The 288358-nt window shown below is 40.2% G+C and overlaps 1 protein-coding gene across 10 annotated transcripts; it reads right to left on the bottom strand.

Moving 5' to 3' along the window:
* Positions 1-151848: 151848 nt before the first annotated feature.
* ADGRA3 (adhesion G protein-coupled receptor A3) lies at positions 151849-286908 on the bottom strand. Of its 10 annotated transcripts, none has more exons than XM_086406285.1 (19): positions 286462-286908; positions 247429-247500; positions 235607-235678; positions 231537-231608; positions 225044-225115; positions 222082-222242; positions 220220-220433; positions 214766-214930; positions 211574-211775; positions 210189-210344; positions 199340-199501; positions 196388-196591; positions 183099-183312; positions 182683-182891; positions 168449-168573; positions 167269-167392; positions 157489-157634; positions 153366-153461; positions 151849-153230 (listed from the first exon to the last, which is right to left on the bottom strand). In XM_086406285.1, exons 6-19 carry the CDS (start codon positions 222194-222196, stop codon positions 151988-151990), a joined length of 3375 nt encoding a protein of 1124 aa, XP_086262411.1. In that variant the 5' UTR covers positions 222197-222242; positions 225044-225115; positions 231537-231608; positions 235607-235678; positions 247429-247500; positions 286462-286908; the 3' UTR covers positions 151849-151987. The 10 variants fall into 10 exon arrangements, with proteins under 10 accessions (XP_086262411.1, XP_086262410.1, XP_086262413.1 ...); XM_086406284.1 differs by having other exon boundaries at positions 286313-286555; XM_086406287.1 differs by having other exon boundaries at positions 196388-196513; positions 286313-286555.
* Between the last annotated feature and the right edge of the window lie 1450 nt (positions 286909-288358).

Genomic DNA, 288358 nt, shown 5'->3' with positions numbered 1-288358 from the left:
CATGGACAGAGGAGCCTGGCAGGCTACAGTCCATGGGGTCTGAGAGAGTCAGACACAATGGAGTGACTAAACACACACACACAAAAGGCCTATTGGGATCAAACGTGTGTGAAAGGAAAGCAGATGGTGATTCCTGAAAAATTCAAGTGCCAGAATATTTTAAAAACAAAGCTTCAAATTATAAAAATGAAAGCTAATGCCTAAGAATGATCTTTATACTGTCTCTTCTCTTTGGGCTACTAAGAAAGCCCTCATTTTATCATCTGCACTTCAGATCCAGAGTATTGTGTTTTCTCCTAAATTTGAAATCAGAACCTGTCACTTTCCTATTTAAAACTCTTTGCTGGCCATCCTCTGGACTTTATTCTGACAGCAGGATGCAGTTTGGCCCCACCTACTTTCCTCTCAGCACTTCTGTTTTCAACTCTGGACTCCATGCTTATCCACCCACTTGCAATGCCCCCAAAGGATATCCTCCGGGTTTGCTAGATATAAAAAATCAAAATACATGATGCCAAGTTAAATCTGAATTTCAGTTGAATATCTTTTTAACCAGACCACTTTATCTGCATCCTGAGAAACCTGTATGCAGGTCAAGAAGCAACAGTTAGAACTGGACATGGAACAATGGATTGGTTCAAAATTGGGGAAGAAATATGTCAAGGCTGTACATTGTTACAGCCTTATTTACCTTATATGCAGAGTTCAGTTCAGTTCAGTCACTTAGTCGTGTCCGACTCTTTGCGACCCCATGAATCGCAGCATGCCAGGGCTCCCTGTCCATCACCAACTCCCAGAGTTCACTCAGACTCACGTCCATCGAGTCAGTGATACCATCCAGCCATCTCATCCTCTGTTGTCCCCTTCTCCTCCTGCCCCCAATCCCTCCCAGCATCAGGGTCTTTTCCAATGAGTTAACTCTTTGTATGAGGTGGCCAAAGTACTGGAGTTTCAGCTTTAGCATCATTCCTTCCAAAGAAATCCCAGTGCTGATCTCCTTCAGAATGGACTGGTTGGATCTCCTTGCAGTCCAAGGGACTCTCAAGAGTCTTCTCCAACACCACAGTTCAAAAGCATCAATTCTTTGGTGCTCAGCTTTCTTCACAGTCCAACTCTCACATCCATACATGACCACTGGAAAAATCATAGCCTTGACTAGACGAACCTTTGTTGGCAAAGTAATGTCTCTGCTTTTGAATATGCTATCTAGGTTGGTCATAACTTTCCTTTCAGAAGTAAGCGTCTTTTAATTTCCTGGCTGCAGTCACCATCTGCAGTGATTTTGGAGCTCAAAAAAATAAAGTCTGACACTGTTTCCCCATCTATTTGCCATGAAGTGATGGGACAAGATGCCATGATCTTCGTTTTCTGAATGTTGAGCTTTAAGCCAACATTTTCACTCTCCTCTTTCACCTTCATCAAGAGGCTTTTTAGTTCCTCTTCACTTTCTGCCATAAGGGTGGTGTCATCTGCATATCTGAAGTTATTGATATTTCTCTCAGCAATCTTGATTCCAGCTTGTGCTTCTTCCAGCCCAGAGTTTCTCATGATGTACTCTGCATATAAGTTAAATAAGCAGGGTGCAGAGTACATCATGCAAAATGCCAGGCTGTATGAAGCACAAGCTGGAATCAAGACTGCAGGGAGAAATATAAATAACCTCAGATATGCAGATGACACCACCCTTATGGCAGGAAGCAAAGAGGAACTAAAGAGCCTCTTGATGAAGGTGAAAGAGGAGAGTGAAAAAGCTGGCTTAAAACTCAACATTCAAAAAACTAAAGACCATGTTGTCCAGTCCCATCACTTCATAGCAAATAGATGGAGAAACAATAGAAACAGTAACAGGCTTTATTTTCTTGGGCTCCAAAATGACTGCAGATGACGACTGAGGCTATGAAATTAAAAGATGCTTACATCTTGAAAGAAAAGCTATGACCAACTTAGACAGCATATCAAAAAGCAGAGACATCAGTTTACCAACAAAGGTCCATAAAGTCAAAGCTATGTTTTCTCCAGTAGTCATGTATGGATGTGATAGCTGAACCATAAACAAGGCTGAGTATCAAAGAATTGATGCTTTTGAACTGTGGTGTTGGAGAAGACTCTTGAGAGTCCCTTGGACTGCAAAAAGATCAAATCAGTCAGTCCTAAAGGAAATCAATCCTGAATATCCATTCGAAGAATGGATGCTGAAGTTGACACTCCAATACTTTTCCCACCTGATGAGAGGAGCCGACTCATTAGAAAAGACCCTGATGCTGGGAAAGACTGAAGGCAGGAGGAGAAGGGGATGACAGAAGATGAGATGTTTGGATGGTATCACCAACTCCATGGACATAAGTTTGAGCAAGCTCTAGGAGATGGTGAAGGACAGGGAAGCCTTGTGTGTGCAGCTGCTGCTAAGTCGCTTCTGTCGTGTCCGACTCTGTGCGACCCCATAGACGGCAGCCGACTAGGCTCCCCTATCCCTGGGATTCTCCAGGCAAGAACACTGGAGTGGGTTGCCATTTCCTTCTCCAATGCGTGAAAGTGAAGTCACTCAGTCTTGTCCAACTCTTCGTGACCCCATGGACTGCAGCCTACCAGGCTCCTCCGTCCATGGGATTTTCCAGGCAAGAGTACTGGAGTGGGGTGCCATTGCCTTCTCCATGCGTGTGCAGAGTCAGACACAAATGAGTGAGTGAACAACAAGAAATGCAATATTTAGGACACACTTATATTTTTAAAAAATCCATTGTTTACATAAAGTTCAAATTTAACTGTTCATCCTGTATTTTATATGGCAGCCTTTGCCACTGTCCTCCAATTGGCCCATCCTCAAGGACAGAGCTTAAATGAACACATCTTACTTCCTTCTAGGTCCACCTAAGTTTGTATGGCTTCCCCACTGGACTTAATGTCCCTCTATGTTCTCCATTTTTATAGAGCTTCCTACAATATTTACACGTATCTGTTTACTTCTAAAGCTCAACCACTAGATTATAAATTCCACAAGTTTAGGGATTATGTCTCATTATTGTATCCTGAAAGCTTAAAAATGTATCCACAGTACAGTTAATTATTTACTTATTAAAATGACTAGAAACTCCCTGTTTACAAAGAACTTTTACAATTCAACAAATTATCTATTTTTGTACAAATCAAATGGAAATGTAAGTTTTCTGTCCAGAGTACTCCAAGGGGATCTTTTAAAGTATCAGTCAGAGCACTTTATGCTCCTGATCAAAATCTTCCAATGACTGGCTACCATAGTTAGAACAAACACTCAAGTCCTCTCCATGACTTACACGTTCTATGTGATGTGACACCTGGCTGGAACCTCAGTCTCATGTTGGAGCACTCCTCTTGTTCATTGTTAACTGAGCACTGATATCCTTGCTGGTCACGACAGTTCCAATCAAAGCTCTATCTCAAGACCTATGCACTTATACTTCCCTTTGCCTGGCATCCTTTCTTCAGCTATATGCAGGGTTTCCTGCATGACTTTCCCCAGGCTGGAAAGTCTCCTCCTGAGAAAAGCCTTTCCTGGTCACCTGTCACTGTCTAGGTCTTTAAATTGTGTAAGTACTCATTTGATACTTTATTATATTTATTTATGGTTTGTTTATACTCCATATTTACCAGTATAATTGATGTTAAGTTTTTTGAGGGCAAGGACTTTGTCTGTCTTCTCTTTTATATTCTCAGAATCTAGAACAAAGCCTAAAATTTAGAAGCTTATTAAATATCTGTGGAAGGAAAGAAGGGAAGGAGGAGAAAGACTTCTACATATACTCTGGAGCCTGAAATTCTTCTTCATTGGTCAGTCTTCTTCCCCTGTAAGGTGAAGTCTTACAATATACATGCTTCATGGAAAAGTATATATATTTCCTTCAATTCATCCTTCTACACATAAGAGAAATTAGAACCTTTTGACAAACTAAGATATTCAGAGGTGGTGGGAGAGTTGCTTGCCACTGAAGGAGTGGGTTAAATAAAGGATGATGCCTAAGGAAAAAAGCCACAAGTGGAAGAAATTGTTGAAGGAACACATGACTAAGAATCTTAGTTCATATAAAGATTAGTTCCACCTTGTCTTTTCAGCCCCAACCTGTCACCGACACCATTATGATAGACACTTAACTGCCCACCCAACATCCATTCCCATTTTTTCCCTTGCTAATAAAACCCATTTTTATTTAGAACAACATGTTTCCAGCCTTGGTTCATGGATCATTACTTTATCTAACCTAGGTGTTCATAAGCTTTTCTGTCCAGGACCAGATGACAAATAATATCAGAATTTTGAGCCATGTGATTGCTGTCACAAGTACTCAATTGTGTTGCTGTGATGTTTCTATGTGTAGCCATAGGAAACAGGTAAAATGAATGGAGGTGGCTTTGTTCCAATAAAACTTTATTTACAGAAACAGGCAGAATTGGCCCATTAAGCATAGTTGGCCAACCCCTGGTCTAAGCAATCCTGCTTCTCACATTCTCAGTGTCCCATACAACAAGAAAAAGTCATGTGATTCTTCATTAACAATGACACGGGTGACTCTAATGGCTAAAGATGGGAGACAGGCACAGGATGGTTTCAGGAAAATTTATTGCTTTCCTAACAAAAGAGGAGGGATGACAGTTTTCTTTTTCTACTTTTCTGGATTACCAGTAATAGCAAGATCTGTGGCAGCAATTGTGAGACCATAATGGAAAGGAATAAGAGAATATATAAATATATAAGAGAATAGCTGAGTCTCAGTCTGACACCACTGAATCCCTGACCCAACTTCAGAAATTACCTACCTCTAGAGACAGGACTCAGAGAAGACAATGGCACTCCACTCCAGTACTCTTGCCTGGAAAATCCCATAGACAGAGGAGCCTGGTAGGCTGCAGTCCATGGGGTCACTACGAGTCAGACACGACTGAGCAACTTCACTTTCACTTTTCACTTTCATGCATTGGAGAAGGAAATGGCAACACACTCCAGTGTTCTTGCCTGGAGAATCCCAGGGACGGGGGAGCCTGGTGGGCTGCTGTCTCTGGGGTCGCACAGAGTTGGACAGGACTGAAGCGACTTAGCAGCAGCAGCAGCAGAGACAGGACTGGGTGACTGAACAACAGTAAGAGTTTTTAAAGTGTGAGACAAGTAAACCCTTGTTTATTAAATCCACCCTTATTTGGCTATTACTTTCAGAGAAATACATTCTTAATTGGTACAAAATGCACACACACAGTAACACAGAGCTACACACTGATACACAAGGCAGGTACTGAAGCATCTTCAAAGTGTTAACAGTGTTTGACTCTATCCCAAGTGTTTGGTGGTCTCTCTATTTTTCTGCTCTGCCTTACTATTGTTATAACCAAAAGCCAACTATATATATATATTTTTTACTTTAAGAAGAGAGAGCAAGCAAATTTTAATTGTTTGGGCTTTATCTGCTGATATGTTCACAAGAACAACCAATTAATTCCCTAAAAATCTCAGGTCTGTGTAGGAAAAAAGAAACCCAGGCCAATTTAAAGATCTGGTTCTGAAGGAAGAAGAACCAGGTAAATGGCCAGTCCCTTGGGCACTGAAATAACAGTAATAGTAGTTCTGTTGGGAAGCTCCTCACTCATAACTCTTACAAAGAGTCAGAATTTCCTCCCACTTCCTTCATCTATATCCCTGTTACTTTGCCAGGAGACATTTGGAGCTTATTTTGAATGCTGAATTTTGCATATTAGCATCTGTTATAGGTTGAATTGTGCACTTCCCACCCACCCCAAAAAAATACATGTTAAACTACAAATCACCAGCACCTTGCTACATGACCTTTTTTGCAAATACACTGAGAAGTGTTATTTAAGGTAAGGTCATACTGGAGTCAGATGGCCCCCAAGCCATCAATACAGTGTTGCTGTTTAGTTGCTCAGTCATGTCCAACTCTTTGTGACCCATGGACTGTAGCCTACCACGCTCCTCTGTCCATGGTATACTCCAGGCAAGAATATTGGAATGGGTTGCCATTTCTTTCTCCAAGGGATCTTCCCAACCCAGGGATGGAATTCATGTCCCCTGCACTGGCAGGCGGATTCCTTATCACTCAGCCACCAGGGAAGCCCCATCAATACCATAAAGCATATCAACACCAGAAAACATGTGAAGACACAAAGACGGCCAGCGAAAACGCTATTAACAATGAAGGCAGAGATTATCAGGATGGGGAACACATGTACAACCATGGCTGATTCATGTGACTGTATGGCAAAAAACACCGCAATATTGTAATTAGCCTCCAATTAAAATAAATAAATTAAAAAAGAACAATGAAGGTAGAGATTAGAGTGATGCAGCTGCAAGCAATGAATGCCAAAACTGCCTACCAACCACATGCAGCTGGGAAGAGGCAAGGGAGGATTCCTCTCCAGGTTTCAAAAGAGCGTGGCCCTGCTGCCACCTTGATTTCAGAGTTCTAGCCTCCAGAACTGAAAGAAAATACACTTATGTTGTTTCAAGCCACCTGGTTTGTGGCACTTGGCCATGACAGCCCTAGGAAACTGACAAAGCATCTTTCTTTTTGTTACTTTCCTCAAGAAAAAAAAAGTGTTAAAACAACTTTTTAAAAACACTTAAATACCCAGAAATTCATTTCAGTTTCCAAGTATCATTGTGACATAAACAGTATGTATTTTCTTAAAAATGAGAAGATTGAGGTACAAAATTGCCCTTGACAACCTCAGTTCTCTCTCTCTCTCTCATTACTTTCTTTGTGTTTCTACATCAAAGCACTGCTGGAATGCATTCTTTTATCTGCTTACCAAATTCTGTCTCATGTAGTTTCTCTGCGGAAGAGCTTATTAGTCTGTTTATTACTAATGTTTAGTTCCTGCAAGATTCTAGCACATTTATTAAATGAACTACTGGAATGATGTGCCCAAGAAAGAAGAGAGGAAAGCAAGCTTATATCTATTGAACACTTGCTCTGTATCAGGCACTTTTTTTTTGTACTTAGATTTTATCCTCCTACTGTTCAAAAAGGAATTGTTACCCATAATTTACACACGAAGAATCAGCACTCAGAGTGTGAATGGTTCTGAGGCAATAACTACAAGGAAATCTCCATGAAGAGCTGGCAAACTCTTAATAACTCTCGTGGACTGCAAAACGCATGACCTCTATGAAGCGGAATTTGGGGAAATCTACCAAAATAATATTTTTTCAGTTCTACTTTCAATTGTTATATCAAAAGTAGCTATGATTTCTTTTTCATTGTAAAGGGTACATTTACACTTTGGCCCAGCAACCCCATTTCTATAAATATATACTGAGTATACCCAAGTAAATAAGGGGAACACACAGGACCCATCACAGCATTATTTATAACAACAAAAATCTGGAAACAAATCAAGAGTCCAACAAAAGGGGGAAGGCTAAATAAACCTATAGTTATGAAAAACTATAAACCTAAGTTATGAAATAAAGTTAGTAAAGTTAATAAAGTTTATTTATCAAGTAGCTATGAAAAAAGAATGAGAGAAACTATACTGCCATGAAGTGATCTCCAGGATAAGTTAAAAAAAAAAAAAAAAGCAAGGTAAATGGTGTTCTAAAAAAGGCTCATTTTTATTTAGGTAAGGAAAACTGTGATTATATATATAGACACAGATGTATACATGCAAATACATGTATTTAATCATATTTTTCTGAATTAAAAACTGATGGATCTAAAACAAGGAACGACTCAGAAGTCTACCTACAAAGAAAAGACAGCGAAAGCAGGGAAAGAGACAAGAATCTAGAACTCCCAGAATGCCCTGGTTTCATTATATTTTTTAATCTAAAATTACAGATATTTACACCTTTAAGCAAAATTTTAAAAAATACTCACAACCTAATTAAAAAAAAAAAAAAAACGAATAGGAAATTGGTGGCGTAACCACATAACCACTCAGTAAAGAATACTTTGATACTTTAAAGTCCGGTATTTTCACTGTATTTCCCTAAAGGAATAAATTCTAACAACCACAACAACCTGCAGAGAAATCAAACCAGATGCAGCAGTCTTGTTAGTAGGTATAATAATATTTACACGGTAAGAAAAGAGAGCAAAAACGTGTCAGAAACTAAAATTTTTAGCAGAGACTCAAGTATAAAAATCAAAGTATGAACCATATATTGTAAGCTTTGATTCGGAAATTTAATACCAACTTATTAATTTTCTAAACAACATGTCCTGTCTTCCAAGATGGCCTTAAAGCAATAACAAAAGTACCCCTAAGCACCCAGCTTGTAGATTCTAAACACAAAAAAATAAAGGGCTGTTGGGGAAACAGACAATGCATGGTCTGGGGCATAAAATGTATAAGATAAACAAGATAAAGGAGAATTTGTAGTGTCAGAAAGTAAGAATGCTATCACAAATGATGAGGCCTTTACAAAAAGACACAGGATTGAACTTGAAAGGATTTCCATTGGCCAAAAGGGGACCATTTGAGCATTAAAAAGAATAAACACTATGCAGTCGAAACACACCAATAAGTAACACTCTGGAAATTCGTACCAATACAAAACAAAAAACGAAACAATGAATTGGTCACTTCAAATTATAGCAAAACTATCATCTCAGTATTCTGAAAACTAATAAAGAGAAAATACAAGGCATTGATCCATTTTTCATATAAAATCTTTTTTTCAGGGAACCTAAATTATTTACAGAGGAAGGTTCTCCTTCAGAGAATTCCAGCTAATAAATGCAGAGGACTGACAGAATTTTAAAAATCACCATCCGGTAACTATTAAGGACAACATCTCTAAATAACAATTATCAACAACTGCTGAAACGAGGAGGCAAAAGATTCATGGAGAATTTAAGAGGAGCTAGGCTCACAACACCTGTGTCCACTTGAAGGGTCATCTACTGCTGCTGTACCAAATACCACAAAATTAGCAGCTTAAAAAAAAAAAAAATATATATATATATATATATATATATATCTCACCATTCTGTAGGTGAAGAGTCCGGGTCAGCTTGACTGGTCTCTGCTGCAGGTTTTAAGCCAGATCCAAGGCGTCAGCCAGCCTGGGTTCTAGTCAGAAGGCCCTGGAAGAATCTGTTCGCAAGTTCCCTCGAGCTGTTGGCTGAATAAAGTTTCCTGGAGTGGAAGGCCTGAAGTCAGGTTTCCTGCTGGCTGGCAGTTGAGTATCACCCTGAGCTCCTGGAGGCCTTACTCAGGCCCCCTTGTCTCCCGGCCAGCCACAGCTCAGCACACTTTAGTCAAGCTCACAGCTCTCCGACTCGGCTCCTACCGCCTTTCTCCTCAGCTTCTTCGTTCTGCCAGGAAAGTGCTCTGACCTTTAAAGGCTCATGTGTCTGGATAGAATCCACCTGAGCAACCCCAGCTTCTCTCTTCCATCTGAAAGTCGGTAAAATTACATCTATGATACAAAGTCCCTTTTGCCCCACTGGTAACAAATTCCCAGGTTCCAGGATGAGGGTTTGGATATCTTTAAAGAGACAGGCTATATGCAGGTCAGGAAGCAACAGTTAGAACTGGACATGGAACAACAGACTGATTCCAAATAGGAAAAGGAGTACATCAAGGCTGTATATTGTCACCCTGCTTATTTAACTTATATGCAGAGTACATCATGAGAAACGCTGGGCTAGAGGAAGCACAAGCAGGAATCAAGATTGCTGGGAGAAATATCAATAACCTCAGATATGCAGATGACACCACCCTTATGTCAGTAAGTGAAGAGGAACTAAAAAGCCTCTTGATAAAAGTGAAAGAGGAGAGTGTAAAAGTTGGCTGAAAGCTCAATATTCCAAAAACTAAGATCGTGGCATCTGGTCCCATCACTTCATGGGAAATAGATTGGGAAATAGTGGAAACTGTCAGCCTTTATTTTGGGGGGCTCCAAAATCACTGTAGATGGTGATTGCAGCCATGAAATGAAAAGACGCTTACTCCTTGGAAGGAAAGTTATGACCAACCTAGATAGCATATTCAAAAGCAGAGATTACTTTGCCAACAAAGGTCCATCTAGTCAAGGCTATGGTTTTTCCAGTGGTCATGTATGGATGTGAGAGTTGGACTGTGAAGAAAGCTGAGTGCCGAGGAACTGATGCTTTTGAACTGTGGTGTTGGAAAAGACTCTTGAGAGTCCCTTGGACTGCAAGGAGATCCAACCAGACCATTCTGAAGGAGATCAGTCCTGGGTATTCATTGGAAGGACTGATGCTGAGGCTGAAACTCCAATACTTTGGCCACCTCATGCGAAGAGTTGACTCATTGGAAAAGACTCTGATGGGAGGGATTGGGGGCAGGAGGAGAAGGGGATGACAGAGGATGAGATGGCTGGATGGCATCACCGACTCGATGGACATGAGTTTGGGTGAACTCCAGGAATTGGTGATGGACAGGGAGGCCTGACGTGCTGCAATTCATGGGGTCACAAAGAGTTGGACATGACTGAGAGACTGAACTGAACTGAACTGAAGAGACAGGGCTCTCCTTCCATAAAAACGGGCTTCCCTGATCGTTCAGTTGGTAAAGAATCCACCTGCAGTGCAGGAGACCCCAGCTCCATTCCTGGGCTGGGAAGATCCACTGGAGAAGGGACAGGCTACCCGCTCCAGTATTCTTGGGCTTCCCTTGTGGCACAGCTGGTAAAGAATCTGCCTGCAATGCGGGAGACCTGGGTTCAATCCCTGGGTTGGGAAGATCCCCTGGAGAAGGAAAAGGCTACCCACTCCAGTATTCTGGCCTGGAGAATTCCATGGACTGTAATGGGGTCACAAAGAGTCAGACATGACTGAGCAACTATCACTTTCCATAAAGACAGCTTGCCCCAAAACTAAACAGACTCAACTGTGCTTTGACACAGTTCTCTTGTCCTGAATTGCAGTTCCTCTCTTATTCCTGAATAAACTCAATTTCTGGTAATTCAGACTTGCCTTAGTTTACCTCTTTATCTAAGTTGACAATGCAATGATGCACCAGTACATGGTGCCAACTATAAATTATTCTGTCCCTGTCCCTTCCTCACACATACATAGGCATGCTCAGTCATGTCTGACTCTTTGTGACCCTATGGATTGTAGCCTTCCAGGCAACTCTGTCTCAAGAATACTGGAGTGGGTTGCCATTTCCTCCTCCAGGGGATCTTCCCGACCGAGGGATCAAACCTGCATCTCCTGCATTGGCAGGTAGATTCTTTACCACTATGTCACATGGAAGCCATATATACATATGGCCATATATAGAGAGAATCAAGCCTCCAGATCTAGCTAACGGTTTTACAGTAAATTAGAAGGATAAATAATACTTTTCAATGGCTTACAGTGTTATCAGCCAAATCTAGTATGTGGGAAATTCTAAAAGGGCAAAAAACTCATGATTCCCAAACAAAAATTGGCAGAGAACAAAAGCATGGCCCACATCTAGAACACTGACAATACCAAATACCAGAGCACAGAGCAACAGGAATTCTCATTTATCACTAATGGGGAATCACAATGATACAGCCACTTTAGAAGACAGTTTGGTAGTTTCTTACAAAACGAGACACATTCTTACCATATGATCAGCAGCTGAAAAGGTATATCCATACAAAAACCTGCACGTGGATATTTCTAGCAGCTTGATTCACAACTGCCAAAACTTGGAAGCAACCATGATATCCTTCATTAGGTAAATGGATAAATAAGCTGTGAAACATCCAGACAATGAAATATTATTCAGCACTAAAATTACAGAAGCTTTCAAGGCATGAAAAGACATGGAAGAACTTTAAGTGCATATTACTAACTGAAAGGAGCCAATCTGAAAAAGCTACAAACTATATGATTACAACTATATGACATTCTGGGAAAAGCAAACTATGCAGATAGTAAAAAGATGGTAGTTGTGAGAGGTTGGGGAAGGGCAGAGGGGATGAAAAGGAAGACCACAGAGGATGTTTAGGATAATGAAAATATTCTGTGTGACATCATAATGATAGATGCACGTCATTCCATATTTGTCCAAATCCACAGAATGGGTACAATGCCAAGAATGAACTGCAAGGTAAACTATGACCTTGAGTAATTATGATGTGTCAATGTAAATTCATCAGTTATAAGAAATGTATCCATCTTGTGGGTGATGCTGATAATAGGGAAGGCTATGCATGTATCGGAGCAAGGGGTTTACAAGAAATCTCTGTACCTTCCTTTCAATCTTGCTGTAAAACTAAAAATGTTTTTTTTAAACATAGCCATATTAAAGAGATAAAACCAAAAAATTATAAATAAATAAGTGTGTGGGAGGGTATAGGTGATTATAAATTAAAGAGATTTATGAGACAAACTGCAATAGGTGGACCTTCTTTGGAACCTAATTTAATCAAACCAACTGTAAAAATACATTTTTTTTTAGACTTTAGGAAAACTTGAACACACATTGATTTTAGATGGTAATAAATACTTAACTGTGATAGTTTAATATTATGGGGGCTTTATATATGATATTATGGGGGGGTTTTAATTTCTTATTTGTTGAAGGTGCATACTAAAATGTTGAGGGGTAAAATGACACGATGTCCAGGATTTATTTCAGCCCAGAAAGAGAAAAAAAGAGAGTTGAAAAGAAACAGGCAAAACAAGATTGGTAAAATCTTAATAAACATCAAATCTGACTGGTAGATCCACAATTCACATATTATTCACTTTAGTCTATGTTTGAAAACTTTTAAATGATGTCCACTATATTTTATCAACTCCCAAAGTCACACATATGACTATAGTTCCATAACGCACTCACACAAACTGGACCAATCCTTTGGCCCTACCCACATCAAATATATCAAGTAAAACCATTTCTCACCACAACTGTACACATTCTAAAGTATTGTAACAGCCATCTACTGACTTCCCTGTTGCTAACTTTACTCTTCACTATCTGTGGGCCATATAACAGCTACCCGCATTTTGTCAGTCCTCTGCTTAAGCCTCCCCAGTGGTTTTTCATTACACAGCAATGAAAAGAAAATTTTACCAAGGCCTATAGTGCCCCATCAGAGAAGGCGATGGCAGCCCACTCCAGTACTCTTGCCTGGAAAATCCCATGGATGGAGGAGCCTGTTGGGCTGCAGTCCATGGGGTCGCTAGGAGTTGGACACGACTGAGCGACTTCCCTTTCACTTTTCACTTTCATGCATTGGAGAAGGAAATGGCAACCCACTCCAGTGTTCTTGCCTGGAGAATCCCATGGATGATGGAGCCTGGTGGGCTGTCGTCTATGGGGTCGCAAAGTGTCGGACACGACTGAAGCGACTTAGCGGCAGCAGCAGCAGCATAATGCCCCATGTAATAGAGCCTCTAGCTTGCTCTCCAATTTATTTCTTATCTATCATTCCTAGTGTCCTAGATTAATTCTCTCTAACCATTCTGGCTTCTGTTTGGTTCTTCAAATAAGCCAAATACACTCCTGCCTCAGAGCCTTTGCACACTCTAACCTCGCTTCTGAAAACATCCTTCCAACAAATTCTCAAGTTTTGTTCTCTCAGTTTCTTCAAGATTTATTTCAGTTACTAACCCCTTAGACACCTCTTCTTGGATCACCCTCTAAAGGAGTACTCAGCACCCCTTTTAATCCCTTTACCCTACCTGGTTTTTTCATCATAAAATTGCCACTCATGTGATATTATCTTTATTATGCAACTCCCTCATATAAGCATGGCTTCTTGCAGGCAAAAATGATATTTGGTTCAAAAGTATCCCTGGCACTCAGGATGGAACCTGATGGTTAATATTTATTCTTTGAATGAATACTGACTGAATGAGAGTTAGAATGTAGGTCTCCTTATCCCCAGTACTTAGTCATTTTTTTTTCTTATTCAATTTTCACTCTTTCCATTAACATTAAAAGGACCTAGAAAATTCTAGGTGCCCAAAAAGGTCCATATAGTCAAAGCTATGGTTTTCCCAGTAGTCATGCACAGATGTGAGAGTTGGACATAAAGAAGGCTGAGCACTGAAAAATTGATGCTTTCAAATTATGGTGCTGGAGAAGACTCTTGAGAGTTCTTTGGATAGCAAGGAAATCAAACTAGCAAATCCTAGAGGAAATAAACCCTGAATATTTATTAGAAGGACTGATGCTGAAGCTGAAGCTTCAATGCTTTGGCCACCTGATGCGAAGAGCTGACTCACTGGAAAAGACCCTGATGCTGGGAAAGATTAAAGGCAGGAGAAGAAGGGGGCGACAGAGTATGAGATGGTTGGATGGCATCACCGATTCAATGGACATGAGTTTGAGCAAACTCCAGGAGACGGTGAAGGACGGGGAAGCCTGCCATGCTACAGTCCATGTGGTTGCAAAGAGTCGGTCATGACTTAGTGACTGAATAACAACAAAAAAACAATGGCTACAATGTAAAGATACATACAGTTTCCTATGTGAATTTAATATATTTTCAGAAGTATAGAGCCAGGGAAAATAATTCATCAACTGAGGAATTCTCTGAAGATGGCTTTCTCATAGACAGGTTTCAGAATTCTTCACTTAGAAGAGGAAGGTATAGCTACAGAAATTCAAGATTTCCTTCTTGATTATGAGGCCAAACACTAAAGATTCACTCAGATTAGCTGGAGTATTGTATAAAAGGCAATGTTAAGTTTTAATTGTCTAAGAAAGAAAGCATCGCTCTCTCTCCTTGGTTCATACCTTTGGCAAAGTTCCGACTTACCTTCAAACACCACAAGCCACACATGGCTCAGTTCTCACCCACCTGTCCCTGAGCTTAGTATTCTTGCTTTATATTTTCCTTTTGTATAAACCCTCTGTTTATTTTTATCCATCAGCTTGTTACCCAGCTTTTGCCTTCTAACAGAGACATTTTAAGGTAAACCTGAAATTACGCTGTCTATTGGTGGCAAATATGGCAGGCATGAGATAGAAATAAGTGTGTCCCAGATTTTTTCAATGCTCCCATTTTTATGTTTCTTCAAGCTAAAGACTGTGAGTATATGTATCTCAGCGGTCATATATACATTTTCATTAATTTAGTGTGGTTCATGACTTGCTGTCACTGAATGGCAAGAAAGCTCCTAAAACTAAGTCATGTGTCAAAGCAAAGGTTTCTAAAGAAACAGCAGGTTTTCAAAGGTTCTAGTTTGCAGTCCGGAGAAGGCAATGGCAATCCACTCCAGTGTTCTTGCCTGGAGAATTCCAGGGACGGGGGAGCCTGGTGGACTGCCGTCTCTGGGGTCGCACAGAGTCGGACACGACTGAAGCGACTTAGCAGCAGCAGCAGCAGTTTGCAGTCATGTTTCTATAAGCCTGTAAAATTTGCAAAGGACCTCCCTTCTAATCTATTATTTCATTTCTCACTCACAACTTTACAAAGAACAATACCACTCTTATTTTACAGATGAAAAGCCTGGAATTTAGAGAGAAATGACTTATATGAGGTTGGAGAAGGTCCTTAAGAGGGCATGACCACTAGCTGACCCATGAGTGGTACCTGGACAAATGGAGACTTCACCCTCTCCCCCACCTTGGTAATTACACTCTACCCACCTTGCCCACTGGAGAAGGAAATGGCACCCCACTCCAGTACTCTTGCCTGGAAAATCCCATGGATGGAGGAGCCTGGTAGGCTGCAATCCACGGGGTCGCAAAGAGTTGGACACGACTGAGTGACTTCACTTTCACTTTTCACTCTCATGCATTGGAGAAGGACATGGCAACCCACTCCAGTATTCTTGCCTGGAGAATCCCAGGGATGGGGGAGCCTGGTAGGCTGCCATCTATGGGGTTGCACAGGGTCGGGCACGACTGAAACAACTTAGCAGCAGCAGTAGCAGCACCTTGCCCACATGGGAGCTGTTTTCAAGAATGCAGCCTTGAAAGAGTATGTGTTGTTGAGGCCACTGGATGGTACATGTGACTATATAAACTTTAAAATTCCAGTAGTGGGTGCAAAGATCTACTCATCTCAGGGCCACCCAGTACAAGCCTTGTATATGAGTCCCCTTATTTATTAAGCCTGCCACCTGCCAATTTGGAGTGGCTGCCTATTTCTTCCATCTCTTCTTGCCTCTGTGCCCGGGGCCCAACTTCTAAATTATTCAAGGAACTCTGAGGGTACAAACCAACACTTAAGCTTAGACAAGTTTTAAGTAACACATATTAAGGAAAAGAGGTTTTTTTCTGCTCAGTATCTCTTTCTTTCATGTCCCATTCCATGTATTTTCAATGGTATTTAACCTACCCTCCATTATACTCAATAGAGAGTTATAGGAACATGACCATGACCAAGCAAATGAGTGTCCTCATTCTCCTGTCCAGATAGCTTGGGAACCCAAAATTGATGGGTCTTATGGAAACACATCCTCTTTCTCTGTGATCACAAGCTTAAGGAAAAGTTAAACCAAAACTATTTCTGGCAAATTTCCTGAGTTAGGACAATATCTTCAATATGAGAAAAAGGCTGACCAACAGAAGCAGAGTTAGATAGAAAGAGTAAAGTCAATAAATTTTATTTGTTTGATAAAGCAAACCTGAGCTGTATTTCTGGCCAAGAGGTCTGGCCAGACTATACTTGCTGCTGCTGCTACTGCTGCTAAGTCGCTTCAGTCGTGTCCGACTCTGTGCGATCCCATAGATGGCAGCCCACCAGTCTCCCCCATCCCCGGGATTCTCCAGACAAGAATACTGGAGTGGGTTGCCATTTCCTTCTCCAATGCGTGAAAGTGAAAAGTGAAAGTGAAGTCACTCAGTCATGTCCAACTCTTAGCGACCCCATGGACTTCAGCCTACCAGGCTCCTCCATCCATGGGATTTTCCAGGCAAGAGTACTGGAGTGGGGTGCCATTGCCTTCTCTGAGAGTATACTTAGATAAGACTCAAATCCAGGTCTCCAATAGCCAACTCTCTCTTCACTACATCTAAGTAATGCTGGGAAAGATTGAAGGCAGGAGGAGAAGGAGACAACAGAGGATGAGATGGTTGGATGGCATCACCAACTCAATGGACGTGAGTTTGACTAAACTCCAGGAGTTGGTGATGGACAGGGGGGACTGGTGTGCTGCAGTCCATGGGGTTGCAAAGAGTCAGACACGACTGAGTGACTGAACTGAACCGAAGTGATTTTAGCCCTCTAGGATCATGAGTCCAAGTCACAAGTTTTTTTCATTCAAAGGTTCTATCTTTCATATTTTGCTATCACAAACCTCTGGTTTGAAGACCTGTACCATCATTTACTAGCTCTATGATCTGGGGCAAATTACTCAAAACTATCATCGATATAATGGGAATAACAACAGGAGTAATTTCATAAAGTTGTTACTGTCTGTCATGCACTTTCCTGGCATATAGTAAGCACCTAGGAAATCATAGCTTCTATTATGATTATTCGCTATTGAATAAGAGGCTTTGAATGAGATAAGATAGAAAAATATGAATGTTTCAGAGACTCATCTACCAATATATAGAATATATAATTCAGTATGCACAGCACTGACCTTTAGGAGTGCATATTGCATGGATTCCCAGGAAATGGGATGGGAGAGGGGAAGACATTCTAGGCTTTATTGGAAAGACTATTTATTGAATGTTTCTGACACTGAAAAGTTCTTGTGTTAAAGAGAAATGATTTAATGAGGGATAAAGGAAAGAACCGGTCAATACTAAAGGAAATCAACACTGAATATGCATTAGAAGGACTGATGCTGAAGCTGAAGCTCCAATACTTAGGCCACCTGATGCAAAGAGCTGACTCATTGGAAAAGACCCTGATTCTGGGAAAGATTGAGGGCAGGAGGAGTAGGAAGTGACAGAGGATGAGATGGTTGGATGGCATTACCAACTCAATGGACATAAATTTGAGCAAACTCTGGGAAATGGTGAAGGACAGGGAAGCCCGGCGTGCTGCAGTCCATGGGATCACAGAGAGTTGGACACAACGTAGCAACTGAACACAAATACAAAGGGAAGAAAATTAATATGTACTGAGTATCTACCTGGTATCAAGCTCATCCTAGGCACTATCTTAAATAACACATCATTTAATCCCTACAAACACCCTACAAGGATGCAGGCCTTGTTACATCCATTTCACAGATCAGAAAAGTAGAGTTCTGAATGTAATGCACAAAAACACACTTCTAGTAAGTAGAGCTAGAACTTAAAAGTAGTCCTAAAAAAATAAGTCATCAATAAAACTATACAACAAAATGGGAATTATATATATGTTTACTTGTATTGTTCCACTGTGTTAACCACATCTTTCCCTTCATCATTCTGGTATAAATTCATGCACCCCCAATGTTCATAGCAGCACTATTTACAATAGCCAGGACATAGAAACAATTTAAATGGTCATTGACAGATGAACAGATAAAGAAGATGTGGTACACATATACAACGGAATACTACTCAGTCATAAAAAGGAATGAAATAATGCCTTTTGCAGAAACATGGATGGACCTAGAGATTGTCATACTAAGTGAAGTAAGTCAGACACAGAAAGACAAATACCCTATGATATCACTTATATGAGGAAACTAAAATAGAAAATTATGCAAATGAACTTATTTACAAGATAGAAAGAGACTCACAGACTTAGAAAATGAATTTATGGTTATTAGGGTAGAAAGAGAGAGAGGGATAGCTAGGGAACTTGGGATGAACATGTACACACTGCTATGTTTAAAATGAAAAATCAACTAGACCCCACTGTATAGCACAGGGAACTCTGCTAGATACTATGTAACAACATAAATGGGGAAAGAATTGGAAAAAAAAAAACATAGAGGTATAACTGAATCACTATACTGTACACTTGAAACTATCACAACATTGTGAATCAACCATACTCTAATATAAAATAAAAGTTAAAAGAATTCCTAGGGAAGCAACTTCGTCCTTAGGAGTTGATATTTCCTTTATCAGTTCCAGTGCCTGGACCCATGTTGTATGCACAATTGGAATCTCTCGATTTATGAATCTTTCACTAAACGCTGGACTTCTTTCTAATTCTTTGGTCTCCAACACCAGCCTCTTAAGAATGAGGTAGCATTTGGGACAGGGGAGCCTGGTGGGCTGCCGTCTATGGGGTCGCACAGAGTTGGACACGACTGAAGTGACTTAGCAGCACCAGCATCAGGAGCATTTATAAATGAGGCTTTGTAACAATCTGAAGAAGTATCCACAGGGAGATTCGATAGTTACAACATTTTCTGCCACCATTTTGCTGAGCAGAACTGACCATATCAAAAAGCTGTTAGTGAAAGGCTGTCGATGTGATAAAATGCGCAGTATTTTTGGCACACATCCTGTTCTAACTGCAAGTATCTCTGGATGTTCGTGTAATGTGTGGCTGTCATAGTAGAGACTGCAGCGTCGGGTGGCCTTTACTCCTGTCATTCTTACTGTGGTTTCACACCAAACAGTCAGCTTCTTCCCCATGCAAGATTGTCGTGGCCTTAACTATTCTCCAACACTGTAAAATAGAAAGTGCTACTTCCCTGTTTATTAAAATTTCCAGGGCATTGTTTTTTGAGATAGGTTCCAAATACTAATAATGAAAGCAAAACCAAAAATTGTTAGGTGCCAAAAGAAATTTTGGAAATGTTGCATGTTTAAGAACCCTCTTAGGAGAGTCATGGTGTCTATTTGCATATTTAAAACTCATAATCTCTAGTCTAGTTGTCACTCGGTTGTGTCCGACTCTTACGACCCCATAGACTGTAGCCTGCCAGGCTCCTCTGTCCTTGGATTCTCCAGGCAAGAACACTGGAGTGGGTTGCCATTTCCTTCTCCAGGGAAAATGTTTTAAAGGAATCTTTAAATTTAACATAACTCTTCTTCCCTTTGTGTACGTTGGTTAGATAATATTCAGTTCAGTTCAGTTCAGTTGCTCAGTCGTGTCCAACTCTTTGTGACCCAATGAATCGCAGCATGCCAGGCCTCCCTGTCCATCACCTACTCCCGGAGTTCACTCAAACTCATGTCCATTGAGTCAGTGATGCCATCCAGCCATCTCATCCTCTGTCATCCCCTTCTCCTCCTGCCCCAATCCCTCCCAGCATCAGAGTCTTTTCCAATGAGTCAACTCTTCACATGAGGTGGCCAAAGTATTGGAGTTTCAGCCTCAACATCAGTCCTTCCAATGAACACCCAGGACTGATCTCCTTTAGGATGGACTGGTTGGATCTCCTTGCAGTCCAAGGGACTCTCAAGAGTCTTCTCCAACACCACAGTTCAAAAGCATCAATTCTTTGGCGCTCAGCTTTCTTCACAGTCCAACTCTCACATCCATATATTAGATAACAGTAAACAGTTCCTATTCAGTTTGTTAGGGGTAACAATGTCTTGGTGGGTCCTGGGATGAGCCACCCTCACCCCTCTTCAGAAATTACAGACCATCCCCTGTGCTGTTGGGAGTACGGCCAGCTAACAGCACCTATTCTTCACCCAGAAACTGCCTTCAAATTGCCGAAGACTGAAGAGAGACACCTACTCCAAGGTTATACCTGCTTTCCACAAACAGCTTGGTCAACATGGGAGAATTATGGGAATATAAAGGCCCACCCAGACTCTGGCCAATTAAGAAGTGCTCTGCTTTGCAGCTTTCCACGGGTGCAGCCAAGTCCTTCATAGATCCTGCCTAATGGCCCAATTCATTCCCTCCCCTTCCTTCCTACAAATGCTAACCCTGCAACTTCCTAACAAGCTTTCTGCCCATTATTTCTCATCTCAGAGTTTACTTTCTAGGGAACCCAACCTGCATCAATGTCACGGGGTAAACTTTCTACTTATTGCAGATATCCCCTGAAGATTTAAGGATGAGAGGATAAGATGTCTCACAACTGCAAAGGAAAAAAAATGGAGTAGCAGGAAATAGATGAAGAAGATTGGCAAAATATTAATGATTATTGAGACTAACCAAGAAGCACATGGAGTTTCATTGTAACATTACTCTTTCGTGTGTGTGTGTGTGTGTGCGCGCAGGCGCGTGTGTATGTGTTTGAAATTCTCCAATATAGTTTTTTGTGGTTTTTTTACTTTTTATTTTATATTGGAGTATATTCAATTAACAGTGTTCACACAGTTACAGGCGAACAGCAAAGGAAATCAGCCATACATATGCATGTATCCATTCTCCCCCAAACTCCCCTCCCATCCAGGCTGCCACATAACATTGAGCAGAGTTCTCTGTGCAATACAGTAGGTTCCTGTTGGTTATCCATTTTAAATAGAGCAGTGTGTACATGGCCATCCCAAACTCCATAACTATCCTTTCCCCCTGGCAATCATAAGTTCGTTTTCTACGTCTATGAATCTGTTTCTGTTTTGTAAATAGGTTCATTTGTATGATTACTTTTTAGATTCTGCATGTAAGGATATTTCTTCGTCTCTGACTTACATTTCAATATAAAGTATCTTGAAAATATTGTTTTCCAAGCTTTCAGGACTTCTCTTTTCAAGTAATACTATTAACATCTTAGAACAAATATGATGCTCCTTTGGTCTTAACTAGGGCCTCAGTGAACCAGGGACATTTCCCTAATCGCTTCCTGTGGTGCAGAATAATTCCCCTCACCGGGGCCTGAGGCTTTCATACGGGCCTCCTTGAGGCCCTTGAAAGTGTCACAGATACTAGTGAACGCCTGGCCCTCTTTCACTCCTCAGACAACCAGCTGAAGTAGCTGCAGAGGCTTGGAAATCAACTGTTCCCTGGGTTAACCCACCTTTCAAGACAACCTAAATATGCAGAGCTTGCTGGGCTGTGAAAATTCCTCTTGCCTCTCACTGGAGCAGGGGGAGTAGGAGGCTATAGAAAGCCTCAGGCAAAGAGGCCGAGACAGCAGGGCCAATTAACCATCTGAGCTGCCAGTAGGACAAGGGGAAACCAAGAGCTGTAATTACTTATCATCTGGAACATTAGCCTTCCTTGAAATCCTGGGAGATGACCGAGGGGCAGCTCCGGGGAACTCTATAAATAAGACAAGGGGCAAGGTTCTCTTCCTCTCAGACCTGAAAGGCCTGGGATGGATCTGTTAGCAACTCACAAGTGAAAGAATAATACTGTTAATAATGGAAGGCAAACAAGTCTGCTACTTGGGGCTTTTCCCCTTAATTAAGACTTCCTTTCTTGGAACAGCCTGAAGTGTTCCCCTTATGTTCATCAAGCCATCTGCTCTGCCTTCGGTGCCCCCCATCCACGTGTCCTCCTGGAGGAATCTTTGAAGCTTCAAGACTTCAGGAGACTCATTCTGAACTGAATTTGCATCTCTAACTGAATCTATTTGAAAGTTTCTTTGTGAACCTAATGGCTCTCTGTAGTCACTTCCCCACTCTCAGGGGCTGACCGGTCTCCTCTGTGGACAGGGAGGGCCCGTCTCTCCCCCAGGCTTCTGTTTGACGCAGGCAGACACACTCTGCGAGGGAAACCATCTGGCACAGTCACGTTTGGTAATGCTTTCCCCTTCGTCTTAGAGGGATAAAGGAAACGGGTTTCTCCAGGACATTCCTTTCTTCTCATTTTTAGATAAGTCACTCACTCAAGTATACCTCGGGGCCAAGAGCTGTGTAGGCTCTGCCTTGTCCAATTTGCTCTCGTGATTGACCGAGCCCTCGGTGACCTGGCCTTCCCTACTTCTCGAACCTTCACTCTCCTATCCTTCCATATTCCAGCCATACTGGTTTCCTTTCGGGTCCTACAGTGCCCAGCCCATTGCCTTCCTTCTGTGCACTGTTCCCTTCTGCCAAGCTCTTCTCCCAGCCACTGCGTGTGCCTGGCTCCCTCCTGTCAGTCATGTCTCAGCCCAAATGTCACCTCCTCAGAGAATCTTTCCCTGTCTACTCAAACTGAACTGGCCACTTTGTCACTTTCTGTCACATCACCCCATTTTACCTGTCTGCATAGCACTGATATTTTTAGCTGTTTATTTCCTGTCTCCCTCATCCCCGACTAGGATGGCAGCTCCCCAGGATGAGAGACTTTCTGCTGCTGGCTCACTGCTTGAACACAGCACCTGGAACTGTGCCCAGCAGATGGTGGGTGCTCAAATGAATATTTCTTGGATTAATTAATTATTAATTCTTTTGTTCCCATTGCATCCTCTTGATAATCTTAAAGTTATATACATCATTATTTCCTTTTTACAAAGGAGTAAAGGGAGGTTTCAGAGAAGGCAATGGCACCCCACTCCAGTACTCTTGCCTGGAAAATCCCATGGATGGAGGAGCCTGGTGGGCCGCAGTTCATGAGGTCGCTAAGAGTCAGACAAGACTCAGTGACTTCACTTTCACCTTTCACTTTCTTGCATTGGAGAAGGAAATGGCAACCCACTTCAGTGTTCTTGCCTGGAGAATCCCAGGGATGGGGGAGCCTAGTGGGCTGCCGTCTATGGGGTCGCACAGCATCGGACACGACTGAAGTGACTTAGCAGCAGCAAAGGGAGGTTTAGACATTGAATAACATCTCCAAATTCACTCAAATTTAGCAACAAACAGCTTCAGGATCCCAACTGACTGCAAACTCTAGTGTGTGAGACCTCAGTTGTAATGTGAAAATGGGTCAGTGTATGTCTATGCCATCTGTGGCTGAGATTTTGCTCTGTACCTGGAATGTGCAACCTAGATCTTAGAGATTATTTCATTTTGTGCTGTCATCGTACTAGGGAACAACTGTACTAGTGAGAGTATGAAAATGTCAGTCACTCAGTCATGTCAGACTGTTTGAAACCCCATGGACTATAGCTTGCCAGGTTCCTCTGACCATGGAATTCTCCAAGCAATAATACTGGAGTGGGTAGCCATTCCCTTCTCCAGGGGATCTTCCCCACCCAGGGATACAACCTGGGTCTCTTGTGTTGTAGGTGGGTTCTTTACCATCTGAGCCAGAGGAGCCACTAGGGAACAAGCCAACCTACAAAGAGACAGAGAATGGCCAAAGGCAAAAGTGAATCTCAAACTGTGTTTCTCTAACTCCCTGTTCCATGACACTAGCCAACATAGATGGCTGTGCCCTACCCAGAGGTGTAAAAAGGACGACTGGGGAGAGGCTGGACTGCAGCCATACTGAGCTCTTCACAGTGCACCCACCTGCACCAGCCTGTGCATGCCCAGAGGGGGCGCTGCTGTCCATTATGCACCTTATTAAACTGCCTGCCAGCTCTTTTTTAACTAGTTCTCCTCCTTGGAGAACTCTAATGTCTAGAAATGAACCATTTCCAGGCTCTTAGACACTGGAAGTATTCAGAAGAGTAGCTAAAGGTGCTGAAAAGCTGTTCATCTCAGAGGGACAAGTTGTGAGCCCTTGAGCAACAAGAGGTTGCTGACTCATCACTTCTCTTCTTAATTATTAGATGAATCTAAACAGGAAATACTGTAATGAAGCACCAGTCTGGGAGTTTATGAAGATGAATCACTGTTCATCAACAGGTACTTGGGTTTATGCTGCTTCGCCGTCTGGCATTTTTCTCCCTTTCTCTCTCCCTTGGAACATTCTTATGAAAAAATAAAATCCCACTTGGGAATCCTCAATATCTGATAAATAAGAGAATAATGGACATAGGCGAGGAATCTTCCTAAGGATAATAAAAAGAGAAATGTACCAGCTTGCTTAACAATGTTTGTCTTTAGGGTGGCGGCACCAGAAGTCGTTGCTTTTCCTCTCAGCCTATATATATTAGTGACTTCTTACAGGAAGCATGTATTACTTTTATTGTGGAGGAGAAAACACTGTATCTGAAAAGAAAGTAAGACAGGAAAGAAAGCTGTAGGTAACAGCTCCAGGCCAGATTTTGTAGCCACACACAAAATTGGCTTTAGCAAGATGAGCAGGAACAGGTACTACCATTTAAAGTTTTTGCCATTCAAAGCAGGAACGAGACTGTGGGTCCTTCCTTTGTGACAGCAGGAAGACAGCAGGACCTGAAGCTGGGAGGAAGAAAAAACCCTAGACCCAAAAGAGGGAATTCTTTTTATAAGCACCTTTGATTTGGATAGCAGGCACATAGCTCTGTTTCAAAGGAAGTGTCACTGGTCTCAGCCTCAGTGCCTCCAGCGGGTGGCCAGCACCAGAAGGCCTCTCACAGACCACTGGCTTCTGTTTCCTTTGCGCTGACTTTGCCTGCCTCCCATAAAATAGTTAGCAGGGGGAGGAGCCCCGGTGATAAACCCAAAGAAAATAACATGTCAAGATGAAGTAAGAAAGCCCAGAAAAATCCAAGCAAGAGAGAGAAGGAATAGTCTCTTGTACTTAAAGAAGTGGGAAAAGCAATAGTTCCAAAAAAGGCAAGCCAACGCTTTTGTTTTCCTTTCGTAATGTCAACAAAAATCATCAATAAACCACCTATAATAAGAAGAGAAAATAGCTTTCTATAGTTGGTAGAATATAGCCCAGAAGTCAGTTTCCTAGATTACTCTGAGAAATTGCTCCAGAGAAGCCTGGTCTTCAGTACAGTTTTATCTTGTCAGAACAAAGAACATTAAGCAAGGCAGGGATGCATTTCTTCAAGGTTTCAAATAAAACCAGACCAGCAGGAACACAGCAAGTCAACATGGCACCTGGGAAGTCTTATCATCAAAGGAGGGCCAACATGCGTCCCAGGAAGGGAGGCATTTAATTTTTATTTTCAACTTGAACATTCTTTACTTCAGGTCAATGTGCCCTTTTCCTTAATGATTAGAGCAGATGTACAATGTATGTTTGATGGGCCACAAATAGGCTATTTCAGCTAGCATAATATTCAAGTTAACTCATGTATAAGCCAGAATGACTTCCCTAGACCTCAACAGGTGAAAATTTCTTTTATCAGTTAACATTTTCTTCCCCTACCTCCTACTCCCACCACCCTCCAAAAACATCTACAAACAAAGCTCCCTTCACTGACCTGTGCCAGAGACCGTTTTCAACTTTCACTGAGCCCCCAGTTCTATCTCTCTAAAGAAGATGGTATTCACCAGTGTGTTGTGAGAAAGCTGCTAAACCAAGAAGGTGAGAGGACCAGAGCATCTCAGATTCAGTGTAATGTTATTCCAAGTGTTCGGTGACACCAATGTTGGTGTACTGCTTTGAAGAAACAGCATACCAAGAAAAAGAAGGAAGAGGGATGGGGGAAAGAGAATATCAGCCCATGTTGCCTACAATCCATTCTCAGGCCCCAGGACTTTCCTGGGGCATCTAGTGACAGAGAAAGCATGTAGCCTCCTACATTCTTGGTGGGAATCTAAGTTGGTGCAGTCACTATGGAGAATAGTATGGAGGTGCCTTAAAAAACTAAAAACAGAGCTACCATATGACCCAGTAATCCTCCCTGAAGCCCACTCCTGGGCATATATCCAGAGAAAACCATAATTTGAAAAGATACCTACACCCCAGTGTTCACTGCAGCATTATTTCCCAGACAAGACATGGAAGCAACCTAAATGTCCATTGACTGATGAATGGATAAAGAAAGTGTGGTACATGTATGCAATGCAGTATTACTTAGCCATAAAAAGAATGAAATAGGGAGGAGGAGCTAAGATGGTGGAGGAATGGGATGGGGAGAACACTTTCTCCCCCACAAATTCATCAAAAGAACATTTAAACGCCGAGTAGATTCCACAAAACAACTTATGAATGCTGGCAGAGGACATCAGGCACCCAGAAAAGCAACACATTGTCTTCAAAAGGAGGTAGGAAAAAATATAAAAGACAAAAAAGAGACAAAAGAGGGAGGGATGGAGCTCCATCCCAGGAAGGGAGTCTTAAAAAGAGAGAAGTTTCCAAATGCCAGGAAACATTCTCACTGCCAAATCTGTGCCGAGCCTTGGAAGCACAGAGGGCAACATAACAGGGAGGAAAAATAAATAAACAACTAAAACCCACAGATTACGAGCCCTACAGTAAGTCCCCCAGTGGAGAAGCAGCGCAGACACCTGCACACGCCACTAGCAAGTGGGGGCTGGGCAGGGAGGTGGGGGCTGCATTGCTTAGAGTAAGGATCTGGCCTGAATACCCCGAGTGCTACCTGAGCGAAATAATTTGGGCTAGCAAACCAGACTGTGGGATATCTACCACGCAAAAAGGCAGCCCTAACCTAAGACACCACCAGGCCCGTGCACGAAACAAAGGACTGTACAGATATAGCCAGCTGAAGACTGTCCCCCTCCAGTGACAGGCAGCCAGAGCCAGAAGGGGGCAATCTAAGCCCCAGAGAGACATTATCTATAAAACTGTAAGAAGGCTTCTTTGCTAACTAAAACTTCTTGGGGTTCTGGACAGTCAAAATCCGCCTGAGAAGGTGCGCTGGTTGTACACCCAGATAACCGAGCGGCGGGGAGGCAATAAGTTGCAGCAACCGTGCTTGCCAAACACCTCATCACCTGAGCTGTTCGGACCTGGGAAGGGCACAAAACGCAGGCCCAACCAAGTCTGTGCCTCTGAGGACTATCCGAGTGCCTGAACCTGAGCGGCTTAGACCTGGGAGGTGCAGGCAGCCCAGGGCCAGCTGCAGATGGTTCCCAGCGGAGCAACCTAGAGCTTGAGCAGTGTGGGCAGGGAGGCTACACGCACCGTGAGCGGGGGCAGGCCCAGTGTGGCTGAGGCACTGCGAGCGCACGCCAGTGTTATTTGTTTGCAGCGTCCCTCCCTCCCCACAGCGTGACTGAAGAAGTGAGCCTAAAAAAAAAAAAAGTGTCCACCACTGTCTCCTTTGTGTCAGGGCGGAAACCAGACACTGAAGAGACCAGCAAACAGAAGAAGCTATAACAGAGGGAACCGCCTCGGAAGCGACAGGCACTAGATTAAAACCCCGTGGTTAGTACCAACTACATAGGAAGGGGCCTATAGATCTTGAGAAATATAAGCCGGAACAAGGAACTAGCCAAAAATAAACTGAACCCACAATACCCACAACAACATCAGAGAAAGTCCTATATATATTTTTACTATTTTTATGATCATTCTTTCATTTTTTTTTATTTATTTTAAAAAAATTTTTAAGTCCTCTATTACTCCTTTAAATTTCACTTTTATAACTTACTATTACTTTGCAAAAAAAGACCCTTTTTTTTTTAAAAGCAAACTTCATATATATATTTTTTATAACTTTTGTGACCTTGTTTTTTTTTCTCTTCTTTTCTTTAACATTGTATTTTTGAAATTCCAAACTATGCTTTAGATTTTTAATTTTAGCTTTTTTGTATTTGTTATCAATTTTGTACCTATTTTTTTTATAACTTTTGTGACTTTTTTTTTCTCTCTTTCTTTCTCTTCATCTTTTCTTTAACATCGCATTCCTGAAACTCCAAACTCTACATTTTTCAGTTATGCTTTTTGGTATTTGTTATCAATTTTGTACCTTTATCTTCTTTATAAATTTTGTGACTTTGTTTGTTTTTCTTTTTGTTTTTTTGTTTTTCTCTTTCTTTTTCTTCTTCATTTCTTTAACATTGTATTTTGAAATTCCAAACTCTACTCTAGATTTTTAACTTTTGCTTTTTGGTATTTGTTATCAATTTTGTACCTATATTTTCTTTATAATTTTTGTGAATTTGTTTTTTTTGTTTTTTTGTTTGTTTGTTTTCTTTTTCTCTCTTTCTTTTCCTTCTTCTTTTCTTTAACATTGTATTTTTGAAATTCCAAACTCTACTCTAGATTTTTAATTTTTGCTTTTAGGTATTTGTTACCAATTTTGTACCTTTAAGAACCCAATCTTCAGTACCCATTTTTCACTAGGGAGCGAGATTACTGGCTTGACTGCTCTCTCCCCCTTTGGACTCTCCTTTTTCTCCACCACATCACCTGTGTCTCCTCCCTAACCCCTCTCTACTCTACCCAACTCTGTGAATTTCTGTGTGTTCCAGATGGTGGAGAACACTTAGGGAACTGATTACTGGCTGGATCTGTCTCTCTCCTTTTCATTCCTCCCTTTTATCCTCCTGGCCACCTCTGTCTCCTTCCTCCCTCTTCTCTTCTCTGTATAACTCCGTGAACATCTATGAGCGGTCCAGTGGTGGAGTGCACATGAGGAAGTGATTACTGGCTAGCCCGCTCTCTCCTCTATTGATTCCACCTCACCTCATTCAGGTCTCCTCTAACTCCCTCCTCCCTCTTCTCTTCTCCATGTAACACTGTGAACCTCTCTGGGTGACCCTCACGGTGGAGAAACTTTTCATCTTTAACCTAGATGTTTTATCAATGGTGCTGTATAGAAGGAGAAGTTTTGAGACTACTGTAAAAATAAGACCTATAACTGGAAGCAGAAGGCCTAAGTCCAAACCCTGACTCCAGGGAACATTAACTGACAGGAGCTCATCAAATGCCTCCATACCTACACTGAAACCAAGCACCACACAAGGGCCAATAAGTTCCAGGGCAAGACATACCAAGCAAATTCTCCAGCAACACAGGAACACAGCCCTGAGCTCCAATATACAGCCCAAAGTCACCCCAAAACCATGGACATCTCATAACTCATTACTGGACACTTCATTGCACCCCAGAAAGAAGAAATCCAGCTCCACCCACCAGAACACCGACACAAGCTTCCCTAACCTAGAAACCTTGACAAGCCACCTGTACAAACCCACACACAGTGAGGAAATGCCACAATAAAGAGAACTCCACAAACTGCCAGAATACAGAAAGGATACCCCAAACTCAGCAATTTAAACAAGATGAAGAGACAGAGGAATACCCAGCAGGTAAAGGAACAGGATAAATGCCCACCAAACCAAACAAAAGAGGAAGAGATAGGGAATCTACCTGATAAAGAATTCCGAATAATGATAGTGAAATTGATCCAAAATCTTGAAATCAAAATGGAATCAAAGATAAATAGCGTGGAGACAAGGATTGAGAAGATGCAAGAAAGGTTTAACAAGGACCTAGAAAAAATAAAAAAGAGTCAATATATAATGAATAATGCAATAAATGAGATAAAAAACACTCTGGAGGCAACAAATAGTAGAATAACAGAGGCAGAAGATAGGATTAGTGAATTGGAAGATAGAATGGTAGAAATAAATGAATCAGAGAGGAAAAAGGAAAAACGAATTAAAAGAAATGAGGACAATCTCAGAGACCTCCAGGACAATATTAAACGCTACAACATTCGAATCATAGGGGTCTCAGAAGAAGAAGACAAAAAGAAAGACCATGAGAAAATACTTGAGGAGATAATAGTTGAAAACTTCCCTAAAATGGGGAAGGAAATAATCACTCAAGTCCGAGAAACCCAGAGAGTCCCAAACAGGATAAACCCAAGGTGAAACACCCCAAGACACATATTAATCAAATTAACAAAGATCCAACACAAAGAACAAATATTAAAAGCAGCAAGGGAAAAACAACAAATAACACACAAGGGAATTCCCATAAGGATAACAGCTGATCTTTCACTAGAAACTCTCCAAGCCAGGAAGGAATGGCAAGACATACTTAAAGTGATGAAAGAAAATAACCTACAGCCCAGATTATTGTACCTAGCAAGAATCTCATTCAAATATGAAGGAAAAATCAAAAGCTTTACAGACAAGCAAAAGCTGAGAGAATTCAGCACCACCAAACCAGCTCTCCAACAAATACTAAAGGATATTCTCTAGACAGGAAACACAAAAAGGGTGTATAAATTTGAACCCAAAACAATAAAGTAAATGGCAACGGGATCATACTTATCAATAATTACCTTAAACGTAAATGGGTTAAATGCCCCAACCAAAAGACAAAGACTGGCTGAATGGATACAAAAACAAGACCCCTACATATGTTGTCTACAAGAGACCCACCTCAAAACAGGGGACACATACAGACTGAAAGTGAAGGGCTGGAAAAACATTTTCCATGCAAATAGGGACCAAAAGAAAGCAGGAGTAGCAACACTCATATCAGATAAAATAGACTTTAAAACAAAGGCTGTGAAAAGAGACAGAGAAGGTCACTACATAATGATCAAAGGATCAATCCAAGAAGAAGATATAACAATTATAAATATATATGCACCCAACATAGGAGCACTGCAATATGTAAGACAAATACTATCAAGTATGAAAGGAGAAATTAACAATAACACAATAATAGTGGGAGACTTTATTTTTTATTTTTTTTGTGGGAGACTTTAATACCCCACTCGCACCTATGGATAGATCAACTATACAGAAAATTAACAAGGAAACACAAACTTTAAACGATACAAAAGACCAGTTAGACCTAATAGATATCTATAGGACATTTCATCCCAAAACAATGAATTTCACCTTTTTCTCAAGCGCACACGGAACCTTCTCCAGGATAGATCACATCCTGAGCCATAAATCTAGCCTTGGTAAGTTCAGAAAAATTGAAATCATTCCAAGCATCTTTTCTGACCACAATGCAGTAAGATTAGATCTCAATTACAGGAGAAAAACTACTAAAAATTCCAACATATGGAGGCTGAACAACACGCTGCTGAATAACCAACAAATCACAGAAGAAATCAAAAAAGAAATCAAATTTGCATAGAAACAAATGAAAATCAAAACACAACAACACAAAACCTGTGGGACACTGTAAAAGCAGTCCTAAGGGGAAAGTTCATAGCAATATAGGCATACCTCAAGAAACAAGAAAAGAGTCAAATAAATAATCTAACTCTACACCTAAAGCAACTAGAAAAGGAAGAAATGAAGAACCCCAGGCTTAGTAGAAGGAAAGAAATCTTAAAAATTGGGCAGAAATAAATGCAAAAGAAACAAAAGAGACCATAGCAAAAATCAACAAAGCCAATGGCTGGTTCTTTGAAAAGATAAATAAAATTGACAAACCATTAGTCAGACTCGTCAAGAAACAAAAGGAGAAAAATCAAATCAATAAAATTAGAAATGAAAATGGAGAGATCACAACAGGCAACACAGAAATACAAAGGATCATAAGAGACTACTATGAGCAATTATATGGCAATAAAATGGACAACGTGGAAGAAATGGACAAATTCTTAGAAAAGTACAACTTTCCAAAATGGACCAGGAAGAAATAGAAAATCTTAACAGACCCATCACAAGCATGGAAATTGAAACTGTAATCAGAAATCTTCCAGCAAACAAAAGCCCAGGTCCAGACGGCTTCACAGCTGAATTCTACCAAAAATTTAGAGGAGAGCTAACACCTATCCTACTCAAACTCTTCCAGAAAATGGCAGAGGAAGGTAAACTTCCAAACTCATTCTATGAGGCCACCATCACCCTAATACCAAAACCTGACAAAGATGCCACACAAAAAAGAAAACTACAGGCCAATATCACTGATGAACATAGATGCAAAAATCCTTAACAAAATTCTAGCAATCAGAATCCAACAACACATTAAAAAGATCATACACCATGATCTTTTTATGGTGTATGGGCTTTATCCCAGGGATGCAAGGATTCTTCAATATCTGCAAATCAATCAATGTAATACAGCACATTAACAAATTGAAAAATGAAAACCATATGATTATCTCAATAGATGCAGAGAAAGCCTTTGACAAAATTCAACATCCATTTATGATAAAAACTCTCCAGAAAGCAGGAATAGAAGGAACATACCTCAACATAATAAAAACTGTATATGACAAACCCACAGCAAACATTATCCTCAATGGTGAAAAATTGAAAGCATTTCCTCTAAAGTCAGGAACAAGACAAGGGTGCCCACTTTCACCATTACTATTCAACATAGTTTTGGAAGTTTTGGCCACAGCAATCAGAGCAGAAAAAGAAATAAAAGGAATCCAAATTGGAAAAGAAGTAAAAGTCTCACTGTTTGCAGATGACATGATCCTCTACATAGAAAACCCTAAAGACTTCACCAGAAAATTACTAGAACTAATCAATGAATATAGTAAAGTTGCAGGATATAAAATCAACACACAGAAATCCCTTGTATTCCTATACACTAATAATGAGAAAATAGAGAAATTAAGGAAACAATTCCATTCACCATTGCAATGAAAAGAATAAAATACTTAGGAATATATCTATCTAAAGAAACTAAAGACCTATATATAGAAAATTATAAAACACTGGTGAAAGAAATCAAAGACGACACTAATAGATGGAGAAATATACCATGTTCATGGATTGGAAGAATCAATATGTGAAAATGAGTATACTACCCAAAGCAATCTATAGATTCAATGCAATCCCTATCAAGCTACCAACGGTATTCTTCACAGAGCTAGAACAAATAATTTCACAATTTGTATGAAAATACAAAAACCCTCGAATAGCCAAAGCTATCTTGAGAAAGAAGAATGGAACTGGAGGAATCAACCTGCCTGACTTCAGGCTCTACTACAAAGCCACAATCATCAAGTCAGTATGGTACTGGCACAAAGACAGAAATATAGATCAATGGAACAAAATAGAAAGCCCAGAGATAAATCCATAAACATACGGACACCTTATCTTTGACAAAGGAAGCAAGAATATACAATGGATTAAAGACAATCTCTTTAACAAGTGGTGCTGGAAAAACTGGTCAATCACTTGTAAAAGAATGAAACTAGAGCACTTTCTAACACGATACACAAAAATAAACTCAAAATGGATTAAAGATCTAAACATAAGACCAGAAACTATACAAGTCCTAGAGGAGAACATAGGCAAAACACTCTCCGACATACATCACAGCAGGATCCTCTATGACCCACCTCCCAGAATATTGGAAATAAAAGCAAAAATAAACAAGTGGGACCTAATTAAACTTCAAAGCTTCTGCACAACAAAGGAGACTATAAGCAAGGTGAAAAGACAGCCTTCAGAATGGGAGAAAATAATAGCAAATGAAGCAACTGACAAACAACTAATCTCAAAAATATACAAGCAACTCCTGCAGCTCAATTCCAGAAAAATAAACGACCCAATCAAAAAATGGGCCAAAGAACTAAATAGACATTTCTCCAAAGAAGACATACAGATGTCTAACAAACACATGAAAAGATGCTCAACATCACTCATTATCAGAGAAATGCAATTCAAAACCACTATGAGGTACCATTTCACGCCAGTCAGAATGGCTGCGATCCAAAAGTCTACAAGCAATAAATGCTGGAGAGGGTGTGGAGAAAAGCGAACCTCTTACACTGTTGGTGGGAATGCAAACTAGTACAGCCACTATGGAGAACAGTGTGGAGATTCCTTAAAAAACTGGAAATAGAACTGCCTTATGACCTAGCAATCCCACTGCTGGGCATACACACTGAAGAAACCAGAAGGGAAAGAGATACGTGTTCCCCAATGTTCATCGCATCACTGTTTATAATAGCCAGGACATGGAAGCAACCTAGATGTCCATCAGCAGACAAATGGATAAGAAAGCAGTGGTACATATACACAATGGAGTATTACTCAGCCATTAAAAAGAATACATTTGAATCAGTTCTAATGAGGTGGATGAAACTGGAGCCTATTATACAGAGTGAAGTAAGCCAGAAAGAAAAATGCCAATACAGTATACTAACGCATATATATGGAATTTAGAAAGATGGTAACGATAACCCTGTATGTGAGACAGCAAAAGAGACACTCATGTATAGAACAGTCTTTTGAACTCTGTGGGAGAGGGAGAGGGTGGGATGATTTGGGAGAATGGCATTGAAATATGTATAATATCATATATGAAACAAGTCACCAGTCCAGGTTCAATGCACGATACTGGGTGCTTGGGGCTGGTGCACTGGGACGACCCAGAGGGATGGTATGGGGAGGGAGGAGGGAGGAGGGTTCAGGATGGGGAGCACATGTATACCTGTGGCAGATTCATTTTGATATATGACAAAACCAATACAATATTGTAAAGTTAAGTAAAATTAAAAAAAAGAAAAAGAATGAAATAATGCCATTTGCAGCAATGTGGAGGCAACTAGAGATTATCATACCAAATGAAGGAAGTCAGATTGAGGAAGACAACTATCATATGATATCACTGATATGTGCAATCTAAAAAATTATACAAACAAACTTATTTACAAAACAGAAACAGACTCACAGACATAGAAAACAATCTTATGGTTACTAAAGGGGAAAGATGGAGGGGAGAGATTAAATTAGGAATTTGGGGTTAACATATATACATTACTATATATAAAGTAGATAATCAACAAAACCTACTGTATGGCACAGGGGAACTCTATAAATATTCTGTAATAACCTATGTGGGAAAAAGTCTGAAAAAGAATGGATATAGGTAAATTATAACTGAATCACTGCTGTACACCTGAAACCAACACATTATAAATCACCTATACTCCAATATAAAATAAATGCTTTTTAAAAAATGCATATAGGTTTGTTTATGAAGGCATGTTAAGGGTATTTGGGAGAAATAAGTTCACAGCCAGATTTGGCAATAAGACGCAATCACAAAGCATGAAGTAAGGAGTCATGGGGAAAAAATTGGGAAAACTCAGGACTTTTCATGGAATGGGATGCAGTAACACAGGGCTACATCTACTCAGGTAGGGACACTGTGATGTGTGGTTGGCTTTCAGTTCAGTTCAGTCACTCAGTCGTGTCCGACTCTTTGAGACCCATGAACTGCAGTATGCAAGGACTCCCTGTCCATCACCAACTCCCGGAGTCCACCCAAACCCATGTCCATTGAGTCAATGATGCCATCCAACCATCTCATCCTCTGGTGTCCCCTTCTCCTCCTGCCCTCAATCTTTCCCAGCATCAGGGTCTTTTCCAATGAGTCAGCTCTTCGCATCAGGTGGCCAAAGTATTGGAGTTTCAGCTTCAACATCAGTCCTTCCAATGAACACCCAGGACTGATCTCCTTTAGAATGGACTAGTTGGATCTCCTTGCAGTCCAGGGGACTCTCAAGAGTCTTCTCCAACACCACAGTTCAAAAGCATCAATTCTTCAGCGCTTACTAACTCTCACATCCATACATGACCACAGGAAAAACCATAGCCTTGACTTTTGTTGACAAAGTAATGTCTCTGCTTTTTAATATGCTGTCTAGGTTGGTCATAACTTTCCTTCAAAGGAGTAAGTGTCTTCTAATTTCATGGCTGCAATCACCATCTGCAATGATTTTGGAGCCCAGAAAAATAAAGTCTGACACTGTTTCCTCTGTTTCCCCATCTATTTGCCATGAAGTGATGGGACCGGATGCCATGATCTCAGTTTTCTGAATGTTGAGCTTTAAGCCAACTTTTTCACTATCCTCTTTCAGTTTCATCAAGAGGCTCTTTAGTTCTTCTTCACTTTCTGCCATAAGGGTGGTCATCTGCATAGCTGAGATTATTGATATTTCTCCTGGCAATCTTGATTCCAGCTTGTGCTTCCTCCAGCCCAGCATTTCTCATGATGTACTCTGCATATAAGTTAAATAAGTAGGGCAACAATATACAGCCTTGATGTACTCCTTTTCCTATTTGGAACCAGTCTGTTGTTCCATGTCCAGTTCTAACTGTTACTTCCTGACCTGCATACAGATTTCTCAAGAGGCAGGTCAGGTGATCTGGTATGCCCATCTCTTTCAGAATTTTCCACAGTTTATTGTGATCCACACAGACAAAGGCTTTGGCATAGTCAATAAAGCAGAAATAGATGTTTTTCTGGAACTCTCTTGCTTTTTCCATGATCCAGCAGATGTTGGCAATTTGATCTCTGGTTCCTCTGCCTTTTCTAAAACCCCAGCTTGAACATCTGGAAGTTCACGGTTCACATATTGCTGAAGCCTGGCTTAGAGAATTTTAAGCATTACTCTACTAGTGTGTGAGATGAGTGCAGTTGTGCGGTAGTTTGAGCATTCTTTGGCATTGCCTTTCTTTGGGACTGGTTGGCTTTACTGGGGTTAGAAATCTTGGTTGAAGGACTGATTCAGAGTTGGTTACTTTGGTGGAGTGGTCAAGGGAACTCTACAGACCTTTGCAAGAGGACTCCAAGAGAGGAGAAGGTAGCCAAGTCCGAAGAGAAGATAAGAGTTTCTAAGACTTACTGACTCATTTTCTTTGACAAATTGTATGTGTACTCTTGTGACATTGGGCCAGGCACTGGGAATCAAAACACATGTGTGCTCACCACCTCACTCCCCATGGAACTTATTTACTAATCAGGAAAACAGACATTAATTATACACAAGCCATATATAGGTCAAAATTAAAACTATAGTAAGCTACATGAAGCCCTGGAACTTTAGAAAGCTAATACCTTAAAGCCATATCCTCACTATCTGAAACTGAATCTTTGCAAGACACAGACGATTCAGATAGATGGAGACTGATTTAAAAGCTGGCCTGGAGTATGGGGTTAGGTGCATAGCGACAATAGGCTGCCTTGCTACAGTTGCCCTGAGGTTCAGGCTGCAGAAAAGTCAACCTTACGCAGCCTCATTGCACTGAACAGATAGGGTAAGGAAACAGGACCCCAGAAGATCCACACCAGCCATTATCAAACACCAAGCTGATGAGTCACCCCAGCCCCTGAGGTCAGTCTTGTTTCCAGGAAGTTCCTCCTCTTGGATTACAGGGAGGTGATTAGTATTCTTCACCTACATTCCCCGGGTTTTTGTTTTTTTTAACCCATCGGGCTTAGCCATCAAGTCAATGGTCAGCCAGGGTCGTGGGGCTCAGAGAGGCTCAGCACTCCAAGCTGTCCAGTGTTGACCTTCATTAGCCCCAAATTCAGCACTAACTTCTGCTTCTTTGAATATTTCCCCATGCACCTCTAGGGCACTTCAGACTTTGCCCCCGGAAGGTCTTTCAGTGAATCTTAAGAATGTACTAATAAAACTAACCCACAGACCTATCTGTACCCATTTTGTATTCTATTTTCCATCCCAAATTGTACTGGCTATTAAGCAAATATTCCAGCCCTTGTGGGTGAGGCCATGGTTTGGGTGCTAGAAGTACAAAGCTTCAGCCATAGCTTATGGGGTCAACACAGCCAGAGCCAAATTCAGACCTTGTGTTGTGGATGGACCCTTAAAACCCTATGATTAAGACTTGGATGATCACAAATTCAAGAATAATGGTTCCCTTCCTTGTCCCTCAATGAAGTTCCACATAACAGCTTCTCCTAGGCCATACTCAGATGATTTAACTAGAAGCTTTCACCTGGGAGCTCCCTGAAGCATGCCTGGTGCTTAGCTGTATTTTGAAATTGTGACTTACAGATTTGGCAGAAAAAACTATATAAATGCTAAAAATAACTGTTCTGTCCACAAGACTCTTCAAGGTATAAACGGGAAAGGCTCTCTTTTTCCTACAATCAATTTAAGAGCTCTGCTCGTGACTCTGTCACATATAATACCGCTAAATCCAGCACCTCTCAACTATGTACTGTGAGAATCACCACACAATGGAGTTTTGTGAACTTCACATAGTATAAACTAATACCCATAATATAAACCATTCACAATATCGAGCTAATACCCAGAGCAGTCGTATGTACGGTAAGCCACTTACTCTACACAATGGTATCATGTGAACTACATACCATGTGGTAGAGGGAACGATCACACATGTCGGAATACAACATACCACACGGTGCATAGGGTGAACTATGACATAGGTCTTATTATGCAGGTCATGTGATCTTTGAAACTTCCATACATTTAAATTTATCCCAGGGAATTCCTTGGCAGTTCAGTGGTTAGGACTCCACACTCTCATTGCCAAGGGCCCAGGTTCAATCTCTGGTTGGGGAACTAAGACTCACAAGTTGCACAGAGCAGCCATTAAGTAACATAAGATAAAATATCATAACATAAAATCCCAAACAAAAGTTTATGTTCAGGAAAGCTTTCACAAAATTCTACTGTCTTTAAACATCCTTTCACATCACAGCAGGATCCTCTATGACCCACCTCCCAGAATATTGGAAATAAAAGCAAAAATAAACAAATGGGACCTAATTAAAATTAAAAGCTTCTGCACAACAAAGGAGACTATAAGCAAGGTAAAAAGACAGCCTTCAGAATGGGAGAAAATAATAGCAAATGAAGTAACTGACAAACAACTAATCTCAAAAATATACAAGCAACTCCTGCAGCTCAATTCCAGAAAAATAAATGACCCAATCAAAAAATGGGCCAAAGAACTAAATAGACATTTCTCCAAAGAAGACATACAGATGGCTAACAAACACATGAAAAGATGCTCAACATCACTCATTATCAGAGAAATGCAAATCAAAACCACTATGAGGTACCATTTCACGCCAGTCAGAATGGCTGCGATCCAAAAGTCTACAAGCAATAAATGCTGGAGAGGGTGTGGAGAAAAGGGAAGCCTCTTACACTGTTGGTGGGAATGCAAACTAGTACAGCCACTATGGAGAACAGTGTGGAGGTTCCTTAAAAATCTGGAACTAGAACTGCCATATGACCCAGCAATCCCACTCCTGGGCATACACACCGAGGAAACCAGAATTGAAAGAGATACGTGTTCCCCAATGTTCATCGCAGCACTGTTTATAATAGCTAGGACATGGAAGCAACCTAGATGTCCATCAGCAGATGAATGGATAAGAAAGCAGTGATACATATACACAATGGAGTATTACTCAGCCATTAAAAAGAATACATTTGAATCAGTTCTAATGAGGTGGATGAAACTGGAGCCTATTATACAGAGTGAAGTAAGCCAGAAAGAAAAACACCAATATAGTATACTAACGCATATATATGGAATTTAGAAAGATGGTAACAATAACCCTGCATACAAGACAGCAAAAGAGACACTCATGTATAGAACAGTCTTTTGAACTCTGTGGGAGAGGGAGAGGGAGAGGGTGGGATGATTTGGGAGAATGGCATTGAAACATGTATAATATCATATATGAAACGAATCGCCAGTCCAGGTTCGATGCATGATACTGGATGTTTGGGGCTGGTGCACTGGGACGATCCAGAGGGATGGTACGGGGAGGGAGGAGGGAAGAGGGATCAGGATGGGGAACACGTGTATACCTGTGGCAGATTTATTTTGATATATGGCAAAACCAATACAATATTGTAAAGTTAAAAAATAAAATAAAATAGAATAATTTAAAAAAACAACATCCTTTCTCCAGCAGCCTGTTACAAGAACACTTATAACCTATATTCTAAGATAACGGTCATAGTTTAGCTTTACATTTGATTCTAAGCTTCTTTATTGAAAAGTGTAAGACAAGCAATTACAAAATTCTTAGTATGAGAAAAAAGTAAACTTAACAGTTCCTGGGCACAAGCAAAGCTTTTCCCAGAAAAACTGTGTCAAGTAGGACTCTATAAAAGGACACCAAGTGCTATGGAGGGAAATGTTCTCAGAAACAAAAGCAATGATAAATTTCAAAAGGTCTTGAAGCGATCTTCATAGAAGCTGGAGGCAAAGACACACAATGATTCAGGGACAGCAATTTCCAAAAGCCTAAACAAGCTAATGTCAGGTGTGTAGTGTCCTGGTGGTCCCACCAGATACAGTGACAGAAGGCAGACTGCCTGGGAGGGGAGATGGAAGGCAGGCGCCACACACCCGTCCCTCAGGTGCATCTTCTTTCAGGAGGACATATGTTTGGAGCTGGGAAACCGAGAGCTCAAAGAGGACTCCCATCTGCCTTGGAATACAAAGATTTTCTCAGTTTCTGGCTGGAGACATCTCAGTTGAGTTAATAGCCAGTAAATGAAGAGACAGGGTTACAAGATTGGGTACAACAAGGAGAAATGTTTTGAGTAAGTCAGTTCTGGGAAAGAATGGTTTCACACTAATTGATAAGACAATGGGCAAGTAATAACTACCTTGCTGAGTCCTAGTAAGCACCTGGAAATTTACCTGATCCATAATGATAACTGATGATAATAATACTACTACTAATAGTAAATAGTAATAATAATAATAATGAGTAGAGTTCTTGTACAGTGCTCACATGCACATACTAAGCCCTTTACTATCTTCGTCTGTAATCATTTTCACAATAATCCAATGTTGTCAATATTATCTCATTTCTTCAGATGAAGAAACAGAGACCCAGATAGTTAAATTAGTGAACCCAAGGATGCACAAGTTAGTACTTGTCAGAGCCAGCCAAGGCTGAATTCAAATCTCAGCTTCAAAATCTTCTAGCTATATAACTTTGGGTAAGTTACCTAAATTCCAAGTGCCTCAGCTTCTCTATCTGTGAAATGAGGTAATAACAATACCTCTTTCATAGGGCTCTGATGGGATTACATCAAATAATATGTGAAACACGTTTAGCACAGCACTTTTGGTGCAATTTGTTTTCATTTGATGGAAGGCTTTATATTATGTAAAAATCAGGTAAAAGGTGTTAAGGCTGAAAACAGAGGCAAGCACCTAAGCAGAGCTTTCACTTAAATCAAAAACTACCTTAATTTTGACTTGGAAGCAAATTGAAACAAAACTAGACTTTTCCTCAGGAAGCAGCAATATAGCTGCTGTAGCATCTGAACAGCATTTAATACAGCCTCCAAAGTTTTGTGAATCATAACCACAATCACCAATGAGTAGTTTTTAACACTAAATGAAGATACAGCATCAATTAAAGCACTTTAGAAAGAGGTATGTCCCTTGCATGCTATAAAGAGTCCCTTATTTGCAACATTAATAGAGCCCTCGAAGGTTTCATTTCTCTTTAAATATTACAAGAATGTTCATGAACCATTTTCATTATTTCTGCCATATATGCTTGTAACGTGTTTTACTATTATAAGCTTTCTCTAAGGTGAATCACTTTTTTACTAATTCAGGCTTTATTGAGCCATTAAAATGAATATTGAGCCACTAAAATAAATATCTGCTTATGTGACCATGACCTTAAGAAAATCAAGATGACACTACAATAAATTGTGATTTTAAGAAAAATGAAACAGCAGGTTTACATTTTAAAGAGACAATTGAACTACGCATTGGAATGGATTTGAAGAACAAACACCACTGGAATCTCTTCTATATTTCCCTTTAAGTGATTACCTTTGACCTCTACTGGTACAGAGGAAATGTGACTTCCTAGGGCAAATCACTTTATCTTCAGACCTCAGATTCACCCATGAGTCTGAAATTGTACTGAAATCAATGTACTAGCTGAAATCTCAAGGTAATAGACTGAAATCTCAATGTCGTATGTTCACGTGTAACACAATGAAATTATTTTGCCTTGTATTTAGAAAATCAAACTTGCTATACACACTTTTTAAAAAATGGGATTCAATTTTATTAATTTTCAGAAAAACGTAAATCAAAACCACAGTGCAAAATTACTATACACCCAACAGAGTGGCTAAATTTTTAAAAAGCAGACAATATCAAATGTTAGTAAAATGTGGGGGAAAAAAATGAATTGTCACAACTGAGACTATAAAGTCTGTACAAATACACTGGATAAAATGTTTGACAGTATCTATTAAGCTAAAGTTTATCATATGACCCAGAAATTGCATTAAATTTGGTGTATATGCCAACAAAATTTGATGTATATGTTTACAAAAACAAAAAACCAAAGTATCCATCAATGAAAGAGTGCTTCATTAAACTGTGGTGAAAACTACAATACATAGCAAGTGAGAATAAAAGAAATACAAATAACACATAACCGTGTTGACGCATCTCACTGACATAATAAGGGGCGAAAGTAACAGACACAGATGGGTTCCTGCTCTTTGATTCCACTTATCTAAATTCCACACTTTCCCTATATATGTTATAATTCAATTATGCATTTTAAAACTACAAAGAATATTCTTGCTTCTGATTCTGAGGAGGCATAGTCATTGCCCTAGAGTTCTTTCCCTAATAGTTTTATATAAAATGTTATTTCATTTGCTCATATTTGATAAAAACTGAACCACAATTTCAGTGAATTTAAGGCAAAGGTTACTGGATGAAATTTGTAAATAAAACAAATCCTTTCTCTAAGTTACATATATATACTTTTTGATATTAGTATATCCAATCTTTTATTTGGACAGAATTCCACTGTTCTCAAATTTAAAGTATGTTCAATTTGTGTGTGTGTGTGCTGTGTGTTCAGTCCCTCGATTGTGTCTGACTCTTTGCGACCCCATGGATTGTAGCCTACCAGGCTCCTCTGTCCATGGAATTTTCCAGGCAAGAGTACTGGGGTGGGTTGCCATGTTCTTCTCTAGGGAATCTTCCAGACCCAGGGCTTGAACCCATGTCTCTTATGTCTCCTGCATTGGCAGGCAGATTCTTTACCACTTGCGCCACCTGGAAAGCCCTTTCTATGTTCAATTATAAAAGGAAAAATTATCTGAAATATTTCAGTCTCTATTATTAAAAAATAATAAGTTAGTGCTGCTGCCGCTGCTAAGTCACTTGAGTCGTGTCCGACTCTGTGCGACCCCATAGACGGCAGCCCACCAGGCTTCCCGGTCCCTGGGATTCTCCAGGCAAGAACACTGGAGTGGGTTGCCATTTTCTTCTCCAATAAGTTAGTGCAGAGACGGCAAATATGTCCATGCAGACAACCTCCCTGGAACGCTCACGGCAGATGGGACTAATCAGCCACACGTGCTACTCCGCTCTGTTGAGCTCGACAGCCTCAGCCTTGTACTCAAACAGCACTTAGGGCAGACACAAGGTATAGTGCAAGATTGATAGAAAAGATGGGGAGATTTTCACTTTCCTATCACCTGTTTTCATCCCTCCGTTGATTGACTCGGGCTTCCCTCGTGGCTCAGACGGTAAAGCATCTGCTCGCAATGCAGGTAGACCCAGGTTCGATTCCTGGGTAGAGAAGACTGTTACATTCCGTCGTTGCCTCCCTGTTCTGCTGCTCCTTTTGGACAAGTCCAATCCATTAGGGCAGCGAGAGGAAGCCGAGCTGCCAGGACGGCAGATGCACCTTTTATAGCCCAGGGTTCAGGATTCCCTCCAAGCAGCATTGCCACAGTGGACCACGCAACAGAACACAGACATGCCACTACGTTCCTTGTTCCCTGCACAGGCTCCAGTCAAGGTCAGCAGAAGTGAAAAGTCAGCTCTCTCCAGAACACAGCACCCAAAGTCCTTAATACCAACTCAAATTCCTCCCCTGTTCCTGATTGTGAGGTTTCTTTCAAACTCCTCTCCAGACCTTCCCTCAGGGGAAAAACTAACAGGAACAGGTGGCCCTACTTCTAATTACCCTTTACTTCGCTTGCAGACATTTTTCTCCTTATAGTGCTATTATAATCAGCTGATGTCTCTTAAAGCCAAGGCTACAGGGGGGCTTCAGCCAAGCCCTTCCACTCACTGCGGTCATTCTTTCTGTACTTTCAGCTCCTCTCACCCACATGATTACAAGTACGTGAACTATTGTCAGCCTGTTTTATATTTCTCTCTCCACAAGATCTAACTTGAACATTTTATCCAAAGACTTCTCAAGTTATCTCCTTGATGCTTTCACCCTCCCTAAGTATTACCATTCCTCTGAGCAAGAAGTCCCACCCACCACAAAATGCTGGTACTAGTAAGAGGCTGCTGGTATCTGACCCCACTCACTGCCACATCCTAAAACCTCTGGTTCCATGATGCCTCACTTCCTGCTCTTCTTTTATGTACTTCATCTCTTCGCTGTTGCCACCTTGTCTGGCTTCAAACTCACCCATCAGATCATCAAATCAGATTTTGCTTCCATAATACCAGCCATGCTACTCTTCAAAACAACGTGCATTTGCCCAAGGACTATGGAAAGGGTGGGTTTGTAGGGACGATATTTAGAGTTGAATAATATAGAAAAAGAAACGCTGTGATAATGAGCAAATATACCTAGTTTTCAAGCAAGAGATCACTAGGGAAATATTTGTTAAACAAGAACAGGAGAAACTGTAATATGACTACTGAGCTCAAATGTAGTAGACACCACCATGTCAAGGATGTGGCATTAACATATGTGATCAGATTTTTACTCTCCAAACCTTATAGGATAGTTTATTAAGATTATTGGTTAGGACATTCATTTTTGTGCTGGTAACAGAGACTCAGGTAAAGTATGGTTTAAGCTAGAGGGCCAAACATCATAAACTAGATGTCTATTGCTCTTTCGCATAACATCCCACCTGGTGTCACAGATCAATTCTACAAATCTTCAGAGAACTGGCCACTTTCTCTTTTGCTGCTTTCCCATCATTAAGGCACAACCTTTGTCTCTGGTTCATCACAGGTTCCTTTCCTTGTCCACAGAAGACACAAGTGGATGGGGAAAAGGGAAGGACGTGCCCTGTTCCTCCCAATAAAGGATACACCTGGGAGTGACACCTGCCACCTGGCTGCTCATGTCTCCTTAGAAATGAATCACATAGTCACACTTAGCTACAAGTTAGAATTGAAAACTCAGTCTCTATTTTAGAATACAAATCTGGGCTTCTGTCGTTATAGAAGAAAAGGTGAACAGATTTGGGGAGAACTAGCAGTCTGTGCTACAGCATTTAGTTTAAAATAATCATTTAGCACTAAGACAGACTGTAAATAATTATTGAAGCTGGATCACACATACCCGGAGGTTCATTATACTACTTTCTCTATTTGTTTAGGTTTGAAAATTTCATAGTTAAGAGTTCTAAAAAATTAATTCCATCAGCATATATTATGGGACTTGTTGGTGTTTGAGAAATAGGATTTGGCAAGGTTCAGTAAGCAAATGGTAAGCAAACAGAGGCTTAGACGTGCTTAAAAGTGCTTACTCCTAGTTTTCCGCCTCTTGCTGCACTTGGAGACGTGAAGCTGAGCTAGACTTCTGAAGGATGCATCCATAAAGAGACGAACAGAGGTGTGTCAGCTGGTGGCTGGCCGCCTACCCCATGAGTGAAGCCGTCCTAGCGGCCCAGCTGCTGTCCACAGCACTAGGAAGCTCAGCCCCACAAGAAACAGAAGCCAAAGCCGAGCTGGCCTAGACATCATCACAAGGCAGAAAGGGATGTGGGCTTTATCTGGCTTTTCAGGACTCCTGAGGAGGTGGGTCACCTATGCAGTACTGACTCACTTTCACCTGAGCCAGCCGCCAGCACAAAAGCAGAAACAAACAAAACACTGATCTGATATTTCTTTAAATTTTCTCAATCTCTATATATCATGCTGGTGACTCCATGGTGGATACAAATACCTGGAGAAAGGATTCTGTTTCCAAGAGATAAGTTTTAATCCAGGCTATTTCCAGCACGGACTTCCCAGGTGGCTTAGTGGTAAAGAATCTGTCTGCGATGCAAGAGATGAAGGTTCAATCCCAGTGTCGGAAAGCTCCCCTGGAGAAGAAAATGGCAACTCACTCCAGTATTCTTGCCTGGGAAATCCCATGGACAGAGGAGCCTGGAAGGCTATAGTCTATGGGTCACAAGAGAGTCAGACATGACTTAGAGACTACACAACTACAACAATTCCTAGCACTGCCCATCTCATCTCACTTGTGCTGTAGAGGCTGCCAGGGGCCAGCAGGCATGCCCACTGCTCCCACTGGTTCTGCTTCCAAACTCCAGTGAAGGGAAGTGGGTGAAAAAGTAAAAGTCACTCAGTTGTGTCCGACTCCTTGCAACCCCATGGACTATACAATACATGGAATTCTCCAGGCCAGAATACTGGACCCAGGTCTCCCACATTGCAGGCAGATTCTTTACCAGCTGAGCCATAAGGGAGGCCCAAGAATACTGGAATGGGTAGCTATCCCTTCTCCAGGGGATCTTCTCGACCTAGGTCTTTCTAAAGAACATCATGCACAATTTAATAGAATCTGATTTTGTCAATATTCCTTTCTTCTTGAAAATTTTAAACTCCTCCCTAACCTGAAGCCCCAGGTTAACAAATGGCACCTGCCCTCTTATAGATGAGACAGTACTGAGGACTCAAAGAATTTACCAGAACAGAGCTTCTCAGAGAAGACTCATTAACCCTGAAGGCTGATGCAAACTCTCCTACTGTAAGTTTTGAAATCTTAAGACCTTGAGGCAACTGAGGCTCATCTCCTTTATTTAAACAGTGATGATAATAATAATTCTCTAAAACTACTCTTAGTGAAGGATGCTTCAAAACATAAGTGAAGTGAATCAGTTATACATACACACACACACACACACACATACATATATATACTTTTTAAGATACTTTTTCTCTTTCCCATATAGGCCATTCAAAAACCATAGCCTTGACTAGACAAACCTTTGCTGGCAAAGTAATGTCTCTGCTTTTCAATATGCTATCTAGGTTGGACATAACTTTCCTTCCAGGAGTAAGCGTCTTTTAATTTCATGGCTGCAGTCACCATCTGCAGTGATTTTGGAGCCCCCAAAAATAAAAGCCCAAAAAATTTGGAGCCCCAAAAAATAAAGTTCAGTTCAGTTCAGTCACTCAGTCGTGTCTGATTCTTTGTGATCCCATGAATCGCAGCACGCCAGGCCTCCCTGTCCATCACCAACTCCTGGAGTTCACTCAGACTCACGTCCATCAAGTCAGTGATGCCATCCAGCCATCTCATCCTCTGTCATCCCCTTCTCCTCCTGCCCCCAATCCCTCCCAGCATCAGAGTCTTTTCCAATGAGTCAACTCTTTGCATGAGATGGCCAAAGTACTGGAGTTTCAGCTTTAGCATCATTCCCTCCAAAGAAATCCCAGGGCTGATCTCCTTCAGAATGGACTGGTTGGATCTCCTTGCAGTCCAAGGGATTCTCAAGAGTCTTCTGCAACACCACAGTTCAAAAGAAGCAATTCTTCGGTGCTCAGCCTTCTTCACAGTCCAACTCTCACATCCATACATGACCACAGGAAAAACCATAGCCTTGATTAGACGAAATTATGTTGGCAAAGTAATGTCTCTGCTTTTTAATATGCTGTCTAGGTTGGTCATAACTTTCCTTCCAGGAGTAAGCGTCTTTTAATTTCATGGCTGCAGTCACCATCTGCATTGATTTTGGAGCCCAGAAAAATAAAGTCTGACACTGTTTCCACTGTTTCCCCATCTATTTGCCATTAGGTGATGGGACCGGATGCCATGATCTTTGTTTTCTGAATGTTGAGCTTTAAGCCAACTTTTTCACTCTCCACTTTCACTTTCATCAAGAGGCTTTTTAGTTCCTCTTCACTTTCTGCCATAAGGGTGGTGTCATCTGCATATCTGAGGTTACTGATATTTCTCCCGGCAATCTTGATTCCAGCTTGTGCTTCTTCCAGCCCAGCGTTTCTTATGATGTACTCTGCATAAAAGTTAAATAAGCAGGTGACAATATACAGCCTTGACATACTCCTTTTCCTATTGGAACCAGTCTGTTGTTCCATGTCCAGTTCTAACTGTTGCTTCCTGACCTGCATACAGATTCCTCAAGGGGCAGGTCAGGTGGTCTGGTATTCCCATCTATTTCAGAATTTCCCACAGTTTATTGTGATCCACACAGACAAAGGCTTTGGCATAGTCAATAAAGCAGAAATAGATGTTTTTCTGGAACTGTCTTGCTTTTTCCATGATCCAGCAGATGTTGGCAATTTGATCTCTGATTCCTCTGCGTTTTCTAAAACCAGCTTGAACATCAGGAAGTTCATGGTTCATATATTGCTGAAGCCTGGCTTGGAGAATTTTGAGCATTACTTTACTAGCATGTGAGATGAGTGCAATTGTGCAATATAAGCCATTATAGAGTATCAAATAGAGTGCCCTGTGCTATACAGTAGGTACTTATTAGTTATATATTTTGTATATAGTACTGTGCATATCTCAGTCCCAATCTCCCAATTTATCTGCCCCCACCTCACCCCCTGGTAACCATAAGTTTGTTTTCTACATCTATAACTCTATTTCTGCCTTGTAGATAAGTTCACGTGTACTCTTTTTTTTAAGATTTCACATACAAGCAATCATAGGATATTTGTCTTTCTCTGACTTGCTGTTCATCTGAGTCTAGTACAACATTGTAAATCAACTATACTCCAATACAATTTTTTTTTAATGTGAAAGTGATCCCTACTCATAAGTAAAGGGTCTTTTTTTCCAGTTCTTACTCCTCCTTAAGCTTAAGGTCTATAGGGATTTAGGCACAGTAATTTCTTAAGTTCTGTAGTTTCCGCTGGCTGCATCATACTGATGATAAACAGGATTGACTGCGGGAGTTCCCTGGTGGTCCAGTGGCTAAGAATGGAGCTCCCAATGCAGAGGGCCTGGGTTCAAACCCGAGTCAGAGAACTGGATCCCACATGCTGCAAATAAGAAGTTTGCACGCCACAGTGAAGATCGAAGATCCCATGCACCCACAACTAAGATCCAGTGCAGCCAAATAAAAAATAAACATTTTGTTTAAAAAAAAAGAAAGATGGCTGCATTCAGAGCTTCATAATGTGTCTTCTGATTCTGCCTCTGCCCATGGTTATAAAACTCCCATTTCCCCTTATTGGATATCAACTCTTTATCAATTCCTGGGGGGTTCTCAGAGGTGTTCCCCTGACTGCTCACCATTTTAGTCCCTTCAGACAGTAGGTTGCTTTTACTGTGGTTATTCTTGCTCTTCCCCTCTCTGGTCATCCCCCAACCCTCCAAGGCCCACAAAGCTGCACCACTATTAGGGTCACCTCTCTAGGAGAACAGAGTGGCCTAAAACAAATGTGGAAGATGCTGCTAATGTACACGTTCTCTAGCCTTTGGTTCCTGCTGCCACCTTCTTATAGTAGTTCGGCTATTTTTCTGTTTGAAAATTGTCCCCATTTTTTTCTCTTGACCTAGTACATGTTATTATTATGAGACATCAGTCTTAGATGAGAGTGCTGTCAGCTGTCACCTCCGTTATGAAGGGGGGATTGTCTCTCACCAGCTTTGTGTTACACTCAGCTCTGTCGGTCTTGACACTGGGCTTCTAGTATCCCTACTTCTTAGTGAGTCTTTGATGGGCTTGTTCTTCTGACTGTTATTTGTAGCCCTTTATTCAGAACACTCAGACATGAGTCCATGATCCTGGGCTGGAAGAGAACTTGAGAAAAGTATATTGCACCCCAAATCCTCCTCCTTTCTAATTCTAAGGCATGATTCTTGAATCAAGCTAGTACTTCTCATGTATTCCTTCCTTCATCACAAAAAAACACAGGAGGTGCTCCTGCTCTTAAGACAAATAGACTCACTTCATTCCTCTGTACCCAAGCATTTATTAATTCAAGGAAGGACACAGCTATGGCTAAATCTGAAATAATCACGGCACTTCTTTTTGAGCTCCTGTCTCTACAAGTGACAATTTCTTCCCACAACCTTATATGAAAAATGAAATACCATGGATTAATGAGGTAGTTTCAACTATTCAATTTACTTGAGTTTACCATTTGCCAATATTTGTGGATTATTATTAGATACAGAGACAGCATCATTGGAATTTGGTTCAGGTACAATGTAAACTCTGAACTAGAAAATGTCACCATATAATCATCTTTCATGTGAGAGAAAACAAGACTATTTTAATTGGCTGTATGTTCTCCTTTCTCATTGGATTTCTTGCTCCTTTCTTCTTGGTTCTCTGTCTTATTTCTGGATCTTACTGAATTCAAAAGAGATTGTTTACTGCTTAACATTTCTTTGTTTTATGCCTTGAGCTATATACCAAGGAAAAAAAGCATTTCCAGTCAGTCAAACATACCAAAGCTTTTCTGTAAAAAAGAGAAAAATATTCAGAATGTTCCAGACATAAAACTATTTCAATTTTTAATCCTGTTTTACAGAAATTAGAGACATAGTTCTAAATTTAGCTGGATCTGACCTGCTTCACCTAACTCACTTACCATTAACAATGGGAAAGAGTTTTAAAACTCCCCAATACCTGTCAGTTGCTGTTATTAATAAGAAAAGCATTTCCTTAATCCTTCACCCCAAGGGCAGTTTCATTATAGTTTCAAAGTGAAGATCGAGAATTCTGCTTAAGATGTAATAACTTCATAAGAAAAATGGATTTTAAAAGAAATGGAAATTAAGTGTAGCATTATGTTTATGTACTATTCATTATTAAAGGAAAATTCAAAGGCATTGTATGCTCATCTCATGAATTCTTCCTAAAAACTGTACTGGCTTCGTTAAAGAGATATGGAATAGCAGGTGGCCAGGTAGTCGTCTTTATCAAATGGAAAAATCTCTTGACTCTGAGTCACCAGCCTTTCAATTTTCCCCTAAGAAGGAAAGGGTTAATTTATATTCTTTCCATTTTTCCATAAAAGACAGACTCTAGGTTCTGAATTGCTGAGCTCAGTGCCAGGGTTGCACAAATAAAGACAGATCATATTACACATCCTTTCATCAGCATCTCAAAAGGTTTTATATCCATTAAAATACCACTGTAGCCTTCCTGTGTAGATAAGTATGCAGTTTGGTGTGCGAATAAGAAATTAAGTCTTCCTACAAGTGCCTTTTCCCATTTGTTTCACTTTGTCTTAATGTCTTTGCAATCCATTTAGTGTCACCAATTTAAGATAAAGGTATTTAGCAGTTTGGGGCATATCACTCCGAGTAGAAAAAGCTTCCTGACCCCCAACTTAAAGCAGAGCAGAGGCCCCCAAGAGCAGCTTAGACGACTGTCCCCCATGAGGCTCTTGGACCACAGATTTCATCCAAGGTGACATGTATTTCACCCCTAACTCTTTGACATAAGTAAATCTTCATCCTTTGAAGGGAAGCACTGAGCACAAGAAACTGGGAAAAATCAATCTGAACCAAGGCTGATGGTGCAGGGGACTTTTGGTAATGAGACTATATTGGCAAGAGCTGGTTCCCAAGGGAGATCTGAGCTTGGGAAATATTACTGAAAATAAGTCCAGCTCCTAAAGTGACCATGAAAAACGATAACAGATATCTGGAGATATGTTACAATACTTCTCAAATCTTTGTGTTTTATACTTATAACCCCACATTCAAAACCAGAAAGAGAGATTTTCAGAAGGTCATAGCTAGGAATCTCAATGCCAACTTTTATTCTAAACCTAATAAGGCATCCATATATAGTATGAATCTTAGCCCTAAATTTATTTCCCTAGTTTTAAGACCCCTCAAACATCTATTTTAACCTTCACCATTATGTTCTTATTGGCCTTGAATGATTTTAGAATGAGGGAAGATACCATATATCTAAAGGAGAGAACACAAATGAAAAAGTTAATTGAGTCAGACATGGCAAAAGGAGTCAGGGCCATGAAGAGTAATGAGACACTGTCCCTGTTCAAGAAGAATTTACAGACTAATGAGAGAAAACCAGAAACAGGTAAACATACCGTTTCACCATAATATGGCAAGTGCTAGGCAAAGATATACCCTGGATGTAATGAGGGTTCAGAATCGGGGTATCAGTAATAACAGTGAGATTTGCTGGGCTTATGTACTCCCATCTGCCTCTCATTAGCTCTGCAGCAGCCTTAAAAATATTAATAACACTCTTGACTACCAAGGTCACTGTGAAACACAGCAGCCTAGTGGACCCTGGAGGAAGCAGAATGTGTCTGAAGTACTGCAAAAAGCCCCATCCTGGAGAACTGTCACTATTTGTCTTCTCTGGCAGCTCCCTATAAGAGTCCATTCACAGGATTTATCTTCAGCTGACCTTGCATTAAGGGGAAATTCCTAACCCCAGAGTATTTGCAAAAGCAATCAGCAGCCAATTGTTTAACATCACAGCTGCCTGAGCCAGGGATGTAAGTTGGGAAGTAAGAGGCTTCCCAAAAAATAGAAGAGGAAATTCTAGGGAATGAAATGTCTATAGAAGGTTTTGAAAAGTTGTGACATATTCCTGGGGATCTACAACTGCCATGTGCATGCCAATAAAAAACTGAGAAACCCTAAGCTCTCACCCCTGGCTAACCTTGAGTTCTTTGCAAGTAGTAAGTGAGAAATAAGGTGGAGTCATAAATTGCCAAAGTGCTGAAGACATACCATAGCAACCTAAAGAGAGGGAGAATTATTGCTAAAGGTGTTTAAGGAAATCTCTATCCAATGATGACTTGTCCCCTAGGCTGACTGGGCAAAGACTCTAATGAACGCATGCAACAAAGGATACAGACATTAACAAAATTATTTCAGAAAAGGCATTCAACAACAAACAGCAAAAACAACAAACTCTAGGTAGGGGAAGGACCTGATTTCCAAAGGTGCCACTAAGACAAGAACTCAATAAATATATAGAAAAATCACAATTAAAGTCATTACTAGAAAATATCTATTTGACACAATAAAAGATAATAGAACTAAAATGTAAATGTCTTATAAAACACTGAAAAGTACTATCATAACTTGACCAAATAAATTTTCTCTAACTATGAAATTATCTAAGAATTTATAGTTTTAAAGGAACTATTTCACCTTACAATGCTTTAATAAAGTTCTACCTTGTGGGAATGGAGTATTCAAAAAGAAGATGATGATAATGGCAACATAGAGAAATGAAACATAAATCATATAGAAAAGAAATAAAATGGCAAATGTAAATCCTACCTTAACAGTAATAACATTAAATTGAAATAGAATAAATAATCAAAAGGCAGGCTTTGGCAGAATGGATACAAAAATATGATCCAACTATTGACCTTCTATAAGGGATACACTTTAGATTGAAAGACACAAATAGGCTGAAAGTAAAAGAATAGCATGCAAACAATCACCAAAAGAGAGTCAAATATTAATATCAGAAAAAACAGACTTTAAGATAAAAATTATTTTTAGAGACAAAGTTCATCATTATAAAAGGATCAGTCCATCATGAAGCTATCATCATTACAAATATCAATCTTTTTGGATCCTCTTCAAATCATGTATGAAGTAAAAGATGTATACATATATCCCAAATATACTGAGTGGAATAATATTAAAATATTCACATAGACAAAAATCTGATTTAAAAAGTGTTACTGGTGGAGGGTACAGAGACTGGGTTAGTGTATGAGCTTGAATCTGTATACTTTGGGATTCTAAGAGCATGATCATACCTTTGGCTAGAGATTTACAATATTCACCCTTGAAAAGAGGAAGAAACACACAAACATGCATACATACAGACATGACTGGCTCAGAGTCCACCTTCCTCCTTTATGCCTATCAAGAGTTCACAGTACTATACAAACCTTCCAGCTAGTAAAATAATGCTTAAAATTCTCCAAGCCAGGCTTCAGCAATACGTGAACCGTGAACTTCCTGATGTTCAAGCTGGTTTTAGAAAAGGCAGAGGAACCAGAGATCAAATTGCCAACATCCTCTGGATCATGGAAAAAGAAAGAGAGTTCCAGAAAAACATCTATTTCTGCTTTATTGACTATGCCAAAGCCTTTGACTGTGTGGATCACAATAAACTGTGGGAAATTCTGAAAGAGATGGGAATACCAGACCACCTGACCTGCCTCTTGAGAAAGCGATACTCAGGTCAGGAAGCAACAGTTAGAACTGGACATGGAACAACAGACTGGTTCCAATAGGAAAAGGAGTACGTCAAGGCTGTATATTGTCACCCTGTTTATTTAACTTATATGCAGAGTACATCATGAGAAACGCTGGACTGGAAGAAACACAAGCTGGAATCCAGATTGCCGGGAGAAATATCAATAACCTCAGATATGCAGATGACACCACCCTTATGGCAGAAAGTGAAGAGGAACTCAAAAGCCTCTTGATGAAGGTGAAAGTGGAGAGTGAAAAAGTTGGCTTAAAGCTCAACATTCAGAAAATGAAGATCATGGCATCCAGTCCCATCACTTCATGGCAAATAGATGGGGAAACAGTGTTAGACTCTATTTTTCTGGGCTCCAAAATCACTGCAGATGGTGACTGCAGCCATGAAATTAAAAGACGCTTACTCCTGGAAGGAAAGTTATGACCAACCTAGATAGCATATTCAAAAGCAGAGACATTACTTTGCCAACAAAGGTCCGTTTAGTCAAGGCTATGGTTTTTCCTGTGGTCATGTATGGATGTGAGAGTTGGACTGTGAAGAAGGCTGAGCACCAAAGAATTGATGCTTTTGAACTGTGGTGTTGGAGAAGACTCTTGAGAGTCCCTTGGACTGCAAGGAGATCCAACCAGTCCATTCTGAAGGAGATCAGCCCTGGGATTTCTTTGGAAGGAATGATGCTAAAGCTGAAACTCCAGTACTTTGGCCACCTCATGCGAAGAGCTGACTCATTGGAAAAGACTCTGATGCTGGGAGGGATTGGGGGCAGGAGGAGAAGGGGATGACAGAGGATGAGATGGCTGGATGGCATCACTGACTCGATGGACATGAGTTTGGGTGAACCCCGGGAGCTGGTGATGGACAGGGAGGCCTGGCGTGCTGCGATTCATGGGGTCGCAAAGAGTCGGACAGGACTGAGCGACTGATCTGATCTGATCTGAAGCTCTTATTCCCTGAAGATGCTGTTCAATGTGCTGTGCTCACCTTGAGAAGAAAAGCCTATAAGGAAGTCCCCAGAAAGCAACATCAGGAAACCATGTCACTTCAATACAATGCTTTTGTGTATGTCTTAAGAAAGCCTTATTTATTCAGGAATTCTAGTTAGTTCAATGCATTCATATAATTACACATGATTTTACAATGGACATTATGATGATCTCATTTGTAATTGTGCTTTTCAATAAAACTTGTGTAAGAAAATAAAGCTGATAGAATGAAATATTGTCAGGAAAAATATTGATAGGCCTTGTTTTTGCTATTAAGTTTAATTATCCTAATTAACCTGGGCTCTCCTCGACCTGTCTTCTGGTTCTGCCATTAATCAGTGATTGACCTTCTGTGATTCACTCTTTATCTTTACCTGTCTAGTGATGAAGTTAAACTAGAAAGCTGTTAAGTTTCCTTTCGGCTCCAATAATATTTGTGTTTCTGAAGTAAGGATTTAAATTTAGTTATAATCTAACTACATGTTGAATTTCCTTTATCCCACAATACTAAGTATATTAAGAAAATTGCTAATAAACTATAAACAGCAGAGAAAATGTTTCAGTTTAGTTCAGGGAAGGAGGTAAATGAAAAATTGCTATCTTATTTGATTAAATGTGAATTTCACAATTGCCTATTTGTTCATTATTGTCAAAAAGTCCAAGGTAGACTGCCTAGTTACATACAGTCGAAATGCCTTAAAAACCTTTTTTTTGAATTTCAGAAGGTTTAAAAAATAGCTAACTATTCCATTTTTAAACTGCTTGCTTCAGAAGTTTTTATAGACTAACTAATAGAAATGTGCTTTCAAAGAAAAGTAGGTTGTTCATTTCTATAGATCTAAAAGTGCTCAGCATATATTTCCTAGGCCAGTACAGCCATGGAGATGTATAAAATACTGTGAAACAATTTCCTAGATTATATAACCCTGTTTCCAAGTTATACCGACCACACAATACATACCCTGCAATAGAAGTATGATAAACATTATTATTATTGGGCTTCCCATGTGGCTCAGTGGTAAAGAATCTGCCTTCAATTCAGGAGAGAAAGTTTCAATCCCTGGGTTGGGGACATTCCCTGGAGGAGGGCATGGCAACCCACTCCAGTATTCTTGCCTGGAGAACCCCATGGACAGAGGAGCCTGGAAGGCCACAGTCAATATGGTTGCAGAGTCAGACGCAACTGAGCGACTAAACACACACACATAAACATTATTATCTGCATTAAGTTTTTCAGTAGGGTATTACACTTTCATTACTATCCAAGTACTTTCAAACAATGACCCATTTACAAATGTGTATGTCCATAACCAGATATTACCAGTATCACATTTCCTCTGACTTCAGCCAAGCATAAATGCAACAAATAGGTTTATTGCTCAACTGTGTTCAGCTCCAGTTGAAGATTTAAATTTGAATAGTCCTAAATGGCTCTCAGCACCCAGGTAGCACTCCCTTGACAATCTGCCAACGTGTGTGTTTCTTAATATAGAACACTGCTCTTGCTGGCAAATTCATTTTCTCAATTTTCTAGAAGCTACAGAAAAGGATGGGAATAGGCTCAAGCCTTCCCTTAGAAATGGTAAACACCTCAAACAATGAAAGTCATCCATTTCCTTGAAAAATTAAAATACCATTTGGCATACATACTTTCTCAGGGCAGAGCCTTCTGTTAGTAACATGCTTTATAGTTGATAGTTATTTATTTGAATCATTTAGGAGCTATTTGAAGACAGATGAGTTTAAATCACATCTTTAAACAAAGCAAAATAGATTTAGACTTCTACAAACATCTGTTAATTTTCACACACTGAATCCATTAAGATAATTCACCTTATGGAGTAACTCACAAGGAGAAGCTCTCTCCACAACACGGAAGAAGGGAAAATTCAGTTATGCAAATGATTCCCATTTAAACTCTGCCCAGTGAGCAACAGAAAGAGTAAGCAATTCAAATTGCATGTTAATCACCTTCACATTTATAGAGCTCCAGGAAAGCCAAGGCTGACAAGGTCAGATTTTCTGCAGGGTTCTAGAATGACAGTATCCTGAGGAGGGAGCTGTCAGATCACTCACATGATGGAGAACCAATACAGCTGCTAGGAGTTCCTCTCTAGAGTCTACTTCATGGATGGCTTTTTCCTCTGCTGGGATATTCAGATGATAAAATAATACTTGATGATCTTTCTCAAATTATTCAACTTGGACCAAATGAAAAAAGTGGTTGTAATCACCTTGCAACTGTGGCTGAAAGCACCATTGATCCTTGTTAACTAAAGGGGAGATACTGACTTTTGCTACTGGAAAGAAAAAAAATCTCTGAATTACAGCAAAAATCACTCCTGACTTCCTGTGAGATTTGAGAGTCCATTGATAATGACCAGAAAGATAATTCCATAGCTGAAAACTCTGATCAGGTGATACCAGTGTTGGGGACATCATGAAGGATGTGATATGCTTAAAGTACCAAATTCTGACATAGAAATTTCCTTTTAATATCTCTGGGTTTAATGCATTTACCAAAAAATAAAGTTATACCATTCTTAACTCTCCCAAGGGCTTTCTATTTAGAGGATCTTTATTGAGGATTTACTTCTGGGCCAGACACTGTACTGAATTGTATTTAATTTCATTTAATCATTTAATCTTCAAAATAATATTATGAAATAGGAATCATTGTATTTGTTTTACATTTAAGGAATCTTTGGCTTAGGGAGTTTAAGTTATTTACTTCACACGTACATGCTAAATCTCTTCAGTTGTGTCTGATTCTTTGTGATGCTATGGACTATAGCCCAACAGGCTCCTCTGTCCATGGGATTCTCCAGGCAAGAATACTGAAGTGGTTTGCCATGCCCTCCTCCAGGGGATCTTCCTGACCCAGGGATAGAACATACATCTCTCATGTCTCCTGCATTGGCAGGTGGGCTCTTTACCACTAGCGCCACCTGGGAAGCCTCTATTTACATCATAAGTAAGGACAAAGCTAGGATTTAAACCCTGGTCTGAATGACTTTCAAAATCTATGCTGGTACTGATATGCTACTCTATGTTCTGCATAACAAGAAAGGATTATGATCACCCTGATCTCCAAGGAGGTAAAGTTTGTTCCTCTACCCCTAGGTTTAGTTTGCAGTGTTAGTCTAGAATTCAAAACTTACATGCTTGGACCTTTCCTCAAAGGATTCTAAGCAATGGGCCTGGGAGCTAGGCAGGTCGAGTTTTCAAAAGTTCTTCAGTTGATTCCAATGTACACTCTCCATCAAGAACTACTGATATCACTTATAAGTGGGATCTAAAAAATATGATAGTGATACAGTTTATGAAACAGAAATAGACTGACAGACACAGAAAAATGTATAGTTACCAAGAAGAAAGGTGAGGAGGGATAAATTAGGAGTTTGGGATTAACAGATACATACTGCTATATATAAAATAGATAAACAACAAGGATCTACTGTATAGCACAGGAAACAATAGTCAATATCTTATAATAACCTATAATGGAAAAATGGAAAAAAATCTGAAGCTGAATCACTTCACTGTACATCTGAAACTAACATAGAATTTTAAATCAACTATACTTCAATTTTAAAAAAAGAGCTCATCACATAATTTAGTAATCCTGTTACATTGGAGTTCATGTACACATTCTCAGATATCCTTGGAGATACTCAGGAAATTTTAAGGTTGTAGTCTCACTTCAAAAAAAAATTTTTTTAATTACTCTTTAAGTTAATTCTTGATCTGGATAACCAAGCCCTTCTAGCTGACTTTGTTCTTTTCTATTTATTTCAGTTTTGTATTTGTAATCATGAATTTATTCACACAACAAATTATGTAAGTCCTAACATGGTAAGTAAGACAATAAGCACATTTACAAAAATGTTAAAAATCATGACAACCTGACAGGTTTGCTATGAAATTTAATGAAAAGTACTTAGAGGCGTCTAACATTTGGTAAAGACTCAATGAATGTTAGGTATAGTTTTTCTTATTGCTATCCTTTATTCTTTAGAGTAAACAAAAGTTCTAAACGTCATGTAGTACTAAGTACTATAAACAAAACAGTGGAAGGCAATGGGGGTAAGATAAGCGCTCTACTTGGTGACCCGGGAGTGCCTCTCTATTTCAGTGATATTTAATCAAAGGCCTAAGTGGACTGATGAAGCAAGCTACATAGCTCTGAAGAACTTTCTAGGTGAGGGAAAAAGCCAATGAAACACTCTTAAGCAGGAATAAACTAAGGTGTTCATATTCCTTCACTCATTTAGTTATAAGTGATCATGGGACAGAATGTAACTTTTGATGGAGTGTTTCTCAAAAGGCTGAAATTCTTACTGTGGGATGGATTCTGCACACATACCCCCATTCATATGATGAAGGCCTAACTCCCAGTACTTCAGAATGTGCTTGTATTTGGACATAGAATTTTCACAGGGATAATTAAGTTAAAATGAAGTTATTAGGGTAGACCCTAATCCAATATGGCTGAAAATCTGGGCTCGGACATGTACACATGTACAGGGGGAAGACAATGGAGTGACAGAGAAAGAAGGCAGTCATTAATAGGCCAAGGAGAGAGGCCTGGAATAGATACTTACCTCATGACCCTCAGAAGAAATCAGCTCAGTCCAACACTTTGATCTTGAACTTCAAGCCTCCAGAATGGTGAGAAAATATATTTCTGTAGTTTAAGTTGATCTGTGGTACTTTGTGATGGCAACCCAAGCAAACTAAATACCGACGATTTCTCAAGAATAAAAAGAATTCTTCAGGTGAATCTACTTATTATTCAAATTTTAAAAGTTATACTTAGAAGATTTTGATCTATTCAAAAGGACAGTAAGTGCTAATCTGGATTAGACACCCAGGACTTTCACCAAGTGGGTTGGTCAGATGGGAAGAAGTCTAGAAGCAAAGTAGTTCTTTGGGAGTTGGGGCCCAGTTGACATCTTTGAAAGCTTCCTAACCAGCACAGGAGTGAGGTTTCTCATGAATGGATTGAACTCTGTAGAAAGAATATGTAACAGTCCTCTGGTAAGCCACCAAAGACTTTCATTTATCCTCTCTCATCATCATGAGGTCCCCAGCCTTTGGGTTGGAGGACATGATGCTGAAAATCAGACCATTTCTGAGTCTAACCCTCCAGAGTGTGTTCAGTAAGAACTGCTCGAGAATTGGCATCTAAGAATAAGAGGTACCAGGGTTGTAACAAAAAGGAGCTTGGTGACTAGACTAGTGCTATACTATTGGAAGTACCTGGCCAGCAAGAGAAGGCTGCAGCTGAGAAAACTGAGCCACGTGTTCATCAGGACTTGGGGTGGGGGACAAAAGCAGGAATAGGAATAAAAGGAAGAGCTGCCAACGGGGAGGTCCACAGAGGAGAGTGGGCACTTCAGTCAGACCTAACAGCTCCATCACAGACAGGCTGCATAAGTCTCTTTAAAGAGTGAGAAAGTGTGCTCTACCAGGCAGAGGATGGGTGTTTAAAGGGTGGGACTGGTTCTAAAAATAGATGCAGTGTAGGGCAAAGACTTGATTGCAATTTAATGAAAGTGGTGCTCAAGCAACCAGAAAGGAAAAAAGAAAATTTTTTTTCACCAAGAATAAGATACTCCAGCAGGCAATGCTGCAATGGCATTTCAAAATGCTAATTGTACCAGAATCTTGGTGGTAAACTGAAATGGAGCCATAATCAGGGGGCATTCTAACTCTGGCATGCTATAATTAAGTAATGATTTGAACCAGTGGTTTTAATAAGTTTCTCCACACAAAAGCCAGCACCTCTTTTCAATTCCTGCTACATTCATTATATTTAGCTCCTGCTTGACATTTCCTAGCAAAAAAGCTAAATATCCAGTTTCTTTTACTTGTTTATAAATATTAATATAATAGTTTAAAATACTGGAAATGTATCACTTATTAAAATATAGCCAAACTTCCTGATAGTGAATTAGTCACATATAAAGAAAAAAATAATAATTTCATATGCAGATTCATGTTATAAAGAAAATAGAACTGGTTAAAAGCATAGAAAATGACTCAAGGATTGTCTATTTGCTTCTCTAGGACAAAGACATTTGAGTAAAGATCAGAATAATGAGAAGGATGAAGCCATAAAAAGATCCAAAAGAAAATCATTCCATGAAGAAGAGAAAGGAAGTGCAAAGGCCCTGAGGTAGTAATGAACTTGACATGATTAGGCAACAATAAGAATAGTCAGACTAAACTTTAGTATGTGGGGGTTAACAGGGGAAGATGAGAGTGGAGAGTCAGGGAAGGGATAGTATATGCAGGACACTGTGAGGTGAAGTAAAGAATCTGGATTCCATTCTAGTTACAATCAGAGAATCCTAAAGACCTTTAGCAAGAGGGTGACACTATATGTTTTCTCTTTCCAAAAGATCCTACTGGCTGCTGTAAGGAAACTGCAAAGAAAGTAACAAGACCAGTTATGAAGCATTTTCAAATGAAAGGATGAGGGTGGCTTGAATTATAGTTTAGTTAGGGTTGATGGTGAGGATAAATGTTAACTGACCAAGGGATATAAGGAAAAGGTAAATTATAGTAAAGTCAAGAAAAAATCCTAGGTTTAGGCGCTGAGAATAGCAATACCATTTACAGAGATGGAAAACAGATATGATGGAAAGGTCTATTAATAGTTTTGTCTTGTTCATGTTAAGTTTGAGATACCACTTAAGCCTCCACATAGAGATATTAAATAAACAGTTGAATATATGAATCTTGTGCTCAGGTTAGAGTTTCAGACTAAATCTATAGGTTTGGATTCTACTAGCATAAAAAATATGGCATGCTTTAGAGGCACAGACATGGATGAGATCACATGAATTTGATAGCCAAGAGTAGAAGCTCTGGGTCACATCTATATCTTGATATCTGATGAAGGGATGAAGCCAGAAGGGGAGATAAAGAAGAACTGGTTAATACAGTAAGAAGAAAAACAAAGGAAAGAGCATGGTCAGCCATTACAAATGCTGCTAGAAATTAGAATTAAATAAGATGGAGAAATGACCACCAGGTTTGGAATTAATCAAAGAGAAAGGAAATAGAGACTGAGTGAAGAAGACTCACAAAACTTCACTGAACAGAGAAATGGGCTAGAGGATGTTCAGAGGCCAAGAGAAGAAGGCCAACAATATTAATGACTACATGGTCAATCCAATAAGAATAATCCAATGGAGACATGTTCATTGATTTACTAACAAACAGGCTAATTTATTCTGCAGTAAGAAACTTTTTAAAAAATCTCATTCGAACACAATAAAATTTTATTGCTTACTCCAAACTAGTCATGGAGGAATGGGTATGGGGGTATGAGTGCATTTCTCTGCTCTCGGTTTAGCAATCATTCAAAGCAACATTACTAAGTTATAGTAATTGAGGCAGTTTGATACCAGCACAATAGATGGCTAGCACTATATATACACCACTATATATAACATAACCAAGAACCTGCTGTATAGCAAGGGAAACTCTAGTCAATATTTTGTAACAACCTATAAGGGAAAAGCCTCTGGAAAAGAATGTGTGTGTGTGTGTGTGTGTGTGTGTACGTATGTATGTATATGTATAGCTGAAACATTCTGCTATACACCTGAAAGTGACACAGCATTGTAAATAAACTATACATCAATAAATAAATGACTACATCACCACTACCAAAAAACCCCCCGAACTCCAGTAAATTAAAGTGAAGTGAAGTGAAAGTCACTCAGTCATGTCTGACTCTTTGCAACCCCATGGACTATACAGTCTATGGAATTCTCCAGGCCAGAATACGGGAGTGGGTAGCCTTTCCTTTTTTCAGTAAATTAAAAATACGGATAACACAAAACTTCAAAACATTTAGATGAAAATACAGGAAAATACTCTCATAACCTTGAGATATGGAGGGATTTTTTTTAAACAATTCAAAAACCTTTGCATTTATAATGTAAAAATAATTTACAATTACACTTACTCAAAATTCAAACTGAATACTCTAGAGTTAGCCTGCCACATTCTGCTGGGCAATGTTTTTAGGCTCCCACTGCGCATGCAAGTGAAGATGGTAGCAAGAGTTCCTGCTTGACTTGTATTGAAGGTGGTTTTCAATGATAACAGTTTTACTTTTTAATAAATTGGTTATAAGTTTAACTTCAACGTTTACAGTTTAGTTCACTTGAGTTTTCTGGTTAACTCTCTGTTGTTTGTTCAACTCTCTGTTGTTGCTAAGTCATGTCCAACTGTTTGTGAGCCCAAGAACTGCAGCATACCAGGCTACCCTGTCCTTCACTATCTCCTGGACTTTGTTCAAACTCATGTCCATTGAGTCAGTGATGCCATCCACCATCTCATCCTCTGTTTCTCCCTTCTCCTCCTGCCCTCAATCGTTCCCAGTATCAGGGTCTTTTCCAATATGCTGGGCCTTTGCATCAAGTGGCCAAAGTATTAAGAGCTTCAGCTTCAGCTTCAGCATCAGTCCTTCCAATGAATATTTAGGGTTGACTTCCTTTAGGATTGACTGGTTTGATCTTCTTCCTGTCCAAGGGACTCTCAAGAGTCTTCTCTAGCACCACAACTCAAAAGCATCAATTCTTCAACGCTAAGCCTTCTTTATGGTCTAACTCTCACATCCATACATGACTACTGGAAAACCATAGCTTTGACAATACAGACCTTTGTTGGAAAAGTGATTCTCACCTTTTTAATATGCTGCCTAGGTTTGTCATAACTTTTCTTCCAAGGAGCAAGTTTCTTTTAATTTCATAGCTGCTGTCATCATCTGCAGTGATTTTGGAGCCCAAGAAAATAAAATTCATCACTGCTTGCATTTTTTCTCTATTTGCCATGAAGTGACGGGACTGGATGCTATGATCTTAGTTTTTTTAATGTTCAGTTTTAAGCCAGCTTTTTCACTCTCCTCTTTCATCCTCATTGAGAGGCTCTTTAGTTCTTCAATTTCTGCCATTAGAGCAGTGTCATGTGCATATTGGAGTTGTTGCTATTTCATGGAGGGATTTTTTTAAGTGCATATCCTAAAGAAGATTTTGAAATGTTAACCACATAAAAATTGTAATCTTTTATTAAAATGTTAAACTCTGGTTTTGCCCTTTGACTTGTACTTAGCTGTGTCTGCATTCAGCCCATGCCCCACTGATCTGACCTCTCTGTCAGTGCCACAGGAGGGAGGAGACTGTCAAATGCTGTCGTCCCAGAAGTAATAAGTTCAGGGCTGGCTATATGATAAAGACAGATGGTCCACTGTATAGGAGATGGACAGCACGCACTTCCCACTCAACACTGTTCAATGCCCTTCCCGACAGAAGGCACTCAAAGTCATACTGTATAATCATTTCCTTCTCAGGACTGCTGGACAGCCCCTGCTCCATGTAGCATATTGTCTTTGAAAGAATTGTTTTGGCTGCTGTTGCTGCTGCTAAGTTGCTTCAGTCGTGTCTGACTCTGTGTGACCCCATACATGGCAGCCCACCAGGCTCCCCCGTCCCTGGGATTCTCCAGGCAAGAACACTGGAGTGGGTTGCCATTTCCTTCTCCAATGCATGAAAGTGAAAAGTGAAAGTGAAGTCGCTCAGTCGTGTCCGACTCCTAGCGATCCCATGGACTGCAGCCTACCAGGCTCCTCTGTCCATGGGATTTTCCAGGCAAGAGTACAGGAGTGGGGTGCCATTGCCTTCTCCATTGTTTTGGCTAGTCTCATAATAATTTTCCTTTGAGGTTTTTCCTTCAGGAAGAAAAAGAATATTGGAAAGTGGTGTATTTGGAATCAAAGGGAAAAATCAGTATGGGAGAAAAGATACACATTTTCATCTGTCTTTTCCATCAGGCTGCTCTGACACTAAATGAAGAGTTTTCAATGATCACTTTATGTTCCTCATTTAAGCTCCTGTTTAGAAATAGCAATGAATTTAAAATATAAAAGATAATATCCAAAGATTCCTACATTTAAAATACTGTAAGAATTCCTAGATCCAGATTTCAATTTAGTCTGCACCTGCGGAGACTCCTGGGTGTTTATGTTTAAGCAAGTCCTGTTTTATCTTTGGACTCTCTTCTGCTACAGGTAGGGAAGCTTAACTAAAGCAGTTGGAGCCACCTTTTTTATCCATGCATGTGCTATTCTAAATCCTAAGGTTGTGCAGATAAAAAGCAGTGAGGATTTGTCCTCAACTTTTCTTTGATTGCCATTGCTTCTGAGTGCTGAAGAAAGCCAAGAAGTTGGAAGGCTGTCAGGGACACTCCCTTTTAGAAAAAATAGTATGTCAAGTGCCTCAAATATCTCCTGCTTTCAGCCAGTTCCTTTGGCAGCCAGCGTAAGTGTTACTGTCATTTGAATTTCTCTGAGGGAAGCAAGGAGGGGCCAACTGGGTTTTCTTGCATCCACGACCTTGCACAAACGCTGTCATTCCCCATGCTCCCTCCACTGGATCTGAGAGCTGTTCAAGCTTCAACAGCCAGACCTAATTTTTGTTCAGTTCAAGTTAAGTTGTTTTTGTCATTCTTTTAATTCTCACAACTTGGGAGAGCAAGTGGATTTTAAGAAGAAAAGGGCTTGCATCTTTATTTTTGGCTACTTTTTCCTTTCTCTGCGAAGCCCTCTGTCTCTTTCTTGAAGTTTTGAGACTCTTTCTGTTCTGACTCAGGAAAACAGAGCTAAAATCAGTAAGAAATATGTCTCCATCTCTGCAGCAGAAGTTCCTGCCAGTCACTATGCACTGAGAACAATAATCTCAATTCTCCTCATTTCCCTTTCCATATAGTGTATAAATCTCAAATCACCACTTCATTCATGCAGCAATATCCTTTAAGACCTGCCAGGATCTGCACTATCTTCCAGGGCTATAAAGTTAGATGGGATGTGGTTCCCTGCCCAGTAGGAGACTCAGATTCATGAACAGGACAGCAGAGAATCAATAACAGGTACAATAACAGGCTGCCTATGGGAGGACAGAGGGGTAGCATCTGGCCCACCCTGGAGAAATGAGAAAGGGCTTCCTAGAGGGGACGACACACTGGCTGGGTCATTAATGAGTAGGAGAACTTCAGCCAAGAGAGGAAGGAAATAAGAAAAGATCAGGCGGAGGGAATGATAAACACCGAGGCAGGATTTCCCAGGCTCAGCATCATTGACATTTTGGGGGCAGATAATTCTTTTCTGGTTGGGGGAGGGGCTGCCCTGTCCAGTTCCGTTTTGGCAGCAGCATCCCTGGCTTCTATCCAGTAGGTGACAGCAGCACGCCCTCCCTCTCCTATGACAAACACATATGTCTCCAGACATTGTCAAATCTCAAATTCCCTGGAGAACGAATTCGCCCCCAGTTGAGAGCCATCACATTAAACATGGAAGGAAGAGCTTGAAGCAGGTTGGTATAGTCAGAGGGTCGCTCTGGAGACAGAGAATGACTGGTGTTGAAGATGGAGAAGTAAGCAAAAGCCAGGGCTTCAAAGGTCTTTATGCCTTTCAGCTCCAGGAATGCGACTTCACCTAACAAGAGGAGTTTCCTCTTATGAAAAACGGGAATAGCAATACGTTTCCCAGTGGAATATGGCCAGGGCTAAATCAGATCACGTATGTAAAGAAATTAGCACAGTGCCTGTCATACATAAAAAGAGGTTTGTTCCCTTTCTCCTACTCGGTTCCTTGTCGGGAATTAGAGTGATGAATTGAAGGGCAGTCAGAGGTGAGTTGAGGCGGTGGGACGGGGTGGGGAGAGGGGGGAGGCTCTGAGGCAAGAATAATTAAGCCACTGGCAGAGCTGATGACTTCAGAGCTGGACATCCTCCCACCTGGCCCATGAAAGTGGGAAGTCCTCCATCCCACCCGCACTGTCCTTACCCACTTCTGAGCTTATCTTTCCAGAACACCTGGCTCACGTGCGTTAACCACACACTTCCTTGTCTAACATTCTCAGCCAACACCTACAGCATTCCATATATATATATATATATATATATATATGTATATATATGCCAAGTCATAGAGAAGAGGAAAGCAGACATGATAATAATAGAGTTCTAGCCTTCATGACCTCCACCTCAGGGGGAAAATAGCACTCTTGCTTCTTTTGTCAGCCAAATCTCCATGTCTCCAAGCCAAGGGGAGGTCCAGCTCAGACAGCCATGCTCCTCAGAAGCCTAACCTGGGGGCTTCCCTTCCCTAATCAGAGCCTGAGCATCCCTTCTCTATGAGGCCCACAGCATTCACCTAACCACTCTCTGGGGGCCCTCAGCATACAGTCCTGCAACTCATTTGTTGGTTGGTTTGTTCACTGATCAATGACTTAAGTTACACGGAGGCAAGCATCCTGTATTTCTCAAGTAGTGATTGAATTAATGCACCAATACAGAGCTCTGATAAAGCAAACAATGAATTGATGAGTGTAAACAGTTCAGTTCAGTTGCTCAGTCATGTCTGACACTTTGCGACCACATGAACCGCAGCACACCAGGCCTCCCTGTCCATCAACTCCCAAAGCTTATTCAAACTCATGTCCATCCAGTTGGTGATGCCATCCAACCATCTCATCCTCTGTCCTCCCCTTCTCCTCCTGCCTTCAATCTTTCTCAGCATCAGGGTATTTTCCAGTGAGTCAGTTCGTCACATAAGGTGGCGAAAATATTGGAGTTTCAGCTTCAACATCAGTCCTTCTAGTGAACACTCAGGACAGATCTCCTTTAGGATGGGATCTTCTTGCAGTCCAAGGGATTCTCAAGAGTCTTCTCTAACACCACAGTTCAAAAGCATCAATTCTTCTGCACTCAGCTTTCTTTATAGTCCAACACTCACATCCATACATGACTACTGGAAAAACCATAACCTTGACTAGACGAATCTTTGTTGACAAAGTAATATCTCTGCTTTTTAAGAATGCTGTCTAGCTTGGTCATAACTTTCTTTCCAAGGAGTAAGCGTTTTTTAATTTCATGGCTGCAATCACCATCTACAGTGATTTTGGAGCCCCCCAAAATAAAGTCAGCCACTGTTTCCCTTGTTTCCACATCTCTTGGCCATGAAGTGATGGGACCAGATGCCATGCTCTTTGTTTTCTGCTGCTGCTACTGCTGCTGCTGCTAAGTCGCTTCAGTCGTGTCCGACTCTGTGTGACCCCATAGACGGCAGCCTACCAGGCTCCCCCGTCCCTGGGATTCTCCAGGCAAGAACACTAGAGTGGGTTGCCATTTCCTTCTCCAGTGCATGAAAGTGAGAGTGAAAGTGAAGTCTGAACGTTGAGCTTTAAGCCAACTTTTTCACTCTCCTCTTTCACTTTCATCAAGAGGCTCTTTAAATCTTCTTCATTTTCTGCCATAAGGGTGGTATCATCCGCATATCTGAGGTTCTTGATATTTCTCCCAGCAATCTTGATTCCACCTTGTGCTTAATCCAGCCCAGCATTTCTCATATTGTACTCTGCATAGAAGTTAAATAAGTAGGGCAACAATATACAGCCTTGACGTACTCCTTTTCCTATTTGGAACCAGTCTGTCGTTCCACGTCCAGTTCTAACTGTTGCTTCCTGACCTGCACACAAATTTCTCAAGAGGCAGGTCAGGTGGTCTGGTATTCCCATATCTTTCAGAATTTTCCACAGTTTATTGTGATCCACACAGTCAAAGGCTTTGGCATAGTCAAGAAAGCAGAAATAGATGTTTTTCTGGAACTCTCTTGCTTTTTCCATGATCCAGCGGATGTTGGCAATTTGATCTCTGGTTCCTCTGCCTTTTCTAAAACCAGCTTGAACATCTGGAAGTTCACGGTTCATGTATTGCTGAAGCCTGGCTTGGAGAATTTTGAGCATTACTTTACTAGCATGTGAGATGAGTGCAATTGTGCAGTAGTTTGAGCATTCTTTGGCATTGCCTTTCTTGGGACTGGAATGAAAACTGACTTTTTCCAGTCATGTGGCCACTGCTGAGTTTTCCAAATTTGCTGGCATATTGAGTGCAGCACTCTCACAGCATCATCTTTTAATATTTGAAATAGCTCAACTGGAATTCCATCACCTCCACTAGCTTTGTTTGTAGTGATACTTTCTAAGGCCCACTTGACTTCACATTCCAGGATGTCTGGCTCTAGGTGAGTGATCACAGCATCGTGATTATCTTGGTTGTGAAGATCTTTTTTGTACAGTTCTTCTGTGTTCTTGCCACCTCTTCTTAATATATTCTGCTTCTGTTAGGTTCATACCCTTTCTGTCCTTTATCAAGCCCATCTTTGCTTGAAATGTTCTCTTGGTATCTCTAATTTTCTTGAAGAGATCTCTAGTCTTTCCCACTCTGTTGTTTTCATCTATTTCTTTGCACTGATTGCTGAGAAAGGCTTTCTTATCTCTCCTTGCTATTCTTTGGAACTCTGCATTCAGATGCTTATGTCTTTCCTTTTCTCCTTTGCTTTTCACTTCTCTTCTTTTCACAGCTATTTGTAAGGCCTCCTCAGACAGACATTTTGTCTTTTTGCATTTCTTTTTCTTGGGGATGGTCTCGATCCTTGTCTCCGGTACAATGTCACAAACCTCCATCCATAGTTCATCAGGCACTCTGTCTATCAGATCTAGTCCCTTAAACCTATTTCTCACTTCCACTGTAAAATCATATGATTGAGTTAGGTCATACCTGAATGGTCTAGTCGTTTTCCCCACTTTCTGCAATTTAAGTCTGAATTTGGCAATAAGAAGTTCATGATCTGAGCCACAGTCAGCTCCAGGTCTTTTTTTTTTTTTTTTTTTGCTGACAGTATAGAGCTTCTCCATCTTTAGATGGAGATTAGATCTTCTCTAATCTCGGTGTTGACCATCTGGTGATGACCATGTGTAGAGTCTTCTCTTGTGTTGTTGGGAGAGGGTGTTTGCTATGACCAGTGCGTTCTCTTGGCAAAACTCTATTAGCCTTTGCCCTGCTTCATTCTATACTCCAAGGCCAAATTTGCCTGTTACTCCAGGTGTTTCTTGACTTCCTATTTTTGCATTCCAGTTCCCTATAATGAAAAGGACATCTTTTTTGGGTGTTAGTTCCAAAAGGTCTTGTAGGTAAACAAGGAGAGATTTAAAAAACAGGGCATTCTCGTCCTCTCCATATGCCAGTGTCTGCATGTGAGTTACATCCTAGCTGGCACACAACTTACTTTCAATTCTTTGTCTCAGATTTTTGATCTCTTGTATTAGTTTTCTAGAGCTGCTATAATGTATTGCAAAATTCAAATCCTCTTGGTGACTTAACAGAAATTGACTCTCTCTGAGTTCTGGAGGCCTGAAGTCTGAAATCCATATAACAGGACTGAAATCAAAATGTTGGCAGGGCTGTGGTCACCCCAGAGGATCTAGGGAACTTTCCGCCCCATGCCTCCTTTAGCTTCTGCTGGTGGCCGTGGCATTTCTGGCCTGGGGATTGTGTGACTCCAATCTCTGCCTCTGTGTCACACTGCCTCCTCCTGTTCTTCTGGTGTCACCCCTCTGTCTCTTATTAAGATACTTGTCATTAGATTTAGGACTTGGATAATCTAGGATGATCTCTTTATCTCAAGATCCTTATCTTAATTACATCTTCAAAGAGCCTTTTCCAAATAGGTTGTACTCACATGTTCTGGGGATTGGTCATAGACATCTTTTTGGAGGCCATGACTCAAGCCACTATCTCATCCTATGTCCATAATGCATCATTTAGAAACCCAGCTGGCTGTGGTCACATCCTACATCCTTTTAGCCTGTTGAAATCCAGCTTCATATAGTCAGAATTATATAGATAATGTGGGTTCTTTTGAGCACAGTTATATATAGTTATGTTATGTAACATGTGCTCTTTATAAATGTTTCCTTTGCTTGAACATGTTGTAGCAGAAAGACTACTGTGCTCCGAGTTAAACACAGGAAGATGGAGTCCTGGGTTTGCACATTATAAACAAATCAGCTGCAGTTTTCTCAATCATAAATTAAGAGCCTTGGATGAGTTCATGGTTTTTTTTACCTCGCTACCAATATCTACTCTCATTTATTCTTTCTAAGAAGACTATAGGGTGGGAGGTATTGCAATAGTGATTCTTAGAAGTCAGGGAACTGCAGTTTGTTTAAGCAATTTGCCCATGATCACAAAGCAGGTCGGTCTAAAACATGGTCTGTCCTTTGAAGTCAGTTTTTGCCTGACTCCAAAATCTCTCCTTTCCATCAACCATGATATCCATCTTATCAACCACATCTGAGACAGGAAGCTCTCTCTTTTATCCTGAGTTGCTCTAATATAAGATTTCATCAGAGATTCAAACCCAAAATACTAAACACATGCACTCTATCTATTCCCAGAAGAGTTTATGAATAACTAAAAATCAGCTTTGACAATCAGTAAAGTTGCTGCCAAACTGCACACATTTAAAAAAATCCATTTTCATCTGCTCGACACTAAGTGTTGATGGTCCTGAACAGGGTCCATGTCAGCATCTTCAGAGGCTTTGCTGGTACTTGACAACTGCCTGCGGCTAAACAAACCCATGTCAGGAAGGCTAGGTTTGGAATAAAAGTTTCTGCAAAGGAAAAATCTCTTCTCCTGGACTCAACAAAGAAATGACCCTGTTATGACTATCTTCTTGTCAGTGCTAGCTTTTATTCTGATTCCACGGCTTGGCAGACAAATAGCCAGCACCAATTGAAGACAAAAGCTGCCATGATTGAAGAAAGAGAGCAGTAATAAAACTTGTAAACTGAAATGGAAGCTGCCCTCATCTGATTGATGGGTATTCCCTCCAAAGAAGATAGGTTTTGAAATATTTAGTCCTCTATATTATATTTGCAAAGTAATCATTCATTATTTTTATTAACTGCAGAGCAAGTAAATACTATTCAGAGACTGCATTTAGCAACAGGCCATCAGTGTTTTCATTCTGAGTTAATGTACATTTTACCAAAAACCTCCAACCTGTAGCTCCAAGGTCTAAGATAGTCCTAGGCTTCAAAATCTCAGAGGAAGAGAAAGTCAGAATATTTAGGGGGTGGGACAGTGTTGGTGAGAGAAGGAAAAGTAAAAGCCACTCAGCTGTGTCTAACTCTTTGCGACCCCGTGAACTGCAGCATGCCAGGATTCCCTGTCCTTCACTATCTCCTGGACCTTGCTCAAGCTGGCATCCATTGAGTCGGTGAAATCATCCAACCATCTCATTCTTTGTCATCCCCTTCTCCTCCTGTCTTCTGCCTTTCTTAGCATCAGGGTCTTTCCCAGTGAGTCAGCTCTTAGCTTAAAGTGGCCAAATTATTAGAGCTTCAGCATCAGTCCTTCCAATGAATATTCAGGGTTGATATCCCTTAAGATTGACTGGTTTGATCTTTCAATCTAAGGGACTCTCAGGAGTCTTCTCCAGCACCAGTTCAAAAGCATCAATTCTTCAGTGCTCAGCTTTCTTTATGGTCCAACTCTCACATCCATACATGACTACTGGAAAAACCACAGCTTTGACAACATGGACCTTTGTTGGAAAAGTAATGTCTCTGCTTTTTAATACACTGTCTAGCTTTGTCATAGCTTTTCTTCCAAGGAGCAAGCATCTTTTAATTTCATGGCTGCAGTCACTGTCCACAATGATTTTGGAGCCCAAGAAAATAGTCTGACTCTGTTTCCATTGTTTCCCCATCTATATGCCATGAAATGATGGGACCGGATACCATGATCTTAGTTTTTTGAATGTTGAATTTTAAGCCAGCTATTAATTCTCCTCTTCCACCTTCATCAAGAGATTCTTTAGTTCCTCTTGGCTTTCGGCCATAATGGTGGTGTCATCTGCATATCTGACAATTTCTGCATATTATATTATCTGCATATTTCTCCCAGGAATCTTGATTCCAGCTTGTGCTTCATCCAGCCTGGCTTTTCACATGACATACTCTACATGTAAATTAAATAAATAGAGTGACAATATACAGTTGAGACATGCTCCTTTCCCAATTTTGAGCCAGTCTGTTGTTCCATGTTGGGTTCTAACTGCTGCTTCTTAACCTGAATACAGGTTTCCAGGAGGCAGGTCAGGTGGTCTGGTATTCCCATCTCTTGAAGAATTTTCCACAGTTTGTTGTGATCTACACAGTCAAGGCTTTGGTGTAGTCAATGAAGCAGATGTTTTTCTGAAATTCCCTTGCTTTTCTATGATCCAATGGATGTTGGCAATTTGATTTCTGGTTCCTCTGCCTTTTCTAAATCCAGCTTGTACATCTGGAAGTTCTCAGTTTATGTATGTTGAAGCCCAGCTAGCATGTGAAATGAGTGCAATGGTGAGGTAGTTTGAATATTCTTTGATATTGCCTTTCTTTGGGATTGGAATGGAAACTGACCCTTTCTACTCCTGTGGCCACTGCTATTCTTTCCAAATTTGCTGACATGTTGACTGCAGCACTTTTACAGCATCATCTTTTAGGATTTGCGATAGCTCAACTGGAATTCCATCACCTCCACTAGGTTTGTTCATAGTGATGCTTCCTAAGGCCCACTTGACTTCACATTCCAGGATGTCTGGCTCTAGGTGAGTGATCACACCATCATGATTATCTGGGTCATGAAGATCTTTTTTGTATAGTTCGTCTGTGTATTCTTGCCACCTCTTCTTAATATCTTCTGCTTCTGTTAGGTCCATACCATTTCTGTCCTTTATTGACCCCATCTTTGCATGAAATGTTCTCTTGGTATCTCTAATTTTCTTGAAGAGATTGCTAGTCTTTCCCATTCCATTGTTATCCTCTGTTTCTTTGCATTGTTCACTTAGGAAGGCTTTCTCATCTCTCCTTGCTCTTCTTTTGAACTCTGCATTCTGATGAGTGTATCTTCCTTTGCTGTTTTGCCTTTTGCTTCTCTTCTTTTCTCAGCTATTTGTAAGGCCTCCTCAGACAACCATTTTGCTTTTTTGCATTTCTTCTTCCTGGGCATGGTCTTGATCACTGCCTCCTGTACAATGTCATGAACCTCCATCCATAGTTCTTCAGGCACTCTATCAGATCTAATCCCTTGAATCTATTTGTCACTTCCACTGTATAATTGTAAAGGATTTGATTTAGGTTATACCTGAATGGCCTGGTGGTTTTCCTATTTTCTCTAAGTCTGAATTTTGCATTAAGGAGGCCATGGTACGCCCTTACTTTTTAGAATGCTTGTTTAGAGCCCAGACTTTAGCATCAAGTTCCAAAGATACAAGTCCTGAGTCTATAACTTTCCTTACTTTGTACATGATACCTAAAATCTCTAGGCCTCAGTGCTCCATTTATAAAATGAGGGTAAAAATACCCGATTTAAGTAAGATAATCTATGTAAAACCCTAGAACTCTTCCTGGTAGATAGCAATCACCACTATTATCATTTGTTTAAACTAAATTCTAAAACATTCTCAGTCCATTGCAAACTGATTAACTTTCAGTCAATAGAACATAACCATGTACATATGTTGTTGTTCAGTTCCTAAGTTGTGTCTGATTCTTTGAGACCCCATGGACTGCAACATGCCAAGCTTCCCTGTCCTCCACTATTTCCCAGAGTTTGCTCAAGTTCATAGCATCCAACCATCTCATCCTCTGCCACCCCTGTACATATATTAAGAAGTAAAAACTATAACACACACCCCTGCAAACAGCAATTTCCTGGAACCCTCCTAGATTAAGCCATTCTGAATCTGTTGCACCATGATCCCAGTTCATAAGTCCAGTTTCTTATTGAGGATCATGTTCTATTACTTTGCTCTCTAGCTCTTAATGCTGCCTCAGAGAATCTGATTCAAATCCACTCCATCAGCCTCCCAACTTAGAACAACTAATTAAGAGATACAGCCAAAATGAGTACATCAAGATCTGAGTTGTGAGCTGCTGGGCTTAATTCTGGCCCAACCAATCCTCCTCATTCTCCTTGGCCAGAACACTTGAATGTTCTCAAGCTCAAAACTTGAATGTTGAATCCACTGCTTACTTTCTCTGATGTTATACAAGCTATTAACTCAATCATTCACTCACTCAATGTTCACAGCATTGTTTTACATGTCTATGTACTGATATTAATGCCAGGACAAAAAATTTAATATACAAAAACAAAACACACTGTGTAAATTATTCCAAAGACTTGCAATATAGTCAGTGGCATGCAATACATTTTCTAGCATAGTCAATAGAAACTGGGTGACTGTACATCTCTCTACCTGTGAGTCACAGTAATAAACTATCAAAGCAAAAGGCAGATATACTAATTCAGATCAATAGAGCTTAATGTTGCCACAAACTTATTAAATGCCATGCCACAGCTGCCTTTCTCATAAAGGAAGAATTGCCTAAGGAATATTAATAAATTTCTAAAATGAAAAATCCTATATAAGGCCATACCTAACTGAGACATATATCATTTCTTTTACAATTCAGATTTTCAAATGCATAAATGGGACAATCAATTTTAGGGAAGCTATTCAACATGCAATGGTTTCAGCTTTTGCTCCCAGCATTTTCTGTTAGTGACAGTATCGTTAACCCAAGTCCAAAAAATTGAGCTCTATTCTTATCTTTGGGAAAAATCCAATTTTAGAACCACAAAAATGAATTACTTTTTCCTTTTGCCATTACCATATAATGCATGCATATATATGTGCATATATGTATATATGTATATATATATATCTATCTTTGATTTGATATGATTAAACTACAATCCCTTGTTTTGTTATTACTCTTGCTCCTATCAAATTGGATTTTTCTAAAGGACTTGATCTTTGTGAAATGCTAGCCATGGCAGTGCTGTCTGGTGCCCAGACAGCTTTATGAGAGTTGTTCCTTTCAGCACCCTGATGACTTACAGTCGTATGGACAAGATTGCAGAAGCAAATGACTGAGTCTGCAGGCTTGGAGATAAAGGCATTTAATTAGAGTTTTAGTTCAGAGTCTGAATTTCTTGGGATATATCCAAAGTTTCTGCCTCAATGTGGGCACGTATAACATAGGCAAAGCACAACTCTTCACCTATCTTCTCACAAGAAAATTATTACCCACATCAATTTCTATTCAGGAGCCCTGGCTCCAACAAGGCCAGTTAGGTGGGAATTATAGCATTTAAAATACAGTTTGAGATCTGGTGGTGAAATTTGCTAAATTAAACCATCGCAATACTTAAATATAGAGAAAAGGCAATAGAATTAAGACAAAAGTAATAATGGGGACCATTCATCTTGCATATGTTGCAAATTCAAGGCATTCTACAGGTTGCCTTATGTACATCATTGTAAATCCTGTCAACTCATGAAATAAGTATTCTTATTCTCACCTTTTCAAACAGATGAACTAACTGAGATTTACAGTATTTATAGATATCAAATACTTTGGCCAAGTTTCCACATAGAACAAGTAGCAAATGCTGTGATTAAGCCAGCTTCCCTCTGACTCTTATAAACAAGTTATAGCTATGTAATCAATAGCCATGAGATTTAGATGGAAGAAGAGGGCTTCATGCACCTTGCCGGTATCTGAACATCTCAAATGATTAGGAATTTGCATGTGCTGTCTGTAAAACATCAACTCGTGTGCTTTCTTCTCCTCTGTTAGTCATTTCCTAAATCATGGCAAATTTTCAGCTATCTTTGGTTGCTCCACAAAACATGGAACTAATTAGTCCACTGGTCTTGTGAAATGCTACTTTTTAAAAAAAATTGACGTATAATTGCCATGTAACATTATATTAGTTTCAGGTGTACAACATAATGATCCTATATTTGCATATACTGAGAAATGGTCTCCACAATGAGTCAGGTTAACATCTGCTGGTGGGATGGCTCTGGTTATATGCTCATAAGTTGTTCTTGCCTGGAGAATCCCAGGGACGGGGAGCCTGGTGGGCTGCCGTTTATGGGGTCACACAGAGTTGGACACGACTAAAGTGACTTAGCATAGTATAGCATAGCAAGTTATTAACACTGCCCTTCACAACCTCTGTTCTCCCAGGTAACAGCTCTTTTTATATGTTTAATAGTAATTATCACTACCCTTCTGTACCACAGTTCCAAAGTCTCTGGCAGCCATAACTCTCCAAAAGCAATGGGAATAACCATTTTTTGAGGCCACTGTGTCCATATCTGATTTTTAACTTCTGGTAAGAATTTCAATGGATGTAAACTTGGGCAAACTCCAAGAAATGGTGAGGGACAGAGAGGCCTCGTATGCTGCAGTCCATAGGGTTGCAAAGAGTTGGATATAATTGGGTGATTGAACAACAAAGAATTTCTTGTTGGACAATGAATGGCCTAGGGCTGGGCCACTTGTCATTCCCCTCAACACACAGCACCCTTTGCCAGCTCTAGGCTTCAACCAGGCTGTTTTCTCTACCTTAAATGTCTTTTCCCTCCTTCTCTATCTGGTGAAATTGTGTCAATCATATTCATTCTTCATGGCCAAGGTCAAATATCACAGCTTTTACAAAGCTTTCTCTAAACTTCCCAGATAAAATTATTCAATTTCTCCTCTGTGTCCAATCTATATTAATATGAACATTTAGCATCCATTTGAGTAGAATCAGTAGAAGCATCTCTCCTATTGTACCTCATCCCTGTATTCCCTGAACCTAATACAGGGCTTGGCATGTAACAGCTATACATTCATTGAATTGCATTAACAAATGACCTCATATTTGCAAATACTTAGAAACTGAAAGAATGATGTGTTGATAATCATACTGCTTCTGCTGCTGCTGCTGCTAAGTCGCTTCAGTTGTGTCCGACTCTGTGCGACCCCATAGATGGCAGCCCACCAGGCTCCCCCGTCCCTGGGATTCTCCAGGCAAGAACACTGGAGTGGGTTGCCATTTCCTTCCCCAGTGCATGAAAGTGAAAAGTGAAAGTGAAGTTGCTCAGTTGTGTCTGACTCTTCGCGACCCCAGGGACTGCAGCCTACCAGGCTCCTCCATCCATGGGATTTTCCAGGCAAGAGTACTGGAGTGGGATGCCATCGCCTTTTCCGGATAATCATACTGGGTACACTGAAAAGGATACCTTGGGGAGTAAATACTGACTTAGGTTTAAGTTGCAACATAAATCTTCCTTGTACATAAGGATTTTCTGGAGATAAAATTATGAAGAGATTTAAGAAAGAAAAACAGACAACTTAGGCTGAGGTGGGCAGGAGAAAAATTAAAGCCATGAGGCAAAGATCCCATGCATGCAATGTAGAAGTCAGCTTTGCATCAAGGTTCTCCTCTGTAGCCTTGTACACATTTGTAGAATGCTGGGCAGTTTACAAAATATTTATTAAAGGAGTCATCTGATCCAAAAAGTGTGACTCCCCTTGGGTAACAAAAAACCTTGAGTTTCAGAAAACTGATAAAAGATTATAGGTGATATGATTAGTTAGAGGTTGAGCTCAAACTAGAACCTAGATGTTTTCCTTTCTGTAAGTCCAGCTATGTGCTCTTGCCTCAAAGCATATACTAAGTGTCAGGCAGCAACGTTCCTCTTGGCACGTGACCTCAGCTCACTCTTCTCCTTCATTATCCCTTTGCATCACTATTTTTCCAATTCGCTTCCCTTTTCTCCCTGAAATCGCTATAGACTCTTTGAGATTGTCACTGTGAAGAAAGAGGGCTGTAAACAGCACCAGGTGTTCTGTCTCACCTTAAATCATTAAACCCGTAGTCTGTAGCAGGAAAGTGACTATTGGCAGCAAATTGGTCTTTTCAGATACACCTGTTCACACAAAGAACCGTCACTCCTGGGAGAACCATCCTAAAATATTGACTCTTCTACTTTTAGTGTTCTCCAAGGTACTGCCATTTAATGCGCTTAGAAAAAAAAAAGTTCTGTTTGCTAATAGTATTTCATGTCTGCTGCTCCATAGCGCCACAGATTTCAAGTCAACAAAAGTATATTGAGCATTTAATATGGATCATGCCCTTTTTGAACACTGGAGAACCTTCAGGTTAAATGAAACATGGTCCCTGCCATCATTGCGGCCCTTTATTAATAGTTGTAACACACTATAGGATCAAGTTATGCATCACGAACTGAGCAGAATGATACCACTGCCAGTTTGTGGTTTCCTTTAGCCCTTTCAGAGCCGCTCTCTGTCTCTTCTTTGGCAACATTCCTTTCTAGTGTGCCAACAGTACAAATCTTCACTCTCTCCAAGTCTCTTATCAAACATGTTTATCCAAAAATCTTGTCTGTTGCCTCTTAGACAGAGTTCAAAAAGTCTCTCAACCTCTTGAGCACTGCTACCCTATCTGCTAAGCCAGCACAAACCTACCAGCAACCTCTTTCTTCATCTTCTGTTCTCCATCCTCAGTGGAAGGGGTATTTCTCCTTCCATTGACATACGCATGTCCTCTTGCTTCTCCAGGACCTCAAGACATCAGCCTCCATCTGTCCTGTCTATCCAATATTTTCACCACCCCGGGATCTTTGCTCTATTAGCAGACAAACAAATGCAAGTCTCTCCCCTGGTATACAAGTCTGAAACCTAGTAGTTACCACTGGCTCTTCTACTTCCACATACAATCAGTCATCCTATTTACAGATTCGAAGACCTCTTACATCCACTCCTTTGTCTAATTCACTCCTACTGCCTCAATTCAAGCCAGCATTCTCTCTTACAAGGATTATTCTAATAATCTCTTGACTAGCCCTCCCTTATTCCATTCTTACTTCTTTCTAATCCAATGGCCACCATAATTCCAGTGAGCTTTCTAAAATCTGAAACTAATCACGTCACTACTATACTTAACATTTTTCATGGTTTCCTTTTGCCTGAAGAATGAAATTAGGCTTTTTGTGTAGTGCATATGATTTTCCAAGCTGCCTCTGAGTTACCTGGCTAGATACTCCACCTCTCATAGTTGGCATTCCAGCCTTCAAAAACTTTATTTCTTCCCATATCTCTGTCTTTTTGATCATGTTTTCCCTCTGCCTAAAAGCACATCACCCCTCTCATATTCTAGCCTTGACAAGTTCTCTTCCATCAAAAATCCTCTGGGAAGGTCTTGCTGATTTCTATTAGATCACTACCACATTCTCAAATGCACTCTAACAGAGTTGTCAGTAATGTCACATGTTCAGGGAAACCAGAAGAGGAAAGTCATTTCATCTGTTAAAACACTGTTTTAGGTATGTGACCTAAACAGATTCAGTCTATGTGATATTTGGGGTCCTGCTTCCTTGAACATCTAGCACTAAATTATTACACCCTCACCCTCCACTCATTTTCTTTCTGGAGGTGGAACCCCTGTTTGTATGAAACCTAATTTCCATGTCAAGAGGGGCTGCTTTTTGGAAATTTCAGTTGCAAAGCACCACAGATGCAGATGACTTTGGGAAAAGAACAGCCAAAGGTAGTTAATCATGAGTTGTTGCTTTTTGGTAAGCAAAACTAGGTGCTATTATCGTAGGTCAGTGACAAGGAAAGTGCAAATAAAGTAAATCATCACACAGGCCACATCAGGTAGCAAAGCCTTTGGTGAGGTTGAGGTTCTTCATTCATCAGTAGAAAACACACCTGTTTTCCATCAGAAGTGAATAAAGACGTCAGTCATCTGTCTGGATCATAAAAGAAATCACACAATCAACCCACAACACTATGTTAGTTCCTGTCATACAACATAGTGATTCAGTATTTCCGTACGTTTCACAATCATCACCACAAGTCTAGTCACTGTCTGTCACCATACAAAGACATTACATAGTAATTATTACTATATTCCCCACACATTATTATTCATTATTATTATATTCCCCACACTGTACATTTCATACCCATGATGCATTTATTTTGCAACTGGAATTTTGTACCTCTTAATCTCCCTCACCCACTTCTCTCCTCCCCATACCTCCTTTCCCTTTGACAACCACCTGTACGTTCTCTGTATCTACGATTCCGTTACAGTTTTCTTTTGTTTGTGCATTTGTTTTGTTTTTTAGATCCCACACATAAGTGAAGTCATACGTTATTTGTCTTTCTCCACCTGACATTTCACTAAGTGTAATACCCTCTTGGTGCAGTCATGTTGTCACAAATGGAAAGATTTCACTATTTTTAAGGCTGAGTGATATCCTTGTGTGTGTGTGTGTGTGTGTGTGTGTGTGTATCAACCAATGTGGCAATCAGCAAATGAATGGAAAAGTTGACTGGATCAGTTCAAAGTTCCTTTCAACAAAGGTCTAAAATAAAGCTCTACTGTAGTATCAAAACAACAATGGTTAAATGTCAATTTTCAGTTCACTTCTGTTCAGTCGCTCAGTCATGTCCGACTCTTTGTGACCCCATGGACTGCAGCACGCCAGGCTTCCCTGTCCATCACCAACTCCCAGGGCTTACTCAAACTCATGTCCATTGAGTCAGTGATGCCATCCAACCATCTCATCCTCTGTCGTCCCCTTCTCCTCCCACCTTCAATCATTCCCAGTATCAGGGTCTTTTCAAATGAGTCAGTTCTTTGCATCAGGTGGCCAAGTACTGGAGTTTCAACTTCAGCATCAGTCCTTCCAATGAATATTCAGGACTGATTTCCTTTTGGATGGACTGATTGGATCTTCTTGCTGTCCAAGAGACTCTCAAGAGTCTTCTCCAACACCACAGTTCAAAAGTATCAATTCTTTGGCACTCAGCTTTCTTTATAGTTCAACTCTCACATCCATAAATGACTACTGGAAAAATCAAAGCTTTGACTAGACAGAACTTTGTTGACAAAGTAATGTCTCTGCTTTTTAATATGCTGTCTAGGTTGGTCATAACTTTTCTTCCAAGAAGCAAGCATCTTTTAATTTCATGGCTGCAGCCACTATCTGTTGTGATTTTAGAGCCCCCCAAAATTAAAGTCTCTCACTGTTTCCATTGTTTTCCCATCTATTTGCCATGAAGTGATGGGACCAAATGCCATGATCTTAGTTTTCTGAATGTTGAGTTTTAAGCCAACTTTTTCACTCTCCTCTTTCACTTTCATCAAGAGGCTCTTTAGTTCCTCTTCACTTTCTGCCATAAGGGTGGTGTCATCTGCATACCCGAGGTTATTGATATTTCTTCCGGCAGTCTTAATTCTAGCTTGTACTTCATCCAGTCCAGCATTTTAGAAGAGGGTGAAATGTGAACAAAATGTGTTAAATAAGAACATTTCCCTTATAATAGATTCTATTAGAATAGAATCTTCTTTCTCCATTCATCTGTTGATGGCCACTTTGGTTGCTTTCATATCTTTGCTATTGTAAATAATACTTCTGTGAACATAGGGGTATATATATCTTTACAATTAGTGTTTTCATTTTCTTCAGATAAATATCCAGGAGTGGAATGGCAGGGTCATAGGCACAACCTAAACTTAATACAGTGCTGTATTTCAATGATATCTCAATAAAACTAGAAGAAGAAAAGTAAAAATAAATGTAAAAAAAAAATTTTAATCTCCCATTTATGTATAATCAGTCCACTGGTAACCCCTGTCCTAAGGAGAGATTTTGTTACCAAGATGAAATAGCAATGGCACCCTGCATAGCTCACGGCCTGAGGAACCCATTTACCTGGACTTAAAAACCTGGCTCAGCCACTCACTGGCCTTACATGAGACTGTTTCTTGACCTCACAGTACCCTAGTCTGCTCATCTGTAAAAGACCAATAAGAAAGATAAGACTTCATACAGTTGATGCAAAGGCTAAATAATATCCAAAATTCCTAACTCATGTTATATGTGCAATAAATATTAATTGTTACCTTATTGTTACATAACAAAATCTAATAGAAGCTATTAGAAGGGAAATGTTCTTATTTTATAAGTTTTGCTCACATTTCACCCTCTCCTGATTGACATCTAAACATTGTTGTTTTGATAGCACAGTGGAGCTTCATTTGGGACCTTGGTAGAAAGCTTTGAATTGATACAGTCAGTTTTACCACTGAGATCTTTTTTTAAACCCCAACATTTAGTCAGTGATTTTAATTTTAAGAGAGAGATTTCAAGTCCCTGCCTATACACTTCGGGAAAAGATCCCAGCACAAGTTCTGGTGTGCTCCCTGTTGGAAGCTTTACCTGATGTTTCACATGATCAGTCTGGGCACTCGGGTTATAGAGGAATATCTTTATGAAGAGTAAAGGAAAATACCCAGCACTTACCAGACGTCAAAGTCTGCAGAAGTTCCCTTGGCGCTTACTTTAAAAACTTCATCATGGCCCTTAGTACCAAAAGGTAAATTTTAAATTCATCAAAACAGTATAAGATATTCCAAAGCTACAGGAAAAATCTATTTTGATATCTGGTCACTTCAAAAAAACCATGAATGAGGAGGAAGAGAAGGAAGAGATTTCAACTTTTTTGCAAAATGTTGATTTTTACTTATTTACCGTGTCAGTTGCTAAAAATTCTACCACTAATTAAAATACATGAACCAATATGGGCACATGCTGTCTGAGATATAATTGGAGAAATAGATATAGATACATAAGTACACACAGATATAGTATTTAGGCTGCAATGACATCAGAAGAAATATTTTCTAGTTTCTTTTTGCAAGGCTTTGAATGACTTTTAAATATGTACAATCGATTCAGTTACACTATGTTTTGTATTTCCTGCTTTTTTGTTTTTCTCAGGTTTGTTTCATCATATTCTCTTAAACAATAGCCTACGGGGGTTTCCCTGGTGATCTAATTGTTGGGAGTCTGTCTTGCAGTGCAGGGTACACAGGTTCAATCCCTGGTCCAGGAAGCTCCCGCATGCTGTGAGGCAGCTAGGCTCATACCTCACAACTGCTGAACCCACGCACCCTGGAGCCTGTGCTTCACTGTAAGAGAAATCCCCACAATGAGAAGCCCATGTACTGCAACTGGAAAATAGTCCCTGCTCACCACAACTAGTGAAAAGCCCATATAGCAATGAAGACCCAGCATAGACAAAAATGAAAATAAGTAAATATTTTTTTAAAAAAGAATAGCCTACGAGTTTATGAATTAAGAGAAAAGTATCAACCAAATGAAAAGACAACCTACAGAATGAAAGAAAATATTTACAAATGATGCAACTGACAAGGATTTAATTTCCAAAATATACAAACATCTCATACAGCTCAATATGAAAGAACAAACAAAAAACCCAATCAAAAAGTGGGGAGAAGACCTAAATAGACATTTCTCCAATAAAGACCTACAGACAGCCAAAAAGCACATGAAAAGATGCTCACCATTGCTAACTATTAGAGAAATGCAAATCAAAACTACAATGAGGTAGTTTTGGCCATCATTAAAAAGACCGCAAACAATAAACGCTGGAGAAGGTGTGAAGGAAAAAGGGACCCTCCTGCACTGTTGATGGGAATGTAAATTGGTGAAGCCACTATGGAGAACAGTACGTAAGATCTTTAAAAAACTGAAAATAGAACTGCCATATGATCCTGCAATCCCACTCCTGGGCATACATCTGGAGAAAACCATAATTTGAAAAGATACATGCACTCCAATGTCCACAGCAACACTATTTACAATAGCCAAGACACAGAAGCAACCTAAAAGTCCATCAATAGAGGAGTGGATAAAGAAGATATAGTACATATATACGATGGAATATTACTGAACCACAAAAGACAATGAAATAATGCCATTTACAGCAACACAAATAGACCTAGAGATTATCATACTAAATAAAATAAATCAAGTATCATATGATATTGCTTATATTTGAAATCTTAAAAAAAAAAAACCTGACAAAAATAAACTTATTTCCAAATCCAAAAGAGGCTCACAGACATAGAAAACAAATCCACGGTTACCAAAGGGAAAAAGGGGTTGGGGAAAAGGATAAATTAGGAGGCTGGGATTAACATATATACACAACTATGTATAAAATAGATAATAAACAAGTAGCTACTGTGTAGAACAGAGAACTATACTCAATATTTTATAACAACAGATAAGGGAAAAGAATCTGAAAAGACTATATATGTGTATGTATGTATCTACGAATATATATGAATCACTGTGCTGTATACCTGAAACTTACATAATATTGTAAATCAACTCTACTTCAGTTTAAAGAAAAACTGTCCAGAGGGTGAGTAATTTCTTGTGTAGGAACCAGGGACTAGGTTAATGCCTCACATGCTGCTGCTGCTGCTAAGTCCCTTCAGTCGTGTCCGACTCTGTGTGACCCCATAGACGGCAGCCCACCAGGCTCCCCTGTCCCTGGGATTCTCCAGGCAAGAACACTGGAGTGGGTTGCCATTTCCTTCTCCAATGCATGAAAGTGAAAAGTGAATGTGAAGTTGCTCAGTCGTATCCGACTCTTTGCGACCCCACGGACTGCAGCCTATCAGGCCTCCTCCATCCATGGGATTTTCCAGGCAAGAGTACTGGAGTGGGGTGCCATCGCTTTCTCCAATGCCTCACATACATAACCCCAATTAACTCTAATGTAAGAAAAAATGGCTATTATCCCCATTTTATAAATATAAATGAAATAAGACAGCTAAGAGTCATGTCACGTCACAGAGCTGCCTCACTCTATTAATATAATATTCTTATCTCTAAATTTTGCAATGTCAACTGTGACATTTTCTGCTCTTAACACCTCTTTTCCATTCCCTTAATGGGTTTCAGTGTTTTTCTCTGAGACTATCCTACAGTTTTCAAGTCTATCCAGCATCTTAATATCTGTCTATATGTCTCTCACATGCATGAGCGTACATACACACATATGCGCACTCATCTGAGTACAGACGTAGAGTTCCTCATTCACTTAACAAATCCATACTGAGCACCTGTTATGCTGTGAGCTCTAGTCCAGGCATGTGAGACACGAGAAGCCTTCTTGAAGCTTGCACTTTACAGGAATAACAGATATTAAAGAAACAGCACACACAACAAAAAATCATCTTATTACATTTGTAGCAAATGTAGAACATAGTAGGAAATGACAGCTACTAACATGGGGACCTAACACTGAGAAGAAGAAAATTCCAATATCATCTTTGTTAAGAACACATTGCAGAGCTTGCTCTGTGGGAAGACCTGCCTGCTTCCTGACGGTGGGAACAAGCTCCCCTACCCTGGGTTTCCAACTGCCTGAAGAGACTGTATGTTCTTGCTCTGTGACATTTTGTCCTCCATGACAGACCAAAGGTAACAGAAATCTCAAGGTTTTGGACAGCTTGCTGAACTGACTGGATTCTGACTGTCATGAGTCATCCTCCTATGGTAGTTTTTTAACCCATACGTATGCTGTGGCTTCTATTCTAACCCATGGATACATAGCCTGGAATTTGAGATTCTATCCTAGGTATCCTTTCTCTTAATTACCCTTACAATTTTTGTGGGTAAAAATTGACACAGGAAGGTTTTCACAGCGACTTGTGATTCTCACTCTCAGCTCTCATTCATTCATTCTTTCAATTGAAAAAATATATATCGGACACCTGTTACAGGCCAGGCATTGTGTTATCTACAGGATACATATCTGGGAACAGAGCAGGCATGACGCCAGTCCTCATGGAGCATCCATACTAGACTGGTTCTTTGTCACTGTATTTACTAAGGTTTAGGAAAATGCCTAGCACTGTGAAAGATACAGAGATAGCAAAAAATAACATCTCCATCTTGCAAAACTCATGTTCTCAGGAAGGAGATACGACCAAGGCACACAAAACAACACATGAGAATACATTGCCAAAAAAGAAAAGACGATAGAGTTGAGTGTCCAGGGAAGACTCTTTGAAAAGATGAGGTTTGAAAAGTGACTTGATATTTGGCAAAACTAATACAATTATGTAAAGTTTAAAAATAAAATAAAATTTAAAAAATTTAAAAAAAAAGTGACTTGAAGGAAAAGTAAACTTGGAAAACTATTTAGGAAACAGAGGTCATCCAAGGTGAAAAATGGCACAAGATCACCTTAAAAGGTTGTGGAGAGGATGGGAAAGAGACCTGATTGTCTAGACTGCAAGCTTGCCAAAAACAAGGGAAGAGGGCCTTAAGTGTTATGATAAGTTGTTTAAAATTATTTTCACAGATAATTCAAAGTTCTCCTTTTTGTGGTACGTGAAAGAGTTCTTGGATCCTTTTCTATCATTTTTATGCTACAAATGCTATTTTGAAAATATATCTGGATTTGAAGGGCAAAGGAATTAGAGGCAGGGAGACAGATGGGGACATTAATGACTTGATTTAGGTGTGATGATGTCTGTACAAGTGTGTACCCAATGGGACTAGAAGAAACAAATCCAAGAGATAATATGTAAGTCAGAGCCACAGTCTGAACAGAAGGGATGAGGGAACGATGCAAGGTAACGTAGGCGAGGGAGTGTGGGGGATGAAAGTGTGAAAGATAAACACAAGAGAATGGCAGAGGAGTTTTGGTGAAGTTGGGTTTGTTGAATTTTACACAGTGGTTGAGCTTTTGCATGAAAATATCCAGGTCATTTAAAGTCTGGTACTTGGGTAAGAAATCTGGCCTGAAAATTGAGAATGTCATTGAGACAGAAGTGTAGCTCTGAAAACGGATGAGCTCTATGGATGAGGGGATGCAGAGACAAACCCAAACTCTCAGAAAACATTTAAAAGCTAACAATAACTAATTATCTACTAGAAACAGAAAATAGAATAATTAGAATTCAGATGATAAGAATGTCTATGCCATCCATTAACATCAGACACTTATTACGGTTATAAATGTCTTGGGGTAAATGTAAATGCTAATTTGAAGGGGGAAAAAAAATCTCTTCATTAAGTTGTCCACATTCTAATTTTGTGATTTCTAGAGAGGTCAACACTTTGGACTTGGAAGAAATCAGATTCCATAATTACCTGACAAATTCTCACAATACCTGGGAAACTGGTAAACTCCCTATAAAGACAATGAGAATATAGAAACTGATTTATTTCCAAAAGCCCCACAAATCATAAGAAAACTTGACAGATTCAATTAAAAACAGGAATGGCCCCCTGAAAATGTAATAAAAATGGTGGCTTTTTTTTTTTTTTTTTTGCAGATTCTTTTCACTGTTAGCTCAAGTCTCCCTAGGTTAAAAGCTTTAGTGACAGAAAATTAAATGAGATTTTATTTCTGAGACTCTTGCAAACAATCTTGTCATTGAGTATGTTCCACAGATACCAGGTTTGCCAGTGAATGCTCATGACCCCTTTTCTCAATCACAAACACACATATACACACACAACCCCCACAAAAGTATTTAAATTACAATTTCACTTTAAATAATACCAGAGAGTGATTGTATAATTGGAAAGATACAAACCACGTGATAAACTCCTGAGTATAAACTCCAGTTCTAACACCCCAAATTTTTAAAAAATGGAAACATGTTCCAAGTGTTAGCACTCCTAGTCTGGCTAAGAGTGAAGCATATTTCAATCAATACTATGCCTACTGATCAGGAAATTATTCCCAATTGGAATATTAGCCAATTGGTACTGCCATGGTACTGCCACTTCCTTATCTTTACATTTCTCTCTCATGAGGCAATTTGGGAACAAACAACAGTTCATAGTGTTCGAATACTCCACCTTCTTGGTCTAGCAAAATCTTCAGTTCCATTCACTCACTGTCATGTCCAACTCTTTGCGACCCCATGGACTGCAGCATGCCAGGCTTCTTCCCTGTCTATCACCCAACTCCCGGAGCTTGCTCAAACTCTGTCCATCGAGTCAGTGATGCCATCCAACCATTTCATCTTCTGTTGTCCTCTCTCCTCCTGCCCTTAATATTTCCCAGCATCAGGGTCTTTTCCAATGAGTAAGTTCTTCACATCAGTTGGCCTAAGTATTGGAGCTTCAGCTTCAACATCAGTTCCTCCAATGAATATTCAGGATTGGTTTCCTTTGGGTAACAAAATCTTACCTAGTTCTTTTTTTTTAGTTTAAATGTATTTATTTTAATTGGAGGCTAATTACTTTACAATATTGTATTGGTTTTGCCATACATCAACATGAATCCACCACGGGTATACACATGTTCCCAATCCTGAACCCCCTCCCACCTCCCTGCCCACCCCATCCCTCTGGGTCATCCCAGTACACCAGCCCTAAGCATCCTGTATCCTGCATCAAACCTGAACTGGCGATTTGTTTCTTATATGACATTATACATGTTTCAATGCCATTCTCCCAAATAATCCCACCCTCACCCTCTCCCACAGAGTCCAAAAGACTGTTTTATACATCTGTGTCCCTTTTGCTGTCTCGTATACAGGGTTATCATTACCATCTTTCTAAATTCCATATATATGTGTTAGTATACTGTATTGGTGTTTTTCTTTCTGGCTTACTTCACTCCGTACAATCGGCTCCAGTTTCATCCACCTCATTAGAACTGATTCAAATGTATTCTTTTTAATGGCTAATACTCCATTGTATATATGTACCACTGCTTTCTTATCCATTCATCTGCTGATGGACATCTAGGTTGCTTCCATGTCCTGGCTATTATAAACAGTGCTGCGATGAACATTGGGGTACATGTGTCTCTTTCAATTCTGGTTTCCTCAGTGTGTATGCCCAGCAGTGGGATTGCTGGGTCATAAGGCTAGTTCTAATGTCATCTTCCCTATGAAATCATTCATTTATTCATTCAATAAATACCTAATGCTAAGCACTGGGTGGATAGAGGTCCTTGATCTTGTGAATCATATTTGAGTGTATATGTAGAAGGCAAGGGTAAGGAGGGATTGGGAAGAAAAGATAAAGAAATGATAGATTAAGATAATTTCAGATAAAAGAAAGTGTTGCAGAGAATTGAAAACAGTGAGCTGAAAGAGAGTGAGGAGGTAACTTCTGAGCTAAGATCTGCAAAAAAAACAAAAAAAAAAAAACAAGGATCCCTCCATGGGAATATCTGGGGAAGAGAGTTTCATTCAGAAAGTTGGAAGTGAGAGCAAGCTCAATGTATTCAAAAACAGAAAGAAGGTCGATGTACACAGCTACATTAATATATGAAAATAATACAGTAATTAATATATCTTGTAGCAATCAAGATAGTGTGCTAACTGTAAATTTCATGGCTATTACAAAGTGGAACTGAGTGGGAAAGGAAAGGAGATGAAGAAGGAAAATAAGGCTTGGGACAAATCATGCTGGGTCTTGCAGGCCAAGGTCTGATGTTGGGTTGAATTTTAAGTGTGACAGGAAGCCACTGAAGAACTTTAGGCAATAGAATGACATCATTTGATTTATATGTTTACTGCTGTGTAGAGAATGCTTTGTAAAATGGCAAAAATGGAATCAGGGAGGCCAAGGAAACTGGCTATTGAAAAGAAGCAGAGGAGATTTGATGGGAGCTTGCATTTGAGGGGTAAAACAGTCGGGGGAGAGAAATCTTGGCAGATTTAAAAATACAGCTTAGGGGAAGGTTTGGCTGGACCATCTGGTGGACTAAACGTGGGAGATCAAGGAAAGGACTGATTCATAGATGATGCCTAGATTTTTGGCTTCAACAACTGGGAACACCCAGAGAGGAATAGGTAGTTTGGAAAAGATGCAGTAGGAAATCAAGAGATCCCTCCCCAACTCTCTCTTCTATATCAGCAGTAGCCTCCTCCACACCTTAAACACACCTTTGTTACTGTGTATACCATATGAAAATGTTAGTCTCTCAATCGTGGCCGACTTTTTGTGGCCCCATGGACTGTAGCCCATCGGGCTCCTCTGTCCATTGAATTCTCAAGGCAAGAATACTGGAGTAGGTAGCCAATCCCTTCTCCAGGGTATCTTCCTGACCCAGGGATCAAACCCAGGTCTCCTGCATTACAGGAAGATTCTTTACTATCTAAGCCAACTGTGATTTGCATGTTTAATAGATTTTGAGTCCTTAGAGAGTAAGGATTTTGTCTTATTCATAATCCAGATTCTATCAAAGTGTCTGGCACATAGTAGGTACTAAAATATACTTATTTAATATATGTACAAATTGAAGTAAAATATTTAAAATTCAACTGCTTGCATTTTTGGAAAAGTAGCATCTTGCATAATTGAGTATATCCTTCTACTCTGATTTATGAACTATTTTATTCACCCTGGGAAATACACGCTATATAAAATAAAAAGAGCTATGATTGCAATTTGGATGTGCCATAATTAAAAGAAACTTCTATTTATATGTAAAATAGACTGTATTTCATGTAGAGAAGAGAGCAAATAAGTTGTTTATGAACAGGAAACCTTTGGAGCCCGGTAGGGGTTTAGGCTAGTCCCTCTGAATTTAGTAGGGTTTTAATACATATTTATTTACTAAATGAGATTGAATACAATAGAGTATTTTACCTAAAAGTCTCCATTGGTCTATTAAAATTATATATGAGCAGAATCCTTGGAATAAACTATTAAAATATCAGGAATTTAATATATTGGGAGAGAAAGCCATTTATATTTAAAGGTGCTTATAAGGAAACAGTTTTTATAAATTTATTTTTAATTGAAGGATAATTGATTTACAACGTTGTATTGGTTTCTGCCATACATCATCATGAACCAGCCATAGATAGAGATTTGTTCCCTCCCTCTTGAACCTCCCTCCCCTTTCCCTCCCCATCCCACCCCCTAGGTTGTCATGGAGCCCTGGTTTGAGTTCCCTGAGTCATACAGCAAATTCCCATTGGCTATCTATTTTACATATGGTAATACAATGTATATGTTCCAAAGCTACTCTCTCAATTGTCCCACCCTTTCCTTCCCCCACTGTGTCCACAAGTCAAACAATCACTTTTCATGTGAATTGACCACTGGAGATTGTACTTTTGGGAACCATACTGCATTTGCTATTTCGGTATGGTGTTCATCTGTGTAACTGACTGTTTTTGTTGTTGTTATACTTCACTGTATCTCTGACTTATAAGAAAAAGAAATGTTTAAACCACAAAATCCCAGGAGGTTCAGCTGACAGGTATAAAAGGCAGTGTGATACTGAAATAAATAATAAGTTAGTTTTTCATTAATGGGGGAAGTCTTGAGATAGCATGCAACCCTGATTTTTTCCGTTTCCTGTCCTACAGTGTTCTATAAAATCCCTCTCACACAACTACTACAGAAAACAGAGAGAAATAATTACCTGACTGCAGTAGGGAACACGTTTAAAAAAATATTGGTCTTCCTCTAGTGTCAACATCACGGTAGTTAATGGACAAGAAATACAAGGGCCAAGATGGGGAAATAGGGCTGATGATGACTCTGTGGTTGAGAGTTGGAAACGTGAGTAAATCAGGCTGTGATTTACCTTTAGGCAGGCTACTTTCCTGTCTATCAGGACCTGACTGATCTACCAGGGAGTGGGCCACAGAAAAGGATGAAGGAGAAAGGAACAACCACAATGATAATAAACAGCAGCATCATTCATGAGATCTTTGTATAAACATGATCTTTGTATCATACACATCACTGTGAGCTGTGTATTTCTTATCACCAATTCCCACAATCATCCCATAAGGTAAATTTATTTCTCCCACTTCTGACTGAAAGAAACAGCAATTCAAAAATGGTGGATAAACTTGCTCAAAACTAAATTTCTAGTAAAAGGCAGACAGAATCCAAACACAAATACACCTGGATCCAAATACAATACCCTGAAGTAGTGAATGACACAGAAACAAATTATGTCTGAGGGCCCAAGCAACAATCAGAATAGAAACACCACCCTTAGCCACAGCTATTAAGGGTTTTACCAGTTTCCAGAAGTAAACCATCCTGAGAACAGGCATGTGCTAGAGTACTTGCTATGATTCATTTATTTATTCAGTAAATACAGTTTCTAAGTTTAGTTTCAGTTCTTTTCAACTAATCCTTGCTGTCTTTATAAGGTACCAAGTAAACCACCATTTGGGGTGTTACTGAGATGTGCACCTGAAATGAACTAACCCACCTGATTATGGCAGCTGGGTTCTTATTCCCAGAGGGGCAGATCAGGTAAGCAGACCCCCTCAGTGTAACAGAGTCCACTGTTACCTGTGTGCCATATGTTTGAATGGATAGCATTATTCTTCCTCTTCACCCAAATTTAGTAAACGTCTGTAGCATTTAGCATCTATGTCTACATGTTCACAGGACTTCCCAGGTGGCACTAGTGGTAAAGAACCTGCCTGACAATGCAAGAGATATGAGATATGGGTTCCATCCCAGGGTTGGGAAGATCCCCTAGAGGAGGAAATGGCAACCCACTCCAGTATTCTTGCCTGGAGAATCCTATGGACAGAGGAGCCTGGAGGGCTACAGTCCATAGGGTCGCAAAGAGTCAGACACGACTGAAGTGACTAAGCATGAACACGTGCACTTATGTGTTCATGGGGCTTCCCAGGTGGCTCAGTGGTAAAGAATGTGCCTAGCAATGCAAGAGATGCAGGTTCAATCCATGGGTTGGGAAGATGCCCTGGAGGAGGAAATAACAAACCACTCCAATATTTTTTGCCTGGAAAATCCCAGGGACAGAGGGTCCTGGCAAGCTACAGTCCATGAGGTCACAAAGAGTCAGATGCAGCTTAGCGACTGAGCAGACATGCAAACATGTTCACACCAAAATATTTTCTGTGGGAATGCATTCTCTGAGTGTGTTTCTGGTCCACTTTTCAGGTACTCCGGTTGAGAGCTATATGAGAACCATGAAGTTCAGCATTTATGGTAATTCAACAACCATACTATTATGGGTCTTTCTAGCCCTGAAAATTTATAAATCACCCACTCTGTGCTCGTTAACTTTATAGGTACCCTGGAGTCTATGACAAGCTTTTCTTAGAGGATTACAATCATGTTGGTGAATAAAAGCTAATGTTAAAAAGCTATACAGCACAGGGAATAAAGCCATTATTTGACAATAACTTTAAATGGAGTATCAGAACACCGAATCACTATGTTTCACATCTCAAACTTCTACCAGATTTTTTTAATGAAACAGAAAAAGTATGAAGAAAAATGAAATTTGTTGACAATAAGATAAGGGAATACAGGAGATTAAAGAAGGGGTAGGGGGGAAGGAGTTGGAATGATCAGAGAAGGAAGGATTTATGAAAGCAGTAAGGTTCACCTTGGCTGTGAAAAATGGGTAGGGATGGGTGATATCATAAAGATATCAGGGGACTTTGGTTCGCTCCTTGGTGTGGAAGATCCCACGTGGCACGGGGCAACTAAGCCCATGTGTCACAACTACTGAAGCCTGTGTGCCTATAACCTGTGCTCTGCAACAAGAAAAGTCACCGTAATGAGAAGCCCGCACACCGCAACTAGAGAGTAAACCCCACTCGAGGCAACTAAAGAAAGCTCTCGCGACAACCAAGACCAAGCACAGCAAAAAAAAAAAAAAAGATGCCAACACTTACTGAGCAGCTGCTATGAACCTTCCACCTTTCTGCGCCCCTCATGTAATTTCCCTTAAATCTCACAAGGTAGTTATTACTGTTCCATTTGACAGATGATGATACCGAAGTGGTGAAAATTATGACCTTGGCCAATGGTCTAATTATCTGAAATCCTTGTGCCATTTCCAGTCTTCCAGGAGGGGGCGCACTCTCGAGGCCAGGGTGATGCACTGTACCACGGCCAGCGTCAGAACCAGAGCCAACAATAAAATCCAATACACCGGAGCAGGTCTCTGGTCTTAGGTGTGCCCCTCTTTGCAGTGTGTCCTTCGCCAGGAAAGCCTTCTTCCTATTTTTCCCTTGGCTAATTTCTATTAATAACTTGTCCTTCAGGTTTCAGCTCAAGCATTGATTCATCAAGAAGTTAAACATGGAAAAAGGATGGAGCGTCAGAACATTCCTGAATTTCAAAGTGGATTAAATCCCCCTCTCATAGCCACCTGTATTTTCACAATGTATTAGGATTGAAAGTGAAAGTGAAGTCGCTCAGTCGTGTCAGACTCTCTGTGACCCCATGGACTATAGCCTACCAGGCTCCTCCGTCCATGGGATTTTCAAGGCAAGAGTACTGGAGTGGGTTGCCATTTCCTTCTCTAAGGGATCTTCCCGACCCAGGAATCGAACCCAGGTCTCCCGCATTATAGACAGACGCTTTTACCCACTGAGCCACCAGAGATAGCACTACCCTTTGATTTGCTAGACTCTAAGATCTGCCTGTTCTCTGACCCTTTAGCTTTTCTTGTGGGTAGCCAAAGGCCATAACGACTAAGCACCCAAAGGCTATGTGAAAAATTAGGCTTGATAGAAAAGGAAGCTTCCTAAATCTGATGTTTGCTGCAAGCTTGTCTAATCTAGCCTTCCAGAGATTTTAACAAGAAGTTGAGGAGGTTAGGGATGCCAGTTCTGCTCAGTAAACTCTTCAGAGCCACCTGTTAACTGTTTCCTTTGAAGTGTGGCGCTCTGCTGCACCTCACCTGACTTAACTCTGTCACGGAGGATTTAATCTGCAGGAAGAGCACCTCTCCCCTCCCCAAGCTCTGTTCTCCCCGTCCTGTTTTCTGGCCTCAGTGCATTGCTCTGGCAGGTCTTCGCTGAAATGACCAAGAACACACCCAAGAATTCTGAATGTTTTCCTTTTCCCTAAAGCTGCAGGCTTAGTCAGAGTGTGGTCAGTTTTCCAAGGTATCACAAGGAAGTTATGCCCACTCTGCCACAGCACATGAGGGTCACCAGCTTTCCAGCCTGCACACCTGTCCCCTCCCTCACTTTCACTGCCTGACTGCGAGTTGAGGTTGGATTTTTAGGTTAAGTTCAGAGATTCTACTCAAAGTATGGAATTCTGGATGAGGAGTATGGTGGAAGGGGGAATATTAAGGAAATCAATTTAACCAAGTTTCTTACCTCAAATCTGTTATTAAGTATTGTGAATAATCTAAGGTTTTTATGCGTAACAGTCCTTTACTATAATGAAAACAACTATTCAGCATATTTACTTCTGGTCTTCCAACGTATTTTTTCTCTCATTATCAAAAGTCCTTCCATACATTTTGTATATTTCCCCCAAATTATATTAGATCACAACCCCAAGTGTGTTTCCTGCAAATAATACACAATACCCCCAGGAGATAAGGCTCTGAAATGTCTTCATTCCTGCGTGCAGTGTCTTTCCAGCCCTCCACTTAACCTGGCTAAAGCCTTGAGTTTAAAATCCAATTTAGGAAAACAGCTCTTCACTTGAGGCTCAGAAGTGACCTTGAATGAATGAAAGTCACTCAGTCATGTCTGACTCTTTGTGACCCCATGGACTATTCAGTCCATGGAATTCTCCAGGCCAGAATACTGGAGTAGCCTTTCCCTTCTCCAGGGGATCTTTCAAACTCAAGGATCAAACCCAGGTCTCCCACATTGCAAGCAGATTCTTGACCTTGAGTCTTTATAAATGTGTGTGTGTGTGTTCCACTGATATCATACTGAAAAGTGATATATCTTTGTGTGTGTGTTTACTGACATGCATTAGTCACTTAATAAATATTTGTTGACATAATAATGAATCTCTTAATTCCAGTCTAGATGCAAAAAAAACAGATTTCAGGATTTGACCTATTTCTCCTCATTCTAGGTTTGACAATGTAGGTTTGACTATGTCTTTTCACAGCTTGATAGGTAGGTAGGTAGGTAGGTAGACAGACAGATAGATAACTGATAAATAATAGAAGAGAGTAAGAGAGTGGGGGATGTGTGTGTGTGTGTGTGGCGGGGGTAGGTGTGACCTGGTTGACTCTAAATCTGGGTTGGGTCATCCTGAATGCAACTATTTTGGTGCTGAGGCTCCTGAGAATGATTCTTCTCTCACCTCTGGGTCCCTTTGAGCCATCTGACTCTGCTCGGCCTTCTTTCACTTCGAAGCAGTAAGTAGTGGTAGCAGCTCCTCTAGAAGCCTTGGCCTGCTGTTTCCTGGACTAATTTATCCTCTCTGCTTTCACCCCAGCTGTGCCCCCCACCTCCTGCTCCCTGACTCACCACCATAACAGCAAAGGTCCGGGGCATTTCTTCTGGGAAGTCTGCTCTCAGAAGGCGCCTGGGCCCCTGAATTCCCCTAGGCCCTGCCTTTAGCTTGGCAAGTACAGCAGGCAGCAAACTGCAAATGCCAGCTGACAGGTGAGCTTCCTTTTTGGTCCAAGGCCTGTCATCTTTGCCCCTTCCCACCGTAAAATGAGTGCCATCACTTCCAAAAGACATCAAGCAGGGTTCCCGATGAGCCTGGGGGTTCCAGAGTAAACAACTGGAAAAGACACTGAACCACCAGCTACAGCCCCTGATTCAGAAACAACTCACAGGTGAAGGCAATGGGTCAGGGACTCTATTCCTCCTGGTGCTGGATGCTACATCAACTAGAGATTTATTCTTACTGACAAGCTCATAAGCGAGAACCCTATTTTACTGGTTTCTTCTAACGGAAAGCTGTTTTCATCTTCATGGAAGCAAGGAATATTGTTTAATGTGAAGAGAAGAAAACATTTGGGGATATGGGGGTATTGGAGGAAAAAAGTTTCAGTTCAGTTCAGTTCAGTCGCTCAGTCATGTCCGACTCTTTGCGACCCCATGAATCTCAGCACGCCAGGCCTCCCTGTCCATCACCAACTCCTGGAGTTCACTGAGACTCACGTCCATCGAGTCAGTGATGCCATCCAGCCATCTCATCCTCTGTCGTCTCCTTCTCCTCCTGCCCCCAATCCCTCCCAGCATCAGAGTCTTTTCCAGTGAGTCAACTCTTTGCATGAGGTGGCCGAAGTACTGGAGTTTCAGCTTCAGCATCATTCCCTCCAAAGAAATCCCAGGGCTGATCTCCTTCAGAATGGACTGGTTGGATCAAAGTTTAAGTCCTGGTAAAAACCAATACAGTGCCTTTTCAGGGGATGGGGAAATAGGGATGCAGACCATCTCAGTCTTGCTGCAAAAGCTCCAGAACTCAAGTTAGCGGCAAGAGAAAGGGAATTGCGTCCTTTCGCTCTCACGGCAGTTGTTTTTGTTTTTTTTTTTCAGAATCAAATAAACCTCCTTTCTCATTATTTCTATTCAGATTCTTCCTCACTCGCTCCCACTCAGGCCATTCCAGGCTCCTTGATGTCCCTCCCCTATACCAGACATGCCACCTGCCTTTGCAACATGGCTCACTTTCACCCTTTTAAGTCTTTACACAAATGTCACCCTCTTGCAAGGCCTTCTTTATCAGTCTCCATGACATGGGAAATTCCTGGGGCCCTTTCTTATTTTTCTGTTTATCACTTAGTGCTGCCTGATGTATATTTTACCTATTTTACCTGCTTATAAGCAGACTTGCATCTGCTTTGCTCCCTTCCATATTGCCAGACTAGAGAAGTGTTTGGCCAGAGCGATTTTTGTTTATCTCACTGCTTGTTGGCAGACTGCACGGAGGAACGCACAAATGGTGACCTGGCTGTCCACTGGGAGCCCTTATCAGAATCTGACCCCTTCCCTCTCACTTCAGACAATGTGGTCTGACTTTTCTTTTTTTCTGCTCATCAGAATCAAAGGTCAGACTCTATGATGGACCTAGAGTCTGTCATACAGAGTGAAGTTAAGTCAGAGAGAGAAAAACAAATATGATATATTAACACATATATGTGGGATCTAGAGAAATGGTGCAGACAACCTACTTGCAGGGAAGGAATAGAGAAGATGTCGAGAATGGACTTGTGGACATGGGGGCAAGGGAAAGGGGAGTATGGGATGAACTGGGAGATTAGGATTGGCATAAATACAATACCATGCATAAAATAGATTTCTAGTGGGAACCTGCAGCGATAACCTAGAGGGGTGGGAGAGCGGAGTGGGAGGGAGGTAGTTTAAGAGGGAGGGGATATATATGTTTTACAACATTGTAAAACAATTATATTCCAATAAAAAAGTAAGAAAAAAGAAACAAAAGTCACATCCTGATCACCTATTTCTAAAACCAGAGAAGGTGTCCTGTTCTGAGAACCTCAGTGTTAGACTAGACAATAAAGTGAGGGTAAAGTTGTGGATAAGACTTTGTCATTCTGGACACCTGCCAGATTCACAGGAAGTAGGGGTGAGGTCTTAAATCCCCCTGCACATTGGGTTTCAGGCCAGAGGCCCCCTGCGCTGCCTGCTGCTCCTGCAGGCATGGAGGAAAGAGAACAGTGTTGGAATGACTTTGGTGCTGGTTGGCAACACAGTGGGACCCAGAATCACCTGGGCAGCTTCTGCACCGAACACCCACCTGCCAGGATTCTGATTTCTTCTGAAAAGCAGGATTGAGATCCAGGGATTTAGAAAAACAGTACATCCCATTTCTTCACCTGTAATTCCTCCGGAACAGCTCTTTAGCTGAAGCATCGGTGTGATTTCCTGCTGGGTAGGTGTGTGCATGGATGGGTGTGCCAGGCACGTGAAGCATCACCTATGAGTATTGCAGGGGAACTGCCAAGATTCATACTTTCAGAATTCTGCTCAGAGCGGGCCCAGTGCCCAGGAAAGTGGGTTACACCATTTATAACAATCCTTTTATCTGCTAAGACAACCTGCTTTCCAAACAATAAGGTCATAAGATAAATTTTGAAATAAAATCGATTTAATATTTGGGAGTTGCCTATAATACTAGGGACTTAAATTTTTAAACGCAAGTCCAATCACAGGTCAAACTGGCAGAGACGTGTGCTGACAGGTATTCTAGGCAATTTATGAACTGTTTACATTGATCTTATTGAAATATGGAGAGAAGGGATGGCTTTTAGCTTGTGTATCCCAGAGCATAGTAAGAACTTAAGCAATAGTGGCTATATCTTAAGAATGACAAAGTCCAAAACTGTGGTTAATGTCTGATGTGAACAATCTAAGACATGGTGGTGGTGTTTTTAGATATTGAACTTTGTAAAGATTTGAAATTGTTGCCCTATTTAATTACTTACATAAAAAGGTAGAGGTCTTTTTTCCTTATGCTTTCAATTTCTTTTCTGGCCCGAAATGTGATTTCTTGTGAATCTGTACTTCTTATCCTCATTTCTGAAGGAATTCCAGACTAAGGCATTTGGAGGATCCAGGTGTGTTATTTGCACTGATGGGCAGAGGTCTTCTCAATGGTCTTCACGTCTCCAGCCATAATAAGCACATCAGATACAGATACAGCACTGGCCTTGCAGCCTGGTCTGGTGTTGGGGGCATCACTCCTCACACACACACACAGGGAAGTAGTCAGGTGCAAAATCACTGAAGAAGAGTTATTGCCATGAGATGATCTTCATTTTTGCCCTTCATTCCTCCATAGTAGATGTACACACCTTGCCATCACCAGAGATCTCCAAAGGGCTTTCTCAACTTGGGAATTTCACCTTCACCACATTCCTTCTCTCTCTGGTCTCTGCATCTCTAACATGTTACCTTGGATACATATATATTTTTATAAGATAATAGGAATCATTTCATGTGAATATATGGTTTTATTTTAAATAAATTTCATTGAATATGGTTCTGTTTTTTTCCACTCAATAATACGGTTTCAAAATACATAGATATATAAAAACAACTATAACACATAGTTAAATATATAATATATATGTATATATAGATAGATAGATCGATAGCTACTTAATTATTGCTCCTAAATGCTACACAACAGATCCCTGTGTGCATCAGCCTCATTCTACCTATTATTTCCCCAGTGACAGTTTCCTCCTGTTTCCACCACCACAAATAGTGACCGACACAGGCTACATCCTTAGACATGTTGAAGAGGAGTCTGTAACCAAGAACAGGGTTGTAGGAGTTTTAAAGGATACACAGATGTTATTTCATGAGCTATTGTCAGATTTCTCTCCCCTCAAGGTTTCTACCAATTTATACTTTCCCCATGGACCCCATGCTGCAGTCCATGGGGTCTCAAAGAGTCAGACACGACTGAGCAACTGAACTGAACTGAACACTTTCTCTAGAAGAATATGAGGGTTCCCATTTCATTACCACCACCAGTGTTTGCTAGTATCCTAATGTCTAATTACCAATCTGAGGAGTTTTAATGATGGTATCAGTATTATATCACCAATCTGAAAAGTATAAAGGATTATATGATTTTTAACTTATATTTCTCTGATTATTAATGAGGGTAAGAATCTCTTATAAGACATTCCGATTTCCTTGTTTGTGAATTATTTTCTATTTTATTTTAACTGAAGGTCCAAAGGTACTCAGATATTTCTATTATGTTCTAGATAATAATCCCTTGGTTTCCAGTGTTATGATTATGGTTCTCAGCTCCCAATTTGTCAGTTGTCTGCTATCTTCAATGTCCTTCACTGACAAACAAAACTTAAATTTAAATGTAGTCAATCCAACCTACTTTTTTTCCTGAGATCCTTAATTTTTTCACATTTATATATTTACTTCATGGAAATATGTTCACAACATATTGTTAAAGAAAAAAAGTAAGTTATAAAACAGTATGCATATTATGATCCTATTTATATAAAATGACTCACAAGATCAGTAACAAGTATTCCCTCATCAGTTTGGGTATAAAAAGTCATTTTTCTTTTATTGTTCAAATTATAATAGCCCCAATCCTATTCAGTGGCTCAGACAGAAATCTGCTGCAATGCAGGAGACCCAGGTTCAATCCCTGGGTCAGGAAGATCCCCTGGAGAAGGGAATGGCTACCTACTCCAATTTTCTTGCCTGGAGAATTCCATGCATAGAGGAGTCTGGTGGGCTACAGACCAGGGTCATAGAGTCGGACACAGCTGAGCAACTAACACCAATAGAACATACAATTTTCCTTCTTAGGTGTCCTGTGCCAAGATTCCTCAGTGACTTTACTCAATGTCAGTTTTGCTGGTCTTTTCACAGAACCAGCTCTTGGTTTCACTGCTATTTTTTCTTACTGTTTTCTATTCTCTATTTATCTATGCTTTAATCATTATTTTCTTACTTTTGCTAGTTTTGCCCAACCCACTTTTGATTGTTAGGGTTTGTGATTTAGGGGTTTATCTAAAAAAATCACGGTTTTTAAATTTAGGTTTCTATGTGATGTAGGTTTTAAAAATACCAGTGTTCATTTTTTCTACATAAAAAGCCAATGCCTTCAACAATATTAATTAAAAAGTCCTTCTGTTTCCTGTGATTCATGGTGCAATTTATAGCATTTAATAAGGACTAGATTCTGGGATCTCTATTATATTGAACTGGCCCTTTTGAATTCATTTCTTCTATTATCCATTAATTCACTTAGCAAATATTTATTGAGCACCTTTATTAAAAAGATACTATTTTGTGTACTGGGGAAACAGACAAAAGTTTCTGATTACCACAGAGCTTATCTTAGGATGGGTAGATGGTATAAAGTCTTAAAAGTCAATATAAGTATTTATTAAAACAGCAGTAACAGCTAAAACATATCCTGTATTATTTGCCAGGCAATATTCTAAGGGTTTTAAACATTTTAATTTATCTAATCCCTTCAACATACTAAAAAGCAGAGACATTACTTTACTAAAAAAGATCCATCTAGTCAAAGCTATGGTTTTTCCAGTCATGTATAGATGTGAGAGTTGGACTATAAAGAAAGCTGAGTACCGAAGAACTGATGCTTTTGAACTGTGGTGTTGGAGAAGACTCTTGAGAGTCCCTTGGACTGCAAGGAGATCCAACCAGTCCATCCTAAAGGAGATCAGTCCTGAATATTCATTGGAAGGACTGATGCTGAAAGTCCAATACTTTGGCCACCTGATGTGAAGAACTGACTCATTTGAAAAGACCCTGATGCTGGGAAAGATCAAAGGTGGGAGGAGGAGGGGACGGCAGAGGATGAGATGGTTGGATGGTCCAACATGAAGGACATGAGTCTGAGTAGGGTCTGGGAGTTGGTGATGTACAGGGAAGCCTGGAGTGCTGCAGTCCATGGAGTCGCAAAGAGTCAGACACAACTGAGCGACTGGACTGAACTGAATCCCCTCAACAACACTGTGAGATAGTTACTACTATCATTCCTTACTTTATAGGAGAAGAAACCATGCACATACATTCATAGCTTAAGGAATTTGCCTGAGGTCATGCAGCAGGTGAGTGACAGAACTGGGATTCCAACCCAACAGTCTAATTCTAGAGCCTCTGCTCTTACACACTGCCCTGCACTGCCTTTGAGTGGGCTGGGACATAGGAGGAGAACCATGACTGATTCACATGTCAGATTTACTTTGGACACTGTGTTGAAATTAAGCTGCAAGTGGGGCAAGAGTAGGAAAAAAAAAGGCCAGTTAGGGATGATTTCAACAGGGTAAATAAGAGATGGTGGTGATCTGGATGATTTGTAGCAACGGAAGAGGAAAGAAGGGGTCAGACTCTGGATTCATTGACAACTCATCAATTGGAATATGGGAGAGAAAGAAGGATCATTGATGATCTCAAAATTTTTATCCTGAATGACTTACAGAATCGAGTTTCCATTTACCGAATGGAAGACTACTTAACAAATTAAGGGAGAAAAATTCCCTTCATCTTTTAGATGTCTTTTTTAAAAGGGATCTAAAAGGTCATTTTAGATGTCATGAAACACTCAAGTGAGACTGGAATAGACAGTTGTATATGTGAGTCTGGAGTTCAGAGGCAAGATCTGTCTCTAAGATATAAATTTAAGTAACATTACCGTATAACTTAAAAGACTATAGTAAATCACCAAGGAACAGAGAAAAGGGGAAAAAAGAAGTCCAAGGACTGATCCTGGTATACTCCCACATCTGTATCTCCAGAGATGCAGAGAAAATGAACAAAGATTACGAAGAGTGACAAGTGACAGTGGAGTAAACTTACAAGGTTACTATTTTGTAGAAGCCAAGTGAACAGAGGTTTAGAGGAGGAAGTAATTCATTTTATCAAATACCAATGATAGGTCAAATTAGTAAAGACCTGAAAAGTAACTACAGGATTAGCCACACAGAAGCCATTAACCATCATGGAAAGAATGGTAAAAGATTATGGATTCAGGATAAAGAGAAAGAAGAGTAATTGGAGATAGCAAGAGCAGACAGCTCTTTCAAGTTTTACTCTCAACTGTAACAATAAAATGGGATGGGAGTTAGAGGTGGATGTGCAATCAACAAACAGGATTATTCTTAAGATGTGAGCATTCATAGAATGTTTGAGAACTTTGCTGATTATTTTAAGATTTGCAAGAACTTGTAGAATGCTTGAGTTCTGGAAATATTCCAGAATGAATAAGAATAGAGAGTTGTAATCTGTTTGAATAAGTGAGAGAAATTAGAATCTGGCTCTAAAGTGGCCATGAAACTAAATATTCATCCACAGTTAGTGGAGAAAAGGCAATGGACATATGCACAGGTGATGTTTAGCACTACTATTTGCTTTTGTGAGCTGATCATGTATTTTCAGCAACATTGCTACAAGATCTTATTAGTTATGATAATTGGACTGTCAATTTTTTTTGTATTTCTTGTCAGTTTATGTAAACACTCTTAAATCTACAAAAAAAAAGACAATTTTTTGTCTTCTTTTTCAGTTAATATCCTTCTGTGGTAGTTATTAGTAATATCCACCAATATTTCCATATCTTATCTCTCTGGACCTTCTTCAGTGGAACCATATGACTATTTCTGGCCAACTGAGTTCTGAGACAGGTGACATATTATCACTTTGTAATCAGAACATTTAACTGTGGATACCAGACCTTTTCATGGACAGAGGAGCCTGGTGGGCCACAGACCATGGAATTGCAAAGAGTTGGACATGACTGAGTGACTAATACTTTCACCAGAATCTCCCAAGTTGCCCTATTCCCTCAGATACAATGACTAGCAATGTTTAAGATGGTAGCTATCCCACCAGTCTGCCTCTTTTGAGTGTCAATGAGTCCAGGCTTTCTGCCAACCCATAAAGAACATTTAGTATGAGCAAGAAATAAACTCTTGTGGCTTTTAAGCAACTAAAATGTTTAGTTATTATGACTTGTGGCATAATCTAACCTATCCTGATTGACATGTCTCTTATTTGTTTATCTTATCTGGAGCATTGGTCAGGAATTCCAATACAGTGATGAAGAGTAATGATGGAAGTGGGGAATTTTGTATTATTAAACACCAATAAGCTTTTTATTGAGTTATATAATTTTCCATTTATATCTAGTTGTCCAGACCTTTTAAATCACAAACAGTAATTGGATGCTATCAAATACATTTTCTATACTTCACTTTCACTTTTCACTTTCATGCATTGGAGAAGGAAATGGCAACCCACTCCAGTGTTCTTGCCTGGAGAATCCCAGGGATGGGGGAACCTGGTGGGCTGCTGTCTATGGGGTCACACAGAGTCAGACACGACTGAAGTGACTTAGCATAGCATAGCATAGCACAGCATACCATTTTTATTTCAATTAATGTGATTTTTTTTCTTTAATCCATTAGCATAGAAACTCTGTTATTAAATCACATTTGAATCCCTAGAATAAATTCTACTTAATCATGATATGTTACATTGTTAGATTTAATTAGTATCTTACTACATTTTAGCACTTACATTTCTAAGTGCAAGGGGCCTAAAATTTTCTTTTTCATATCATCTTCATGTTTGGAAGAATGGTTTTTCTAGCCAGTTATACTATGAATTGGGCATATATCTGCTTTCTAAAAAAAATTAGTAAGGTAGGAATTATCTTTTCCTTGATAATTTGATAAAGCTCAACAGAAAAATGATTTTATTCAATTTAAATTAATTTATATTTTAAAATGGCTAAACTCGGTTTGATTAATGTTCTATACCATTTTTACTCAATTTCATTAATTTCTGCATTTGTCTTTATTATTGTGACTCAAATTAGTAAAACATTAGAATGGGTCAATAAATGCTACATATAAAAATTATTGTCATAATTTTAATTTTCTTGTTTACTTCTTACTCAGGCTTAACTCTTTCATACATTATTAATTCTTTCTATAGAAGACCAATCAGTTCATTTGACTTTTGTTTTTACTGTAGCAAATGTTTTAAAGCTCTAACTTTTCTACTGAATACTACCTCTAACTATATGCCATAAATTTTATCATGTAACAATTTCATATATTTGTTCAGATTATGAAATTATTAGTACTAATAATTTATGAATGATAATTCATAATGATTCTAATTATGAAATATCTACACAAGGATATTGAATGGTATGATTTTAGTTTCTAAACATGTGCCAATTTTCTATTTTTCCTTTTGCTATTGATTTCTAATCTGATTGAATTATTTTGTGTGGTATTCTTTTATTTACTGAAATTTCTTTGTCACATAGTATTTATACAGTTTTGTTAATGTTTTATGAAGATTTAACAATGCCAAAAATTTTCTATGCATATATTACATTTCTATTTCTGTATAAATCTATTATCCTGGATATATTAACTATGTTATTCAAACTTTCTAGCTTGCTAATGTCTGTTTGATCAATAAGTTTCTAAGAAACTAGTATACTACTTCTGTCATTTTTGAAACTGAAGTAGAGTGGATTCACAACTCTATTGTCCTTTTATATGCAGTGTTGCTGTTGATCCCAATCTCTTTGCCTGCTTCTAATGTTCAGTGCTCCCAAACTAAGCTGAAATTCAGCACCATTTAAACATTACAACTTTTACTCCAAAACTAAAGATTCATACCTGTTGTTTACAAAAAACTGTACACCAAGAACCCTGCCCAAAGATGAACTGAGTCTGTGGGTTTGCAATGGTTCAGGCATAAGCAATAAGCCATCAAGTTAATAACGGTAGTTTGTTGTATTTTTTAGATTCCACATATAAGCAATATCATACAGTATTTGTTCTTCTCTGTCTGACATTTCGTTTAGCATAATGAACTCTAAGTCCATCCATGTTGATGCAAATGGCAAGATTTCATTCCTTTGTATGACTCAGTAGTATTCCATTGTCATACTGCATCTTCTTTATCTACTCATCTGTTGATACACACTTAGTTTGCTTCCATTTCATTGCCATTGTAAATAATAGTGCTATGAACATTGCGGTATATGTATCTTTTTTAATTATTATTTTTACATCTTCAGATATATACCCAGGAGTGGAGTTGCTGGATCATATGGTAGTTCTGTTTTTAGTTCTTTGAGAAACCTCTCTACTGTTTTACACAGTGACTACACCAAGTCACATCCTTACCAACAGTGAGGGAAGGTTCCCTTTCCTCCCCATCCTCCCTAATACTTGTTACATGTTCTTTCTGATGACAGCCATTCTGACAGATGTAATAACCCATTGTGGTTTTGACTTAAATTTCCTTTAGTTTTTCAGTTTCTAATACAATGTACATTCCACAATGATTCACATTCAGTGGGTCACAGTCAAATTCCAATAGGCATAGAAAGGCCTAGGAAGTAATTAAACAAAGTATTGAATAAATTTGTCTAGTACCTACTCACCCCCATAGCATCTTCAGATTTGAGTTCAGGGTAGGAAGCCAGCAGAACAGGTAAGTGCATCGATTTGTCAATACAACACTCAACAAATCCTTGTTACTTCTCAGCTGTTTCAGAGTAAGAAGATGTCTTTACTGAAATACATTTCTACACTATGGGGCCTTGGTCCATTAAATATTTCCCTTCTTTTTCTTTGCATCATAATTCTCTCTATTGGTTTCTTCTCTTCAGCCAAAAAACAAGCTCAATATTCCCTCGTTCACCTTTTTGTTCCTTACCTTTCCTCTACTGTGGGACTTCATTAAGTGATTTTTTAATGATCGACTCCACCACATCACACCTAGGACCTAGTACCCATCACCAAGGGTTAAAGCCATGGAATGGGGCCATAACAAAACCAGGGTGGCATCAGCCTCTAATGAGATACTGCAACAGTTCAAGTGGGAGTGAAAGGGAATTTGAACTGATGTGGTGGCTGTCAGGATGGAGGCCTTCAGAAAGGCCTGAAGGGCAAGAGAAAGGATTAGAGTTTAGACAATGGAGGGAACAGTATGAAATACCCGTCTCAGAAAGTGACCATTGCTCAAGACAGTGAAATAAGATTTTCAGAGCAGTGTTGTGTATCCACTTGAGTTTGATGAACATGAATTTATCAATATATCAATCTAATATATTGTATGATTTCCTCTAAAAATCTCATGAAATTAGTAAATGATTTGGGAACCCATGATTGCCTAGCTATCTCTTCTAGATTAATTATCTTACATTAGTTTTGGATTTACTTACTTCACTGCAGAAATACATGCAATGGTTATCTATCCATTGCCTACAAAATAAAATCTACATATATCTTAGTCTCTCCATAATCTGGCCAAAATAAAAAATTTCAGCTTTACCTTCTCTATAGTCATATGTGTACTTAACCTGGTTAGTCAATACAATGTCCCATGGTAATATAGGGACAAGGGATCTGTTGTTTTGCTTTATTTTCTTCCAAAGTTCATCATTTCCCTTTCCTTCACCAACTGCACTTAGATTTTCCTTTGGGAAACCACCTCTCCTAGGCTATTAATCCATACAGATTCAGAGGAGCACACTTCTGGTGTGAGGAATGAATAAATAAACCAGACCACGCACAGCAATTGGTTCAGGAAGCAGATACATCACTAAAGCCATGGAAATTAGAATCTGTGAGTATCAATCCTGGAAATGTTTCTAGAAACACCGAAGAGGACAACCTCCTTACTGGTAAACAGGCAGAATGTAATTCTGAAGTTGCTAGGAGCAATCTGGCCCACATGAAGAGGACTTTGCTGAGATTAAGCTGACAGAAGAAAAAAAAACCCAAAATAAGGGAGAGAATATACTGATAATATCATTTGCATTCTATGACAGTCATGCCAAAACTCTGCGGTTTTTAAGTTATGTCACCAGTGAACCCCCTTTGTTTCTCAAAGTCTGGGTTTGGTATTTGACTCCTGGATGTTCTATAACTTGTACAAATAGCCAACCACAACACTGGCTCCCAGCTCCAGCCCTCTGAGGCATCCACTGTGTGTAGCATTAACTTAATATTTAGGACAAAATGGGTTTTATGGTCATTTATATGGTTATGGACATTTCCTGCCTCTCCATCTAACAGCACCTTATTTGAAGGCAGTTTATTGCAGATCCTGAATCCATACTTCCTGGGATTTAAATTGTGGCTCTGCTTCTTACCTGCTGAGTGACACTGAGCAAAGGGCTCTACCTCTTTGTATTTCTGATTCATCATTCATAAGACGGTAATTAGAACAGTAGCACCTGAAAAACAAAAAAGTAAATAAATAAGAGAATGGAAGCACCCCCATAGAGTTGTTGCAAGGAGTTAATATATGTGAAGCCCTTAGGGAAGAATCTGGCACATAATATACACCATACAAGTAAGCTCTATGGGAGTGCGAGCTATTTTTGTTACTATTATCACAATGATGATGATGATCATTATTATTATTTGCAACCCTGTTGCCTACTGCAGTGCCCTTCAATTATAAAGAGTGAATCATTCTTAATTGTTGTATAAGAGGATTTTAATATAGTACTTGTTTGCCTGATCCCGCAGTTTTAACATGGATCAAACCACCAAGGCATCAGAAGGCAGTCATCTCAGCTCAGAACACTGGAAAAGTCCACCTCTTCCTCATTCCTGCTTCTTCCTTCACCTTTTCCTCAGTTTCTGCCCTTTTAGCTTCATCTTTCTCGCCCAGCATCCAATAGGCCCTGGAATTTGGTGATAGATTTCTCCTTGGTCATTTTTGCATATCAGTCTTCTGTCTTCCATCTGCTTCTCCATCTTACAGTAGGTTCTCTGCATTCCCACTCCCTGGCCTTCTTTCTGGAGGGTCAGCTAACACTTAAGAGAAGAACATTCACTCCACTTAAAGGCTTTAGAGTACACTCTAATCTGGATTCAATATATAATCTCCAAGACAGAGGAATTAGTTAACATGATGTATCTCAAAGGGCTTAAATATAAAAATATATCAGCTAAAAATTCCCATGTCTATTTTCGTTACAAGTTCAAAGAGAATTTCTAGGTTAGGTAGCTTTATTCCATGTCAGCAGTAGTCAGTCACATAAGTAGGATTAGATGAAGATGGGGTCACATGAGTCACTTATAACTTAAGGAAGGTGACTGGAGGGAAGAGGGGCCAGTGAGTTTGCAAATCATGAGGACTATTGAGTCTATTTAAAGAATACAAGACATATTTATGACCTGGCCATTTGGAGATTTCAACACCATCACCAGTCTGGATGCAGAAGAAACTGCCATCATTCAGAATGTTACCTGAAGCAAACTGTGGGATAAATTAGCAAAAGGTACAAAGCCCATAAAAACCATCTATGATTTAAACATGAGAGGTTTCCAGTGTACTAAATTTGGAATGATGTGCTTATCTATGATCCTGCTGGAGGAAATAAAATGTTCAGCTTGGAAAATGAAGAAAAGAAACATATTAATGTTTTGCTCATAATGCTAGAAGAAATGGAATGATATGAACCATGTGAATTCAAAATGTACCCACTTAAAGCACATTTTCTATATTTAGAATATAATTTAAGAACTTAGAAAATAAAACTCCTAGAAATTCAATAGTGAAAATTTTAAGGCAATTTCTAGTTTTCATACAACGAAATGTCTATAAGTTGCACTTTTATACAGGAACACAGCAGAAAACTTTTCTTCCATGTAGTTTGCTATGAAAATTATCATAGGTAAAATCAAATCTCATAAACAGTTAAGTGATAACAGAGGGCATCCTAACATGATACTGTTGATTTTTTCCCACCTAAAATGAAGAAGGCACCATGTTAAGTATTGAAAAGAAACCATTATTTATTTTAAAGGGAAACATTAACATATTCAGTAGATTTTAATGTATCATTTTTCATATGTCAATATCCCCAGAAGCAGATCCTGAGATGAAGGTTCATATGCAAGTGATTTATCAAGGAAATCTCATTAGCGAAACCAATAAAATGCTGAAGAAAGCAAGGAAGTGAAGGGAATGAAGTCAAATAAAGGTGTGATCTCAAAGTCCGGCACAGGGTAGCTTCAGTTTGCTCCTATGGTAAACTCTAGAGAGGAAGTTTTTTTATAAATTAATTTATTTTAATTGGAGGATAATCACTTTACAATATTGTGATGGTTTTTGCCATACATCAACATAAATTGGCCACAGGTATACATGTGTCCTGCCCATCCTGAGCTCCCCTCCCACCTCCCTCCCCACTCCATTCTTCTAGGTTATCCCAGAGCACCAGCTTTGAATGCCCTGCTTCATGCATTGAACTCACACTGGTCACCTATTTTACATATGGTAATATACACATTTCAATGTTATTTAGAAAGGAAGTTATTTAGAGTTATCTGAGTCAAGTGTGCTTGACTTTTAAATTCACTGGCAAAGAGTCATCAGCAAAGGTTCAACCCAGGAGGACATAAATTCCCACGTGTTTAGTCAAAGAAACCACCAGTAGATTGAAGAAAAGTCCCATCCCAAATTGCTATAGTTTATGGAATGATAGGAATAAAAGCATATTAAAGTCTGGGGATACACAGGAACAGGAAAAGAGACATTAGGGAATATGGATACAGTTCTGACATTATTTACTACTTGGTTCCAGGATGATGGAACCATGTTCCATCATGTAAATGATGTTCATTTACATGAGTAATATTTTGTACCATTGTTTATTAAACTTATTATTTTAAAAATACAGGAGATGCTTTGCACAATTCAAACACATGCTATATTCCCAATATGAATGGATATGTTTAACTGCCTATATAGATCAACTCAAATGACGAGTTGGTGTCTTCATTCTGTGATCCCCCATTTTTATTTACCCAACCATTTAAAAGTATTCATTGACTGGCCACCATGGGAGTCCATTGTACATTGTTGTTAATAACTTTGAAGTCACAGAGAACTTGTTTTGAAACCTGGCTCTACTGGTTACCATCTCCATGCTTTGGAGCAAAGGACTAAGTTCTCTAAGTCCCTGTTTACACATGTGTAAACTGGAGACAGTCATATTTAAAGATTAAGTGAGATAATGCATGTAATTGATTTTGCATAGTGTCTGGTATGTGCAGAAGGAAATGGCAACCTACTCTAGTGTTCTTGCCTAGGAAATCCTACGAACAGAGGAGCCTGGTAGGCTATAGTCCTTGGGGAAGCAAAAGAGTCAGACACAACTTAGTGGCTAGACACAAACAACTGGTATGTGGCAAATGCTCAGTGTTACTTAATATAACAATGAAAATTATGAAGATAATTTACAAGGCAGGGTGATAATATCTGGGATAGTATACTTGAAAGAAAAACATGATTTGGCTCTTGCCTTAAAGAGCTTATGCTCTTAGAAGGCAAGGCATGACTAAATATTTAGCATAGAAATATTTAGCATAGAAATATGGGAGAATAACGTATGACTGATACTAAATGAGATATGTTTAAAAGGATGCCCCACCTCTACTCTCTCATCCTCCACTGTGTTCTCCACACTGATACTTGAGCTCTCTAATACATAGCTCTATTGTGACACTCCTCTCCCTAAACTGTCAAAGACTCCCTTTTATCTAAATAAAGCCAACCAGATTCCATAGCATTTATCTATGATCTACGTGTTCCCCACCCCACCCCCAGTCTACCAAGGTTCACATCTGTCACTTCATCCTGGTGATCATTCTTCATCCTAGAACTGTTAAGAATTTTAGTATTTTTCTGTTTCTGTGCCACTGCTCTAGTAGTTTCATCCATGTGGAATATCTTTACTTCTTACTGTTGAAATTTCTCCATCTTTAGATGTTCGTCCAAGTGTCACCTCCTATAGAAAGCTTCCCCATCTCTGCCATTTAAATGGCTTCTCCCCACCCCTGCTCTTTTGGTAGATAGTTTTACTGCTTACAGATTTTATACTTAATTGTGTACTGCTGCTGCTGCTGCTAAGTCGCTTCAGTCATGTCCGACTCTGTGCGACCCCATAGATGGCTAGTAGATTATATAAAGGAAAATGGCTGAGGAGAAGAGGTTTATGCACTGAGACTGGGTCAGCCACTCAGCAGTGTCCATCAGAATGTTGGTTTTTACACTAGACTATGTTTCTTGAGGTCAAGGATGACCCCTAAGATTCCACAAAGGAGTTACAAAGAAAGAAAGAAAATCATCATATTACTATGTTGGAAAGGAAGATAATTTCAAGAAAAGTAGACAAGGGAATTGGTGTCAGATATTTCTGAAAAGTCAAGGAAAGCAATGAGTGAAATCGACTTGAACAGCTAAGGGCTTAATTAATTTGGGAAATGCAATTTTCCAAACATTATCATCAGATCAGATCAGATCAGTCGCTCAGTCGTGTCCGACTTTCTGAGACCCCATGAATCGCAGCACGCCAGGCCTCCCTGTCCATCACCAACTCCCGGGGTTCACTGAGACTCACGTCCATTGAGTCAGTGATGCCATCCAGCCATCTCATCCTCTGTCGTCCCCTTCTCCTCTTGCCCCCAACCCCTCCCAGCATCAGAGTCTTTTCCAATGAGTCAACTCTTCACATGAGGTGGCCAAAGTACTGGAGTTTCAGCTTTAGCATCATTCCTTCCAAAGAAATCCCAGGGCTGATCTTTAGAATGGACTGGTTGGATCTCCTTGCAGTCCAAGGGATTCTCAAGAGTCTTCTCCAACACCACAGTTCAAAAGCATCAATTCTTCAGCACTCAGCCTTCTTCACAGTCCAACTCTCACATCCATACATGACCACTGGAAAAACCATAGCCTTGACTAGACAGACCTTTGTTGGCAAAGTAATGTCTCTGTTTTTGAATATGCTATCTAGGTTGGTCATAACTTTCCTTCCAAGGAGTAAGCGTCTTTTAATTTCCTATACTCCCACATTTAAGTCTATGTACAGATGTAGGAGCGAATAGTGGAAATATGAAACTCGCAGTGTGATACTAGTCATCCCAAGTGCAAATAGAAACTATGAGACATGGTTACTGGTGGTGGGAGGTTGAGATTTATGTCATGAGAAAAAAATTTGTGAGATTTTTTTAAAAGCCTATCTTTGTTAAAGGACAAAGGGAAATGATTCATTTAAGAGGGAAATATTAAAAGTTCTAGAGAAGAATTATTTGAGCAGGAACTTTTTTTTTACTCTACTCAAAACTACTCTATAATTAATCAGTGTAGCCACCTAATTCTCATAATTCTAGACTATGGAAATTAAAAACACCCAAACTCCAGCTTGACCTTTTTGCAATGTAGCATTTTTCCAGTACGTAGGTAGATGCATGTATCTGAATTGTAACAGCAATTGTCTGTTCACTGCTCCATTCTTAGGGACATCCCCACTGGCTCAATACACAACTGAGTCTGTAAGGTTGAGGTTCTCCCTTCAAACACCTAAACTCATGCAGGGTGGCCAGGTTCCCCAGCCTGTTAGCAGAAGCTTCTATGTGTCAGGGATGCTGGGGAGCAGTTTGCCTGTGGGATGGGAAGGACAGGTGTCCACAACAGATGGCGTGCTCACTGGGAGTTGTCTCCAGATGAAGGGCCTTTTCTTTCCCTCCAACTCCGCGGACTCCCAATCTCTTCCTCCAGTTCTTTCCCTCTAGTCACCATTATGGCCTTTCCCCAGCCCCAAGCCCTCAAGCTTCTCACTGACAATATAAAAACTGACCCAAGAATCCTCCTTTAGCATTCAAGTCAATGGTAACTTTTAATCTTTTTTTCATCATTGATATGGGCTGAAGGGGTGGGAGGAGAACCCTCATAAGACACAGAGAACAGATTGCGGGTTGCCAGAGTTGGGGGGAGGGTGAGTGAAATGGGTGAAGGGGGTCAAAATGTACACATGTGCAGTGACAGCATGAATAAGTCAGGGGGTGAAAAGTACAACATTGTGACCATAGTTATTAATACTACTGTTTGCCTGGGCTTCCCTCGTGGCTCAGCTGGCAAAGAATCTGCCTGAAATGTGGGAGACCTGGGTTTGATCCCTGGGTCGGGAAGATCCCCTGGAGAAGGGATAGGCTACCCACTCCAGTATTCTAGCCTGGAGAATTCCGTGGACTGTATAGTCCATGGAGTTGCAAAGAGTTGAACACGCTAAGCAATTTTCACTTTCTTTCACTTTCACTGTTTGCATAGCTGAAAGTAGCTAGGAGAATGGCTCTTGAAAGTTCTCATCACAAGGGAAAATGGTGTTGACTATGCATGGTGACAGATGCAAATTGAACTTACAGTGATCACTTTGCAATATATACAATATCATATCATAACATTATACATCTGAAATCAATGTTATGTTGTTGATTTCAATAATTTTGAAAAGAACCCTCAAGAGCAAAATGGGGTAGGGAAATACACTAAAAATGGATTAATAACTTGAAGCATAATTTTGGCATGTCATCAAATAGATTAATAATAATAATACACTAACTTTGAGTCCTATTGGCCATATATATAAAACTCAAGTAACCATCACAGCAAACCAACAAGAGAAGTGCAATTATTTTTGCTATTTTACAGATAAGAAAATTTAGGCATAGAGAAGTTATTTGTCCAAGGATATTCAGCTAAGAAGTGTGAGAACTGGAATTTTGAGTCTAGAAATTCTAGTTCCACAGTCTATACTTTTAATCATCACACCATACTTCAAGAATATATTTTTAGTTTTGCTGAAATATGGTTTCTTCTAACACAATACTTTTGGATTATATTTCAAAATACATATATAGTTTTATATTATGACCTTGTAGAGAAAGAGTATTTCATACAAGTCAGTGAATTAAAAGTCAAGATTTTTGGTTTATATATTAGTCCAGCTACAAAAGTACACAGTATAATTGTTGCTGTCAAGTGAACATAATCATAGAGAATATTTTCTGTAAGATTCTGAGTGGAACAACATTAGTACATTACTCTGATTACATTAATGATTTATAAAACCACATGTAACTTGCTGTGGAAATGTGTACTGGGTTTAGATATATGGAGAAATGTGGGAATCAACAAAATAGATTTGTCTCAGTCGTATGACTTCAGTTTAGTTTTTAAGTAAGTGCTTTCCACATTGCTTGAGCAATTAGAAAAATTATCTGTAGATATATAGCATGGTTCTGTCATATGGGTTCTCAGGTAGGTAATTATAGGTAACCTCCCTATACATACTATAAATATTTTCAACATCCAAGTGAAGCCTTCCTGAAAAAATCATTTATGGATACAAATAGAAGAGTTCCCGGGGAAATGTTAAAATCTGGCAATTATCTCTTGGTTTCCCAAAGAATTTCTATATAGCATTCCCTTTAATGTTGGCAGAATCCGAAACAGTAGTTCTCAATCTCTTGTTTGCTCATTCAGAGCAGTTAATTGTCTTTAAAATGACATTCCCAGAGATTTTGATTCATACTCGGGATGCAGGAAGGGGGACTTAAGAGTCTGTATGTTAATTAAGCCCCTCTGGGAATTCTGATGCACGTGATCTGCCCACCACAGCCTGAGAAAAGCAGATCAAAGATGTCAGAGAGTCGTATGGCTATGTCCCGACATGGATGCTTTGCGCAGGGAGCACCTAGACAGATGGCCACGTACCTGGTTCTGCCTACTGTGCAGACCAGCCATTGACTGACAGCAAAGTGTGTGAGGACACAGTCGAGGGGCCTCCCTCAATCGTAGCTGAGGGATTCAATGAAGGGATTTTGGAACCCAGTACAAGGATTAGTTAAGGACTGAATCTGAAATATGGAATGAACTTACCACTTGCCTTTTATTCAATAGTTAATGTAAGAATACATATTTACAGTAGATGTTTAGGAGCTATACTTAATATCTAGTCCCTCCTCATTCAAGGATTAATGAAAATTGTATCCAGGTGAGTTTGGGGGCACGTTTTTGTCCTGTTACGCATAAATCTTCCTCTTTCTTTGTCTTACTTTCATGGAATCTGCTGATTCCCATCTTGTCTCATAGGTAGTAATGCTGATTCTGCTGATCGCTAATGTAAAAATACTTTTAGACTATCTTAATCAATCATTAAGATCTTCCACAACTATGGATCTGTAACTCCGGTTATTCATATTTTTCTTAGCTACCGCACAAGTCTGTGTAGAATTAAAATGTGTTTGTCTTCCAATTTGGTGAACATGTTAGCCATCTCCAGTGTGACCACCTGGGAACAGGTATCATCTTTGTTATGACAAAGTGAAGAGATAGCTTTGCCATTTTAGAGGAAAAGAAAGGCTGCTAAATGGAGTGATGTCTGAGTTTCCATCAATGGGCAGAAAGCTTTTACTTTAGGATGTGTCACATAATTCAGTGCCCAACTGGATGCTGCCATTTAAACATACTAAAGCCTCCTCCTAATGGTATGGACCCAACAGAAGCAGAATATATTAGGAAGAGGTGGCAAGAAAACACAGAAGAACTGTACAAAAAAGATCTTCACAACCAAGATAATCACGATGCTGTGATCAGTCACCTAGAGCCAGACATCCTGGAATGTGAAGTCAAGTGGGCCTTAGAAAGCATCACTACAAACAAAGCTAGCAGAGGTGATGGAATTCCCGTTGAGCTATTTCAAATCCTGAAAGATGATGCTGTGAAAGTGCTGCACTCGAAAACTCAGAAGTGGCCACAGGACTGGAAAAGGTCAGTTTTCATTCCAATCCCAAAGAAAGGCAATGCCAAAGAATGCTCAAACTACTGCAAAATTACACTCATCTCACACGCTAGTAGGAGAAGGCAATGGCACCCCACTCCAGTACTCTTGCTTGGAAAATCCTGTGGATGGAGGAGCCTGGAAGGCTGCAGTCCATGGGGTCACTAAGAGTCAGACACGACTGAGCGACTTCACTTTCACTTTTCACTTTCATGCATTGGAGAAGGAAATGGCAACCCACTCCAGTGTTCTCTTGCCTGGAGAACCCCAGGGACGGGGGAGCCTGGTGGGCTGCTGTCTATGGTGTCACACAGAGTCGGACATGACTGAAGTGACGTAGCAGCTTAGCAGCACACGCTAGTAAAGTAATGCTCAAAATTCTCCAAGCCAGGCTTCAGCAATACGTGAACTGTGAACTTTCAGATGTTCAAGCTGGTTTTAGAAAAGGCAGAGGAACCAGAAATCAAATTGCCAACATCCGCTGGATCATTGAAAAAGCAAGAGAGTTCCAGAAAAACATCTACTTCTGCTTTATTGACTATGCCAAATCCTTTGACTGTGTGGACCACCACAAACTCTGGAAAATTCTTAAAGAGATGGGAATACCAGACTGCCTGACCTGCCTCTTGAGAAACCTGTATGCAGGTCAGGAAGCAACATTAGAACTGGACATGGAAAAACAGACTGGTTCCAAATAGGAAAAGGAGTTCGTCAAGGCTGTATATATTGTCACCCTGCTTGTTTAACTTATATGCAGAGTACATCATGAGAAACACTAGGCTGGAAGAAGCACAAGCTGGAATCAAGATTGCCAGGAGAAATATCAATAACCTCAGATATGAAGATGACACCACCCTTATGGCAGAAAGTGAAGAGGAACTAAAAAGCCTCTTGATGAAAGTCAAAGTGGAGAGTGAAAAAGTTGGCTTAAAGCTCAACATTCAGAAAACGAAGATCATGGCATCTGGTCCCATCACTTCATGGGAAATAGATGGGGAAACAGTGAAAACAGTGTCAGACTTTATCTTTTTGGGCTCCAAAATCACTGCAGATGGTGCCTGCAGGCATGAAATTAAAAGACGCTTACTCCTTGGAAGGAAAGTTATGACCAATCTAGACAGCATATTCAAAAGCAGAGACATTACTTTGCCAACAAAGGTCCGTTTAGTCAAGGCTATGGTTTTTCCAGTGGTCATGTATGGATGCGAGAGTTGGACTGTGAAGAAGGCTGAGCGCCAAAGAATTGATGCTTTTGAACTGTGGTGTTGGAGAAGACTCTTGAGAGTCCCTTGGACTGCAAGGAGATCCAACCTGTCCATTCTAAAGGAGATCAGTCCTGGGTGTTCATTGGAAGGACTGATGCTAAAGTTGAAACTCCAGTACTTTGGCCACCTCATGTGAAGAGTTGACTCATTGGAAAAGACCCTGATGCTGGGAGGGATTTGGGGGCAGGAGGAGAAGGGGAGGACAGAGGATGAGATGGCTGGATGGCATCACTGACTCGATGGACGTGAGTCTGGGTGAACTCTGGGAGTTGGTGATGGACAGGGAGGTGTGGCGTGCTGCGATTCACGGGGTCACAAAGAGTCAGACACGACTGAGCTACTGAACTGAACTGAACTGATACCATCTTTTAGGCTGTTTTCAACATGCCAATACCTGTAGAGAGACAGTGATAATTTTTCAAACACTTTTTTCAGTGATAATTTAATTCTCTAGGAAAATAAATGAATCATGGGATGAAATCTTTATATCCTTCCTTGTATAGTTCTTAATTCTAAAAATTCTTACTACAGAAACAGTGCCTAAAGGAAGAGTCAGACAGTTACTCTTGTGCTCATGTGTCAAGGTGTGTCAGGTAAAGGGTGTCCAGAGAAAGACCCTTACAGAACCTGCATGCCAGGAGCTGCAGTGTGTGTGACAGGACACAAAGTCAGAAATCCTCCCCCAACAGCCTGAGAAGCTTCTGCTGCCAATCAGGAAGAATTTCCAGATTTCTCCCCCTTTCCTTAGGGGGCGACAACTGCTATGTATGCACAAAGAAAGCAAAATAAAATCTGGCTTTCCCATGGCTTTTCTATGTTTTTTAACAAATGACCAAAAAAATAAATAAAAAGAGAAGAGGAGCAACTCTCAGGATTTTGTTGCTCTTTCCCCTCCTATACATATATTTCTCAAGTTCTACCCAGTTTCCATTTTTGAGCTATCTAATAATTCTCAAGATTCTAAAGCTTTTGTCCTGCCTACTTGGCTAAAATTTGGGGAGTGAGTTTTTGCTTTTTTCCTCAAATTTTTTTGCCCAGATAGAAGTCTCAGAAGCAACCGGTATTTTTATACTTTCAATAGTTACTTTCAATACAAAGAAAAGGTTCCATTTGATTAAACTAAAGTCAAAGTTGAAATTTTCTCAAAAAAAAGAAGTTTGAAAGTTCAGTGGGGATATTGGTTCATTAATTGTGACAAATACCATATAATGTGAGACAGTAACACAAGGAAAAACTGGGTGTGGATATGAAGGGACTCTCTGTGCTGTCCTTGCAATTTTTTGTAAATCTAAAAGTATTTTAACAAAATATATCTTTCTAAACAAACCTCAGTGGGTACAAAGTGCAAAGATAAGAGAGGCATGAATTGTGAGACTTTACAGATTATCTGGTGGTGGAATAGCCATTAAGTTGTGTCTGACTCTTGAAACCCCATGGACTGTAGCCCACCAGGCTCCTCTGTCCATGGGATTCTGCAAGAATATGAGTGGGTAGCCATTTCCTTCTCTGGGGGATCTTCCCGACCCAGGGATCGAGCCTGGATTCTCCTGCATTGCAGGTGGATTCTTTACTGACTAAGCCACCAGGGAAGTCCTGATTATCTAGTCCAACCAACTGTTGAACATTTAAATCTTTTTATCAGCATCATCTATAAAAGTTCATTCAGGCTAAATACAATTCAATTTCATTTTAATCAGAAATATCTCAAAGCCAAGACAACTTAATAAGGATATTTTTGGAGCCCCTTTAAAGAAGGTTCTTCCCGTCATAGTCTAAAGTTGTCTCTCTACAGCTTCCACTTTGACACTTTCCTTGGGGTCCTTGTAGGTCACTAGGTCAAGGGCCAGGGTCCCCCATCTCATACTATCTCACACTATCTCATACTTTCAGCTCACTGCTTGTCAATTATGAAACTAATTTAACCCCTTATGCTAGTTCTCTAGCTACCATATAAAAACACCACAGACTTAGTAGCTGGAATGGTAGTAATGTATTTTCTCATAGCTCTGGAGGTTGAGGTTCAGGATCAAGATGTTGGTAGGTTTGGTGTCTCTTGAGGCCTTGGCTTGCTGAGACCACCTTCTCGCTGTGCCTTCACATGGCTATTTCTCTGTGTGCTGACCCCTGGAATCTCTTCTTAAAAGGGCATCCGTCCCATTGGCTTAGGAACTCCACATTCATTAGCTCTTTAAAGATCCATTTCCAAACACAGTCACATTGGGGGTTAGAGGTTTGCCATATAAATTTGGGGGGAACACCATTCAGTCCTTAATACTCCATTTAAATATTAAAGCCCTTCAAATGCTGGCAAGTGTCAGTGAGATATCACAGTATACTGCATAGGAGTGTGAAGCTGGGGTAGTCCACCCCAGTTCAAACCCCAGCTCGGGCACTAGTTAACATCATGGTAACCTTGGGCAGCCATTTAACCTCATGGAGTCTTCACTGTCTCACGTGGAAAATGAGGGTAATAATGGCCATTGTTGGTATTGTGAGGCTTTCATTCATAATTCATGTAAAGCATGTAACAGTATCTAGAACATGACAGGAATCTAATTCACAACAATGATAATAACTCCACTTGATTCTCCTCTGAACTACAAAATCCTTACTTCCTATCTAGTGTTGGTTTCAGCCCCCTCAACCTAAATTGTGTGTTCTTCAAGTGATCCCCTAGTCATGTTCCTGTACATGAGTTAGACAAAGCATATCACTTCCATGGGGCTGAAAACAATATCCTAATACTAGGACCTAAGAGCCCATTTACTCTCTTGGCACTCAGATCATAATATGTTCTTATTAAGTTATCCAATAAAACCCTTGAGTTTTGTAAACCCCTAAGTCTATTTCTTTGAGGATTTCTGCTAAACCCATTCTCATTCTCAGTTTGGAAAGTCAGTTCCCTGAAACAAAACCATAATTACATACTTATTTATATTAAATTTTACCTTGTCAGCATCTTCATCATCATTATCTTTGTGTTTACAAGTTATCTCACTTGTAAATAATATGTTTAAGATTTTACTCTAGACCCATCCAAGTTTATTGATTTGTGTAGAGGAACAGCTTTGCCCTGGCAACCTTGCAAGAACTGGTATAAACAAAGCCTGAACTGTAGATTACTTGAGTCCTGGCTGAATGCCATCCTGGAATGGAGAAAATTTTGGATGCCTCTAATGAGCTGTTAGGAAGCCATCTCCCACTTAACTCCCTACCCCCCTGAAAGGATACTATGAGACAGATTCTCATCATCTCCTGGGTTCTCATGAAGCACAGGCAACTTAGCAATGGAACACCCGAGATGGACTCATTGCCCCTTCCTGTTTTGGTGCAGGGGCCAAAGACTTTGGCGCCAGTTCCTCAGCTTACTCAGCTCCCTACTGTCTGTAAGTAATAGATGGTCTAATCCTAAAAGTGCCTCATTGTGTCTGGACTGGTTGATCAGTCACGTCTTGGCTTTTCCTTGTCTTCTGAGTGTGGGTAAGCTTGACAGTGTGTGGAAGATCTCACTTTAAAAAAAAAAAAAAAAATCAGAAATAAACTTACCCAACTCTGATTCTTCCTGAATTTTCTATTCCTCAGAATTCCTCAAATAGCAGTTTGATGGATTCACTCACAATTTATTTTAGTTGCCTGCATTGCAAGTCACTTTGGCCAGGAAGTTATAATTTATAGCAGCTGATTGTTGCTACTTGCCTTCTTATCTTTTCATCCTTTTGAACTTAATTTCATACCATATAGACTTTGTTGCATATGCAAACTTCACTAACCATTATACCACCAAACAAAAGGAAGAAAGGAAATTTTATAGGTTAAAAACTGCACTCAAAATAATGTGTCACAACAAACTTTTCTTATATTTGAGGCATCATGAGGATTCTACCAATCCAGGTATGAGTCTAATCAGAATTATTTTTCTCTTTCTCATGAAATCAGAAAGAAAATATTATAACTCTAAGCTAATTATTCTGTATATCATTTCTGGCTGAGTAAGGCTTACTCATAGTACTTGAATAGCAAAACTTTAGTAAAGAAAGGTATGATGATACAGATGCCTAAAAAAGAATGAAAGAAAGAAAGCTATAATGGAGGTAAATAGGTTAACTCTCAGTTAACAACTACAGCCCTTAATAGTGATTTTTCATACTTCATAGAGCAACTCTCTACCTTTGAGGTCATGTTCCTATCTCCCTCTCTGTGCGATCTGAATACACCCAGGTTTAAAATTTTCCATGTGATTCCATGAAAATTTCATGCATTCCAAAAACTGTATAGAAATAACATTTGCATCATTTTTTTTGATAATGCATAATCATTGTCCATTTCCCTCTAAAACTGAATATTATTATTTTTATTGAAATAACCACTTGGGGAAATTATAGTAAAATTATGAATATCCTTTCTCCCTCATTAAAATATTAACCCCTGTGAGGATGAGAGATTTATTTTATAATACTTTGTGTCCCCTAATAGGACCAACTGGATGCCTGCATATTATACTTACCCAATTAACACCGGTTGAATTGAATTTAGGATACTTACACTGTGGCCCTATTCCATGAATGCATATAAACTGGAAGTTTGCAATATATTTCAAATGAAACGAAACTGCAACCCCATGGACTGCAGCACACCAAGCTTCCCTGTGCATCACCAACTCCTGAAGCTTCCTCAAACTCATATCCATCCAGTCAATGATGCCATCCAACCATCTCATCGTCTGTTGTTCACTCTCCTTCTGCCCTCAATCTTTCCCAGGATCAGGGTCTTTTCAAAAGAGTCAGTTCTTCACATCAGGTGGCCAAAGTATTGAAGTTTCAGCTTCAGCATCAGTCCTTCCAAAGAATATTCAGGACTGATTTCCTTTAGGATGGACTTATTGGATCTCCTTGCAGTCCAAAGGACATCAAGAGTCTTCTCCAACACCACAGTTCAAAAACATCAATTCTTCAGCGCTCAGCTTTCTTTATAATCCAACTCTCATATCCATAAAGGACTACTGGAAAAACCATAGCATTGACTAGATGGATCTTTGTTGGCAAAGTAATGTCTCTGCTTTTTAATATGCTGTCTAGATTTGTCATAACTTTCCTTCCTAGGAGTAAGCGTCTTTTAATTTCATGGTTTCAGTCACCATCTGCAGTGGTTTTGGAGCCCCCAAAATAAAACTCTCACTGTTTCCATTGTTTCCCCATCTATTTGCCATGAAGTGAAAGGACCAGATGCCAGGATCTTAGTTTTCTGAATGTTGAGTTTTAAGCCAACTTTTTCACTCTCCTCTTTCACTTTCATCAAGAAGCTCTGTAGTTCTTCTTCACTTTCTGCCATAAGGGTGGTGTCATCTGTGTATCTGAGGTTATTGATATTTCTCCTGGGAATTGTGGTTCCAGCTTGTGCTTCATCCAGCCTGGCATTTCACATGATATACACTGCATATAAGTTACATAAGCAAGGTGACAATATATAACCTTGACATACTTCTTTCCGATTTGGAACCAGTCTGTTGTTCCACGTCTGGGTCTAACTGTTGCTTCTTACCTGCACACAGATTCCTCAGGAGGCAGGTCTGGTATTCCCATCTCTTTAAGAATTTTCCACAGTTTGTTGTGATCTACACAAAGGCTTTGGCATAGTCAATAAAGCAGATGTTTTTCTGGAATATCTTGCTTTTTCAATGACCCAACAGATGTTGGCAATTTTATCTCTGGTTCCTCTGCCTTTTCTAAATCCAGCTTGAACATCTGGAAGTTCATGTTTCACATACTTGAAGTCTGGCTTGGGGAATTTTGAGCATTACTTTTCTAGTGTGTGAGATGTGTGCAACTGTGCGGTAGTTTGAACATTCTTTAGCATTGTCATTCTTTGGGATTGAAATGAAAGCTGACCTTTTCCAGTCCTGTGACCATGGCCAAGTTTTTCAAATTTGCCGGCTTATTGAGTGCAGCATTTTCACAGCATCATCTTTTAGGATTTGAAATAGCTCAACTGGAATTCCATCACCTCCACTAGCTTTGTTCATAGTGATGCTTCCTAAGGCCCACTTGACTTCACATTCCAGATGTCTGGCTCTAGGTGGGTGACCATACCATGGTGGTTATATGAGTCATGAAGATCTATTTTGTATAGTTTAGTTCTTCTGTGTATTCTTGCCACCTCTTCTTAATATCTTCTGCTTCTGTTAGGTCCCTATCATTTCTGTCCTTTATTGTTCCCATCTTTGCATGGAATGTTCCCTTGGTATCTGTAATTTTCTTGAAGAGATCTCTAGTGTTTCCCACTCTGTTGTTTTCCTCTATTTCTTTGCATTGATCACTAAGGAAGACTTTCTTATCTCTCCTTGCTGTTCTTTGAAACTGCATTCAAATAGGTATATCTTTCCTTTTCTCCTTTGCCTTTCACTTCTCTCCTTTTCACAGCTATTTGTAAGGCCCCCTGAGACAACCATTTTGCATTTTTGCATTTCTTTTTCCTGGGGATGTTCTTGGTCACTGTCTCCTGTACTGCTGGGAGCCAGCGTGAGGAACCCCGCCCATGGCAAAGGTCATGAGGAAGGAGGCTCGGCATATGCAAAGGCAGGATCGAGCCTCAGGAGTCCCCCTGGAAATTCTCGAGTATCTACCCCCATAACCAGAGTCTGCCTACTTTACTGCTTTGTGCTCTCACCTACACCTCTGACTTTACCGGAGGGCTGTCCCCCACCACCTCTCTCTGAAAAAGAGTTAACTTACAGCTTCATTTAATAAAGTTCCTGAGCGTGACAAGAGTGTTTCAACCTACAAACTCCTTTGGAAGTCCTCTAGCCTGCCTGAACAGGTTCTTCCGGCCACATGTGATTGTTCACATCCTCCCAACTGTGAGAGGCATGAGATGTTCTAAACTGTCTAAATACAGATTCCTTTGAGCAGTTAAAAGATTAATTAGAAATTGTATTGGTGAAGGGTTTTTCACTTGTTGGGCAAATGTTTGCTGCTAAGTTTCCATATCCCTTACCTACTGTGTCCCTGGGAGTGTATTGATTAATGTAATTGGTGTATAGGAATGTAAGTAGTAGCTTTAATGTTTGTAACCTTGGACCCTTGAGTTAATTCTTTTCTTGTTATAGCCCACCACACCTTTGCCCTATAGAAATGCAACTTTATCTAATGCTTTTGGAGGGTGCGCCTGACTTTAGAATAATCACCTTTAGAGAAAAATAAGTTTTCTGAAGAAAGGGTCATAAAATGTTAACAGGCCTCCTGGCCAGAAGATGATGTAAATCACCTAAACTTTTGCATATGATAAGTTTGAAAGCCTGGCTTCGATAAGGATCAAGGACTGCTGTCCTTGCATGACTCCACCCCTTCCCTTGTTGTCCTCTATGCACAACTTGAGATATAAAAACTACTTTGGAAAATAAAGTGCGGGCCTTGTTCACTGAAGCTTGGTCTCCCCATGTCATTCTTTCTCTCACCTTCTGGCTGAATTCCCATCTGGAGCATGGAGGCTCGTCAAGCCTACTAATTATGCCTGGGCTTCTAAGATCTGACCGGGGAGGCCTTAGTGTCTCCTCTCCTTCAGGAGAAAGGGAGGACGCCTGCGGCCTACGTAGGTGACGCAAATTCCTTGTCTTGGAATTTTATTGGCTTTCCACGTAAACCAAGTTATTCAGCCTCTTTTCTCCACTGAATTTTCTCACTGAGCTATCCTTATTTAACCACTCTTTATATTTTTAATTAATATTTAAATAAGCTATTGTTTCCTGATCGCCGACGCCATCCCCACTTCGAATTCCCTGGATCCACCGGGGCTGGACCCCGGCACTGTACAGTGTCAAGAACCTCCTCTGTCCATAGTTCTCAGTCACTCTATCAGATCTAATCCCTTGAATCTATTTGTCACTTCCACTGTATAATCCACTACATGAAGACCTACAAGACCTTCTAGAACTAACACCCCAAAAAGATGTCCTTTTCATTATAGGGGGAGAAGGCAATGACATCCCACTCCAGTACTCTTGCCTCAAAAATCCCATGGACAAAGAAGCCTGGTAGGCTGCAGTCCATGGGGTAGCTAAGAGTCAGACACAACTGAGCGACTTCACTTTCACTTCTCACTTTCATGCATTGGAGAAGGAAATGGCAACCCACTCCAGGGTTCTAGCCTGGAGAATCCAGGGATGGGGGAGCCTGGTGGGCTGCCGTCTATGGGGTCGCAGAGTCGGACACGACTGAAGCAACTTAGCAGCAGCAGCAACAGCAGCATGCAAAAGTAGGAAGTCAAGAGATACCTGGAATAACAGGCAAATTTGGCCTTGGAGTACACAATGAATCAGGGCAAAGGTTAACAGAGTTTTGCCAAAAGAATGCACTAGTCATAGCAAACACCCTCTTCCAACAACACAAGAGAAGACTCTACACATGGACATCACCAGATGGTAAATACTGAAATCAGATTGATTATATCTTTGCAGCCAAAGATAGAGACACTCTATTCAGTCAGCAAAAACAAGACTGGGAGCTGACTGTGGCTTAGATCATGAACTCCTTATTGCAAAATTCAGGCTTAAATTGAAGAAAGTAGGGAAAACCACTAGTCCTTCCAGGTATGACCTAAATCAAATCATTTATGACTATACAGTGGAAGTGTGAATTAATAAGTACATGAATTACAATTACAAACTGTGAGAACACATCATGAATTTCTTTACAAATCTACTATAGCTATCCAGATGGGTTACAGAGTTGGGCAAAGAGGCCATGGACACATAGCTAGTCTAATTTCCCAATTTTTGTAGTCAATGATGCAAACTTAAGAGAAGAAAAATACTAACCTGAAGAAGAACAAATGTACCCAGGTTGACTGTTGGCACCATGTTGGAGCATAAGCTAAGCAACTCTAACAGAGAAGCAAACACAATGGCTGCAACAAGAAGAAGATTCTGGCTCTGTCATATAGCAGCTCAGGTGGCAAGTGGTCCAGGGTAGGTAGGAATCTCTGTTCCACAAGGTAATATGGTGATTCCAGGTCCTTTTGTCTTGGTGTTTTGCCATTCCTGGGATGGTCCTAATCTTAATACTCAGAAGTGGCTCAGCACTTGTAGTACTGAGAGAGTTAATTCCTAGGCAGGTTGATGAGAAGTCCTGGGTCCCTGAGGAGAAGAAAGGGGTCCAGGGCCCTGGAGAAGGATAAAGGAGTCCAGGGCTCTCAAGAAGGAGAAAAAGACAAACATTTTTTTTCTACATTGCTTGGTCTTAGTCAATATAACAATGTATCTTGCTCAAGGATTTATTTCTCCTTAACAAGAACCTTGTGACTAATCTTATCTTAAAACTTGTATACTGTGGGAATGGGTTCCCCTTCTGATGCCTATGTCAGAAACTTTCTCTTTCCCTTTTTCACTTTAATAAAACTCTGTTACACAAAAGCTCTTGAGTGATCAAGCTGGTCCCTGGTCCCGAAGCTAAATCTTCTTCGGAGATTACAAATCCAACATCGTTCACCATAAGCTATCATTACCCTCGGTTTTCCAGGGAAACAGAACCAATATGATATAGATATATAGATGTATATCCATGACTATGTCTCTGTATCTCTCTAAGGGTGAGAGAGAGAAATTTATTATCAAGGATTGGTACACGTGGCTGTGGAAGATGAGAAGTCCCCAAATCTGAAGATATTTACTGTATGTGCATGTCCTTTGAACATTATCTGGGTTCACTCTGCACCCTAAAAGTCATATCCATGATTTTTCCATACACGCTTCCTTGTATTGAGCCACAGGTTAAGTAACTGGGCAATTGCAGAGTGCAAAATCTGATTCTTGGCTGAATTTGTTCCTGGTTCTGGTTTCAGTTGTTCTTGGATGATTGTGTCCGTACTAGTGGCAGCAGTGTAGAAGGTGGGTTTTTTAATATTATGGTCAGTTCATTAAGAGATTTCTATTGGGTATGAGATGACAGGGATGAGTATGATAAGAAATACAGAATCTGGGACACTTATTAGCATTTTTAATGTTTATGTTTGTTTTGTATCCTTAGTAACATCCTTTAAAGATTCTACTTGCTTTAAAATTCATACAAAAATTCTAGTCTTGTATATTTTCACTTATTAGGAGTCCAATACTGTCAAAATCTGTGAAAATACAATTTCTAAAACTAAAGATGAAAAGAAACCAAATCTCTCACAGACATTCTTTGATTTCTCTAAATGAATGAATAATTCCAAATATGTCCCCTTAGGGTCTTTAACTAAAACTAAAGAAAGGAGAGAAAAGAAATTTATATCAATTCAAATTAGTCAAATTTATCCAGAAAAGTATGTTTCTAAAAGCCATGTAAACCAAGAATTAATGAGTCCCCCTAATATAACCAAGTTCACCCTTTAAAAAATATGAAAATCAATGACATTATTATAATTCCCATGGACAACAGAAAAAAAAGTTTTGCTAAATTCAGAAGAGAATAGCAAAATTACATAGATACTCTACAGTTATGCTTCCATGACCAGTTTAATGGTACTTCATTATATGATTTTGTCTCATTAATAAAAACATTCTTGATAATTACTGAGACTTCCATTTCTACTGTAAGATCTATAGCTTTATCACAATTAGCTCCTCTGATTTTCAAAAGTTGATAAAATTTTTGCTTATGAATAGTAAATGTATTTTGAGCAGTTTGATATACCTTGGAGAAAATTTTAAAGACACTTAATAATTTCTCTTAAAGTCTAATGGAATGAGGTCTTCCCTTCTACCTACACTAGAGTACTGGGATCAGACTCGTCTACCATAATAAAGATCTAGAAAAAGGGATAAAATATGTGAAACAACTGTTTTTGGACATTAGAGAACATAAAGCATAAAACCATGACTTCCCCAAAGGAGAAAAAAAAATCAAAGTGAGCAATATAGTCACCCCAGCTTTCTGCCTGGAGGCACTTTACAGACCACGCTGGAAGAGAGAACCCAAGTATAGCTCAGAAGTGTCACTGTGTTCATGAAAGGAAGATGGGAATTCAGAGAGGCTCATGTGGTTCTTTCTCTGGAAAGAACCAGAGAGGAGGCTGTTACACAAAGAAAGAGCTTCAGGAATCTGCATAGGAGTCTTCTCCAGATCCTAATGCACCTAGGTTGAAATTTCACCAAATCAGGAAAGAACTGAGAAATTATCACCTCTTGTGTAGGACTGAGAGATGTTTGAGTTTAACCTGCCAGTGTAGACAGGCCACTTTGTCCACTGAGAGCTCTGCCCACTGAGAGTGGAGACCTGAGAAGTGTCACTGCTAAGTGGTAGAGGTAAAACAGCCTTACAGTAAGAGTACACTAGACACGCCCTCACAAACAACCATCTAAAGAATTGAACAAATCTACAAGCAATGTAGCTGTCTTCCAGAAAAAAAGAATGCTCCTAAAGACAAAAGAATCAGACACTCAACAGCAAAGAATCACAATGCACAACCTTCAGTTAAAATTAATAAACTGAGAAGCTGAAAAATGTACTTCAAAAACTAGGGGAAAAGTCAGTCAATAGAAAAAAAATCACGGGAGATGACTCACAGGATGGAATTACAGAGACTTAAAAGAGTTATTATAAATATAATTAATATTGTACAGAAAAACATACACAAAATGAAAAAATACAAAGAAGAATCAAATTAAATTCTGGAGATAAAATATACAGTATCTAAAATAAATAATCCACTGGATGAGTTTAAGAGAGATTAGAAACTCTAGAAGAAAAAATCAGTGAACTTGAAGATAAAGCAATAGGAAATATCCAAACTGAAGAAGAGAGAGAAAAATAGACAAAAAACAAAACAAGACACAGAACTCAGGATTTGGGGGCAGTTGTGGACTAACTTATAGGTAGGACAAAGAAAAATATTCAAAGGAATAAGGCTACAGATTGTATTAGTTTTATGAAGACAATAATTGCACAAATCCAACAAATACATTCACAACAAAAACCACACCAAACATATAATAAAATTTCTGAAAACCAATGACAGAAGAAAATCATAAAAGTAATCAGAAATAAAAACACAAATATTTTATAACAAATTAATTCAAAGAACATACCAGTCTTAGTGTGTATGCACCTAATTACAAAGTTTCAAATATATTAACAACAAAATGACAGAAAGGGAAAAAGTAGACAAATCCAAAATCATGGTTAAAGATTTCAATACCTCTCTCTCAGCAAGTGATAGAACAACCAGACAGAAATCAGGAATACGGACATCTCAAATACCATCAATCTAACTAACCTAATTTACATTTATAGAATACTCTATCCAACAGCAGTAGAATGTACATTCTTTACACATGTTCATTAAATATTCAACAAGACATATGCTGAGTATAAAATAAGTCAAATTTGAAAGGACTTAAGACATACAAAGTGTGTTCTCTGATGACAAAGGAATTAAATTAGGAATATAGTAAAGATACCTGGAAAATCTCCCAACACACTTCTCTGGAACACATGGTCAAAAAAGAAATGATGAGAAATTTTTTTTTAATTTTAAATATTTTAAACAGCTAAAAATGAAAGAAAACATAAAAATTGTGAGGAACAAGCTAAAATAAAATTTAGAAGAAACTGTAGCTCTAAATGCTTAGGAAAAAAGAAAATAATAATATCAATGAACAAAATTTCCACCTTAAGAACAGAAAGGAATAGTCTCAACTTGATAAAGGGAGCTATAAAAACTGTATACCTAACATAGTTAATGTTGAAAGACTAAATGCTTTTTCTTTATATTAGAAATGAGGCAAGAGAAAGTAAACACATACACATTAGAGTTAAAACTGTATTTGTAGGCCACATGATCATGTATATAGAAGATCTTAAGGAAGTTACTATAATTTTTAAGTAAATTTATCAAGTTTTCAGGAATATACATATAACTACATACATACAATTTTCCTATATACCATCAATGAATGGTTAGAAAGCATTCTTTCTTTCCTCTTAACACTGTTTTGCTTTGTTCCACTGCCAATTCTCAACTGTTAATTTGTTATCCAGACTTCACATATACTGTATGCAAAACAAAACCCTCAGTTAATTATCACTCAGGAAGAGTCTCACACTACTATAGGTTACAAAAATGGACACAAATTCTTCCCATCTTTTTATTTATTTTTAATAGAAGGATAATTGCTTTACAATATTAACTCTTCTCATCTTGTATGCACACTCCTGTGAAATATGACAACACTGTAGCTCTTTGCAACAGGAGAGGGAGTCTATTTTTGTCCCCTTAAATTTGGGCTCAGCCATATGACTTACTTTGGTGGATGGGACATTAGTAAATTGATCAAAAGGAATCAAAACCACGTCTACATTGGAGGTTACTTTCTCTTCATGCTCTTTGAACCACACTATGCAGAATCCAAAGTTAGTCTACTAATAGGAAAGAACATATGGTCAAACAGTTCGCCCCAACTGGGGACTTCCTGCACCATCCAGCCACACACAGAGCTGCCAGCTGACCATAGAGATAAGCCAAACTGTCTCAAAACAAAAGAAATGCCCACCCAACCCACAGAATTGTGAAAAAAATTAATGCCTGTTAAGCCACTACATTCTGGCATGGTTTATTACACAGTAATAGCTACCTGATACATGTTACTTGTGTTTTTATTTCGGAAGTGAAAACAAATTGCATGCCCACAACTGACTTCAATTACTAGCATATCCAACATGTTTGGGAAGCAAGATCCTAATGGATAGCAAGGATGATGCCACAAGGGTTGGGTGGTAAGTCACCTTTATTCTTTAGAGATGCAGATGTTAGAAGTAAATATCATATGATGTCTAAAAAAAGTGAAAGTGAAGTCGTGTCCAACTCTGTGGTAACATGGACTATAGCTCACCAGGCTTGTCCGACCATGGGGTTTTCCAGGCAAGAATACTGGAGTGGGTTGCCATTTCCTTCTCCAGGGGATCTTCCCCACCCAGGGATCGAACCCAGGTCTACCTCATTGCAGGCATGTGGCTCCCTCTGAGCCACCAGGGAAGCCCAATGATGTCTAAGTTTGATATAAAAATAGTCTTCATAAAATGGGCAGTAGGGATGAGGGGGTACAAAAAGGAGAAAAGTCAATGAAGGAATCATGACATTTAATGATAATTGATTTTGAGGGATGGTTAAAGAGTGGACTCATCTGCTTGGGCTGCAATAACAGAACACTCAGACCGGGAGATTTAGCAAACAGATGTCTTCTTACAATTCTGGAGGCTGGAAGTCTGAGATCAGGATGCAGCATGGTTGCTCTCTGGAGAGAGCTCTTTCTGGTTTGTGAGCAACCAACTTCTCACTGTGTTCTTACATGAATTTCCTCAGAGTATATGCAGGGGGTCAGGGGAAGAGAAAGAGGATTTTGAGACGGAGAAGGACTAAGAGAGTAAGGGAGGGAGGGGATTGCTCTTTCTCTTCATCTAAGGTCCTAAGATATTAGTCTTATGACCTCATTTAACCTTAATTACCTCTTAAAAATCCTATTTTCATATACAGTCACATTGAAGTTAGTCTTCAACATATGAATTTTGCAGGGCAGGGGAAGAGGGGACACAATTCAGTCCATCATAGAGGGAAATTCATGCTATTATTTCTAATTTTTTACATGTTTGGAAGCTTTCATAAAATTTAAAAGATGTAACTGTATTTTGTCCCCTATTGTTTGTTTACACTTTATTTGGTGAGAGACAAAACTATTCCCTGAGAGAAAACTCTAGAAGGTTCTACAGTCCCTTTATACCATGAACAACTCTTTATTAAGTAGCCAGAAAGTCCAGTTCAATATAATAAAGCTGCGAATTTGCTTTAGTGTCTAATCTACTTTCTTCTAGGTTGCTGTATGACTTCACTTTCACTTTTCACTTTCATGCATTGGAGAAGGAAATGGCAACCCACTCCAGTGTTCTTGCCTGGAGAATCCCAGGGACGGGGGAGCCTGGGGGGCTGCCATCTATGGGGTCACACAGAGTCGGACACAACTGAAGTGACCTGGCAGCAGCAGCAGTAGGTTGCTGTAACTACAATAGTTCCAAGTCAGCAATAGGAAAGGCATGGGAGACCAGTTTCTCTATTTCTGCACCTTATCTTCCCCATCTACATGAAGGTTCCTTTAGCTTCTATCAGAAATGACACGTCGCAGAAAGGGACAAGAGAAATTTTAATTGGAACTGTCATATGTTGGCCTTGAGTTGTCTGGGCCCATACTTTGTTACAGTTTTGTTGATATAAAGATGCACACAGTCATTTGGAATTCCTTCCTTAATAACAGGAAGTCAACGGTATACTCCAGACTGTGCCCGCTGAAACCACCTTGCTCCTACAGAGGCACTATTGGATAAGTCTAATGAAAACCCCTTGCCAGATTTCTCTCCTGTGAGGTCCCCATATGGTCCATGGGAAGTACTCAGCCATCCTTCTCCCCACTTTCTGAGCCTGCTGACCTACCTCAAAGCAGCAGAACTCCGAACTCTGTCGCCGAAGCATCACTCTGTGCATTAGTTTCCTATTACCACAAATCTGTGATTTTACACTTCTGGAGGTCAGATGTCCAAAATCAGTTTCACAGAGCTAAACTCTGCTGGCAGGGCTGATACTTCTGAAGTCGGTGAGGAAACAGACAACCAGTTTCTTGCCTTTACCAGCTTCTGAAGGCCACCTGCCTTCCTTGGCTTGTGTCACACTACTTCTATCATCACACCTCCTTTGATCCTCCTGCCTCCCTTTCCAAAGGATCCTTTTCATTACACTGCACTCACATGGATTATTCAGAATAACTTCCCCATCTCAAGATCCTTAATCACACTTGCAAAGTCCTGTTTGCCATGTATAGTAACAAGTTCACTGGGGCCAGGGATTAGCATGTAGACATCTTTAGGAGGTCCATTATTTTGTTGATGCATTCTGTCTACTATGTTTCTGAGGGGCAGGGGTGAGTTGGATCCTAAAGTAGCCTTTCTAGGTTTCCTCATGGAAATCACTCCCACTAGGCTTGAAGTATAGATGGTAGCACACTCCACTCCCTGTCCAAGGATGGCAACAAGTCCTCCAAAGATCTCTTCTCCAGTCTCTTCACAAGTGCCTATCTGACCTTTTCTTTGATCCTTAGGTCTGTCAAATGGATATAGAGTTGCGGAACACATTTCTTTACAGTTCTTTAATAAAACTTACATGTGATGCTTTCACTTCATTTAGTATCCTAATTTATCAAACTGGCACCTTAGTTGAAACTGAGGCAGGGAGAGTTCCATTCTAATATCCTAAGAGTTCCATCCTAATATTCTATTTCGCTCAAGTCAAAACATGAAATTATAACCGGACCTTCAAGAATTGTTAAATTCTTAAAGCATGTCTTATTTTGTGACAGAATAAATATATTTGATGAGTCAACAGGAGCTTCAATATTCAAAGGTGAATATTAAATGAACAATGTTTAATAGAATGCAAAAATATTTTTAGGAGAGTATTTTTGCTTCTGAATAGCTTTTCAGTTATGATGTTCCTTCTTGAATTAAGAACTATCACTCAACCAATCTTCTGTTCATATGAAAAAGAATTAATTTTAGCTGGAGAGCAAATCTCACCTGCAAAATATTAAATGTGCAACGTGATGTTGGCACACTATTTTGCCTAAAGAAATGTATTTTCTCATTCTTAAACTTCTATTAGTATAATGGCTAAACTCATTTATAAAATCCACAAAATAATGGTGCCAAAATTACATTCACATTATTTTTAGGCATTTTTACTCAAATGATGAAAATGAATTAGTATTTATCCAAAAATGCAATTGCAGCTTCAGCCTTTGCTTGTCAGATCTGGAGTATTTCTTCCAAACGTTCCATCAAAAACAGATGTCTGATCTTTGAGAGCACACCAAAAAATGAGATGGAGGCTCTACTGATGTATTAGCTTGAACTCTTCTGAAATGTAAGTAACAGAAATCAACTATAGCTTCATTTAGAGTCGGATACGGTTTAGCAACTGAAAAACAAGAAAAAGAAAAAGAAAAAAAAAAAGGCAGTGGGAGGGACCCAGTGGTAGAGGAACTGGGCGACAGGATGGATGTCATGGAAATCACGGGTGTGTGTCTGACTCTCTACGGCCCCATGGACTGTAACCTGCTAGGGTCCTCTGTCCATGGAATTTTCTAGGCAAGAATACTGGAGTGGGTTGCTGTTTCCTACTCCAGGGGATCATCCCGACCCAGGAATCAGTTACTGCCTCTTGCATCTCCTGCATTGGCAGAATTCTTTACCACTAGCGCCACCTGGGAAGTAGGGAATGCAACTAGATTTCAAGATATTTCTAAACCCAGGCACTCTAAAGCCTTTGAAACTTTTTCTTTTTTTGGTCTTCATTCCCTCTGGTTTTCTGCATTGTTCTCTCTGGCAAAAGGGCTACACGGCAGAATATACAACAGCCAAAGGATCCTGAGTCTTCAAATTATCAAGGGAGGAACTTATTCATTCCAATTCCCAGGGAAGAGACTGCTTGCCCTGGCTGGGGCCATGTATCCATTTCTGGAATAATTAACTACAGGCAGATCCCACTGCATTCAGATGGTATTGATGAAATGGAGGGGTGCAATAAAGACAACAATAGCAGGTCATTCCAAAAGTGTTCAGATAGAATGATGCTGAATACCTAAGTAAGAGACAGTTCACACCTGGGCAACGTAAAACCTATAGGTCATTGGGTGCATGTTCTTCCATCTGCTGAAGTGGCATCCAGCAAGGCCATGTTTTTATGCTACCATCTCTTGTTGGGGAGAAGCATAGAAGAATGCAAGAAGTAAAAATATGAACACTAAAGCTATGTGGCTATCAACTTGCAGAGGCAACAAACCACAGCCCAGGTCATGACTGATAAACTCCCCTGCTCTCTGTCTCTAAATGTGGGTGGGATTTCTTCCTGTGGATGTAGCACATTGAAGGGTTCAGCTTCGTGTACTCATCTTGGCTGCAAATCCCTATCTCTCTAAGCACCAAGCCTTCTGTCCTATCCCTATATGAATGCCAAGTCCTTCAGTGAACAAAACCAGCCAAATCTTCCAGGCCTGTCATGGTATCAGGTTGCCAATTTAACCCTGAAAGCAGTAAAATGTATGGAAATCTCATGTAGAAACCACTTCAAACACAATTTGCATTCAATGTTAGGAACACTCCAGTTGTAACATAAAATCTATATACGTGACTCTAATCAGTCTTTTCAAGTTTCCTTTTGTTGTTGATTATAATTTATAAAGTTACAGGGTTTTTTTTAGCTTCTCATAAAGCTGCTATTTCAGGTAATATTCTACATAAGATGATCTAAATGTCTCCAGAAACACAGTTAGAATTGGTCTATAGGTCTCTTAGTGTCCTGCCTATACTGAGGAGATACCCATGCAATGTATCTTCAAATAGGAGCACATTCAGGCATCTTTAAACAATGGAATAACACTCCCAACCCACCCTCCACAGTAATTTCTAACAGCATGGAAAAAAAAACTACCAAAATAAGGAGTTATGAAATTTAAGGAGATAAGAGGATCCTAGGCAGGAGGGTTAAAAATAGAAATAAAGGATTAAACTTTAATAATTTCTCATTCTAAGTAGGGTAAATAGAAAGAGTAATATTTTCCTCAAAATAAACAAACAAAATAGAAAACGACATGAAGGCATTTATGTACAGTTTACAAGGTTTAGATGGATAATCTTTTGGTCTTCACAGTTTTCAAACAATGTTCATGGGGAAACGTATAGTTCTAAGTGCACATTACAGAATTAACTCCATTTAAAAATGCTAGAGAACAGCAATGTAAGCCCCTCAAAACATGAAATAATGAATAAAAGACAGTGACAGTAGAAAGCAAGCACACAGCAGAGAAAATGGACAATGCCAGAGTTGATTTCCTGAAAAAGTTAACACAAGTGGCAAAACCTCTAGGAACATGGATTTTTTTTTTAATAGAGCAAACATAAAACAGCTTTATCAGAAATGAAAGATGAAATTAGTACACACCTTAAAGGGTGAGCGGATATTAGGAAGGACTTTATGATAATGAATGTGTCAACTCAGGTGAAATGGACAGATTCCATTCCATTTTCCAAAGAAAATTATACAACTCACTACAACTGAATGAGAAGATACAGAAAATCTTTATTAACTCAATACTTTTCAGAAAATTTAATGTATAACAAAAAAAACTACCCTTGAAATAAAAACAGGCCCAGATAACTTCACTTGAAAATTCTGCCAAATTAAGACGTGTAACTAATACCAATCTTATAAAAACTCTTTCAGAGGAGCACAGTTCATCTTAAGAGGGCAGTGTAATATTCATCTAAAACCCAATAACGATTATTAAAACAAAATTATAGACCAAATTCTCTAATAAACACAGATGCAAAAAATTTAAAAATACATATGGCAATAAAACCCAGTGATATATTGGAAAGCTAATATTTTATGATCAAATAGTATTTATTCCACAAATGCAGGGTTTGTTTAACATTCAAAATTCAGTCAAGGTTTTTGACTACAGTAACAGAATAAAGAGAAAACAATTTAAATATTTCAATAGTTGAGAAAATCCAAATCTCATTCATGTTAAAACTTGGCCCATAATATCATAAAGGCTATTTACAAAATACCTAAATCCAATGGCATATCAAAAGATGAAGCATTAGAAGTCTATCAGTGTAAAAATCTGCAATAAAATACTAACAAAAAAACCAACAGCACATAAAATAGAACATACACCACTGACCAAGTACAATTTATTCCTGAAAAGAAAGGAGGATTCAATACATGAAAATCAATGTAATATATCACATTTATAAAATAAAGGGGAACAAAACAGGATCACCTCAACTGATGGAGGAAAAGCACTTGATAAAATTCAGTACCTTTTCATAAAAAACCATCAACAGACTTGGAATAAAGGAAAACTATTTCAACATAATAAAAGCCATACATGAAAAGCCCACAGATAATATCATACCTGATCGTGAAAAACTTAAAGTTTCTCCTAGATCAGAGAAACTTTGATCTCCTCTTCACTTTCTGCTGTAAGGGTGGTGTCATCTAAGTATCTGAGGTTACTGATATTTCTCCTGGCTATCTTGATCAAGCTTGTGCTTCCTCCAGCCCGGCATTTCGCATGATGTACTCTGCATATAAGTTAAACAAGCAGGGTGACGATATACAGCCTTGATGTACTCCTTTTCCTGTTTGGAACCAGTCTGTTGTTCCATGTCCAGTTCTAACTGTTGCTTACTGACCTGCATCCAGGTGGTCTGGTATTCTCATTTCTTTAAAATTTTCCAGTTTGTTGTGATCCACAGTCAAAGGCTTTGGCATAGTCAATAAAGCAGAAGCAGATGTTTTTCTGGAACTCTCTTGCTTTTTTTATGACCCAACGGATGTTGACAATTTGATCTCTGGTTCCTCTGCCTTTTCTAAATTCAGCTTGAACATCTGGAAGTTCACATTTCATGTAGTGGTGAAGCCTGGCTTGGAGAATTTTGAGCATTACTTTGCTAGCTTGTGAGATGAGTGCAATTGTGTGGTGGTTTTAACATTCTTTGCCATTGCCTTTCTTTGGGGTTGGAATGAAAACTGACCTTTCCCAGTCATGTGGCCACTGCTGAGTTTTCCAAATTTGCTGGCATAATGAGTACAGCATTTTAACAGCATCAACTTTAGGATTTGAAATAGCTCCACTGGAATTCCATCACCTCCACTATCTTTGTTGATAGTGATGCTTCCTAAAGCCCATTTGACTTCACATTCCAGGATGTCTGGCTCTAGGTGAGTGATCACACCATTGTGGCTATCTGGGTCATGAAGATCTTTTTTGTACAGTTCTGTGTATTCCTGCCACCTCTTCTTAATATCTTCTGCTTCTGTTAGGTCCATACCATTTCTGTCCTTTATTGTTCCCATCTTTGCATGAATTGTTCCCTTGGTATCTCTAATTTTCTTGGAGAGAGCTTTAGTCTTTCCCATTCTACTGTGCTTGGTGAAAAATTAATAAATCAGAGACAGAGAAGGACCAATACTATATATTTTCACTTATCAGATCAGATCAGATCAGTCGCTCAGTCGTGTCTGACTCTCTGAGACCCCATGAATCGCAGCACGCCAGGCCTCCCTGTCCATCATCAACTCCTGGAGTTCACTGAGACTCATGTCCATCGAGTCAGTGATGCCATCCAGCCATCTCATCCTCTGTCGTCCCCTTCTCCTCCTGCCCCCAATCTCTCCCAGCATCAGAGTCTTTTCCAATGAGTCAACTCTTCGAATGAGGTGGCCAAAGTACTGGAGTTTCAGCTTTAGCATCATTCCTTCCAAAGAAATCCCAGGGCTGATCTCCTTCAGAATGGACTGGTTGGATCTCCTTGCAGTCCAAGGGACTCTCAAGAGTCTTCTCCAACACCACAGTTCAAAAGCATCAATTCTTCGGCGCTCAGCCTTCTTCACAGTCCAACTCTCACATCCATACATGACCACTGGAAAAACCATAGCCTTGACTAGACAGACCTTTGTTGGCAAAGTAATGTCTCTGCTTTTCAATACGCTATCTAGGTTGGTCATAACTTTCCTTCCAAGGAGTAAGCGTCTTTTAATTTCATGGCTGCAGTCACCATCTGCAGTGATTTTGGAGCCCAGAAAAATAAAGTCTGACACTGTTTCCACTGTTTCCCCATCTATTTCCCATGAAGTGATGGGACCAGATGCCATGACCTTCGTTTTCTGAATGTTGAGCTTTAAGCCAACTTTTTCACCCTCCACTTTCACTTTCGTCAAGAGGCTTTTTAGTTCCTCTTCACTTTCTGCCATAAGGGTGGTGTCATCTGCATATCTGAGGTTATTGATATTTCTCCCAGCAATCTTGATTCCAGCTTGTGTTTCTTCCAGCCCAGCATTTCTCATGATGTACTCTGCATATAAGTTAAATAAACAGGGTGACAATATACAGCCTTGACGAACTCCTTTTCCTATTTGGAACCAGTCTGTTGTTCCATGTCCAGTTCTAAGGTTGCTTCCTGACCTGCATACAAATTTCTCAAGAGACAGATCAGGTGGTCTGGTATTCCCATCTCTTTCAGAATTTTCCACAGTTTCTTGTGATCCACACAGTCAAAGGCTTTGGCATAGTCAATAAAGCAGAAAGAGATGCTTTTCTGGAACTCTCTTGCTTTTTCCATGATCCAGCGGATGTTGGCAATTTGATCTCTGGTTCCTCTGCCTTTTCTAAAACCAGCTTGAACATTAGAAGTTCACGGTTCACATATTGCAAGAAAACCAGAGATACCAAAGGAACATTTCATGCAAAGATGGGCTCGATAAAGGACAGAAACGGTATGGACCTAACAGAAGCAGAAGATATTAAGGAGAGATGGCAAGAATACACAGAAGAACTGTACAAAAAAGATCTTCATGACCCAGATAATCACGGTGGTGTGATCATGACCTAGAGCCAGACATTCTGGAATGTGAAGTCAAGTGTGCCTTAGAAAGCATCACTACGAACAAAGTTAGTGGAGGTGATGGAATTCCAGTTGAGCTATTCCAAATCCTGAAAGATGATGCTGTGAAAGTGATTCGCTCAATATGCCAGCAAATTTGGAAAACTCAGCAGTGGCCACAGGACCGGAAAAGGTCAGTTTTCATTCCAATTCCAAAGAAAGGCAACGCCAAGGAATGCTCAAACTACCACACAATTGCACTCATCTCACACGCTAGTAAAGTAATGCTCAAAATTTTCACTTATATGTCGAGTCTAAAAAAATAAAACAAAATGAATATAGCAAAATATAAACAAGCAGATAAAGAACAAACTAGTGGTTACCAGTGAGAAAGGGGTGGGGGAGTGGCAAATAGGGGGAGGAGATTAAGAGGTAACAAGTAGCAGTTGTAAGATACAAGGATGTAATATACAGCAGAGGATATAATGTAATTGGAATAGAGCCAATATTTCACAATAACTTTAAATGGAGTATAATCTATTAAACTCCTAAGGTAATGGCACCCTACTCCAGTACTCTTGCCTGGAAAATCCCATGGACGGAGGAGCCTGGTAGGCTGCAGTCCATGGGGTCGCTAAGAGTCGGGCATGACTGAGCGACTTCACTTTCATGCATTGGAGAAGGAAATGGCAACGCAGTCCGGTGTTCTTGCCTGGAGAACCCCATGGACGGGGGAGCCTGTTGGGCTGCCGTCTATGGGGTCGCACAGAGTTGGACACAACTGAAGCGACTTAGCAGCAGCAGCAGCAGCAGTGTGTATGTATGTGTGTGTGTGTGTGTATATATATATATATATATATATATAGTATATATAATAGTATAATCGATTATACTATATTATACATGTATAAAATATAATAAAAATGTATTATATATATAATATATATAGTAGTATAATCTATTAATATAAACTATTAAACTCTAGTAGTTTGGTGGTAAACAATTCACCTGCCAATGCAAGAGACGTGGGTTTGATCCCTGGGTCAGGAAGATTCCCTGGAGAAGGAAATGGCAACCTACTTCAATATTCTTCCCCGGGAAATCCTATGGACAGAGAAGCCTGGCTGGCTACAGTCCACAGGGTCTCAAAAGACTCAATAAAATTTAGGGACTAAACAACAACAATCTAAAAAAATACTGAATCACCATGCTGCACACCTGAAGGTAATATAATATTGTAAATCATCTATACTACAATAAAAAAATATCAGACAAAGAGGCTAACTCTCATCACTTCTATTCAACATAGTACTGGAAGTCCTATCCAAAGCAGATAAGAAAAAGAAACAAAAGGTACCCAAATTCAACAGAGGTAGAAGGTACAATATCAAATCACAAAGTCAGTTGTGTTTCTAATAACAATGAACAAGCCAAAAATGCTTTAAGAAGGCAATTCCATTTATAATAGCATTAAAAAGAAATACAGTTGACCCTTGGAACAAGACAACACAGGTTTAAACTGTGTGTGTCCACTTATATATGGATATTTTCCAATAAACATGTACTGTGGTACTACACCATTCTGTGGACATGGAACCACAGACACAGAGGGCTGACTATAAAGAAACAGGCAGCTTTTCAACTGCACAGAGGACACTGCCCCTACTCTGAGTCTTTCAAGGGTCAGCTGTACTTAGGAATAAATTTAACCAGGGGGTGAAAGACTTATATAGTAAAAACTATAAGACACTGCCCAAAGACACTAAAGAAAACACAAACGACTGGAAAGATATTCTGAGTTCACAGCTTAGAAGGCTTAGTACTACTACAATGTCAACACCACCCAAAGAGACCTACAGATTTAGTGCAATCCCTTATTAAAATCTAAACACATTTTTGCAGAAATAGAAAAATCCATACTAAAAGTCATATGGAATCTCAAGTAATCCCAAATAACCAAAATAATTATTATGTACTTTATTATGTTCCCCAGAATTTGTTATGTTGAAGCTCTGACCCCTCAATTCAGACTGTGACTGCATTTGGTGACAGGACCTTTAAAGAGATGAACAGAATCGGCCCTAGTCCAATCTGACTAGTGTCCTTAAAAGAGGAAGTCTGGATACATTAGAGACTCCAGGGATGTGCAGAAAGAAAGGAAAGACAGTGTTAGATCAGAGTACCAAGGTAGAGGACTCATAAGGAAACATAATTTGCAAACTGACATGAAACCTAGCTTTTTTGTTTGGTACTCATAAAGAGATCAAACTGCCAACATCCAATGGATCATAGCAAAAGCAAGGGAATTTGGAAAAAACATTAATTTCTGCTTTATTGACTATGCTAAAGCTTTAGTGTGAATTCTTAGAGATGGGAACAACAGACCACCTTAATCTGACTCCTGAGAAACCTGTAGGCAGGTCAAGAAGCAACAGTTAGAACTGGACATCGAACAATGGACTGGCTCCAAATTGGGAAAGGAGTACGTCAAGGCTGTATATTGTCACCCTGCTTATTTAACATATTCAGAGTACACCATGCGAAATGCCAGGCTGGGTGAAGCTCAACCTGGAATTAAAGACTGCTGGGAGAAATATCAATAACCTCAGATATGCAGATGACACCACCCTTATGGCAGAAAGTGAAGAGAAACTACAGGTGAAACTATAGAAGAGTGGAAAAGCTGGCTTAAAACTAAAGATTCAAAAAACTAAAATCATCGCATCCGGTCCCATCACTTCATGGCAAAAGAGGAAAAAGTGGAAACAGTGTCGGATTTCATTTTCTTGTGGACTGTGACTGTAGCCACGAAATAAAAACATGCTTGCTCCTTGGAAGTAAAGTTATGACAAATCTAGACAGTATATTAAAAAGCAGAGACATTACTTTATCAACAAAGGTCCATATAGTCAAAGCTATGGTTTTTCCAGTAGTCATGTAAGGATGTGAGAGCTGGACAAACAGACAGCTGAGCACCGAAGAATACTTTGGACTGTGGTTCTGGAGAAGACTCTTGAGAGTCCCTGGGACTGCAAGGAGATTCAACCAGTCCATCCTAAAGGCAATCTACTCTGAACATTCTTTGGAAGGACTGGAGGTGGAGCTGAAGCTCCAATACTTTGGCCACCTGATGCAAAGAACCGACACTGGAAAAGACCCTGATGCTGGGAAAGATTGACAGCAAGAGGAGAAAGGGGCGACTGAGGATGAGATGGTTGGATGGCATCACTGACTCAATGGACATGAATTTGAGCAAACTCAGAGATAGTGAAGGACAGGGAAACCTGGTGTCCATGGGGTCACAAAGAGTCAAATATGACTTGGCAATTCAACAACAAAAACATGAAGACTAGGTAGGACTAAACCTCACTGTTATGCATACCAGGAATTTATCCCTGTGGCAATCTGATTGATTATTCACCAAACCATCTACCTTTCCTTCCTGGACACATACCTCGACTACATTTCCTGGATTCCTTGCACTGGCCAATGACTTGTGGATTGAAACAATATATGCCATTTCCAGGCCTGATCCTTAAAATCCTCCCATGTGCTATCCTCCATCTTCTGAGGAATTACCTGAGAGAAGGGCAGAAATCTGGGTGAGAACTCCTGGAAGAGCTGCCATACCAGGAACATACATGGCAGACTATTAAGAAATTTTTATTGCATTAAGCTTCTAAAATGTTGATTTTTAAAAAACAGTTCACCAAGATTCCACATGAAAATTTAAAAAAAACTAAGCAGTAAAAAAATTGTTAATCATGGTTGACCACTAAATTAACATTTTTACTCAGTTTCATAAAGGAACGAATGCTGATAACAAAATGCCTGCTTAGAACTGGAGTTCACTGCTTTCACGTGAAGTATCTTCCTAGCTGCAATCTTCAGCCTGAGTTGGTACATGTGAGTATACCTGGCTTTGCAAGCAATCATAAATTGCATGTTTGCACACAGAACATTCAATTTATCTGTACACACAAAATGTCATCAACAGTATATGCCAAGACAGAATGAACACAATGATTGCAAAACTGAAAATGTGATTAGCTGAATTATTTATTTAAACTATCTATTTGGAAATGTATCTGAAGAGCCCTCTGAAAAGATTTTGAACTTTTTGAATATACTTGGAATACTCTGATCAAAGCCTTCATCAGTATCTGCTCAAACTAGATGGTAGTAGCAGACAACAGATTGAACTGTTTCCTTCCATTGAATACTATTTTATACACATGACAAAGAAGGACAGTGTGTGTTTCAAACAAAAGTTTAACAAAGTTTTGGCCAGGAATTAATTCTAAGCATCTAACTCTATAAGCAAAGATAGGGGTCCATCGCTGACCATACAAATGGGGGTTTCTTAATAATATGGTCCTGTAAGTTCACATTCAGTATCCACCTTTGAGGCACTGATGTCCCCAGTGAAGAGGCTGAAAAGAATCTATAACCACAGGCTGCCTGAGATTTCATCACACACAGAGAAGGGTATACCAGAGAAGCTAGAAATACAGGACCATTAACCTACAATGATTAAGTTAATACACCACTTGTGTTTCTGAATTGATGCCTCCAGAATTTCAAAATTACACTGGCTTGAAGCTTCTAATGGATAGCTCTAGACTGGAAACCTGCAGGTAGGTTGGGAAGAAGATTCATTTAATATGAACTTAAAAAAGAAAATCTTATTGCAATCTCATTTTTGTCTAAAATCAAGCAACAGAGTTAGAGATTTCTTATTACCAACAAACTTATAAAATTACATATTTCTTTCAGGAGTGCTTTATTTATACAAATAAATCTATTGGTTTACTTTTTATATTTCAGAGGGAAAATGTGAGTTGACCCAGATGATGGTATTAATGTAAATTTAGGGAAAATACGTCAAAATTGTCAAAACTGATAGAATGACTTAAGTCTGGAAAATATCATATGTAGTTATAATCAAGTCATCTCTTAGCTAAGAGCTTTGAAGTGAATATTAAAGTAATTAAATTATTCTGGGAATATGAAAGGAAAAATAGAATTAACATTTGTTTTAAACTTCTGATTGCTGTGTATGCATCACTTTCCTTGATGATTTAGCTTAATTCCTGCATCAAATGCATTCAGTTAATTTTTTTAATTCCCCAATTTTATGGTCTCAACCAACTTCAATTTGAGAATTTGAATTAAATGCCTGAAACACATAGATCTAAATGTTTTAACATTGTTATTTCTCAATGAAGAATACAACCTAAACCTCAGCATTTACACATAAATTGCCTTCTTTGTAAGATTATACCTATTTATATAAATAGATTAAACATAGATGTAAATTAAGTTACATGTACAAAATAGCCTGAGATTTAGAAATCAGTTGCCACCTAATAACCTGAAATGTTAACATTTACACACGTACATAAATCACAAAAATACTCACACACAAATCTGTTACCTAAAAATAGATTAGAATACACTAGCATAAAACATTATTTTATATATATATATATACACATATACACACACACACACACAAACCAGAGATCAAATTGCCAACATCCACTGGATCATCGAAAAAGCAAGAGAGTTCCAGAAAAATATCTATTTCTGCTTTATTGACTATACCAAAGCCTTTGACTGTGTGGATCACAATAAACTGTGGAAAATTCTGAACGAGACGGGAATACCAGACCACCTGATCTGTCTCTTGAGAAACCTGTATGCAGGTCAGGAAGCAACAGTTAGAACTCGACATGGAACAACAGACTGGTTCCAAATAGGAAAAGGAGTTCGTCAAGGCTGTATATTATCACCCTGCTTATTTAACTTATATGCAGAGTACATCATAAGAAACGCTGGGCTGGAAGAAACACAAGCTGGAATCAAGATTGCCGGGAGAAATATCAATAACCTCAGATATGCAGATGACACCACCCTTATGGCAGAAAGTGAAGAGGAACTAAAAAGCCTCTTGATGAAAGTCAAAGTGGAGAGTGAAAAAGTGGGCTTAAAGCTCAACATTCAGAAAACTAAGATCATGGCATCTGGTCTCATCACTTCATGGGAAATAGACAGGGAAACAGTGGAAACAATGTCAGACTTTATTTTGGGGGGCTCCAAAATCACTGCAGATGGTGCCTGCAGGCATGAAATTAAAAGACGCTTACTCCTTGGAAGGAAAGTTATGACCAACCTAGATAGTATATTCAAAAGCAGAGACATTACTTTGCTAACAAAGGTTCGACTAGTCAAGGCTATGGTTTTTCCTGTGGTCATGTATGGATGTGAGAGTTGGACTGTGGAGAAAGCTGACTGCTGAAGAATTAATGTTTTTGAACTGTGGTGTTGGAGAAGACTCTTGAAAGTCCCTTGGACTGCAAGGAGATCCAACCAGTCCATTCTAAAGATCAGTCCTGGGTGTTCTTTGGAAGGAATGATGCTAATAAAACTCCAGTACTTTGGCCACCTCATGTGAAGAGTTGACTCACTGGAAAAGACTCTGATGCTGGGAGGGATTGAGGGCAGGAGGAGAAGGGGACAACAGAGGATGAGATGGCTAGATGGCATCACCGACTCGATGGTCATGAGTTTGAGTGAACTCCGGGAGTTGGTGATGGACAGGGAAGCCTGATGTGCTGCGATTCATGGGGTCGCAAAGAGTCAGACACGACTGAGCAACGAAGTGAAACATATATATATGTAATGTGCCTATTACATACCTTACATATTATGTAACAGATTTTTAGAAAAAACTTTTATGAAATAAATCATATGTTTCCTTAAGTTGACTATAACCAATTATACCTTATTATGGGGCTTTCCTTGTGGCTCAGCTGGTAAAGAATCTGCCTGCAATGGCGGGAGAGCTGGATTCGATCCCTGGGTTGGGAAGATCCCCTGGAGAAGGGAAAGGCTAACCACTCCAGTTCTGGCCTGGAGAATTCCACGGACTGTATAATCCATAGGGTGGCAAAGAGTCAGACACAACTGAGCAACTTTCATTTTCACAATATGAAATTAACTCATAATAACAGGGATGAGAAAGATGTCTAGCAAAATTATAGCTAATAGACACTGTGAAGAGCAGGAGTGTTTGCCTTCACAGAAGCAGTCAATGTGCAAAACACAGTGGCCATGGCAGCAGGGAACACAGACCTGGTGCTCGATGTGGCATAACCTACTGGCATGCTCAGCAGGTCAGAAATCCTTAGAGCCTCAGCTGCTAAAAATTTTAAATGAGAAAAATGAATGACCTGATCTCTTAAGAAAGCTGAAACGTATCTTAAGACTTTATGATTCTATGAAAAATAGAGAAATCTCAACTAGCAAGAAGTCAAAGATTTATCTTTTATAATATGGGGAGAATGCAATGTTTTATTTACTATTTGTAAACATCAAATTTCAATTCAAATACTAAGAATATAAGGCATTAAGTCATTGCTCATCACCTGTGATTTGTGCATCAAAACACTCTTGAATATTTTTAGTGGAATCTTCATTTCATTCTAAATTTTCTCTCCAGTCTCCACCTCTCCAAGTTTCAGGCTTCTCTTTCTTCTGTTACCTACAAAAAGCTATGTTTCAAATTAAAAAGTGCTTACTTAAGAGTGAACACTTGCAGGTAGGGCAACTCCTCACTTCCTGCGGAGGAAGAAAAAGCAGAAAAAAGTTGTTTTTCTATTAGATCTATGGGTCAAAGATGCAGATTAACCATTGGAATGATATATTGCAAAATAACAGAGCAAAATTTAAATAGCAATTCAAATAAATAAGAATGATTTATTCCATTTCTTATTAGTTTGTCTTGGTCATTTCTAAACATTATCCTGCACAAATTCATGAACCTACCTGGAGACCCTGGGCCAGGAAGTAGTTAAATGAACAGGTGCCAAATTTATCCACTCAACTGCCTTCTTTTCCCCACCAAAACGAATGTTTTTAAAACCAAGAGCTAACAAAAGGCCTATATAGAACTACCAGTTTTATTAAGACAAAATAACTTATTTCTAAGGTAGTAACTCAATGAAAAGTGAACATTTTCACCATAATGAGTGATTGCCTGTCGTCCCCTGTGAGAATTACTTGATGCATGAAAATACTAAGTCTCTCAGGTTTTGAGGTTTATCAAGCTTCTTGATTTTAGCATTTCTTGAACATATACTGTGTTGGACAAAAGGTTGGTTCAGTTTTTTCCTAGGATGGCTCCAATAGTGCTTGTCTTTAACCTCATTCAAAACAATTTTGTAGGTTGTATTGTGACAGCTGTCTTATCAGCATGCATTTTACAAAAAGTTATCAAAATTTGTGGATTTTTGTGTAGCCATTTTAATATTGAAGATGGAAGAAAACAAGCAACATTTTCTGCATATTATGCTTTATTATTTCAAGAACAGTAAAAACGCAATTAAAATGCAAAACAAGATTTGTGTAGTGTATGGAGAAGGTGCTGTGACTGTGTCAAAAGTGGTTAGTGAAGCTTCATGCTGGAGATTTCTCGATAGATGATGCTCCATGGTCAGGCAGACCAGTTGAAATTGATAGCGATCGAGACATCAGTAGAAAACAATTGATGTTATACCATGCTAGAGATAACCAACACACTCAAAATATCCAAATCAAGCACTGATAATCAGGCAAAAACCGCTACAGTTCTGATTCATCCACCATATTCACCAGACTTTGTGCCTTCAAATGTCCATTTATTTCAGTCTTTACAAAATTTTCTTAATGAAAAAAAATTTCCATTCCCTGGAAGACTGTAAAAGGCACCTACAACAGTTCTTTGCTCAAGAAGATAAAAAATTGGGAGAAGACAGAACTGTGAAGTTGCCTGAAAAATGGCAGAAGTTAGTAGAACAAAACAGTGAATATGTTGTTTAATAAAAATTTAAAATGTGTCTTCAATTTTTACTTGAAAACCAAAGGAACTTCTTAGCCCACCCAATACTGTTGAATCTAATCTGATTCAAACCTTGAGACTGATGCCAAAAAACAGATCTAAGCTCTGCCGACCGTTTCAGGCACTGTCTTGCGTATCAGGGGAAGCACATGCGCAAGGCAGCCGGAGAAGACCCATCTGACGTTTGCAGGAATGACTGCAGTGAGACTGGAAACGAGAGACAGATAAGGACTGGGGTGCATCAACAACCAATGAGAACTTCTGGATCAGACCTGTTTTTGCCCTTTGGATGGAATTTAAAAATTAGCACTTTAACATGAACCTGAGGAACTTTACCTGTTTAAGGACAAAGTAATTGCCAACACAAAAGAATCCAAAATAAATGAATGTGAACCTTATATGATAACTCTTCTTCATTCAGGTTCATATATGGGAAGGGGATTAAGGAGGCATAAACTTCCAGTTAAAAAACAAGTAAGTTATGGGGCTGCAATGTACAGTATAGGGAATAGAATCAATAATATTTTAAGTGCTTTTATAATGACAAATGGTAGCTAGATTTACTGTGGTGATCATTGTCTTCGTAATGTATAAAAATATAAAATCCCTATGTGGTATACCTGAAACTAATATTGTAAGTCAAATTATACTTCAATTAGTAAGAAATAACAGGGATCTCATTGGTGGTCCAGTGGCTAAGACTTTTTGCTCCTAGTGCAGGGGGCTTGGGTTTGATCCTTGGCCAAGGAACTAGATCCCCACATGCCGCAACTGAAGAGTTTGTATGTCACAACTGAAGATCTTGCATGCTGGAAATGAGACCCAGCGAAGCCAAATAGCAACTAAAGATCCCACATGCCACAGCTGAGACCCAGCACAGCCAAATAAATATTTTTTTAAAAAAAGAAAAAAAAATAACTTGTGTTTGAAAAAAAAGAATAAGTAAACCAATATATAAACCACTGAAAGCCACATAAATATAAAAAAATGGTATTAATATGACCAAAGTGATAGGGTGAAAATAAGGTAATTTAGGCAAAGTTTTTAGGCATTTGCATTTTCAAAAAAAATTGTGAGATTAAAAAAAAAAACTTATAGTATTTAAAACAGTATTTACAAAATACGTCACTCCAGAAGCCATTTGATTTACATGCCATCATCAGTGAAGCTAATCATGTAAAAAATCTGATAATTGATTTATGTATAATTCTGGCTAAATTATCCCAATGCACAAACTTCATTAAATTAGAACTAAATGCTTCTGGGACTGTAAAATGTAAAAATGTAAGATTGACACAATGACAAACACCTATTTATTGTATTAAATACAAGCCTGAAACGTTAAGTAGATAGTACAGATTTCAAGAAAATTACACTTCAGATTCCCAAAATGTCTTGCTGGTGCTTTGACATGTGAAACACTGTTTTAGAGGCTTTTTCCAAAATTTATAAAAATGCAACACTTGGGGGATATAAAATACACAAAATCCAAAACTTAAAAGTTTATTCAAAATTCTTTTGAATCCCTAAGGTGGCTGTAAACAGTCTGCTTTTACATGTTCATAGCTTAAAGGAATGTGACTATCACAGTTTATATGGATTTCTTGCCCAGGAAGCCCACCAAGTCTACACAGTAGTTTCGTGTTTCCATAACCCAGTCCTCACATTGCCAGTGCTATCCGTACCCAGCAAGGGTCCCTCCTGCCCACTGCTTTTGATTGGTCCGTTCTGAATGGCCAAGTTCAGGCCATAAGACTTCTGCTGACTTTCGAGTTCAACTACAGTTGGCTTCCTTACTGCATCTTTTTTACTACTAGTTGAAACAGGCTTTTCAAAATTCCTGCTGCTTTTGGGAAGCGTACTACAAGCATCACTGCTATCTTGTTGGGGGGGGTTGTACTGTCTCTCTCTGTAGGCTAAGTACGCCCTCCGACTCCGAGAGTGTCCTTCATTACTGCCCAGCCGACTTTTCGGCAGGCCATTCTGCACACTGCCTTCCACGCTCGTGGGGACGTCGTAGGCATATTCTCTGAGGACCGTGAGTCTGCTGGCCCGGTGCCCTTTACTTCTGTTTTTATGATGGCGGCTTGGGTGCATATTTGTTCGAAATGGAACTTCTAAAGGCGCCACATGCATTTTAATATCATTGTCCATTGAATGTTCTGTCAGACTATTGTCGAGCTGAGGCGTGGCATTCAAAGGTAGGGAATTGGTGTGGCACTGGGCCGCGGCAGCCTGCAAGTTGGTTAATTTGCAGCCCTGGGAGGAGTTTTTGAAGCTCGAAGCACTCTTGTTTGTGCATGAAGATTCTGCACTGCTGTTGGTGCACTTGGGAGCCTCCCCGCTCGGCCCGCTGGAGCTGGGGGGCTGCACGTTGACCTGAACTGAATAGGTGCTCCGTCCTGGGCAGCAAGTCATGATCCATGCGAGCCGGACATCCTCCCTGTTGACACAATGGTGAACCACGATGAACGCACTGAGGCTCAAACACGTGGCTCCAAAAAAGAAGCTAAAAACCAAGTCCAAAGGGTAATACAAAGAAACAGCCAAGGCCCCAAACATCCACAGGCCGACATACAAGAGCAAGGTAAGGCTGGCCCCCAGAAGCTGAGCATGGAAGGTGTGTTCGTTTCCCAGGGCCGATGTGGAAATCAGGGACAGGGACATGGAGTCCTGATGATTGACTTCTCCGTTTTCATTGGCTGCCAGCCGCTGCTGCTCCTCGGTGGGCTCCTTCAGCTCGTATTTGCGCTCAGGGTGTCTTTTCAACTGAATAAATATGCTGAGAAAGTACATACAGTTTACGAAAGTGATGAAGCTGGCGGGCCCGTAGAAGGCTCCCAAGGAGGGTTCCCACGCCATCCAGCAACTAGGAAAGAAAACGGAGAACCAGCTCAAATGCTCCATATGTCAAGAAAGTGTTTAAAAAGTTGCAGTAAGCTTTAGTTCCTGGGAAACAGTTCAAGGAACCAACTCAGGTACAAAGAGAACACTGAATACTCACTAGGGTGCATTTGGCCGACTGCCGTAATTCTTGATGTTTGCGGCTGCAGTGATGCCACAAACTATGACGGGTATACCACCACCGATCAGGTAGAACCTAGTAGGGGCAACGATGGAAACAACAGCTCATCAATCTAATTGCTTTAGGTGTACACATTGTAGGATCTCATTTCTGCAGAAGTTATTCCTTAAAGATTAGTCACTATTTCAATAATTCAGGAGAGGTTAACATTTGCAGGCTCCTTTGTTAACAGTAACATTTTTTTTTAAGTTTTTATTTATTCTTGATTTCTTTAGTTTAAAAAAGCGGAAGATCTACCAAGTTTGAGTTGAAGGAAAGCTGATCAGCTTCTGCCACCCTGTGGGCAGGCGAAGTAACACCCAGTTCCTGCAGGTAGGGCTTTGGCTTATACTTGTTTCTTTTAGATTCAGCCAGTGGAGCAGAAAGTTAGTCCACTGCAAAATGGACTTGAAGATCCCACTGTGCCACTGTTCACACTAAAAATGTAACATCGTTTATTCATTAATGCCAGGCTAGACCTGCATATTAATGCTTAGCAGGACCTGCTAGATCTAATGTCCTGCTGCTATGTATGCTTATCCTCAGTCAGCTGAAATGGAGGTAAGGAAGGTACCTGGATCCCAGCTGCCCACAGCGCTTGGGCCCTTCCTCACCAACTGCCCACAGACCTGCTGGGAGGAACTGAGGGAGACGGAGTGCTAGCTGGTCCTCTGAAGAACAACTTTTGGGGCAGAGAGGAGCAGCTTCTCTGAGTGCTCTGAAAAGATCCTAGGGAACTTCCTGGCCTGGTGAGCTACCCCTGGGTACGCCAGTCTTAACTCTGCATTTGCCAAGTCCAGAGACACAGTCAACATGCTGAATTGGCTTGATAAAGGCAATGTTCACAACGCATTTTCCCATATATTTTTTTCTTAGTCATGCTTATGGGTACTAAAAATCTTCAATATGATATTACTGCTGAAAAAGACAGCTAATTACTCCCATAAAACTATAACTATGTCTTTTATTCCACAGATTAGAGGAAGGCCAGCATTTGTGACCCTGCCCTTCTTCCTGTTGAACCAATTCATAGCTGCTTCTGACCTGACAAAGAAGCACCAGTTCACGCAAATTTGTCTCGAGTTCCACAGTACTCTCTGCCACTCCTTCCTCACCTCCACTCCAGGACTGCCTGCTACCAACTAATTCTTACTTTAAAGCTTTAAATCTACTTCTCCACTGCTTCTTCCTTCCAGCCTATGTGTATGTTCACGTTTTCTCCATCCTAAAACTTTCCTTCAACTACCACCTTCTTTCTTGCTCCCTTTGGTGACAAACACCTGGAAACAACAGCACCAACATGTGCCTCACATTTATTGCGAGGTGACACTGCTTCCAAGCTACCATGCTACTGAAACTGCCCTCTCTGGGGCCAGCAGACTCAGGACAAGTCCCTGCCCATCATCCATGTAGCCCAGATGCTGAGTTTCCTTAAGCTCCAGAACTCAGGGAAAGGACGGCAGCCTACAGGGTGAACCTGACCGTCTAAAGCAAAGGGTGTACCTACCAGCCACAGAGGACTACATAGGCTTTGGCGCTCAGGCTGCCTTTTACTAAACCCTTTGTGTTTTTAATCACCGAACAGAGAGGAAACCCAACAGAAACAAACAGCTGCATGAGGATGGATCCCTGTCTATTGGCCAAACACCATCACCCTCAGGTCCTTTAACACCAGTGACAGGGGTGTCAAATCGCATCCTAGAATCTGGCTGTGGCCAAGCACTCCTTCTGTCCCTTGCCGCTCACTGAACCACTCTCCCCTCAATCTTCAATGTTCTCTTTCAGTTCTTCCCTTTATCTGCTATGGCCCATCTACTCAACACTGATATGGCCCAGGGATCATTGTTAGCTGACTTTTCCCTGGGAGAGCTCATTCCTTATCAGTGCTTCAATGAACACATGTTAACACATCTCCTGTCCTGTCAAGGGGACACAGAGTGTGTCCTCTCTGCTGAGCACTAGACTCCCCAAATGTAGAATTTCCATGAGAAAGTATGGGTGAGCCCACTTCCCCTGTGCTTACCCTCCCTGGGTCCCCCCACCCACTTTTCCTCTGTGACTTTCTCAGTTGATGGATGCACCATCTGCAGAAGGACCCTAGCCAACTGGAGCAGACAACCTGCAGCCACCTTCAAATCCCCATACAGAGCTCCCAAATGCAGCTAGTCATCACTCCTAGAGAAACTGCCTCAAGTTCCTGAACACGTGTCCTCTCTAACCTCCATGCCACTGTGCCGGTGGCAGTCCTCATCTGTTGTTCAGTCACACAGTCATGTCTGACTCTTGGTGACCCCATGGACTGCAGCACGCCAGGCTTCCCTGTCCTTCACCATTTCCCAGAGCTCGCTCAAACTCATGTCCACCCAGTCGTTGATGCCATCCAACCATCTCGTCCTCTGTCACCCCCTTCACCACTTGCCTTCAATCTTTTCAAGCCTCAGGGTTGTTTCTAATGAGTCCGTTCTTCACATCACATGGCCAAAGTATTGGGAGCTTCAGCTTCAGCATCAGTCCTTCCAAAGAATATTCAGAAGTGATTTCCTTTAGGATGGACTGGTTGGATCGCCTTGCAGTCGAAGGGATTCTCCAAAGTCTTCTCCAACACCACAGTTCAAAAGCATTAACTCTTCAGCACTCAGCCTTCTTTATGGTCTAACTCTCACATCTGTACATGACTACTGGAAAAACCACAGCACTGACTACACAGACCTTTGTCGGCAAAATCTCTGCTTTTTAATATGCTGTCTAGGTTTGTCATAGCTTTTCCTCCAAGAAGCAAGCATCTTTAATTTCATGGCTGAAGTCACCATCTGCAGTGATTCTGGAGCCCAAGGAAATAAAATCTGTCACTGTTTCCATTGTTTCACCATCTATTTGCCATGAAGTGATGGGACTGGATGCCCTGATCCTAGTTTTTTGAATGTTGAGTTTTAAGCCAGTTTTTTTCACTCTCCTCTTTCACCTTCATCAAGAGGCTCTTTAGTTCTTCTTCACTTTCTGCCATAAAGGTGGTGCCATCTGTATACCTGAGGTTATTGATATTTCTCCTGGCAATCTTGATTCCAGCTTGTGCTTCATCCAGCCCAGCGTTTCTCATGATGTACTCTACGTATAAATTAAATAAGCAGGGTGACAATATACAGCCTTGAAATACTCCTTTCCCAGTTTTGAAATGGGCAAAAGACCCTATGCAGTACTCATGAGGATCTCCTAATGACCTCAGCAGAATTATTTGTAGATGTCTCCTACTTTCGGGCATTCTAATGTATAGCCCACAATTTAATTTGGCCCTCTAAAACCTGAAACTCAGCTTTTACTCTGAATCACGCTACTCTACACCATAAACCCTAGGTTCCAGCCACAGTCAAACCGCACTTCTCAAATCTGTTCAGCTTGCAATATGATCCTGTATCTGAAGTGCCACCTCTGCCCTTTATGTGGTAGTCAAGCAATTCTTAATAGCCCCCCACTCTCCCTGACCCCTCAGAATTACAGTTCCTCTTTGGCGCTTTCAGAGAATGTACTTCCACTCCAGCTCTTACACAGCTACAGTAGTTCTTCTCACACCTGTCTCCTCACAGACTGTAAAGACCTCAAAGACAGGTCTTCTACCCATTGAGAATAATAATTCACTGACAACTGATTTAAATTATGATATTAGGAATAGCATGACACCAAAACTGTTTTTTCTTTCTTGGAGAATAATGACACTGATACATACTTGAGAAGACTGAAATCTACTAAACGACCTCAAGGAAATAAAAACTAATATTTTCAGAGTCTATTCCATGGCCAGTACCATCCGTCTGAAGTGCTTTACACATTAAGTCACTTATGCCTCACAACAAGTCTATGAAAGAGAATCATTCCCACTTTCTAGATGAGATAGAAAGACAAGAGAGGATACAGAACTTCACAAAGAACTCCCAGCTGCAAGGCTGCTTACAAGTCTATTCTTCCACGTTCCAAAGTTCACTCAGCAATTTTTTGTTATGACCATACTTCATTAAATTTAATATGTGTGGACATTTAACAGAAGATAGTACACGAAGATATTAGATACCTGAGCATTGGTCTTGGTGGAGGTGGCAGCTCATCAGGATCCTGGCATCTTTTAGCTTTTTTAGTGACTTGTTTGTAGATGTTCCGAGCTGTCACTCCCACCCACAGTACTGTAGCAAGAGTGGAATAATGAAGAATTATTCCAACCTAGAAAGAAGAATACATGAACTAAAATGAAAAAAAAAAAAAAAAATTCCCCTTTACAATCAAAATATAATAATTGCCAGTAAGCTTCCTCAAAAAGATTGCTAAGTTATTTTGAATTTCTGACTCAGAAACTGTACGAAGGTATATTCTACCGATCCATTCCTTTGCCCGCTAATGAACAAAGAAAGCACTCTAAAAGGCGTATAATAGAGGACTGAATCTATAGTTGAATATAGGAGGCCCATAGACTACAACTTATACCTAAGATGACACTAAACATATCGTGGAATTCACTCCTGGACAACAGTAAACCAAAGCCATGTTTCTCATAGATGCTATGCTATAAATTAGAGTCGAGTTCCTAAAGTCTATTTTAAAGAGGAATGCAGAGGTGAAGGGTAAGTGAGAGTGAAAGTGAATGCCACTCAGTCGTGTCCAACTCTTTGCAACCCCATGGACAGTCCACGGAATTCTCTAGGCCAGAATACTGGAGTGGGGTAGCCTTTCCCTTCTCCAGGGGATATTCCCAACCCAGGGATCGAACCCAGGTCTCCCACACTGCAGGTTGATTCTTTACCAGCTGAGCCACAAGGGAAGCCCAAGAATACTGGAATGGGTAGCCCATCCATCCCTTCTCCAGGGGATCTTCCCGACCCAGGAATCAAACTGGGGTTTCCTGCACTGCAGGTGGATTCTTTACCAACTGAGCTATCAGGGGGACGTCAAGGGTAACTGGAGGGCAAAAGTCACAGTCAACAGAGAATAAACTTTGGAGTCAGAGGCCTGAATAGTTCTAATTCACAGCTTTTATGTATCAAAATGGATGGCAAGCGAGCAGTATAACAGATCGGTGATTATTTGAAATGAGTTAGCTCTGGAATTAACAATTTTGCCTGGTTTTAAAACCAGAATCTACCCCTTGTGACACCTAAGCAAACTCGCAGAATATCTCAAGCACTGTTCTCATTTGTAAACTGAGGATAATATTAAAGTACCATAAGGCTTTAAATAGGACACCCTATATAAAGCATTTAGCACTTTGCCTGGTACATTATACGTGATTAAAAATACAGCAATATCTTTATTATTATTAGGAGTATGGTTTTAAGAAAATAACGTGAACATTCTTGAAATTAATGTTCCTCATGTGAATAGTAGAAAGACTATACATCCATAAGCATCCCTAGGGGTTTTTGTAGGGACTGAAAGGGCACAATATCTGGGACATAATAAGTACTCGAAAGGTGATGGAGAACTGCAATATAGGTAAGTGATGACACTGAGTTTCTCCCAGAGGGATGATGGGGGGCACGTTCACCTTGTGAACTGTGTCTGAAGCAACAGCAGTTAGAAATAAAATTCTAGATAGACAAATATGGGGTAAGAGAGGTTTAAAATCTATTTTAAGAAAAATAAATGCATGGAGCAGCAAGGACATAATTCAATTTTCTTATCTATCTTTTGATCCTTTCTTCTTACACAATGATTACACGTGAACTTCTATCAATGAAAATTTCCAAGGAAAAAGAAAACTTTTTTTAATTCAAAAAGGATGACTCTCCAATCTCAAGAAAATCAAATTGACATCATCAATCCTAGGTAAGTAACAGAACAATCTAGACTGCTGTCTAAGGCTCATGTTAATGAGACATGAACCTCATTAAACTTGGTGACATGGAAGTACACAGATTATTTTGCAGGGCAAACACTAGGGTGGTCACTTGTCCAGGGAAGTCACTGTCCTCTCAGTGACTGAAAGGGCTAAGAGGGTGATCCAGCCTGGCTGAACCAGAGGGTCAGAGTATCTTCATCTTTTAAAAATTTGTTTAATTTTTATTTATTTGTATTTTGGTAGTGTTTTGCAACACAAGGGATCTTAGTTCCCCAATCAGTGATCGAACCTATGTTCCCTGCAATGGAAACATGGATTCTTAACCACTGGACCACCAGGAAAGTCCTCACAATCTCTTCTTCTTACGCAGAAAACTTGCTCCAAGGTTCCTATTAGTTTTACTCACTGCACTAGAAAAGCAAAGCTTACAGATGCAAGTGGAACAAAAAGCATAAAATAACCCTCTGAGCTATCTGGAGTCACATCAAATGTTGTAAATAAAAATAGTATAATTGGATTTGGTGCATAAAAACCAAAACATTCAAAACCAATCAATGATATTGACTCAAAATGGTTTCCTCTGTTTCTACAGTGTTCTCCGATGTAGAGGTCAAAAGAATGAGACAAGGCTTCAAATAAGCTTCAAAACAGAAGTTAAAAATATTTTCAACACAGGAGGTGCAAGATGGAGAATTTTCTTGTTTTAGATCTAATAGGTAAAACTCAACCTTTAGATTTTGAAGTGTTTCCTATGGCATTTCAAAATTTGCAGAGAAGTGTTCATACTTAAAAGATACTAGAGCCTTCCAGTTAAACAATTATTACCAATAGTGGAATTTTAGGGGTCTAATGGTACCTGGTAATAGTCACATAAGCAACTCACCAAACGTTCCATAAGACAGAATAAAGGAGGCACTGAGGTCTAGTCTAGCAGCAATGGTATTCCTATCTTTTGGAAAAAGTTGCTTCCTATTTGGGATTCCCAGGTGGCTCAGCAGTAAAGAATTCACCTGCCAATGCAGGAGACGCAAGAGACGCATGTTTGATCCCTAGGTTGGGAAGATCTCCTGGAGAAGGGAATGGCAACCCGCTCCAGCATTCTTGACTGGAAAGTCCCATGGACAGGGGAGCCTGGTGGGCTACAGTCCATGGGGTCACAAAGAGTCAGACACTACTGAGCACACATATGTGCTTCCTATTTTATTCTCCATCGGACACTTGGGCTATACTTGAAATACAACCTCTCTGTCACAATTTCTCCCAAATAAATCAGATACATGTGGGAAATTTGTAAATAGTTTGGAAATAATCTAATTTATAGGGCATGTAAATGATTCATTAAATGCAACAGATTAGAACTTAAGAAAGTCACCTTACCTCAAGATATCAATTTTCAAAGGTGCAAAATAGATACAAAAAATTATCTTGAAGAGTTGTTACCTAACCATATGTTACTAGGTAACTATATGTTACCTAACCATAAACATTCACATACCAGAGATGAGACATTTTAACAGTTGGGTTTTTAACCACCAACAAAACCTATAATAATGCAGCGTACACAGCAAGTGTGCAAAAAAATCATCTTTAATACTCATAGTCTGATATGAATACATATAAAAATTAAGAGCATCCACTACTGAATGCTTGCTGCTGCTGCTGCTACTTCTAAGTCACTTCAGTCGTGTCCGACTCTGTGCAACCTCATAACCCCATAGACGGCCTCCTACCAGGCTCCCCCGTCCCTGGGATTCTCCAGGCAAGAACACTGGAGTGGGTTGCCATTTCCTTCTCCAATGCATGAAAGTGAAAAGTGAAAGGGCAGTCGCTCAGTTGTGTCCAACTCTTAGCGACCTCATGGACTACAGCCCACCAGGCTCCTCCGTCCATGGGATTTTCCAGGCAAGAGTATTGGAGTGGGGTGCCACTGCCTTCTCTAGAATGCCTGCTATGTATGCCAAAATGTATTAGACAATTTTTTATGTGCTTCTATTTTATCCTCTTAGTGTCACAATTTGCTTAGTGCTACAGACAAGGAGATGGAGGCTGAAAGAAGTTAAATCATCCTCTAGAGGCCACATGGAGAGTGGTGGGGCAGCAACTCAAACCCAAAGCCTGAGACTCTTCTATTACATCATCCTGGTCCTCAATAATAAGAAGGCAGTGTTAAGGGTGGGGATTGGCAAGGAATACTCAAAGAGACTGTCATTTGAATCAGGGCTCTGCCACCCAAAGGCCCTAGACTTGGGGCAAGTTATTTCAATTCTCTAAGACTCAATTTCCGTACTAATAAATATGAGTAAGAACTACCTCCTAGGGTTAATGTGAAAGTTAACATAACATACTTGCAGTAGCTGGCAAGTAGAAAGCTCTTAACATCCATGGATTGAATCTCCCTGTGTATCCTATGTGCCCGTGCAGCAGTCCTCTGGATAACAGACCAGAAGACACCTGAGAAGGTCGGCTGGCACAATAGTTAACAGATGAAATCATGGAGTGGTAAAGCAACATGGTACCCTAAATATTTGTAGCCAAATCCTTTCACTGCATAGCTAGGAAACCAAGGACCAAAAACTAACGATCACACAGTTATCTGGCAGCACATCCTGACCCAGAACCCAGATCTCCTCCAAACCCTGTTGAGTCAACAGCCTCTTCTACTCTATCACTCAACTTCTCAGTTTCCCTTTGGCTCCTTTTGCAAAAGAAAGTTCAAGGCTACAGCATGCACCCATGGCACCACCCAGAAAGGATGACATAAGAACCAGAGTGCGAAGTCCCTGGCTGGTGGGGCCTTTAATAACCTCGGCCAATTACTTCAGGGAAGAAACTGCATTAGAACCTGTTCACACCATTCATAAAATACATGAGCTCTAAAAGGGAGATATGCCAAAGACACCACCGATCATGTGCACCTAAGAAATGCATGTAGAAGATGCACACTTCAGGGTTCAGTTTTAGAGACGGAAGACGAGCCCACCCCATTATTTTGCAGAAGAAACATGAAGCCCCTACTAGGTTAAGGGGCTGTCCAGGTGTCTAAGTAGGTAAAGAATCTGCCTGAAATGCAGGAGACCCAGGTTTGATTTCTGGGTTGGGAAGATCCCCTGGAGAAGGAAATGGCAACCCATTCCAGCATTTCTTGCCTGGGAAGTCCCATGGACAGAGGAGACTAGCAGGTACAGTCCATGGGGTCACAAGAGCCAGACACAACTGAATAAACAAACCACCACCACTAGGTTTGTTCATGACAAACATGAGTTTGAGCAAGCTCTGGGAGTTGATGATGGACAGGGAAGCCGGGAATGCTGCAGTCCATGGGTGGCAAAGAGTCGGAGATGACTGAGCAACTGAACGGAACTGAGGTTAAGAGACAAGCCACACAGACCGTTCTGGCAGACACAGCTGGCTACTAACTGAATAAGTATTAGAAAGATAAAGTGAAGCAAGTCATGTCTGAGTCAGAAATAATAAGAATGATGCTATCTATGTCTTTCACAGAGGAAGAACACTGTAAAAAAAAAAAAAACAGAAGAAAACAACATATGAAAACATCTAGAAGCCTGCCCACCTCACACTTTTTCAGGTAATTCTTTACCTAATAGACATTCATTCTTGAGGCCCTGAAAACTCAGTGTACTTTCCTATCCTTTTCATTCTAGAAATGGTATAAAATACCATTCAGGATGATGAAAGGCAGTCATTTCTACTATGGCCTCTTTCTGTTCATTTCCTTAGTGAAATAAATTTATGTGTCTACTTCCAGAAATCAATGAGTATTTTTAGACAGAATTGAGACTATTACCACCATTGTGTGTTGAGTACTCTAATAGTCTATGTTCAAAACAACTCCAGGGTTGAATGAGTTCTACTATTTGCACACAGAGGCCATTTTTGTTCATTTACCCAGTATCTGCTGAGCACCTACTATGTGTCAGGTCTTATACTGATCCTTGGATGAACACTGGTGAATTGAATCAGTACAATCCCCGTCCCTGTAGAGCTTCGAGTCCAGGGACAACAAATAGGTAAATGCTAGTCAATTATGCCAGTCAATTACAAAGTTTTGCAGGCACTATGGAATGTTAATCAGCAGCAAAGGATAATGAGGGGAAGAGGTGGAGGGACTGCATCTCTAAAACAGTAAACTGAGACCTACAAAGTAAGTGGGAGTCACCCAGGTGAAGAAGGGAGAAAACACTGAGAAAAGAGAAGCACTATCTTCTGTACACGTATTAAGTTGATTTGGGATCCATTACCTAACTTCTTGTAGGCTTCAAACAAGTTTGATTTCAGATGTATAGTAATGGCCCTAATACAGGGGAATATTCTGCACAGCTAAGAGATAATTATACCAATAACCATCATAATAATAGCTTACATTACTGAGCACTTACTGTATACCTGGTACTCTGGAGTCATTTAATTCTCTCAACAATTCCTATATACACACACACATACATATTTGAAACTGTTTTACATGAAGAAAATATTGGATTCATCATCAGCCTTAGGTTAATGACACATTCTAATGACTGAGCTGAGCACACAAGCATGGCCTGCCTTTATTTAGTTTCTTAAATAGTTATTTATGTGTCCACGAACCTATCAATAAGACAAAAGGCAGGATCTTGACAAAAGCCTGTATCAGCACCTAAGAACCCCTTCACCCAAGGTATCATCACCGTTTATCCTGTGCTTATCATCCCTTTGCTTTCTTTCTTAAGATTTTACTGCACCTATGTGTTTTCATTAAAAGTACGCTGTTTCATTTTAGTTATGTTTGTCTTTATAAAGAAGAATATCAGGATGAATGTAATTTATGGGACTTAATTTTTTCACTTATATTCCTGAGACTGACTCACACAGCTACGCCTTGTTGTAATTCATTAACTTTGACTCTTGCATAATATCACCATTTATTCATTCACTCTCTCAGTGATGGGCACTTGGGTTGCTTCCAGGTTTCCGCTACGGTGTAGACCGCTGCTATGAATATTCACAGGCACTCACTCTAAGCCCTGTAGTGGGACTGTGTAAAAGTTTACCTGTATAAGGTAGAGCTCCTGGAGTCATCCACTTACATTCCTACCCAGTATGTATAAAATATGTGGATCCACGTGTTCTTCAATACTTGGCACTGCCAGGCTTAATTTTTGCTGACAGAAAAGGCATAATATGGTAGCGATCTGAATTTGCACCTCCGTCACCACCAATGCCGTGTACGCTGGTCCTGTGTCTCTTCTCTTATGAAATGCCTGTCACTCTCACCACTTCTCCAACTGGGCTGTTTGTGGCATTCTCACTGATTAGTTTTTAATACATACATTTTTTAATTCTAATGCTCTGTCAGTAATTATGTATTGAGAATTCATGCTGTGATATGCTTAGTCGCGCAGCCGTGTCTGACTCTTTGTGACCCCATGGACTATACAGTCCAAGGAATTCTCCAGCCCAGAATACTGGAGTGGGTAGCCTTTCCCTTCTCTAGGGGATCTTCCCAACCCAGGGATTGAACCCAGGTCTCCCGCACTGCAGGCAGAGTCTTTACCATCTGAGCCACCAGGGAAGCCCATATGTACTGAAAATAGTGTCTTCTAATGTGGAACTTGTCTTTTCACTTTCCTTACGAATCTTCATTTTTTAAAGAAAAAGATATTTTTAGTCAAAAGTACATTCTTTCTTTTCTAGTCATATTTAAGAAATCCCTCCTTATCCCAAGGATTATGATATTTTCTAATATAAATTTTAACACTTTCGTTTAGACTTGTAATATTTAATCTACCCAAAGCTGACTTTTTTAACATGGCATGAAGTACAGATCCACTTTAATCTTTTTTTCCACATAGATTTTCCTCAGCTCCCTTAACTGGACAATGGTCTGTCTTTCCCCAGCTGATGAGACACGTAACATCTGTCTCATACCAAATCTCTGCGTGGGTCTGCTTCCAAGGCTGCTATTCTACTGTGCTGGTCCATTTATCTATCCCTACTCTGATGCACAGTTTTAATTCCAACAGCCTCAACAGTTTGGGTGATTAGAAGACTTTCTGCTGCTGCTGCTAAGTTGCTTCAGTCGTGTCCGACTGTGCGACCCCATAGACGGCAGCCCACCAGGCTCCCCCATCCCTGGGATTCTCCAGGCAAGAACACTGGAGTGGGTTGCCATTTCCTTCTCCAATGCATGTAAGTGAAAAGTGCAAGTGAAGTCGTTCAGTCGAGTCTGACTCTTCGCAACCCCATGGACTGCAGCCTACTAGGCTCCTCCGTCCATGGGGTTTTCCAGGCAAGAGTACTGGAGTGGGGTGCCATCACCTTCTCCAAGAAGAATTCCTACTCTACTATTTTTCAGAAGTATCCTAACTATCACTGATCCTTCTTTACTTTCATATAAATTTAAGGACCATTTTATTGAGTTTCATGAAAAATTCTCTTATCTACAGATTAATTTAGGAGGAACTGCTACCTCTCTGACTTTAACTTTTCCTATCCTTGGACCTAGTGTATTTCTCCATTTATTTAGGTCTTCTTTAATATACACTAAAATTTTACCTGCAAATCTTGAATATTTTTATTATTTCTAAGTACTGGATATTTTTTGATACTACATAAATGTTACCTTCTCATTAATTATGTTTTCTCTTGGTTACATTTCTGCATACTAGCAGCACACTTTGTATATTAAACTACATAAAAAAACTACATACATAGGAAACAAGTTTTCCTATTTTTCTAATAATTTATCTGTAAATTACTTTAGCTTTTCTAATGCAAATAGTCTCATCATTTGACAACAACTCAATTATTATTCCTAACTTACAGGTGAGAAAATTGAGACACAGAAATGTTAAATATTGATATCAGGATCAAAGATAATTGTAGTCCTATGTTCACTGCAGTGTTACAACATTCAAGAGCTGGAAACAATCTAAATGTCTACTGATAGATGAATGGATAAAGAAAATGTGGTGTATGCATACAATGACATACGTATTCAGTCTTAAAAAGCAAGAAATCCTGTGACATACTACAACATGAATGAACCTTGAGGATATTATGTTAAATGAAATAAGTTAATCATGGAAGGAAAAGTACTGCATGATTCCACTGATATAAGGTATTTATGAAGTCAAGCTCACAGAGACAGAAAGTAGAATGGTGGGGCCAGGAGGTGAGGGGAAGGGATACAGGAGGTGGCCGTTTCGGAGGTCTAGTTTCAGCCACGCAAGATGAAAAAGTTCTAAAGATCTGCTGTATGTCCTTAGAGTTAAATCACCATACAACACACTTAGAAATTGGTTAAGAGGGTAGATCTCATTATCTGCAATTAAAAAAAAGTTGAACAAATTGCCCATAAAAACACTGGAAAAAGCAGAACTGACATCCAAATCCACGTAATCTGAACTGTGAATTTCTATGTGACACTGTTTGCTATGATGCACATAGAAAATAATATGCAAATAAATACAATTTTATGTATTTCCTACTCATATGTTAAAAAGTTTTGTTTTTTATACTTATACTATTAGAACACTGTTTACTAATGCTATATATGTAATCATTTACTTGAAATTAAGAGTTGAAGATTTTTAAATTCTTCATATTTACCATACCTAGGAAGTTTCTTGTTTTTATATCTTATAGTTAAAATCTTTATAATTCCTGTTTCCATAAATAGATAAGATTTTTAAAATCCTGTCAGAAAATGTTACTTCTTCAGGTATATCAGAATTTTATAAATTTTTAAAACTCAACGTTTGTCATTATAACAGACATAACAAGCAGCACAAAATTCCCAAAGATAAAAAGACAAGCTCCATAAGTCATATATCCGTTGTGAAATTATAATTCAGAACTTGAAGTATACTGCTGAATTATTTAAGTAACATTCAGGTTAACTTTAATTAGCTAAGGAAAAAAAGCTTTAAAGAAACAATTTTCCTTTTACAGTCAATGAAACATATGAAATTACTTTTTAATACCAGTATATTTTTTTTATTTTACTTTTTCACTTTGACTTACAGCTTGGCAGACGCTGGCATTTCTAGTTTGACTTATTCCTCCCACAAAGACCACACAGGTCAGAAAAATATGAAAGCACAAATTCACAAGCATGTGCCAGCCTTTGAGACTGATTCTAATCAAACTGTTAAAAGAAAAGGGAAAAAATTAATACTCGGGTTATATACTTGAAGCTGGACATCTCCAAGTTAACATACCTAATTCATACAAGGCCAAATGTAAATGTGCAAACATTTTATTAAAACATACTATCACACACACATACAGGTTTTGAGAAATCCCTCAACACAATACAGTTTCTTAACATTTAACTTTATACACTAAAAAAGACAAGTCAAATGGAACTACTACAATCCACTAAAGGCTACACAAATTCTCCATAATAAGAAATCGTCCGCTTTTGTTAGTTATGATGTCTTATGACAGATGGATTACTTGTTTGCTTCCCAGAAATTTCTACAAGGTGCCAATCTCTATTTTTCCTGACCTACTAGGATAACACGGTCTAAACAACCAATGCATTTCCTCGTGGCCTTTCATAATGAAATGCTCAAGTCTTTCTTTCTTATATCAAAATCTCCTTGTTTCTTAACTAAATGTCAAGAAATGTCATATATGTCCAGCTTAAAGAGGAAAATACATTCTAGCAAAACCTCTTGAAAATGTATTTCTGCTTAGCAAATCCTTTCAGTTCATTATATCTTACCATAAAATAAAAATTTCTGTACCTTTGCCTCTAATTAACAAAAACCATATCCCACACTTAAATGCCACAAGCTTTCTTAAATGCCATGTGTAAAAGAGACTATCACAACAGGCAAAAATTTATGAAATAGAAATAATACCACAGTCTGGTTCAGGGAGATACCTCTGCAGGTAACCAGGCTCCACTTTGACCTCACCCTCATGCCCCACTCCCCAACACACACTTCCCATGTTCTTTGCCAGGTACAAACCCAGCAGGATGACTGGACGCTGCAGAAGATGAGTTTATCACCACATGCACTTATTATTTATGTCTTGACTTGCATGAAGAAGGCCTGGAGGTACTCTAAAGTAACTGCCCTTACTTTGGAAGGACAGCATGGTATTAAATTAGGTATAAAATTAGGATAACATTTTATCCTAATTAAATGTGAAATAACGTCCACAGGCCTCTGCAGTCGGTTTCATTTCTTACCTGTGATGGTATATGTAACTGACGATGACCGCTAAGAGGCACAAGAGAAGAATGACAGCAGTCGTGTAGACCACAGGGTGCAGGAGATGGGCTGCCTGGGTGTAGAATTCGGATCCCGTCAGATCCTGAAGGGAAAATGAAAGCATTATTCTAGGAATGCTGCTCTGCACAAAGTTGTTGGGATTTTCTCAGGGGCTAAAATATACCGATAAAGAGAACTCTGGCCCTTGGATCTCTTCATTGTATCCAAGGGCTATGTTTCATGCCATTTTCCTCACACATTACTATGCCCTCCTAACTTGTACTGTGTTAACTACTCATGTAGTATGTATAGACACATACATGCACACATACACACACACTCTTCTTACAACAGACTATCTGCTTTATAAACGTGAACACTGACTCTCCTTTGATGGTAGTGTTGAGGGAAAGCAGTGATTTAGAAGGTCAACCACAGACTTCAGCCTTTTTAATGCCCTCGGTTTCCGTGATGGTTCAGACGGTAAAGAATGCAGGAGACCCAGGTTCGATTTCTTGGTCAGGAAGATCCCCGAGAGAAGGGAATGGCAACCCACTCCAGTATTCTTGCCTGGAGAATCCCATGAACAGAGAAGCCTGGTGGGCTACAGTCCATGGGGTTGCAAAGAGTCAGAAGTGACTGAGCGACTAGCACTTCACTTTCACCCAACGTGTCACTCTGCATATTCACCAGCTAATAAGGTACAAGACAGCAGCAGTATCTCTTAGTCAATAAAGCCTAACCTCCCGCAGTCAAGTTCAACAAATATGAATGGACCAGACACTGTGCGAAGGACAGGGATGCAATGCTAACCCATGATTCTTGCTCTTGAACAGCTGAGAAGTCACAGGGTCCTCAGACACACAATGAGATCACAACCATGTTTGATCAACATAAGGGCAGCCCTGTGACTGAGCGCTTAGAGATCAAATACCAGTAATAACAAATAAGAATAGCAGATCACTCACAGAGCATTTATCCTAAACCAGGCACCGTGCCAGCACCCTACACAGAATAACCCTATAAGCTAGGTATATTGTTAGTCCCGTTTTATAGCTTAAAAAACTGAGGCACAAAGAGGTTAAGGGCTGGGAAGATCAGATCTGAAAGAGTTTGTGGCTGCCAAGGCTCTGCTCCCTAAAACAAAGCAGACAGTGACGTCCTAAAACGAAAACACCATTCACCTGAAGGCTTCCTTCCTGACAAAGGACTGGGGCAGGCTTGGAAGATGTCTCTCCCGGGGCCCCGGACCCCAAGCCAGACAACCAGGGTGTCAGGAGACAAAGCCACAGATTCACCAGGTCCTTTCACCAAATTCTCTTTCTACACAAATTCTGAAAGCTAGAAAATGACAGCTGGACGTGGAAAGGAGTTCACAGTGGGATGCATCTCTAGTCAGGAAGTTATTAAGATAATTCTTAAAACTAGAAAAACCAAGATGTGAAGACAGGAAGGAATGGGTGAGACACACGAGGAAACTGACAGCTCAACAGAGGAGGAGGAGGGAGGGAAACAGCACACTTTCCTGGGGAGAATCAGTGCTCAATTGTGTATAATTACACAGCCAGAAAGATCTATCCGAACACCTTCGCAAATCCTTCATCATTAACAAATGACTAACAGAGGCCACAGAGCCTGACAAAAGTCAGAGTTAATGAGAAACTGGAGGCACAGCAGGGGAAATTCCACTCCAGCCCACGGTCAGGAGTCACAAGCCTGTACTTCATCTACGTATTTGATAAATGCCAGCTGGGTGACCACCATGGCCAGGCACTATGCCAAGTACCAGGTATTCAGGGAAACACAGGATCTCTTGGGGGCTGACAGTCTATAAACTAAGACCCGAAAGGGAAAATACAAGACAGAAACCTACAGCCACCATTCTGAACAACCTGTCCTTGTAAGATGCCCATGGTCTATGGTACACAGTTTCAACATATCAATACTTGCATTCTGCTAAAAATCCAGAATGTTAGAAGAGAAATTCAAAGACGACTGGGGCAACAAGAGCCAGTTAGACGCTAGCTGGAGTGGACAGATTCTCCCTCGTTTCTATGAAAAGCTTCTATTCCCGTGGAGAATAAATGAGGACAAACTTTCAGCGTCTAGGATGTGGTCTCTTCACTCTTTCTGTGCACTGCCTGTTTTTCAATCCTTCAGGAAATGTTCCAAGAACACTTTGCCACCACTAGCTGTATGATCTGGGGCAGTTACCCCACAGTAAAATGGAGACACCACAGTCATCTCATCTGGCAGGGTCTGGGGAAGGGGCAGAACCTGTGTATGCTTGCCTTCCACAGGCCTTTGCAGAGAATAACAAAACACAGGTGGCTGGATATTATCCAACAAAACATCAGACAAACTGCCAGTTCAGTTCAGTTCAGTCACTCAGTCATGTCCGACTCTTTGCAACCCCATGAACCGCAGCACAACAGGCCTCCCTGTCCATCACCAACTCCCGGAGTCCACCCAAACCCATGTCCATCGAGTCGGTGATGCCATCCAACCATCTCATTCTCTGTCGTCCCCTTCTCCTCCTGCCCTCAATCTTTTCCAGCATCAGGGTCTTTTCAAATGAGTCAGCTCTTCTCATCAGGTGGCCAAAGTACTGGAGTTTCAGCCCCAACATCAGTCCTTCCAAAGAATACCCAGGACTGATCTCCTTCAGAATGGACTGGTTGGATCTCCTTGCAGTCCAAGGGACTCTCAAGAGTCTTCTCCAACGCCACAGTTCAAAAGCATCAATTCTTCGGCGCTCAGCCTTCTTCACAGTCCAACTCTCACATCCATACATGACCATAGGAAAAACCATAGCCTTGACTAGATGGACCTTTGTTGGCAAAGTAATGTCTCTGCTTTTGAATATGCTATCTAGGTTGGTCATAACTTTTTCCAAGGAGTAAGCATCTTTTTATTTCATGGCTGCAATCACCATCTGCAGTGATTTGGGAGCTGAAAAAAATAAAGTCTGACACTGTTTCCACTGTTTCCCCATCTATTTCCCATGAAGTGATGGGACCAGATGCCATGATCTTCATTTTCTGAATGTTGAGCTTTAAGCCAACTTTTTCACTCTCCTCTTTCACTTACATTTTATACAATATTTATGGTTAAAAGAATTCAGTTTTTTCAAAAGCCAATGAATGTGACATAGCATGAGTAGGAAGCTGGATGTTGACACAGAGGACCCAGAATGTTAAAACTCCAAAGTAGTCCTGGAGGAAGGAGCAAGTACTACTGACTGTCGCACAGGGGCATTTTTGTTGTCACAATAAATAGACCTTTCTAAATGAAAGAGAACCCCTGGCAAGGTGTGAAGAGCCAGAGAGTTAAGAGCTCAAGCTTTGCAGACCAAAGGCAAAATTGAGGTTATTATGCAGGTACTTATTAACCACTTAAAATATAATCTTTAAAACTTGGAAACCATTTCTAGCTTTCCAGCATTTAGAACATCAAACAAACAAATGAGAGCTGACTGGAACAGGCCTGTGGATCAAATATTTGCCAGGGTTTGCAGACTCCATTACTGGTGTAAAGGAGACAAATCAAGTTAATAAAAACTTGATCTTGTATCTTGATGACAAAATGTAAGAGAATTTAAGGCCGTATAAGACAACTGAGAAGATCAGGATAGGAAAGAAGAGAAGTTAAAGACTAAAACAAAAGAGGTAAAGTAGAAATCTTAAGTTAAAACTATTTTCAATTATATCCATCAACAAATAGAGGCTTTGTGATACTGTAACAAAAACACAGGTGAAAGGAGTCCACAGGCACAGATTTCCAAATATAGAACAAATGAAGCCCTGGCGATGCAATGTGCAGCAAGGGACTACAGTTAATAATAATACAGAAGTTTGAAAGCTGCTCAAAGAGTAAAGCTAGTTTATACCATATGAGAAAAAAATTGTAACTGTATACTGATGGATGTTAACTAGACTTATTGTGGTGATCATTTTATAATATACACAAATACTGAATCATTACATTGTATACCTGAAGCTAATAAAATGTTGTATGTCAATTATACCTCTACTGAAAAAAAAATCTACCGGTTCAGAAAGACACATATCAAAAGACTTCAATCTCTTTAATCTCACAGAAACCCATGATTCTTGCTTTTATTCTTTTTATAAATCAAATCACTTCCATTACAAAAAAATTACCAAATACATTGTCCAAATGGCCACTAGGAGACACCCATGGAAGAAAAGTACAAAGTGTCATTCACATTTGCAATACCGTGATACATAACATAGGAAAAGTCTGCCTCTGGTGCTTATTCAACCACAGTCCATCACTAAATGGTGATCTTAGTCACTCTTACATATGGTGCAAAGTTTAAGGGCTTCCCAGATGGCGCTAGTGGTAAAGGACCCACTTGCCAAAGCAGGAGACATAAGAGACGTGTGTTCAATCCCTGGGTCAGGAAGATCCCCTGGAGGAGGGAATGGCAACCCACTCCAGTATTCTTGCCTGGAGATTCCCATGGACAGAGGAGCCTGGTGGGCTACAGTCCATGCGGTTGCAGAGTCGGACACAAATGAAGTGTTATTACTACTACTACTAAGTTTAAGAAAACAGGCCAGAAAATGGAAAGTGAAGTTCACCAAAATAAACTACACCAATTCAGAGAATATTAAAACATGTAAAAGTGTGTTAAAAACTACAAAAGTACTTATTATTAAGGAACCAAATAAACGGAAGAAGAGCTTTTGAAATTTTTATTAACCTGATAGAGATTGATACAATAGTTTTAGCCTGAGAATTACTAAATATAAGATCACTGCTGCTGCTGCTAAGTCGCTTCAGTCGTATCCGACTGTGTGACCCCGTAGATGGCAGCCCACCAGGCTCCCTTGTCCCTGGGATTCTCCAGGCAAGAACACTGGAGTAGGTTGCCATTTCCTTCTCCAATGCCTGAAAGTGAAAAGTGAAAGTGAAGTCGCTCAGTCGTGTTCGACTCTTAGCGACCCCATGGACTGCAGCCTACCAGGCTCTTCCGTCCATGGGATTTTCCAGGCAAGAGTACTGGAGTGGGGTGCACTAGCAGTTTTAAATAATTTACTGGCATCACATCAATAATAATTATAAATTAATTATGGTTTAAACTCATCAAGATCTAAACAATGGAAGGAAGACCAAAGAAAAACATCTCAGTTTGCCTCTGTCAGAGTATAAGTATTTTAAAAAGAGTTTGGCAATAAAATAAAATTTTAGAAGAGATTTAAAATTAAAAATGTCTTTAAAAAAATTGAGACTATGTCTGTTTCTTTTAATTTTTCCCCTAAGAAACAAGGAATCATTTCAAGATTTTAATCCTCCTAACATACACCACCACCCTTATGGCAGAAAGTGAAGAGGAACTAAAAAGCCTCTTGATGAAAGTGAAAGTGGAGACTGAAAAAGTGGGCTTAAAGCTCAACATTCAGAAAACGAAGATCAGTCCAGGTTCAATGCACGATGCTGGATGCTTGGGGCTGGTGCACTGGGACGACCCAGAGGGATGGTGTGGGGAGGGAGGAGGGAGGAGGGTTCAGGATGGGGAACACATGTATACTAACTAAATAATTTTCTATTAAAGAAAAAAAAAATATAGCTGATTTACAAAAAAAAAAAAGAAAACGAAGATCATGGCATCTGGTCCCATCACTTCATGGGAAATAGATGGGGAAACAATGGAAACAGTGTCAGATCTTATTTTGGGGGGCTCCAAAATCACTGCAGATGGTGACTGCAGCCATGAAATTAAAAGATGCTTACTCCTTGGAAGGAAAGTTATGACCAACCTAGATAGCATATTCAAAAGCAGAGACATTACTTTGCCAACAAAGGTCCATCTAGTCAAGGCTATGGTTTTTCCTATGGTCATGTATGGATGTGAGAGTTGGACTGTGAAGAAGGCTGAGCACCGAAGAACTGATGCTTTTGAACTGTGGTGTTGGAGAAGACTCTTGAGAGTCCCTTGGACTGCAAGGAGATCCAACCAGTCCATTCTGAAGGAGATCAGCCCTGGGTATTCTTTGGAAGGAATGACGCTAAAGCTGAAACTCCAGTACTTTGGCCACCTCATGCGAAGAGTTGACTCATTGGAAAAGACTCTGATGCTGGGAGGGATTGGGGGCAGGAAGAGAAGGGGATGACAGAGGATGAGATGGTTGGATGACATCACTGACTCGATGGATGTGAGTCTGAGTGAATTCCGGGAGTTGGTGATGGACAGGGAGGCCTGGCGTGCTGCGATTCATGGGGTCGCAAAGAGTCGGACATAACTGAGCAACTGAACTGAACTGAACTGAACACACACCATACACAAAAGTCAGTTCCGGTTGAATCACAGACCTAAATAGATAAAACACATTTAAAGCTTCTTAAGGCAAATAAAGGAAAATAACTTCATAATTTGGGGGTAAGCAAAGACTTCTTAAATAGGACATAAAACCCATTAACTACTAAAAAAATTTAGAAAAATTAGAAACTCTGCTTATAAAACGACAACATTAAGAAAAAAGGGAAAAAGGCATGCCCATAGACTAAATGTTTGTGTCACCCAGCTAAAATTCACATGTTGAATCCTAACCTCCAATGTGATATTATCTTGAGGCGGTGCCTCTGAGAGGTGATTAGGTCATGAGCGTGGAGCCCTTATAAACAGGATTAGTGTCCCTTTATAAAAGAGACACCTGAGAGTTCCCATGCCCCCTCCACCACAAGAGGATACAGAGAAAGGACAGCATTTATGAAGCAGGAAGCAGGCCTTCACTAGACAAATAATCTGCTAGCTTCTTGATCATGGACTTAAGCCTCCAAAACTATCAAGACCAGCTTGACAAGCAGGGTTTTTGAAAGCACAATACAGTCAGAGAATAAGAAACGAGACACAAGAATTTAGAGAAAAACGAGGATCAGGGGACCAACGTGGCTCCAAGGTGAAGGTCCCGAAACTGAATCCAAGGCAGCTTTATTATACTTTCAGCTGTGAATGAAAGAATAAGCGGGGAGTTAAACTATAACTCATGTGGCCTTCAGGGCCAAAGAACAAAATGATCATCAACCACTGAGTAATTACGAAACAGTAATCAATAACAAATCAGTAACTAAGACTAATATTTTTATCTATAGATTTTTTCATCAGATACACAAAACATGTGACTCTGAGACGACAGTTGAGAAACAGTCTGGGGTCAGTTTTCCGACCCCAGGATCATATCTTGTTTTCAAGGTTATGAACTGTTCCCTCTGGACTTGTTCCAAGAGTCTCATGCCTTATAGCATCCAGTTTACCAACAATTATAAATTTCTTTTGCAGCCCTTGCCAGAGGCTGTTTTTTTTTTTATTCTATGAAAAAAAAATTTTTTTTTCTTCTGTTTGTAAATGACCTAGTCTGTGATATTCTGTTGTAGCAGCCTGAACTGATTAAAACAAGTCATGAACTGGGAGAAGATTTTTGCAACACATAAATCTAACAAAGAGATCCTATTCAGAGTTCATGAAGAATTCCTATAAGCCAGTAAGAAAGCAACAGACAATCAAATTAAAAATATGTAAGATTTGAGGAATAACTTCACAAAAGGGCTACTCAAACTGTAATATGAAAATGAAGAGGTACTCAATATTATCAGTTACCAAAAAACAAAAATTTTAATTTTTATCTTATTTAAATTAAAAAAAATTTTAAAAACTGAAAAAACTTAAAAAATTAAAACCACAATGATCTATCACAGCACAGCCACCAGAAGACCAAAACTAAAGATTAAGAATACCAAGCACTGGGAAGGATATAGAGCAATTAACACTCATTACTGGTGAGACTACACCAATAAAACCAGTTTGATCAATTGCATGGCATTACTTCTCACAGCATACAGATGCCTACAACTTAGCAATTCCACTCCTGTATGCACATGTCCATCAAAAAACATGTTCCTAAATTATTTTGTTGTTGTTGTTCAGTTACTCAGTCGTGTCTGACTCTTTTCGACCCCATGGACTGCAGCATGCCAAGCTTCCCTGTCCTTCACTATCTCCCAGAGTTTGCTCAAACTCATGTCCATTGAATCAATGACGTCATCCAACCATCTCATCCTCTGTCACCTCCTTCTCCTCCTGCTCTCAATCTTTCCCAGCATCAGGGTCTTTTCCAATGAGTTGGCTCTTCACATCAGGTGTCCAAAGTATTAGAGCTTCAGGTTCAGTCCTTCCAATGAATGTTCAGTGTTGATTTCCTTTAGGATTCACTGGTTTGATCTTCTTGCTATCCAAGGGACTCTCAAGAGACCTCTCCAGCACCACAGTTCAAAAGTATTATCAATTTTTCAGGACTCAGGACCATAATGGTCCAACTGTCACATCCATACATGACTACTGGAAAAACCATAGCTTTGACTAGACAGACCTTTGTCAGCAAAGAGATGTCTCTGCTTTTTAATTCGCTGTCCAGGCTTGTCATAGCTTTCCGTCCAAAAAGCAAGTGTCTTTTAATTTCATGGCTGAAGTCACTGTCCACAAATATTTACAACAGCTTTTTCTTGATATCCAGAACCTCACAACAACTCAAAAATCCATCAATGCACAAATTCTGATATCTTCATACTATGGCCTGTGTGTATGCTAAGTCGCTTCAGTCATGTCCAACTCTTTGTGACTCCAGGGACTATAGCCCACCAGGCTCCTCTGTCCATGGGATTCTCCAGGCAATAATACTGCAGTGGGTTGCTATGCCTTCCCCAGGAGATCTTCCTGACCCAGGGATTGAACCCACATCTCTTACATCTCCTGAATTGGCGGTCAGGTTCTTTTACCACTAGCACGACCTGGGAAGCCCATAAAATGGCCTACTATGAAGGAAAACGAAAAAACAATAACCTGCTACCACATGTAAAAACAAAGATGAATATCACAGACATAATGATGGGAAAGAAACCAGATACAAAGTGTGCATGCTGTACAATTCCAATTATATGGAATTAAAGAGCAGATGAAGCTTATCTAGTGATACACATCAGAAGGCTATTTCTTCAAATGACAGTGAAAATTTACTAGAAAGAAACATATCAGAGCTTCTGAGTGCTCAAATAAAAGTCCTGATGGCAGCTAAACATGTAGGTTCACAGGTAAAAATACCATTAAGCTATATAGTTAAGATCTATGAACATCGATCAATAGCTCAATTTAATGAAAAAAGAAAAAGTTTTGATTTCCCTTTGATTATCAATTCTACTTCAGATAATTTATGATACAGATTTTCTAATGTGTAAAATCATTCTACACACAGAAATTATTATAACACAAACAATATAGAAGAATGCCCAAATAAATGATGGTGAGGTCATAAAGTAACATTCAGAGATAAAAAAGAATGAGAAAGCTCTCTAACACTAATAAGGAAGTGTTCAGAAAGGAAATTCAGTAGTGGGATTAAGAAGACATTTCTGGAGTTTGAACTCCAACTCCACACTGACTACCTTTGTCAACCTGGTCATGGTCCTTCACTTCTCTATGCCTTGGTTTCTCCATCTGGAAACTGGGGGTAATAATAGCAGCACCACATTTCATGCTGTGTTTATGATGACCAAATAGGTTAATGTAGGTAAAGATTTAAGAGAACCCGGTACATTAAGTACTTAATAAAAATTAACCACTGCCATCACTACCCTCATATCATCCGAAGAATATCACCAACACAAGGCAGCATCGTCAGTGTTAGGACATATTGTTCCATGGTTAGCATCATCCTTGTGTAAGATACACTGCTTCATGGAAACAGGAATGGTTTAGAATGTTTGCAGCATGCTACCTTCATATAAAAATTTAAGAAAATAGGATCATGTATTCATTTTGTTGTAACATACGTGAAAGTCCTTCGATAATGCGTAAAAAAAAACTATTAAGGGTTATCTATTCTGTGGAGATGACACCACCCTTATGGCAGAAAGTGAAGAGGAACTAAAAAGCCTCTTGAAGAAAGTGAAAGAGGAGAGTGAAAGAGTTGGCTTAAAGCTCAACATTCAGAAAACGAAGATCATGGCATCCGGTCCCACCACTTCATGGGAAATAGATGGGGAAACAGTGGAAACAGCAAGAGACTTTATTTTTTGGGGTTCCAAAATCACTGCAGATGGTAACTGTAGCCATGAAATTAAAAGATGCTTACTCCTTGGGAGAAAAGTTATGACCAACCTAGACAGCATATTCAAAAGCAGAGACATTACTTTGCCAACAAAGGTCCATCTAGTCAAGGCTATGGTTTTTCCAGTGGTCATGTATGGATGCGAGAGTTGGATTGTGAAGAAAGCTGAGCGCTGAAGAATTGATGCTTTTGAACTGTGGGGTTGGAGAAGACCCTTGAGAGTCCCTTGGACTGCAAGGAGATCCAACCAGTCCATTCTAAAGGAGACAGAATTGATGCTTTTGAACTGTGGGGTTGGAGAAGACTCTTGAGAGTCCCTTGGACTGCAAGGAGATCCAACCAGTCCATTCTGAAGGAGATCAGCCCTGGGTGTTCTTTGGAGGGAATGATGCTGAGGCTGAAACTCCAGTATTTTGGTCACCTCGTGTGAAGAGTTGACTCATTGGAAAAGACTGATGCTTGGAGGGATTGGGGGCAGGAGGAGAAGGGGACGACAGAGGATGAGATGGCTGGATGGCATCACCGACTCAATGGACGTTAGTCTGAGTGAACTCTGGGAGTTGGTGATGGACAGGGAGGCCTGGCGTGCTGCAGTTCATGGGGTCGCAAAGAGTCGGACATGACTGAGTGACTGAACTGAACTCAATTGATTCTGTGAAGAGACAACAGAGTGTCAGGAGTTTAATTTCTCACTGTACATTAATTAGAAATAATTCAAACATTTGATCCATGTGAGTATAATACCTACTTAAGAATTATATAAACAATGCTAACATTCATGTTCAGTTATAGAGTAAATGAAACCACAGTTTGCCTTGAAAAAAACTAGAGATGTAAAAACAAATGAGTGCTCTCTGGTTTCATGTGTTTCTAGGTGAATATAGTAACAAAGGAGAATCAAGATATAGTGGTTATTTTATCTTCACTACTAATACCAATTAAGTAGTAAGTACTACCATGAATAGTCTGGCCCTCCTCATTCAGTTTTTTTGTTCCCTACTGACCTCCGGTCAATTGGTTATTTCTGATCACATAATTCAAACAAATTCTATTTCTACCTAACTTTTTTCTCTGAGAACTTAGAATATAAATGGTTATTACAGGATGCCTACTGAACTATGTTATCTGTCTAGAACTATGAATATCTATTTGAGATTTAAAAACAAATATATTCTTTTCATTTCATTTTCTAAATACACATTATTTTTTAAACCACAGCAGGAAAAGCTTTATGAGCTAGCTGCCAATAAAGGAATTTAGACTTGCTAAATAAAATCCTACATTAAAGCAGTTCTCCAAAAAAAAAAAAATAGGATTTTATCTATTATTCAAAACAGTGTCAGGCAAAGAAAAAAAGACGTTGACTTCCAATTTCTAAAGCTATGTTTTCTAACTCAGACATGACTTTATTTAAGAGTAGGTATGATTTCATTAACTTTGCCTTCACATTTCATCAGCAACTCTAAAAATGCCATATACTAACTTTGACAATTTTGTCAACAATTTCAGATCCTTTTCACCTTGCTACCTCTAGGTGGCACAGTTATATTTAAGAAAAGAGAAAGGATATTCTTTGAAAACAGAAAAAAAACTTAGTGCTGTATTTTAGCTTTAAGAATAGTGTATTACGTTTTTTAGAAGATTAAAAGTATGAAAGATAAAAAAATAGCTTATTTCTTCAAGAAAAGGATTATACTAATTTAAACTGTGGAGAAGAACTGCTAGGAAGTTCAAAAATAGATATTTTAACTGGTATTAAATAAAAGTTTCACATGGTACAGTATCATGTCTTGAACACTGAAGCTTATAAAATGCCTTTTGTTTTGAGTCTGCATTTCATTTCTCTTGCCCAACTTCTTCTAGTTAACTACTAAAAAAATTTCAAATGATGCTGCTGCTAAGTCGCGTCCGACTCTGTGTGACCCACCAGGCTCTGCTGTCCCCGGGATTCTCCAGGCAAGAACACTGGAGTGGGTTGCCATTGCCTTCTCCAACACATGAAAGTGAAAAGTGAAAGTGAAGTCATTCAGTCGTGTCTGACTCTTTGTGACCCCATGGACTGCAGCCTACCAGGCTCCTCCGTCCATGGGATTTTCCAGGCAAGAGTACTAGAGTGGGTTGCCATTGCCTTCTCCTCAAATGCTGCTGCTGCTAAGTCGCTTCAGTCATGTCCAATTCTGTGCGACCCCACAGACGGCAGCCCACCAGGTTCCGCTGTCCCTGGGATTTTCCAGGCAAGAGTACTGGAGTGGGGTACCATTGCCTTCTCCGCAATGCTACCTCTCTCTTATTTCTCCTTCAGTACTTCTCAGTTCCACATTATTTTATAATCAAAACCTGAATGAGAAAACACTTATAAACTGAAAGAGCAAATGCTTCATATTTTAATTACTGCTTCAAGCATTCTTTGAAAGCTGACTACAAAACAATAAAACGTGAACTTACAGAAACCAGACTTAGACTTACAGAACTCAAACATCTATTTGTGAAGAGAATCCTATACTATTAACACTAAACCCAAAAGGAGAGATGGCTTAGATCCAAACAGCTGAGCTCTTTCCTAGTGTAGACCCCACCCACTGTCTGCTGGGTTAAATAACACACACATTAATCCTTCTGCCCTGCCTGATAATCTACTTACTCCTTCACCTGTTCGGGACACTAGGTAGGTAGCCTAATTTGAGAAGTAAAGAGAAAACCAAAACACAGAGCTGAAGAAAATCTACTCCAATTAAAGCATGCTTCAAGACCATTTCCAGTGAAAATGCTCTTTTGTAGTTTTAAGAAAAGAAAATTCACTTAGAGTAAAATATATCATGTTTCAAGATTATTTGGTGCTTTGATAAAATATTATCTAGATAACAGAAGATTCAGAGCTGGTGGCAGAAATCAAAACGTAGGCATCCTCATTCCCAGGCTAGCCTCAGGCCATTGCTAAGAAATGTCCTTCATGTTCATCAGTAATTTCTTCCACTCTGCTCTAAATGAATGTATACACACTTCAGGATGTTAGTATCTTAGAATAACCACAATATGCAATAAAAACTAATACGGCTAATTTCATAATTATCAACTCAGAGATCAGATTCACATAAATGACTCATTAATAAAAAGATACGCTAATAACTAGCTATTTCACAAAAAAATTAATAAATACAAAAATAGTAAATAACAGAAAACATTAACTTGATTAGCATTAAAATTGAAGACATTTGTGTCAGTGCTGCTGCTTGCAGCAACTAAACTGAAATTATCACCATTACTCTAAATACAAAAGGAATCTAAAAAATTACGATGTGTAGTCGGAGAGGCACTAAATAGCAAAGTAGGAAAATCTCTCACTATTCATTGTGTGAATGTGAAAGTTAGTCGCTCGGTCATGCCTGACTCTGCTACCCCATGCACTGTAGCCCTCCAGGCTCCTCTGTCCACGGAATTCTGCAAGCAAGAATACTGGAATAGGTATCCATTCCTTTCTCCATGGGATCTCTTGACCCAGGGATCAAACCCACGTCTCCTGCATTGTACTCAGCTTCTTTACCGTCTGAGCCACCAGGGAAGCCCCATTCACTGGGTGAGGAAGTGAAAGTTGCTCCGCCTTGTCTTCACGACCCCATGGGCTATACGGTCCATGGAATTCTACAGGCCAGAATACTGGAGTAGGTAGCCTTTCCCTTCTCCAAGGGACCTTCCCAACCCAGGGATCGAACCAGGTCTCCCACATTGCAGGCAGATTCTTTACCAGCTGAACCATCAGGGAAGCCCTATTTACTGTGTGTCTTTGGGCAAATGAATCACTCTTGATTAAGAGTTGGACAGCGTGTTTCCAAATTTTAAGGTCAAGGTCTAGTTGAATTGATTGGCTTAAAGTTTACTGAAAATTCCCGTACCAAATTCAATCCAATACATTTCACTTAGTAGTAACTCAATTTCCCTTTAAAATCAGAATGACACCAAATGTCACCTCTTCCTTAATTAAGGGAGCAATTTACGTTAAAAGTTAAAAAAAAGTCTTCATTTGAGCTTAACTATGCATAGGGAAGAAATTCGAATGCTTAGTGTTTATGCATTAACAACTGCCATACCATTAAAACTGCATAGTTACTAAGGGAGTAGCACTGAATGGTAGTGATATTTTCATCCGAATAGAGTATATGGCACCCATCGGACTTCCAGCCTCCTTGTCCATTCAGCAAATCGAAATCCCACTGGGCAGCCACAGCATCTGCTCCATGCGCAATTCGACGCAGTGTCACATTAACGGGGATGTGGTGGGTATCAATGTTCACACCATCTGGAGGAAACGGGAAATAAAAATATTTCTGAAACAAATTTCATGAACAATTAAATGTCAACATACAAGAATGGGCATCTGCAAATATCTTTTTTTCTCTAGTGACTCATTAAAATGAGAAGGAACAAAAATAAGCATCTTTAGGAGCAGGGAATTATCGAGTCGTGCTGTCCAGTGACTACAGGAAGACATACGCCACAGACAAACCTATTTTGGTGAGAATCACGGGGGTAACCACTGTACGCCGTTTTCCATCATCGGCCAAATTTGTTGAATTCCCGGTGGCCGGAAAAAGCTTTCCATTGCGGAATGCGATGAGTTGCAGCTTATAGAGAGAGTCATCACTTGGTCTGACTTCTCTTTTTTGCTTTGGTGAGAAAAGGGAAGGAGGAAGCTGAATAGAAGCCTCCACAATAGTGTTCTGAAAATATATTAAAAAAAAAATAAAGAAGAGTTGACATCTTAGTAGGTTAAAACCAGAAACATTTCAGACAGTTATGAATACTGACTAGTTACATGCTGAACACAGGTTTTAAATATGAGTGAGAGTTAGTAGTTAAAACAATTTATTCATTAAGTGAAATGCCTAAAGATCATATAACAGCATAGAACAAAAGCACCAGAAAATAAAGAGAAATGCAAACTCTATTTCAAATCATTAAAGTAGTAAACAAGGGATTATTTCAAAGTGAATTTTCCCCTGATACTGTACACTGCTGAAGTAAACTGCATTAAACAGAACAAGATCTCAGTGATCACTCTGCCTATGAATTTTACAATGACAAAATATGGTGAATGAGCACAAAGGGAGCATATCGCAAATGTGAATATAATTAATTTGGGCTTGTGAAACTTTAAGGTGATTTATGATAGATTCCGACTGTCAAAGAACAGAAGAAATTACACAACAGAACTTTAGACTCAGAAACACATTGGGTTTATAAAAACACAGTCACAAAGAGGAACAAGTGAAAATGCTGGCCAGGCACTGGATGTTCTTCAGGTTATTTATTAGGGATTTTTAAAGTATAAATTATTCAGCATGTAATGAAAAATAAATCTGTACACCAAGAAGACAAATAATAATCTAAAAACTTCCCTATTTTAAGGACTCATCACAGAGCCTTTCTCTTGGCACCAACCTCTCTCTCCAACCCAATGCTCATGATGCCAACAGAATTTCCTCTTCAACAAATGTGTTGTTATCTCAGTTCAAGTAACACCTTGGCTCCCAAATGTTTAGAAAATACAGCCAAAAATTCTTAAGTATGCCATATAATTTGGCTAAAATCCTTGCCGCAAATTCATTTCCTAACACTCCCTACACCACAACCTATGACTGGGCCACAGTGAGTTTATCACTTTTTTTTTTTTTTGGCGGGGGGGGGGGGGGGGGGCGGGGGGGCGGGGGGGTGACATTGACAGAAAAATATGTATTTTTTTTTAATTTATTTATTTTAATTGGAGGCTAATTACTTTACAATATTGTAGTGGTTTTTGCCATACATTCACATGAATCAGCCATGGGTGTACACGTGTCCCCCATCCTGAACCTCCTCCCACCTCCCTCCCCATCCCATCCCTCAGGGTCATTCCAGTGCACCAGCCCTGAGTGCCCTGTCTCATGCATCGAACATGGACTGGCGATCTATTTCACATATGATAATATACACGAATCGAGTTTATCACTTTTTGACATCCCCTGCTTTTTCTTCTTTTCTTTTCTACTTATTTTTTTTTGGCTGTGCTGGCTCTTCATTGCTACACAGGCTTTTCCCCAGTTGTGGCAAGTAGGGGATACTCTCCAGTTGCAGAGCGTAGGCTTCTCACTGCAGTAGCTTCTCTTTGTTCTGGGGCACAGGCTCTATAGTGTTCAGGCTTCAGTAACCGTGGCACATGGGCTCAGTATAGCAGCTCCCGGGCTCTAGAGGACAGGCTCAGCACTTAGTTGCTCCATGGCATGTGACATCTGCCTGATCAGGGATCCAGCCCGTGTCTTCAGCATTGGCAGGCGCATTCTTTACCACTGAGCCACAAGGGAAGCCCCATCCCCTGATTCTTAAATGCCACTGTGCACATGCCAGTATCTCTGGCTGAAATGCCCCATGATTCTTTTATCTGGTAAGCTCAAACTGGTTAGATCTGATTTTTAGTAAGTTAATTCTGCTGCTTCTGCAAAGGATGGATCAGGATGAGAAAGGCTGGCAGCCAAGAAGAGAGTGACTTTGCAAGGTTTTATTAATAGGGCTTTTGGGGGTGATTAATTACATCACTGCTCCAGGTACTGCTCCCTATTCTGGGCTCAGGCAGCATTCTGCACACAGCACAGCATAACTAAAGTCCTCAAGTATCACAGTGTAACCGACTGTCTACTCCTCTTAACTAGGGTGAGAGAACTTTCGAATGCAGATAATCTCATTTATTTGGGGACTGCCTATGTTAATAATAGTTCCTGGCACTAGCATTAACAAAAGTAGCCCATTGTTTATGAAATTAATGAAAGTCTGTGTGGCATTTTTAAGGTTCTACTGAAGCAAACGATTGACTTCAGAATTAGTTCTTAACTACTGTGCTTAAAACAGTGTTGTAACACAGCAGATAACCATAAATATCTGCTGAGAGCATTTTTGAAGTTTAAATATTGATAGGTGAACATTACTTTTAAATTGCAGATAACAAGAAAATATTTAGTAGAAATATTACATCTAAGAAAACATATAATAAGGTTTCTACTATTCTCCCAAATACAACTTGATAGGCAAATAAAGATATTACCAATTCATTCACTAACATAGTACATTTCTATTAAGCATATAAATTTATCCTAAGTATATAAAGATGCACGCCAAAATGGAAAAACATCAATAGATCAATTTAATTAGAAGGTCAAAATCCTGATGAAATGTTACATGCTGGACATTTATTAAAACTTAAGTACTTAAAAGTCCATAAAATAATTCTATTATGAACACAAAATAATTTGAAAACAAAGTACAGCTCTCTGGGAAAGTATTCCTTATGATAAATCAAATTAATTTAATAAAGAAAGTCATACTTTACTTTCTAAAAAACAGCTGAAAAAGGAAATGACAATTACAGTTTCTACAAGTCCAATTTTTTTTCTACACAAATTTAAACTGGCAAAACCAACCCAACAACAACAAATTTAAAAAACTCTGGAGTAAGGACAAATCCCTGAGAGATGAGAGCTACAAATTCAAGGCTGTTACATGCTTATAATTTATAATTTGTAAGATATCCTTCAAAGTTCAATAACGAGTATTGCCAAATAATAATTATAGGTCCCTTGGGGTAGCCTAGGGGAGATGGAAAAGCAAACTTCACCTGTATCAAAAATATTTTTATAGTAAATATGTTAACACTTGAATATTTAATCTCTTTAAAAGAAGTCCTGATCATTTATTACAGAAAGGTTGTAAATCTAATGAAAAAATTCACCAAGAAGGACATCCCTGGCAGTCCAATGGTTAAAACTCTGTGCTTCCAATGCAGGGGGTGAGGGTTTGACCCCTGGGTGAGGAACTATGATTCCACATGCTATGTGGCATGTCCAAAACTAACGGACATATTTGACACATTTATTGTGACTATACATTTGCCACTTAGCCTGAAGACAAAAACACAAAGGCAATAATTTCATTTAACCGTATATTCATTTTAAAATGTATGGATTACAGCAATGGAAATTGACATAAAACATATGAATTATAGCTACTAAGTCAGAAAAGTTTCTTTCCAAAACCTTTGGGAAGCCCTCTTACACTGTTGGTGGGCATGTAAGTTGATGAAGTCACTATGGAAAACAGTATGGAGGTTCCTTAAAGAATTAAAAAATAGAGTTGCCATATGATCCAGCAATCCTACTCCTGGGCATATATCCCACAAAACAAAATTCAAAAAGATACCTGCACGCCTATGTTTACAGCACACTATTCCCAATAGTCAAGATGTGAAAACAACCTGAATGTCCACTGAGATGAATAAATAAAGAAGATGTGGTATATACATACAAATGAGACAGTATTCAGTCACAAAAAATAAAATAATGCTATTTGCAGCAACAAGGAAGGAACTAGAGATTATGACACTAAGTGAAGTAAGTCAGAAAGACAAATATCTTATCTATCACTTACATATGAAATCTAAAATACGACACAAATGAACTTACCTACACAACAGCACACACACACACACACACACACACACACACACACACACACACACAGAACTGACTTAGGCTGCCAAAAGGGACTAGGGGAAGGATGGGCTGCTAATCTTCGTGTTAGCAGATGCAAACCTTTATATATAGACGAGGTAAACAAGGTCTTACTGTATAGCACAAGGAATTACATTTAATATCCTGTGATAATCATAATGGAAAGGAATATGAAAATGAATATAAATATATATATGTATTGATATAACTGAATGACTGCTGTACAGCAGAAATTACCACAAATCCACTATCCTTCAATTAAAAAAAAAAACAACTCTTTTGGAAAGACATGTTTTTGGGGTCTATTATAATATCTGTTGAAGATTATATGCCACCCCTGAGGGGGGGAACATGGGATCTGCAACAAGAAACCACAATTTGGGTCCCAGCATCACCAGAAAGCAGTGGCTAGACACTGCAAGATTTTGTCTACCCTCTGAGTTGCATTTGTTACATATACCTAACGACCTTCCTAACAAATAGTTGTGAGGACCAAATGGGATCGTAACCATGACAAGCATGAAAGGCAATGGAACTGTGGGTGGTGTTTTTATTATTATTTCAGGCATAGTTTGTTATATTGCACTTCACAGATACTGCATTTTGGGGGTGGGAGGAGTTGTTTGCTTTGATTTTAACAAATGCAATGTTTGTGGCAATCCTACACTGTCAGATGGTTAGCAATTTTTAGCAAAAAAAAAAAAAAAAGTATTTTTTTATTTAAAGTATGTACATTATTTTTTCATCTTCATGGATCATGACCTTGCCAAGGCAAAAGGGCTTGCATTATTCAACGAAGCTATGAGCCACGTCGTGCAGGGTCACCCAAGATGGACAAGTGATAGTGAGAGTTCTGACAAAATGTGGTCCACTGGAGGAGGAAATGGAAAACCATTCCAAGATTCTTGCCACAAGAACCCCATGAATAATATGAAAAGGCAAAAAGATGACATCAGAAGATGAACCCCCAAAGTCGGAAAGTGTCCAATATGTTACTGGGCAAGACTGGTGGGCAATTACTAATAGCTCCAGAAAGAATGAAGAGCCTGGGCCAAAGCAGAAACGATGCTCAGCTGTGGATGCATCTGGTGGTAAAAGTAAACTCCAATGTCATCAAGAATAACACTGCACAGGAACTTGGAATGTTAGGTTCATTGTTGCTGTTCAGTCACTATTTTGTGTCCAACTCTTGAGACCCCATGAATTGCACCATGCCAGGCTCCCCAAGTTAACTGGACATGGTCAAGCAGGAGATGCCAAGAGTGAATATCAACATCTTAGGAATCAGTGAGCTACAATGGACGAGAATGGGTGAATCTTAATTCAGATGACCTACCTACTACTGTGGGCAAGAATCCCTTAGAAGAAATGTAGCAGCCACCATAGTCTACAAGAGTCTGAAATGCAGTAGCAATCTCAAAACAACAAAATGATCTTCACTTATTTCCAGGCAAACCATTCAACAGCACAGTAATCCAAGTCTATGCCCCAACCACTAAGGCCAAAGAAGCTAAAGTTGACCAGTTCCATGAAAACCTACAAAACCTACAACTAACATTAAAAAAAAAATGTCTTTTTCACCACAAGGGACTGGAATGCAAAAGTACAAGTCAAGAGACACCTGAGGTAACAGGCAAGTTTGATCTTGGAGTACAAAATGAAGCAGGGCAAAGGCTAACAGAGTTTTGTCAAGAGAGAACACTGGTCACAGCAAACATCCTCTTCCAACAACACAATGGATGGCTTTATACATGGACATCACCAAATGGTCAATACCAAAAACAGACTGATTGTATTCTTCACAGCCGAAAATGGAAAAGCTCTATAAAGTCAGCAAAAACACGACCTGAAACTGACTGTGGCTCAGATCTTCAGCTCCTTATTACACAATTAAACTGAAGAAAGTAGGAAAAACCACTAGGCCTTCCAGGTATGACCTAAATCAAATACTCTGTGATTATACAGTGGAGGTGATGACTAGATTCCAGGGATTAGATCTGGAAGACAGAGTGCCTGAAGAACTATGGACAGAGGTTCCTAACATTGTACAGGAACATAGCCATAGCAGAGAACATAGCCATCCCAAAGGAAAAGAAACTCAAGAAGGCAAAAGGGGTTGGGAGGAGGATTTACAAATAGCTGAGGAAAGAAGAGAAGTGACAGGCAAGGGAAAAAGGGAAAGATATATCCAACTGAATGCACAGTTCCAGAGAAGAGCAGGAAGAGATAAGAAGGCCTTCTTAAATGAACAATGCAAGTAAACAGAGGAAAACAACAGAATGGGAAAGACTAGAGGTCTCTTCAAAAAAACTGGAGTATCAAGGGAACATTTCATACAAGGATGGGCACAATAAAGGAAGGAAACAATAAGGACTTAATAAAAGTAGAAGAGATTAGGAAGAGGTGGCAAGAATACACAGAAGTACTGTCCAAAAAAGGTCTTAATGACCTAGATAGACATGATGACGTCGTTATTCACCTATAGGCAGACATCCTGGAGTGTGAAGTCAAGTGGGCCTTAGGAAGCATTACTATAAATAAAGCTAGTGGAGGTGGTGGAATTCCAACTGAGCTATTTCAAATCCTAAAAGATGATGCTGTGGAAGTGCTACACTCAATATGCCAGCAAATTTGGAAAACTCAGCAGTGGCCACAGGACTGGAAAAAGTCAGTTTTCATTTAAATCCCAAAGAAGGACAATGCCAAAGACTGTTCAAACTACCGTACAACTGCGCTCATTTCACATGCTAGTAAGGTTGTGATCAAAATCCTTCAAGCTAGGTTTCAGCAGTATATGAACTGAGAACTTCCAGATATACAAGCTGGATTTAGAAAAGGAAAAAGAACCAGAGATCAAATTGCCAACATCTGCTGGATCATAGAATAACCAAAGGAATTCTAGAAAAACATCTACTTCTGCTTCACTGAATACATGAAAGCCTTGATTATGTGAATCTCAACAAACTATGGAAAATTCTTAAAGTGATTAGAACATCAAACCACCTTACCTGTCTCCTGAGAAACCTGTATGCAGGTCAAGAAGCAACAGTGAGAACCTTACATGGAACAATGAACTGGTTCAAACTTGGGAAAGGAGAATGTCAAGGCTGTATACTGTCACCCTGCTTATTTAACTTCTATGCAGAGTACATCATCCAAAATTGGCAGGCTGGATGAATCACAAGCTGGAATCAAGACTGCTGGGAGAAATATCAACAACCTCAGATATGCAGATGCTACCACTCTAATGGTAGAAAATGAAGAGGAATCAAAGAGTTTCTTAATGAGAGAGAAAGAGGAGAGTGAAAAAGCTGGCTTAAAACTCAACATTCAAAAAACTAAGAACATGGCTTCTGGTCTCATCACTTCATAGCAAACAGAAGAGGAGAAAGTGGAAGCAGTGACCGATTTTATTTTCTTTGGTTCCAAAATCACTGTGGATGGTGACTGCAGTCATGAAATTAAGACGCTTGCTCCTTGAAAGGAAATCTATGACAAACCTAGACAGCGTATTAAAAAAAAAAGCAGAGACACTTTACCAAGAAAGGTCTGTATAGTCAAAGCTATAGTTTTTTCAGCAGTCATGTATGGATGTGAGAGTTGGACCACAGAGAAGCCTGGGCACCAAAGAATTGAGGCTTTTGAACTATGGTTTTGGAGAAGACTCCTGAGAGTCCCTTGCCCTGCAAGGAGCTCAAACCAATCAATCCTAAATAAAATCAACCCTGAATATTCTTTGGAAGGGCTGATGCTGAAGCTCCAATACTTTGGCCACCTGATGCAAAGAGCCGACTCAGTGGAAAAGTCCCTGCTGCTGGAAAGGACTGAAGACAAAAGAAGGGGGTGACAGAAGATGAGATGATTAGACAGCATCACTGACTTAAGGGATAAGAATATGAGTAAACTCCAGGAGACAGGGGAGGACAGAGGACCCTGACATGCTGTAGTCCATAGTGTCGCAAAGAGATAGACAGGACTAAGCAACTGAAGAACAACACTATTTTTTAGGCATAATCAATCACACATTTAATAGACCACAGTATAGTGTAAATGTAACTTTTATATGCACTGGGAAACCACAAACTCATGTAACTCACTTTATTACAATATTTGTTTTACTGCAATTATCTGGAATCGAACCTACAATATTTCAAAGATCTGCTTGTACTGTTGCAGGGTAGCAGGTGTTATCTGAAGGCTGGGGAGAGAAAATGCCTTGAAGTAACTGACTTACCAACAATCATCTACAACCTCACGTTCTGACTTTCACAGTTCAGAATTAGTTTTAAATAATCAAAACTGACAAACTATAAACACACATGAAATTAATGTCATCACTGAGCTCTTATCATGAATTTATTTGCATGCATTTTTGCTTATTTAGAATGACACTACGAAGAACATGGTTAAGTATCTTAAGGGAGGTTAACTCAAATATTTCCATTAGATTTTATCATTCCTTGTGAAATCTGGACTCCAAAAACTACGTAATTGAGAAATTAAAATTTTTTGAAATCCTAATTTTGTTTAAGTCTCTAGAATTTTAACAATAAAATTAGAATGAGTCAAAGAGCTAGCTGACTGAAACAGTAATTTGTTCAAGTTTTCTTGACTATCTATTCACTGGATTTTAAACAGATAGGTGTTCAGATACATCCTAATTATTTTCTTATGTATAATTAGTTATTAACTGCATTCTATCTTTTGATTATCTCACTACTGAAGATTAACAAGGATTATGCTTGCCTTTAGAATTTTTTTAACTGACTTCACTAATTAAGTTTGGCCGTTAATTTTTATTCAATGATGTTTATTAGATGTTTCATTCCTCTACTCATGGCGCTGTGCAGAATCTGGAGATAAACAATGAAATAAGCCATGGTCCCTGACCTCAAATATTCAAAATTTAGCAAGGAAGAGACAACAACAATAATACAACAATACAAGCTTAACGTTTATTAAGTGCTAGTCCTGTACACACACTGCTGTGTGTGTCTACGTATTTGCCTCATTAAACCCTCTCAATAACCTTTTGAGTTTAACACCACTTCATGATTCCTTTGTAAGAGAAAGGAACTGACATTCAGAGAAGTTAAGGTACTTGCCCAAGTTTGCACAGCTTTTAAGTCGAGGAGCAGAACATGAACACATTTTAGTAGCCATATCTTCTAGCTTCTAACTCAACTCACCAGCATATCAGCTTCTATTTATTCCAGACAATGAACAAAGCACTACGAACTAATGGCCACAATGAATTCTGTCTGAGGAAAAAAAGGAAGCTGCCGTCTGAGCTGGTTCTTAGAAGAGAGTAACAGGGATTTCCCTGAGCAGGGGGGTGACAGAGGGCATGAAAAGGGGCACATGTGAAGGAAGGAAGCATGAAGATGTACACAACTGCCTTGGAAATGAAAACTTTATTTGGGCTAAAGCCCTCGATGGGACAACAGAAACGTGAGATACATAAAGAAAACCTGATTTCCAAATTCCTGCCAAGAAAATTTTAAAGAACTAATTCCTTCTGAATTCAAAACACCAACAGTTACTAAAAGCTCTTAATATTTAACAAAAAATAGGCAATATTTTGTGATGCTAACAAATCTGACTTATGGTACCAACAGTGGAAGGAAGCATTTGGTAAAGAAAAAATTTAGATCAGGTGCTAAAAGAGTCACACCACAGGTAATTCAATCTCCAAATGGTTGAACGACTGAGAACCAGCACTGGAGTTCATCAATGACGTAAAGAGCAGCTCTGACCTCAAGCAACCCTCAGTCCAGTGCAGGAATAAGAAGCCCATCGGGCCCCTGTGTGTAACATGCGATGACAGAGAGATGAGCAGAGTGAGGAAGAGAAATGAAGATGAGGATGGGAGAGGCAAGGATTGACCAGATGGAATTAGTTAGGATTCTCGAAGGTTACGTCTTTCTGCTGGGTGTTATCACAGAACCAAGCAGCTGGGGAAGGGAGGGGAGTAGAGAAGCAGGGATTCTAGTAGAAGAATTAGCATGAGCCTGGCCTAAGTAAAATTGGTCAGTGGTTGGAAGAAGACAACAAAGGAAGTTTTCTTTTACTAGACAAGGGCAGATAAATCCCAAATTATTAAGTTAACTGACAGCCAGCCTCCTTAAAGGACATGAAGAATTTATTGTGGGATCTGCAAGAGTCATCTCCATGTTGGACAGATCCAGGGATAACATTCACAATCAAAGAGTGTGAAGAGAGGGGAAGGTCCTATAGGTCCTTGGCTCTGCAGGTCCTTCAGTTGCTAAAGGGTGGACAGACTGGAGAGTATCCAGAATGTCAGCTGTGGAGGGACTCAGGAGACGGGGGTTGGGGTGGGGGCCGGGGGTGGGGGGTGTGGCTGGTGGTGCGGGGCCACGGCACAGCTATTCACTAAAGGGTAAGGAAGCACTTCAGTATTTTACTAACTGCCATGGTTGGATTGGTATGCATTGGCTGAATACTGCCCTAGGCAGACCAACCTGTATGAAAAGCATGGATATTTTTTTAATCAATTTATTTTAATTGGAAGATAATTACTTTATAATATTTTGATGGATTTTGTCATATATACATCAAAATGAATTGGCCATAGGCATACATGTCTCCCCCCATATCCTGAAACCACCCCCACAACCTCCATCCCCACCCAATCCCTCCAGGTTGTCACAGAGCACCAGTTTTGGGTGCCCTGCTTCAGAAAAGCATAGATTTTTAAGAAGAACCTGGAAATACAAGAGACTAAACAGAAGCTCACAATGGTATGGGCAATACAGAATGAAAGTCCAAACTGGGCTATGATGGAATAAAGAGAGTAAAGACAGGACAAATAGAGATTCAAAAAATATGTAGAAAACAACTCCAGTTAGGCTCCTACAGCTAAGGACTGCCTTCTTAAGGGTTTAACTTTATATGCTAGCGTGTTCTCCCATCCAAGGGCAATACAATCAATTATGACATCTTCAGGATGTCTAGTTAGTCCACTGATGGCATTTAAAAAAAAAAAAAGCACAAGCAAAGAGAGTAAAAATTGCCATAATATAAAGTCTAAAATGTAAAAGTTTTCTGTTAAAATGCTAAGGCATTTTGCATTGTCAATGCAAAATTTTTTAACTGACTTTTGTATCACGAAGGATATGGTCCTTTTTCACTCGGTGTAAGCATGTCCAGCTATGAAGCATGAATAATAGTGTGATGCATCCTTGGTTTCTGGCCACAAGATGATCTTAAAATGATGGAACAGTATGAAATTGACAAATTTAAGAGTGTTCATTTAAAGCTTTCTACTTCAGCAGGTAGAAACCCTCCTTACCCAGAGGGGTAGGTTGTGAAATTGATGAAATGTTGAGTTTCATCATTTTTAATCCCTTCCTACCAACTGTGATCATCTAAGATAGAAGGGTTCATCAATTTTAAGTGTTCCTCAATGACACACACCCCTCTCTCGTGGGCCTGTGTGTGATGCTGTTTCGATGCCTTTTGCAGTACGTTTTTACCAATACTACACTCTAAGCAAAGGAGCAGACATTAAGGAGTTGCACTGCTAGGTGCAAACACTCTCCAAGAGTCAAGAGTAATAAATACATCTTGCTAATATTCCTCGGAATATATTATCATTAGACATTCTGATATAGTTGAGATAGCTGTCTTGGGCAGTGGGAGAAGTTAAGATTATTTCTAAATTAGGCAAACTGGCTGTCCTTATGGAGGTCACAAGTGTAAAGCGTGACTCCAAACCCACTCCAGTATTCTTGTCTGGAGAATCCCACGGACAGAGGAGCCTGGTAGGTTCCCAATCCATAGGATTGCAAAAGTTGGACATGATTTAGCGACTAACCCACCATCAGACTAAACCACCCAAGTATGACAAAATATATTAATTCTTCATTTATCCATTCATTCATTCATTCAATATTCATTGCATTTCCAGTGTACCAGGACACCTAAGACCTATTTGATTACTATCAGGCATTAAGACTGGAATGGATGGAATATTGTTTGCAATATAATTAAGAAAAAACTATAAAAAAAGAAAAGTACTGTGTAATTAAAAACCACCAAGAACACAATTACACATAGCCATACAAAACTCAATGAAAAAATACAGCTCCATTAGGGTGTCAAACTGTACTTCCAACATTTGCTTCAATGTAGTTTAATAAAACACGCCTAAACCCCCAATTTTAAAAACCAATAAAAATGCTTTTAATTTTGCTTGCTGCAGTGAAGTCGCTCAGTCATGTCCGATTCTTTGCAGCCCCATGGACTGTAGTCTACCAGGCTCCTCCATCCATGGAATTTTCTAGGCAAGAGTACTGGAGTGGGTTGCCATTTCCTTCTCCAGAGGATCTTCCTGACCCAGGGCTCAAACCCTGGTCTCCCACATTGCAGGCAGATGCTTTACCATCTGAGCCACCAGGGGAGCCCCAATTTAAACACACATGTGTGTGCACTTCTGTGCAAAAAATCTTGATATACAGATGGCTTGATTAAATGCCTGGACTTTCCCATTAGGCCCAGGAGCACAGAGCCACAGGCACCAAATACTTTTAGGAAGTCTACAGAAACGTCTTCATGTCTTTAAAATCAGCAGCATAAAAATGAACTTTAAAGTCAAAGAAAATGTCTCAATATGTAACTAATATATTCATGCTTTTACCACTCCACTCATAAAATTTAATTTTGATATATTCATATGCAGAAAGGGGTCCAGAGGGCAAAAATGCCTAGGCCCATGAAGGCCATGATGTGTTCCTTCTTGGTCTGAATTTCTTTCAAAACAAGAACAAAGGCAATTCTAATACACTTCTCCCTCCCAACAACCTTTCATAAGATTATTTTTGCAAAGCAGAGCACTTAAGTGCAGCACCCTCCATACCCTCGAAGGACTGATTTCAGGATCCTCTCGGATACCAAAACCTGTAGATGCTCAAGTCTCTTATTTAACATGGCATAATATCTGTATATAACCTAGGCACACCCTCTGGTATACTTACTTTAAATGATGTCTAGATTACTTAAAATACCTACTGCGGGTGTTATACAAATAACTGTAAATATAATGTAAATCCTATGCAAATAGCTGCCAGCATGTAGCAAATTTAAGTTTTGCTTTTTGGAACTTTTCGGGATATTTTTTTAAATTGGATATTTTCAATCTGCAGTTTGGTTGAATCTGTAGATACAGAACCTATGGATATGGAGGTACTGTATTCTAATCTAACTACAAAGTCTTAAATGACTACAGAATATAACGTACCTTCAGAGCCAGACTTGAAAATGTATTCGAAACGTTGCACTTAAAGCTCAGCTGTTTATCCAGGTTTCCATCCAGATCTCGCCTCCCATAGTCAGAAAGGCCTGTCCGGTCAGTGGCTGCCACTTTCTGGAACACGGTACATGTCATCCCAGTAAAGCCAGTAGCCTTGATGACATAAGCTTCCAGAGCAATATTGGGTGAATACTTCAAAAGTCAATCAAACAGGAGTTACAAAAGATTTATAACATAGGGGGAAAAAGCACTTTCAAAGAGTTTAAAACACAAAATACTACATAAGCTAGAAGACAAAGCTTGAGCTCTTACTAAACAAAGACATTGTGTAGATAACTGGCAGAATCAAAAAAGATGCCAACTACAGAAGGATGTCCTAGAATAGCAAGATACCCACGAAGAGGAAAAAAGTCACGAAGTATGGAAGATCAGATATAAATGAGAAGTCAATTAATAATTTGAAGAGTAGTTGCAGGAATCTATAAGTTGAAAATGGAAGTATCCTGATTAAAAAAAAACAGCTGGAGAAATCAGTGGACCCCCTTAATGATCTTAGTGAAAGTGAAGTCGCTCAGTCGTGTCTGACTCTTTGCGACCCCATGGGATGTAGCCTACCAGGCTCCTCTGTCCATGGGATTTTCCAGGCAATAGTCCTGGAGTGGATTGCCATTTCCTTCTCCAGGGGATCTTCCCAACCCAGGAATCGAACCCGGGTCTCCTGCATTGTAGACAGACGCTTTACTGTCTGAGCCACCAGGGAAGTCATAATGATCTTAGTACACTTAAAAGCTGCCTTATTCAACGCTTCATAACATCTTTACACTTCTTCCTTTCACAGGAACATCAACACTTAGCATTAAGTTTCACCAATAAAATCTTTACACAGACTCATGGCAAAGTTTTCTTCAGAAAAGGAAGGGAGGTGCTAGTCCAAATAGAAATAAATGAACAGATTCTGAAGGGAGAATTAGGCCAGAAAAGTCACCTGAAAAAGATGGCACCTGTCCCGACAATGTTAAGCAATGCAAGAGTGCGACTGAACTTGCGAGTCTATCAAAACCCACGGTCTGCCGATACAAACAACCAACCACCCACGTCCAGGAGCTTCTGGCACCACTCCCGCCTGTTAGAACCACGACAGAGCTAACATAAGAAGTGACAGGCTGACCGGTTTCTTTCACATCCAGCAAGATGACAGGATGTGCGGTAAACTCCTTCCTTTAAGAATGGTAAATTCTACGTTTACTATGGAAGCAGGGCACCATTCTAAGTGCCACATGTGGACAAAGTTCTCCTTTAAACATTTTTTTTTTTTTTAATATTGGACCTTCATGTAAGGTGTCCAGAATCTATCAGGAAGATTAAAATTTTTAAATATAAGAAGGTAGAATTTTTTCAAGTACCATATATATAGTAGAATATATCTGGTGGTTCCCCAAATTTTTAAGAGTAAGAAATCTTTGCATTTAGTTTTGCCCCAGAGATGACACAGTGTGAAAAATCGTACTAAATTCAATCATACTTACCAGCAAATTGTATTTGAAATTTTTTATTAATCAAAGACACATTATAATTATGATAAACATGTAAAACCTCAGTTGAAAGAAAACTGCCATTTTGAAGTGCCCTTGAAGCCATGTCCTAAGTAGATATATTGTTTCTCAGGAACTTTTTATACTTTGAAGTGGTGTACAAATACCCACTACACCCTCTATTATACCTGTGGGTTCTCAGGAGAATGAAGGAAGCTCTTTGTGCTGAGTAATAAGCAAGGCTGAAGCACAGGATGGAAATGGGTTTAAATGATCTGGGAGGACCAAGTGTGGCCCCCAAACTGGCAAGCTCATTTCAAGTAAGGTCAGAGAGAGCACCTACCCTAAACTATGTTGTCCTGACAGGAGCCAGTCTAGGCCTCCATTCTGTTTATTATTCAAGAAAGTAATACTAAACTTAACTGAACAAAAGGATCAATAAAACATGGTCTCACCAAAAAGGTTCCATCAGTTAAAGACAGTAATTTTGAATTGTATAAAATCACAGGAGGAAGTAGAAAACATTCAACGAACCCACTAAAAATAGTTAGAAAATGAAAATCATGGGCCAGAGCAGAATATGACTGCTAAAAGAATAAAATAAAGCATTATTTATCATAGTTCCCACATTTATCATATCTACATTTTAGAACAAAAAAAGTAAGCAGTACACCAAGAAACTCTACCCAAACAAAACTTAAGATTATTTAACACAGTGATCATTGCTGTTGGTTAGCCACTAAATTGTGTCCAAGTCTTTTATAACCCTCTGGACTGTAGTCCGCCAGGCTGCTCTGTCCACGGGATTTCCCAGGCTAAAATACTAGAGTGGATTGCCACTTCCTTCTCCAGGGGATCTTCCCAACCCAGGGATTGAACCCGCATCTCCTGCACTGGCAGACGGATTTACCACTGAGCCACCAGGGAAGCCCAAGAGTGGTTATTACATATAAATCACTCACTTCCCCCAAAGTGGAACTGACTGAAAAATGTCAATAGGTTCACAAGAGTTGGGGGAATCCTAGCTCCCTTTTGAAATTGAAACCTGGGCAAGCAATCAAGCACTGTCTCAAAACATCCTTCAGGGCCCAGAAGACAATATCAGCTAGGATGCACGACGGACATGTGGCAGGAGGGCAAGGCTATGGTGTTCTTATTTGTGTTGTGGAAAGTTTCAGAGGATGAGATGGTGGTAACTGTTCAAATTACAAATTAAGCCCAGTTACCAAGAAAACAGACTATTCAGAAGCAAAACTGTCTTTTTAAATGTCTGAGAACAGTAAATTCTGTAATAATCAGCAGTGACAAAATACTCACCCCATAATGGCGATGAGACCTATCTATTTTGAGGTTAGAGCTGCTTTCAATGAACCTTTTCCTTAGAAATCTAGGATAACGTGACACTTACTGTTGAATAAACATGAGCTCCGTTTGCCAGTCGGTATGTGGCGATGCGCTGCAGACACTGAACGATTCTACTGCAGGCTTTGGCCTCCCTCTGCGCCAGCCCCAGGACGCGTTCATCAGCCAACATGATGTTACTTGCAATGTCAACCATCACATCGCCAAGCTAGCAGGCATGCAGGAGAGAAAAGGAAGATCTTTAAAGCCCACACAGGAGGCTTTACATCATCAAAATCCTAATGAGACACTAAGCTGGGCATTCAGTCTAAATTTCCACAGGAAAACCCAACAGGCACTTGACTCATTTCTCATTAAGGCATCTTCAGATAGGAAGAGCACAGTCATTATAACCATTTGGTAATATTTAGCTCAAAACAGTGTATTCACGTAACCACCAAATCATCAGGGAAAAGAGTGACATGTAGTACTTAAACTGATAGGTTGGGGGGTGCAGTCAGGGAGTCGGGGGAGAAAGGCATTTATATTAATCAAGGGGAAGAAAATCACATGATTCTCAGAATAAACAGATCTCCACTCTGGAAAAACACTTATCTTCTTTTTGCGTAAGTATTACTTAATACGATCAAGAAGTATCTGGCACAACATTAAATCAACTATACTTCAGTTAAATTTAATTAAAAATTAAAGAATATACTGGTGACCTCTTTAGCATCCTGTCATGTTTAAAACCCTAGGTATGTCCAACTACTGTGAGTTCTCTGTATGCGCTGGGCCGTCACGTGAGTCTGTGCACACATGGTTCCCTTTATCTTTATCTTGAATGAGCTGATTCTTCCCTGTCTCCCAACTCAAGGGATGCTTTTAGATTTACATGGTCACAAAAACAAATGAATCCCAATAAGTGTCCACTTTTCCACTGCTTGTTTGTTTCATTTCCTGAATTATTTTCATTAGGTCAGTCCGTAACTTACAGATGTAAACATCTGTCAGGCAACACCAGTGAAATATCAATGGGCTGTCGTTGCTGGTGACTTGTATGTCTCATTTCAGAAAAGTGCACTGAACAGTCCAGGATAAGGAGAAAGCCTGTTGCCAGGAGGGTCTACTATTGAGCAAACCATTCACAAGAGCTAGAGCACACAAGCATTCTGGAGGTAGCACTGGAGGGCTGACAAGCTGGCAGGTCCTCTAACCAAGAAAAAAGCCTCAAACGCCCCAAAGCCAAGCCAGACTGCCAAGGCCATTTCAGCAGATGTCTTTTCATCACCCCAGAAGAGTCCAGCTGAGCTTTTCAACCCTGTTGTCTCCAATACTCTTCCCAGGGTGTGTAATTATGAGGGCTGAGGTGGGTCTGGAAAAAGATCAGTCCTTTCCACCCATGCTTCTTTTCAGGAAGAAGACAAGCCTGCGGAAATCTACCGGATTCCACCCCCGAGCCACGGAGCAGGGCTGGCACCTCCCGTACCTTCCTTTATTTGTGAAACAAGGATAATAACCATCCTGTCTTTTCTGAATGTTGTGAAGATTAAGCTCCACTAATAACTATAAGGCTCCTCAAACTATGCCTTGCACATGGCAGGCATTCAAAACACAGCTCTAATTTTACTGCTCCTTTTTTTTTCCATTTCCATCCCAAAATAAGTCTTTCTGAGAATGACAGGCTCTAGAAGTGTTAAGAGGGGTACATTTTTAAAGTCTACATGTTCATATATAAAGAGGAACAATGTACCCAGCAAAACTGCCTCTATCTCCTCCGTAAAGCCCCATCATCTTACCCAACTCAAATACAGTTAATTGACTTCATACTGCCGTTACCATCATGTGTCACAATTCTGTCCTTATTTTAATTCCAGTATAAACATCTTGGGGGCAGGGACAGCCCCCAATGTCCTACTTATATTCATACTCATTCATTAGAGTAACTCCTCGTATAAAAGCCAACAGCTATATAATACCCATTCACTCCCTGACTAAATATTTATTGAGGACCAAGGTGAGCCAGACACTATCCCCAAGCAATGGAGATACAGCAGTGAGAGAAACATAGAAGATATATTTTGGAGTTTGTATCTATCAAGAAAATATATAACAAGCAACTAAATACATTTTTTTTAAGTGACTAGGTTGTGATACCTGCAAGAGATGAAATAAACAGAGTAATAAATGACAGATAGTAATGGAATTTAACCGCAAAACCCAATTTTAATGGACTCACATATTCTCTCAAGAGGCAACTCATTCAAACCCAAGACATGAACAAGATCAACTGACAAAGAATGAAGAAGAACCTATAATCAAACTATGTAGAATCCTGAGTCTGTTCATTTGATACAATTTATGAAAACACCAGACTTCCCTGTGGCTCAGATGGTAAAGCGTCTTCCTACAATGTAGGAGACCGGGTTCAATCCTTGGTTCAGGAAGATCTCCTGGAGAAGGAAATGGCAAACCACTTGAGTATTCTTGCCTGGAAAATCCCATGGACGGAAAAACCTGGTAGGCTACAGTCCACGGGGTCACAAAGAGTCAGACACAACTGGGCGACTTCACTTTCTTTTCACTTTCATGAAAACACCAGCACCTCAGAATATATTCCTAAAAACAATAGGTATGGGGGTAAATTTCACTTTAACAGAAGTGCTTATTTCTGGAGTTATGAAGATGGGTGGTGACGCCTGCATTTGTATATCAGCCACTTATACAGCAACTGGAATAATAACTACCACCTCTTAATGGCAATTCAGAGAAGCTAGAGAATTTGGTTACATTTTTACCTCTTATTCTTACCTTTCAAATTTGTATTTTCAAAACTGTATACAAAAATAAATAAGAGATGACACTGTATGATATGTTCTATAGCTATCAGAAAAGAAATGGCCATTGCCTGTAAAAATTTAAAAGATCAAATACAAGAAAATACCAATTCTCCTCCAAGGCCCTCCTCAAATATTTATGAAGTATTCAAAAAAATCAGCAATTTTACAACTAGCTTGGAAATTTCTTTACAAGTTCTACATGTATGGGCTTTATGAAACTCTAACATGAGACCTAACTGATACATCATCTCTTTTGAAAAGCTGTTTATTTTTTAATCAAGGAACTACAGCCATGGGTCACTAGATAATGCCAGCCAAGGAATTTGACATGTGTCAATAACTGTAAAACAAAAAAAAAAAATAAGTAGTAGTAGTATCTGTAAGAAAGTATAGAGCTAATAAAAGTGGTTGCCTTAGCTGAGGATAAGCTTTTTTTTTCCCATTATTTCATTATAAAAGGCTATGAATTAAAGAAACAGTTTTGTAGCCAAAATATCCCCTATAGCAAGCAATCATGAAACACTACATGCTTCTGGAGCTTGGTTATGGAAGTAGTTCTGAATCCTTCATGGTGGCAAAAAAGGACACAAAAAGAATAACAGTACATGAAAAATTACACTGGATTAAAAAAGCATCCCTGAAATGTGACACACAGGTACAGTTTAATAACCGTGACCAATGTGCGGGGAAGCACCGTATTTCTCTTCGACCGCATTCCCTGAAGGCCACGCCAGCCACGGAAGGGTCGGAGGAGTCATGCACCTGCTCTGCCATCTGTCATACCACAGGGTGAGGATCAAACGAAAACACTGTGAACGCACTTCATCCAAGATAAAAGGGGAGAGAAATGAAAATGCCACATTAACAACAATGAAACCATTAAATGTCATCTGTGGTAAGAGGCAGAATATTTCATGCTCTTTTCAATATTTATGTTTGCAATCCCGGGCAAAACTAGATTAAAATCACCTGTAAATTTCATGAATTTCTGATGTTGGTTCACATAACACACAACACATAAACTCAACTTGATGTATTTGATTTTAATGTAACAGGAGAATAAAATAACACTGCAGCGAGTATGCTTATGTGCCTTGGACTTAAGTTCTCCTGGGTTAAGAGTTCAACCATCCCTTACAAGTTAAATGTCCATAGCAAATTATTTATCCTCTCCAAGTCTCTGTTTGCCCATTTGCAAAATGAGACCAAGAACCCTATGAAAACTGTCTTTAAGAAAGACAGAGAGAGAGAGAACAGAAGGCAAATATCTTCATTAAGCAATTCATATAGTTTTTGAGAAAAGCCAAGAAATCTAGGCCCCTTCCCACATTCTTGTTTCAAGCACAAAGTCAGCAGGGGGTACCTCAGCAATTCTAATAACCAGAGAAGCAAAAATTAGAGACACATATACCACAGGGCAGTATGCTGAGAAGTTGTCTGGGGACAGCTGAGATGGAGATGAAAAGTCCAGAACTGACACACAGTTCAAACTCGACTAAATAATAACTCAGTTGATGTCATTATTTTAGTTCAAGTAAACTTCATGGTTTTTCCTAATTATAAATAGCTGTATTGATATCATTCCCATCTCAAAGTATGCTATATGCCCTGATTACTTTAATGAAGGAATTGCTCTGTTATGAAAGTAAATTTTTAAGAATGTGTTTATGGCATTATTAACCAGCTTCAGCATCCTGAGGGCCTGGGGACCCCAACTGAACGCTGCTCAGCTTGGTAAGTAGTCAGTGTTCAAAAGGTCCAAATGTGATGGTCATCAGATGAAAGCTCGGGTGTCACTCTGGTACAAAAATAAAGAGCATGGCGATGGGAAAACAAGTGGGGAGGGGAAAAGACTGAAAACAATGTCACAGGGAATAAAAGTTGCATTTATTCTCTATTGCCTTATAGAAAGTATCTGAAATAGCCTAACAATGTTTAAAAGATAATTCTTTTTAAATTAAAACATACATAGAGAGTGAGAAAGTGTGTTAAGTCACTCGGTCATGTCCAACTCTTTGCAACCCCACAAACTGTAGCCTGCCAGGCTCCTCTGTCCACAGAATTCTCTAGGCAAGAATACTGGAGTGGGTTGCCATTTCCTTCCTTTAGGGAATCTTCACAACCCAGGGATACACCCACGGTCTCCTGCATTGTAGGCAGATTCTTGACTGTCTGAGCCACCAGGGAAGTCCTGGTGGGAAACACAGGCTTAAAAAAAGACTCAAGTTAAAATACACATCAATGGCAGAGTTAATGGGACTGGGGAAAAACTGATTCTTGACGTGTTTCTAGTCAAGGCAGTGAAGATAACTGTTCAATTATTAATGAAAAGGAGAATATTTCCTCCAAGTAGACAGTCACTTTCATAAAGAAAATTCTTAGAACACGTGAAGAACACTATTAAAGAGATACCAAGTGAAATGCTCAACATCCTCAGCCATACCTTCACAACAAATGGCAAGGCTTAACTTGTACGATCCCTCCAACTCTCCCACTGGAAGCAGATCTTGTTTTTCCGATGACAAAACTGTACATGCATCTCCCTTTCTGGAAGCATGGAGGACTAAGTACTATGGACAATTCTCCTGATAAAAGTGAAAAATGGTAAAGGAAAAAAAGTTACCTTTTAAATGCACCACTGACCATTCAGAAAACAAAGGCTCCACGAGAGGCCAACAGCAAAACAACAGGAATCCGAAGAGCTCTGCGGCTGAGCTCAGCTGACCACAGACTATGCTCTGACTTCCATGTAAGACCCAGGCCCTGCCAACACAGGCTAACAGGAGAAAACCACAGCATAAAGCTGATAAGCCAAAGGGGACACCAGCAGGGTCAGGGCCAACCAGCATTAAACCAGCCTCCTGGAAGGAAGGGAATCGCAAGGAAACTTGAAACTTGCCCATCTTGACTTTGGCACAAGGTAGGAAAGAGGTAAAAAAATCTCTTCCCTGTCCATCTGTCAACACAAGTCGACCTTCACACAGGACTGAGAACAGAGTTCTCATTTTTTCTGTGGTCTGAGAAACCTCAAGCTGAGAACTACTTCCAATGTGACCCCCTAACACTGATATAGCCCCCCAGCACCTAGCAGAAGCACATAAGTATCACATCATACCATATATCATGTCATAATAATGACACATCATACCACTCTCATGAAGACCACTTGTCACCAACACGCATCAGCACAGTTCTGGAGGTCCTCACCGACGTATAACCAGAAAAACAGGATGTGTTTCATACGGAAACAGACAAACCAACTGTTATCTACTGTCTATGGACAAAACCGTCTGTCTAGAAAATCCCACAAAACCAACTAGAAAATTATATGAATGAATTTCATAAGGAAACCAGACACAAGGTCCACATTTAAAGAAAAATCATAATCAAGGAAAACAGCACGGATTAGATATTTTATAATATTAAGGACTTGAGTTCATTTGGGTGATATAATAACCATATCATGGTTCTATTTTAAAGTTCCTTACAATTTAAAAAAAAAAATTATGGATGAAATATGACACCTAAAATGTGCTCTTAAATGTTCCGGCATTGAAAGACAGAAAGACACAGAGTAAGACAGAGACACACAGAGACACAGGGAGAGGGGAAGAGAGAAGGAAGGAGGGGCAGAAAACATAAAAAGCGTGGACAGGAGAGATGAAGCAAGACTGATAAGTGCCGAAAACTGTCGAAATTCAGTGAAAGGTAAAACAAGAGTGTTAACAGTAATATTCCTTCTCCTACATTTTAGGAATTTTCTAATAAAAAAACAAGTGTCTGAAAAGTTTTTAAAAAGTTAAACCCAAAGAGAACATTTTTTTAAAAGGAGGTTAAGAATAGAAAAGAAATATACTACAGTGGTCCTCAATGTGGGAGACCTGGGTTCGATCCCTGGGTTGGGAAGATCCCCTGGAGAACAGAAAGGCTACCCACTCCAGTATTCTGGCCTGGAGAATTCCATGGACTACAGTCCATGGGGTTGCAAAGAGTCAGACACGACTGAGGGACTTTCACTTCACTTCACTTCACAGAGGTGCTCAAAGCCTGTGCCAAAGACATTGCCCAGTATCACCTGGAATTTAGAGGAAATACGAATCCTCAGGCTTCCCGCACCCGGAACCTGGTACCAATCGTGGGCCCCATGCAAGTTTGAGAAACCATGTTCTCAGAAGGATCAAAAAGCCAGAGGCTGGGTCTTTGAAAATATAAACAGTATCAGGAAGTCTGACAAGTAAGATCAAGGAAAAAACCATTAAAAATATTGAAAATAAAAAAGAAACTCACCAGTACAGATGTGATTATACCTTAAAGTAAATAAATGAAAGAATTTTAAAAATTCTATACATAAAAATGTGAGGTGCATGCCTTACATATTTAAGACTAGAGCACAGTAAGAAAATTATAACACATAACTAACTCTAATCTTCATAGATGTTCTCATCTTTTAAAATGGATATATGCTTGTTTCCATAAGAGAAATCACTACAGTAAATATGGAACACGCACTATCTGACAGAGAACCTTCGGCTCTTTTTAAAAGACCCCAGTAAATACCTCATTTAGATCTGGCGGTTTGATAGTTTTCAGCACCCACCCTAAGACAACAAGAGTACCAGCTTGTGTTGGCTAGACTCAATCCCAGGTTGTTTATGAAAAAATCCACAGCACAACAACTTTCTGGATATAATACAAAAATCAATTTAATTGCCCAATTATGCTATATGCATTTTAAGATACCTTAGCATAATTTTATGCAGTGTTAATTAACTTAAAATGGAGCCCTTAAGCCTTATGATTTCTTCTTAACATAGCAATAAACCGGGAAAGCTCTGGCCTGCAATTTTAAGCTTCCAAAGAATCAAATGTCTGTCACTGCATCAAAGGTAATCTTACATTTATATCTCAATTGTTCAATCCTGAATAATTTCCTGTTTTTTCTATTTATACTTAATAGGTTGCCATCATTTGTTTCCAAAGATAGTTAAAATTTCACCTTCTATGTCAGCCAGTGAAAGTGACAACAATCTCCTTCAAAGTAAGTTTTTAGATAAGTAACTAAAGCAGTCTGGTGGTATTTTTTTAAAGGACTTCTCTCTTAGCTTCTGAGATCATAAGAATGTTACTTTTCAGAGCAGACACGTGTATGCCTATGGCTGATTTATGTTGATATATGGCAAAAATCATCACAATATTGTAAAGTAATTATCCTCCAATTAAAATAAATAAATTAAAAAAAAGAAATTGTGAACGGCTATGTTATATATATACAACAAAGGTCCGTATAGTCAAAGCTATGATTTTTCCAGTAGTCATGTATGGATGTGAGAGTTGGACATAAAGAAAACTGAGTCCCAAAGAATTGATGCTTTTAAACTGTGGTGTTGGAGAGGACTCTTTTGAGTCCCTTGAACTGCAAGAAGATCAAACCAGTCTCATATAGGAAATTGTTCCTGAATATTCATTGGAAGGATTAATGTTGAATTGAAGCTCCAATATTTTGGCCACCTGGCCACCTGATGCAAAGAACTGACTCACTGGAAAAGACTCTGATGCTGGGAAAGATTGAAGGCAAGAGAAGAAGGGGACGACAGAGGATGAGATGTGTGGATGGCATAACTGACTTGATGGACATAAGTCTGAGCAAGGTCCAGGAGCTGGTGATAGACAGGGAAGCCTGGCATGGTGCAGTCCGCGGGGTTGCAAAGAATAGGACACGACTGAGCGACTGAACTGCAACTGCATGTTGTGCATCTATAACAGAAAGTATTGCACATCAACTCAACTTCAAGTAAAATAGATAGATAGATGAAAATTCCTCACACGTACAAAAAAAATGCTAATTTCTTAACCCTATAAAAAGTATGTCCTAGCTTTGCAATGATAAAAATAGTTTCACCTATATTCTCTCTTGCGTAAACAGTGAGTTTAACTGCAAGTTAAACAGGGCAAGCATCATGTCTCATTTTAAAAACAAAGGGTCCATGGTTAATAACTCACAAACCAGGTCCACTTCCAGTCTTCAACAAGATGCTTCCCCCTAAGAACATGACAAAGCAACAAAGATTCAGACCATTCTTCCCACACAGCAGCAACACAATGAAACGTACACCTCAGGGCACCACACTGCTGCTCCCGACCTGGGAAGTGTACAGAAGTCCCTCACACCAGAACAGGGCAGCAAGGGGGTAAACTTTGGTCTATCACACGATGGCAGGACCTTTCCCTATGTCCAGATTCCAAATGCCATTCCAATTACTCTAGTGCCCTGAAACATCCAGCCTCCATGAATGACTTCTAATCATGTGGGCAGCTAACCTATGATTATAATCAACAAGGGAGAGCAGGATTACCACAGAGCCAGGATTCACACGGCTCCTCCCGGCACCAGAAAAATTCATCATGGGAAGCGGGCTATGGCCCAAGGACAGAATCAAGCAAAGGAACAATTCATTAGGAAACTAAGGCCTGAAGATTAGATAGCAACAGTGAAATGCCATGTCATCATTAGGTGGTCTGGTGTTCTGAATCCCATTTATAAGCATGTCACTACTTTCTTTCCTTTATCAGCTACACTACAGCAAGTAAAGTACCTAATGTACAGAGCTGCAATTTCAAAATTTATCACCAAAATGCCAGATATTAATAGGTACCACATGCAAAAAACTCCCTTGGTTAAATTATGTAGAGAAACAAGGGATATTAATTGGGTTGGCCAAAAGGTTCATTTGGGTTTATCCATACCACTGTGCGTAAAAAGTTGAATGAACTTTTTAGCCAAACCAATACCACCTTTTAGCACATTAACGAATCTGAGATGCCCCACATAAAGAAATATATTAAGACTTTGTTTAGTTCAGTGTCTTCCCCACAGTACTTTTGGAATACTATGACAGAGCAAAGCTCTTCTAGAAAGTAAATATGATACAGCAGAAAACTGCTGGATTAGACAGCCAAAGTTCTCGAGTTGTTTTCAGCCCTGCATAGTTTAGCTCTAAAACCTTAGAGAAATTGTTTAATTTTCTTTAGGCTTCAGTGTATGACCTAATCTAGGTTTATTCTAGCTCAAAAATTCATTCTTATATGATTCCATCACAAGAGAAACAGTTTATATAAAAGCTCTCACCTGGCTGGAAATAAAGTTTAAGAACATGTTAATCTGCAGCTAAAAACTTATTCAAATCATTATTTGCTGCTCACTGATTCTGAAAACAGTAGTTGTCAATGTCTTCCCCTAAAGGGTATCATGTGGACAGGAATATCATAGTTTGAACATGGCCTCTTTTCAAAGTCACTAAATTTTCATGCCTCGTGTATCTTAATCATTTGGAATTTTGTTTTAAAAGTGCTAAAATAGTCTTACATTTTCTCTAGGACATTCCCAAAGCAATTTAACACAAGATCTGGGGAACTAAAACTCTCATGAAGAAGGATGAACAAGGGGGAGCGTGCTGTATGACACAGGGAACCCAAAGCCAGTGCTCTGTGACAACCGGGAAGGCTGGGGTGGAGAGGGGGTGGGAAGGGACACATCTACACATATGGCTGATTCATGTTGATATATGGCAGAAACCATCCCAATATTGTAATTATCCTCTAATTTAAAATTAAATTTAAAAAAATAAATAGAAGAACAAAAAAGATTCTACTTTCTGAACATTGTAAATTGTTAAGCATACAAAGACATCTTCAATCAATAAATTTAAGTGGTGATTTTTAAAAAAAACAAAGAAGAAAGATGAAAACACACCAGTGGGGAGAAGGGAAATCCCAGTCAGCCTGAGAGATGCAGCCCGACTCACATACACCATGGATGCAGAAAAAGCTGCTTTCTCACAGGCTGGTTCTGCCCTACCCTGGTACCTTATTGCCAAGAACTAACAATCCACCTCTACTCCTCCCAACAAGTTCCCATGACAGATGGAGCATAGGTTTCTCAATGACAATTCTGGAAATTAAAAGGTATATTTAGTTCAAATACAGCAAACATAAGTAGGCTTTAAAAATAGAGAGTCAGCTCTATCACATGACCATTTGCTGACATACTATATGCTACAAATCTGAACCAGAAAATACCTCTTTTGATTTTTCCTCTTTGGTAAATCTTCCAAATTTCTCTATCATTTCAGCCACAAATATAACATCCATCTTGTCCGAAAAGTTGGCTGCTTCCACAGTGTAAGCTAATAACTGTCGGGCTGTAGCCACAGCGTTGGTAAGATTGAGGGGCATCTGTATTAAAAAGGCAAAAAAGAAGCACTTAGCAAGTGAAGTGAAAGTCGCTCAGTCGTGTCCGACTCTTTGTGACACCATGGACTGTATAGTCCATGGAATTCTCCAGGCCAGAATACTGGAGTAGGTAGCCTTTCCCTTCTCCAAGGGATCTTCCCAACCCAGGGATCGAACCCAGGTCTCCCACATTGCACCTTATCTTTGCATTTCAAAACATGGCAATTTCAAAACTCTTTATCACCGATTCACTACGACCTTCGCAAAATGCTTTTTCCAAAACTAAGACAAATTTTATTGGAAACTAACTGAAGGAATTTTCTTTTTTTAACTTAGAATGAAATAAAACAGCACATAAAAACACATCAGGGAGGGACTTCCCTGGTGGTCCAGTGGTTCTAATGCAGGGGATGTGGGTTTGATCCCTGGTCAGGGAACTAAGATCCCACATGCTACAGCACAGCCAAAAGATAAAAATAACAAAGTTAAAAGTTTAAAAAGAAAAAGAAAAATCAGGGAAGCGGCCTGCACCATCTCTTGATCTGTATCTATCCAAATCCTATATATACTCAATTCCAATTGCCTAGTAACACCTTTCCCAAGTATTCCAGCCAGGAGGGATCAACATCTCCCCTGGAACTCCTGCCACCTGGGAGTATGAACCACTTATTTAGCACTTATCTATACTGCCATGCACGGCCTGTAATGTTTTTCATTTGTTTATTATTGACTTAAACACAACTCAGCACCAACCATTACAAAAAGTGTATACCAGGTGCAAAGAAGCGTAAGAAAATGTGTAAAAGAAACCACCTGCCAGCTGCTTATAATCGGCTATGGTTTTTAAAAAGACATAGAAGCAGAGATGAGAAAAGGCACACTAAAAAGACAAGCACGACAAGGGATCGCTTGTGACAAAGGGATTATAAAAGGAACTGAAGAGGGGGCCTCCCAGGTGCTCTTGAAGAATGGTTGGGATTCTGTTTGGGGATACAGATGCTAAGTTATTCAAGCAAAGGCATAAAGCCAGGCCATACCTGGAAAGGAAGAGTAATGCCAGAGAGGGCTGTGAATACTGGTTGAGAAGAACAGGTCTGATCCCAAAGACACAGTCCACGAAAGTATAGACACCAAATCCTTACGCTTTACTAATAGTAAAAAAAACTTATGTATTTGGTGTGAGCACCACGTCTTATTAGCAACCTCAGCAGATCTGAAGACTTTCCAGTTACCTGATTAAACATATAAAGAACTCTAGTGACATCGTTCGCATACTGGCAGCGAGAATAATCATCATCCGCCCAAAAGCCACCTCGATCACATCTGCGCCAGGCCTTTCTCTCATCCTGTGCGTTCCCAGGGTAGATCCCACTGCCGTGGGCGTTCCGAGTACACTGCAGATACGCGGTGATGCCCGCCAGTGTTCTGGGCCACCTAGAGAGACGAAGACACGAGAGAACCTACGCTGACACAAGTAACAGCAGGGGAAAATCGAGGATCAGGACGTGTCGCACGGAATCAGAGGAAAATCCAGAAGAAACAGAACTCCTTTAACAATAAAGGCAAAAACAAAAAAAGCTAAAATGAACTAAAACCATTGTAAGGTATCAGCTGAAAAAATTTTAATGCCATAACAGAATATTTTCCTAAAATATTCTAAATACAACCACGGAAATTGTACCTTATCAAGCAGAAAAGAAAAATGGTGCACCAAATGGTCTTATGTTTCTTTAATTACTGTTACTGTATCGTTGGCTTATACAATCATTAGGTATATAGGGTCAGAATCTTTTCCAGTATGAATAGAATTTGGCCTTTCACAGAAAGACAGTATACTTGCAGAAAGGACTGCCATCCTTAAAGTGGCCTGCCTGCAATGCTGGCCCTTCAGTGGCACCCAGGAATTTGGGGCTTTTTGTGTTCACAGTTAACTGGTAAGAGTGATTCACTTTACTTAGACAGTCTGGGGAAGCCATATGGTGTGTGCTGAGCACCTGCTTTCACCCTGAAGGTCTAAAGTTTTGGAATGAGATAGACAGAGGTTGCCTTTATAAACATTTCCCAACAGGAGTTTTGGATGCTGAGACTCCAATCGTCTTCCCTGGGCAAAAAAACTATACAGAGGCTGCTGCCTTTTCAAGGCTGGAGGAGGGGTAGGCTCTGCATGAGCCTCCTGGGAGGCAGAGATAATCAAGAACTTACACACTGATCGCCCCAGAATCCATCTGTGTCTTTTCCCCTTATTATCCGGCTAGGTATATTACTACATCACTACATCTGAGCTGTGACCACAGCTGCATGCTGAGTCCTGTGAGTCCTTTCAACAAACTTTTGCACTTGGGAGGTGGTCTTGAAAACATCCAATAACATATACAACCAAATTTATCTGAGTGAAACCCAGATAAATTGCATAGGTACTGTGCAAGTGACTACACCAACCTGCTGGCGTGAAATCAGCACTAACTGGACTGGGAGAAATCTTTGTTATTTGAGCTCTATTTCTCCAAAACTGGGAATGAAAATAATGTATTTAATAAAAGCTACAGATGACTTACAACATATGAACTTCTAAATTATAATATCAGCCACACCAAAATGTAATGCATTATCAAAAACTGTATAAATAGATCAAGCAATGCTAAACTAAATTTTATTAATGCAGTAGAAGTTCTAACTGTATTATATCTTAAGGAGTGTCAAAAGATAAATAATTCATTAATCAGTTAAACAGATTCTTCTTCTATTTTTAAAAATGAAAACACTCCAAAACTATGAGTAAAGACAGATAATACACCATAAATAGAAAATATCCTATGATTATTTAATAAAGGCATTGAATGTAACAAAATTAACAAATGGTATCTATTTCACTTCAAAGTATACTGTATAAATATTACAAGTTAACAGTTAATCCACATAAAAGACTTATCTGTTGGCAACAATAAATTATGATTTCCACGCACACATTATCCAGAAGAATTTTAAATGGGGGAGGAGAAAGGAAAGTCAAAAGGCAATTTAAAAAAAAAAAATCAATGAAGAACTAGCTGAGCTAAAGTTGTCATTGCTTCTTCACCTTGGACTTGAAAGAATAACAACAAAGAGTTTTTTTCTTATCCTTAAAAATCAGATTTATAGCCACAAGGCAGCAAAAATACCAATCACAGACAGTGTAAACCAACCGTGTATTCAAAAATCTCTATGCTGCTTTAAAGAGCTACATATTTCCCTTCATTTATATTAACTATAAACCGATTATTAAAATCCTGAACATAAAGCATTTTAGGTAAATAATAAGTTTAAAGATAATGTTTTAAAGCAACTTTGAAAGAAAGGGGAGTCTAAAGTAAAAGTTGTTACCGCTCACAAATTCTAAACTTTCTATTAAAAAGCAAAAACAAAACCACAGCATTTAAGTCAATCTGCTTATCCTAACAGGGTCCAACACTAGAGGCTCCCCAGCTTTCAGGCCACCCAACAGCTTTCTTGACTGGGTGTGTGTTTCTGCTAAGTACAATGTCTACTGACTGTCTGCAGTTAAAACTGAATTAACACAACAAAACCTTCCAAAGGCCATCCAAAAAAAGCCCCTCAGAAACAGGAAATGCTGTTAACCTGTCTGAATTTCACATTATTTGAGTGGAATTTCCAAAATGTTTCTTAAGGTAGTGGTTCTTAACTACTACAACAAAACTACAAAATAAAAATAAACACTTCTGGCTCAACCTTCAGAGACTCATCAATCAATAGATCTGAGATAAAGTTCAGGCACCTGTTTTTACTTTTAGTTTCCATAAATGATTCTGAAATCACCATTCTAAAGGGCAGTCCTTAGATATATAAGGATATATATGTGAATAAAGTCAAAGTGAAGTCGCTCAGTCGTGTCCGACTCTTTGCAACACAATGGACGGTAGCCTACCAGGCTCCGAGATCCATGGGATTTTCCAGGCAAGAATACTGGAGTGGGCTGCCATTTCCTTCTCCAGGGGATCTTCCCAACCCAGGGATCGAACCTGGGTCTTCTGTATTGCAGACAGACGCTTTACCGTCCTGAGCCACTAGAGTGATCCTATTATATATGTGAATACATTTCTCAAATTCTTACTGAAGACAGGAGACCAATTGCATACATCTATACTTCCGTGGTGGCTCAGATGGTAAAGCGTCTGTCTATAATGTGGGAGACCTGGGTTCAATCCCTGGGTCAGGAAGATCCACTGGAGAAGGAAATGGCAGTCCGCTCCAGTACTACTGCCTGGAAAATCCCATGGACGGAGGAGCCTGGTAGGCTACAGTCCATGGGGTCCCAAAGAGTCAGACACGACTGAGCTACTTCACTTACTCACTTACTTACTTATGCCTTTGAGAATAAAAAGAATTGGGGCAAATCAGCCCCTTTCAGCACTCTTCAAGTCACTGACCTGAAATCTCCTTTATTGTTCACCACCCTCTCAGGAGGACAGTACTGTGCAGAGCTTTCTAAGACCACAATATCCACGGTTCTTGTATTGTTCCCACGTTTGGTCTGGACGTGGCAGCCCCAATTTCCAGTCGATCCAGCCTGAATATTAGAAATGGTTAGGGCACTGCATGAAGAAAGAGTTTAAAGAGAGAAAATATGGTTAGGCAAGAAGGGAGACAACATGTGCTTCGATCATGCATTTAGCAAACATGAATGTGTGCTGGAGGCTAAGCGCTTGCTAGATAAAAATGAATTAAAAAAACGATCCCTCCGTTTAAGTACTTCAGCAGCAAGTCAAGAGCTGGCTGTAACATAAGAATGAATGGAGGGCAGTGGCACTGAGACTCCAGGAAAAGGGAGAGCAGGCCATGCCACAGAGGGAAACCAAGCACCAAAACAGAAACATCACAGCACTGCCTTCAGCAAAACTAATGGAGAGGCTATGTTTTCCGTTTTGTATCTAAGTTCATTCGTATCTGTTTCTTTAGATTTCACATATAAGGGATAAAAACAGAAACAGACCCACAGACATAGTAAACTAACTTATGGTTCTCAAAGGGAAAGGAGGGAAGAAGGATAAATTGAGTTTGGGATTAACATATACATACTACTACACATGAAACAGGCAACCAACAAGGACCTAGTGTATAGCACAGGAACTATACTCAATATTTTGTAATAACCTATAAGGGAAAGAATCTGGAAAATATATCTATACACACACAGGTCTAACTGAATCACTTTGTACACCTGAAACCAACACAACGTTGTAAATCAACTACACTGCAATAAGAAAAAAGAGAAAAAAAAAAAAATCAAAAGCCTAACAATTAAAAAACTAGCAGGGAAGTTACCAAGTTACATCTTGGGAATTCTAGGGAAAATATTCAAGCATGAAGGAGACTAATATAAAGTGTGTAATTAATATTTAAAATGAAATATCTTATGGAAAAGGGGAGAAACCTATTAAGTCTCTAAAAAGATTTAATAAATTACCAATTAAGGCTTTTAAAAAAGTAGCTTTTCATTTAAAAGTATACTTCAACTTCTAATAACAGCTATATTTCTGAACAGCTGTCAGAAAATTCAACTTTCAAGATGACATCATAATTCTCTAATATAAAACCTATTAATTAAGAGCAAATGGCAGAATCTTCAATTAACCTTTATTCCCCCCACATGATCTATCATACTTTGCTTTTATGTAGATACAGATAAATCATTAGACATAAAGCATGTATCATTTTAATTAACTCACTAAAGACTGTCTTGAAGTTACTATACATTTTTGTAGCTTCCTAAATCATTAATGGCTACACAACAATAAATGCTCTAATAAAGACTTTGAGGGACTGTGATTTTGAACCAAAGAAAATGTTTATCATCTTTACTAAGTTAAATACATTAACATATTAAAATAGGTATACTCAAGGTAAAACGACACAGAAGAGTTTGACATTAAATTTAAATAACCAAAACATTGCCAACTAGAATTCTACTTTATATGACTCTACTGAACCAGGAAGAAGTATATAAAAATTCTGGGCAATAAAAAGCATTCTCAAATCCAGAAGTCCCCATATTTTCTCAGTTCATGGTACCTTCACTGACTAGATAACTTTCACAGTGCCCCTAGCCTAAAAGAAACACCTAGGGTGGTTGCAATGACTACACGAAATCCTAAAACTGTGTATATATGTCCTAATACCTTACAGCCATTTGAAAAAAAAAAAAATCAATTTAAAATAAATATTTCATTCTTACATAACCACAACTGCTTCCTAATGGGTTGCGCATGCTTACTGGGCACTCCAAAATTAATCAGATACAGATCAGACAATGATATCTCTATTTCTTATTCCACAATGATTTTCATACAGTACTTGCTTTGTACCATAGTAATTGTCAAAATACCAGTATCTAAGATGCGACACAAACAAAAGGGAGGCAGCATGATGTAATGTCAACACCCTAACTGCCCGGAGCTGGTAGCTGTGAGATGTCCAGGAATGTCCAGTATCACTATGCTCAAACACTCAAAATACCCCACAGCACCTCTGTCCACTCACTGTAGCATCCCAGAGCATGTTAGCACACGCTCTGGGGAAAATGGTCCTAACATTTTTTAAAGATAACTTTCAGCAATACCTTCAATGTCTAAAACCAATTATCAGAATAAATTTTTCAAGAATCCTCAACACAACACATTAGGAGATTTAAGGAGAAGGGGTAGCTTCAATTTCAATGTCCAGGAAAAATACAAACTCCAGTTCTTATTAATGAAGGCTCAATGACATGCAAAGACCAATGAAGAATCAAGAGGTCTATGAGGCTACCCAATCCAATAACCACATATTTCCTTCTCCTACAACTTTCTATTATTCTGGAGCTAACTCCAGGTAAAGGACTTCCCAGTCTTCATATGAAAGACTTTCACTTTAGTAAGTATTCCTATCAACAAAAAACCATTGTGCGAAGTTGCTATCCTTTGAATTAATTTTTTTAATGCTAATGGAATTTAGATTAAGTTAAACATGACAGAGAAATGAATTTATAAAGTAAATCTGGTTACTTGTTACAAAATTGAAGAAGCCTAAATTGAAGCTCTTGGAACTATATTCAATACCCTGTGATGAACCATAATAGAAAAGAATCTGAAAAAGTGTGTGTGTATATATATATGTATAAGTATGTATATATATAACTGAGGCACTTTGCTATATAGCAGAAATTAACACAGCACTATAAATTAACTAAACTTCAGTAAAACTTTAAAAAATAAAGCTTTTATTCAGACAAGAGTTCTATTACATTTTTAAAGCTTTGCTACTGCTAAGTCACTTCAGTCATGTCCGACTCTGTGCGATCCCATAGACAGCAGCCCACCAGGCTCCCCCGTCCCTGGGATTCTCCAGGCAAGAACACTGGAGTGGGTTGCCATTTCCTTCTCCAATGCATGAAAGTGAAAAGTGACAGTGAAGTTGCTCAGTCGTGTCCGACCCTCAGCTACCCCATGGACTGCAGCCTTCCAGGCTCCTCCGTCCATGGGATTTTCCAGGCAAGAGTACTGGAGTGGGGTGCCATTGCCTTCTCCTACTGTTGTACTGCTGCTGCTGCTAAGTCGCTTCAGTCGTGTCCAATGCTGTGCAACCCCATAGACGGCAGCCCACCAGGCTCCGGCGTCCCTGGGATTCTCCAGGCAAGAACACTGGAGTGGGCTGCCATTTCCTTCTCCAATGCATGAAAGTCAAAGTGAAAGGGAAGTCGCTCAGTCGTGTCCGACTCTTCGCGACCCCATGGACTGCAGCCTACCAGGCTCCTCTGTCCATGGGATTTTCCAGGCAGGAGTACTGGAGTGGGGTGCATACTATATGTCAATTATTGTCTACTCAGACAATAAACTACTTCAAGTCTACAATTTGGTAACTTCTAACATATGTATACACTTGTGAAATTATCACCACAGTAAAAACAATGTAACAGACTCTTCTCACTGGGACTTAATACACTGATGCAAAGAATACACAAAACATTCCTAACAGTCTTAACCCCTAGTAAGCGAACTCTGCTTCTGGTAATAGTAGAGTCAAACAAAGTGTGAGTTGCTCAATCGTGTCTGACTCTTTGTGACCCCATGGACGGTAGCCCTCCAGGCTCCTCTGTCCGTGGAATTCTCCAGGCAAGAATACTGGAGTGGATTGACATTCCTTTCTTGGCTCCTATCAAACCACACTCCCGACATTTAACAGCTATAAGCTGTAGACAAACTACAGTCAACTATCTGAACACATGGTGAGTGGTCCAAAGTGAGCAGAAGCCAAAGAGGAACTGACTTTAGAAAAAAGAGATTGGCACTGGGGAGTAACCAGGAAATTTTTTTAATGACTTTTGCCAAAGGGCAGGCATTATTCAAAAAGAAACTCAAAATCTGAGTGGTTGAAAAATCAGAGACAGAGGTGAAAGCAGCCTGGCTAGAAGCCCAAACTTGTGCATATATAATTCACCCAGTTCTTTAACTGAGCCCTGACCTACATGCAGACACAGCAAACACCAAGCAGATTTCAGTGGCTGCCTACTACACAAAAGCCAGGTCCAGGAGTTTTAGCTTAACCAAAAGCTAACTGCTCAGTGAAACAAAATCAGCTGTCTTTGAGAAGAATACAAAAGAATCCAGAGTCAGGGGTCAGCAAATGTTTTCTTTGAAGGCCACACAGTAAATACTTTAGGTTTTGCTGACTGAGAAGCAATACTATTTGGAAGGTATCTGTATAACCATTTGATAGGTAACCATTTAAAACTATTAAAAAAATTAATAGGCCAGATTTGTCCCATAAGCTGTACTTTGTCAGCTTCTCCACAGCAAATCATTCACAATATCTAGGATACAATCCAACATTACCAGACATATAAATAATACTTTTTAAAGTAGAAAATATAAACCATATTCATAAAAAATAAGCAGGGCGATGACCCCCATATAACCCAGATACTAAGAGGCAAGGATTTAAGGGTTTCTACTATAAAAGTTCAAAGACATAAATGAAAATATGCTTCTAAGGAAATCTCAGAAGAGAAAGAGAAATTATGAAACAGAATATTCAAACCTCAAAATTCCCAGACTTGAGACTGAACTCAGAGAACTATTAGTTTCTTGGTAGTTTTTTCATGCACTTTTGTAATACTACATAAAGTACCTCAGTAGAAAGTTATAGCTCTATCCTTAAATATTCAAGTTGAGGTCTAACGTCATAAAATTGATAAAAAGGAAAGAGAAAAACATAGAAAAGGCTTGGAGAGATACTCAGAGACAGAGGCAGAGAGCAGGAAAGAGAAAATTCAATGCCTACAGATTAACATATCACCAAAATAAAATACAATGAGTGATAACATTTATTTTTATCCTGTTTTTTGTACTTTAACTTCATTCAAACTAACTATTGTGGCACTTGCACCAACCATGAGGTTAACAGGTAGTATACTGTTTTATACTAACAGGATGAAAAAAGGCAGTATCTTAAAATGCAACATTAATCATAAGACAGTGAAAATTAGGTGATTCCTAGAAGTGAAATTCTGCGCTTATTAATAGCAGCAGGAAATAGTTGGAAATTAAGTTTGGTTAAAAAAAAAAAAAAAAAAAAGGTTACATTTTTTCCTCTTAAAACTTTAAACAAAAAGTCTCCAGCTTTTAAAGTGTTTCCCTTCTACCTTATGCTTTTTTTACCTCCAAAACTAGATGGAAAAGATAAACAAAAGATAACTTTCAAAGATATATAACGATCAGAAAAAGAAATGTCAGACATTTGCTTTTTAAATGCAAGAAGGTAAAATATTAATTTAAACGTCAACTAAACATTACAATTTCTGAGATGATAAAATCTACAGAGACAATTCCTCATCTAAAAAAGTTTACCTTGCAATCAATGAGCAGTTGTGAATCATGTTCTTTTCAACAAAGATACCTTGGGATTCATCAGTTTCGACTATTCGCCCGTCTTGATACCATAACACTTGCATGTCTTGATCGATATATGAAGCCATGCACTGGAAAGGAAGGCTGTCTCCTTCAAATACAACTTGACGATGAGACGGAGTCATGTAGAAAGATGGTAATTCAAGGGGAGGGTCTAGAGACAGGAGAACAAAGACTCAGTAAACAAATACTATATTCACACTACAGAACTTAAAATTATAGAAGTTCGAATTGAAATCTTAAAAATGGAAAAACAAATTCCTCAGTAATCAGCATTCTAGTTTTACCATCAACAAAGATGTTGCTGAATTAAGAGGATCCAAGATGAAAACACCATTAAATAAAATTAAAATTAAACCATTTCACGTCACTTTTACAAAGCTGATATATTTCTTTCCAATAAGAAAAATAAAAGAAGGAAATCTTAAACTACATATGCCAAAACGTACACAAATATCACGGCCCATTAAAAACCTTTAAAATATTCAGTCTCTAACATAACAATTCTACTTTTAGTAGCAAGCTATCCTAAATAGCTAATACGTAAAGATGTACGTAAGGAAATTAATCTTGTTAATGTTTATGGAGAGAGAAATTAACAACCTAAATATGCAGTAATAAAGAAATTATTGTGGCTATATCCCTATAATGTAAAAATAAAAGTTATGGCTATATATATATAATGAATTGGTATGCATCTTTTATATCAGTATGATGAGGAAACAAGTTTACATTATTTCAAGTTTAAAAATGATACAAAATAATATTAGAGTATGGTATTTTGGATAAAACATAATAAAAAGGTAGAAAATTGATATGTATACCAAGGTATCTTTGATGTTAGCTACCTATGAGTGATAAGAATGTTAAGTATGGATTTTGTTTTTTTTTTTCCTTCTTTCAGTTTTTTCATTTTTTCCCCCCAGCTTTATGGAGGTATAATTGACAAAATTATAAGATATTTAAAGTGTACACCAAGGTGATTTCTTATGTGTACACATTATTTCTTTTCATAAATCTTTAATCCAATGAGCATACTTCACATGTGAAACAACAATGATGATGAAAATAAAAGGAAAAAACTGATAGGGTTGTTTATTTCCAAGCACAGAGACTAAACTAGAACCTCCCTCTATCATTATAAGGACTGTTTCTTGTTTTTTCTGGTTTTTCTTTTTCATTAAACACATGGTAAATGTATTATTTCCCTCAAGTCTTCAGGTATTCTGGAAAATCATGATTTTCAACAAATATGCTATTTCATTGAATGGACTGTCATAAGTAAGCCAATGCCCTATTTTCCAGAATTTAAGATATGTTCTTATATAAAATCTGAAGATTTACACACATAGCTGATGATTTCTCAAGAATTAAGCCCTACTTGCAGAATTAGCTATATCAAGTTGTACCAATTCTCTAAGAACACTGATACTGCCAAGCCACCCTTCAAGAAGGCTGTATCAATTCATACCCTATCAATAAAATGCATGATTGCATCCTGAGATTTTAGCACTATCAACGTATTACTGATTTGCTATTAGAAAATATGAAGATCTATACTATTTATTGAAATTGAATTTCATTAAGAAAGCTGTTCAGAACCTAAGAACTTTAAATGCCAATTGAAAAAAACATTTTTTAATTCAACTGACTTAACTGTTGACAAAAACTGAATATTATCAAATTCATGAAGAGTGATGGCTACAATCGGTTCCAACATATAAAAAGAATTCTGAAGTTTGTCAGGAAACACATGGCAGCAAGCAAACACAGTTAACTGTTTCTCAGCTTTTCTTCCTTACCGCATGTCAACAGCTCCTGCTTCACACCTGTGACTGGCTGGGCCTGAAGAGACTTGGGATAAACACACCGTGTGTCCCGTACCGTGATGTTTCTCTCCTTTACCCAGCGATGCATCCACAGTATGTTACAATCACACAGCAGATACTCAGTCTGAAATTCTCTGTAGCACACAAAATGCAATTTAGACAGTATGGTTAATGAATTAAATTGCACTTTTGCTTTACATTGGCTTAGTCTTTGCGTGACAAGCACACAGCTGCTTAATCTCACCTAGGGCACATACTGTACCATCAACTGGTTATGGTTTCCTTCCCAGCAAGATGATGTCGAATGTCTGACCCCAAAATCCCTTCCCACCTGATCCTGGACTGACTCGGCTTTCAATCAAAGATGGTATGTGAACAAAATCGTTTCATCATCTATGAAACATACTTCTGAAGCCCAGGGTACTGGAATATCACATCCACATTCCTTTTGTCTATCAAACTTGTATGGATATGTCATCAGGGCTGTGGCACTATTACTGGAAACTGAAGCTTTCCCCATTTCTTCCAGCATCATTGCCATGTTCTTGGCTTAAATGTCTGCAAACTCTTAATTCTGACAGCATAAAGCAACATATGACTGCTTCGCATGGTTATATTCTGTTTTTCTGATTAGGATGACTAACTTCTAATTCCTAAGAACCACCTTCTGGTGAGTTTACAGCATTATCTTTTATAAGCACTGACAATTTTGCTCAATTTTTGCATGAAAATACTTCTTACATTCCTGCTATCTCGGGTTTCAAAAGTCAGATCATTTTTGCAGTCTTTATTTCCTAAACTTCACAGAAATGGCTGACATAAGCCCACTAAAAGGATATGTCTTCACTAAAAAGCAGTTTTCTGGGTAAGAATGTTAATAGTACCAAAAAGACCAGATAAGAGTTTGAAGCAGAGTGTAGGAGCCACAACTCCTAGTTGTGGCATGTGGGATCTAGTTCCGTGACTGGGGATTGAATCCAGGCCCCATGCAATGGGAACACAGACTCTTAGCCACTGGACCACCAGGGAAGTCCCAGAGCCATGGGTGATACTTGGTGGAAGTGTTTTCCAGGCAAAGGGCCTCACAGGTGCAAAGGCCCTGAGGCAGAAGAAGCATGTCTGCCTGGCATCTTAGAGGATTACTATGGAAGAGGGGGACTTGACTGGACTTGAGATCAGGGAAGAGTCAGGGAACAAGATGATCCAAAGCCTGTTCACTATGGCAAGTTAGTGGCTTTTACTTTGATCTGAAAAATGATTGCAAATTTTTAAGCATATGAAAATAATACCTGTCAAAAAAATTATTTTTTATAATTATGCGATAATTATTATCTGTCTCAGAGAAAGAGAAAATCACATGACGTCCCTTATTGTGAAATCTTAAAAGAAATGATACAAATGAACTTACTTTCAAAACACAAAGAGACTCAGAAAACAGAACTCATGGTTGCTGGGGGGAAGGAATAGTTAAGGACTTTGGGAAGGTCCTGTACACACTGCTATATTTTAAATGGATAATCAACAGAGACCTATTGTATAGCATATGGAACTCTGTTCAATGTTATGTGCCAGCCTGGATGGGAGGGGAGTTTGGGGAGAATGGTTGCGTGTATATGTATGGCTGAATCCCTTCACTGTTCACCTGAAACTATCTCAACATTGTTAATCAGCTATACCTCAATAAAAAAATACTTTGGGTATTAAAAATAAAATTAAATTTAAAAAAAGAAAAAAAAAAGTTTGATGTAGGGATTCTAGAAGTACATACATATGTCTGCCATAATGGTGAGAAGCCCCTTGAGCACCTAACCCATTGGCTTTATTCCAATGAAAGCTGCTAAATGAGACTGAAATGATAAATTTACAAAACTAAAGATGAAGAGGAGGGCAGGGAAAGGAAAAAGAAAGGGGAGGGGAAGGGGGGAAAGATAAGAAGTGAGCATACATCAAACAGGCATCTGGCAGAGAAGACATCTTTCACTGGAAAAAGAGACTCAAGTCTGTATGTCACAATAAAAATTTGAAAAACCATTGTATTTAACTGTAATTCCAATAGGAATCAGTAAAAGTTATGCTTTGAGACATATTAATGCTACTGAAAATACAGTAAGCTTCGAAAGTAACTCCTAGACAATCTAATCTCTCACTTAACAAAACTGGTTTTGGGTGTAAAAAAAAAAAAACTCAGCCAATTTTAAAGCTACAGAGAACTGTGTAAATATGACCATACACTGACTTCATAAAGCAGACATTCTACATAAGCATGCCTAAAAATATCAGCAATAAGCTGTGAATTCAGTCTGGGGATGGAGTCACAGGATAAAATTAATCTCTAAAACATAACATGAAGTGAAGTGTTAGTCGCTCAGTTGTGTCTGACTCCTTGTGACCCACCCCATTGACTGAGACTCTCCAGGCTCTTCTGTCCATGGGATTCTCCAAGCAAGAATACTGGAGCGGGTTGCCATTTCCTTCTCCAGAAGATCTTCCCAACCCAGGGATGGAACCCAGGTCTCCTATATTGCAGGCAGACTCTTTACCATGTAAGCCACCAGGAAAGCTCTCAAAGTACAACATAAGTCTTAACTATAAACTCTTCATAAGAAGGGAGGCTTATTTTATACTTTGGGGATTTAATTAGGTAAACAAAATATTTTCTAATTTGGAAACACAAAGAAAAAAATTACCAACCTATTTAAATATAAATTAGAGAGATAAGAGTATTCTAAGAAGAAAATGGTTGCTCTAGCCTGACACACATTATTAAGGTTTATGGTATGTTTTTCAATGTGAATGCAAACTCTCAAGTGAGATTCTAATTATTGCAAAATCACAAAATTTTCCCATGAAGTCTCTTAAGCCATATAATAACTGTTTTTAATTTTCAGACACTCAGATACATTTACAAAAACAGGAAGAAAAAATTCTTACTTACAAAGATCGTAATGAGCCAAGATAATCAAAAGTTCCTTGAGATAATGAAGAAAACAAGTTCCCTGAAAGGTTTCTGGAAAAAAGGAAATAACTTTACTGTAAGAAAGGCGAACAATTATATATCATTTTATATTATATTTCCTAAAACATCCTATCATTAAATACTGTTATTAAGAAGTTATGAAGGTTGTTTTAAATCTCATAGAAAGAAGTATCTAGTAAATATTTTCTCCAAAGTTGAAGAAGAAAATTAACCTTATATAAAGCAATAAATAAAATTAATTAAAATTACTGCTGGATAAGGATTTTTCTGTTAAATAACACGTAGAACCTCCAAGTTACGTTCCTGAACCTGATTTTCAATCATGCTCTCATTGCAACTAGAACTGCTCTTCAGGAGTTCACTCAGTTTCATTTAAGGAAACAAAAATTAAAAAACAAAGAAAAGGATGGTACAAATAACCAGCAGCAGCTGACAGTCACCTACTAAAATATATTGGAAGAGTGAAACGGGTCCAGAGTTTAATCAAAGACTTGGGATAGAAGTCAGTGTTGCCCTTGGGCAGATTACTTAACCTCTCTGGTTTCCCCTTGTATCGTGGCTTTAATAAATATATAAACACTTACAGAGTTTGCTATAAATTGTAGAACACCTTATGCTATTATATGAGTAGTTTGTACAAATCATTTTTTTGTGATTTCTTCCATGCTCGACTTTCATAAGCTCCAGGACAGAAAGGGCTTGTGTGTCTTATTTACTTGGATACCTCTGGAAGCCAGTAAGAAGCCAGAGTATACAGAAGGTGCTCAATTGCAGTGGCTGGCTGTTCAGGACATGGACCCCAGCTTTAGGAGCTGCTACCAAGGGCTCCAGGAAAACGGCAGGATGACCCAACCACAACCAAGATCTGTTCAGTGCCTGCTGTAGTATCAAGAATGCTATAGTCTGACCTAGAATTCTCACCGAAGAAGTCCTGAGACCCGCAGGGAGGCCTGCTTCACGTCCAGAGGCTGAGTTAAATCCTTTAAGCATGGAAAAAAGTGACACCTGAGTAGAAGGATTCCCCAGTGGGGAGAGGGAAGAGACTTGAAGAGGGCAGAGGTCAGCTGTTTCCATGACATCTGCAACGACGTATTTCTGGATGGGAAGACTTAACATTGCACAAACACCAATCCCTCAAAAGTAATATATAATGGACTTCAGTAAAAACATTATTGAATTCATTTTACATATATCTTAGGATAATTTTTTTAATAGAAAAGAGGCTGAGTAAAATAATTTTGATCTTCATAAAAGAATTGCCAAGGAACTTAAAAAATAAAAAGAATACTTTTACATTAAAGAATCATGAAAGCAATGCCTTTTTCTTTTTTGGCTTATCAGAGTGAACACCAAATGTGGATTTTGAAAAGGGTATTACAGCTGATGGAATGCAAATCATAACATTTTAAGAAAGTAACCTGGATGTAATTAAAATGAACAACTGTACTTTTATCAAGGTACCCTATGTGAAATTATAAGATTACTGGGGTTTACTGTAAATAATGTAGGTGGGAAGATAAGAGATGTGATGTGGAACTAAAACAAGATAGGCTCTGAGTTACTAAGTGTTGAAACTGACTGATGGGTACATGGAGATTCCCTGTACAATTATTTGTAATTTTTAGATGTTTGAAAGAGTGTAGTCATTGGAAATAAAAATATATATTACAAGTATAGGATTTAAGTATAAACAAAATGATTGTATCTTATAGGAACCATTAGATTCTAACTGCTAGGTAACTTTATGGTAATTATTAGGTACTATTAATTTGTTTTTCCTTGGAAATCACTGAGGAAGGAATCACATTGGAGAAAGACATGCCATCCTCCCAGTAAATCCCAACACAAAGCAATTTTTCCCCCAGTGTTGGAACAAACTGCTATTTGATTGGCTAGACACCAAGTGAAGTAACTGGCTGATGACCATAAAAATTCACATATACTTTAATACATTAAAGTGAGAGTGATGTCGCTCAGTCGTGTCCAACTCTTTGCGACCCCGTGGACTGCAGCCCACGAGGCTCCTCTGTCCATGGGATTTTCCAGGCAAGAGTATTGGAGTGGGGTGCCATTGCCTTCTCCAGGGGATCTTCCCAACCCAGGGATCGAACCTGAGTCTCCTGCATTGCAGGTAGACGCTTTACCCTCTGAACCACCAGGGAAGCCCTTAATACATTAAAAGCACATTCCAACTCTGAAATGTTTATACCAAAAAAAGCATCATGGGACTGAGAATGACAATGTTCACAGCAAAGTCACTCTCTTGTGTCCTAAAACAGCTCATTGAATGGAGTGGCAGGTGAATTATCCACCCACTCCCACTCATGCTGTTTCTTACTCTCTCACTTAATTTTTACTCACTTACTTTTTGTTAAATAGATATTTGCATTCCTGTAAGTTAAATGGGTACGATGCAGCATCTGTGTATGTACAGGCATGTTTACTAGGGCAGACTTGTTAAAGGAGGAGGTAATGAATCAAATGGTACCTCCTTTAACTTAGGAATAATTGACTAAATCATACTGTTCTTTTACGTCATGGCTCAGACAGTAAAGCATCCACCTGCAGTGTGGGAGACCTGGGTTCAATCTCTGAGTTGGGAAGATCCCCCAGAGGAGGGCATGGCTATCCACTCCAGTATTCTTGCCTAGAGAATTCCCATGGACAGAGGAGCCTGGAGGGCTACAGTCCATGCGGTTGCAAAGAGTCAGACACAACTGAGCAACTAAGCACAGCGCACTGTTCTATACTTGTGGAATATTCTGTTAGCTAGTCAGAAGCACGAACAAAAACATTCTCCTGAAAAGATAACGGTATTCTCCTAAAAAGTATTCTCCTAAAAAGATAATGGTACCTTGGTAAAATTTTTTTAAGTAAGTTGTCAAGTAGAATACACTTTTTAAAGATTTTTTTTGATGTAGATCATTTTTAAAGTCTTTATTGAATTTTTTACAATACTGCTTCTATTTTATGTTTGGGGTTTTGGTCACAAGGCATGTGGGATCTTAGCTTCCCAACCACAGATCGAACCCTTTCCCCCTGAACCGGAACGTGAAGTCTTAACCACCGGATCACCAGGGAAGTCCAGAGTATAGCACATTTTTAAAGCCCTGTGCGGATGCCTACACATTTGCAGGGGCAATAGAAAAGTCTGAGAATATATACACTGGACAGTATATGCTATCTCAGAAGGGTATGTTTGAACAGATGAAGGGGAAATTCAACTCTTCCTACATATCTCTCTATATGGCTTTATTACTTAACAACAGTAATTTTTAAATTGTAGAAAGGAAGTTCTTATAAATATCACTCGATTGACAGAAAAATATTAAAGGTATAATTCTTAGAGGAAAAACACAGGTTTTAAATTGATCAAAATTCATAAAGAAAATTAAAAGCAAAGTTTTGATTTTTTTGGATCTCCTAACAACTACTCTGTAAGCTAACTTCATAAGTGAACGACAGAGACTTCACTGGAGTCCGTTATTAGTTCCATCCTTTTTCTGCCAGTTACTCCTAGGGTTAGAGTGGGAACCTCTGGGAGGATGGCTTCACTTCCCAGAACTTCTCCATCAATAAAGGCAGAGATCAATACACAGATTCAATCAATTTGCCTACCACACCCAAGTCCACTGAACACTCTGACGTATGTCATTTTTCAATTTTTACACTAAATCGCCAATGAGAAGTCTGGGTGGGAATGCTACAGGCCTTCTGCCAAGGTTTCCAGGCTCCTTGGCTAAGAGGCCAAGTGAGTCTAAGGGTCCAAAGTTCCAGGGTAACCCAAAGAGTTAAGCTGAAGAGGTAGCAGAGGAAAGAGCTAGAACAGTAATCTACTCTAGACTTATTTCTTTTGCACATTTACTCTATAGGGTGGGAAATATTAGTAATACAGAGCTTCTCTGACTCTTAACCTAAAAATGTACTACATGTCCCTTAACTAATCAGACTCTCTTTTCCACTTGCTAGAATGAAAATGTTATTCTCCATATCTGAAATACCAAATGCTATCAGCCTTTACAAGCAACATACAACCTGGCTTAGACAGCCCAGAAAGCTATGCAGCCCACACAGAACACCCATCCAAAGGTTCCTGATTCAATGCTCGAGAACTATGTCAACCCAAATGATCACAAGCAACTCCACTGCAAAGCATTCCTGAATGCTAAGAAGCTACCACAACTGCTAATTTTTCCTATGTGTTTATGTTTATGTGTTTAGTACTGATCATTTTTCTTCAGTTCAGTTCAGTCACTCAGTCGTGTCCGACTCTTTGTGACCCATGGACTGTAGCCCGCCGGGCTCCTCTGTCCATGGACTTTTCCAGGCAAGAATACTGGAGTGGGTTGCCATTTTCTTCTTCAGGGGATCTTCCCGACTCAGGGATTGAACCCATGTCTCCTGGGTCTCCTGCATTGCAGGTGGATTCTTTACCCAAAGAGCCATGCAGGAAGTCTTAATTTTTCTTAGAACAGTATTTGAAGGATATGTCAGGTATAGTTCTATATGTGCCATACTGCTGCATTTAAGAGGGCTATCATCTACTATTACATGGACTACAAAATTATCTCAATCAATCACAAAGTAGGAAACTTGGTAGTGTTATTTCTATGTTTTAATGACTCACTGGATATATGTCCGTTATGTTCTATGTCCTGTAAATTCTCGCACAGGTATCAGAGAATTGGTAAAAACGTAAGAGACAATCCAGGCTTTAAAATTTGCAACAATATTAGATTTTAAGGCAGGAGGCAAAAACAAGAAAGTAAGTGTATAGTAACCTGCTTTAATGTAAGCACTGTCCAAAACAACACTTTTGCCTAAAGAACTTCTGCTGTTGAGTCAAAAATCCCTAGACCAAAGCTATAAATCCATCTGGAACTAAAGTCAAGAAAATGGTAAACCTCAGACTCCTTCTTTCACTATTTGATTCATAACTACTCAAAAGCATAACACATTTTTCTCCATAAATGCCTCAGGTTGCCAATTCTTACACTTTCCTCAAAAACAAAAATTAAAAACTCTCGATATAATAAAGGCACTGAAACAAAACTGTAATCCACTTACAAAAAAAGAACACTGTAATAGATTTAACTGATTTCTAGCAATGAGTAAAGCTGTACACCAAGTCAATCTTTTATTTAAAAACATATACTGGGGCCATCTATCTTTCCCCCGGAGCTAAAGGGCACACTGAAAAATACGAATTTGCTGACTGAGGAGCAAGAGTACTTTGTTCTATTCTGACAAGTGAGACCCATCGCTTACTGTAGAGATGAAATAACCTCAGTACTTAAGCCCATATGGCTTTTTCAAAGTTAACTTGAACACAACAGATGAAACATCCTAAAAAGCTACAAAGGGAAAGAGCCCAGCATAGGCAATCTCAGAACTAGAACTTCTACCTCAAAATCCTGCCTTGCATGCTGCACCCTGTTTCTAGATTGCTATTCTCTAAATCATGATTTATGCCATTTCCCCACATCAATGTCTTCCAGAGGCCTCCTAGGATTGAGTCAGTTCTAAGCTTCAGTCTGCCTTTCTTGCATAAAGCTCTATTACAGGTAACTGTCCTTACTTCTAGTTATTCTCAGATTCTTAACTTTAAAAATAAAACTAAAATATATTTGATGATATATACAAAGTTCTCCATTTATATTAGATATAAATTATAAGAAACAGGTATAGATAATTCAAATGCTAATTAATCCTTCTAATAACTTTGAGGTACTATTAATCCTACTGTACAGATGAAAAACAGAAAAGCTTGAGAGGTCACCTATAAACACAAGGTCAGAGGAGTGACTTCAATGGTCAGTCTATGCATAAGACTATCAGCTTTCACCTTGACAAACTGACCTCGCTCTGATTTCTATCATTTGCTTGACTTCTTTTCCCTTCTAAGGATCTGGACCATTAGCTCAATATTCACCTCTTCAAAGAAATTTTCCCAAACCATCAAGGCTTTTGATCATGTGTCTCAATATGGACCTATTCTCTAGGTCCAATATGCACACATACTACATCGCGTGTGTGCATGTGTATGTGGAGCAGTGGATGTCATGCATAATTATATTCTGATGACATTATATCTCCATGATTAAATTTCCAGCTCCTTATCCCCTACCTTCAATCTTTCCCAGGGAAAGGTTGAAGGCAGGAGAAGAACAGGATGACAGAGGATGAGATGGTTGGATGGCATCACCAACTCAATGGACATGAGTTTGAGCAAGCTTTAGGAGCTGGTAATGGACAGGGAAGCCTGGCATGCTACAGTCCATGGGGTCGCAAAGAGTTGGACATGACTGAGTGACTGAACTGAACTATCCCCCTACCAGTTCTATAACCTCTACAGTTGCTATTTTAATGTTAAACAATAAGTGGTCATAAAAATGTGGGTACTGATTCATATGCTTCCTTGTATTATAATATGGAAGACAGAGGTACTTACAGCCTAACCAGATTGGTGAGTCCTCGGAATATATCTGCATTCAGACATCCTATTCGGTTGTTTGTCAGATCCCTAAGGAGAAAGGGGAAAAGTATCTTCAATTAGTTCTCCTGGTTAATGAAGGTTTCATACATTTCATATTCAAGAATGGCACCCAGGTATCACACAGGACTTTTCTTTTAAGCATCTCTAACATATTCACCTATCTCAAGTACAGCACTGAGAGAAGAAATAATCCTTGCTTTCACTTACTTCTGGCACGTAGAAAACTAACCGCTGTTTAATTACAGTGCCCTCAATATTTAAAGCCATTTACTCCTGGAAAATGACTCAAGATAAAACCAATCTATCTTACTGCCTGTGATGATATACACAGCTCATCACGCTGGTAAGTTAGGGAACAGAGCTGATCTAAGGCAACATCCAAGAGACAACGGGTAAAAAGGTACATTATCACAATCCCCAAACTTTTATTTCCTCAAGAACAAGTGAAACTTAATGCTAACTTCATTCCTTAAATACTCAGAAGTTTTGACTGTAATGAAAAAACAACTGAGCTAGCTTTTACTTTACAGATCTGTCATTTAGGCTCCAAGCCAAATTACTTTATCACAATATCTAGGTAATGGCCCATATTTTTTCAGTCACTCCTAAACTTCTTATAGTTCCTATCAAATGTTACTTTGAAACCATTTTTTTTTTCTCCTCCTCAATGTAGGTAACTTTTTCCCTTTTATCTGTAATAAGTTTAGTATTTTGTTCTTTCCACACTATTTTTATTCATACCAAGCACAGTGAACACAATTTTATACTTCAATTAAGATTTATTTTAATTAGGAGATAACTATTTCTTCAAATAAGAGAGCATAGCTTTCATCATTTCCCATCAGTGGATTTACTATGAAAGCCCTAAAACAATGAATCTTTGTTTTTCTCAGTTATTAAGATTTGGGATTATTGGTCATTTTTTATTTCAATAAAAGAAGTAAAACAAGCTTTCTAAGCCAAACTTTAAAAAATAGTTTTCTCGTATTTTCTTCACTGTCTGTATTATTCTCTGTAATAGAGAAGGACATATTCTTTGAATTTCACTGAGTTACTCTTTAGAGACTTATACCAACCATTTCTAAACTAAAACTGTCAGATTCTAAATTATACACTTGGTAATGGGGGGGGAGGTATTAGTCTGATAGAAATTACAAAGACTTCATATTTGAATTCAGTACCCACTCATTAATTTTTTCCTTTAGATATTTTAAAAGCTAGTTTAGGTAATCCCTAGTATTCAAAAATTTCATAGCTCTGTTTTCCCCTTCTTATGGCAACTTTTGATTTAAAAAAATATGTTAAGCAATACAAGTTTTTATCTACATTCATTATGCTCTAGCTCCTCAGAATATTAAAGCTAAGTATTTAATCGTGTGGGACTTTTCTTTATTCCGGCTGATTTTCCTTCTATTTCTGGGCTTTACTATTTAAGAAAATGAGGCATCATCGTGTGAAGTGTTGCTTAAACAAGCATTTTGAGTTCTATTCATTATCTTGTCTCAGTTCTGAGTTTTAAATGGTGTAATTACCATTGATTCTTTGGGAAACAATTTCATTACAGCTATACCTATTTAAAATGGAATTTAGGTACTGATAATGAGTTTTCATTTGAATTGAGAATCAGCTTGAATTTTGTTGATAAAGCAAAAGAGAAACTGAATGGGTCTAGGTTTTACCTACTTCTGATAGTTTATTCTCCAGAAAGCCACTGACTTAATCTTCCTGATCCAAATTATCTATAAAGTAAAGGCATGGGACACTGACAGAAACACTTTATATGCAGCTGCTGAGTGAGATGCACAACTGAATGATTTAAGGCCTCATAAGAAAAAGTGCCTGTAGTCAAGAAGTGACTAGCAGATACCTTTCTATCTCATGGAGTTTTCATACAGAACTCTCTCAGCTTGCAAGCTGTATACCAAGTTAGCTGTTTGGAATTAAGACCGAATTTTCTAGTGGGAAGATTATAAATGACAATTACCTTCCTAGACATGAGCACCAGAGACTACTTAATGTGTAATGCAATGAAAAAATGCTAAAGCAACATCTGGGACAATCACGGTAATTAAATTAAGTGCTACTGAACAAGAAAATTTTAAATTCATTTTGGATAGCAATATGTGAAAAATTATTTACTGAAGGATAAAGAACTGATGGAGAACACAGGCTATTTTGCAGTATGCTTGAAAGAGCCTGATGAAGCTGCTTTTTATTAAGAGTTGAGTTTCCTTCAATCTCTACCTCAACATGCAGATACTATCATATTAAGCTCCCTATTATCAGAAAACAGAACACGGACGGTCACGTGATCAGAGAAGGTGAGAATAAGTGGACTTGTCTGGCCATATGATACCACCCTCCTCCCTCCTCTTGGAACAACTAGTTGTAGTAATTCTCCAGCTTTAGCATCAGAATCACCAGGAGGGACAGTTGAAATAAAAATGCTTTAGCCTCAGCCCCAGAGCTTGATAGGGCAGCTCTAGCAGCTACACTCCTACTCCTTCTCCCTACGTGAGGACTCACATTCCATCCAAACAAGGGGTCAGTTTGTCCCAGTAAGAAGCACAGAGAAAATGACTCATTGTTATAAATCAAGCTCAGCTGGCTGCTGCCCCTCCACTCCCTAAGGACTGTTTCTGGGGATGCATGTAGCCTGTTGATGGCCACGTTCCACGCTCCTGCTTGTGTCAGTCTGGCAAGTCCCAACAGCTTCAAAGACCCTTAACAGCTGAACACCAGCTAGGGCTCCATCTCTCTGGAAGTATATTCCAAACCCAAACCCAAGATCTTGGTTGGTGTACATAATTCCACTAGACTGCAAACCTTCCAAGCGGTTCCTGAGTTAGTTACCTTTGTATCTCTGGAGGCTGGTCACTACTGGGCACAGAGGATGAACTTGATAAATTTTTGTTGAACTGAATTGATGCCGATTTGTCCTTCCACTTCAATTACATTTCTATACGTTGATAATACTTTCACTGACGTCTAAACCCAGCTTGATCCACTGCAGCCCTGATGTCACTAATCTGATCACATCAACTCCATACTGAAAAAGTTTTGCCAGCCCTCCACTGTCTAAATAATAGATTCGAAATTCTTCAACATGGCAGGAGGTCATCAAAAGCCTGGTCTCTTTCTGACTAACCTTACATTCCAATGTTCTTTTCCCCTTTCTACTTAATGCTTTGGTCAAAGAACATGTTCTTTTCACACCTGTGTCCACTCTGCTTACAGTGCTCTTTCTGTTACTCTTCAATACATACTCACCCCTCAGGAGCAAAGTCAAGTCTAAAGGCTGGCTGCTCTCATGGAGGTCATTCCCATCTCAGGTGGTCCCTCCTTTCCCCGGCAGATTAGTAACATTATTTAGGATGTATTTTCACTATCGATTTGCCCCTAAGAGTCTGTGAGTTCTTCCAGGGAAGTCCAAGCATAGTAAGCAGTCAGCACTCAATAAACGCATTCAGAAGGAATGAAGGGTAGTGGCGCGGTCCACATGGCTTAAGCACCAGGTGACCTCTAAAATATGAGCACTCTCACAAAGTAGTTGTGACAAGAACACGATAAGGAAAGCAAGAGTGCTTAGTCTCGGAAGTAATAAAAACTGGTCTTTAGATTTTGAAATAACATACAGATAAAATACATAGGAAATTGGCAAGATTTTGAAATCATTAATAGAAAGAGGCCTCAATTTTTAGGGCATTTACAATAGATTGTTTAAATGCATTCGTAAAGTGAAACTCATCTACAGATCATGCCCACTGGCAAAGCCAACCATAATCATTTTATTACCATAAGAGGGATGTAACCATCTACCACCAACAAATCAAACTGCTGTATAAATAAATTGCCTTCTGAGCTACTTACTTTAAACAGTCTGCTTTTCTATCTTAGACCCGGCTAGACGAACTTCTAAAAATTATTAAAAAGCCACTTTTTTATCGTGTTAAAGTTTGAAGTACATTAACAGTTACTTAAAAAGGAATGGTTCACATTCATAAGCCAGCAATTCAAACACTTACAATCTTTTTAGCGATGACAGTCCCCAAAAGGCACCTGGGTCTATACTACTAATAAGATTGTTTCGGAGGTCCCTGTTAAAGACAAAATAAAAGTTACTTACATCTCAACACTGTAAGAACTATTTAGGCATACTGCACTTATCTGCTGTACAGAAAAGAGCAATGATAGTAATAGGAATGGGAGGAAACTGAGGCCAAACAGGCTAAGCTAAAATCAGCCCAGTAGTAAGTAGAAGAGCAAGAATTCAAAATCAAGAAATCTGGTTCTGAAGCCATTTGTGTGGGGCAATATGCATCTTAGTATTACTCCAATTCCGGAGAAGGCAATGGCACCCCACTCCAGTACTCTTGCTTGGAAAATCCCATGGACGGAGGAGCCTGTTAGGCTGCAATCCATGGGGTCACTAAGAGTTGGACAGGACTAAGCGACTTCACTTTCACTTTTCACTTTCATGCATTGGAGAAGGAAATGGCAACCCACTCCAGTGTTCTTGCCTGGAGAATCCCAGGGATGGGGGAGCCTGGTGGGCTGCCACCTATGGGGTCGCACAGAGTTGGAAACAACTGAAGTGACTTAGCATAGCATAGCATTAGTCCAATTCAAAGTTATGACTAAATGACAATCTTATACATTATTTTTACAGTCTCTTCCTTAGTATGTTACACTTTAATTATCGAAATAAATCAGACTGTATGGGTGACAAGGATAATTAAATTAAAAATTTTCAAATCGTTTTCAAAACTATACACTCTAAAATTCACACCATTTGGTTGTTAATATTTCTTCCTCCCAGGACTTCTAAGGTGAGGCTTTCTATAAAACAGTGTGTTATTTCACAGTATACAGCTCAAAGCCAAGATGCACCAGTCCTCCATGCAATGGCATCTGACAGCAATCACAACGGACAGCAGTCCCCCCATCCATGTGGAATACGTTCCAAGACTCCCAGTGCACACCTGAAACTGAAATAGTGCCGAATCCTTTATATACTATGCCTTTTTTCTATACATACATATCTATGACAAAATTTGTAAATTAGGCACAGTAAGCGATCAACAACAATTAAACAGAATTATAACAATATGATAAAAGTTTATAAAATCGGTCTTTCTCTTTCAAAATATCTTACTGTACAAATGCAATGCCTTTTCCATTTTTGCCAGTGGTATAGAACCTGCCTGCCAATACAGGAGATATAAGAGACAAAGGTTTGATCCGTGGGTCAGGAAGATCCCCAGGAAGAGGGCATGGCAACCCACTCCAGTATTCTTGCCTGGGAAATCCCACGGACAGAGGAACCTGGCAGGCTACAGTCCATAGGGTTGTACAGAGTCGGACACGACCAAGTGACTTAACATGCACGCAATGCCTTTTCCCTCAGCACTTACCACAACTGTGACCATAACTTTTGCAATGTGAGATATAACAGCAAAACGAGTACAATTTTTTTGGTCACAATTTTAGAGAAAGAGTCATTCCTACCATGGATCTTAGCAACCTCAGCATACAGTTTTTTCTCTCCTTATTAAGTCAAGAACTTTCACCATTTAACTTAAAAGAAGTGTCATATAGCTTCTCTTCAGCACATCCAAACAGTCAGCATCAGTACTCTCGTGCTTTGGAGCTGTTACTGAATAAAATGAGGGTGACCTGAACACAAACTGAGATATCTTGACAGTGGATCTGATAACCGGAAACGGCTACTAAGGGACTGAGGAGCAGGATGTGAGGGACAAAGGGTTGATTCACGCCCTGGGTGGGGTGGTGTGAGATTTCATCACACTATTCAGAATGGTGTGTAATTTAAAACATAGGAATTGTTTATTTCTGGAAGTTTCCATTTAATATTTTCCACCTGTAGTTGACCATGAGTAAATAAAACTGTGGAAACTGAAACCTCGGATGGGGTGGGGAGGCTACTGTATCCCCACTCTCCTCCAGTGCTTGGCCCTTGCATGCCAGCACACCACCACTGGGGGCAGCAGTGAGCATCACAGCCAGATCCTTCCTCCAGGGCAGATGTGGCCCATCACTAAAGGTTCTGCTTGCTTGGGCTCAGCAGGTAAAGAATCCACCTGCAATGCGGAAAACCTGGGTTCAATCCCTGGGTTGGGAAGATCAGGAGAAGGGAAAGGCTACCCACTCCAGTATTCTGGTCTGGAGAATTCCATGGACTGTATAGTCCATGGGGTTGCAAAGAGTCGGACACACCTGAGAAACTTTCACTTTCAAAGGTTCTGCTTGGGCTCAGCTGAAACTCTCCAGTCACCCCACACAAGAGTCCAGCTAACATCTGTAGAGAGCGATCCTCAGCCGCAGGAGCACTGAGAAGGAGAATAGTGGCCCGCTACCCACAGGCCAGCCAATGGCTGGCCCACAGTTCAACTCTACTAGACACCCAAAGTGGGCCCATTCATCAGGACTCACTCATAACCTTGCCCACTGGAGGCCTGAGTGGCCTCTGGTCATCTCTCACAGCACCTCAGGTCAGACTGTGAACAGAAACCCTTCCCAACTTCTCTTCACCTGGGAGTCTTTCCCAAACAAAGGCAACATTTTCCCTTCCATGTATGTGTGAGCTTCTGACGTCAATCCTAATTATCCATTATTATTCTCATAACTGGACTTCCGAGGTAGCGCTAGTGGTAAAGAACCCGCATGCCAATGCAGTAAACATAATCCCTGGGTCAGGAAGATCCTTGGAGGAGGGCATAGCAATCCACCCCAGTATTCTTGCCTGGAGAATCCCATGGACACAGGAACCTGATGGGCTACAGTCCACAGGGTCTCAAAGAGTTGGACAAGACTAAAGTGACTTACACCCCCCACCCCCACCCCCCCACACACTGAGTTGGTGAAACAATGCAAAAATGCAGAGCAAAGGGCAATACAAACCCAGGGTAGCATGTACCTCTCGGGTCCTTCAGTACCTCACTTATTTGAGAAATAAAAAGCTTTCCTGAAAGCAGATCCTGGACCACTGGTGCCGCCTGTTATCACAACACTGAGGTGACGTGTCTCTGGGATCATTTGTCACTACTGCCCTACCATGGGCAGTCTAGCCTGTGAGAAGCAGCCTAAACTACTCAACAGAAAAATACTCAGTTCACTTCCTCAGGCATCTGACCTGTTTGGTCTACTGGCGCTTAAGAAAAGGACACTGGGGAAGTCACTGCAGTGGACTCAGATCCACGTGTTTCCTGTCATCAAGTGAGGGAGGCACGTTCAATTTTACTGACATCAGCGGATGAAAACTAACCGTTGTCTGGCCTGCTTCATAACATGCTCTTTTTCCTTAATGGCTCATTCAAACGATCAATATAGACAAAGCTGCACCACTAGGACTGGTTTGTAGGCAGGTTTCCTGGCAATTTCACAAAAACAGCCTGAAGAAACTGGCTCTCTGCTCCTCACTGCACTGGTCAGTCGCTGTTGAAAACCCACACTCTCTCCACAACCCAGTGCCATCCACACTGGCCTCCTGTGCTCTCAATGCTGTTTCATACCGGGCGATGGAAGTTGACCAGAAATTCTCAAGAACTCTTCCCTGGAGGCGCAACCAGTGACGCCTGTGCACATAAACATCCACCAACAAACCCTGTTCTGCCTTCTCCATGTCTCACACTCAACCTTATGCATTAAGCCTTCTTCTGTAAGCTAGCAGCAAAACCGCAATCCCACTCCACCCCCCCTACAAATCAGAGACAGGTTCTTCTACATAAAACTGAACCCCCAAGTACCTTGAAATACCTGTATTTATAAAATACAGGAAACATTCTTTTAACATAGTATAGAGTCTATTCTGGTTACCATTACTACGTAAGTATTTCATTAATCAGAACTCAGATTTTATGTTCCACAAAGATGGGGCCTTTGGGAGGTGAATAGGTTATAAGAGTAGAGACTTCATGAATGAGGTTAATACCTTTGTAAAAGTGGCCCAGAGAGTTCCCGCTTCCCCTTCCACTACATGAGAGAAACTGCAGCAAAAAGATGGCCAAGTAGGAAGTGGGCCCTTACCAGACACCAAACCTTGGACTTCTCAGCCTCCAGAACTGAGAGATATACATGTCTGCTGTTCATAAGCCACCCAGCTCATGGCATCTCGTTACAGCAGCCAGAACAGGCTGGGACAGATGATAAATGGATGGAAAAGTAAACCATGGCTGAGAGACAGGATTACACTACCTGACCCTCACCATAAGTCTTTTTAGTCAATTACAGCTAGCCACAAAATCATTAGGATATATTCACAGTCAGACAATGTAGAAACTGCTGCATCTCATTCATAAGCACTAATATTTCTCAATAAAAGCAGAAGGTCATGATGTCTGCAAGTGACTTTCAAATCATTCAGCAAACATGTATATGTAGGCATACTCCAATATAAAGGAAAACAATGATGACGTGCTGTTATTAATGACTGAGTAGGTAAATTGGTAATGTGGGAGATTACTACATCATTCTTTCAATTTTCTGTATGTTGAAAATTTTAATACAAATTCTGTTCCCACTATTTTTAGTCCCATGAATTACAACTAGTCCTCAGGCTCAATTTATTAGTTCTCATCTCCCCACCCACCTCCCCCACCACAACCGACCCCAATTCTTTATTGCAAAGATATGATTTTAGGAAAAACCTGAATCAATGTTTTTGACCTATATAAGCAAAAAGTTCTGCAAAAAGAAATATACAACGTCAGTTCTATTTTTTTAATACATATGTTTCAGTTATCAGATTTTAAAGAGTATCTACAACGGGAAGTGATTTAGCTAAAGCAGTACATAAATTTGTGGTCAATGATGTACTGCATGTGTTTCTACAAAATACCTCTCATGAATAACCGAGGACTATAATATGATTTAAAGATGCACTTTTTCTTCAATAATAAAAAATCCTTGACATATTATATAATATTTAATAATAGCCATATTAATCAGGCATTGCCAAAAGATATTTATAGTCAAATTCTTTCATTTAACATTGCCCTCCCTCCCTGCCTTTACCAACCCACAACTTCCAGACTTAGTAAACACAAGTCTAAGTTGAGGATATACAGCTAAATCTGAATGTTGCATCATTAAAATATAAATGAAAAGGCACACAAGAATTGCATAAACAAAATTAAAGGAGTATCTTAACAGTTGTTAAAAGAGCTAAGTCTTTCTTCCCTGGTGGGAGAGTGGGTAAGAATCTGCATGCCAATGGAGGGGACGCGGGTTTGATCCCTAGGCTGGGAAGATGTTACACCCCGTGGGCAACTAAAGCCTGTGTGCCACAACTACTTTCTCTGAGGCAATCATCACCACCCCTCTCTAGGCTCACAACTGTATCTGTAGCCCAACCTCATCATTCCCTTGAGTTCCCTATTGCATACACAGCTGTCTAACTCAACACCTACATCTGGACATCTCACAGCCACATCAAAAACCAACACAGTATCAGGAGCTCTAGTCTGTGCTTTATCAAGTCCTCCCAAGTGATTCTACTGCACACAAAGTTGGACAACCACCAGTCCAGGTGAGGCACTAGTCTCTAAACAGAGATTATGGGCTTTAAATTACCTTAGATTTAACACTTCCCTGAAGGCTCAAAAACAAAAAGGTCTGTCTAGTCAAGGCTATCGCTTTTCCAATAGTCATGTATGGATGTGAGAGTTGGACTATGAAGAAAGCTGGGTGCCTAAGAATTGATGCTTTTGAACTGCGGTATTGGAGAAGACTCTTGAGAGTCCCTTGGACTGCAAGAAGATCCAACTAATTCATCCTAAAGGAGATCAGTCCTGCGTGTTCTTTGGAAGAACTGATGTTGAAGCTGACACTCCAATACTTTGGTCACCTAATGAGAAGAGCTGACTCATTTGAAAAGACCCTGACGCTGGGAAAGATTGAGGGCAGGAGGAGAAGGGGACGACAGAGGATGAGATGGTTGGATAGCATCACCAACACAATGGACATGAGTTTGGGTGAACTCCGGGAGTTGGTGATGGGCAGGGAGGCCTCGCATGCTGCGGTTCATGGGGTCGCAAAGAGTTGGACAGTGACTGAACTGAACTGAAAGCTCAGTTGGTAAAGAATCTGCCTGCAACGCAGCAGACCCCGTTTCGATTCCTGGGTGGGGAAGATCTGCTGGAGAAGGGATAGGCTACCCACTCCAGTATTCTTGGGCTTCTCTTGTGGCCCAGGTGGTAAAGAATCTGCCTGCAATGCGGGAGACCTGGCTTCGATCTCTGGATTGGGAAGATACCCTGGAGAAGGGAAAGGCTACCCACTCCAGTATTCTGGCCTGGAGAATTCCATGGACTGTATAGTCCATGTGGCTGCGAAAAGTCGGACACAACTGAGCAACTTTCGTTTCACTTCCCTACTTCCTCCTTATCCCAACCCCTCATTCCAGCAGCCAGAGTATCTGCTTACAGTGCGTGCGTGTTAGGTCACTTCAGTCGTGTCTGACTCTTTGAGACCCAATGGATCAAGCCTGCCAGGCGCCTCCGTCCAAGGGATTCTCCAGGTAAGAATACTGGAGTGGGTTGCTATGCCCTTCTTCAAGGGACTGTCTGGACCCAGGAATCAAATCTGCATCTCTTTCGTCTCCTGCACTGGCAGACGAGTTGTTTACCGCTAGCGCCACCTGGGAAGCCCCTCTGCTCACAGTCAGTCAGTCAGTCAGTTCAGTCGCTCAGTCATGTCCGACTCTTTGTGACCCCATGGACTGCAGCACACCAGGCCTCCCTGTCCATCACCAACCCTCAGAGCTTACTCAAACTCATGTCCATTGAGTCAGTGATGCCACCCAACCATCTCATCCTCTGTCATCCCCTTCTCCTCCTGCCGTCAATCTTTCCCAGCATCAGGGTCTTTTCCAGTGAGTCAGTTCTTCCCATCAGGTGCCCAAAGTATTGGAGCTTTAGCTTCAGCATCAGTCCTTTCAATGAATATTCAGGACTGATCTCCTTTAGGATGAATTGGTTGGATGATCTTGCAGTCCAAGGGACTCTCAAGAGTCTTCTCCAACACCACAGTTCAAAAGCATCAATTCTTCGGCGCTCAGCTTTCTTTATAGTCCAACTCTCACATCCATACATGACTACTGCTCACAGTAGCTCACAGTGAAAGCCAAGGTCCTTACAATAACCCTCTAGAATCTGTCCCACCAATACCTCTTTGGCCTCACTCTGGTCTCCTTGCTGCTCCTCAAACACAAGCAACACGTTTCACAGCACAGCTTTTGCACCTACAGGTCCGGCTGCCTATAATATTCTTTCCTCAAGGCTCAATCACTTGCTCTAAGCCTTCACACTATCACCACACAAAACTCACATACACAGTGCATAGGTGCACAAACGCCACTCCCTGCTCTGTGTTTCTTTACCCATAGTACAGTCATTCCTTTAGTTCCAGGACCCCCACAAACACCAATATCCAGACATTCAAGTCCTTTACGTAAAATGGTATAGTAGAGTCAGTCCTCCATACCATGCAGGATGGAACCTGGAGCAGGGGCACTTGTACTTATGCTATCAATTGGCTTGCTATGTCTATTCTATTTCTCCCCATCACAACATAAACTCTTTAAAGACAGGACCTTTGACAACAAAGGATTGGGATTCACCAATGAATCCCAATCCTAAAACAGTGTGGGCAATTAATAAATATCTGCTAAACAAATTTAGATTAGCTACTCAGGAAAGACTTAATAATGATTGAGACAATACTTGTACCAAGCCTTGATGTTAGACCATTTACCTTTTTAATGGTTTAAATTAACATGATACAATAAATCTACATCAGTTATCCATGGCACACACTTTTAAAAGAATGCCAATTTATCTTTTAAAAAAGTAGATTATCACTAGGAAACTAGTTTCCAAGATGTCAGAAAGAGGTATTATGTCCTAAAAATAAAAACCCCAAACCCTGAAGAAAAACTCAAAAGAATCTAAAAAAATAAAAGAGTGTGTATGTGTATAACTGATTCACTTTGCTGTACACCTGAAACTAACACAATGATGAAAATCAACTATACTCAAATAAAAATTTTTAAAGACAAGCACACACACCACACACTCTGCTACTTTCTTATGAGGGACAAAAGCAAATACAAATGATGGAAAACAAGAAAGCTCCCAAACGAAAACCAAACATTTCAAAGAACAAAGCCTAAAGAAAAAGGTTCCTTTCTAGATGGAGTTTGTAAGAAGGAGTGTGTCCACCCGCACCAGTTTTACTTTGTGGAAAAAAAGAGAAAACTAATCCTCTTAAGAAATCCACTCTTCAACCCAAAAGAACTGCCAAGACCGCTTGCCTCGCAGGTTTTACTCCATCGCTGGGGCACACGTGCCAGCTAGTTCAACCCAGCCAGCCCCTACTGTTCTACTCCAAGCACACTACCCAGCACTACTAAGCCCCTCTCTTATTCTGCATGGCCTGGCTACAGGAACTTTAAGGCCAGACTTTTACAGTTTTGGCCCTAGTCTGAATAATTCCTTGACCTACCACTTGCTTTTTATACCACATCCCATTCTGGGAAGTGTTAAAGGAATAAGTCTGCTACAGTGTTTTCAGGTAATTTTTGAAAGATTTGAATATGATGTCATTTATACAAACAAGAAGTCATTTATCCGGCTAGCTCAGTCTTAAGTTGGGTTCCCAGAACCAGCCCAGGACGCTTCTCAAGTACTTCCTGGCAACCATCAGGATTCTGCAGAGCGCGCGCCCTCTCTCTGATAACAAGCCCCAAACCTATCCTGCCGCTCCCTGAGGAAACCCTTTGACAAACCCTTCGATAAACCCTTCAATAGACGGTCCTAGCCCACACATTTCAATGGCTACACAATCAGCTCTCCTGCTCCCACGTCATGCTGGGTCCTGGGAAATCTGGGATTCTGCTTCCCCAGGAAAGAGGCCTCAGATCCCCTTTGGATACAGAACCTTTTACTGACTTCACGTGATCTTTTTCCCTGTCTTTTCACCTGTCTCCCCCTCATCCCAGGGAGGAACAGGGAGGAAGACAAAGACAGAGCTCTTTCCTGGGGACCCACCAGCATGTAAGCTCTATCTACACTCCCTCTAACTCCCCAATTAGCCCACAGAGTATGTATCAAGGTAAGGAATAATTTTTCACACCTACTGAAACCTCTTTTATACACTTGGACTAAGACTTCAGGAACTCACTGGTCAAAGAGTCTTTTTTTCTGTTCTGTTATCCATTCTCCTGAGGCAGAGCAATTAGGAAACAGGTAAAGAAAATATACATGGGTTAATCTATCAGAAAACACAGATCATGGCATCTGGTCCCATCACTTCATGGGAAATAGATGGGGAAACAGTGGAAACAGTGTCAGACTTTATCTTTTTGGGCTCCGAAATCACTGCAGATGGTGACTGCAGCCATGAAATTAAGACGCTTACTCCTTGGAAGAAAAGTTATGACCAACCTAGATAGCGTATTGAAAAGCTGAGACATTACTTTGCCAACAAAGGTCCGTTTAGTCAAGGCTATGGTTTTTCCAGTGGTCATGAATGGATGTGAGAGTTGGACTGTGAAGAAAGCTGAGCACCCAAGAATTGATGCTTTTGAACTGTGGTGTTGGAGAAGACTCCTGAGAGTCCCCTGGACTGCAAGGAGATCCAACCAGTCCATTCTGAAGGAGATCAATCCTGGGTGTTCTTTGGAAGGAATAATACTGAAGCTGAAACTCCAGTACTTTGGCCACCTCATGCAAAGAGTTGACTCACTGGAAAAGACTCTGATTCTGGGAGGGATTGGGGGCAGGAGGAAAAGGGGACGACAGAGGATGAGATGGCTGGATGGCATCACTGACTCGATGGACGTGAGTGAACTCCGGGAGATGGTGATGGACAGGGAGGCCTGGCATGCTGTGATTCATGGGGTCGCAAAGAGTTGGACACGACTGAGCAACTGAACTGAACTGAACTGAATCTATCAAAATACTACATCACTGCCACAGGCTGAATTGTGTACCCCCGGATTTTCTATGTTGAGGTCAAAACCCCCACTACCACAATGCTGTCCACACTTCTGATGTGCATGAACCACCAGAGCAATCCTGGTGCCAAAAGTAACTTATGTTTCTGAACACAAGAGACACCACAGCTCCCTGGAGTGCCCATTACCCTTCTCTTGGAAAGGGCAAACCTCACTGATCCTGCATCACTGAGCACCTATATGCAGGGCCTGATACTGTGCTGCGTGTGACAGGGTATCTGTCAGCACGATGACTTTTATTACAAGGAATAGAAAACTAAACAGGATCATGCCACCTCTTACGACTCCAACAGTCCAGAGGGAGTCCTGCTTCAGGGAGGTCGTGCCAGCTCCCCTCCACTCACCCAACAGGCCTACCCCACTCTCCTCTGTGCGTCAGCTCTGCCCAAGCCCGCAGCATGGTGGCTTCTGTACCAGAAGTCCAACCATCTTTCTGATGACAGGGAGCAAACTCCTCTCCCCAAAGCCCCAAGCAAATCTCAACTGGATTCAACTGTGTCAAATACCCATTACTGGACCAGTGACTGGACCAGAGAACCAGTGGATGGTTCTCTCAAGGAAAGGCCTGGACACGAGGTGCAGCTAGCATCCTTGGAAGCAAACGGACAATGTGGAACAAGACAGGAAGCCTCAAATGAAAACAGAAAAAAAAAAAAAAAATCTGAGAATTAAGCACTACTGTGTAAAGATCATTTTATAGGTGTGTATGTGTACACATGTGTGTATATACACGATTATATGTACACATGCACACATGAATGCACTGCTATATATACATGTAAATGCATATATTACATAGGTAAATGTAAACACATTGCTGTATGTGTAAATGAGTAGAGGGGAGCTGGGAGGCCCTAATATAACCTAATTTAAAGACATTTGATCTCAATGAAAGAAAAAGACGAAGAATTTTAGATGCTATGTGCTTAAATAACACATCTGAGATCAAAGCAATGAAGTCCTGTGGGAATCAGTTGTGGGAGAAGACACCAAGGCAAACGGTCAAGGAAAGGCCACAGAGGAGTGGAGAAAAAGAAGAAATGAGAGCTAAGAAAATGAGGAAGTCTGTTATCCAACAGAAACGGAGATGCTCACTGTGTGACCAGCTCCCTGCTGTATCTGAAACGTTATCTGAAGCATATGAGTAATATGGGAATTGGAAACATGATCCTAGAGTAGCATTCAGCATACAAGCAAATTAAAGATCCACTGTGCAAAATTCACCAAGGCAAAAAATAAGTGACACTTGTCACACTTCTGGTCAGAAGCAAAACTAGACCTAACTGTTAAGCAAAACAAAAGGATCCCATTCAAAGACGGCTGAATAAAATATTAAGTTTATACAAAAGTACTTCCCCTTGGATGAGGTTTTTTTTTTTTTTTTTAATTTTTTTAATTCTACACACATTTCATGACAGAATTTCAAAACAGCACTGAGGCTTTAAAAGCCACACGTCATCAAACCATGCTGCACAGCCTGTTTTGTAAGCACAGTTACCTCCACACTGATTCGTGCATGTACTGTCTGTGGCTGCTTTCTCCAGACAGTGGCATAACTGGGTCACAGTGACAGAGACCACACAGCCCACAAAGCCTAAATTATTTACTATCTGGCCCTTATCAAAAGCTCGCCCTCCTCTGCTTTAATGTATTGCTTTTTAAAATTCAATTCTGAAAAAAAAAAAAATTCTCATATGTTTCATAATGGGAAAACAAATTTTATTTTGAAAAGTTGATAGCTTAGTAACAGACTTACATTGGAAATGTATTAAACAAAATACCAATAAGAGATGATAATAAAAAAATACTCACAATCTTTCAAGGAGACTTAACCCAGAAAATGAGCCATTCTTCAGCTCGGATATTTTATTGTTACTCAGAATCCTAAAAATGACAAAAAAAAAAAAAGGTAAGTTGCCTAATATATGTACATCATCAATATCAAATAAATTTAGCTTGTTAAGTTTAAACTATAGGAAGTCTAAGAAGTCACTTATTACCCAAAGAATTTTTGAGATGCCTGAAAAAAATTGGAGCTTCCTTCTCTTTGAGAAACAACCCAAAATAGCTAATTTGCACATCTTGTCACATCTTAAATTGTTCTTGTCACCCTAAACCAAGACATTTGAAATAAAAAGTCAACATAAAACAGCTCTAAGTTCAGTGTAAGAATAAAGAATGTCATATACATTTACAAAATTAATTTATATAAACTGAATATCTACTTAAAAACTGGAAACTTAATACAAAAAGAGCTCTACCAAGCACTGACTTGGAAGGAAATACAGGGCTTCCCTGGTGGCTCACTGGTAAATAATCGGCCTGCCAACGCAGGGGACACTCACTGGCTTGTTCCCTAATCCAGGAGAAGCCCACATGCCATAGAGCAACTGAGCCTATGAGCCACAACTACTGAGCCTACACGTGCTCCAGAGCTCGTGCTGCACAAGAGAAGCCACCGCAACGAGCAGCCCACACACCACATCTGGAGCAGCCCCTGCTCACTAGACAGGAGCGACACGGAAACAAAGAGCCGGCGCAGCCAATTACAGATAAATAAATAAGTAAAACAGTTTTAAAAAGAGAAATATAGTATCTTCTAGATGCCATTTCAACAATACTGAATATTATTTGCAACTTGCTAAGCTGCTAAGTCACTTCAGTCGTATCGGACTCTGTGCGACCCCATAGACGGCAGCCCACCAGGCTCCCTGGTCCCTGGGATTCTCCAAGCAAGAAACCCACTGGAGTGGGGTGCCATTTCCTTCTCCAATGCATGAAAGTGAAAAGTGAAAGTGAAGTCGCTCAGTCGTGTCTGACCCTCAGCAACCCCATGGACTGCAGCCTTCCAGGCTCCTCCGTCCATGGGATTTTCTAGGCAAGAGTACTGGAGTGGGGAGTACCACTGGAGTGGCCATTGCCTTCTCCATTTGCAACTTCAGTTCAGTTCAGTTCAGTCGACCCCATGAATCGCAGCACGCCAGGCCTCCCTGTCCATTACCAACTCCCGGAGTTCACTCAGACTCATGTCCATTGAGTCAGTGATGCCATCCAGCCATCTCATCCTCTGTCGTCCCCTTTTCCTCCTGCCCCCAATCCCTCCCAGCATCAGAGTCTTTTCCAATGAGTCAACTCTTTGCATGAGGTGGCCAAAGTACTGGAGTTTCAGCTTTAGCATCATTCCTTCCAAAGAAATCCTAGGGCTCATCTCCTTCAGAATGGACTTGTTGGATCTCCTTGCAGTCCAAGGGACTCTCAAGAGTCTTCTCCAACACCACAGGTCAAAAGCATCAATTCTTCGGCACTCGGCCTTCTTCACAATCCAACTCTCACATCCATACATGACCACAGGAAAAACCATAGCCTTGACTAGACGAACCTTTGTTGGCAAAGTAATGTCTCTGCTTTTGAATATGCTATCTAGGTTGGTCATAACTTTCCTTCCAAGGAGTAAGCGTCTTTTAATTTCATGGCTGCAGTCACCATCTGCAGTGATTTTGGAGCCCAAAAAGATAAAGTCTGACTCTGTTTCCCCATCTATTTGCCATGAAATGATGGGACCAGATGCCATGATCTTCATTTTCTGAACGTTGAGCTTTAAGCCAACTTTTTCACTCTCCTCTTTCACTTTCATCAAGAGGCTCTTTAGTTCCTCTTCACTTTCTGCCATAAGGGTGGTGTCATCTGCATATCTGAGGTTATTGATATTTCTCCCGGCAATCTTGATTCTAGCTTGTGCTTCTTCCAGTCCAGTGTTTCTCATGATGTACTCTGCATATAAGTTTGTGTGAAAATATTATACTTTTTGCACACATTCACAGGCAGAAACAGGTAGCTGTATTGCAATACTACAACTCATGGATTAGGATGATGTTCTTTAAAAAAACTGGAAACAAAAAAATGATTTAAAAGAAGTCCTGGTCGAGCCACCACCGTGGCAGAACTTGCCTAAGACCAGACAATGCGCACACAGTCTTGCTTCCTCTCTAGGCTTTGTAACTATGCTCCTTTTGCATCTTGCATGCCAATAAGGAATTTCCACACAGAAGGGGGAAATGTTAAAGCTACCTTACTTGGGAGAGTGGAAATAACGAGATAAAATAAATGGAAAAAAAAAATCAAAACAGCCTTAGAAGAGTTCAATTAATGGCTCAAGACCATCCTAGGAAATGGTAGAGATGGAATAGGAACCCTGGTACACACTTCACTCCAAACCCCCTGTTCTTCAATACAGACCAATGCTGGTCTAGAGACACCCTTACTGGCATTTTAAGCAGAAAACTCTCCATCCCACAAGGTGCTGTACAACTTCAGGGGCAGACCCTTCACACTGGGTCCAGGCTGAGGGCTGCCCCCAGTCCAGAATGGGCAATACTGTACGTACAAATGTTAACAGAACACCCCTGGGTCATGGGGTTTCAGGCACTCATTTTCATTTTGTTTACTCTCATCTTTCTTTAGAACAAAAGAGTCCATTATGTGTATGAAAGCAAGCAAAAAGAAATAGCCATTTGACTGATGTTCTTTAGTTTGAAGTTAAAAAAAAAAAAACAGCTAATGCAGATTAACATTTCACAGCATTTTTGCGATAAAGTCAAGCTTATGTGTGCTTGAAGCCCAGCTCTATCATGTTCAATTACACTGGTCATGAGCAAGTCACTCCATTCTCTGTAACACAATTCCTCATTTATAAATGGGAAGAACAGTATCTACTGATACCTCATATAATTCTAGAAAGAAAGCAGAAAACACCTAACACGCTCAATGAGTGTAATGTTGCAAATTCTATTTCCTTGGTTCTAAGACACACATCTTCCCTCATTTTAATGTTTCTGACATCAAAATGCATCCGGCAATCAAAGCATATCACTATGGAGTTATTTTCCTTCTCCTCCAACCTGTTACTAAAGCAAGGATAAGGCCTGAACCACTGGAACCAAGAAAAACATGGTGATCAAGAACATGCCAATTGAAACATCATTTTATCTCATCAAAGCTGCAAAAGGACTTTAAGTAAAGTAGTAGGCGTGAGCAAAAGCAAACATGGACTTGGACAAGGCCAAGGCCACGGAGGTCACTGTAACGGCATTTCTCCGGCAGTCCATACCCAAGAGCTACCAACCTTGCCTTCCTAAACAGGCAGGGGTCCTAAGCTAAGAAGTCACCAAATCCAACAAGAAATATATTCAATGATCTAATTTAAGCATGATTTATACCAAAGAGTTCAGCTTTTGTAAGAGGGGGAGTTAAACAAATGATGGTATATCAAACGACAAAATTGTGCCCATCCATTAAAGGAAACTTTTAAAGGAAACTTGATAAAAAGGAAAATGCTTATAATCAGTTAAAAAGCAAAGAACAAAACTGACACCATTGACTGGAATGAATATAATGCAGAGACAAAAAAGACTTGGAAGAAATAGATCACAATGATCACTATCTTGGTGATGAGGTTCCTACTTCTCTCTTAGTCTTTATAATCCTGAAGTATTTTGAAATATCTAGAATGATTCTTCTCTTTGAAACAGACTTTGATGATAAACATAAGAATCTTAATTACCAAGTATAGCTTCAAATTGAGCTGATTTTGAGTATATCTTAAAATAAACATTGAAGTAGGGAATACTTTATTTCTGCTGAGATTAAAAGCTCACATTTCATTATTTACATTCAAAAAAGGTTTATGTAGTGACTGCAACTTAAAAGGCAGTAAAAGTAGTGCAAAGAACAATGTGGTTGCTATCTCAGGCTTTTGAGACATCACCAGTAATACATGACTCAGTCTCTGACAAGTCACTTCACTTTTCTACATAGACTTCTGTTTCATCATTTTTAAGACAGAAGAGATTAGGCAAGAATGATCTCCATTCTTAAAAGAAGCACCTCCCAACTTATTTTTAATTTTTTATAATTATTCATGTTGTAATGAGCAAAGCTGAAGAAACTGATGGTGACTGAGAATTTACTAGCAATGAACCAAAAGTAAGGAAATAAAGGAAAACTACACAAAGCTACCAAGCTCACTGCCACCACTATGTTGTTTCAGAATGAAGAATGAAACCTACACACAGACATATCTTGGGAAAAACTGCCAGGATGCGGACTGAATTACACTCAGTGAAACTTGGTATTGCTTCAGCAAAAGGCCTGTCATTTGCTCAGTCATAAAGGCTTTAGTATGATAAATGACAGACTTTATTGACGAGAGTAAAAGGGAAGACATTTTATCACACTTAAAAAGTTATAACTGTAACCTTAAAAATATAGTTTACAACCTCATGTTAATATATTCAGTCTACATATTACTTGATGTGTTTAAGGATTTTTTCAAGAAAACAGGATCGGTATGAATAAATCTACTCTGCAGACAGTTTTTATACTCAATTTTGAGACAGAGGGACTGCGGAACTAGCAAGTGCATAATATCATGTATCATTATAAACCTAAAACCTATTCATAATATTTTTGCTGGAACCTTTGAAATTTCAAACTTTCTAAGAGGTAACTAAATGAAAAATGTAAACTTGACCAGAGTTACAAAGCTTATATATACTCATTTCTGTTCTATACTGATGACGTTACCACCACACGATCCACGGGCAACACTCAGGAATGCTTTTATGGGTTCCTGCCTCTGGAATTCAAACACAAGAAGAGTTTGATGTCCGCTGCTACCATTTAACCCAGAAAGAAGTTAGTTCGGTGTGTAATTTATGCCTGAAACATGAAAAAAAGGAATAAGACACAATGTAGACATGTTTTTTTTAAATCAAAAGGTTATGGAGCAGAAAGAAATAAAAATTCAGCATTACAATTCCTCAGTTGCATGCTATTTCAACTCCAAGAATGGAATGCTGTTCACAGCATCCACATTCTGTATGGCAGAAGACACAGAATCATTTTCCTTTTAAGAGGAACTGAAAATGTATTTCAAGAGCATTAAATATTCAGAGCAAACGTTAGGAATATAACTCTTAAAATCAATATAATTTCCTGAAAGAAAAAAAACATGGTCAAAAAAGATAAATAAGAAAAAAAAAAGATAAATAGGCTCATTAGAGTGGGTTGAATGGTGTTCCTCAAAACGTATGAAAGTGAAAGTGTTAGTCATTCAGTCATGTCTGTCTCTTTGTCACTCCATGGTCCATAGTCCACCAGGCTTCTCTGTCCAGGGAATTTTCGAGGCAAGAATACTGGAGTGTGTTGCCCATTTCCTTCTCCAGGGGATCTTCCCAACCCAGGGATCAAATCCAGGTCTCCTGTATTGCAGGCAGACTCTACATACTGAGCCACCAGGGAAGACTCCAAAAGGTATACCAAGAACTTGTGAATGCTACCTTAATTAGAAATAAGGTATCTGCAATGAAGTTAAGGGTTTCAAGATAAAACCCATCCTGATTAGACTGGGCTCTAAACACAGTGACGGGTGTCCCAGAAGAGAAAGAAAAGAGGACTCAGAGGCACATGTGAAAACAAGGGCAACCTCAGAAAGAGGAAAAAGAGAAAATGGAAGATAGGCAGATATACGTAATATACAGGCATAATAATCAAAGATTTTCCAGATCTAAGGAAAAGTGTAAACAAAACTATGTTCTTAAACGTAGTGTATTTATATTTTTAAAGCTTATTTTTTTACTTTTAAAAATCCATCAGATCAGATCAGATCAGTCGCTCAGTCATGTCCGACTCTTTGCAACCCCATGAATCGCAGCACGCCAGGCCTCCCTGTCCATCACCAACTCCCGGAGTTCACTCAGACTCATGTCCATTGAGTCAGTGATGCCATCCAGCCATCTCATCTTCTGTCATCCCCTTCTCCTCCTGCCCCCAATCCCTCCCAGCATCAGAGTCTTTTCCAATGAGTCAACTCTTTGCATGAGGTGGCCAAAGTACTGGAGTTTCAGCTTTAGCATCATTCCTTCCAAAGAAATCCCAGGGCTGATCTCCTTCAGAATGGACTGGTTGGATCTCCTTGCAGTCCAAGGGACTCTCAAGAGTCTTCTCCAACACCACAGTTCAGAAGCATCAATTCTTCGGTGCTCGGCCTTCTTCACAGTCCAACTCTCACATCCATACATGACCACAGGAAAAACCATAGCCTTGACTAGACGAACCTTTGTTGGCAAAGAAATGTCTGCTTTTGAGTATGCTATCTAGGTTGGTCATAACTTTCCTTCCAAGGAGCAAGCGTCTTTTAATTTCATGGCTGCAGTCACCATCTGCAGTGATTTTGGAGCCCAAAAAAATAAAGTCTGACACTGTTTCCACTGTTTCCCCATCTATTTCCCATGAAGTGATGGGACGGGATGCCATGATCTTCGTTTTCTGAATATTGAGCTTTAAGCCAACTTTTTCACTCTCCACTTTCACTTTCATCAAGAGGCTTTTGAGTTCCTCTTCACTTTCTGCCATAAGAGTGGTGTCATCTGCATATCTGAGGGTATTGATATTTCTCCCAGCAATCTTGATTCCAGCTTGTGTTTCTTCCAGTCCAGCGTTTCTCATGATGTACTCTGCATAGAAGTTAAATAAACAGGGTGACAATATACAGCCTTGATGAACTCCTTTTCCTATTTGGAACCAGTAAGTTGTTCCATGTCCAGTTCTAACTGTTAAAAAATACATAATATTTACAACCACTATCAAAGACAAAGGACTAATTTCCCAAATGTATAAAGAGCTCTTTAAAAAAAAAATCCCCAATAGAAAATCTAGCAAAAGCTAGATAGTTCATTGAAAGTAAACACTAGTGGATCACAACCACATGAAGGGATATACAGCCTTAATTACAAAAGAAACGCAACTTAGTAAAAGAGGATGCCATAAATCACTTATCAGAATGGGGAAAAATGTGGTATCACATTTGGACTCAGACGGGAACAGCCACTCACATTTAGCAATAAATTAGTACAATCACTATGGAGGGCAAAAGCACAAATGCATATATAATATGTGATCCATTAATTCCCCTTCTGGAAATTTACCCAAAAGACATACTTTGTTGCTGTTGTTTAATCCAGTGAGTCATGACTGACACTTTTGAGACTGTAGCCCACCCGCCAGGCACCTCTGTCCATGGGATTTCCCAAGCAAGAATACTAGAGTGGATTGCCATTTCCTTCTCCAAAAGACATACTTGCACATATACAAAATATAGTACACGTTAAATATTATATAATTATATATTTAGATAACAAAATTATGCATTGCTCTATTGTTTATAAAAGCTAATTACTGAATATTTAAGTTGGCCCCAGGAATATGGAATTGGTTTAAGTCCTCCATTAAATGGATACCATGCAGAATGGGGGATGGGGGCGCAGAGGTGGTGGCGAGGAAGCTTTTAGCTATTCATACAGATCAGACACACTGAAGACCGAGGGCATATATTTACATATTAAACAGTCCCATCCCTTGACAGTTTTGATTTGCTAAAATAATAATACAAATTGATTTTCTACTAGATTTATCATGTAGAAGAGCACCTGTTATTGCTACATCTTTATCAAGTGCAAGAAAAATAGACAATATGACTAGGCTATGCTTCTGAGTCACTAACTTACACAGTGGGCACACTGCCTAAACCTTTAGGGCCACCTGCGATAAGCTAAAACCAGAAATGTTAACTCCTCAGAAGTGAATGTTTAGTACTTTGCTTCATTTATCCCATTAATGAAAACTGGTTATTTCCCATGTTCTCTTGGGGGCAGCCAAATACAACCCGCCACCTGTTTTCTTGACAACCCATGGGCTCTAAGAATGGTTTTTTATGTTTTTTAATGGCTGAAAGAAAACCAAAAGAATAATACTTTATGATACACGAAAAAATGTATGAAATCCAAATTTCAGTGTTCTTAAAGTTTTATTGCGACACGACGATGCCCATTTGTTCACATACTGTCTATGGCAGCTTTGATGCTGACAGCAGACTTGAGGAGTACTGAAGGAGACTGGCCAGGAAAGTCTAAAATATTTACTGTCTGGCCCGTTACAGAAAAAGTTTGCCAACTCTTGTCTTAGTGTACTCTGTCTCAGCTTATTCTCTGTTTCCAGGCAAATGAAAATCAAATGCTAATTTCTAAATTAATTCTTCCTACCAAGTAAGAATAAGAGTATCTACTGCATTTCAAAACTCTCCATTGATTTGAATAATCTTTATTTTAAAATCACATTTAATTCTGCAAGGCATCAGCAATTACACACATTTTGCCCCACATGTTATCTGTTCATCAGTGCATCCTTCTGTTAACTGGATGCATTCATTCATTCCTGCAGAAAGAATTCTGGGTGGTATGTTCTGTCTCTGTGGGTCAAAAAATGTTTTGTCCTCGCTCTGTCACATCATCTTGTTTTAACAGCACTTCTCACTATCTGAAATTACTCTGCTCAGATATTGGTCTATTTACATGTCTCCTATGACAAGGTAAAATCCAAAGAGCGTAGGGGATCTTTTTCAACATGACTGTCACCACATCCCCACAAAAAAAGATCATGATGGTGAACACTGGAGAGAGTCTATCTTGCAGCCATTCTTTTCCATATGGATACACACTCATTTACTCCTCACAAGAACACTATGAAACAGGCACTATTGTTTTTTCAAAGACAGTAACAACAGAAAATTTGCAAGCTGGGCAACTTGCGCAGATTCATATTCAGACCAAGTAGCAGAGTGAAGAGTCAAACAGTGCCTGATACACGAGAGACTCACGGGGCTAAGGGAGGTGCAGTACTAAGATCTCCCTTCCGGACAGACCCTGTTCAGAAGAGCAGGCAACTGACCACTTCCAGCTTCGACTGTCCAGAAGATCTGCCTCAGTTCCAAGCAGAGGCCACCCACTTTGCAAGCAATGCCAGTCCAGGACTGAGCTCCACAGTGATAAGCAGGTTCTCCATCCCTGGTCGGTACAGACTCCACAGTGGTCCTGCTCTGCACCAGAGCTTCCTGCCAAGTGGCCAAAACCCTCTCATAGCTGCAGGTAGTCTGCACCACCCAATCATCCTTCCTTCCCTCTCCTTTCACAGGTGCTAGACTTGCATCCCAATCCAGAGGCTTTCCATAACTTCTGCTTCATCTCCTTCTTCCCCTACCCCCCGAGATAGTTTCCAGAGTTATTCTTCTAACCCTACTCCGGCATGTGCTTTCCAGAGGATCCAACTGATAAGACACCTACAATTTCTGTCCGGTAAATGAGTGAAATAAAATTATGGCTGGGTTTAAAGTTCTGTGTTCAAAGATCCCTCTATAACGGATTAATGATACAACATCTATAATATCCAAGCACCCAGTCATACAGATGAGACATAAATTTCAGTCCCATGCTCATTCCTTCTTCTCTGAGACCTACTGAAAAAAGTTTGGAGGGGACAGGGGCAGGAATAAAAAAACCATCTACCAGAATACGCCTAGATTTCTTCTTCTATGTGCATGTGTGTGTTCAGTGGTGTCTGACTCTTTGCAACCCAATGCAGACTCGTCTGCTCATGGGATTTCCCAGGCAAAAATACTGGAGTGGGTTACCATGCCCTCCTCTAAGGGAACTTGCCAACACACAGATTGAAACCACATCTCCTGCGTGTCAGGCGGATTCTTCACCACTGAGCCACCTGGGAAGCCCCTTCCTCTTTTAATATTGCAGTAAAAGTTGTCTTAATATACTTTACCCCACATTTTAACCCTTCTAAAATTAGGAGCATCTTAAAATAGAGATTAAAAAAAAAAATGTCCAGCTGCTAGAAAAAGGAATAAGTTATCAGTAGCTGTTCTTACTGCCAAATACACAAACTGTGGCTGAATGTGAAGTCTGAATCCTTAATGATGGCTTAATGTTGATACATTAAGGTTTCACCATGATACAGCACTGAAATAAAAAGTCATGTAATGGGAGACTGCATATTATATGACAGTCAGCATAATTAAAGGCAGCAGAAATGTTAAATCTCCCAGAATTTAACATTTAGGAGAGGCTGGTGGGATTCATTCATGTGTCATGGAGAACTATCATTCAAGCAGCTCCCATCTCTCATAAGCTGCAGTGAATTTATAAGGGAAGCAGTTAAACTTCAATGAAGCATGATTCAATGGAGGTGGAGGAAGTTTGTTAAATTAACCAAATAAAAAGTACAAATAAAACCCTAATATTCCTTACAAACAGCCAAATTATACTGCCAAGGCTAAAGATGCAAAAGAAAAAGTCAAGATCACTTTTATAAAAAGCTCAGTAGTTTACAATACATGCACCATGCTGTCCAATATCTTAAAATACATTTATCATTTATACACAGAAAAGAAAAGGGGACTGGTAAAGGGGTAAAATGTTATTCATAGTCAAAACTGGCAAATCTGGGTATAAAATGAGGGTTCTGCCCATTATTCTTACTTTCAACTTTCACGTTTGAAATTATTTTCAGAGGACAGTATAGAAAGTTTTGTATTAAGATGACACTATGCATGACAAGAATGGTCAAGTGCTTCAGAAGATTTCTAAATGAGATGGCTGGGTGTCCACTTCAGTACTGAAGAAGTGGTATTTCATGGTGTGGGGAAAAAACACCGACATTTTTAGAGAAATTAGCTCCCTTAGAAAAAAGCTGTTTGGAAACAGGCATCTGACTGTTGATGGCATCTTAGCAGCAAATATTGGCTGCTTTTTTCTTCTCCATCTGTTCCTCAAGTTGGTTGGATACAGGCTCTCGTAGACCCATCCTTCACATCTCTCAATTCTTCTTCATAGTTCTTAAACCTTCTGCTTTGAATTTTAGAAGAAATCCTAGGCTCAGTTTTCCCGACCACTAATTTTCTCAGTCTGATGCAGTTCCTATTTTAATCTCGAGCCCATGTGCTGCCCCAGCCGCCACAGTCTAACATTACAACCTCACGGTTAATGTCTCCAATTGCCTCCTTTTCTCTGTAACTCCTTTCCCTCAACAGCTGTTGCTTTCTGGATTTGTCCTTCTCTTGGATCTGAGACTAGGAATTAAAAGTTTCCTGTATTAACTTCTTGATCATCCTGCTGATTTCCTCTCACATGCCTGATGACCCATGGTTGCTTGCTCATCTTTACAAATGGGGGTCTGGATCAATGCAGATTCCCCGCTGCAGGTGGTTTCTTGAGCGCACATGAAAACAATGGGGAATAAGCAGGAAAGGGAGTTGAGCAAAAAGCATTCATCTCAAGGCACAAAGTCTAATAACCCTTGGAAGGTAGGGACACAAACCTGGGGTCCTCAGTGACAAAAACTTAAACTTCTGGCTACAGTAAGCTACTGGTATTCTGCCTGGACAAATCTCCCAGCTTACTAAGAACTCCGCTGAAGGGCTTTGCTGCAGAGGTGAACCCGACCACCAAGCCTGCTGAGTCAAACTCAATGAGAGCTGGTTCCAAGCTATTCATCCCTGCCCATCACTCTCCTCACCACTTCTGCTGCCACTCCCTGGAGTTTCAATTCTTGGGAATCTTCCAGGATCCTGTGAAGAAAAATTCATTTGCGCAGTTACTCCCTCTTCTGTCTCTATTGGGTTGTAAGTTCCCGCGCCGTGCAGTTTCACCATCAGTCTGATCCCATCTGTTTTATTTATTCCACTGCATCCTCAGTGCGCCTGGAGCACTGCAGCACCTTTCTCAGTTTTCAGCCCCATTAGTTATGGGTCTGTTCATATTTTCATGTTTCTGCTGTCATTTTCAACAGAATTTTGGAAGGAAAGAAGAAAAAGTAAACAAGTGTGGTTCAATGTATATCCACTGAGGGGGTTGTAAAAGAGTCATTTCCTAAGAGTGGAGGGCTCCCTTCCTCTCCTGCATCCTCTCTCGATGCTACATGACTGGGGTCAGACTTCCTGTCTGGCCCATCCCAGCCCCGCACACAGGGAGGCTAGCCTTTCCCTTTACGTTGCCAAAACCCATAGAAAAATCTCAACCACCTTTCACCTGGAAGAAAGATGACGTTTAATCACAAGGGGACCCGCTTAAAACAATGCCTCATACGTCCACCAAAGGTAAAGCTCCAGGTGCCCTGTAAAACAATCAGGTGTCGCTGAGTAAACCCATTCATGAGTGCCACAGGCATCTGGTTCAGCATCCAACCCCCAAAGGCTAAACAAGGGTGGGGAGTCATATGGGGGGAAGGGGGTGCGAGAGGGAAGTTGTAATTCTGTTCCCTCACCTGGCCACTATTAAAAGACAAAGCTCAACTGAACAACTTTAAAAGCTCTTACTGGCTTTATTCGGGCTTCTCTGGCGGCTCAGACGGTGAAGAATCTGCCTGCAGTGCAGGTGCTGTGCTTAGTCACTCTGTCCTGTAAAACTCTTTGTGACCCCATGGACTGTAGCCTGTCAATCTTCTCTGTCCATGGGGATTCTCCAGGCAAAAATACTGGAGTGGGTTGCCATGCCCTCTTCCAAGAGATCCTCCTGACCCAGGAATCAAACCGGGGTTTCTTGCGTTGCAGGTGGATTCTTTACCAGTTGAGCTACAAGGCAAGCCCCTGCAGTGCAGGAGACCAAGATTCGACTCCCTGACCAGGGATCAAACTTGCGCCCTCTGCAATGGAAGCATGAATTCTTAACCACTGGACTGGCAGGGAAGTCCCTGAATAATATTTAAAAATTAGACAGCAAGTCAAAGATATCACCAGCTAACATATTATTATAGGGTCACCATATAATTTATCACCAGACACTTGATGCTTACATTCACATTAATAATTACAGCAAGACAACAGGTGTTAACCTGGGCATATGGTTATCCTTAATACTCAAATGGTTCATTAAATAATCTTTCAAGTTTCCAGGCATTTCTATCAAAAATCTGACATTTTAAGGCCTGCTTTTTCTTATAATTATTTCAGAATTTTTATTCAGTAGTTTTATAAATAAAAGAGCTGATCTGGTGGTTCAGATGGTAAAGAATCTGCCTGCAAAGCAGGAGACCTGAGTTTGACCACTGGGTCAGCAAGATCCCCTGGGGAAGGGAATTCTACCCACTCCAGTATTTTTGCCTGGAGAATTCCATGGATGGAGGAGGCTGGCAGGTTACAGTTCAGGGGGCTGCCACGAGCAGACTGAGCAACTTAACACTTCCACTTTTTTTCCACTTTATTCAGTAGTTTTATAAATAGGAAGGAAATCTATATTTCTGTTTTTGCATTAAGCAGTAAATTCGCATGTAATCAAATGCAGCTGCTACTGCTGCTAAGTCACTTCAGTCGTGTCTGACTCTGTGCGACCCCATAGATGGCAGCCCATCAGGCTCGCCCGCCCCTGGGATTCTCCAGGCAAGAACACTGGAGTGGGTTGCCATTTTCTTCTCCAATGCATGAAGGTGAAAAGTGAAAGTGAAGTCGCTCAGTTGTGCCCTACTCTTAGCGACCCCATGGACTGCAGCCTACCAGGCTCCTCCGTCCATGGGATTTTCCCCACCCCACTGGAGTGGGGTGCCATTGCCTTCTCCAGTAATCAAACAGCATTTGGTTAATTAAGAAAAACTAAAGGGTTTTTTTTTTTTTTTTTAAATGCCATACTACTGATGAGCTATGGACGGAGGTTCATGACATTGTACACGGAGGTTCATGACATTGTACACGAGACAGGGATCAAGACCATCCCCAAGAAAAAGAAATGCAAAAAAGCAAAATGGCTCTCTGAGGAGGCCTTACAAATAGCTGTGAAAAGAAGAGAAGCCAAAAGCAAAGGAGAAAAGGAAAGATATACCCATTTGAATGCAAAATTCCAAAGAATAGCAAGGAGAGATAAGAAAGCCTTCCTCAGTGACCAGTGCAAAGAAATAGAGGAAAACAATAGAATGGGAAAGAACAGAGATCTCTTCAAGAAAATTAGAGATACCAAGGGAACATTTCATGCAAAGATGAGCTCAATAAAGGACAGAAATGTTATGGACCTAACAGAAGCAATAGATATTAAGAAAAGGTGGCAAGAATACACAGAAAAACTGTACAAAAGAGATCTTCATGACCCAGATAATCACAATGGTGTGATCACTCACCTAGAGGCAGACATTCTGGAATGTGAAGTCAAGTGGGCCTTAGGAAGCATCACTACAAACAAAGCTAGTGGAGGAGAATTCCACCTGAGCTATTTCAAATCCTGAAAGATGATGCTGTGAAAGTGCTGTGCTCAATATGCCAGCAAATATGGAAAACTCTGAAGTGGCCACAAGGACTGGAAAAGGTCAGTTTTCATTCCAATCCCAAAGAAAGGCAATGCCAAGAATGCTCGAACTACTGCACAATTGCACTCATCTCACATGCTAGTAAAGTAATGCTCAAATTTCTCCAAGCCAGGCTTCAACAATATGTGAACCGTGAACTTCCAGATGTTCAAGAGGAACCAGAGATCAAATTGCCAACATCTGCTGGATTATCGAAAAAGCAAGAGAGTTCCAGAAAAACATCTATTTCTGCTTTACTGACTGTGCCAAAGCCTTTGACTGCATGTATCACAATAAACTGGGGAAAATTCTGAAAGAGATGGGAATACCAGACCACCTGACCTGCCTCTTGAGAAATCTGTATGCAGGTCAGGAAGCAATAGTTAGAACTGAACATGAAACAACAGACTGGTTCCAAATAGGAAAAGGAGTATGTCAAGGCTGTATATGTCATCCTGCTTATTTAACTTATATGCAGAGTACATCATGAGAAACGCTGGGCTAGATGAAGCACAAGCTGGAATCAAGACTGCAAGGAGAAATGTCAATAACCTCAGATATGCAGATGACACAATCCTTAAGGCAGAAAGCAAAGAACTAAAAAGCCTCTGGATGAACGTGAAAGAGACTGAAAAAGTTGGCTTAAAGCTCAACATTCAGAAGACTAAGATCATGGCATCTGGTCCCATCACTTCATGGCAAACAGATGGGGAAACAGTGGAAAGAGTGAGAGACTTTTTATTTTGGGGGGGGGGGGTCTCCAAAATCACTGCAGATGGTGACTGCAGCCATGAAATTAAAAGACACTTACTCCTTGGAAGGAAAGTTATGACCAACCTAGACAGCATATTGAAAAGCAGAGACATTACTTTGCCAACACAGGTCAGTCTAGTCAAAGCTATGTTCTTTCCAGTAGTCATGTATGGATGTGAGAGTTGGACTATAAAAGAAAGCTGAGTGCCAAAGAATTGATGCTTTTGAACTGTGGTGTTGCAGAAGACTCTTGAGAGTCCCTTGAACTGCAAGGAGATCCAACCAGTCCATCCTAAAGGAAATCAGTCCTAAACATTCATTGGAAGGACTGATGTTGAAGCTGCTGCTGCTACTGCTAAGTCGCTTCAGTCGTGTCCAACTCTGTGCGACCCCATAGATGGCAACCCACTAGGCTCCTCTGTCCCTGGGATTCTCCAGGCAAGAATACTGGAGTGTGTTGCCATTTCCTTCTCCAATGCATGAAAGTGAAAAGTGAAAGTGAAGTCACTCAGTCGTGCCCAACTCTTAGCAATCCCATGGACTGCAGCCTACCAGGCTTCTCCATCCATGGGATTTTCCAGGCAAGAGTACTGGAGTGGCTTGCCACTGCCTTCTCTGATGTTGAAGCTGAAACTCCAATACTCTGGCCACCTGATGCGAAGAACTGACTCATTTGAAAAGACCCTGATGCTGGTAAAGATTGAAGGTGTGAGGAGAAGGGAAAGAGAGAGGATGAGATGATTGGATGGCATCACCGACTCAATGGACAGGAGTTTGAATAAACTCCAGGAGTTGGTGATGGACAGGGAGGCCTGGCATGCTGCAGTCCATGGGGTCACAAAGAGTCAGACACGACTGAGTGACTGAACTGAACTGATTGTTTCCAAAATGCCTAAAAATGAAAAACTGCTTATTAAATAACACTTCATTTTATTTAGGAACACATTAGCTCAATGAGAAAAGAAAGCCTATTTTTCAAGGTGTCTTTAACATCATAAAGAACACTGGACACTTAATATTTATGAATACAATAAAAGCATGCTTATTTGGCATTTTAATCAAATAGAGGGCTTTCTCCTGGGAACAGAATGAGTTTCTTCTAGGATTTTGAGCCTGATTTTTAAGCTGAAATTCACAATGAACCTACTACGCATTAATTGAGTGTATTTGCGCATCTATTGTGTGCTGGGAGTTACATTAAAGGACACAGTAATTGGTCTCAAGGGCTAATACAATACATGAATCTTGGTATAAAGTGCTACAAGAGGACTGTAGGATTCAAAGAAAATACAGAGTTTAAATGTTGCAGAAATGCAAATGAATAAGGGAAACATTTCTGAACTTTGTTGTTAAATGAGGAAGAATTCCAAGTGCAGACAGGAAGGGGAAAATCCTTTTAAACAGAGATAAACTCTCTGTATTATTTTCTTTTGCTGCATAACGAATTACCACAAACTTAATGCTTTAAATCAATACCTATTACTTAGCACATAGCTCTGCAGGTCAGAAGCCCAGCCCAGAGTATGTGGGTTTTCTGCTCAGGGTGGGAAGTGGCTGCACAGCACCTGGGTACCAATAGAGGGGATGCTCCTAAGTTAATGAATGGAGTGGAGGGAAGGAAGGAAATGAGTGCACATATCACCTGTGAAATACTCTTGCTAGAATCATGCTTCAATCTGAACAGGAAAAAAAAAAGGTGATACCTTGTAATTTCCACTTCCCATTGTGAATTTGTGTTCCCTTCCTGTGAAGGTGTGCAAACGTCTTTTGATCATTATAACACACTGGTTGTTAAGTGTGAACTCTCAGGTTAGACTGCCTCAGCTCACAGCCTGGCTCCACCTCTTACTGCCCGGGTGACCTAGGGAAAATTAATGAGCTATGCCTCCGTTGCTCAGGCACAGAAGAGGGATCATAATAATAATGACCTCATGAGGGAATTATGAGAATCAACTAATACAACACAACCCTTAAAAACACTTACGACAGGATCTGGCACACTCAACAAACATTACTGATTATTACTGGCCCATATTTTGAATGGATTATCTGTGTCTTCTCACTAATTACGATCTTCCAAAAATTCTTGGGCACCTGGCCCAAATGCTGGGTGCCAGTCTCTGTTAGAAGATACTTAGAGTTCGGAAACTATTACCAAGGAGTGAAATCATTACTTCTGACAAGCTAAGTGCTCACTGCTAAGCAAAGAATTGTCTAATTCTTTCAGTAAGTAATCTCCTGGGACTTCCCTGGAAGTTCAATGGTTAAGAATCTGCACTTTCACTACAGGGGGCATGGGTTTGATCCCTGGGGCAGGGGGTGTCCCTTGTGGCTCAGATGGTAAAGAATACGCCAGCAATGCAGGAGACCTGCGTACAATCCCTCGGTTGGAAGATCCCAGGTGAAGGGAATATCCACCCACTCCAGTATTCTTGCCTGGAAAATCCCCATGGACAGAGGAGCCTGGCAGGCTACCATCCATGGTGTCGCAAAGAACTGGATACCACCAAGCGACTAAGACTTTCATACTTTGGGGAACAAAGATCCCACATGCCTCAAAAAAAAAAAAAAAGAAATCTCCTGAGACTTTTGTAAAATTCAGAGACACTCTTTCCATGTAGCTGTTGAAACTGTTATCAAACAGGAAAGAACCTGGGTATGTACAAAAACCCATATGATTCCAAGATTATAAAACCAAACAATCCAGTAATTAACAGAGTTTTGGGGTTCCAGGGCCATTGGCAAATAAGGGCATGTGTGCCACCACCTCCCCATCCTGTGCCAGAGCAGACATCTGAACTGGCACTTTCCTGATAAGCTCAGGCCACACTCCTAATGGCTGCTCCCAATTCACAGATGTTGTCATTCAAGGAATCTATTTACCATAGTGGTTCTACAACAGAAACTCTATCACAGCAATTATGACCTCAATGTACTTTTTATAACTGGTGGAGGCATCGTGACCAGGCACTGACCTGCCCACTGAAGGTGAACTGTGTATAGAGAGTCAACAGGGAAGTGCTGTGAAGTAGAATCAGTCAGAACACTGGCATCAGAGGATGCATAACAAACGTGTGGCAATTGGGCAAAGCAGTAAGGGGGTGGGGGGCATGCCGGCAAGAAAAACAATCACGTGATATAAAATCTGCAGCATATCCATACAGTCTGGAAATAAAGGGGAAAATATCCATGTGTCTGTGTATGCATAAAGTCAAAAAAAGCTCATTTTCACGTTGCTTTAACAAAGTATGCTTCTGAACTTTATGGACACTTTGTACATTCCTGTGATACTCAGGAACTCAGATAAGCAGACTGGTAGACTACCTGGGCTGGGACTTAATAATCTGTATTTATTTAACAGAGGAAAAGAATGATGATCTGCAAAAAGATAGCCAGAGTTCAGTGGATTCAGATCTAACTGAGGGACAAAACAAAACCAGCTAACAGGATGAAAGCACAAAGTTCCATGTTGGTTTAGCCCTAGGGAACAAGGGCAGGTCTCAGCCCGCAACTGATGGGCAATCAGCCTAAGACTGGTGAGAAAAGGCATGCGGCCAGATACTAAGGACTGCACAGCCCCAACATCCGCCAAGAAAACAGCCCTGCTATTATAATGCAACAAACCCCTTCTAATACACAATTTGAGCTTCATCAAATATGCATATGAACTCTGAGGATTTTTAAAAATATCTCAGTAATCTTGAATTTCAGCAGTTAAAGAGACTTAAAGATAACCTAGTTCAAAATCTTATTTTACTCTTCAGGAAAGCGATAGCCAGAAAAATTATGATGTGTAAAGGGTCACATTCTACTCAGTGCTCCTGAACACTTTGAGTCTTGTTGCTAATTCCTCTGTATCCTGCTTTCTGGGCATTTTTGTCAAACATGGAATAGGCACGCCAGCTCCCTGCTTACTCAGGCACAACTCTGACAGGTAGATGTGAGTGCTCCCTGAGAAGACTGTGTGTGATGGATTCATGTCCCATGGAGACCTATCAAACATGCAACTACCCCCTATGATGTCATTATTGCTTTCATCTTAACAGAGCAGTAACGCCTGAGGTAGGTCATTTATGACTCGAAGATATCACTCTAGGATAAAATATTTGATCTCAGGAACACAGGTAAGAGGACTAAGTATGACGCTCTGATCGTTCCCATAACCACTTGCTGATAGCAAAACAAGACACTACGTTTGCCCTTGATTTACTAGGACACAGTAAGTACTGAAGGAGAAGTCTCAATTATTCCATTTTCCCATGTCAGCCAACTCTAAAGAAATGGTTCAGGTAAAGAAGTTCCCCATCTCTTTTGTTCTGCAAAGGCTTACCCTCAACCCCTACTGCCATCATGAGCATTTAGCTTCTCAGTGACTTTTATGAACAGAACAATAGTGAGAATTACAAGCTTAAAGGCCACATTCCAGGGCCAGAGCGTACACAGCATGTAACCTGAGAGGATCAATTTACCTGTCCACGCTCAGATGGCACAACTGAAAAATGGGGACAATGCCAAGCTTAGGAAGTTATTTTAACAACTAAGATGTGTACGTGGAGCATGTGGCACTGTACCCAGCACATGATAAATATCGCAATTAGAACCTGAGTTACTAGGACACGGTAAGTATTTAAAGTCTCAGTTATTCTATTTCCCCATCAGTCAGCCAGCTCTAAAGAAATCATGGAGTGCTGCAGTCCATGGGGTCTCAAAGAGTTGGACACGACTGAGCAACTCAACTGAACTGAACTCAAAATCAGTTAAGGGCACTTATACCCAACTGAGCCTTGAAAAACATGGCGGTTAGGGCACCTACCCTCCACTCAGTGGAAAATCCAACTTAGAGTCAGCTCTCAGTATACATGGTTCCCCCACATCTATGAATTCAACCCACCTCAGATCATGTCGTTCTATTGTTGTTGTTCAGTCACTCAGTTGTATCCAACGCTCTGCAACCCATGGACCGCAGCACACCAGGCTTCCCTGTTCTTCAGTATTTCCTGGGGTTTGCTAAAACTCATGTCCATTGGGTCAGTGATGCCATCCAACCATCTCATCCTCTGTCACCCATTCTCATGCCCTCAATCTTTCCAAGCACCAGGGTCTTTTCCAATGAGCTGGCTCTGTGCATCAGGTGGTCAAAGTATTGGAGCTTCAGCATCAGTCCTTCCAATGAATATTCAAGGTTGATTTCCTTTAGGATTGATCAGTTCAATTTCCTTCCTGTCCAAGGGACTCCCAAGAGTCTTCTCCAGCACTACAATTCGAAAGCATCAATTCTTTGGAGCTCAGCCTTCTTTATGGTCCAATTCTCACATCCATGCATGACTATTGGAAAAACCATACCTTTGACTAGATGAAACTTCATTGGCAAAGTGATGTCTCTGCTTTCTAATACGCTGTCTAGGTTTGTCATAGCTTTTCTCCCAAGGAGCAAGCGTCTTTTAATTTCATGGCTGTAGTCACTGTCCACAGTGGTTTTGGAGCCCAGAAAAATAAAATGTCACTGCTTCCACTTTTTCCCCATCTATCTGCCATGAAGTGATGGGACCAGATAGCATGATTTTAGTTTTTTGAATGTTGAATGCTATGTTGTACTATAGTACTTACTGAAAAACTTCCACTCATAAATGTAACCATGAAGTTCAAATTTTTGTTGTTCAAGGGTCAACTATGTAAAGTTCTGGAGGCCAAGGAGTTCTACAGAGTTCTACACCTTAGTTGTGCTATTCATGGTAGTTTAAGGCAATTATCAAGCTGGTTTTGGGAGAAAGTTGAACCAGCATTAAAACAAAAGTTTTTAACCACCTACATTAGCTAACTCAATCATGGATTCTTTACAGTTACATCAGAAGTAGAAACAGCAGGTTTAACAGAAAGCTAAGAGGTTTTCTGAAATCCTATTTTTCCTAAAACAAGAAGGTTCTTCACATTGGCTTTACTATCAGCCTCCCAACAGAAAAATAAACAGCTTCTTTCCATTTATAAGCTGTCACCATCTACTCTAAGATGGTGTAAGACTTAGTGAAAGTTAAGACTTAGTGTAGGAGGTCTCCAAAATCCCCCCTCATCTGTGCTCCATGTGGTGAAAACAAAACATCTGCAATTTTTAAAGTTCTATAAAACACTAAAAGGAAAAACAATGGAAACACTAACAAAGCTTAAAAAGGGAAAGTCTGACAAAGTCCTTACATCATGGCCCCAGTCTGTGGTTGCTAAGCTGTTCTAGTTAAGCTGATGGACAAGTTTTTCAACTTTATCCCTGGGGGAAGAACTCCAAGACAGTTCCCTTCCCGCCCCTAGTAAGGATCCCTGAAAAAAATCAAGCCAAGGCAGACAGTTAACTAGGTTTCTCTAAGTAGGCAATAATCTCAAGTAGACAATCTCTGTTTATGGTGGTTCAGGGTGGACAATACGCATTCCGTAGGGCTTTGCCTTCAAAAAAAACACCATCCCCTAAGGAGGTACTGCCGCCTGTGGTCATCTTGGCAGGAAACCATACAGCCAAGCTAGCCACTTCCTCATAGGAGCTGCTGAGCCCAAACCATGTCAAACTGCTGAAGTTTAATCATTAAATGAGCATGGTAACAGAGGTGGTGACCAGGAGAAGACTACACATGATGGAGGAATGAAAAGAGCTCTGAGTTTAGCTGCTTTCAGGCAAGGCACAGTGCAGAAACGAGACAATGGACTGAAACCGAAATAAGGTAAGGAAATGCCAGGGTGAATTCATGTTGCTTTTTAAGAAGCTTAACTGTGAAATAAGAAGAGTACCTACATAGTGCTGCGGTAAGGGTGGTATGAGGGAGGCGAGATTTTTGTTGTTTTTGTTTTAACAGAGGCTATGTATGCCAAGGAGAAACATCACAAACAAGGAGAGAAGCTTAAAACAGAAAAGGTAAGTGACAGTCTCTCCAAAAGTAGAAGGGAAGCAGATCAAGAAAAGGGGAGGAAAAAAAAAACCAAAGTAATATGGGTAAGAGAGAAAGGCTTTTCATTATCAAATACAGAGTGGGAGTTTAAGCCTCGACCTTGTAGGTTGGGTATTCCGCTTTGAAGACTCTCAAGCTTATCAGTGATGGAGTCATCATCCTGTGTTAAAAATAATGCAAGATTCTTCTTCTAGTTCTACTTTAGGAAAAAAAGAAAAACAATGGGGAACATGGGCCTTATTTATACAAAGACTTACTAAGTGTTTATGTGATAGACACTGAGGATACAGAGGTAAATATCACCATCAAGAGTTTACAATCTGGTGCAGCCACTATGAACACACTATGGAGGTTCCTCAAAAATAAAAAACAGAACCACATGATCCAGAAATGTCACAGCTGGGTATACATCTGAAGAAAACAAAGATGCTAATTTTAAAAAATACATGCACCCAACGTTCGTAGCGGCATTATTTACAATTGCCAAGATAGAGAGGCAACCTACGTGTTCAACGACAGTTGACCAGATAAAGAAGATGTGGTACATATATACAAGAACATTACTAGGCCACAAAATAGAAGGAAACTCAACAAAGTTGACGGACTTAGGGATTATCATGCTAAGACAAATAAGTCAGACACAGAAAGACAAACACTCTATGTTATCACTCATTGTTGCTCAGTCACTAAGTCAAGTCTCACTCTATGAGACCCCATGGACTGCAGCACGCCAGGCTTCCCTGTCCTTCACCATCTCCTGGAGTTTGCTCAAACTCATGTCCATTGGCTCGGTGATGCCATCCAACCATCTCTTCCTCTGTCGTCCCCTTCTCTTCCTGCCCTCAATCTTTCCAAGAATCAGGGTCTTTTCCAATGAGTTGGCTCTTCGCATCAGGTGCCCAAAGTATAGGAGCTTAAGCATGAGTCTTTCCAATGGATAGTCAGGGTTGATTTCCATTAGGATTGACTGGTTTGATTTACAAAGGGATGGATGTAACAAAACAAAAAACAGACTTTAAGATACAGAGAACAAACCAGTGATCACCAATGGGGAGAAGGAATGGGGAGAGGGGCACAATAGGGGTAGGAAATTAAGAGATACAACCTACTATGTATAAAGTAAATTAAGCCACAGGATATATTGTACAGCACAGAGAAATATGGCCATTATTTTGTTATAGATTATACTCCATTTAAGGGCTTCTCAGGTGATGCTAGTGGTAAAGAACCCGTGAAGGAGATGTAAGAGATACGAGTTTGATCCTTGGGTTGGGAAGATCCCATGGAGGAGTGCATGGCTAGTCACACCAGTATTCTTGCCTGGAGAAACCTATAGACAGAGGAAACTGGAGGGCTACAATCCGTAAGTTTGCAAAGAGTCAGACATGACTGAAGTGACTTAGTATATACACAGGCATAGTCCATTTAAAGTTACAAAAATACTGAATCACTATGTTGGACATTTTGAAACTAGTATATACACAGGCATAGTCCATTTAAAGTTACAAAAATACTGAATCACTATGTTGGACATTTTGAAACTAAACCAACTATACATACATCAATTTTTTTAAAAGTTCAGAGTCTGGTAAGACAGAAAGGATTGTAAATAAATAATTCCAAAGATTATGACAGCTGCAGTAATGCAAGCAAAGGATGAGGCTGGATGCGGGTACAAGGAATGGAGGAGCCAGCCTAGCACTGATTGCCAAGGTGGACTGCAAATTCCATGGTATTGGAAAGAGTTTAGAAATCTTTTTTTTTAACTTTACAATATTGTATTGGTTTTGCCATATATCAATATGAATCCGCCACAGGTATACATGTGTTCCCCATCCTGAACCCTCCTCCCTCCTCCCTCCCCATACCATCGCTGTGGGTCATCCCAGTGCACCAACCCCAAGCATCCAGTATCGTGCATCGAACCTGGACTGGCAACTCGTTTCATATATGATATTATACATGTTTAAATGCCATTCTCCCAAATCATCCGACCCTCTCCCTCTCCCACAGAGTCCAAAAGACTGTTCTATACATCAGTGTCTCTTTTGCTGTCTCACATACAGGGTTATTGTTACCATCTTTAGAGTTGAGAAATCTAATCAAATCTTCACCAGCAAGGGAGAGTTTACACTTGGTCTTGTTTCAAACAAACAAAACGAAGGTTAAAAAAAATTTTTAATCTAATAGAAAGCCCATCTGCCTTAAACATGGTACTGGAGATGAATACACCCCTAGTCAATTACTCTTTGCCTTTTCATGAGAAAAGAGTTGGGAAGAATTGCACAATAAAACAAAGAATGCTTTTAAGTCTTATCTTGATGGGAAATGAATCAATTTAATTAGACTTAGATTCAAGCAGTCTTGAAGAAAGAGAAGTTTAACAACTGCATTACAGAGTCTGTGTTACAGCTGCATCTCCAAAGCCCACTTTAAGTTTCCTTCAATTAAATCTCAGGAGGGTTTAGGCAGAAGTGTCATCCCTAACACAATTTACAACCTGCTTTCTATCCAGCTCACGATAGGAGGCGATCACAGAAATGCCAATGAAAAGCCGACCACTCTTCTAGGTGCCAGAGTGGCAGGAGGGGACAAAAAAGTCTCCAAGCTCCATTATCTAGGGGAGGCAAGATCACAGAGACGGAACTATTTTCTCTAATTCAGAAATGTCTTCATATAGGGAGTGAATTTAACTCACAATCACCTACTGTATATTATGTCCCATACTGGGAGGATGCAGGGGAGAGGAGTAGGGGTGCAGCTTGGGGAGCTTAGATTACCCACAGGGGTCTTTATTTCTCCCCAGCCTGGGTGGCGGATGTGCTTGTTCCTATTCTGGGGAAACATCTTGGCCTGCAAGTACAGGAGTCCCTCCTATCCACAGGGGATACGCTTCAAGGCCCCCAGCGGACGCCTCCAACTTCAGTGTCTTTTATGTACTACTTTTTGCTTTATATACATTCTCCGATAAAGTTTAGTTTTTAAAGAAGGCACATAAGAGATTATCATCAATAAACTAAGAGAATTATGACAACATATTGTAATCAGAGTTCTATGCAGGTGGTCTCCCTCTCAAAATATCTCACTGCACAAATGAAAAAGGTCTTTTCCATCTAACTAAGCACTTATCACACACTGTGGCCATAATTTTTGCAGTCTACGGTGCAACAGCAAAATGAGCACGGATTCTTTTTTCTTCACTATTTCATGGCTAAAGATTTGTTCTTACTCTAGATCTTCACAACCTCAGTATATATGATTATTTTTCTTTCCGTGTTAAATCTTTCACCTTTTCACTTAGAAAGCATTTTACAGATTTCTCTTTGGCACCTTTGCATTGCCAGCATCAATACTCCTATACTTGAGGGGTCATTACGAAGTAAAACAAGGGTGGCTGGAACAGAAGGCACTGAGCTTCCAGGACAATCGATCTGATGACACATGACCCAGACGGCCACCAAGTGTCTAACAGGCGCATACGCTGGACAAAAGGATGATTCCCATCCCAGGCAGGAGAGAGCGAGACTTCATCATACTACTCAGAACGGTGCACACTTTAAAACTCATGAGTTATTTCTGGAATTTTCCATCTAATATTTGTGGCCCATGGTTCACCACGAGTAACTGAAGCTAGGTACAAAGGAGGATTACTGTACAATTCTTGACTAGGTGGAAGCACCGTTTTTGCTTGTAGAGCTAGCAATCCTGCCAGAAGATTTTCTTCATGCTCATGCCACTGTCATCCAAAACAATTTAATAAAAATAGCCTAAGAACTAGAGAGTGAGGATGACTGTCAATTGAGCCTTCTTTGTATAAAACTGCATTCCACAGGCATGCCCTTCCCCTCCATACTGATTATTCAGGAAGAAAAGATTTCAAATATGTACAATTCAACCATTACATAATTTAAACATCACAAGGCAAAATATGGGAAGGAAAAGAAGGGCAAAAGATATCTTTTATTTAACCTAAGAACCAAGAATGTCAGTCATGTGAATTGATAAAGAGCTAAAAGCAACTAGCAAATGCCTGCTATATGAGTGGATTTAGCCTCTCAACAAAATCATGTGCCCTGCCAGGAAATATCTCTTGTCCTCATCTGCCCAACATGCCTGTCCATTATCAAGTCAAGAACAGGACAAAGGTGTCCACAATCCTGCCTCCTCAGTACCAGCCAAAGCAGCAAGAAATAATGAAAGTACTACATTTTCAGATGATGAGTGGTCACTCAAAAAATCTAAGTGTCAACTGGGGGCTAAAAAAAACTGCTGGAAACTAAAAATGTACAGAGAAGGTAGCCAAATACAAATGACCCTTTTGCAGATGTGTCAAAAATATATGAAACTTCACTTATAATGAGGATGTAAATTAAAATAAGCGCTTTTTTTTTAATAACTTAGACAAGACCAAACAAAAAATTCTCAGTAGGTAGATACTTGGGGAATTGGGCCTCTCATGGATTCTCTACGCTTTCTTACTATTTTATATTAATAATGGATTATTATCAGAAATAAATCTCTATTTTAAATTTAATATACAATAAAGGATTTAAGGCAGATCAAGGAAGGGGCTATTATGTGTTTCATTGTCTGCTCCATCTGAGTATCAGGCCCCCAAATGCTGGTTTGCTGCCCTTAGACTCTCTCAGTTCATCCTTTCAGTGCCACAACACACCTCCACAACCTTACTGTCCTTAGCCCATGCTGTTGCTGCTGTTGTTTAGTCGCTCAGTCGTGTCCGACTCTTAGCAACCCCACAGACTGTCACCCGCCAGGCTCCTCTGTCCATGGGATTTTCCAGGCAAGAATACTGGAGTGGGTTGCCATTTCCTTCTCCAGGGGATCTTCCCAATCCAGGGATCGAACCTGCATCTTCTGCATTGCAGGCGGATTCTTTACTGCTGAGCCCTCTGGGAAGCCGTTAACCTCATGACTTGATATTAAATCCTAGTTCGGCATATCATTCCCCACTTTACATATAGTCACTTTTCTCCTCTCTTATGAATAAGGCCCCAACCTAAAGCTCTCAGTTCTGTGTCATAAAAACATCTCCTGATTTCCATTCATCCTTGCTCCACTTGGAACAGCCCCCTTCCCTTGAGGCAGTTGTCCTCATTCTGCTCCACTCCTCTTTCTTCTACCTTCTTTTGTCGTAGCAGATGACAAGTGGTGAAGACAACACCTAGAAAACAGATTCTTAGCCCAGGTGACAAGACAATCACCTGCAGAGCTGTGAAAAATACCAACTTCCAGGCCCCATCCTGGAACAGTCAAATCAGATCATGAGACCTGTGGCCCAGGCATCTGAGCTTTTAATGTTCCTAGGTGATTCAAAGCAAGGTGAAAAGTCTCAACAGGAAACTCAGCAACCAGGTTACAGGAAGGTGGAAATAACTGCTCCCCCAAACCCCTCCCCAAGCTGGGCTGGGATGCAGGGTCTGGCTCAGTGGGGTTCCCACCTGCGCACCCTCCACACAAACCTTAGCACTGTGTGTGTGTCACAACATGAAAATCCTCAGAAAGAACTGCTCTGAGTACTGGAGGTGATTATGTGCTACGGAGATCAGAGACATATGAAGTGAAAGATTCTGTGCCCAGCAGACAGATGTGAGGGGAAGCAAAGGCGGCCACTGCCCACATGGTCTATCAGTCCCACTGGTTATGTTGTTCCTAAACCAGTCTTGTGGATATCTCTTTAGAAACCTCAACGCCTATAATAATTTTTGAAAGTCCACCAGTTCCCCCTCCCACCCCCAACCCCGTTATCTCCAGCTCTCACAGCAGAGTGTGGCGAAGGAAGAGGATGCGGGTTAAACTGTGTCACAAGGCGGCAGACCAGGGAGATGTTGTGTTTCTGGAAGGCAAGAGGTGGAGTTCCAGAAAGGAATACAAGCACACGAGCCTACGATAAAACTGGTCTAATGGCCAAAAACAATCACACAAGCACACCTAAATTACATCGACAACAGGCCGAGTAGGCAGGAAATAACTATTTGCCGAGCGAACACAAAAGCAAGCAGTTTTAAAAACTAGGATAGGAATTACGAAGACAGCCACTAGAGAAGAGTGATTACCAAAAGTCTGGTCTTTGGAAGGCCCCTGCTGTTGTGGGAAAGCAGATTTAAACCTGGGCTTGCAACCTGCAGACAAAGGGTGCTGGGGGGAAGCTGGGTGGGCACAGGGGGATGGGGGAAGTCCTAGATGATTCTTACACCAACCCCTTCCGTTTACTCCCTTCAGGCTCTGAGGACAAGAAAAGGTTACCTGAGAGAAATGCGTGCAAGGTGCTCAGCATGGCACTACAAGTGGTGGTCAGGAGAGACCTGTCTCTTCTGTGGGGCAACAGCTACACCTCTGTTCTGTCCCATCCAACACGCAGGAGTTTCCCTCACCACACATGCAAAATTAAATTTAAAAAAGCTTGGGAGAAACTGCTTAATTTAAAACTCCCTCTTTGGACTAAAATTATCTGCACATGAACATAAAAACAAGCTAAACCATCCATGAAGCATTAAAAATTTTATTAAAATAAATTTAGTTAGGCAACTATTAAAAACTCATTGAGCAAGTCTGCATCTACAGCTTCCTAATTTTGGCAAAAAAAAAACTGATTTAATAAGTTACTAAAATTTTAAGAATTCTGTACTCTATTTTTTTGTCTGTTTTTGACAAAAATGTTGAGAACAATGAATTTGTTATGTTCTCTGGGACTTTCATGCGAGGGACTTCCATGGTGGCCCAGTGGTTAAGAATCCTCCCTGCAATGCAGGGGACTCAGGTTTGATCCCTGGCAGGGGAACTAAGATCCCTCAGGCAGCAGAGCAAATGAGCCTTTAACTACTGAAGCCAGTGTTCTGTAACAGAAGTTCTGCCTGATGCAATGAATATCCTGTGTGCCACAATTAAGACTCGACACAGCTAAATAGATCTGCTATAATTTAAAAAAAAAAAAAATTCCTCCACAGGAGGAGAGCCAATACAGAAAGCAACTATTTTCAGAGACGCAACTAAACAGGAAGAAAACAAAAGTCCTAAATGCAACTCTAAGGAACTTCACCCTGTGTTGTTTTCTGAGTACTTTCAGGAGTTTTTACTTTGTTGTTTTTGCCTATTTAAAAAAAAAAAAAAAACACCTTTATAGGTTTGGAAAGTTCCTATGTCTCTTTCTAGTATTTTATTTCTGATTTATTGCCAAACCCACCATCTTCTCATCAAATACTCCTGATGCTGGAGGACTCCAAAGCAGGTAAGAAGCAACAAGATTAAGGGGCTGGGTCATGCAAAACCTCACCAGATTGGAAAAAACACTTCCCTTGTAGCTCAGTTGGAAAAGAATCTGCCTAAAATGCAGGATGCCAGGGTTTGATCCCTGGGTTGGGAAGATCCCCTGGAGAAGGAAATGGCAATCCACTCCAGTATTCTTACCTGGCGAACCCCATGGACAGAGGAGCCTGGTAGGCTACCGTCCATGGGGTCACAAGTCGGACACAACTCAGCAACTAAACCACCACCACCAAGACTTGCATTCATAGACCAAATGCCTAAGTCTGCCCAAAACTCTTCAGTATTTCTGATCAACCTGCCGAAACACTGTTTTACGTGAGTGTTTCAGTTCAGTTAGTCACGCAGTTGGTGTCTGACTCTTTGTGACCCCATGGACGGCAGCACATCAGGCTTCCCTGTCCATCACCAACTCCCAGACCTTGCTCAAACTCATGTCCATTGACTCAAACACATGTCCATCGATGTGGTGATGCCATCCAACCATCTCATCCTCTGTTGTCCCCTTCTCTTCCTCCTTCAATCTTTCCCAGCATCAGGGTCTTTTCAAATGAGTCAGTTCTTCGCATCAGGTGGCTGAAGTACTGGAGCTTTCGCATCAGTCCTTCCAATGAATATTCAGGACTGATTTCCTTTAAGATTGAATGGTTTGATCTCCTTGCAGTCCAAGGGACTCTCAAGAGTCTTCTCCAACACCACAGTTCAACAGCATCAATTCTTCAGTGCTCAGCTTTCTTTATAGTCCAACTCTCACATGCATACATGACTACTGGAAAAATCATAGCTTTGACTATATGGACATTTGTCTGCAAAGTAATGTCTCTGCTTTTGAATATGCTGTCTAGGTCGGTCATAATTTTCTTCCAAGGAGCAAACGTGTTTTAATTTCATGGCTGCAGTCACCATCTGTGGTGATTTTGGAGCCCAGAAAAATAAAGTCTCTCACTGTTTCCAATGTTTCCCCATTTCCTTGCCATGAAGTGATGGGACCGAAAGCCATGATCTTCGTTTTTTGAATGTTGAGTTTTAAGCCAGATTTTTCATTCTTCTCTTTCACTTTTATCAAGAGGCTCTTTAGCTCTTCTTCGTTTTCTTCCATAAGGGTGGTGTTATCTGCATATCTGAGGTTATTAATATTTCTCTAGCAACCTTGATTCCAGCTTGTGCTTCATTCAGCCCAGCATTTCCCATGATGTACTCTGCATAGAAGTTAAAGAAGCAGGGTGACAATATACTTGACATACTCCTTTTCCAATATGGAACCAGTTCGTTGTTCGATGTCTGGTTCTAACTGTTGCTTTTTCACCTGCATACAGATTTCTCAGGAGGCAGGTAAGGTGGTCTGGTATTCCCATCTCTTTTAAGAATTTTCCACAGTTTGTTGTGATCCACAAAGGCTTTGGTGTACTCAATAAAGCAGAAGTAGATGCTTTTCTGGAACTCTCTTGCTTTTTCTATGATCCAATGGATGTTGGCAAGGCAATGTGTGCTTATCACACACATAAGATCATGTAGGTCAAATGTAAATGCCCATATTTATATCTGTTCTTGAATCGGGGACCCAACAGCCATGAAATGCTGACCTAAACTAATGAAATGTTTTCACTGGCCATAAAAGAGTAAAATTTTGAATTCACATCTCTCCGCTTGTCCTGACCTCCCACCATACAGTCCTATCATTGCTGGCATTACTCTTATCAATAAAGAGTGATTACATTCCCACCCACTGAGGTCTCAGAGCCCTTCCTTTGACAGGACATGCTTTAGGAACGTATCAAGTATCCCATAAAGTGACGTAAGAGCACAGATAAGAAGCACTTCCCAAGTTTAGAGAAGACAAGGATCAGAGCATTGGAAGAGGTACAAAAGAGGCCACTGCAATTGGGCTAGATTAATGAGAACCCAGATTTTTACCAGGAAAGGGGCGTCAGGCAAGAGTGGCAAACTTAGCCGAGGCATACAGGAAGCAAATACATAAAAATCTGCTCAGGGGACAATGAGACGCATGCTGTGGTGAAGCAGAGAATTGGGGTATATTATTGATCCTCGCAGAGAAGGCAATGGCACCCCACTCCAGTACTCTTGCCTGGAAAATCCCATGGACGGAGGAGCCTGGTAGGCTGCAGTCCATGGGGTCGCTAAAAGTCGGATGCCGGGGACCAGCCCCGGCTGATCCAGGGTATTCGAAGGAGAGACGGCGTAGGCGAAGATCAGGAGACAATTGCTTAATTAAATGTTAATTAAGGATATAAAGAGTAATAGAATGAGGATAGCTCAGTGAGGAAATTTAGTGGAGAAAAGCGGTTGAAATAAGGATAGCTCAGTAGGAAAATTCAGTGAAGAAAAGAGACTGAATAAAATTCCAAAGCAGGGAATTAATGTCACCTACGAAGGCCGCAGGCGTCCTCCCGTTCTCCCGAAGGAGAGGAGACACTAAGGCCTCCCCGGTCGGATCTTAGAAGCCCAGGCAAAATTAGTAGGCTTGACAAGCTTCCCTGCCTCAGAGGAAAAATTCAGCCAGAAGGTGAAAGAAAGAACGACATGGGGACACCAAATTCCGGTGAACAAAAGGAGATACTTTATTTTCCAAAGCAGTTTTATACCTTAAGTTGTGCATAGAGGATAATGGGGGAAGGGGTAGAGGCATGCAAAGACAGCAGTTCCTGATCCTTATCGAAGTCAGGCTTTCAAACTTATCATATGCAAAAGTTTAGGTGATTTACATCATCTTCTGGCCAGGAAGCCTGTTAACATTTTAAGAAACTTATTTTTCTCTAAAGGTGATTATTCTAAAGTCAGGCGCCAGCCTCCAAAAAGCATTGGAGAAAGTTGCATTCCTATAGGGCAAAGGTGAGGTGGGCTCAATCAAGAAAAGAATTAACTCAAGGGTCCAAGATTACAAACATTGAGGCAACTGCTTACATTTCTATACACCCATTATATCAATCAATACACCGCCAAGGACACAGTAGGTAAGGGATATGGAGACTTAGCAGCAAACATTGGCCCAACAAGTGAAAAACCCTTCACCAATACAATTTCTAATCAATCTTTTAACTACTCAAAGGAATCTGTGTTTAGACAGTTTAGAACATCTCCTGCCTCTCACAGTTGGGAGGCTCTGAACAATCACATGTGGCCGGAAAAAACCTATTCAGGCAGGCTAGAGGACTTCCAAAGGAGTTTGTAGGTTGAAACACTGTCACACCCAAGAATTATTAACGGGAGCTGTAAGCTAACTCTTTTTTCAGAGAGAGGTAGTGGGGGACAGCCCCCCGTAAAGTCAGAGGTGTAGGTGACAGCACAAAGCAGAAAGTAGGCAGACTCTGGTTTTGGGGGTAGATTGCTCGAGAATTTCCAGGGAGACTCCTGAGGCTTGATCCCGCCTTTGCATATGTCAAGCCTCCTTCCTCATGACCTTTGCCAGGGGCGGAGCTCGCTCCCCACAGTCAGACATGACTGAGCGACTTCACTTTCACTTTTCACCATTGGAGAAGGAAATGGCAACCCACTCCAGTGTTCTTGCCTGGAGAATCCCAGGGACGAGGGAGCCTGGTGGGCTGCCGTCTATGGGGTCGCAAAGAGTCAGACAGGACTGAAGCGACTTAGCAGCAGCAGCAGCATTGATCCTTGGATGAAAGAATTATGGCTTATTCTAGCCATCCCTAGCACTCAGAGCCATCCCTAGCACTCAGAGTTGTGCGTACAATATTAACAGTGTCTCAATAGATGTGCACGGGGAAAAAAGGCTGTGCTGAGAATGAGAAAATATGGCTACAGAGAAGACCTTTCATTCAAAGATAAAAACCTGGATCCACATGAATTCAGACCACAGCAGCTGTCCGTGATGTTCATTAAAATCTCCCTGCTCCTTCTCCTCCTCTGTTGTCCTCACCTGGCGAAGCAGCCTGGCTAATATCCACTGTTCTCATCTCTAAGCTGAAAGCAGCTGAAGAGAAGAAAAAAAAAAACATGCCGACCATCTCCCTCTGAATTGGATCACAAGGCAAAAACGGACACCACTCCACCTGGGTGACACTTCTACAATCCCCAGGTCCTTTCCAAAAGGGCCACTTCACTCTTCATTCACTTCCTCTTCACGCCATCTCCTCACCCTCTTCCCTCACCCTGCCTCTAGGTCTTTGAAAAAATAAATGCCAGGGGACAGCAAAGCCCTCTTCATCCCACATGCCCTCCTCGGTGGTCTCCCACCCACCATTTTGCCCAAGCTCCCTCCAGTCACCACTTGGGGATGGAACAACCCCCCTCCATCTAAAAGCCTCACACCCCACCTGGGCTCCAGCTCCCATCATATCTCACCTTCCATCATCCATTTCTCCCTCTCCCCAACTATTGCCAACCATACTCAGCAGGATGCAAAGATTCTCTTTCCTCACACCAAACTTCTTCCTCATCAAGGTAACACCACCATCCTCACAGTTCTCCCTTTAATCTACCACAATCTGCCTCCTGCAGCCTCTGGCCCACGGAGGGCACCAAAGCTGTCAAGTCTAGCTTGTTCTTACTGTTCCCGACCTCGCAGCATCTCTCCACTGGGGCGCCCCCATCCTGTCTTCAAACCTGAACTCCCCTTGGCTTCTTTGACCAAATACTCCCCAGTTGCTGCCCCTCAACCTCACCAGCTGCACCTTCCTTCTCAGGCCCCTCTACTGCTCCAGGGGACTTCAGCCTGGGCCCCTCCTCCTTCCCACCTGGACACACTCTCCTAACTGACCTGGACCAGCCTGGTGCTTGAAACACCACAGACAGACCAATGGTTCTGAAACCTTCCCTGCTTTTCAGCAGGGCCAGTTCATCACCACGCCTCATTTCAACTGCAGAGCGCCCTCTCTCCCCTAGCTCAAAACCCAAACCTTTCCCTTCCCTCAGGCCGTGCTCAAGTCTCAACCTCTCCAGGAAAATTTTAATACCCTCCCAGGCCTCCACAGCCTCACAGCTCTCTCCTCTTAACAGGCTTCCTAAAGCATTTAAACAATCAGCAGTACAGAATTTATTACTTAATTACAGACATTCTGAGATTATTCCCTAGATGTCTGCTTTGCTTCGGTGCAAATCTTCCCTCTCCAACCAGACTGAAGTTTCCAAACACCAGCACTTCTTTTTGTGTACCTGGCACTGAGCTGCATACACTGGGGATGTCCAATTATCAGTCCTCTGATAGCAAAAGAACTTAACATTTTATAAAAGTAAAAACCAAACCCGAGCATTATTTTAGTCTGTTAAACAGTCTGAAAAACATCTGGATTTTGTCCCAAAATTACTTAACAAATCATAAAATTTTTTAAAAGAAACCTTTTATCTACAATCACCATGTAGCATCACCAGGAAAACACTATTGGAAGACCACGACTAAATCTGTGAAACTTTCTACCACTGATGTCGTCAGAATTTTTAAAACTTAATATTGAGCATTTCACATGAAACATAGAAATAGATTTCCAACAAAAGCATTAATGCAGTTAAATTTGTATTCAGTTTGTGCGTAAAATAATAAATGGAACGTAATCCTTTAATGCAGAAGGCTATATAAGATACAAGGAACAAGTGTGGTCAAGCTGAGGATTTCTGCCAAACCTCTCTAGAAACATGGCTATGAAAATAAGTGTTGTTCACTAAGATCGTAGAAGAATCTAATGGAGAAGGAAATGGCAACCCACTCCTGTATTCTTGCCTAGAGAAACCTATGGACAGAGCCTGGTGGGCTGCTGTCCATGGGGTCACACAGAGTCAGACACAACTGAAGCAACTTAGCATGCATGCATGCATTGGAGAAGGAAATGGCAACCCACTCCAGTATGCTTGCCTGGAGAATCCCAGGGACCAGGGAGCCTGGTCTATGAGGTCTCATAGAGTCACACACTACTGAAGCGACTTAGCAGCAGCAGAAGGATCTGAGAAAGAAATCCACTAAGAAGAAATAATCTTATTTTTAATTATTAAAGAGAAAGAAAACTTCAATCCTTGCCATCCTTTCAACCCCCAACTTTCCACTCGGCAGCCACATCACAACTCAGCTGAAAACGTTTGGCCACACCGAAGGAATTAGAGAGCCTGCCTATCCTTGACTTGTTCCTAGAGCTCCCTGAACCCCTACCACCACCACCACCATTCCAAGCACTAGACATGTGTCCTTGACATTCCAGAAACTTCAAACACACAATTCCTCAAGCATCTCCACTATCCTGGGCCTGCCGGGGATGCCCACCTCTCATCCCCTCATTTCCTCCACAGTATCTTTCTCATACTTCTCAAATTGGCTATGGGTTCTCAGATCCTCGATCCTACCCATTATGCCCCAGAGGAACCTCGGTTGCCCTCTTATGGGTTCCTTTTGCTAATTGTGTTCCCTGATATTAGAGTGTTTACCATAGTGTCCTGAGACTTCATGAAACTTTCTCCTCAAATCTCTGTGAGTTCCTAGAGAAGAAAGATAATGTTTTTGTCTATATTCTGTATGAATTGAAAAGTGAGTGTGCCCCAAAACCAAAGGTCCAAGTTCTTACTCCTAGTACCTCTGAAAATAACGCTGCTGGGAAATAGGGTTGGTTTTTGTGGGTTTCTCTGCAGATGAAACCAAGTCATGAATCTTGAGAAAAGAGCCTCGTGGACTTCCCAGTGGACCCCTAGATTCAAAGACTGGTGTCTCATAAGAGAAAGGAGAATATTTGAAAGACACCACAGGGAAGACCACAGGAAGACAGAAACAGAGTGGAATTGAGCTGCCACAAGCCAAGGAAAGTCAGAAGCTGAAAAGAGGCAAGGATTCTCCAGAGCCTTGGCAGGAACATGGTCCTGCTTAAAACCCTTGCTTTTGGATTTTTGGCTTCCAGAATGGTGAGAGAAGAAATTTGCTGTCTTAAGGCATCAAACTACTGATTAATCTACCACAGTCCTAGGAAAATAACACCTAGTCCAAACCTCAACACACTGCCAATGATCTAGAAATGATTTAATAAAAAAAAAAAAAACCTGTGTTGAACTAAGGAAGATGAAGACAAGGAATGAAGATGAAAAAGCATGTGAACTGCAGGACAAGAATCCAGGGCACGGATCCCCTCGCTATAAATTTATCATAGGAATTGGGCAAGTCACTTATCTACTATGACCATCTAATTTATTCTCTAGGAAAATGAGGAAACTGGCCCAGAACACCACACACACACACACACCCACCCACCCCCATTCTGATACACTTGAAACCAACTTCACCCAGAACATCAACTTTATCTGATCCTCAATTATAATTCTTCCCATTCACTAAATTGTATTACTTTTACTTTAAAGGACTTTCAGGTGCAAAAAAAAGAATTAAAATGACATTTCAAAGGCACATATTTTAATCAGTTCATTAACATTCAATGAAATTGTTTGATCATATGCTGAAAAGTTATTTTCTACAATATCAACTTTTTTCTCCCTGTGAAATCAACAATTTACAATTGTTGACAATTCAGGAAAAATCGACCTAAACTTGAATCAGCTTAAGTGCCACTGATTCAGAAGCCAAATATAGGACTAATTTCTTCAGAGTAACAGAGGATATCTCCAAAACAAAGGTTTTCTCCACTTGACTCCAGACTGTAATTACGGGCCCATACTCAAGATTTCCACTTCAAAGAATCTGGCTAAGAAATAAATACAGCTGCTGCCACTACCAAGTGGTCAAGTGTTGGTAAAGGAATCAAACAAAACAAAAACTCTTTTACCTTTTTCAGGCCTCCATAAACAGAAACACACACAGTTTTCCTGTGTTAAACCTTTCCTAATTCAAACAAATGGAAACGAAGAACAAACGTGTTAGTAATGAAATCTGTACTTACCCATAAATCCTGCTAGGGTTAATTTGGGTTAAATTAAAAACCATATTTCTGGGCTAAATTAAAAACCATATTTTAAGTTCTTTCACAGGTCACGCTGTTCCTCTTGCCTTCATGTTTTTATACTGGCAGCCTTGATTCTTTTTTAGGAAACCAACCAAAACAACACAGAGGCACACGGCGCCGAGGGACTCATATTTCAGTTCGACAAAATACCCATTAGAAACACTTTTAAACTGTCCCAAACCAATTCCTCGTTCAGAAAATAAAATCAAGAGTCACCGGGCCAAGGGTTCAGCTAGAATTGGCAAAACTGGACAGTGAATCGTAGCACAAAGTGAGTTACGAGACCAAAAATTTTTCTTTCCAGGTGGAAACTCAATCCGAAAATCCCTTGAGTTGGAAGGCTCAACAAACCCAGTTTGCAAATGTGAAGTTCTCGGCTTTAAAGATAAGTTCTCATACCCAAGAAACCGGGGGTCGAAGGTGCACGATTTCATCTCAAATATATTTCTGGGCCCTTAAAAAAAAAACTCTTATTTTACAAGGTGCTCTTTAATGTAATAAAACTCAGCCGGCAAAAGCAAAGGAAACAGTCTGGAAGTTTGGAGATCACACACAGTGGCGTTCAAAGTCCCTGTGTGGCTTTAGTATCCTGAAAACTAGTGTTCGAGTAACTTAACTTGCAAGTAACTGAAGGGCTGGCCCTTCTAGCCCAGCTGTTTTCCTGCGCCCAAGCACGGATGAATGAGCTTTAACTCCGCGGCTTGCATGTTTACTTGCATCCTCACGTGGCACCGCGCAGCTAGCTCACAAGCACTGCGCCGGGACCGCGCGGGGGAACCCTAAAACTTTTACTTTGCAAACTAGCGGAGCGACGCCGGCACACATCCGCTCGCCAGCCACAGAAACGCCTCCGGCCGAGCCCGCTCGTTCCCCAGCATCACCCCCGCCAGCGGCTCCACGCACACAAAGGCGCGGGGGTGGCGGCGGGACCCTCTTCCAAGTGGCGAGAAAGGAGAAGCAACACGACGGAAAGCGCTGGGACGGAAGAGACCGGGCGCCAGGACAGAGGGGCGCCCCGCGGGCTACTCACAGGGTGACCGTGCGGTTCGGCAGCGTGTCCGGGGGCAGGACCTGCGCGAGCTCCAGGCTGCTGCACACCACCTTGCCCTCGGCGGCGCCGGCCGCCCTCCCGGCCCCTCGGAGCCGCCCGTCGTGCTTGCAGCCTGGGGGCAGTGCCACGGCCCCGCCGCCCAGCAGCGCGAGCAGCGCCAGCGGCAGCAGCAAAAGGGGCGGCGGCGGGCGGCCCCGCGGGCGCCCGGGCCGTTCCATGCTGCGGGCCGGGCGGCCGGCCGGGGCCTGCGGGCCGAGCGACGCAGCGCTGGCCTAGCGGGCCGCCCTGGTGCCCCGGCGGACTGGAGCGCAGCGCGGGCCCGGTGGCGCCCGGAGTCTCGTGGTGGCCGGAGGACGCGCCCTCCTCGGCGCCGACATGCTCCTTTGTCCGCAGCTGCCGCGCTCGGCCTCCGGGGAGCCGCGGGGTCACGGCCGCGTGGGTCCCAGCGCCGCTCTACGGCGGGGCGGGAGTGCCGCCGCTTCCTCCACCTCCTCCTCAGTCGCCGCCGCCTCCCCCGGCCACTGCCCGCGGCGGCTCCTCCCAGCCCGCCGCCCCCGCCCCTTCCCCTCCGCCACCTCCTCCACCTCCTCCTCCTCCTCCTCCTCCTCTACCTTGTCTTCTCCGCTCCCCTCGCCGCCCGCGGCTCCGGGAAGGAGGGGCGTGCGTGGGGACCTGCGCCGCCCGCCGCGGAGCCGGACCCCCGGTACCTAGGCGCTCCCGGCTTCTGGGCCGGAGTTGTGGGTCAGCGGGAGTACCGTACCCGTAGGGAGGGCGGAAGAAAGTTCTAGTCCAAACTCCAGCCACGGTGGCCACTCTCGCACGCTTCTCTACTCTTCCACCGCAACCCTCCAGACAAAGGCGCCCCGTGTGTCCCTGGGAGCCGCGCGTTCCGCCTGGCGAGCCCCAGTCCTGGGCTTGGGGAAGGGGAGGAGAGCAGGGTTCAGTTTCTTTGGAGCACCCAAGAAAGAAGAGAGTGCCCCCAAACTAACAGTCTTCAAAGGAATCGCCTTCCCTCCTCTCTGCAGACATCTCGAACCTCCTTCTAGACACTCCGTAGTCTCATTTGTCCCAGATACATCCGAGCTGGGAACAGGGTCCTGTCCCAGAAAAAGGACCCCCCAAAGCCGTTTCTGGCCTTCAGCAATTCCACTTATAACCACTGCAAAGGATGCAGTGGGGCCTCGATGGACCGGCAGCCCTTGGCAAAGGAAATTTCCCTCTGGTATCCAAAGATACCTCAGATATAACCAGTTAGATCAATTGCGAGCAAACCAGCCAAGAAACTCAAGCGGAAGCTATTTTTCTTCTAGGCAGTGCTGCCAACCCCACGCTAACAGTCCGAACACCGGGGCTCACCTACCCTATATTTAAATATTTACAAGGAGTATGTCAGACCTTCAAAAATATATATATATATTCTGTGCTCCCATCTTGAGAAATACTCCTTAATAACAACCTGGAATGCCAGGTGTGTGTACCGAGCTCTCAAATACCTTGGAGTTACACCTCATAAGTGGTAGGTCCCAGCACTTGCTCTACACACTTATGTGACTTTAACTTCCTGTGCCCGCACCATTCATGAACAAGAGGAGCTTTCTGTACACCTCTCAACGAAGCTTCATGCACACCCTCAAGTGGTATTGGCAGCCCTTCAGGCCTAGGAATGCAAATACCAGTTGTTTGGCCCTCCCTGAAGAGGAAAATTCTGGAAAGAGGCCTGCTCAAGCCCTTATAGAGCTTCCCAGGTGGCAGTAGGGGCAAAGAATCTACCAGCAATGTAGGAGACGCGAGAGAAGCGGCTTCGATCCCAAGGTGGAGAAGATCCCCTGTAGGAGGGCATGGCAACCCAACCCAGTATTCTTGCCTGGAGAATGGCATGGATGGGGAGCACGACGGGCTATAGTCCATATGGTCGCAAAGAGTTGAACTGGACTGAAGCGATTTAGCACACAGGCCCTGGAAGTAGCATTGGGAATTTTCAGTCACTGAATTCCAGGGGCCTGGGCTCCTTGGACAAGGTCTAGTGACAGAAAGGGGACACAGGCTCTTAGGGAATAAGTCCCTTGGCCCTGGAGATTTTTCACCCTTTGGGGAGGAGAGCTTGGTTGGTGCCCTCTAAAACGCAGACTCAGGGACTTGCCTGGTGGTCCAGCAGTTAAGACTCCTGGCTTCTACTGCAGGAGGCACAGGTTCAATCCCTGGTTGGGGAAGTGAGATCGCATATGCTGCCAGGTGCAGCTAAAAAATAAAAATAAAGCCAAAAATAAAATAACATGCAGAGCTAGAAAGGGGTTTTTCTTCACCAAGTCTAAGGTCATTACTGACTAAGGCCCCTACAGAATCTATCTTAGGCACCAGTTCTAGGAATCTCTTTATATGACTAAAACTTTCTCGATAGTAAATAAATGATGTCTATTTAACAGACACTGTTGCATTAAATTGAATAGTGCTTCATTTGATCAACATTTTTTGAAAACCAACGATGTGAACCTGAAGGTGTCTATTGCTAACAGTGCATTCTGAAATAAGATATTCTAGATCTGCACTGTCCAGTATGGTGGCTATTTAATACTTGAAAAGTAGCTAGTGTGAGGTCAGAAGAGAATTTTTCACTTTACCTTTAATTAATTTAATTCAAATTTCAAGTCCAAGGTGCT

Source organism: Bos grunniens, chromosome 6, assembly GCF_055505025.1.
Source record: "Bos grunniens cultivar Pamir isolate PY7600 chromosome 6, Bosgru_T2T1.0, whole genome shotgun sequence".
Classification (NCBI taxonomy): Eukaryota; Metazoa; Chordata; class Mammalia; order Artiodactyla; family Bovidae; genus Bos; species Bos grunniens.
Note: the sequence above shows the minus strand (reverse complement) of the source record. Positions and strands in the feature narration are given on the sequence as shown.

Coding starts and splice junctions, on each gene's coding strand:
- ADGRA3 (XM_086406278.1), bottom strand. CDS start 285,919: ATGGAACGGCCCGGGCGCCCGCGGGGCCGCCCGCCGCCGCCCCTTTTG. Junction 231,609..235,606: donor CTGTCATCGCTAAAAAGATT/GTAAGTGTTTGA, acceptor CTTTCTCCTTAG/GGATCTGACAAACAACCGAA. Junction 225,116..231,536: donor CTCACCAATCTGGTTAGGCT/GTAAGTACCTCT, acceptor CCTTTTTTCCAG/AAACCTTTCAGGGAACTTGT.